Here is a 236,624-nt window from a genome sequence, read left to right on the forward strand (position 1 = left end):
GCCTTCCTAATTTTAACTGACTATCTTCTGGTATTACTTCCCTCTCCTGTGGAAATCCTGTTAAATACTTTATTATCAGGAAGGATTTTCACAGTTTTAGTAACTGCTGACAGAAGGAGGCAACATTTTTCTGACCCAGTTTTAGGGAATGATCTTAGGTTTGCTTAAACCAAAGTATGAAATTTGCTTTGATTTATGCAATCCTTTTTGAATCTGGGAAACCAAATATCTCATTATCTGGTCACTGCTTCCTACTACAATATATTCTATAACATAATACTGTTTGGCTCTTAAGGGTAATTTTGATCTTCTGTTTTCACTTAGACTCACAAAACCATTTTGGTTGGAAGGGACTTCAAGTCCAACTGTTCAAAAATTACCTCTTCTTCTTCAGCATGAAGGAAATAAGTGGGATAAGGAGCCTCACCATATGAAACATCATGCTTCTCATCTCCCTGAGCCACAATTTCCTTTGTCAAGCTGTGCAAAGAGAGAAATGTAGAAAATCTGTGTATGGAATTTCTCCCCAGTTCAAAAATTAGAGTCTTTCCCAAAGCTCTTCCTGAGAGCAAGCAAAGCAGAGCTCATAGAATCATAGAATCATAGAATCAGCCAGGTTGGAAGAGACCTCCAAGATCATCCAGTCCAACCTAGCACCCAGCCCTGGCCAGTCAACCAGACCATGGCACTAAGTGCCTCACCCAGGCTTTGCTTGAACACCTCCAGGGACAGTGACTCCACCACCTCCCTGGGCAGCCCATTCCAATGCCAATCACTCTCTGACAACAACTTCATCCTAACATCCAGCCTAGACCTCCCCTGGCACAACTTGAGACTGTGTCCCCTTGTTCTGTTGCTGGTTGTCTGGCAGAAGAGACCAACCCCACCTGGCTACAACTTCCCTTCAGGTAGTTGTAGACAGCAATGAGGTCAGCCCTGAGCCTCCTCTTCTGCAGGCTGCACACCCCCAGCTCCCTCAGCCTCTCCTCACAGGGCTGTGCTCCAGACCCCTCACCAGCTTTGTCAGTTAGGATTTAGTTGATTTGTAGTCTTTGCCTTTTAGTCTTTACAGTTTATTTCCAGAAGATTGTTTTATATTTCTTCATTTACATTTGGGCCTTCTCTGAATAGGAGCATTTTGGGCTGGGAGGAGAGTTTCCTCCTAACCCCTCAGCTGCCATTGATGCCCATACTGAACAAGGCAGAGCAGCTGGCACCAAACCTGTCCTGCTCACAGCAGCTCTGAGCAGCACCACCAAGGCGCTGAGATGCTGTCGGTGACAGCAGAGAGGTGAAAGATGTGTCAGAATTAAGTAAGAAGCCAAGCTCAGAAGAAAACCTTCTGCCCACGGTATGAAGTGGTGCCTGGATGCAAAGCCCGTGGGGTTCAGGCGGTGCATTCTCTCCGTGTGTGGTTCCAAGGCTGTAATAAAGAGGAGCCCACGGGACAGGTCTGTGTGTCTGTGGGGGTGACGTGGGACCTGCAGCTGGCTCAACCAGCCAGCTTCTCATTTCCTTTTCCCCCTGGACTCATCAATATTTATACAGGAAAGTTTGCCAGTTGCTATGGCAGGATCTCCCCTCCTGGGTATTGTCCTTTAAATAACGCCCGCTGCTTGTCCTCGGCCTCACGCAAGGGAAGCAGAAGAGGGGGTTCACTGTGGGGGCCACTGGGGCAATTCTTCTCCCCACAAGAAGCTCTGGGAGCGAAGACATGGGCAGGAAGACCCCTAGACAGGCCAGGAGCTGAGGAACCCCTCACGGCCCTTCACGTCATGGCGTTCAATAGCTCCAAGTGCAGGGTGCTGCACTTTGGCCACAGCAACCCCATGCAGAGATACAGGCTGGGGTCGGAGTGGCTGGAGAGCAGCCAGACAGAGAGGGATCTGGGGGTGCTGATTGATACCTGCCTGAACATGAGCCAGCAGTGTGCCCAGGTGGCCAAGAGAGCCAGTGGCATCCTGGCCTGCATCAGGAACGGTGTGGTCAGCAGGAGCAGGGAGGTCATTCTGCCCCTGTACTCTGCACTGGTTAGACCTCACCTTGAGTACTGTGTTCAGTTCTGGGCCCCCCAGTTTAGGAAGGACACTGAGATGCTTGAGCGTGTCCAGAGAAGGGCAACGAGGCTGAGAGGCCCTGAGCACAGCCCTACGAGGAGAGGCTGAGGGAGCTGGGATTGGTTAGCCTGGAGAAGAGGAGGCTCAGGGGTGACCTTATTGCTGTCTACAACTACCTGAGGGGTGGTTGTGGCCAGGAGGAGGTTGCTCTCTTCTCTCAGGTGGCCAGCACCAGAACAAGAGGACACAGCCTCAGGCTGCGCCAGGGGAGATTTAGGCTGGAGGTGAGGAGAAAGTTCCTCACTGAGAGAGTCATTGGACACTGGAATGGGCTGCCCGGGGAGGTGGTGGAGTCGCCGTCCCTGAGGCTGTTCAAGGCAGGATTGGTCGTGGCACTTGGTGCCATGGTCTAGCCTTGAGCTCTGTGGTAAAGGGTTGGACTTGATGACCTGTGAGGTCTCTTCCAACCCTGATAATGATGTGATACTGTGATGCTGTGAGACTGTGATACTGTGAGACCCGGTCCCCTGTGAGCACCACACCCAGCGCTGCCTGGCGCCCGCGGAGAGCTGGGCCGGTCAGCACCGCACACGCCTGTCCCCATTCGGCACCCGTACGGCAGCGCTAAGCAGGACGGGATTGTCCCTAGCCGGCCTCCGTAGCCCGCTCTGTCAGGGGCGGGGCTGATCGCGACACTGTCGTGACGTTGCCATGGCGACTCCCCCGCTGGCGGCGTCGCAGCGCTATGGCGGCGCCGCTCATGGGGGCTGCGTGTGGCCTGTGCTCGGCTAAGGCTTGTGTCAGCGGCGGGAAGCCCCTCGGGAGCCTCCTGGAGCTGTCTGGGCTGCGAGCGCCCGGCAGTGCTCCTGGCCGCTCGGAAACAGCCCTTCCCGTCCCTGCGAGGGGCTGCCGGCCCTCAGACAGGCAGCGGGCCCGGCTGCGGCCCTCTGAGGCGTCAGACCCCAACCCTCCTGTGCACCGATAGCTATCTGCGGGTGTTCAGCCTGACACAGTCCGCTGAAGTGGTCGGGAGGTTCGCCTCAGTGGGTTTGGAGTAAGGGAGCTGTGGTGACTGTGGTTTAATGTGTTCTTTAGTAAATCCCACGCTCAGTGATGGGCTTGGAATGTCCCTGTGCTGGCACCTCAGGGAGGTGGTCTTCTGCCCCTCTGAAAGCACCTGAGCCGATAGAAGGTGTGTGCTGCTGTCCTCACTGGCATGCTCGGCTGGAAAGGTTCATCTGTCATAACAGGCATACAGAACTGTTGGGGTGAGTCCAGAGGAGGTCACAAAGATGATCCAAGCAAGGGCTGGAGCACTTCTGCAATGAGGATAGGCTGGGGGAGCTGGGGTTGTTCAGCCTAGAGAGGAGAGGACACCAGAGGGACGTTATAGCTGCCTTCCAATGCCTGAAGGGATGCTACAAGAAGGCTGGAGAGGGACTTTAAGAATCATAGAATCAACCAGGTTGGAAGAGACCTCCAAGATCATCCAGTCCAACCTAGCACCCAGTCCTATCCAGTCAACTAGACCATGGCACTAAGTGCCTCGTCCAGTCTTTTCTTGAACACCTCCAGGGACAGTGACTCCACCACCTCCTTGGGCAGCCCATTCCAATGGCAGATCACTCTCTCTGTGAAGAACTTCTGACATCCAGCCTATACTTTTCATGAGGGTGTCTAGCAATAAAACAAGGGGGAGTGGTTTGAAGCTGAGGTTTAGATTGGACCTTAGGAAGAAATTCGGGATGAGGGTGGTGAGACACAGGAACAACATGCCCAGGGAGGTTGTGGATGCCTCCTCCTTGAAGGTGTTCAAGGCCAGGTTGTGTGAGGCCTTGAGCAACCAAGTCTAGTTGAGAGGCATCCCCACCCGTGGTGGTGTGGCTGGAGTAGTTGGCCTGTAAAGTCCTTTCCAACCTCAGCCACTCTCTCATTCTATGATCCTAGATGAGCCAACATGAGCCAACAGTGTGCCCAGGTGGCCAAGAGAGCCAGTGGCATCCTGGCCTGCATCAGGAATGATGTGGCCAGCAGGAGCAGGGAGGTTATTCTGCCCCTGTACTGTACTCTGCCCTGGTTAGACCACACCTTGAATACTGTGTTCAGTTCTGGGCCCCCCAGTTTAGGAAGGACATTGAGATGCTTGAGCATGTCCAGAGAAGGGCAACGAGGCTGGTGAGAGGCCTTGAGCACAGCCCTACGAGGAGAGGCTGAGGGAGCTGGGATTGTTTAGCCTGGAGAAGAGGAGGCTCAGGGGAGACCTTATTGCTGTCTACAACTACCTGAGGGGAGGTTGTGGCCAGGAGGAGGTTGCTCTCTTCTCTCAGGTGACCAGCACCAGAACAAGAGGACACAGCCTCAGGCTGTGCCAGGGGAAATTTAGGCTGGAGGTGAGGAGAAAGTTCTTCACTGAGAGAGTCATTGGACACTGGAATGGGCTGCCCGGGGAGGTGGTGGAGTCGCCGTCCCTGGAGCTGTGCAAGGCAAGATTGGACGTGGCACTTGGTGCCATGGTCTAGCCTTGAGCTCTGTGGTAAAGGGTTGGACTTGCTGATCTATGAGGTCTCTTCCAACCTTGGTGATACTGTGATACTGTGATCTTTGCAAAGATATTTTGTAGCCATTTTTTTCCTCATGCTCTTATTCACGCCTGTTCCTGACATCCCACTAAGCATGTTTTGGGGTTTTAAAGACTCTTGATCTTGCAGCTGAGTGGATTGTGTTGTCCTGATCAAACCTCGGCTAGGTCAGTGAATGCACAGTGTCCTTGGGTGTGTTTCCCACTGAAGCTGAGGCAGTCTTTGAGCACCAAACAGGTGCAAGTTTGAAAAAAAAACACAATAATAATCTGGAATTATTTGGTTGGGTAGGTGGAGGAGGTGAAGACAGGAGAAAGTGGACCAAATTCCCCTGCTTTGGTTCCTCTGTAGGTAAATTTGATAGGGATTACAAGTTGTAAACTTTATTTACAGGTCATTTGAATGAGCTCTTTTGGTTTTTTTTGCATAGATTACCTGTGGAATTAGTAAACTTTAGTGCAGTTGTAGTGCAACAAAGTGAATACCAACAGTGAGAGAGATTGTTCAGTGAACCTGTCAAATGCATCCCAGCCTGAAGAGGTGGATTTTCGCTGTCCTTTCCTTGGAAGGAAATGGGAACAAGAGATGAAAAAAGATTGTGGCCCCATACCCCCTGTATACCCATTTGCTTGCTGCATCTGCAAGGTCATTTTCCATGGTGTTTTGCTTTCTGTGCTGCTGAGGGGAGTTGTGGTATCTTTTGCCAACTATGTGAGATGTTTAGAACAGATTCCTCAGGGGCATTTCTCAGAATGAATCAAAGGCAAAAGGCCTCATTAATATCCACCAGAGGAGAACAAGTAGGAGTTTCCAGACCAGCTTTGGAGTTAGCAATGCACTACATAATCTCATTCCTTCCCACTGCTCCCCAGTCCTTCATGTCTCTTAATTACTGTAACCAGGCTGCGTGCGTTTGACAAGGAATTAAATCCACAGTCCCTGAATTTATAACAGGCTGGGCTTATTCCCCTAGGAATGGTGAGAACAAAGTTCAAGCATCATGTTGTAGATAACAACCCATTTTAGGAATGTAATTTCCTCTGGGGAGTGAAATAATTAGTTCTGAAACTTGCAGTGGCCGATGGCTGCGGGGAATTGGTGCAGTCATCACGCAGTGAACATGAGGCATAAGCAGCTCCTGGTTTAAGATGGCAGCTTCATCTTTCTTACCACTCCTCTTGTGTTGGTGAATCACATTTTTATACAAGGACTATAAAGGCCAAAGAGATGTAGCTCCATAAACTCCTTCACGTTGTAGCCTTTTCCACCTGCATATCTCTGAAGGTAGAAAATGGACGCTGGTGTCTGCTACATGCTGGTTGTGGCTGGTGAGTGGTCTTTTGTTGTTTTATTCTCCCTGTAAAAGGACCAAAGCTTTTCTCACAAAGGTGGGGATTTGTAGGGACCTGGACTTGTTTCAGGGGTGTGATCTTGTGAGTCCACCCTAAAATTAGTCAAAGGAAGGAGCAGAGATTCTCACCTCTTGAGTGCATGTTCAGAGTGAGTTGTGGAAGCAGTACCAGGTGGTCGTACCTGTCAAAGATGAGCTCAGAAGGTGGATGCAGACTGCTGGCTGTGTGGAATTGACTCTGTCACTCTGCTAGGATAGGAACAGAGCAAAACATGGAAGACTTTGTGATGGTTTTTTGAGCTTTGAATAGAATCATAGAATGGTGGGGGTTGGAAGGGTTCTCTGAACATCATCAAGTCCAACCCTCCTGCCAAAGCAGGATGACTTGGGGCAGGTCACACAGGAACACTTTCATCCAGGTTGTGAAAGTCTCCAGAGAAGGAGATTCCACAGCCTCTCTGGGCAGCCTGCTCCAGGGCTCTGGGCACCCTTGCAGTAAGAAGTTTTTCCTCATGTTGAGGTGGAACCTCCTGTGTTCCAGTTTGTCCATCACCCCTCATCCTATCATAGGGCAAGACTGAAAAAAGGCTGGCCTCTTCTTGCCACCCACCTTTGAGATATTGATCAGACACCCTCTCAGCTTTGTCTTCTGCAGACTAAACAGCCCCAGGTCTCTCAGCCTTTCCTCATCAGATTGGTGTTCCTGTTCCTTAGTCATCCTGAGAGCACTCTGTTGGACACTCTCTAGTGTGTCCCTGTCCCTCTTGAACTGGGGACGTGAACTTGTACCTGGCCTTACGTGCACAAGACACATTCCTCTTTGGTCACATATAAAAAGAAGGAATTACACAGACACCCCCCAAATACAGTCCTCAAAGGAGGAGAAATGATGTAAACAACATCACAATGACAGACAGATCTATTAGACATCAAATCCATCCAATTGCTGGATCCCAGCCAACAACTCTGGAATAGCTTTTCCCTTTCTCTGAAGGAGAAGCTCTCTGAAATGCTTTCTTAATTCCTGAAGTAGGTCAGGAACGCAGTCACTGAGATAGAGATGGGTAGTAGGTGAGTCATGATGTGATCAGCTGCTGGGAATGCTGCTCGCCTTTGTTAGCTGCCAAACTGCATTGGGAGCAATAAACTGACAAAGAGGAGGCTTTGCACCCTTTGTTTCATCTTTGTTTGTCTAAATGAAAGGGATAATTTGGTTGTTCCATGAGAGGGTAGTGTCAAAAATGCCGTGGGGATTGTGACTGTTGTCAAGCTTTAAGCCAAGACTTGCTAAGGATGCTGCTATAGAAGGAGATGAAACAGGCTGGGGAATCAAAGCAGGCTGAACTCATCTCCAGAACTGGCAGTGTGGGCTGGGCCAGACATGGCAGGGGAGGTCGAGTGCCTTCTCCAGTGGTCACACTTAGACTCACTGATGTGGTTGTGAAGTCGGACCCAGTAGTAAAATCTAAGGGTGAGGTATGATGGGGAGCCTGCAGAACAACCTGTAAGAAAGATGGGGACAAAATTTTTAGCCAGGCCTGTTGAGACAGAACAAGGTGTGATGGTTTGAAACTAAAAAGGAGATTGAGACCAGAGGAAGACAGTTTTGTACTGTGAGGTTGGTGAGACACTGGCTGTCTTGGTTCTAATTTAAATTCCCAGAGACTCAAATGTATCTGATAGAACCAATAACAATTTTTATAGAGTGCCCTTCCCTCTTCCCCCTTCTTTCCCAAAAGAAAGGAATTAGCTGTAGAGAGAGGAAAAGGTAAGCACACCCAAATAAATAATCTCACTCTGATTTGGGAGTTAAAAAGGAGAAAAGTTTAACAATAAATTAAAAAGGTATCTGAGGTGGGGAAGTTACAAAGGTAGAGGGAAGATGAAACAAAAACAAAATGTGTAAATGCAACCAGATTTTGATGGTAATGGCTTTGTCTGCCTCATGGGTGATGGCCACGTGGTAAAACATAGAGGAACAGGAACAGGATGGTGATGCTGGTAAGCAGGGAGCACAGAGAGAGAACAGGAAGTTCTCCCTGCTTGTATGGACCTTTAGACAGGAAGGGGGAGTGGGCTAACCATAAATCACCTGGTGGTCTTCAGACCCACCCCTGGGGAGAGGTCAAGACCACCTAGGATCAGGTTCAAGGTCACTCCCCCTGTACACTGGCCCAGGTTGCCAGAGGTGGTAGGTGAGATTGTTGCTGTGAGCAACCTGCTGTAGTTGCAAATGTCTTTGCTGACTGCAGGGGGGTCAGACTGGATGACCTTTAGAGGTCCCTTACAGCCCAAACCGTTCTAGGACTCCTTACCTCCACTGGGTTCCAGTTTTCATCCTCTCCAATGGTTGGAAGCTTGCACCCCTAGTGCAAGGAAAGGTAACACTGGGAGAGAGAGACAGTGCAGGGTGATTTGCAGCTGGCAGAGCTGCCCAGCAGAGGACAGTGCAGGGTGATTTGCAGCTGGCAGAGCTGCCTGGCGGGGGACAGTGGAGTTCTTTTTGCAGCTGTTTTTTACCATTCTCCTGAAACCTGCTCACATTTTCTTACCCAGGGCTGCTGTAAATGCAGCCCTAAAGTGCTCACGCTTGGGCTAAAGTTTCTATCCTGCCCGTTCTGTGGATAGTTGGGAGGTGATGGGAGAGGAGAGTGACATTTACCCACTGGATGGTGCTGTTGTTTTACACAGGCAGCAGAGGGCTGCTGCATGGCTGCTGCTGAAGACTTCAAGCACTGTTTTGCTCCAGGGGGAATTAAGAAAGATGCTGCACAGGCGTTTTCTCCTTAGCAATTCTCACGAATCCTGCACCATGCGATCTGCCTGTTAGCTAACGTTCCCGAGGCTGGCTGCACTTAAGTGACTACACTGTGTCCAGCAGGAGTAGGGAGGTGATTGTCCCCCTGTACTCAGCACTGATGGGGCCACACCTTGATTATTTTTATCACAATATCACAATATCATCAGGGTTGGAAGAGACCTCACAGATCATCAAGTCCAACCTTTTACCACAGAGCTCAAGCCTAGACCATGGCACCAAGTGCCACGTCCAATCTTGCCTTGAACAGCTCCAGGGACGGCGACTCCACCACCTCCCCGGGCAGCCCATTCCAGTGTCCAATGACTCTCTCAGTGAAGAACTTTCTCCTCACCTCGAGCCTAAATCTCCTCTGGCATAGCTTGAGGCTGTGTCCTCCTGTTCTGGCGCTGGCCACGTGAGAGAAGAGAGCAGTATTGTGTCCAGTTTTGGGCCCCTTGATACAAAGGAGTTACTGAGGTGCTGGTGGGATTGCAGAGGAGGGCAAGGAAGCTGGGGAAGAGCCTGGAGAATAAATGTTATGGAGGTCAACTGAAGGAGCTGGGGATGGTTAGTTTGAAGAAGAGAAGACTGAGGGGAGGCCTCGTTGCTCTCTACAACTACGTGAAAGGATGTTGTGGAGAGGTTGGTGCTGGTCTCTTCTCACACTGAATTAGTGATAGAAAAAGAGGAAAAGGCCTCAAACTGAAGCAAGGTAGATTTAGACTGGACAGTAGGTAAAATTTCACAGAAATAGTGGTCAGACATTGGAATGGGAGGTGGTTGAGTCACCACCCCTGGGTGTACTTAAAAGGTTGTTTAGATGTGGTGCTCAGGCGGTATGGCTTAGGGGTGAGCTTTGTTGGACTTGCTGATTACAAGGGTCTTTCCCAACCCAAATGATTCTGTGACTGCAAATGGGAAGTCTCCTATTTCCTGAGCAATTCCTCCTAATCAGGACCAGAATTAGTCCCTTGCATCCCTCATTGCCCAAGATTCAAGCTTTGTTTCACCTGTGGGATGAGTATTTATTAGCTCAGTCAGGTGCAGTGAGCTAATTAGGAGCTGCTGGAGGGAAAGCTGTTTTCCAGGGTCTGTGGTTAGCCTTTTTGTGGAGGAAGACACATTCCTCTGACCAAATCACCTCTCCAGAGGCCAGACTTGAGTCTGAATTTTGTTTGCCTGCCATAACATCAGCTAGCACAGCATCAGATAAGAGCTGTAATAGTTATTTGTGATTTATATGGCATTGTTCTAATGTCCTGATAACAGTTTTATTTTGGTCCTTATAAGTCTCTTAAAGACAGAACTGCAATCCTCACCAAGGAGAGGACTTTGTGGATCATTGCCTCTGCAATTTATCTTCCTTGTCAACACCCTCCTGCTGGAATGGAAACCTTTGAATAGTAGCCTATGTGGTGTCCAGGCTCTGCTGTGGCTCAGTTGTTGGGATTCTGCTCTTGGTAATTGATGGAAGTAGAAATTAAGGTGCTGGGTTTAAGGAAGGGGGTGAGGGACACAAAGAAAGTGTCTAGATGGCTGAGTTGGTTCAGTGATTCTTCAGCAAGGTGATACTTTGATTTTTTAGTGTCTCACTATCAGCTTCTTTCAATTCCCAGATACCCCAAATTCCAGCAGCAGAGGAGAACTTTGCAAAGAAAACTGCAGTCTGGTTGGCAGAATCTGACAACCATTGCCAGTCTGTGGAGTGCAGGTAGAAAACCCACTGTGATGGTTCAATGCAGAGCAGGGTCAGGTGTCACTGCCATGGCTTTTGTCTGTTCTGTGTTAGTGCAGCACTCAGGCTGGAGCTAATCAAGAGCTGACCTGGTGGGATTCACAAAACAGGTCTAGAGATTGGCAAATGTGGGACAAAAGCAGGAGCTGGAAGATGTGGTTCCTTACTTTGAGGATGGCAGTGATTTGTACATGAAGCAACTCCTGACTTCAGATGAATGACAGCATTGGATTCATGCCTTAAACTCTCCTCTTGTAAAGATGTTTGCACTCTGGGTGGTGGCTCCCTGTTGAATCACAGGACCTTTCTAATCCCTTCTGTCATCCTGAAGTCCCTTTAGCTGCCACTGTGCATGGAGTGTGTTCTTTCATGTCAGCAAGGATGATTTAAAAATCCACCTGTTCACTTTTGGGCAAGAATTACAGCCCAGCAGCTACTGAAGATGACTGTGATCTGTGGAGGGAAGAAGGACTTACTGAAAATGTTCCTGGAGGGATAAATCAGGACTGCCTGGGGCAACAGATTTGCAGGGAAGTGGAATGACTGAGTGCCTAGCCTTGTCCCAGATCTGGTGTTTGTACTAAAAGTTAGAGCTATGTCTTTTGCAAAATGGAGGAGTTAACAGTTTCTGGATGCTTCTAAGGTGTGATCTGTGTGTAGTCAGAGTGGCTGGGAGAGAAACTCACACCTGTTGGTCTGTGAACATTCTGTTTGCACTGGGTTTTGGTTAAAAGCTCTCCTGGGTGTGTGTTTATGCAGTTGAGTTTTGGTGGTGCAGGTAGCTGTTACCTGTTCCTCTTCCATGGGCTTTGTTTCGTTTGTTTTCCCAGGACAAAGTGAAGCCAGCAGATGAGTTTCACAGGGTGGTACCTGCAGGTTGTCAGTAGAGAGATCAGTGGAAAACGGATGGAGAGAATACAAGGCCAGCTTTTCTCTGTACAGACCATGTTGAAATCTTCACACCCACACACTTAAATCAGCTTTGTACTGCTGAAGTTTGACTTCTGGCATGAGCAAAGAGACTTCTATTTCAGGCAGTGCTGCAAGAAAATTGTAGGCTGGGCTTTGCTGCTTGTTTCTCTGGTGTGGGCTGCTTCCTTGTCCTGTGCTTCATCTGCTGGCCTTGTGGCAGGACAGAGCTGGATGACCTTGGCAAGGAAGGGTAGTACCACTGTGTGAACCCAGCAACCTTGAGATAGGAGAAACAGCATTCCATAACCTTGTTTTTAGGGGGAGGATTTTATCTTGCAGCTATTTTCAGAAAGCTCCTGAACATCCAGGAGTGTTTGGTCTCAGCTCTGTGCTCTGGTTTTATGTGCAGATCACGACCAGTTCAACAGGGGTTGCACTGTTAAACTGACAGTGCTGTGAGTGGGTTGATGAGATGTTTCCCTAGAATGTCCTGAGGGAATTGCACACTGCCCTATACACTTCCCTTTAAAAACTGCTGGCAGCCGGTTGGGGTGGGGAATGTATCTTTGGCTGTTGGATTTAACATGGCATTCAGGCAGCTGGAAGCTCCAGCAGTCCTCTGCACTGCCCCTGAGATCTGTGAGGACTCTGGGCCCAGGTTTTCCTTTCCTCCTATCTCTGTTCTCACAGATGAAGTGCAGAGAGCAGAGCTAGGGGTGAAAATCTAATGTTGATGTAAATTGGGATACAACTTCACAGAATCCCAGAATGCCAAGTTGGAAGGATCCCAAACACCTGATTCAACCTTTCTAGGTGATAGTGTAGTTGAAATGAGCTGGCCCAGCCCCCTGTCAAGCTGAGTCTTAAAACTGATCCACTGCTTCCCTTGGGAGAAGATTCCCATGTCCAAGTGTTCCCTCTGTCTGACTTAGTGCAGCAGAGAGAAACTCTTGTGTTGTGCAAAGTCACAGAAAGAAAACCCTGCCCCAGTGGCTCTTGGACCTGCTGACATGCTCTGCCTGAGATACGGTGCAGCCACAGCTCTGAGGTGTGAACTGTAGCGTTAGCAAGTCGTTTGCTGTTCTGGAGGCTGAGAATTCGTGCAGGCAAACTTTGGGCTGGTCCCTCTTCTACTGCACTTTGCTCTCTCACCTGCAGCTCAGCAGAGATGCTGCAGGTTTGTGAGAAGCCCCTCAATCGGTGTGAGGCTGCTCATGGAGCTGCACCTCTGCAGGTACTGCTGGGCAGTGGCATCTTTATCACTGCAGAACCTGGGGTGCACAGGCAGAGAAGAAGATGCACTTGCATCCAGTAACTTCATACTCATCTCCAGCAGAAGTGCTGTCGTTGGACAATCCTCCATTCCCTGACTCCATGCCGGAGGTCTCTCTTTGCAGCCAAGCAGCACTGCCCATCTGGATGGGATCCCACAAAGCTGTGAGATCATCACCTGCTCTCTCTGGCGTTCACCATCCTTTCTGCCAGCTCCTTCTATAGCCTCTTGTGACAAATGTCAAAGGATTGAGTGATCTTTGTTTGCACATGGATATCCTGTACCCAGAAATGATCTGCATCCTGAGTGGCAGTTTGGTAACGTTGATACTGGCAAGCCTGTGGCAATGATGTTGATGTCTCTGCTCACCTTTCTGCAGCAAGAGGTGGGGCAGAAGCCTTACTAATTGTACCATAACAGGATTTGTCCTGCCCTCTGCAGTCACAGAGGCTGAAAAAAAGTGTTGGTGTCGGTGTTAAGGTTAGGATTAGGGTGAGGACACTCAGGGTTAGGATCTGGGAGCTCCAGACTGATCCATCACATTGTGCTGAGGTAGGAGAGCCCGAGGTGATAGTAAAGGCAGGGTTCTGTCCCCTCAGCCAAGGAGACTTCAGCACATGGTGGGAATAGCACAACTGTGAGACCCTCTTGTACAAGCCTTTCTGTCTCTAAACAAAACTAGCAGAGGACAGGACACTGCATTGGCTTCTGTCTTGAGTTCTTGATCCTTCTTCCTTCTTTGTGAGCACAAAACATCCAAGTGTGCAGATAGTTCTGAAGGGGGAGATGGCTGAGGTACTGAGAGCTGCTCCTTGGGTCACTTGGCTCGTGGTGTTGATTAAAGGGATGTTAATTAAAATTGTGCTTTGGTGCATTAGGAAAGGGTGATGCAAGGATGGGCTGTTGCTTGCTTCCTCTCTTCTCACTGCATCAATTCCACTTGTCATTTGGAGTATTGAAACTGAATTTGATTACCTGGGCTGTGCTCTGAACCAGACCAGCTCAACAAACCTGGTGACCAAGGGGCATGAGGGTGACTCACTTTAGCCTGCTGCAGCAAACCCCTGCTGGTGTTGGTGACCAACAAGCTTGTCTCCATTTTGGCATTTTGGGTGCAGTTAGCAGAACAGGCAGGTTGAGCAGGTAGCTGTGACTGAGCATATCTAGCCAGAGTCTCCAGCACAAGATCAGGTAGCCTGCAGATACCATTTTTGTTGACTTCCAGACCAGTGGTGCACTTCAAAATCTGTAGCAGATAAACTTGTGCCAGGGGTATGTGCAGTGAGTGGCCTTTTAGTGAAGCCTGCACCGTTTATTTAGGGATAAATGGAACTGCAGCTTCTGGATTCCTTGGAGCTGTAAAGCCAGACCTTGTCAGCTGCTGATATTAGAAGTGAGATGCTGGCTGAATACAGCCTCCTCCAGAGAACAGCAACCAGCTAAAGGAACCGGTCTTCTAAAAAGACCTGGGTCAGTGCAGTGCCGAGCACAGATCCAGGCCGAGTGGTGAATGGCTGAGAGCAGCCCTGAGGAAAAGCGCCTGGGGATGTGGGTTGGTGAAAAACTCCACATGAGCCGGCAGGGTGCACATGCAGCCCAGACAGCAACCCTGTGCTGGGCTGCAGCAAGGGAAGTGTGGCCAGCAGGGCGAGGGAGAGGGTTATCCCCCTTTGCTCTCCTCAGACCCCACCTGGAGTACTGTGTGCAGTTCTGGAGCCCCCAACACAAGAAGGACATGGAACTGTTAGAGCCAGTCCAGAAGAGGACATAAAGATGCTCAGAGGACTGCAGCAGCTCTGCTATGAGGACAGGCTGAGAAAGTTGGGGCTCTTCAGCCTAGAGAAGAGAAGGCTTTGAGGAGACCTTATAGTGGCCTTCAGTATCTGAAGGGGACCTGCAGGAAGGCTGGAGAGAGACTACTGACAAGGTCTTGTAATGACAGTGTGAGGAGTAATGGGTTTAAACCCATTTAAACCCAGGGGAGATTTAAACTAGGTGTTAGGAAGAAGTTCTTGCCAGTGAGGGTGGTGAGACACTGGCACAGGTTGCCCAGGGAGGCTGTGGATGCTCCCTCCCTGGAGGTATTCAAAGCCCAGGCTGGATGAGGCCTTGAGCGACCTGTTCTAGTGGGAGGTGTCCCTGCCTATGTCACAGGGTTGGAACTGGATCACCCTTGAGGTCCCTTCCAACCTAAACCATTCTATGATTCTAAAAGCTGTTTTCCAGTCCCTAGGCCATACATTGCTTTCCAGGATAGCAGAGAACCCCAAAGACAAACCACATGAGAAGAAGGGAACTGGTTTGCTTCCTGGGCAGGTCAGATAGGAAACCATGTGAAATTCCTCAAGTGAAATGCCACCTGTTTGCTCTGAAAGAGAAGGAGGCCATGTGTGGTTTGGAGAGCTGGGAGTGAGAAAAAAGCTAATTGTCCAATCAAATTGTATTTTAAGGAGAATCTGGGCTTCCATCCATGGAACAGTGCAGTCATTTGAATGTGTTTGTGGGGCACCTAGCATATCCAAATGGTTTTGAGAGACCAGGCTCCTGAGTACCAGTGGAATACTTTGGCAGTGGCAAAACAAACAGCCCACCTTGGCCTTGTGAGCTGCTGGAGCTTTGTGGCTTCAGCCCTTAGGGTTCAGGGCATTGTGATGGAGCTACCAGCTGAAAATAAAAGGATAGCCACCTAGCTCTGGACAAAAGCTGGACTATTGGCACCATCCTGGTGATTAACTGCCTTCTACAGCTCTGTCTCCTTTCTCTCTATTCCAGAGCCCTTTCTGTCTGTCAGAGCATCTGATGTGGCTCCTCAGTGTCCCCTCAGCAGTGACTGCCTCTCAGTATCAGCTGAAGGAAACGCAGCAAGGTAACTTGTTATGGGCTTTACATGAAGTTTATAAACCCAGGACTTGTTATTTGCTCCTGGGCTCACAGAACAGCACAAGTAGTGAAGCAATCAGAAGAGTCATTTCCACAGCCCTTAATCTCCTACAGAGTACTCAGCGTCCTCTTACTCTTGATTATTTTGTGCATTTGCTCTTCAGATACTAATTATGTTAGTTAACTGAGTTCATGTTTACTTACAGTTACAGTATCAGTGAGTAAACATGAACTCAAACATTGACCAAGCTGGAAGGTGAGGTGGGGCAAAGAGGGAGCCTCAGCTGGCAGGCAGTGGAGTGTGACGCAGTGGTGTACATTACTTAGGGAGAGGGAGGGGAACCTCAGTGTCTTGAAGATAGAAAAGCCCAAACCAACCTCTGCTTGGTTTACATAGCACTGGAGCTTGGTGCTGCATGAGATGACCTTCAGGATGTCTCTTCCAGCCTGTGTTACTGTGGCCTGCTACAGAGGAGAGAGCTGTGAGGGCAGGCTAGTGGAGGGCTAGACACTACCTGAGTTTGGCATCATCCTGTTAACAACGTGGCTTGGGCTGCTCCTGCTCTAGGCCTGCTCATTCTCATTGGATAGCTGCAAATGAGGACACAGGGGTTGAGATGGGAGCTGCAGAGCTGGGAACAACCACACTCAGTGCGTGTTCTTCTCCGTGCCATGCTGGGAACAACCACACTCAGTGCATGTTCTTCCCCGTGCCATGCTTTTCACTAGAGGGAAGCCCATCTTTAGGAAGTGCAGCTCGTGGGAGGAGATGAATAATGTCACTGCACAGCATTATTAGAAACATACTGGCTGACCCTCTCTGCTTGCCTGAAACTGTGTGACAGGAGGGTTCTTCTCAGAGATCCTAAGGCCTGTGAGGCAAACTCTGGTTGAACAGATGCTAAGCAGCTCCCAGGGAACCAGGAGAGAATGACTTGCTCTTCCTGAGGATGAGGATCTTACATTTCCACTACAGTAGCACCGTGTGTACTGCTCTCCTGCCCAGCAATTACTTTGCCTGGGGTTTTCCCAGTGTGAGGTTGATAGGTGGTGTGCAGCTGGGGAGGCAGAGAAGTTACTTCCCTCTGTGGCTGGCAAGAGCTTCTGTCAAGTTAATAGGAAGAAGATGGAGATAAGTAGCACAGGACCCTCTGGGTATCTAAAGAAAGCAGAAGAAGAAGTGTTAAATAGAAGACAACAGACAAAAGAGGGAGAAGAGAAGGGAAGAGAAGCATGTGATTTCCAGCAGCAAATTCATCTTGCTTCTCACAGGACCTTGTGGCTGTGCTAAAAATGTGACTGCACTCCTCTGATGCATCTATCAGTCAGGGACAGGGAGAAAGGCACCACGAGGCCACATTTCTTCCAAGTGTAAGTCAGAGACAAAGTGATGTACAGCACTCAAGAAGCAGGCTTACTTCTGGCAGTCCTGCAGCACTTTTTACTCTAGAGGATGCCAAATGACACATCTGTGTCCAGCCAAATGACAAGGGGGATGCTTTCAGATGTTAAGTCAGTGGGAAGGGTATGGGAAAGACCTTCAGCAAGAATTATTTTATTTCTGGCTCTAAAATGAGTAAGTCCCCACACAGATGTGATCCTGTAACTTATAGCTCTGCAGGGCCTGATTTTTGCAGCCAGACATGAAGTACTGAGACAATATGCCTGCATTTTCTGCCAGGGCTAAGGAGAGGGATTTGGGCTTTGTGATTGTTGTTTGTCTCTCTGGAGCAGTGGAGAGTCTTGGAGTGCTCCTGTTCCTGGCAGCTATCAGGCAGAGGAGCTGGAGAGGCTGCTTTTCTGATGGGAAGCCAGCTAGCCATGAGTGTCATAAATTACCTCCTCACCTGTCTGCACCACTGGGCTGCTGCTTGGGGCAAGAGCTCTCCAAGAGATTTCTACTCAAGGAACAGAATATTTTCTTTCTTTCCATCAACTACATTTTAAAAGGGGAGAAAAAAAACCCAAACAAACAAGAAAAACCCCAACCCATACCATCGCTGAAGTGGTGTCAGTTTGCCTCTCCCTCTCTGTCAGCTCTGGCACTACATACTGGGCTTCCTGCTGGCATGGCACAAAAGGCTGCTGAGGGAGGCATCTGGATAATGGATCTGTGGTTCTTTACAGCTTGTGTAACTGCAGTTGACGTTTCTAGCCATTGTTGCTGGGAGTGTGTTTTTCTTTAATTCTCTCAAATGAAGTGGCTCTGTCAGGCTCCTCAGCCTTGCGTGTCTGAGAGAGGAATGCTGAGGCCAAAGTGGTTTCAGTGTTGCAGCTTCAGCAGCAGCGGGTGAGTGGTGGTGAGCTCAAGAAGCAGAAGAGTATTGTGGTGGCAGAGCTGGTCTGCTTCCCTCAGTACAGTGAGGGTGACACCTAGAGCTGCAGCCACAGGGCATGTTCTCAATAGCTGAGTAGTCACTGTGCTTACAGAGACAACTGCAACCAGTCCAAGTGCCCAGAGTCTGTAATATGACCAAAGTCAGAGCACTCACACCCAATCTTCCAGTCGTTGCTCCAGGCAAGGATTTGCCTTGGCGTGTGGGAGCTGGCCAGAGGAGCCTGCTTATGGTCCTGTTATTGTGTGGGAGAAGGAGAAACATTCCAGCTTGGACCCACATCATCTGCTGCCAAAACATAAATTCAAGGCATCTTCTTTACTGTGGTGGGGCTGGATGCCAAGCAGACAAAACAGCACTAATGCAAACCCAACCAGTTTTGCATTCTCTGCAGCTCTGCCATGTGGACACCGAGGAGATGCTTGCTTGTGTTCCACCGTAAAAGCCACTGTCTCTTTCTCTCTTGACATATATCAGCCCATGGAGAGCACAGACCAAGATGGTCTCACTAAGCTGTTCCTCACCTCCTGCTGCAGTTCTGTAAGGTTTTGCTCTGTGACAGAGCTGTGGCATATCCTTGCAAGTGCAACAGTAGAAGTAGGGGCTTTGTCTCTGGGTGTTCAGCATTTGGGATTGAAGGTTTGATACAGAAGAGACTTGCTTGAAAATGACCAAAGAGTATGGAATTAAGGCAGGCTTGGCAGTTTGGGGGCTATCAGTTTCGTCTGGTGAAAGCAAGACAAATACTTGTGCAGAGTTTGCTGTTGTAATTTCTTTCCCTCCTGAATTCCCAGCCTGAAAGGATGTGCTGCTGAAGGTGACAGCTGAACTGGGAGGGGAAGGAGGAACCAAGCATTTCCAAGCCAAGCCTGTGCTGACTTAGCCTTTGCATGACCACTGAGCAGTTGCATGCTGTAGGCAATGTCATTCTTTTTCTCTCTCAGTTCTCAGATCACCCAAGCAATACTGTGAACAGGTCCAAGCACCTCCAGCTTCTTCAGCAGCTTCCTTCTTCCACAGGCTTCCAGTTCCAGTATGTTGTAGCCATCACTGAAAGATATGTTTGTCCTACAGTGAAACTTGATCAATTTATTCTTGTGATGTCCTGTTCCCTAGTCCAGAGCCATGGGAACCTGGAAAGCACAAAGAGGACAGGCAAGTAAACAAGATTTGATGCACAACCCTCTGGGGAGCATGTACACATAAATTTTTTGTGTAGTTGAAGCCCTGGCTGACACCCACAGCACACACAGCTAAAGATCTAATGGAGATAAAGTTTATGAATTAAAGAAAAGAAGCTAGAAAGGCAAATCTGCCTTTTACCTACCCAGGATGTAGCTAAGGATGTGCTTAAGTGGAATTCAATAGACTATAGGAGAAGGAAATGGACTCACAGATAACCATCTGCATTTGATGTGCCACCTGGAGTTTGCTTATTTAGAAGGTCTTCTTTTCACAGCACTAAAGAATAGAAGAACTTCTGGTGTGGGCACTCATGTTGATAGCTGGACACACTGGACATGGAGCATCAGTATTGGGCTCACAGCCTCTGCACCATGAGACAGGCAGCAGTTTCACCTGGGCTTACTGGTAGGAATGCCAGAGAAACATGCAGAATGTCTTGTCTGGAAAAGGAGGCTGGCACCCAGCCTGTGGCCCTTGAGAGGATGCCAACCCCTGTGTTATGTGCAATCTTTGCTTATAATCTTTCTGTCTTTGGTCTGGGAGCCCTGTGCATCCCAAGAGCAGCTCAGCTTTTGGCCTCAGTTTTCACCAAGCCATCTCTGAGGAATCACACACAGTCACAGAATCACAGGATACTGGGGTTGGAAGGGACCCAAGGAGGTCATCGAGTCCAACCCTCCTGCCAGAGCAGGACAATACTAACAGAGATCACAGAGGAACACATCCAGACAGGCCTTGAAAAGCTTCAGAGAAGGAGACTCCACAACCCTTCTGGGGACCCTGTTCCAGTGCTCTGGGACCCTTACAGGAAAGAAGTTCCCCCTTGTGTTGAGGCAGAACCTCTTTTGCTGCAACTTACACCCATTGCTCATTGTCCTGTCCCAGGGAGCAAGTGAGCAGAGCCTGTCCCACTCCCTTCTGGCCAGCCCACAGATACTTATAAACATTCATCAAATCCCCTCTAAGTCTTCTCCAGACTAAAAAGCCCCAGGTCCCTCAGCCTCTCCTCATAAGATATGCAGCACATGCCCATTTCCCAGTCTGACTCAGGCTTGAGATAAGCTGCCTGGCTGCCTAAGCTCTGACAGGCTGATTTCTGCAGTGGGAGTGGAGGCTGATGAAATAATATTCCAAGGAAGTGAAAGCCAGCACTCTGATTTAGGTTTTCTTGCCCTACACCAAGAAGGTGAAAAGCTGCACATGTGTTTTACATAGCCAAGCCTGCCTTTGGCTCATGTGCTTGCCAGAGAAGTTGGATACCCCTCCAGGCACAGGCTTTCCTGAACAGGAACAGTGTTCCCCACATCTGCCAGCCCAGTTCCTTAGAAGCAAGGAGAGCTGCTTTCCTCTGGCTGTAGGAATCTTGCTGTCCCTTGTGGCTCTTGGTTTCACAGTCATGTTACATGGAGGAGGTTGAAGGGCAGTGAACTCTATTCAAAACCAGCCTTGTAGTTACACAGGAGCAGCTTCTTCCAAGTAGTCTGCCTGGAGGTTCATAAGGCTTGAAAGAGGAAGGCTGGAGTGAAGCTGTTGCTGTTTGCTGCCTATCAGTGCTTTGGGATTGATGCTTGTTCCTGTAAGAGTGACCTTGGGAGATCTTGTGGGTCCAGAGCTTGCCTGCTGCACACCCAGACCTGCAGCCCACCTCTGTAGGATTGCCCAGAGCTAATGAGAGCTGCAGTACTCAGCAGATCTCCTGTGATCCTAGGCCCTGCCTGAGCAATGGTAAAATGTTCTGCTGTGGGTGGAGGCAGTTGCACCCTCAACTGACAACCTTCCTTGTGTTTCTTCAAGGGCTTTTCAAACCTGTGTTTTGGCTGCATTTTTGTCTCCTGGCTCTTCTGATCACCAACGTCTTGCACTTAAATCCAGAGAGAGGAACTTGTCAGGAAGTGTGGATGATAAATGCAGCTCCTGCTTGAGCCTTTTACAGGGAATCCTTGCAGCTTCTTGATGTGATGTGTGGAAGGGCACAAGGTAGGTGTGAAACCTGTCAACTGGCTTTCCTGTGACTTGAAGCAAACACCTTTAGTTCTCTGTTTATTCAGGAACACTGAGTGCTGCCTCCTGAGATTTGTGATTGTGTCAACAGAAGCTTCCTTATATCTGAGCTTTGTTTTTGATAAGAGCTCTACAAAGGCAGGCTAGGTAGTAAGAAGCAGTGTGGCCATCCATCTCCCCTTGAATTGTCAGGGTTAATCTTTAACAGCTCTCCATAACTTCAAGTAGCCCTTTGCATGTAGTATTTCTCTGGCTGTGGTGTTCCTCTCTGCTAGTCTTTCCCTCTGCTGATGGGGAGGTGCAATCTGGATTGCCAAAGATCCATCTCCAGGCAGAGTGCTGATTTTCATGGAGAGGATGATAACCACACTGTGGAACATGGGATAGGGAGAGAGCTTGTCAGCCACTACCTGATTATGAGAACCAACATATCCCAGGTCTGTCATGAAGGTCAAGTGTGGTGCCAGCCCCTGAGCTTCTGGCAGGGATTTGTTACCTTGGAGCATTCTCTGTGTGTGTGGCATTAGTGAAGCTTTGCTTTAACTGACACTCTTGGTGAGCAAAGCCTGGTTGTCCTTTACAAAACCCAAAGGACCAAGATCCCACTAAGGAGAGAAGTGAAGTAGGCAGTTATCTGTCTGTCTGTGATATAAGAAACTTGGAAGTTTCTTTTGCTCTTACGTGGAATAAAAATGCAGGTCCCTCAAAACCAACTGACTTTCAAGGGGCTGAACCCTGGAGCTTTCCAGGCTGACCTAGTTTTGTTTAAATTCTATATCTATCCACAGACTCAGATCCATCCAGGTCCTGTTTTAGTGGTGAACTGGCAAAGCTCTCATTTTCTGGCCATGCAGTGATCCTGTGAAACCATGGGATGGTTCAAAAGCCAAAGCTGAAAGACCAGTCGTAGCATTGGTACCAGAGACAGCTTGACTGAGGGCTCAGAGAGAAGAGCAGCTGCAGTGTGTGCTATTGCTATCTGTACCAGCAGCTCAGAGGTAAGTGGCCCACTCTTGATTGAGCTTAGGAACTTGAGCATCAGGCAGGCCTGTGTAAGAAGTTTGTCAGCAATAGCAGAGTTAGATTGTGATGGTTTTGGCACCTTTCAGACAGCTGAAATGCTGCAGTGAAGTTTTTTCTGGTTGCCCTAAAGGGTGTCAGCCTTAGGAGAGAGGGAGGGGACTGCCTGGACTTTAACCCCTGTCCCCTAATGCTTGACCCCAGCACTAATCTGCCTTTGAACACGAGCCCCTCTGTCTGTGGTGGACTTGCAAGGAGTCTTTGACCTGTCTCAAAGCAATCACAAGGTAAAATGTCTGTATCTTGCCATCAGTCTCTGGGAGCAGAAGTTGCTACAAGCAGTAACTGCGTGAGGAAGAAAATAAAGATCTGCTTATGGTCATGCCTAGAATCTTGCCTGAGCCCTAGGGCAGATGGAAGTCTGAGAGATAATGTCTGTGATTGTAACTATGGGTGCTTCCATAATTCCCTCAAGTGTTCCCAGTGACCCTTCCACCAGATTAGAGGTAAATGGTTTCCTTCTTTCACTGGACTTAACCTCATTAAGGGAAATACAGGAAACTTCTCTTGCTTGCAGTAAAAAGCTTCTTCCTCCACTCTGCATTGCAATAGTGTGAGAGGGTGATAGAGGGGGAACAGTGAAAAGCTGCTGTCTTGTCTGGGACATTGGATCCACGTGCAGAGTGCTTGGGAACGCTGATAGCAAGGGTGTGCACATTCTGCTAAGAAAACACTAAGAGAAGACCCAGCCCACTCAGCCAGCGTACCTCTGGAGAGCACTGCCTAGCCAGCACCTCTGGGCAGCAGTAACAAAGCCTCTGCTGCTCTCAGGCATCTCACCATGTGGGTTTTCAGGAGAAGGCTTCCTAAAATTCCCAGAGCCTTCATCTGGTTCGTTGTTTTAGTAAACCTTTGTGTCTTCGTTGCTTATTTCAGCTCTTACTTTGGCCTGTCGAGGACAAGGATTTTCAGGTAAGAGACCTGCTTCCTTCTGGTAGGCACTGTCTGGGCAGAGTGCTTCTGCTCACTTTCTTTCTCTCTCTGTGTTTTTCCCCCTGACATTCACACTTCTGCTCTGAGTTAGGTGACCACATTGCTTCAGCAGACCACGTGGTGTGCAATCAGAGCACTGTGCTGGAAGATCCACAGTCAAAAACTTGCTCCTGCTGGCTCTCTGGTCTCCAATGCTTCCTCTTGTAGCTGGTTGAGAAAGCAGCTTTTGGTTTACTGCTGCTGCCTGGTTTCATGCTTTGGCACCACAGAGTATTTGCTTTTCCTGGTAGCTCCCTTCTGGACCTCATTCAGCTTGCACTACTGGGCACAGAATTTGGTGGGATACCTTTGAATCCTGAGCATCTTCAAGATCCAGTTCCTAGTATGTACATCCCTACAGAGGTGCTGCATGCTGAGAGAGCAGTGGCATGCAGACATGATCAGACATGGGCATTGTTTTTACAGAAGTGGTCCACTAAAGCCCCACAAGAATGGATGTGGAGGTGCAGTAAGATGTCTTGTCTTCAGCACTGCTGGCAAGAATCACTGCTCCTTGCATGAGCACAGCAGATATCTGAGCCTTCTCTACCATGAGCACAGCTCACCTAAGGGCTTGGTGCCCTGTGCTGTGTATAGGAAGCTCCACTCCTTAGCATCCTGCTGTGTATAGGAAGCTCCACTCCTTAGCATCCTCACCGTTCTCCCTGTGGTCCCAGCTTTCTCAGTGAGCTCATCTGGCTTGGCTTGGTGGGATTAGTTTCCAGCTGGACTGCTTGAGGCTGATGCTGTGGGGATGGGCAAGAGGGGCAAGGCTGGGCACACCTACACTTCTGAAAGTGGCATGAGTTTAGCTCAGCTCCAGTGAGTGGAGACCACATGTTAAGGACACCTAGCAATTTCAAGAGGTCAGAATCTGCAAGGGGGAGGCAGGGGGAAGGAAAGAAGGAGAGGAGGTGAAAAGAAATGCATTGTCCTTGATCACAGAGCTCATCAGTGGCAGAGAGATGGGACAAGAGCTGGCTCTCCATGCCCAGTTGCTTGAAGCCATTTCACTGTGTTGGAGTTTCACATAATGGATATCTCAATATTTATTGCAACTCCAGTAAACCACAAGCAGGCAAGAGCTGTGTGTGAGTATCTGTGTGTCAGTTCTGTTCCCCTGCTTTTATGTGTAACATAAAGTATACAAAGCAGCATTTTCGTGGCTTTATCTTTTATTTGTCCTGGGGGTTTGTAAATGGAGAGGAAAATGACAGTAAATGTCGTTGAGCTGCTGCAGTTGTTTGCCAGCTGGACTCTAGGGCCTGAAATTTAAGGAGCTGCTTTTACCATTTGGATTTTTAAATGCTGGTCAGGAGGGTCCTGTGTAGCCACAAGGGCTTGGCCAGGTGGATCTGACTGCAGGGAGCAAGGCTTAGGACGTGAAGGGCCCTGGGGTTTACATTTTGATCTCTGTTTGGCACAGGATTTGAAATTAAAGTGTAATAGAGCTGGGATGGAATCTGTGCCCTGCGAGACAGCACATGCAGAGAGTCTGGGCTGGGATTGGTTTGTCAACTTGTCCCCTTTCATTTGTCCTCTGCTCTTTGACAGCAACATTTCAATCATCTTAGAAACACAACAGAAAATCACCCAGGGACTGAAGATCTGCCTGAGCTACCTTACCCAATTTCTCATTCCTTAGAGTGTGCATAAAATCTTTCCTCTCATGAAGCAGCAAACAGTAACACAGATTCCTACATGAAGCACTACAGCAGAAATCAACTGCTGCATACCTGGCTGAAGCTGGCTAATGGTCCTGAAGGAGAGGCAGAGGAAGGGCTGATAAAACAATTTGCCACAAGCTCTTTTCCTCAGAAATGACGTTGGCAAAGTTCAAATATTTGCCTAATACAAAATGATTTTTGAAAGCCTCCTTAGCTGATCATTTCCTAATCACTTTGATGAATGCCATACTGCTCTGAAGCTCCAGCAGCACCTCAGCTGTTATCTGCAGCCTGCTATGTGCAGAGCTGCTTTTGTTTCCCCATTTATCACCTGGGAAGCAATCCACAGCTCTGAAACAAATGTGTCATGTGAACATGAGTGGGAAATCAGCCCCACATCTACGCTGCTTTACCTTGGAAAGCTTTGCTGTACAAAAAGGCTCAGCTGCAGACATTTTTTCACCTTCTTTTTCCTGTTCCACCCTCCAGCCATGTGCAGGTGGGAATCAAGGGCTGGGACAAAACCCTACCACTTCTGCTTTGAATTTGGGTTGGGTATTTTTCTTGCTGGGTTGCAGCCCAGTCCTGCTGCAGGTGGCTGTGCTGCTGGTGGCAGCTGTATCCTCCTGTGACATCCTTGTACCTGCTCCTCTCAACCGGGCAACAGAGCAGCTGCAACACTAGAGGTGATTGCAAATGCAGAGACTTTACATTATTAAGCTTCAGAGTGTATTTTAACAGCTTCAAAGTGCTTGTTTTCAGTTGTGTGCCTGGCAGGCACTGCTTGATGCCGTTGCATTAGCTGGCTGAGAGGGAGGAGAGTTAAAAATGCTTTGTGGCCCCTGGTGTTCAGGAAGTGATGTATGGTAACAAACTGAATTTCACTTCTTATTAGACTTCCCTTACTGAATTTGGTTCATCTCCATGCTCTCTTGCTGAAGCACTTGGCTCTGCTGGCAAAGAAGAGAGCCAGATGGCTGCCCTCATGGTGTGTGCCATGTACTGAGCTTGAGAGCTCCAAACCACTCCTGCCGTGCTCTGGGGACATTGCCAGGGGTGCTGCCCAGTGCTGGGCATAGCTATTCTCTGCTGGTTGCACTTAGTGCCAGTGTGGATGTTTCAGGAGCCAAGTGCTGAAGAGGAATGTGTGGCCTCTGAGGTTGGCTTAGTGGGGAGGTGAGCTGCATCAAGGCAGGATGGTGTGGGAAGCTGGATGATGCTTTGGTGGCAACGTTGAAAATGAAACAGAATTCACACAGCAGCCTGCAGAAACTCAGTGGCAGTTGCCAAGGTGAGAGTGTGGTGGTTGTGTGCAGTGGCTGCTGTGAAGCACAGAGAGGGGCTGAGAGTCAGGAGCACTAGAAATGGGCTGGAAGGTGTCCAGGGTTAAGTGGGAAGTGTTTGTGATGTGTCTGCTTTTCCTTTGATCGCATCCAGGCAATTGAGCATTTTCCAACGCGCCCAAGAGCTGCTACGAGTGGACACCCAAGAGCAGCAGGCTTTGAACTCTTCTGATAATGAGAACTCAAGGAGCTTTTTAATGGTGACTTCAGGGAGAGGCATCACAAGGCCCCAAAAAGGTATGGATGAGAGGACACCAAAGTGGGAAGGAAAGGAGGAGCAGAAGAAAATGATGGAGCCAGTTGCCAGCATGGAGGAAGCCAAGCAGAACACGACTGTGAAACCACCTTTTGAGCTAGAGGCAATCAGAAAGACAACAGTGAAAACAACCCTTAGGGTACTGGGAAAGGAGGAGGAGAAAACAACAGTGAGGGCAGCCCAAAGAGTGGAAGAAGCCAAAGAAAAGACAACACTGAAACCATTTCCTAGGGTGGAGGGAGCCAAGGACGAGACAACAGTGAAACCATTCACTGTCCTGAAGGGAGCTGATGAAAACAACCCATCCACAGACCAAACAAAGGCAAAAGAGCCTCCTGCAGCAGTGCAGACTGCAAGACCTGTGCCTGTAGTGACAGAACAGAAGAAGCTGAGGGCTGCTGACTTCAAGTCTGAGCCACAGTGGGATTTTGAGGACGAGTACCTGTTGGACACCTCATCTCCACCATCGGTAGGTGTGCTGGCCATGTGTGCTCACCAGGAACGATGCCTCCCTCTTGACCTCCTTTTCTGCTGTCTCTTGGGCATGCAGGTGCCTTTTGCAGTCAAGGATGATCTCCAAGCTGGTAGATCAACTCCTGGCTATATGCAGATGCTGCTGGGACCCAGAGAGGGAAACCTGTAAGTGTGACTTCAGTTAGCCTGGCCAGTCCTACACACATTTCCTTTGAAAGTCAGCCTGAGCTGACGCTTAGGTGCATCAGAACCTGAGGGCAATACCTCTCCTACATGTGCTACAAGGTGGTCCCACCAAGGGCACTTAGGCACAGAATGCAGCATAACTGTTCCGTGTGCTGTGGCACTCTAAGTGTCACACAGGTATGTCCCACTTAGTCTTGTGGTGCCCATGGGCAGGGATTAAGTGTCTGGCACTATGTGGCAGCTATCATACAGGTGTCCCATTTCTCACCTGATCTCTTGGGAAACTGAAAATCTCCATTTTCCATGAAGATTCAGCTTTACAGTCCCCAGTTTTGCCTTGATCTTTGTTTTATGTGGCCCCGTTAAAGGAAACAAGCAGGGTCATGGTGAGTGAGCAGGGATAGGAAGGTCTCCATGTGCTTGTTGCCCAAGCACACATGTGCCAAAGTCTAAAGTTTGGGTAGCAGTAGGACTTCAGTGACAGCTCTGCTGTGCCAGGCTGTGAAGAATGCTGCTGGCAGAGATGGTGAGGAATGTCTCAACGCACAGGAACAGAGGCTTGGTAGGAAAGTCAAAATAAGGTCAAAGAAAAAAGGTTAAATGAGGACTGGTAAGCATGTAGCTGCCTGCTCTGGAGACAGCAGGGTGGGGATTTGTCTCCTTTTGCAGATTTTGTGTCAATATTGGCACAAATTCAACTATGTGAACGTGTGTGCCCCAGTGGAGAAACCATGGTTAAAAGGTAACATTTTAACTGATCTGCTGGTTTCTTATCAACAAGACCAGAGTCTTTCCCAGCTGGTGCCAGCTGACCTTTACCACCCTGAGTGTAGACACCTGTAGCAAGTTCTTTACCCCTTCAGAGCCTCAGGGCTGGGATGGTCCAGCATGCCAGAGTGCTGCCTAGGCTTTTCTTGCTATGCATTGAGCCCTTATCACAGCAAAGCAAACACTCCACAACAGAGCTGACCTTCAACAAGTTTTGCCTTGTTCCTCTTAAATAGGAGTGGCTCCAGGGCCTGATCAGCAGAGGCAAAGTGTCTTGGTAGAGATGGAGGTGAGAATCTCACTTGTACCTGCCAAGCACCTGCACAGCTACAGCTTCAGAGTTTTCTTACAGATCCTGTTTGTTGAGACTGTTGTTCTGTGGGTTAGTTCTTGTGATCACCTCTGCCTGTGTGGGTCATGCTACTGATGTGATCTTCCAAAAGCATTTATTCTGGTGCCCACCATCAAGTTGTCCTGACAGCCAAGAAATTGAAAGCCTGCCTTTTTATTTTCTTTTATGCTCTGAACTCCTGTTCTGACTGTATCTTTGACCTTCCCCTTTTAGCTCTGGGGGTTTGGAAGTAATTTAAAATTGAATCTGAGCATCTCATCATTACTCAGGTCCAAGAGCAGAGCCTTTGGGAAAGTCAGAAACTGTCACAAAGTTCTCAGCAAGCAGATGGGGCAGGTGGTGGTGCACAGCACTGTGTCTGCCCTTCATCTGCTGGTAACTCTTTGTCAAACTCACCTAGAGCAGTTTACCCTGGCAGCCCTGTTGCTGGAAGGCTTGGACAGGAGGGTGACCCTCTCTGGAGTCTTTCTTTGTGGATGTAAGTGGCCTGCCACATGCTGCCCAAGCTTCTCATCCAATGAGCCACAGAGCACATGCAGCCAGCTTGGAAGTGCGGAGCAGGAGCTGGCAGAGAAATGTGAGACAACAGTTTGCAGCAGGAAGCTGAGAACATCTCCTACTGTAGCTGAGGCTGCAGAGCATCTGGTGTGCAGAACAGCTGAGACAGTGGGGAAAGCCCTTCCTCAGCATGGGAAAGAGGAGCAAATGCATTGCAGAAAGGGATCCAGACATTACATGTTGGGTCTCGCTCCCAAACCTGATCTCTGATGCTGCAGAGAGAGGGAGTGGCTGGAAGCACTCCCACCTCCCTCATTTCCTCCATGGTCAGACTTTCCCCTAGTTCTTTGGTACTGGTCCAGTCTACTGTGGTGGCAGAAGTAGTACCAAGCCTTGGACAGCTTGAGCAGGAAGGGAATGTCTCTGTCTTTGGACATGAAGTGTACTGCAAGTGAAATTATGCCAAGATGAAACCCTCTACAGTGCTCTTGCGGTTGCAGTCCTGTTGTGAGAGGCAGGATGAGGGTTGTCTGCTCAGACTGTGACCAGATTGTCATCCTCACCCGTAGCAGAGAGCCTGGCTCAGCCGTGGAGCACGCAGCAAGGCTTTGGCAATGCCATCTGGTCATTGCTGGGGATTTGAGATGGGAGTCCACTTGTCCTGTTTTGTCTTTCAGTAGGTCTTGCAGTAGATATTTGGGGGAGATGCCTAAGAAAGCAGAGCCCAGGTTGACTCAGTGGAAAATGCAGCATGGTAGAATTGATTGCTCTCCATCTGCACATCCAGCCCAGCTCCTGCCAGTTGCAGTGATACCCTTTGAGTTAGAGGACAAGCTGGCTTGGGTTTCCTTCTCAGCCACATGCACCTCTCTGGGTCTTTAATGATGTCAAAGATGCTTTTTCTTAGCTTACAAAAGACTGATAATAGAGATCTGATCTCATGTGTTCCTCAGTGTGTTTCTGATCACAGAACCATAGAATGTTAGGGGTTGGAAAGGACCTCCATAGATTGTTGAGTCCAACCCCCCTGCTAATGCAGGATCACCTCAGGCAGGCCACACAGGAGCACATCCAGATGGGCCTTGAAAGTCTAGAGGAGATTCCACAACCTCTCTGGGCAGCCTGCTCCAGGGCTACATCACCCTTACAGTAACGAAGTTTTTCCTCATTGCTGTGTTCCAGTTTGTGCCCATTGCTCCTCATCCTATCACAGGACACCACGGAAGAGATTGGCCCCTTCTTGCCACCCACCCTTCAGGTCTTTGTAGATCTCTGTGCTCTCTGAAGGCCAGGACCCTGTGAGGTGCATTGGCTGCAGCTTTATGTGGCAGGTTTAGGTTAGAACTCTTACAAACATTAATTTGTGTCACTTAATGAAGCCCAAGACTGCTAAAACTTGTGAGCATCACAGACCTGTTCTCAACAGGAAAGTCTCAGAGACCTGGAGTCACTCTGGCTTCCTTGTAGGTGGCTTTCCACCAGCTAGTTGTTGCTGTAGAGCTGAAGTGATGCCTCACGTTCATGATGATGCTGAGGGAAGTGGAGGATGCAGCAGTGGAGTTTCTGTGCTTCCTTCTGGCACTCTGCCACGCAGGCACACAGACACTGGCACTCACTCAGGTCCATCAGCTCCCTGCTCATCAGGCCTTACTGCTGTCTTATTGTGTTTTCCAAGACCTGCTCTGAATCAGTGAAGGCCAAAGCTGCCAAGTCTGAGTGGCTGCGAGATCTTTTCCTGCCCAACATCGTCCTCTTCACAGACAAGAGATACTTCAGTGACAGTGAGTGGAACCGCCTGGAGCATTTTGCACCTCCCTATGGCTTCATGGAGCTGAATTATTCACGTGAGTCCCTCAGGGCCTATCAGGATGGGACCATCAAATTCCCAACAGGAACCTTATGCTGAGTAGCTGGAGGTTTGCTGCATCTCCGTGTCAGAGGCATCAGGCTAGATGTGGATCTCGTGGTGGAAACTGTACTGCTTTCACTGTCCATCGCGAAGGCTCTTGGTGCTAACTCTCCACCATGTTTCCTTCTCAGTGGTGAAGGAGGTCATGTCCCTGCTGCCCCCAAATCCCCACCAGCAGCTGCTCCTGAGCAACAGCAACAGCAGCATGCCAACGTGCATCAGCTGTGCTGTGGTGGGGAACGGAGGAATACTGAATAACTCTGGGATGGGCCAGGAGATCGACTCTCATGACTACGTCTTCCGGTAAGGAGGTGCACAGCCACCTTGCCCTGGCTAGCAGAACACTGCAGCTGGGAGCAGCTTCACCTCTTCTAGTAGTGCACTGCCTCCCAAGTGCCAAGATGACTGATGGCAAGGAGGAGGTGAAAAAACAAGACAAGACTGGATGTTCAAGCAAAGCCTGGATGAGGCACTTAGTACCATGGTCTAGTTGATCGGACAGGGCTGGGTGCTAGGTTGGACTGGATGAGCTTGGAGGTCTCTTCCAACCTGATTGATTCTATGATTTTATTAACAAAAAGGATTTGGGAAGTTCCTAAATGCACAAGCAAGAGCCTGGGTTCACAGATGAGCCATGAAGAGCCATCTCCAAAGCAGTTGCTCTCTTGCAGATCAAGAGGTGTAAGCTCCAAATGGGCCTGATCCTCCCTTCCTGCAGACTAATGCTGTCTTTATAAAAACAGGGATGTGTTTTCAGGGCTCTCCTGCTAACTCTGCTCCCATTTCATTTCCTTGGCCAGGGTGAGCGGGGCTGTGATCAAAGGATATGAAAAGGACGTGGGGACAAAAACCTCCTTTTATGGATTCACAGCCTACTCTCTGGTGTCCTCTCTCCAGATCTTGGGACGCAGAGGCTTCAGCCAAATCCCACGAGGAAAAGTAAGTCAGATCCAGGCTGTGTGCACGTACAGCTTTGATGGGATGCTGTTGGTCTGGGACCTTCAGTTCTGAACTTGCCATGCGACAAAGCTGGTGAAGGGCCTGGAACACAAACCCTATGAGGAGAGGCTGAGGGAGCTGGGGGTGTGCAGCCTGCAGAAGAGGAGGCTCAGGGCAGACCTCATTGCTGTCTACAACTACCTTGTAGGGAGGATGTAGCCAGGTGGGGGGTGGCCTCTTCTCCCAGGCAACCAGCAACAGAACAAGGGGACACAGTCTCAAGTTGTGCTGGGAGAAGTACAGGCTGGATGTTAGGAGGAAGTTCTTCACAGGGAGAGCAATTGGCATTGGAATGGGCTGCCCAGGGAGGTGATGGAGTTGCCATCCCTGGAGGTGTTCAAGCAAAGCCTGGATGAGGCACTTGGTGCCATGGTCTAGTTGACTGGGTAGGGCTGGGGGATAGGTTGGACTGGATGATCTTGGAGGCCTCTTCCAACCTGCTGATTCTATGATTCTATGGTCTAGTTGACTGGGTAGAGCTGGGGGATAGGTTGGACTGGATGATCTTGGAGGCCTCTTCCAACCTGGTTAATTCTATGAGGAGCAAAGGGGTGGAACTGATTCTTCAGCCTTACTCTCAGAAGGTGTATTTGCAGTGGCAAGCTGCAGTCCAGCCCCAGCCTTTTGGCACGTAGAAGCAGCTGCATACCAGGTGTTATCTCCATTCTGCCCCTGTGGGATAGTTGAAAGCTGCAGAGCAAAGCTGTGTGTGTGAGAAGCTGAGTGAGCCTAGATGCCTGCTTGCTTTTTGCTGCTAAAGGTCGTCCCTCTCCTGTGCCGCTCACTAATGCTCACTTGTTTTCTTAGCACATCAGGTACATTCACTTCCTGGAGGGAGCTAGGGACTACGAGTGGCTGAAGGCTCTTCTGCTGAACAAGAACATCAGGAAAGGATTCCTGAACCACAGGTAAAGCAAACTGGCCCCACCTCTACACCCCTGAGCCTGGAGCTCTTTGTTGTGCTATTTTGCTCTCCATAGTGTTCAGCCCTACTGAGGAGCAGGTCAGTGCAGAGACAGGCTAAAGCCTCCCTCCCCTGGCAGATTTGTCTGGCCAAGTATCTTAGTTCTTCCACAGCTCTGAGGAGCTGTTACCAATGCACCTCCTTCCCTGAGCAGCTGGCCTCAGTGATGTGTGGCCAGAGCCTGGAGGGAGCTTTGTGGTCCTCTGGGGTCAACACTTACTATTATCTGGTCTGGTATCTGTACCTGGTGGCTTGGTACCATGGATGAAGGCCTGGTTCTGCCAGTTCTTGTCTGTACAGAATCCCAGTGTGGTGGGGGTTGGAAGGGACCTCTGGAGATCATCTAGTCCAATACTGAAGCAGGACCATCCAGAGCACGGATCACATCCATGCAGATTTGGAAATCTCTCCAGAGAAGGAGGCCACAACCTCCTGGGCAGCCTGTTCCAGGGCTCCAGCACCCTCACAGCGAAGAAGTTTTCCCTCATGCTTAGGAGGAACTTCCTGTGTTCCAGTTTGTGCCTGCTGCCCCTTGTTACATGCAGACATGCTCCTGTCTCCTGTCTTTCATCCCTGATCTCTTCCGCTGTACTGCACACAGGTTGTGGAGGCTTTGTCATCATCAGGAAAACATGAGTGCTTGTGGTTCTTCTCTCATCACCAAGTGCATCATGGCTGATGCTTTCTGGATGTGATGAGAAACAGGAGCTTGTCCTGAGTCTTCCCATTCCTGTCCTTAGGCTGAAGCCCCGGGAGAGGTTTGATGAAGATTTCACCATGGACAAATACCTGGTGGTTCACCCTGATTTCCTCAGATACATGAAAAACAGGTGAGCTGGGGACTCTGTGCTCTAGGGAGCTTATTTTTTTCTGTCCACCACCATTTCTCTCTGCCCCTGGGCTCTGTCCTCCCAACTCTCTCCCTTCTAACTGCACCTTAGCCCTACCAGCAGGCTGGGGCTGAGCTTCATCAGTGGGCAGTCAGTGAAAATTCTCTGTGGTGCTGCAGTGGGACTTAGGTGTCCAACATCTGTAAGCTGGAGAGGCAATAGCTGTTGGACAGTTTGGCTTTCTGCATCCAAAAGAGGTCCTGGTCCACAACTTGAGCTGTGTGAAGAGTTGCTAAAGTGCAGAAGAGTTGAAATAGTTCAGGACCAGCCTTTTTTTCCTGTAGCCTATTGCTTAGTACCTTGGAGGAAGGCTCTGTAACAGCCCTTCTCTCCCAAGATCCCAGATTTGGGAGGTTGGTTGTGCCCTCAAACCTGCTAGTGGGTACTTCTTCAGGATCCTTTGTGCCTGGCCTGCCTGCTGCTCTGTGCCTCTCCAGTCCTTTTCACAGGCTTGCTGGACACTGTTGTTGCAAGATCTGCCAGCCATGGGCCACACGTGAGCAAGAGATGTAAGAAGAAGAGCTCCTGTTGTGCCCTGCTTTGGCTGTTTGCCCTTCAGCCTCCTTGAGAGCCAAGTTGCAGCTTCTCTGAGAGAAGGCAAAAGCAGTGCCAGATGGCTTGTACCTCCCTGCTCATTCTGCAGTCTCCCTTCTGACTTGGGTCCTTTCCAAGGCCAAGAGGATTCAAATGGTCTCTTTTTTCCTGGTCTGGACTCCTACCTTCCTAACAACTGCTGGCATAAACCCCTACAGCTCCTAGTGGCTTTTGTGACCTTCCTCTCCACCCTTTCCTATGTCTCATTTGCCTCTTACATTTAAATGGTGAGCAGGATATCCCAGGAAGCCTCAAGGCTTCTTCTGCCCTGCAAGACAGAGGACAGATTTAAGAGTGGGCTACTGGATCCTTTCATCCACCTTCTCTTTATTCCCACTGCCTCAAGCCTGCCACTTCCATAAAGCTGGGCCAGAGCTGGGCATAGGTTGCAGTGCAGGTGCTGGAGCTTTCTGGGCTGGCTTTGTGCTTTCTGAGCATGCAGCAGTGCCCTCACATGTGGGCAGGTTCCTGGCTGCTCCAAAATGGCCACGAACTGCTACAAGGAGGGAAGATACTACAGGGATCACAGAGGGGCAAGGCCTGCCCAGCTCAAAGCACCACACCCAGCAACTGCTCTCTGCATTTTTCTCTCCTGCTGCAGGTTTCTAAAATCCAAAAGCCTGAGGAGGCCCTACTGGAGGCTGTACAGACCCACGACAGGAGCCTTCCTGCTGCTGACTGCCCTCCACCTTTGTGACCGGGTAAGGCACCATGATTCTTGCACCCAGCACTGACTGAAATGGGGGGTATGAAAATGGGGCAGAACAGAGGTGGCTCCAACTCTGCCTTGAGGGTATTTGGGTTCTTGTCAGCTGTGAAGGAGCTGACTGAAGGCTAGAGAAACAGCTGCAAAAGAGTTCACATAGAGGCTGTGAAGCTGCTGTAGCCTGAGAGCTGTTCTGCCACTAAGGGAAGAAGTGAGAGGACAGCAGAGCTCTCTGGGGCCAGTCTTCATAGTCTGGTCCTTCTGGAGGAAGGAGTCCTGACTGGCACCCTGTGCTCCCTGCAGTTTGGGAGCTGTGTCTTGCATTTCTCTTGACTCCCTCCATCCTTGCTACCTGTCTCCCAGGTGAGTGCCTATGGCTACATCACGGAGGGGCATGAGAAGTACTCGGATCACTACTACGACCTGAGCTGGAAGCGCCTCGTGTTCTACTCCAACCACGACTTCAACCTGGAGAAACGGGTCTGGAAGAAGCTCCACGATGAGAATATCATGAAGCTTTACCAGAGATCCTGAGTGCATGACAAGGGCCATTGCCTGGGAGATCTCCACACCTCCTCACTGGGAATGGAACAGGACCACCAGAGGCTTGCTTAGCTTTGGCCTTCTGGGCACGTTTCATTCCTACAGAGATACTTCCCTCCTTCAACACCTCTGTTCTCTCACAGTGTTTCTACCAATGTGCAAATGCTGCAGACCAGGAAAAACAGCAAGAAAATGCAGCACCAGCAACAAAAAAGTCCCACCTGGCTGTGCTGCAAGAGCATTGGTGATGGTTGTAGGCACTGATGCTGGGGGAGGAGGACTCAGGATAAATCTGGGTAGCAGGTGGTCCAGTGTCCTGCATCTTCATCCAAGCTTTCTCTCTTTGCAAGGAGGTGCTCCTCGGGCTGGAGCTGCTCCAGTTCTGGGTGGATCTCTTCAAGTGCTGGTGCCCATCATAGAGTTGGGTGTATTGGCTAAGCAAGCTCCCTCAGCAGCCAGTGGATGGAGCTGGACACACAGATCCTGTCTTAGGTTGACTTAATTCCTGAAGGTGCTGCTCTTGCTCTGCTCTCTGCAGATGGCAGGGATGGACTGGACACTCCTAGGTGAGAGAGGATGAGTCTCACTTCTGCTTCACAGCATGGCCTCGTCATGACACCACCAAAGGAGCACCACCCTCAGCTCAAGGGCAGATAAATGCTCTCTGTGGTACAGCAGGCATGCAGGACTCAATGCCTCTCACTCAGGACATCCCCTCTCCTGTGTGTGAGAGGGTTCACTCCAGGCTGTGTGAATGTCGTCGTGATCCTGGTATGCCAAGTCCATGTTTAATTGGGTTCTGGCATGCTTGGCTCCTGCCTGTGCCTGGAGCACTGTGTTTGTCCTTTAGCTGGGGGAGGTAGGAGCTCTCCAAGTCCAATGATGGATGCTTTCCATCTTTGCTGCTAGATGGAGTGCCTATGCCTCATCATACTGAGAGGAGCCCAGTTGCAGCCAGCAAGACTGCCCTTCTGAAGGGGGTTTAGCAGGCAAAATAAATGGCAACGTTTTTGGCCAAGCTCAGTTTCGTTTCTTTGTTCAGAGTGAGTCCAAAGCTGCTACTTTAAAGGCCGAGGTGTGGGCCAGCAAGGCTGGGACAGGGCAGAACTGAATGCTGATGACAATACCTCCCTCTGCAGGTGCTCTGTAGCTTGTGTGAGCACACCTGAGCATCCTCCACTTGTTCACCTTGCTGTTGGGGGATGGGGATCAGAGCTGCCAAGCCCTTCCCCGAGGAAGTGGATAAACACCTGGTGCGTTTGTCCTTGCCCCAGCCACTATTGCCCAGGTAGATGCTGAAGACAAAAGCATGAAAGGCTGTCTGTTTCCCACCAAATAAAAAGCACTCCAGGCAGGTCCAGTGGATCCCCCATGGTTCACCAGGCTCGGGGTTGGAGCTCAGCTGGACCTGGTCTGGCTATCAGAGGTTTTCCTGTTGTGTGGCATTTCTGCTGGGGGCAGCAGCATCTGCAGGAACCCCCCAGGCCCCAAGAGAGGCATTTCAGTGTGGATTATCAGCAGAGTTGCTCAGGCCTGATTTCCTTTGTCCCATTTTCCCTAGAGCTGTGGAGAGGACAGGTAGGTTCTTTTGTGTCACTGGGCTTGTTTGCAAGGGACACCCTCCCACCCAGTGACAATCTAAGTGAAGAATTTGGCTTCTCTGAGAGAGGCTGCAACCTGCACTGCCTGCTCTGCCCATGCAAGCCCTGCAGAGCCCCTGGGAGCAGGGAGCTATCTGGAATAACTGTTGGGAATGTTTGGAAGGATGTACACAGCCCTGTCTGAGCACCAGACCCAGTGGGCTTTGGAGCACACCAAAAATCCTCCTTGAGCAGCAAACAGCCTCTCCATGAAGGAGGAGCCTGATGGAAGCTTGTCCCACACTGAAGCTGACTGGAGACAAACTCTAGCAGTGCCCATAAGCTGTGGAGCCTACTAGGTGGTGGTGGCTGTGCATGCCTGTTGTCCCCTGTCCCCAGACCCTGCAGCCCTCCCTGCCCAGCCCTCCCTCAGCTGGGCTCTCGGTGGGCCCGAGGCAGCTTTGTTCCCTGCCCATGCGTCAGGCCGTACCAAATTGCTGCGGGTTGCTTAGTGACCAGCTCCACACGGGCATTCTTCCTGCCTGAATGGGGCTTTTCTCCTCCCAAGAACTTGGAAGAAGTTTTTTCTTAGACCCTTTCCCTTCCCCCTCCTTCCCCTTTGTTTCCCTCTCCTCTGGGAAGTGGGATGGTGCTGAGTCCTGCCAAGCAACAGGATCACAGTGGGCAAGGAGGCTTTGGGGATGGGCTGGCAGCCCCCAGCTCCTCTCTGCAGCTGAGGTGCCCCAGAGTCACAGGAAGGCAACTTCCCAGGAGGCTTTTCCCACCAGCAGAGCCTGTTCCCTCCAGGCTTTCCTCTCGGCTCAGCTGGTGCAGTTTGATGTTATGAGGTGGCCTTGGCTTCAGAAGGGTCTTTGCTGTGCTCTGGAGTTGCCCAACGAACTCAAACCCACACCCTCTCTGGCCCCACAAATGTGCCTCTGACCTGGTGGTCCCTTTCACCACCTCACATTGCTCCTGTGCCCCATGCACCAGGGCATGCCAGGTGTGACACAACAGGGACACATCCCCTACAGCATCTTGCCAGAGCCACCTGCAGCATCAGGTCTGGAGCAGCTATGGGAAGTCAAGAGGGTTTGGAGGTGGCACTTCCCAGACAGCTTCTAGCCTGGCACCAGCTAGTGTGGCAAAGCCCACAGAGGGAACCTACAGCTAGAGCAGCCTTGGTGAGAGCCAGCATTTGGGGGCTGGGTGAGTCCTCCAGGCAGTGCCATAGTGCTGGGCCACACCAAATGTCCTCTTCCAGGTCCTTGCAGCTGGCAGGCCAGCAGGATTGTCCCAGTGCCAGCAGGTGGCAGCTCCTGTTCAAGGACTTACCATCATGGTGCTGCATCTGGCACATCCAGGTCTGGCACAGGCTGAGCGCCACACAGCCCTGCAGCTGCCCACACTGCATCAGCGTTGTCCCCAGTGTCCTTCATCCTCAGCTGCCCGAGGTTTGGTGACCCAGGAGCTCCCCGGGGTCTGCAGGGACAAGCACAGAGGAGGTTTGGTACCTGCAAGTGTCACTCTTGCAGCTGCAAAGCATGTGCCAAGGGGCAGCCTCAGCTTGTGCAGTGTGGCATGGGACTGCTCCTCCTGTGGGGACACAACACCCCCTGCCAGCCAGGAGCTTCAGGCTCTGCCAGAGACCTCTGACTGGGTGAGGAAATGCACAGTGGTGTTCCCAGAAGCTGCTGTTGCATCAGCCCTGGGTTTTGGGGAAGCTGCTGGTGAGTGTCATAGCCACTGGCACAGCTGTGCCCAGCTCCTCCTGAGGTTCCCCAAGAGTTAACAACCTTTAAGATGTTCCCTGCCAGCTTGTGGGAAACAAGTCCACCTGTGAACCAGCAGCTCCTGTGGTGTCAACTTCCTGGCAGGGCTTCAGCTCTTGTTTGGTTTCCATCTCTTCCCTTTCTATGGTGACTGCTCCTCTGTCCATCAGAAGCAGGAACCATGTCCTATTTTCACAGGCATGTGGCCACTCAGCTGGGGCTGGGGCCAAAGCAGGAGAAAGCAGATGGGGACCTGATGGACTGGGGGATGGAGGTGCATCTCCTGGATGAATGAGTGATGCAGAGCTCATCTCCACCCTGTTTATGCTCGGCCCAACCTGCTTTCCAGAGCCTGGGCTGAGCAGACACAGAGGTGAGATGGACTCCACACCATGTCCTGGGGCTCGGTATGTCTGCTGGTGCTGGCAGGCAATGCCAAACCCAAGCAGGGTGTGGAGAGAGCCACTCTTCTCCCCAGGCAAGAAGCCAAGACTGGGCACCAGTAGCTGACTGGACGCTGTGGGAGCATGGCAGAGGCTTGTGCCCAGTCGAGGTCAGCACAAGCTCCCTGTGCTGGTCACTGACATAAACAGCAATTTGTGTCCCTAGCTGCAGAGGGTTGGGGCCGTTGCTGCTCAGTGTGTGTGGGGGGAGGGTTCACCCTCCTCATCTCCGCTGTGGGACCTTTTCCTTTGGCTGGGGATGTGGCGGCAGGGAAATCCAGTCGGACCAGAAAGGCTATTGATAATGGGGGAGGGAGAACAAGATAAAGGAGCAGCCCATGGCTTTGTTGTGCAAAAGGCACCAGATGACCTCCCAGCACCTCCCCTGCAGCGAGCCTTTGATCTCCAGGTGCTGGAGCAGGGCCCTGCAGGCAAACAGCTCCTGGGGGGTACAGCAGCCTCTGCTTCCCACGCCGAGGGGTTGAGGGGGGGGTCTGCATTCCTCTGCCAGGCTGGGCAGGGCAGGAGGACCCCGGGTGCTGTAGAGCTTTCCCAGCTTGGCCTGATCCAGCCCTCGAGGGGGTAAAATCCTGCAAAGACACTTGCTGGGTCCTGAGGACATCCCAAGACTCCTTCAGCAACCATACAGCATCAGGTGGGACTGCACAGGTGAACAAGGAGCTGGTGCCCACCCACACTCAGGGACAGTGTCCCCACTCTCCAGCTGTGAGCTTTGGGGACAGAGCTTGGCCCAACCCCGACAAGGCACTGAGGTGCTGGGAGGGTGTCCAAGGAAGAGTGGTGGAGCTGGTGAAGGATCAGGTCTAGAGCTGAGGAACTGAGGCCATGCAGCCTGGAAAAGGAGGCTGAGGGGAGACCTCATTGCCCCTTACAACTCCCTGAAAGGAGGCTGAAGCCGGGTGGGGGTCAGTCTCATCTCTGAAGTGACAAGCAATAGGAGGAGGAAATGACTTCGGGTTGCACCAGGAGAGGTTTAGGTTGGACATGAGGCTTGGCAAAGCCTTGGGACGGGCTGCACAGGGCAGTGATGGAGTCCCCATCCTTGGAGATGTTCAATAGCTATGGAGATGTGATGCTGAGGGACGTGGTTTGGTGGTGACCTGGCAGTGCTCAGTTAACGGATTTGATGCTCTTAAGGGTTTTTTCCAACCCAAACGATTCCATGACCCCGCCCCGCAGGGCTCATGTGGCTTTGCGCAGACCGCTCCTGCGTTTCAGCAGCCCTCAGGGGCTGTTTGCGCTGCTGAGAAGAGGGCAGGATCAGTCCGCATCTGCTCCCCCTGCTTCAGAGGCAGCACGAAGAGGGCCGGCACAGTTTGCGTTGTCACCCTGGTTTCTCCAAGGTGTTTCCCAGCTCTGCATTCCTCCATGGCATAACCTGGGGCTCATTCCTGGCAGAGAGGGGATGGCCTTCAGACTGTGTGTTCAGCTTATCTCACCTGGCCAACGGTCCAGGGTTGACCAACGGCTCTGCCGTGCGCAGACATGTCTGCGATAAGAGCCGGGCTGGGCCCCGGCAGCGCCGAGGGCAGCCACTCAGCTCAGCTTACTACCGCCGCACCGGAGGTCCTCCCCTGCCCCCCCAGCCCGCGGCTCATCCCCAGGACCTTCCCGCCGTCGCAGAGGGCAGGAGGGGACTAAAGGTGTGTGTCCTCGATGGGCCACCTGCTGCCAGTCTGGCACAGAGGCGGGGCCCCGCTTCTCCGTGGAAACGAGCCCCAAGCATCCACACACCCCCCCCCCCCCCCCCCATCCCCTGCCTTCGGTTGCGGTACCGCCTGAAAACCCAAGTGAAGACCATCGGGTGGCCATCCGCGGCACCAGCCTGAGTGCGGGCAGGAGCTGCTGCTGCCCCCCGCTCCTGCGGGGGACGCGGTGAGAGGGAGGCTGGCAGAGGCCAGCCCTCGCTGCCCGGCCGGGAAGGGGCTGCGCTGCGCCGCAGCCCCCCGAGACATCCGCGGAGGGGCTGTGCGTGCCCGGGGGGCCCTGGCTTCGCAGGCGGCCGCATGGCACAGCCGCGCAGTTCCCGCGGCCAGGTCTGCGTTTCAGGGAAATTTCCCACCGGCAGCTTTTGTGGGCGTTTTCCTGAACGCCGCCTCTGACCTGTGCCGGGAGAACTAGGATGGGTAAAGAAATCCTCCGGGAGATCTGGGGAGACCGAGAGGTAATGGGGGTTTCTAAATGTCTGAGGGCTGAGGGTCAGGAGAGGGGGGACAGGTTCTGCTCACTTGCTCCCTGGGATAGGGTAAGGAGCCATGGATGGAAGCTGCAGCACAGGAGGTTCCACCTCAACACAAGGAGGAACTTCTTTACTGTAAGGGTCACAGAGCACTGGCACAGGCTCCCCAGAGAGGCTGTGGAGTCTCCTCCTCTGGAGACTTTCAAGGCCTGTCTAGATGCATTCCTCTGTGACCTGAGCTAGGTTGTATGGTCCTGCTCTGGCAGGGGGGGTGGATTGGATGATCTCCTTGGGTCCCTTCCAATCCCTAACATCCTGAGATCCTGTGATCCTTTTCTTCTCCAGCTGGCCAGTCGATCATGGCAAAGACCACAAGCTTTTTCCTCCACCAACCCTTGGCCAGCAGCCAGCTGGTGCAAAATGTGCTCTCTTTCCTCTCTCTTCCCTCTAGCCGTGTGGATGAGCCTGGGGTTTTGTTTCCAAGAAGTAATCACTGGAGTAAAAAGCCTGAGCTAAAAATGATACTTGCTGGTTTCCATTGTAATTTCTTCTCAGTTCTCTTCCTGATCTTTATTTGGCAACTGTCATCCTAAAGGGTTTTCACACTTCTGAAAGTTCTGAATAAGCACCACTTAATGTCGGGGCAGGGGCCAAAATGCATTGTAGCACAGAACAAGCGGAGCAGATGAAGAACTGTGCATCTCATTTGCACCCCTTTGGGGAAAAAAAAACCCCACCACCCAGCAGAAGAAAACCATCGATCACGGAAACAGGGAGAGGAGAGAGGAACCAGCTCCTCCCTCCCTCCATCCCTCTGGCCAAATGCACCAGAGCTGCCACTCAGCAGCGTTTGCATAATTAGGCCATAAATGTCTCAGGGTGGCAAATTCCTGGCTTTCCCCAGGTCATTCAGATCTGGAGCAGGCTGCCCGGGATGGGGGTGGGGAATGTGTGTGCGTGTGTGTGTGTGTGTGTGTGTGTGTGTGTGTGTGGAGTCTCCCTCTCTGGAGATATTCAAGACCTGCTTGGATGCTTTCCTGTGTGACCTGATACGGATAATCCTGCTCTGCAGGGAGGTTGGACTGGATGATCTTTGGAGGTCCCTTCCAGCCCCTACCCTTCTGTGATTTGCTACCGACCATCAGTTGTCCACCTCCAGGCCTGAGCCTTGCTATGCCCCTTTGGGTTTTCTTAGAACAGTTGCTAATAATTAGCTGTGATTAACGAAGGGCCAGAGCCGAGAGCACGGAGACAAGGTGCTGGGTCCTGGAGAGCGAGTCCATCGTGCCAGAGTCAACAAGAGTGATCCACCACTTACACCAGCTGGGGACAGGCTCCAGGCTGCAGGACCTCTGAGCCGCCTCTGCTGGCCCTCAGACTTCCCAGTACCCCAGGGCTGAGAGCAGGCAACAAGCATCAGATTCTTCCATCTGCGCACCCACATTGCTCTGAGCTGCCCTTTCCTACCGGGGTGTGTGATAACTCCTCTCACTGCCCCTCCTTCTGTAGTTTTAGCTCCAGCTGAGCTTATTTCATCATCATCATCATCCCCGAGTGCCCACGTCTGTCCTTTCCTGCCCTTCCTGTGGGTTGTCTGCACTTTGCCTTCCTGAGACACCCTGTGCCCAGCCCTCAGCCTGCCACAGCTCTTAGTCTTTAAAGTCAGCCTCGTTGCCATCTTGTCATGGTGACCCAGGTCCAATGTCCACTTATTTCGGTGGGACAGGGCCAATGCTGCCACCCCTGCCAGCCCCAGCTCCCCTGCTCACACCAGGGTGCACCCTGGGTGCTTTGTGGATTCTTGCCATAGCCACACAACCAAAATTCCTGCGGCATCAGGGCTGCCAACTGAGGGCTTTGGAGGAAACTGGGACCGGAGCAAACTCACATGAAATTATTGTTCCATTTATCTTCCTTTGAAGGAGCAGTGGCTGGAAACATGCCCCCGCGGGGGGAGTGGAAGTAGGGAAATACAGCCTGGGGGATGGGAGCAGGGATGCGCTTTGGCCCCTGGCTTTCTGGTCCTGAATGACAACAGCAGGAATCGGAGGAGGGGCTGGGTGACACCCTGGGGTGGTGGCATGTTGTTGTGGGTCCTTGGGGAGCTGCGGACGTAGGGTTTGGATGGAGCAGGCCTTGCCATGCCTGCTGCTCGCTGACTTTGGTGGCTTCCTGAAAATCCACACCCCCGAAATCACTGCAGACCTCCTGGACAGGCTTTGCCCAGCCCCTTCCCCCGCCGTACCCAGCGGTTTGTTTTGCAAGCTGCCTCCTTCGGTGGATCAGTTTAGCTCAAGCAGAGCAGGGATACTCTCTCGAAAAAAAGCATCTGAACATCTCCCTCCCCCAGATGTCAAAGCACCGCGTTCGGACGCCCCCCCCGCCCCCAGAACCCCACAAACCCGTTTGTCCTTCCCGCCAGCCCAAACCGCTTTCCCGACTGGGCGCAGAGCCCTGGACGGGTTTGTTCGCTGCAAACCTACACTGGCCAGACAGAAAGCGGCCAGAGCGGGGGCAGCAGCAGCAGCACCCCGCCAGCATCCTCCGCTGGTGTGCCAGGTTTGCTCCGGCAGCGGCAGGTGTGTGCCACGGAGCTGCCATCAGGTACCCGGCGCGGGTGTGTGCCACGGAGCTGCCCTCGGGCAGCCCGGCACCGGCGCTCGGCTTCCTTTGGGAGCCCGGAGACTCAGCGAACCCCCACCCCCCGGGCAGGCTTGGAGGCGGCGGCGGCGGCTGGGCGATGCCGGTGGCGAAGGAGCCGATGGTGAAACACGTGTTGAAGGGCAGCGGAAAGTTAGCCAAAGGGGGAACCTCGGTTCTTTGTGCGCTGGAGGAGGGGGGCGGCATGCCGAGGGGGCCGAAAGGAAAAAGCACATCTCCCTGCTGGGCTGAGTAAATGTTTAATCCTCGGCTTGCAGAAAAAGCAGCTCAAAAGTGCTTTTTTTCGCAGCAAGTCTGAACCAGTCAGCCTGGTGCCTCCTCCCTCCCTCCGGCTCACACCCTCCCTCCCACCGCTCCGGAGGAATATCCCAGCCTGCTCCAAGGTGCAGCTGGGCACTCAGGGCAGGACGGAGCCAGGCCGGAGTGGTGCCCGTGCCCACCCGACCGGGCGAGCAGAGGGGCTGGGAAGTTTGCAGGGTCCCTTGCAAGGCTGCTCTGGCTCCCGCTTGCCTGCACTGCTCCGCCGGCTGAAGTGCCCAGGATGGGGTCCCCGCGCTGGAAACGGCTCTGCCTTCTGCTCCTGGCAGCTCTCACATCCTCCGTGCTCCTCTACGGGCACTACTACGCGACGGTGGAGTCGCCCACCAGCCAGAGGATCATAGCCAGGTGAGGGGGGCACGGGCAGGGCGGCGGGAAGCAGGGATGGGCAAATTCAGCGTTAGGTGCCATGCATTCCGAAGAGGAGGGGGGATTGGGGTGCCAGTGTGGGCCCCTTAGTGCAGGTTACCCGAGCTGTGCCCCCCGTTGTTGGCTGGCTTGCGAAATGTGCTTGCAGCAGGCTCTGTCCGCCTCACGAAGCGTCCTGGGCACCGGGCACTGCCCATGGACAGCAGCTGGGCTCAAGGGTGCCCAGAGCAGGACCCCGGGGCCGTGGGGGGCTGCAGGGGGTGCCGATTGGCTTCAGCCCATCACAGTGCACTGGAACCATTGCTGGGGCCGCAGAGGGCTGAGGGTGCTCTGCCCCCAGCAGGCAGCCCGCCCCTCTGCCAGCCCCACGTATCCCTGCTGGGCTGATTTAGTATCGGAGTCGGCTGATCGCCGTGGGGGCAGGTTTGGTCTCCCTGGAGCTGCGGTGAGCCCAACACAGCTGCATACAGTCCTCTCGGATCCCTGGGGCTCCTCACCACCGCTTGCAAACTCCCAGGAGCTGCAGCATTTCCCAAATTCCAGCAGTTTGCATCACCCTGCTTGTGTTGAGAGAGGACTTGGTGCCTTCCCCTCGTACACCAAGCTCCCCAAGCCTCTTCCTGAGTGTCCTGGCGCCTGGGGGTGCTGGGGTCCCCCAGGGAGCCCTGGAGAGTGTGGCTGGGTGGACAGGGTGTGAAAGAGCCTGCACAGCACTTGACCTGCAGGACCAGCATCATCCTTTCCTGTGAGCATCAGCAGGAGGGTGCTATGGGTGTCCATCTCCTCCACTCTGGGTGCTCTTGGGTGCCATCGATGTGACAGATCCCAGCTGCCTCGGTGCTGCTGCCCAGGGATGCAGGATGGGAACTGGAGCAGGTTCTGCACTGGGAGATGGGTGCAGCCAGATTTGCACTGGAAGTTGCTGTGATGCACCTATCTGAGCCACCCTGGGCTCCAGACACTCTCTTCCCCAGCTGGGAGATGGAGGCTCTGGCCCTCTCCCCTCCTGCCCAGGGCAGAAATGCCCTCTCCTGCTGGGTTTGTGGAGCAGAATTGACTCCAGGAGCCTGAACAGAGGTGGCTGTTTGCACCTTGGCTGTGCTTCAACACTGTGATTAGGACAGGTCATAGCTGGGGTGTGGTGCAGGTCTTCAAAAAGATCTTGATGTCCATGAGAGGGAAAACTGAGGCCCATGAGGGCATCAGGACATGCCATTGGAACTGGAAGTGGGAAGCAGCTATACTCTGGCACAGGGTTCATGATCCATCCTGGGCGCAGAGGAGACCTGTGGCATGGGAGATGGGAGCTGGAAGCAGGTTCCTCCCAGCATATGGCAGGCTGCAGGTAGCTCAGCCACTGCCTGACCCTGCCTGGACCTGCCCTAGCCCCAGCATTCCAAGGCAGAGCTGCACTGATGGGACTCCTCCAGCCTCAGATTGGAGCCCAGGGCAAGGTATTGGGCAGCTGACCAGCTCCAAAGCTCTTCTGGACTTTTCCTCTTGGCTTTAACCCAACCACTAAAGCTTGACCCCAGCCAAAGCAAGCCCTGATTGCTCCGGTACCCTGTGTTTACAAACACACTGCCCTATGATCACTGCTTCTCCAGCCTGAACCTTGCACCCAGAGGAAATGCTGCTCCCTGGCCAAAGGACACAGGGATGGGTCTGGGGGTGAAACTGAGACACTGGTGCCTCTCAGGACACAGGGATGGGTCTGGGAGTGAAACTGAGACACTGGTGCCTCTCAGGACACAGGGATGGGTCTGGGGGTGAAACTGAGACACTGGTGCCTCTCAGGACACAGGGATGGGTCTGGGGGTGAAACTGAGACACTGGTGCCTCTCAGGACACAGGGATGGGTCTGGGGGTGAAACTGAGACACTGGTGCCTCTCAGGACACAGGGATGGGTCTGGGGGTGAAACTGAGACACTGGTGCTCTCAGGGCTGAGGAGCCATCGCAGAGAGCAAGTTTCCTGCTCTGCCTGCCTGAGCACAGAAAGGGAGATCAGAGATGTTCCCACTGGTGTACGAGGCCGTGTTTCTGTAGGCAGGTTTGTGTGAGCAGTGTCTCCATGCTGACATATGGGGGGTGGTGAAGTGGGAGGGCCAGGAGGAAGCCGACCCCCAGGTTGATTCTGGCTGCTGCTGCTGCCAACACCAACTCACCTGAGGGCCAGATATAGCAACATCAAGTCGCCCTCCAACTCAGCACGAAGTTGGTGGCAGTGGTGAGCACCCTATGGAGAAGAGTGCAATGCCCCATCTCCACAGAGATGGCCACCTTGTGGTCACTCCAGAGGCCCTGGGGTTCTGCTGGGCACAGCCCCATCCCATTCTGTGCCCAACATCTCTCTGAAGCTCTGGCACCACTCATGGCTACATTATTAGGGCAGATGGGACCATGGAGCTCAGCCCAGCCTTGCCAGGCTCTGCGCTGGCAGAAGAAGCTTTCTGGAGCTTGGCCCTTCAGGGTGGGATGAAGCAAACACCTGCCCAGAGCCACTTTGTGCTGCTTCTTCAGCTCCAACAAATGGCTGTGTGGGGCCCTGGGAGTGTTTGCTGGAGATAAGGCTGAGTGTGTGCTCACAACCCTCGTACACAGACTTATCTTCCGGAAGCGGAGCACTGGGGACGTCATGCTTGTGACTGCCATGCACCCAGGCTTGGCTGGCCCAGCTGCCATGGCCAGTGCCCAGGGCAGCCATGAGCCACTCCTTCCCTAGAGCCCCATTGTGAATTGGCTGGTCCTGGGGAGGGTTGTCATCTTCTGAGTCAACCAAGCATCACGAGGTGCTTCGCCACATCCTGCCGGGTGACGTCAAAGCGTTTGGCTTCCCAACACGCTGCCAAGCTGCTGTTTGGTGCAGGGACTTGGCTGCCCCACGCCCTCCCCCGCAGGATTTGGGCAGCAGCCACAGCCAGGATGTCTGCTGGGATGCTGAGGAGTTGAGTCCAGCACCCACAGCTGGCAAGAGTGCAGGGAGTTGCTGACACTAGGGTTGAGTTTGTCAGGTCAGCACAAGCCCTGGCAGAAGGGATGAGCAAGTGCCACGCACCGTGTTTGAGCATGGGTGGAAGTGAGTCCCAGCTCCAGCAAGCTCCAGGAGCCAACCAGCTGGGGTGTCTGTGCCCTCCTCCCTGCAGCCACTCTGTGCAAAGCTGGGTCTGACCCTCCACGCTGCCCTGGGTGATCCCACAACAGCCCTGGTAGTTCACAAAGTGACACAAAACTTCCCACCGCCAGTGCTTGGATCTCTGACTTGTCCTACAGGCACTGGGATGAGCCAGGAAAGGGGAAGGGAAGGATTTGTACCAAGGGATTAGGAACAATTCCTTCCCTGAAAGGGTTGTCAATCCCTGGAACAGGTTGCCCAGGGCAGTGGTGGAGTCCCCATCCCTGGAGAGATGTGGTGCTGAGGGGCATGGTTTAGTGATGGCTTAGCAGTGCTGGGTTAACAGTTGGACTCGATGATAGGAAAGATCTCTCCAACCAAAACTACGAAGAAGCAAGAAAGGAAGAGCTGGGAGGGGCTGTGTGGGCAGGGATTTGTAGGGATGTGCAGCTGGGGCTTGTGAGCCTGATGGGGAAGAGCTGTGGAGCCAGCGGGGCTGGGAGAGGCTGTTCGTGTGTGGGTTCTAGGGAGCGTGGACCTGTGTGAGGGTCTGGTGATGGACTGTGCCTCTGTGGCCAGAGAAAGGGTGAGTGGCCAAAGTGGGGGCTTTGTGCTGCAGGAAGCTCAGTGCTGTGCTGGACTTGGGTCTGGGTTTGGAGCAGGGAGGTTTCTCAGAATCATAAAGGCTGGAAAGGACCTCTAAGATCATCCAGTCTGACTGTCAAGAGTGCAACAGTGCCCTGTCTGTTCTTTGGGCACTGGTAGCATCTCCTGCTGCTGAGGCTTGTGGACCAGGGATGTCCTGTGTTGTGAGACGGAGGAAGCAAGCAGAGCTGGGGCAGCTCTCTGAGGTGAGCTGTGTGGAGATCCCATGGCACTTCCCCGCAGCTAAGCAGGCTCAGCATGCAGAGCTCTGCTTGTAGCTGCTGCCAGACGCTGGCACGGCTGAGCTTGGCTGAGCTTCGCCCTGCCCAGGCTGTGCTGCCTGTGCCCAGCAGAGCTGGGCTGGCGGCGCAGCCACCATCGTAACCAGCTGGTCTCACACGGATTGTCCCAGCCAGTGCCTCGCTGTGCACAAACCCTGCTGGGGCAGTTCTGCTCCTGGCCATGAGCTGAGGGAACAGGTCAGTGTGGTCAGGCTGGATTCATTCAGATGCTCGCCGTGATAACAGCAGAAAGGCCCCGCAGAAAGCTGCAGCTCCAGCACCTCCCTAGGAGCAGTTCCACCCTGGGGGACTTTCCTAGAGCTCTGCCCTCTCGCCTTTCTCCCAGCTTAGGTGCTGCTGGGGATTGCTCTGGGGCCAGCCCTGGCGGCAGCACTCCTGTATGCAATGGGCTGGCTCTTGCATGTGTTTGAAGGTGGGGATGTGACCGCGGGGCAGGGCTAAGCCGTGGACCTTGCCCCTGGGCTGGAGTATGGGCGTTTGGGATGATGTGAGCTCTTCAAGGCAGCAGCTCGTACTAGGGAGCTGTTTTAGTGTGAGACTCCGAGGCAAAAAGCACTGTCTGGATGTAAAAAGCTGCCTGGCAGTGCTAGCAGAGCTGACACCCCTGGCTCGGGGACATCTTCGCCCCTGGCATCCCCTGCACGCTGCTGGGATGTGTAAGGAAGGAGCTGGGACTAAAGCCAGCTTAGTCCTGATGCTCCATTGCGCCTGGGCAGATGTTCCAGCCCCTGGGCAAGGCGCTGGGCTGCCTCCCTGTGTCATGCTGTGCCCCCGCGGTGGCACGGAGTGGGATTTGGGTGGCAAATGGGTCTATATTTTCTCCCGGGCAGGGCTGCGGGCAGTGTGGTGCCGACAGAAGCCACTGCAGGGATGGAAACCCGATGCCGGCGGGGGCCGGAGGGGGAGGCAGAGCTCCGCTCCCCACCTGCCTCTACCTGTGCCCGAGCTCTCGGGCAGAGATCCCGTAACAAGGGGGCCCTTGTCTCCTCCACAATGCCCCCCTTCTGGCCTGGGCACCTGCCGCCTGGGCTGGAGGCGGCGCCGGGGGGCTCTGAAGGGCCCTTCTGTGTGGGGATGAATGGGAGCCTGTTCCCCTCCGGTGGGCTCCCACCTCCTGCTTGCCGGGCTCTGACCCTGCCTACTCCCAGCCCCACACATCCCCCTGGCAGGCTGGGTCTGCTCTGCCTGGCCCCATAGGGCTCAGGACACCCTCTACCTCTGTCCTCAACTGCTGAACAAAGGATCAGAGCATGTCCCAGCTGGCCCCATGGTAAAGGAGGGGTCCTGCAGACCCCACGAGCATCCAGATCCCAGTTACCTATTCCTTCTTCAGTGTGGAAACCAAATGTGTGCTGCTGACCTGGCCAGCCTGTGGCAGCCCCATTCCCCTTGGGCAGGGTGGGGTGGTGGAAGGAGCCAGGGAGGTCACAGCAGAGTTCACCTCTGAAGTTGCAGGCTGAGCTGGGTGCCGGTTTTGGCACATGGTGGGTCCTGGAAGAGGAACCCAGCAGGAGGCAGCAGCTGCCCTTTGTGCAGAGCATTTTGCAGATCTGTGGCTCTCCACTCACAGAAACAAATGGAAGGGAGGTGTGTGGAGGTGACATGGTCCTGTCCCAGGGCTCTCTCAGGTGAGGGATGTCAGGGTTCAGTGTCTGATCCCTTCCTGCCTTCTTCTCCCAGCCTGCTGCAGCCACAACCACTGATTCTGGCTTCGTCAGGGACGTCGCACCGAGCTGGCAGCCACAGGTGGGCCCTCGGAGGTGGCTTAGAGAGGTAAGGGGGAAAGATGTGCAGTGGTCCTGGCAGCAGTTGGGAGCCTCCCTCTGTGCCCTGCAGGGTTCACCAGTGCCCACATGGTGGATTTTGGACTTTGCTATATGTTTCTCCCTTTCCAGGGGGAAGTTCTTCAGACCTTCCACTGATCTGGAGGAGCCCAAGCCCAGCAGACAGCAGGTAATCCTCAGCACAGTATGGTTAGTGTCCCCAGTGCCCCTCCTTGCTGGCTTTTGTGAGTTAAAGGTCTGTGTGGAGAAGCTGAGGAAGAGCAGAGAGGTCTGGAAAGGGGTTTGTGTCTCTCTTCTGCCCGTGGTGTGGGTCCCCCTGACCTACTTGCTGTGGTTGCAGCACCTCCCAAAGCAATTGCACAGTGTGAAGGTTGGAGCAGCATCACCTGGTGCTGAATCTTTCATGGGGCTCGTGCTCTCAGGTGACTCCAAGCCCAGTGAGCTGGGTACCAAAGGGTGCTCTGGAAACCAAGGCATGAGGCAGTGCCCAGCCTGCATGACCCAGCAGAACGTGTGATAGGCAAGGAGCATTTCTGTATCACACAGTATTATTAGGATTGGAAGAGACCTCACAGATCATCAAGTCCAACCCTTTACCACAGAGCTCAAGGCTAGACCATGGCACCAAGTGCCACGTCCAACCCTGCCTTGAACAGCCCCAGGGACGGCGACTCCACCACCTCCCCGGGCAGCCCATTCCAGTGTCCAATGACTCTCTCAGTGAAGAACTTTCTCCTCACCTCCAGCCTAAATCTCCCCTGGCGCAGCCTGAGGCTGTGTCCTCTCGTTCTGGTGCTGGCCACCTGAGAGAAAAGAGCAACCTTGTGTTTGTCCTCTCGGTGCCTACTGAGAGGTGCAGATGTCAGAGGGAAGGTGGATCCAGGCTAGACAATGAACTGAGGTCTTCCTCCCCTCCAGCCCAGCACCTGCCCCAGCTCAGTGATGGCCAGAGCAAAGGCAGACCCCAAATTTGGGGACATCTTCCTCTTTGACACCCCTGTGCTGATGTGGGACCAACACTTCACCACGGAGACCTGGGACAGGCTGAAGACACGACACGTCCCCTACGGCTGGCAAGGCTTGTCCCACACAGGTATGGACCTCACCGGGATGGGGGTGGCAGCAGGGAGGGCGATGGGAGGGAGCAGGGCAGCTCGAGGGGCTTGGGGAGCCCAGCAGAAGGCACTGAAGACACGGAGCAGGCAGAGAAGCCCTGTGGAGCAGCCAGGGACCTTGGTCTCTTCCCACTTGGCCTCCCAGGGCTGGGGGGGAGAGATTTGCAAATGTCACTTGCTGCATCTTGTGACATTTCCCCTGAATAAAGGCTCCAGTGTGTGTGTGATCATGAACTGGGGCTGCAGCAGCTCGGACAACCCGGGCCATTGTTGCAGACTGGTTCCCTTCCCACCCCAAACCCACTCCCTGCTCCCCCCAGCAGCTTGCTGCTTCAGTCCCTGGGCTGGGAAGTGCTGGGAACAGCAGGGTAGAGCCAACCGGTGGCAGCTGCAGAGACGTTGTCGGGAGGGAACGTGGTCAGCATGGGCAGGGCTGGTGATGTCTGGATGGGTCTCCATGCCTTGCATAGCCTCAAGTGGCCTCTGTTTGGAGGCTTAGGAACATTGAAGGCTGCACAGAGGTGACACCAAACGTGGGGGAGCTGGGACTGGCTGGTGTCCCTGCAGTGCCACCCCTAGACCTTCTCCTGGAAGGGGATGCTGTGAGCTTTCTCGTGGGCTGCTCCTGGCTGTGCTCTCGCACCCTCAAGCACACAGGGGCTCACACAGGCTGATGCACATCTTCCCAGCGACCACTCCCATCCTGCTCTCTTCCAGCGGTGGGCAGCACCCTCCAGCTCCTCAACGCCTCTGCCAACAGGCAGCTCTTCGACAGGGACAGCTTCCCCGGGGGCTGCGTGCGCTGCGCCGTGGTGGGCAACGGCGGCATCCTCAACGGCTCGCGGCAGGGCAAGGCCATCGACGCCCATGACCTGGTCTTCAGGTGTGGGCAGCTCCTGGGCAGGACGGGGCCCTGGGTGCTGGGGAAGAGGCTGGCCTTGGGCACGCACCCTGTGCTTTTCCTGCAGGCTGAACGGCGCCGTGATCAAAGGCTTCGAGGAGGACGTGGGGACCAAGATCTCCTTCTACGGCTTCACCGTGAACACCATGAAGAACTCCCTCATCGCCTACGAGGAGTATGGCTTCAGCCAGGTGCCACAGGGCAAGGTGAGACGCTGAGAGCTGGCTGAGGCTGTGACCCCTGGAGGCTAGGCTTGCCCTCCAAGCCTCCTCACCACCTTGAGAACCCTCAGTCCTTGCCCGGCTGGCACGGGCGGTGCCCCAAAGCCCCCACAGGTGCCATGTGTGTGTGCAGGACCTGAGGTACATCTTCATCCCCTCGGATATCCGCGACTACGTCATGCTGAAGGCTGCCATCCAGGGCAGGCCTGTCCCTGAGGGCTCGGATAGGGGGGACAGGTGAGTACCCCCCAGGATCTCACCAGTACCTTCAGCAATGGCAGCATGGCTTGGCTGCCCTCACCCCACAGCTGTCCCTGCTGGGTGAAGCCAAGGTAGCTGTGGGACTTCTGTGACACAAGCCCTGCCTTTCTCCTCACGCTGCTGCAGGCCACAGAAGTATTTTGGACCAGAGGCATCTGCAGAGAAGTTCAAGCTGCTGCATCCAGATTTCTTGCAGTACCTGACAGCGAGGTGAGGATGATGAGGAGCATGGCTGCTGCTCTGCTCCAGGCTGGCCTCAGACCACCTGCTTCCCACCACTGCTCTCTCCAGTACAGACCTGTGGCTGCCTAGTATCAGTCTCAGTCCCTCCCGGGCACTAGAGCCACCTCTACCCTGCTTTCTGCAGAGAAGACAGGGCAGAGGCACCTGTCCTCTGGCACTCCTGTTCACTGCAGCACGGCTCACATCCCCTCCCGCTCCTCCTAGTGTTCACCTCACCTCCCATTTCCCCAAATCCATCCCCTTGTGACGGGGGTGGGGAGAGGTAGGGCCCAAAGGGTTTGGCTTTTCCTGCTGGCGATAGGAGCAGACACCTGGGGTGGGGTGACTGCAAACAGCAGAGCTGCCTCTTGGCAGCCTGCAAGCAAATGACCTAAACCTTGAGACCTTGAGCAGCCTGGGCTAGTGGCAGGTGTCCCTGCCCATGGCAGGGGGTTGGAACTAGATGATGTTTAATGTCCCTTCTAACCCAAACCATTCTCTGAATCCATGAACCTTCATAGCGGCCATCAGAGAATCCACAAGCTCTTTATTTGCTGACTGGGCACTGGTGGGGGCTGGCTGGATGCTGGGTGAGGTGCTGGGGGCTAGGGGGCAGTGCCAGCTGTGAGCCCAGGCCCAGCAGCTGTGTGTGCTGGCAGGTTCCTGCGATCAGAGCTGCTGGACATGCAGTATGGCTCTCTCTACATGCCCAGCACCGGCGCGCTCATGCTCCTCACTGCGCTCCATACCTGTGACCAGGTGAGAGGCCACGGGGACACCTTCCTCCTGGGGACAGGGCCATCCCCTGCTTCGGCTGCTAGGCACTTGTGACTAGCTGCTGCGAGGCTGCCTGGCAGGACTGGCACGGCCTGGTGGCTGTCCTGCAGGTACCACCCCTGTGCCCGCAGAGTGGTGCATGGAGCACCTGAGATGGAGACCTGACCCTGCCCTTTGCCTCTTGTCCCACCTCCCTCCCCGCAGGTCAGTGCCTATGGCTTCATCACTTCCAACTACGAGGAGTTCTCAGACCACTACTACGAGACAGAGAAGAAGCCACTGGTGTTTTATGCCAACCATGACATGATGCTGGAGGCAGCGCTGTGGAGGAGTCTGCACCGGGCAGGGATCATGACCCTCTACCAGCGGTGAGGCTTGGCAGGTGCCCACAGAGGCAAAGCCAAGGACTTCTGAGGCTCTTCTCTTTCCTGAAGGCCATTTTCCTCCTGAGGGCATCCACCCAGCCAGCCCAAGGAGCAGACCCACCACACTGCAGCCGGTGGTGGGGTGATAGTAAGAGCAAGCTGAAGCTGGTAGAGAAATGCTACACTTCCTCAGGGATCTTTGGCCATGTTTTGTGGCTCAGTGTGACTGAACACGACCTTTGGGGCACCAAGAAGCACCGAGGCATGTGGCTGTGACCTTCTGCCCCATGAATCTGGCTGTGGGGCAGCAGTGGCTCCTGTGAAGCACAGGAGCAAGGTGATGCTGGAAGAGGACGTTGGAGATGTGTGGTGGCTTCTGTCTGGGCAGTGCTCTTCACTTTGCCATCACACTCCAGCTCAAATACTTGTCACCATGGTGGGGTGACAACAGGCACGATGGTCTTGGACTGGAGACTACGTGAGCTGAGATGAGAGGAAGGTGGTGTGTTTGGAGAACACCTCCCTCCCAGCATGCAGAGGCTGGTGCTGCTTTCCAGAATGCTTGTCTCCATCATCAACAGCAAAGAGTGGCATGGCTGTGACAGTGTGTCCTGCCTTCTTCCCCTCCCTAAGGGCAGGGTGTTTGCAAGAAGGGAGGGTTTTGAAAGCCATCAGCTAGGAGTAGGGTTGCTGCAGCTCAGCTGGGATATCACAAAGGCAGCTGGCCTTGGAGCACACCAGAGATGCGAGCTGGCCTACAGCCCTTGTGTCTGTCAGTGGGTTTGTTTGGTTTCTCTTGCACAGGAACCTTTTGTGGCCTCCAAGTGCTTGGAGAGGACAGCCTTGTAACAAGGGGGTTAGGGAACCTGCTTGCTTGTTGTGCATGTCCAAGCAATAATCACCAAAGAAGAGAGGTGAAGGTCCTGAACCTTTCAACTGTCCTACAGAAGGCAGTGCCACTAAGGACAACCCACTGGGGAGGCTGCTCCAGCTGGTGGTGTCCTGAGGGTTGGTACAGCACAAGAATGTAATTGGAAACACCTTCCCCCTTCGTGTCACAGCATAAATGTTGAATGGTTGGATGTTTTTATGCCTGCTTCTGTTGTTTTGATGAACTGGGTGGCGGGTGAGAACCATCAAGGGCCCACAACAGAGGAGCTCTGGCCTTGGATGGGGAACAACCCCAGAGGCCAGGATGGGAGTGGGGTGGAACCATGCAGATCATGCTAGATCTCTGGAAGCAGCTCAAGCACAGCCTTTTCCCACTTGGGATGCCAGCTGGGGAGGAACAATTTACAGTAGAGATCACAAGAGAGATCCTGGCCAGGAACCAGGCAGCCTCCAAACCCCCTCCAGCTCCCACCAGGCTGCTTACAGCCAGTTCACAGGAGCACTCCAGGTTAGGCTGTAAACCTGTTCAGATGCAATCTCTAGCTTGAAGCCCATCTTGTGTTCCCAGGTCTCAAGTTAACTTTTGTTCACATCAGAGCCACCTCACAATAGCACCAAGGCAGCCTGTCAGGCCTGTTTTTCATTCACAAGCATTCAGCAAAAACCTCCTTCACAAGGAGCTTGATCCTCGTATCACCTGATCCAGGGCACCCAAACCTCCTCAAACCAGCTCTGGCTAAGCCTTAGCACAGCTTGTGCAGGTGACCTTGACAATCAATCAGGGTAGCAGAGGTTTCAGTGCCACCTCCTGCCAGGAATCCCACCCAGCCCAGGGGCAGAGCTGTTTGAGCACACCAGGAGCCACTCACTCACCTTCCTTTCCCATCTCAAAAGGGAAGTTTTCTAGTGAAGGGTGTAGCCTGGCTCTGGAATTCATCACACAGTACTTCAAAGGCTTACCAGACAAGGAACACGATGGCTGCTGCCTCTCCCTTCTTCTCCTTATCTTTTGAGCTTTCAAGTGGACTACAAGAACAATTTCTGGCTCCAGCCAGAGCTTAGCCATAAGCAGCTTCGTCAGCTACCAGGAATTGCTTTTCCTCACCTTTCAGCACCTGCAGGCACTGGAGTCATTTGGTATCAGGAAGGAGCAGATTTTGCTGTGCAGGGTAAACTCACATCCTCCATTTCAGAAGGAGCAGAACTCTTTCTGCTGATCCAAACCGTTTATGTTCAAGTGTATCACCTTTAAAAAAAAAAACAAACTACCCCAAAAACAACTCTCAAGACTTTCCAGATCTGACTTTTATTCTGTTACAGGACAGCAGGGAACCCTTCCCTCCTCCAGCCAGCTGTGGAGCAGCTCTTAGTGGAAGAAGGGCAGTGTCAGAGCAAATCAGCTGCCAGCTGAAATGCTTCTGATCAGCACTGAGTATACAGGTCTCAGGGGACAAAAACTTGCCCTTAGCACCCAAATTCTCCTTGGCTTCACTGGGAACTCAGCCATGACGTGGTTGCAGGGGGCCCTGAGCACTGTGGAGCCAGCAGTTCCGTGCAGGTGGCCATCACATCGCTGGCATTGCCCATTCCAGAAGAGTCTTTCTTCTGCTGCATCTAAAGTTGGGAGACATCACAAAGCATTGCTGTAATCCTAGAATCGTTTGTTCTGGAACCATTCCTGCCTCCCTCTATTTTCAAAGCACTTAGTGGCTTTACTTTTCCTTTTGTCAAGCTGCCTCTTCAACTCCCCCACACACACCTTTTTACTCCTTGGAAGCCAAAAGCCCCAGGTGCTCTTCCCAGCGACTGGTCCCACTTGAACACAGCTGTATTGACAGAGCCCCAGTCCCCTCAGTACCATTCCTTCTCCTTTCACACACTAACCTTGACTTCTGAAGTCCAGTCGTCAAGCCTGCCAGGTCAGCCTGTCAGTGAACATTATTGATCTTCTGCAAACAAACAGAAATTCTGTTAAATAAAGCATGAAATCATTTAGCAGAGTGCAGCTGTCAGCTCCCTCCAGACAAAGTGCTTTACAGTCTGTGTGCTCAGTGACTGTACAGCCAGCCAGATAAAGCTGCATTTCTGAACTGCCCTTCACTGTTTGGATAAGAGACTTCAAGGCTCTTCAAGATCTAAACTCTGCTATGACAACAGCAAGCAAGGTTACAGTCCCGGCACTGAGGCTGGCCAGAGCCAGCACAGTGCCTGTGCTGAAGTCACAGGTCATGAGGGCAGGAAGACAGGGCAGACACATGGAGGCTTTTGTCATCACGCAGGTTGGAAGAGACCTCCAAGATCATCCAGGCCAACCTAGCACCCAGCCCTGTCCAATCAACCAGATCATGGCACTAAGTGCCTCATCCAGGCTTTTCTTCAACACCTCCAGGGACGGCGACTCCACCACCTCCCTGGGCAGCCCATTCCAATGCCTATCACTCTGAGGGTAGGAGACAGGGAAGAGCCTCAGTGGACATTGTTTCTCCCTCACAAGAGAGATGTCAGACAGGGATAACAGCACATCACAGGCTCAGCTTCAGTCCTGCCCTAGGCTACGTAAGTCCCCAGGTTCTACAAACTGACACGCAGCAGACACCTCGATGCCCACATCCCTCCTTTCAGTTGCATTTTTCCTGGTGGGCATTCCCAGACCAGGTACCCTGCTTAGCAGAGGGGTACTGCTGCCTACAGAGCTGACACAAAACGAGTATGTTAACAGCAAGCAGCAAGCAGTGCTGAGGCATTCCCTTACCAGCTTGAAGCCCATCTCAGCAGCTGGGCCCTGGCCAAAGCTGTCTTTGAGCTGCCCAGGATTCTGCAAGACCATTTCCTCCTGGATACAAGTTACATCGAGCAGTTAGCAACAGCACTTCCAATAAAGTTTCTCCTCCACTCCTGAAAAAAGAACACACAAGAAGAATTAAAGACACAAGTTTTTCGTTCAGGGGCTATTATTTTTGTCTCATGCTGTGCACAGCAGAGACCTGCCCCTTGGAGACAAAGGAACACATCTGCCTGTGAGTGGTCTCAGAGACAAGAAATTCTGGGAGGTGGACCCTATCTAAATCCTTGCTTAGAACATGCCCCTCATCCCAGGCTCTGAAATGTTGCTGGGTTTAGACCGTTTTTGTCTGCTTCCGACAGATATTCCCCTCATCATCATTCAGAAACACTCTGAAATGCATTCAAGGAGACCCAAGACAGGCACATCCCTCCTGGGGAAGGATTCTGTAAGGTCTGTCCTTTCTAAGGTGACCTTGTGGTGCACAGGAACTGCACCTCCCCACTCCCAGCAACCTGATGCAAGTTTGAAACTGTCCCAGTGCACCTCCAGGTAGGGCAACAGAACAATTATTCTTTCACTAGGCCTATTTCTGTGACAAATAACAGTTATGAGATGAGCTGTGTCAAGTGTCTCCATAATGGATTGTCATTCAATCCCTCCTACTTCTAATCCCTTCTACTCTTGCTCACCTTTGCCCAGGCTGACAAACAGGTGCTCTGCTGGGCAGCAGCACCAGTCAAAGCCCCATTCATCTGTGCTGCCTTTCAACCTCTGCTCCACGTCAGCAAAGGGCTGCACACTCAGGTGGCAGCTGCAACAAAGCTGCAGCCTTGATTACCTTAATTACATTAATCAAGCCCTTGGGCTTTTATAGCTCCTCTCAGCAGCCCTAGGGGCTCAGAGGGCTATCATCTGACAGAGCAGAATGAGCTCGGCAAGAGAAGACAGACAGACGGTGCCGGGGGGACGCTGATGTTTCTCACCGTTGTGCAGCTGTGCCACAGGTCCAGCAGAGGAATCTTCTTTCAGGTGAGTGTCCTGCCCTTGCGCGGTACTGTGCCATGCTCTGAAATGGAGAGAGAGGCCAGAGTTGGTTCATGGAGCAGACCATTCCTGAGCCTGTGTGGGTTTAGTGCTGAGCCTCAGAGTTGTGCTTCCACAGCGAAGAGATCCATTTCAGACAGGGATAACTCTGTATCATCACTAGCTCAGCCTCCGGGGCAGCCAAACCTGAACCGCAAAGAGCCGCCCTATAACCTCCAGCCTGTGCACGACTCCGTGGCTAGCGTGGGACCCTCACCCGGGGCGGGGGTGCCACCCCCCTGCGTGGGTACGTGCGCTGGGCAGCGTGGGCTCGGCCCGCGGAACCTCGCTCGGGGCTCAGCTCAGCCAGCTGCTGCGGGAACAATTCGCACCAGCGCAGCCGAAAACTGCGGCCAGGCCATGGTGCCAGGCGCATGCCCCGCACCGAGAGGGCCGGAGCGGCCCCGGCCATGCGCCCGTCCACCGCGGCGGGGGGCACGGCCACATCCCGATATACGAGCCATCAAGGCATCGCCGCAGCCTTACAGACAGCCGCGGCAGCGCGCAAGGGTGTCCCGCTCCTCTTCCGGCTCCCCTTAGGCCCCGCGAGGCCGCCGTGCCGGCGGATGGCGAGCGATGGTGACCCGCCGCACTCACCGCCAGGACCGCAGCCGCCATGCCGCCCGCCGCGCTGCGGGAGGGGGAGGGGCGCGCGGCTCCCGGCAAGCGCCGCGGCGGCGCGGGGGCTGGTGGGAGGCGCAGTCCCGGCTGCAGCCGCTGGAGGCGCCAGCCCCGGGCAGGCGGAGTCGCGGCTCAGGAGTGGCTCTGCTGTGGGAGGCGCAGTGCCGCCTGCAGCCGCTGGAGGCGCCAGCCCCGGGCAGGCGGAGTCGCAGCTCAGGAGTGGCTCTGCTGTGGGAGGCGCAGTGCCGCCTGCAGCCGCTGGAGGAGCCAGCCCCGGGCAGGCGGAGTCGCGGCTCAGGAGCGGTTGTGCTGTGGGGGTCGCGGTCCCGGCGCCGGCTCTGGCTGCTGGGTGGGGAAATACGAGGCAGCGAAAGATGTGTGTGTGTTGGGGGTGTAACGTAGCACCGGGGCGAGGGTGGTACTCGAAGAAATGGCCTCGAGTTGCACCAGGGGAGGTTCAGATTGGAATAGGCTGCCGGGGGTGGGGGGAGGGTGTTGGATCGCCATGCCTGGGGGTGTTTAAAAGGCGCAGAGGTGTGGTGCTGGGGGACATAGCTTAGCACTAAGCTTCATGGTTTGATAATGGCTGGACTTGACGGTCTCAAAGGTCTTTTCCAACTGAAAGGGTTCTAAGCTAAAATCTGTTAACCCAGCACTGCCAAGGCCACCACCGAACCGGATTCCTCAGCACCACCTCTGAGCTTTGCAATCCATCCAAGCACGGAGGCTCCACCACTGCCCTGGGCAGCCTTTTCCAGGGCTTCACAACCCTTTCAGGGAAGACCTTTTTCTTTTCCCCCTAATGTCCAACTTACGCTTCCCCTGATGCAACTTGAGGCCATTTCCTCTTGCCCAGTTCCTTGGGAGGAGACACCAAACCCTGCTTAGCTCCAACTTTTCAGGTAGTTGTAGAGAGTGAGAGGGTCTCTGCATGATGGCATAGGGGCAATGCCATTCTGGGATGTATTAGAAGAGCTGTGGTTAGTAGGTCAAGAGAGGTTCTCCTGCACCTCTACTCTGCCCTGATGAGGCTGCACTTGGAGTACTGTGTCCCGTTCTGGGTCCCCCAGTTCCAGAGGGACATAGAACCGCTTGAGAGAGTCCATCCCAGAGCCACAAAGATGCTGAAGGGAATGGAACATCTCTTATGAGGAGAGCCTGAGGGAGCTGGGGCTGCGCTGTTTGGAGAAGAGGAGACTGAGAAGTGACTTCAGTAATGTCTATAACTATGTAAAGGTGAGTGCCAGGAGGCTGGAGCCAGGCTCTGCTGGGTGATGCCTGATGACAGGACATGGGGCAATGGGTGCAAGCTGAGGCATAGGAAGTTTCATTTAAACATGAGCAGGAAATTTTTCCCTGTGAGGGTGACGGAATATTGGAACAGGCTGCCCAGAGTGGCTGTGGAGTCTCCCTCTCGAGATACCAAAACCCTCCTGGATGTGTTTCTGTGTTATCTGGTACAGGTAATCCTGCTCTGCAGGGAGGTTGGACTGGATGAGCTTTCAAGGTCCCTTCCAACCCCTGACATTCTGTGATTCTCACCATCATGCTGCTCATGAGTTGCGTTTATGCATTCTTCGTGTGCCTAGTTTGGCTAGGGAGGCACTCATGATTGTGCTCAGTGTGGTAACTGCTTCACAGGGCTGAACAAGCATTAACTCGTGTAGGAAGGGGCACCCCACAAAAAGACTAATTAGCTGGAGACTGGGGATTAGTCAGAGATTAGTTAGTAAATGTATGCGCTGTGCTTTGCATATGTGGTGCTTCCAGTGTGTGCCTTCACTGTTCAAAACTGCTGTGGAATCTGCAGGGTCCTGTTTAGCTTGTGAACAATATCAAAGCAAACAGAGCCACCGAGGAGAGGGAAGATAACAATAGCTGCCATCCAACATCCACTGTCTTGCCCCAAAGCCTTATCCACTCTGGTGACGGAAAGCTCCAGTGTCTGGAAGTGAAAGGAACAAACCTGAATCTGAAAGAGTAGTCTGAACACAGGCGAGAGCTGGGGCATCCCGCCTGAGGCGGCCGAGGGGAGGCGAGAGCTGGGGCGTCCCGCCTGAGGCGGCCGAGGGGAGGCGAGAGCTGGGGCGTCCCGCCTGAGGCGGCCGAGGGGAGGCGAGAGCTGGGGTGTCCTGCCTGAGACGGCTGAGGGGAGGCGAGAGCTGGGGTGTCCTGCCTGAGACGGCTGAGGGGAGGCGAGAGCTGGGGTGTCCTGCCTGAGATGGCTGAGGGGAGGCGAGAGCTGGGGTGTCCTGCCTGAGACGGCTGAGGAGAGGCGAGAGCTGGGGTGTCCTGCCTGAGACGGCTGAGGGGAGGCGAGAGCTGGGGTGTCCAGCCTGAGACGGCTGAGGAGAGGCGAGAGCTGGGGTGTCCCGCCTGAGACGGCTGAGGGGAGGCGAGAGCTGGGGTGTCCCGCCTGAGATGGCTGAGGGGAGGCGAGAGCTGGGGTGTCCCGCCTGAGATGGCTGAGGGGAGGCGAGAGCTGGGGTGTCCCGCCTGAGATGGCTGAGGGGAGGCGAGAGCTGGGGTGTCCCGCCTGAGATGGCTGAGTACAGGCGAGAGCTGGGGTGTCCCGCCTGAGATGGCTGAGTACAGGCGAGAGCTGGGGCGTCCCACCTGAGGCGGCTGAGTACAGGCGAGAGCTGGGGCGTCCCGCCTGAGGCGGCTGAGTACAGGCGAGAGCTGGGGCGTCCCGCCTGAGGCGGCTGAGTACAGGCGAGAGCTGGGGCGTCCCGCCTGAGGCGGCTGAGTACAGGCGAGAGCTGGGGCGTCCCGCCTGAGGCGGCTGAGTACAGGCGAGAGCTGGGGCGTCCCGCCTGAGGCGGCTGAGTACAGGCGAGAGCTGGGGTGTCCCGCCTGAGGCGGCTGAGTACAGGCGAGAGCTGGGGCGTCCCGCCTGAGGCGGCCGAGGGGAGGCGAGAGCTGGGGCGTCCCGCCTGAGGCGGCCGAGGGGAGGCGAGAGCTGGGGTGTCCCGCCTGAGGCGGCCGAGGGGAGGCGAGAGCTGGGGCGTCCCGCCTGAGGCGGCCGAGGGGAGGCGAGAGCTGGGGCGTCCCGCCTGAGGCGGCCGAGGGGAGGCGAGAGCTGGGGTGTCCCGCCTGAGACGGCTGAGGGGAGGTGGAGGATTCTCGGTGCCTTGCGGCGCTCATGGAGGTTTCCTGGTTCCCTGTGGTGGCAGCAAGAGCGAGTTCCTTTGTTGGAAGCACAGCATAGCTAACCCCTGGCTACCTGGACTGCCAGGTGTGTGCAAGCAACGCCTTGTGTTGTCCCGGGGAGCAGAGTGCTGGGAGCTGGAGGGAGGCACTGCCAAGGAGCTCAGTGTATCTCTGCTCCTGGATGCTCTCCGACTGCAGGGTGGCTCTGCACTGCTGCCTGCACCAGCCAGCCCTGGAGGCCCCTCTGCAGGCAAGGCAGTCGAGTTCCCAGGGAAAGGCAGCGTGACTTCACGTTTATTTTTAGTGTCTGGATCCTCCTGGACTTGTTCCTGTTTTAGAACCTGATTTCATTTTCTCTCCCTCTTTTTTTCCCCTGAGCACTGATTTGTGAGCCCATTGCTCTCTAGAAAGGCCCATGTTGGTTCTTCAAAGTCTCTCTTGAAGAGCCAGCAGTCTGCAAGAGGCATTTTCATTACTGTGGTGCAAGAAGGCTGTAAAGAGTTGGCAATGTGCTGCTAAAAGTCTGTGTTTGCAGCCCTCTGTGCCCTCACCACAGTAGTCTAGCAGGCTGCCCTGGCAGCTTAGGCAGGAGCCTGCAGGGAGTTCCCTGCTCTGGCATGAAGATTTGGAGGGTAACAAAGCTGGTGACAAGCTTAGAGAACATTTCTTATGAGGAGCAGCTGAGGGAACTGGAATTTTGTAGTCTGGAGAAGAGGAGGCTGAGAGGAGACCTCGCTGCTCTTTACAACTCCCTGAAAGGAAGCTCAAGTGAGGTAGGGGTTGGTCTTCTTAGGATCAGGTCATAGTACAAGAGCAAATGGGCTGAAATTGTGCTGGGGAGGTTTAAGTTGGAGGTTAGGGAAAATTGCTTTGCTGCAAGAGTGGTCAGGGGTTGGAACAGGCTGCCTGGGGAGGTGCTGGAGTCGCCATCACTGGAGGTGTTCAAGAAACCTGTGGACATGGCACTTGGAGACATGGTTTAATGGCTGTGGTGGTCTTGGGTTGATAGCTTGACTTGATCTTAGAGGTCCTTTCCAACTGGAACAATTCTAAGTCTCTATGAGAGAGCTTCAGCACCTTCTTGCCAGGCTGGAGCCTGTCACATGTCTTGCCCTGGTGGGAAGGCAGACGATGAGACAGAAAAGCAGTGATTAACACAGCCTCCACTGCTGTGGCCTTTGCTCTCTGGAGATGTGGCTGGACATCTGCCTGGCTGCTTTTAGCTTCCCAGAGGAGCAAGCACACAACTAGAATTAGCCCTTCGAGTCCCCATGGGAGATAGTTTATTAAAATAAACCAAACCAACTCAAATCCCTCCTTGTGCAGAGCTCACATCCTGGTAGGAGACAAGACATAGACTAGGATATGCTGAGAGATTCAGCAGTGTCTTGAATTTTGGGTGGAGGCTGCTCAGATGATGAAGGAACTGTCTGCTTGTGCCTAGAAATGGGTAAGCTTTGCGAGGTACCAAGTGAGGAAATGGTTTCCACTTGTGCCAGGGGAGGTTCAGGCTGCATGATAGGAGATACTACTCAGAGGGTTTTCAAACTTTGGAATGGTCTGCCCAAGGCAGTGCTGGAGTCACCGTCCCTAGAGGTGTTTAACCAGTGTGTAGACCTGGCATTTAGTGACATGGCTTAGTGTTGACCCTTCAGTGCTGGGTCAAAGGTTGGACTGATTGATCTTTGAGGTCTCTTCCAACTGGAGGTGTTCTGTGATTCTGACCATAGAATCAGTCAGGGTTGGAAAGAACCACAAGAATCACCTAGTTCCAACACCCCTGCCATGGTCAGGGACACCTCACACTAGATCAAGCTGGCCAGAGCCTCATCCAGCCTGGCTTTAAACACCTCCAGGGATGAGGCTTCCAGCACCTCCCTGGGCAACACATTGCAGGTTCTTACCACCTTCATGGTGAAGAACTTCTTCCTAACGTACAGTCTGAATCTACTCATTTCTAGCTTTGCTCCGTTGCCCCAGTCCTATCGCTGCCTGACAGCCTAAGAAGTCCCTCCCCAGCTTTCTTGTAGCCCCCTTCAGATACTGAAAGGTCACCTCGAAGCATTCTCCTCTCCAGACTGAACAGCCCCAACTCCCTCAGGCTCTCCTTATTGCAGAGCAGCTCCAGCCCTCTGATCATCCTCGTGGCCCTTCTCTGGACACCTTCCAGCACATCCATGTCCCTCTTGTAACAGTGGCTCCAGAACTGGACACAGTACTCTATGTGGGGTCTCACCAGTGTGGAGTACAGGGGGAGGATCACTTCCCTTGCCCTGCTGCCCACACTTCTCCTGATGCAGCCCAGGCTCTGGTTGGCTCTCTGGGCTGCAGGAGCACATATTGAGCTTCTCAACTGACTCAAGAATTAAAAGCTGAGGAGAATGGCATGAGCCAAGAGTGCATTGGGCTGGCTGTAATCATTCATGGGTTCCAGGCATAGTTTAGAGGCAGAACAAAGATTCTGGGTGAAGAGAGATGGGCATCACCTTGTCCATGCCCATGCTCTTCTATGTCTCTGCAGCTTCCCCTGTGAGGGACTTTACTGGAGTTTTCTCAGCTCTTCCCTTTAGAGGGCATCCATGTCCCACACATCTTCAGCGAGCTTGCTTCACCGAGGAGCTGCAGTACAAGGCGAAGCCTCCCAGAGGTCAGCAGAACATGGTGGCTCTGCCGAGCAATCTGTGAACCTTCCTGGGGATGCGAAGGAATTCGCGGTCTGGTCTGAACAGCTCTGGATGAACATATTCTCCTTCCTCAGGCAGCTGCAGTGCTGTTCCCAAAGGCAGTCTGCACACGACGTTGGTAGGCTTCCCGTGGCCAGGCTCCCATCAGTTATGGTATTTTCTTGCTCCAGTCATTGAAAGGCTGATCAGTAAAGGAATGCTTTTAGAAGGGCATGGAGACTTTCTACATGTGAACGTCTTGGGACTGCTCTCAACTTCCCAGCAGAGGATCTGGAGGGGATTGCTCCCTCCAGCAAATAGTCTGCTACCTTGAGCCCCATCTCTCTATTTTCTTAAGGCACTTTGGTATCTGCCCTGCAAAGCCACAGCATTAGCCTCTACAAGGCAGCCTGAGCTCTGCTGTAGGGCATTTGGTTATCTCTGGAGCAGATAACAGGGGAATGGATGGAATATGTGATAGAGAACAGAAAGGCAAACGGAAATCAGTGACAGAACCACTCCAACTTCAGCCGGGCTTTGATCTCAAGGTCTCCTCCCAGTCTCCCACCCACTTCCCCTCTTGGATGCCTGTAAGTCTCCCCAGGGACTCTCCACACTCACTAACAGTGATTTGATTTCCTCTTACTTTCCCTCTCTGCCTGTTGTGGAACACAAAGCCTGGAGAAACAGAGCAGCCATTCATTCAGAGATGCCCCACTGGGGTTATCATCTCTAATACAGATCTGGGGGAAGCCAGTCCCTCATTGCTAACAGTCTGGAGGGCACCAGGGCTTGAGCATAAGAAGCAGGAGGGGATGCTGAGGTGCAAGGGGTAAATGGATGTTTGTCACTGTCACATGTGCTGTTTGCACAGCAGTGCACAAAGAGCAGTCCCTTGGGGTACAGCTGGAGGTTGTTGCTGGGATTTCAGGTGCCAGGCTTCTGAGAGAAAGATCTGCAGTGTTTAAAAAACAAAAGCCTGCCATGAGGTTCCAGATGATGATGTCTGCTGCTTCAAATCAGTCCCAGGAATTACCAGAAAGGCTCTTTGAAGCTCAACAGCAGGCAGGCAAAATCTTCCCACACAGGACAAGGCACACAGCAAACAAAACGTCCTTCCTTTCTCCTAGCAGCAAAGCTCTTAAGCCTCCCTTTAACATTAAAGACAGGCTTAAATGCCTCCCCCCTCAGTATGTCCTGGGTGCTTAGGTAGAATTGTAGCAGGCTGAGAAGCCCTCTGCTGTCACCGGGGCCTGTCTAAAGGCTGCCCCTTGCACACCGGGTGACAAAAGCTGTATCTTTACAGAGTATCTGTGCAACGGAGGGGTGGCTTTCCTGGGAGCATTGTGGTATCTGCAAGGCAGGGCTGCGATCTGGATTCCCGCAGGTAGAGAGCAGAAAAGGTCTCCATCTCTCCTCCTTGTGGTGCTGAACAGCAGCAGGAGTGGCAACTTCATGCACTCAGCTGTTCCACTTCTCTCCCCTCTACATCAACTGAGTTTTGGGCAGAGTGCCACAAACCCAGCCTTAAGGTGCTGTCTTCCAGTGCAACAGTGAATGAAGCTTGAGAAAATCATATCGGGGAGCAGAGGGAAACTGATTGACTGACTTGATGGCTTCAGGTCTGATGTCCCAGCTAGGCAAAGTGACCATCTTGTCAGAGCCAGCCAGATTGTGCTCACAGCTTCGTTCCTTGCAGAAGCTGATGAGAACAGAGAGCACACAACAAATTGTTCTGATGGCAGCGCTCCCATAGATAAAGGCTGGGGCCAGACATATGCACTTGTTGAACAATAGCAGTAGGAATCCAGCTTCTTCATGGATGAATATGTTTAATTAAAATACATATCCTCAGAGCATGCCCAGAGATGGAAGATCACAGAATTGCCAGGTTTGGAAGGGACCTCAAGGATCATCTAGTTCCAACCTCCCTTGCCATGGGCAGGGACACCCTCCGCTAGGTCAGTGGAAGATGTGTGCAGCTGGAGCAATGCAATTGGAGATAGCAGGAAAAACTTCACACTAATGAAACCAGGAATGAGGTTTCCATCTTGGAAGGCCTTTCTGGCCAAGCCACACAAGCAGTTACCAAGAATGGAGAACTGATCTTACTCTGGGGCAGAGAGATGGATGCTGCCTATTTTTCATGTCAGCCTGAGAGATTAAAGACATGGTGACCAGAAAGGGAATGAGCTGGTATAAAAATATCTCTATTAATGAGGAGCTTCTCAGGTCCTCTTTATCCCAAGCAGTGTTTCTGTTTGCTTGGATTACTTTGCCCAAGCAGCCGTTGATTCAGCCACTCCAGCCTGCACTGTCACAGCAGCACTATTTCAGCCTTCAAGCTCAGATATGAGAAGTATGCTGGGAGCAAACAAGCATATTTTTGCAAGTAATTAGTATAAGCTGCACTGAGGTCAAGCAGTTGTGTCAAAGCACTGTGCAAACTGACAACTTTTCTTCCTCTTGCAGTCTGAAAAGGGAGAATTGCCAATGCCATATCCTCCAGCTCACCTCTTTCTTTCTCATCATTCGTACCAGAGGAAGGAGATCACTGGTTTGAGGTTCATTGGTTCTGAGGGCAGCATCATTGGTTTGAGATTCACTGGTTCTGAGAACAGCATCTCTGCTGCTTTCATTGCTTACTGGGAAAGAGCTTGTTTGGGTGATGGAAGGTCACATTAGTTCAGTACCTGTGAGGTCATTCTCCTTGCCTATATGCAGGGCACATTTGACCAAGCCCAGAGTGGTGATTTGAGGCCTCATGAGATTACAGAAGGCAGTTGGTTGGAGGCCTGCAGTTATTGCTCTCACTGTATCCAAGAAGATCTTTTGAGGGCAGCCTCAGGATGACTGCTTGAAAGAGCCCTGCTGCAGAGCATGAGGCCAAGGGCACCAGCCCAAGGGCCATCCATGTCATTTTCCAAGAGATGTCCAGAGTGGGTGGCTAGGGAAGTGCAAGAGCAGGGTGATTACATATGGTACATCATCCATTAACTTCCCAGCCACTTGAGCAGTGTGAACTTACAGAGCAATGTGTCAATTCAGTGATTCCATTAATGGATATTCTCTGGAATGGATAGTCCAGAAACTTCCTTTCTGGTGAACTTAGCCAGTCCCTTTGTGAACCTGTCACAGCCATTCCCTCCTGAGGCTGTACTGCAAGAGGAACCAGCTTCCTTTTATTTCTTCCATGTCTGGCTCCTGTTAATTCTGATGCCCCCAAATTCTTGTACAGGAAGAGACAACGAATGGTTCTTCTTACCCAACTGCCTGTGCAAGCAGAACTTAAGGATCTACTCATCCTTCCTCTTCTCTTCAGGCTCCCATGTCTCATCTCTTCAGAATAGATCAAAGAGTGAGGGTAGCATTGTTTCAAACCACTGTTTTCCTACACAATGAGATCTATCCACTTGCAGATGGCTTTTGTGGTCTCTAAAGCCTCCCATGGATTAGCCCACAGCTGACTGGATAAACATTTTTTCTATCCCACATCCTGCTTCCACAGCATGTCTCCTACTCACTTCTCTGTCCTTTCCCTCAGTCCAAACATCCTGCAAAAAAACCTCCAGCTCTCCTTGACAGCTTTCCTCTCTCCCCTTCCCCCCTCCCTCCCCAGCCTCTGCCAGGTTGCAAATAAAACTCCATCAGCCCAACAAAGCCCCAACGTTCTTGGAGAGCCGCCCGTGAGGGCACCTACCTTTCTTTCTTTCTAACTACCAGCACATGCCCTGCTTACTTCACTGTTGACCTGTGGTTGGGCTTGATGATCTTAAAGGTCTTCTCCAACCGAAACAATTCGATGTTTTTATGATGCTAATGCTTCTGTTGCTGCTTAAAGGTCGACCTGTCTTCGGCCATCTCTCCCTCTGCACATTTCATATGCTCTGCTTTTCTCCTTTCAGCTGTCATCTGGAGCAGCCTCGCTGCTGAAGGGGGTGGGAGGGGAGGCCATGCACAGCGGGAGATGGCTGATCCTGCCTGCCACTTGTGCTCAGAGATGGGAGAACTCAGCTGCCGTGACATCCTCCTCCTCCTCTCTTTCTCCTCACCACACCGGGCTAAAAGCCCCGCAGCTACCCAGCACGTCTGTATGCGCTGGTGTGTGAGTTGTGTGACTTGAGGGGGCTAGAAAGGGGATAGACAGACAGGCACCCCTTTACCTAGCAAACCAAAGGCTGCCCTTGTCGGCATTCCTCCCACCTTGCCATGCAGCAGAGCCCTCAGAGGAGAGGGAGCAGCTCACCGATCTGAGCAGCAGAGCAGGCGTGGGGCAGGCAAACTGAGGCAGGGGTAATCAGGACTGTGTGGGTGGTACTGGCTCAAAGCACAGCACCTGATCTACCAGAAGTTGTGTGAAGTGCTGCTGAGTTGGAGCAGCTGGCAAAAAAGAGAAAACAACAAACCCCCCCGCCCCCCCACCCCAAATCATTATTTAAACAGTATAAAGGTTTCTGTAAATGTTTAAAGCAACTTGGTTGGGAGGGGAAGGAGGAAAGACAAACAAGTTTGCTGTTTCAGCTTTGTAGAAACAGATCTTAATTTTTGGCAGGGCTTTATTCATCCAGAGGATCCAGCTGCTAACAGGCTCTGGGAGGCTCCAAATTCATAATTGCTTCCCTAACATCCTCCTCCAAGAGGCTGCAGTTTGGCACGGGCACCGCCTTTGATGTGTACTTTTGGCCAGCACCTTCTGCACTAGGATCCCGAGAGTTGTGCCCGGGGCATCTATACCAGGAGTCAGTGGCTGTGAGTGCTCCCAGTGTTGTTTTTCTTTGCCAGACCTAAGGTTCACAGTGGTCAAAGCTCCGCAGGAGTCAGGGAGCTCAAAGGAGTCATAGAATCAACCTGGTTAGAAGAGACCTCCAAGGTCATCCAGGCCAACCTATCACCCAGCCCTGACCAATCAACCAGACCATGGCACTAAGTAGTCTTTTCTTGAACACCTTCAGGGATGGCAACTCCACCACCTCCCTGGGCAGCCCATTCCAATGCCAATCACTCTCTCTGCCAACAACTTCCTCCTAACATCCAGCCTAGACCTCCCCTGGCACAGCTTGAGACTGTGTCCCCTTGTTCTGTTGCTGGTTGCCTGGCAGAAGAGACCAACCCCACCTGGCTACAGCCTCCCTTCAGGTAGTTGTAGACAGCAATGAGCTCTGCCCTGAGCTTTCTCTTCTCCAGGCTGCACACTCCCAGCTCCCTCAGTATCTCCTCACAGGGCTGTGCTCCAGGCCCCTCACCAGCTGTGTTGCCCTTCTCTGGACACATTCCAGCACCTCAACATCTCTCTTGAATTGAGGAGCCCAGAACTGGACATAGTACTCAAGATGTGGCCTGACCAGTGCTGAGTACAAGGGAAGAATAACCTCCCTTGAGCAAGGTGCTGCAGGCTGGCTGGCTGCTGGGAGCCTGCATGTGGCCAGGGCTGGAATTCTGAGACCTTTCCCCTGAGCACCAGCAGATGGGGGCTTCCAGTTCCCAGTGCACTGCCTCTCCTTATTTGCCTGGGTTGCACTGCCAGCACCTGGTGCATCGGCACAGCAGAAACTCTGTGCAATTTCTGTTTCAAAAAGCAGCTGGCAACAACTAATTCAGCTTTTTGCTGCTGAAGAGCTGGAGCTGTATTCTGGTTTGGCTTGAGGTTGAGAGGGACTTGATCTGGAGCACAGAGTACTGCAGGCTGCTAGACATGGGTGGCCACTCTTCAGCTTCCATGTGGATCTGGTGCTCTGGGTCCCAGGTCCCAAGCCCTGGAGCATCTGCCTTGGAGCAGGACTGTCACCTGTGTGGGATCTCAGGGGAAAGAGGACATCTTTCCCATCATGGAGGGGAATTTAGGCTGGGAAAATGAGGTTCCTGGGCAGCAGAGGAGGATTGCACTCCCTACCAACCTGCTTAAGGTCTCGGCCTGTCACCAGCCCCCAGCCAGGGCTACTGTCTGCCCAATCCCACCTGCTCTGCTCCTGCCCAGCCAGAGAAGGGTCTTTTCCTGACTATGATTGTGTTTACCCCAGGTTCTTTATGGCCTAATTCTTCTTAGCTCCATGCTGAGCTATGAGGCATCTGTCACCACAGCACCCATAGCTGGAGCTGCTTTGTGCTGTGGAATGCTTTGGCTCATGTGTGCAACCTGCAGCACTGTAGAAATGTGCTCTGATCCACTCTGTTTGCTCTCTGGGCTCTGGGATTTTGTTTCTGCTTCAGCTGTTCAGTCTGACAGTGGTACTGAGCTGTGATCTGAAGGTGCTGTTTTCAGAGAAGCTCAAATACCTGTTGGGTGGCTTCAGAAGCTGACCCTGCATATGGCTGTGTGTCTGTGCAGATACTAGAGGAGGGTTTCTGCAGTGGTTCCTCATACAGCCAGTGCCTGCCTGCCTGCCTGGCTGTTGCTGGTGTGACCTGATTCAAAGGAGAAAGACTGAGCTCAGCTGGACTGGGTTAACTCTTGAGCAGGGCTGCTTTTGCAGCCTGGGGTTTCATGAAGTTTGGTGAAGGGAGGAGAACCTGATACCACCTTCAACCAAAGCCTGCAGGGTGACATGGGAGGCAGGACTGCTTTGTGCTGTCCTGCTCTCTGAAGCCCTGTTCTAGTCAAACCAGTAACTGCCTACAGACAGTGCCAGGAAAAGCTGTTGCTGGTGTCTCCTTGGCTTTTCTAACTTCAGCCAGCTCCTGTGTGGAACCTACAGTGAGATAAAAGAGACTGACACAGTGTGAAACCTTCCTCCTCTTCAGCAGATGGTGTTTGTGACAGTGGACTTTGCTTGTGTTGTTCTAACAGAACGGCATGGGCTAGCCAAGAAGGGGAGGGAGAGCTGCAGGCTACCTTTGCTGAGACTGGCTTGCTGTGCAAACCTGGCCTGAAAGCTCAGGTCACAGATAAACTCCTGCATTTTCAAGGACCAGCCTTTTCTGCCATCCCCAGTGCAGAAGCTGAAGGGCTGCCATGCCTTGCCTGCAGCATCTGCCGCAGTCTCCCGGGACTCTCTGACCGAGGATGTGATGCATGCTGCAATGTGAACTTGGTCTTACCTCCACTGCAAACCTAGATGCATCCTAGCTGGGGTTAACCTGGTGCCACTGCCTTAGGCGTTAGCAGATCAGTGCTACGCCTGTCCTAGCTGTGAACTCCGTGTGCTTCCTGCCTCATGGCTGGTGAAACAGTGCCCTAACCAGCGTGAGCCACCCAGATGAGGTGAGGTATTGGCTGGCACTGCTGCTGACTGAGCCTGTTCCAGCAGCAGCTCCTGCTAAAATGGTCACTGAGAAGATGAAGCTGAATATAAATCAGGCCATTTGCTCTCAGGCTGAGACTGATGAGTGCTAACTGCAGTGTGTGCTCCCAAGACAAGCTTCAGTCTCAATCAGGTTGAACAAGAAAAGGCACATTGCCTTGACGTTGTCTGAAGGCTGCCTTCTGCATCGTGGCTGAAGGTGGAACTTGGTTACCAGCACAAGCCAGGTGTCAGCTGGTATAAGCCCTCCAAGAAATTGGGTTACCAATATTCCTGACCTTATTCTGTCTATCACACTCAATATGTGAGCACACACACAGAGCAAGTGCTGCTCCCTCAGCTGAAAGGGCCAAGAACCCATCTGTTCTGATGCTGCTTCTCTGTCTCAGCTTATCTCAGGCCTCCAGAAAGCCTTTCCTCGGTTCCCTTCTGGCCATCTCTCTGTTCCCAAGTGATGCTGCACCTCCTGAAACACTGCTGGAGCTCTGCCTGACTGCATCAGCTACCTGAGCTGCTCTGCTGCTCAATCCTCCCAGTAACCAGAGACTCTTTTACATCAGTCTTCAGCCTCCCTTGAAAACCCTACTGAGCCACAGCAACCTGATCATCAGGAACTGATGGACAGGCTCTGTCCCATATGGTTACTAGCTGAGGAGGTATTAGCCTCCGTGGGGAAAGGAACTGTGTACATTGTCAGCTCTGCTATCTGAGCACCCAGCAGCCCCACAGACATCTCCACCTGAAATCCAAGAGCCAGACCAGTCCATGTAGCCCCTGTGTGCATCCCTCCTCCTTTGCCTGGCTATGATAGACCCAGGCTCTCTCACAGCTCTGGGGACCAACCTCACTTAGTCGTAACAAGTCTCAAAAGCTCTTTCACAGCAACCCATGTGTGAACTCAACACCATCTACCTGCCTCTGTCCTGCACTGGGCAGGTAGAAGGGCACTGGGCACAGTTGGGCTTGGATGCTGGGGGGTTCAGCCAGAGTGCACTCCACAGCTCTCTGCTTTCAGCCCAAGAGATCTCCTTCAGCTCCTCTTTCACTCCAAGCTTTTACCATATGGATGCTATCGTGATGTTCATTAGTCTCTCTGTCTGAGCCCTCTCATGCTGCAAAACTCCCTGGAGGGATGGGCTGGAGCAGGATGGGGTTTGCTGCAGCTGAGCTCTGGTGGTTTTCCCCCTGGGGCTTCAAGAAGTTTCGTTCCACCCATGAGAAGTGCCAGGCATCGGGGGAAGATTTGTTTCTTGGCAGCTGTTCCCGTTTTGCTCCAGAAAACTGCTGCTGTGCTAGGAATGCACCGTGACTAAAATTCCTCTGGGCTGCTCAGGTCAAATAGCAAACAGCAGCAATAGGAGAAATGGGGAGCAGGAGAGCAATTTTGCTCAGCAGGGAACGAACAGGAGGGCCCAGCCTTTTCCTTTGCCTTTCATCATCCCCGGAGGCAAAAAGCAGGAGCTGAGCAGCTTGAAGGAGAGGAAGCTGGGGGGTTAGCAGGCTGCCTGCCTCCCACCTCTGGCAGCCACACGGTGCAGGCTTGTGCATGGCTGTGGCTGTCTGCACCTGCTCTGGAGAGCTCTGGTGTTGGCAGCCTCCTTGCTTTGAGGTGGAGTCCTTGCCCTTGAGGAGCAGACCATGCTCTCTCCATTTGTTTTGCAGAGGGCTCAGGGAAGCTTTCAGGATCAGAGGCTTAAACAAGGGGGTGTGGTGAGCACTGACAGTTTGGGAAAAACACAAGCAGCAAAAGGTTCTGATACTGTCAGAGAACATGACAGGCAAGTTCACAGCCCCCAGAGGCCTTTGGCATCTTGTTTTCTTTTGCCAAGCAGGGACAGCAATCCTGTGCAGTGACAGAGTCACAGGCAGTGACCCTGTGGCAGGAAGGGCAGAGCTGGAGATGCTGAGAGCAAAGCAGAAAGCTTTAACAGGGGCTAGGGAAGATGGGTACCTCTTTTTTTTTTGTGCGGGGAGGATGCTTTGAGGCATCTGGAAATTGTTCCTCCAATGTGCTCAGCTCCATCCACTGCACCCTGGATGCTGAGATTGAGTCATAGAATCAGTCAGGGTTGGAAGGGACCACAAGGATCATCTAGTTCCAACCTCCCTGCCATGGGCAGAGACACCCTACCCTAGAGCAGGCTGCCCACAGCCTCGTCCAGACTGGCCTTAAACACCTCCAGGGATAGGGCCTCAACCACCTCACTGGGCAACCCATTCCAGGGTCTTGCCACTCAAGGGCATCCCTTGCTCTCAGGGCATTCTTTCCTGATGCTTGGGGGCTGCCAGGGCTGATGGGACTTCTGGGGCTGGAGAGTGGGGAGTGAGAGGAGCAGGCAGTCTAAGTCCTGTCTCCTTGCCCTTCACCAGCTGAAGGTGCCAGTGCTAAGGGTCAGGCAGTTCCTGCCCAGTGAGCCCTGGGTGGGTGGTGAGCACAGTCTGGACACAGCACTAATGCTGCAGCCCCTCGGCGCCACAGCAAAATGGTTCTCCCCATCCAAACAGACCTTGCCTTGTTCCCAGGCTAAAAGAAGGGGTTGTGTGATAAAAATCTGCAGCTGGTCTCTCTTATCTCCCACCAGTGCTTGCATTAAATGTCAAGACAGTGACTTCCTTGATGCTGAGCAATTTTTTTCTGTGCACGCATCTAGCTAATCAATTAAGTTTCTCAGCAGCTTCCTCCAGCATTCAGGTTTGGAGAGGAGGGGGGAGAGGAATTTGTTATTCTGGGCACTGCTGGAGAGGCATGAACTGTACTAAAAGCAAATTGGTTGTGCTTTCCAAGCACTGACACTCTTCACTCACAGCTCGGCTTTCTTCTCCTCCCTCAACCTCCTCCCTGCTCTCCTGAACGCCCCTGGGAACAGCTCTGGTCTGAGCAGCTCACGCAGAGCTGACCTCAGGCACATCTGCTCTGCCCTTTGCTGCACCCTGCTATGGGGGGGACTGAGTGCTGGGGATGCTCTGGGTCCTAGGAAGAGACACAGATGTTCTGCTTGAGATAGGGTCTTCATACATCAGATCAGCTCTGTACAAGGGGGTAACATTGCTGTGGAGGCCTCTCCCCTGCTTTCCCAGCTGCAGCTGGTACCAGATGGCATGGGGACATACTGGAGCAGGTTGGTTTGTCCCTCTCTACTGGAAAAATAGCCTCTCTTGGTGCCATTTTTTTAGTCTTTTCCCAGCTTGTTTTCCTCCTCCTTTGTTGTTGTTCCTAGCCCTACCCAGGCGTGGTCCTTCTCACACTGTGATGCATTCCCATCTATCCCAGCAGCCTTGGACTTCATGGAGCTGAGTGCTGGGCTGAGAAAGAGGAGTGGAAGGATCCAGCAGGGTGGGTGGAGGCACCAAGGAATGTGGGGTGTCTGGGGTGATCTTGGGAAGTTTTATGGATGGCTGAGAGGAGCTGCATCTCCTGCCAGCTTGGTTACACCCCTGCTCTCTGCTGCTGAGGCTGTTTTGGATGTATTTAGCAATGCAATGGCCATGGCCTAAGCATGAGAGCAGCAGGATTGCTGGGGTCAGAAGGGCCACAGAGCCTTGTCAGGAGCTCAGCCAGTTGTGCACAACTCCTTACTGCTCATGCTTTGACCTGTGAGGATGTACACACACATCCTCCCAGGCCAAGGAAAACTTGGCCCAAGCAGAGCTGAGCTGCTGTTGACTGGGTGGCTGGTGGGTAGGGATGGCCACAGCTTGGATCCAGCCTGTCCTGGAACAAGGTCTTTTCCATGAGGTCTTGCCTGGCAGCCTCGGTGGTGCCTACTCAAAGGCTTTCCTGCAGGCTTGTTGCCCTAACATTGGAAATCTCAGAAGATAGAATGAGAAGGATCTGAGTGAAGAAAATGACCCAAACTCTCAGAGGGTTGTCTTCCTCAGCAAGAAGATTTCAGCCACTTTCAGCCCTGTTCTCTATAGCAAGGCAACCTGGTGCTGATGGCATTGCTCTGGTAGAATAAATCCCACAGATGTCCTATTTGGGAAGTAATTTGGTGACCCAGGATGCCTGCTACCAGTCTTCTTTCCAAGCTGTTACACAATACTACTGTGGGGTTAATGAACTAAAAACATCTGGGAGCAATCAAAGCTATTTAGGCTCTGGGAAAGCATGGCTGGAGAAAGTCTGAAGGAAGCAACTTGAAAGCTCAGCACTGTTAAAAACAGTCTGGAAGTCTTGGAAATTAAAACTAGGGTAGCATCTACAAAGAGTGAGGAAGTATGAGGAGAAAGATCTAATATCCTCTGAGGAGCAGAGAGGAGCCAGAATGAATTGTAATGCTTGAGCCTCTGCTAAGCTAGAGAGCTTTAAAAATTGGTTTGGAACAAACAGATCTGCCTTTCCTGAAGCTCCTCTGGCAAGGGAGCAGAGAGAAAGGCCAGAGGTCTGCCTTAAAAACAGCCTGGGGAGTGGAAATATGGTTTAGTGACAGATCATCACAACCCTCCCAAAGCCTGGTCACGCCGATGCGGGGCCAGCTGCAAGCAGTACCTGCCAGAGCTGGCTCGGGGGATGCAGGGCACACAGTAGAGCTTCGGGGCCAACTGGCATCCCTGGCATGGTGCCACAAGCCAGAGTACAGCTGTGGTAAGGAGGATGTAACCTGCAGGCTTTGCTTTCCAAGCAGCAAGATGTGTGCTATTGCTGGCTGGTGGCATCACCTGGCAAAGGGGAGCGGGATGAAGGGTGTCACGCGTGGAGGTGAAGGAGGAAGCCTTGCTGCTTCCTATCACGAGGAATATGCTCAGGCCTCCTCTGGGATGTAGCTCAGATGGCTGTGGGATCATCCTGGGTGGGCAATCTGGGGCTGGAAGCTGGAAACACTGCCTGTGGGAGTGTCTGGCTGGCAGCAGGGACTGCGATGCTCCATGCTGAGCTACCTGCAGTGCTGAATCTGTGCCTTTTGCAGGAGCCCTGGGGGCTGCTTTCCTGGAGTGACTTGGAGAAAGGCCATGGATGAAATCCCTTCATAGCATCACTGGACAGGCAAGTCTGCTGCTGGGAAATCTCACTTCTGATTTATAGCAGCTTTAGTCTTGAAAGGTTCCCTCTCAGTGCTTTCTATTCTTGCTTTTGTTGCTTTACATCTCCTCCTGCTTCTGCCCCAGCTGGGTCTGGGATCCAAGAGCAGCCTGGGCACGGGGAGGGTGGGCACGCTGAAGGAAGGACAGTGGGACAACCAGCCATCACAGGAGCTCTGGAAATGGTTAAAGATTTGGGGAGTCCAGGTCTGCAGCATCCTCCCTGGCAATCTGGCCTCCCCAGCCCCCCTGTAAATGAGAAACCACATCAGCTTCTCACTCTATTATTGCTACGGAGCATTAGAGTCTCTCATTTAGGATAAACATTCTCATCTCCAGCAGAGCATGAATAACATTAAATGAGATAGTTAAAATGTTTCAGGCCAATTATAGCCCTGGTGTAACTTCAGCAAGAGTTACACCAGGGATTAATTTGATCCGGAGAGCTCTGCCTCCTGTTCTGAACTGGGATTCCAGCACGGGTAATTACATCCTGCTTCTCTGCACTTCCTCTGGAGTTTTAATTGGGTTGAATGGACCAAATCCGCAGCAAGTGTAAATCAGTGTAATTGAGCTCTCTCTGGAGAGGAACCCTGCTGATTTACACCCTCAAATCTGGGCCAGCCTTCTCCCTTTCCTCTCCTCCAAACTCCAGCTGAAGCCTGCCCAATGAAGGGCAGTGTGGGCTGAGGAAAACTGCCCCGACCCAGCATCAGCCTCCCTAAAAAGGACTCAGCTTCTGCCCTTTCCTTCAGAAAGTCACCAAATTGCCAAACTCCAACTAAGAGTCAAGAGAGCTCTGTCCTTCCTCTGTCCTGTTGGTGCAGGAAACATCTGTTCTAGGTTACAGGCAGCTCTGGGTGGGTGCACAGCAGCCTTCACCTCACTATTCCTCCTGCTGGCAAACCCACCACCCCTATCTCATGCTGTGGGGCCAGTCTTCACCTCCCAGCCTGAATCCCAGACTGGGCTCTATGTACTCGGAGACAGGCAGCTGGACTGTCTCCTTTTCCCTCTTCCCAGCCCTCTCAGTAAATCAGCATTAATGAGGGACATTTGACCCTCTCTTTCCCTCAACAGCCTCAAGAAGCATTTTTGTACCATGAGATAGTAAAGAAACTTGAAGCAATTTCCTCCCCTTGCTTCTACTGTAGTTTTTTGATTGCTTTTTTTTTGGGAGGGGGAGTGTTTTGAGCAAAGAAAGAGCATGAGCAGCCTTTCGAATGCCTCAGAAGTGGGAGCAGAGAAGAGACAGCAGCATCTGATATGGAGGGGATGGAGCAAACAGGCCAGTCAAGATGGAGTGACTCCAGCCTTGGTCCACTTGGTCCATCAGAGCAACCACATGTACTACTGAGACAGGAGGGTTGGAGCTGGGAAAGTGTCCTGGCTGGCTACAGTTAGCAGTGGGATTCTGAGGCATTATCTCACTGAGCTGGAGCCTGCACAGAGCCATACGTTCTCCACAGCCAATTGTCTGCAGAGGTGATGGTGGAGGGAAGGGTGCTGGGAACTCTCTCCCTCCCAGATTTCCAGGACCTTCTGCTGCTGGGTGGTCTCTTTCCCTTCTCACAGCCAAATGATGAAAACAGACAGTCAGATAAACCCTAGAGAGCTAGGCCCAGCTCTGCCCCCTCCTCTGAGCTGTTTGGGACTGCTGGTTCCACCCCACCTCCACCCTCCCACTCACCATTTCATTTCTGTTTTGGTTTTTCCCAAAGTGTATTTTAATGGGAACTGAGATGGAGAGAAGAACAAAGATGTCACGATCCTTCCTTCCTCCTCAAACAGATGTCAGTGTGACCATGACAGCAGGATCAGAATGGCAGGACCATGTCCTTCCACCTCCTGCCCTCGAGCAGACCATCAGAAGAGCATAGAACTTTCAGAGAGTTCAGTGCAGAGCCACAAAGATGATTAAGAGAATGGAGCATCTCCCTGATGAGGAGAGACTGAGGGAGCTGGAGCTCTGCTGCTTGGAGGGGCAGTGGTGGAAGCTGAGGCATAGGAAGTTCCATGGAAACATGAGGAGGAATTTCTTTGCTGTGAAGGTAACAGAACACTTGAACAGGCTGTCCAGGGGGGTTGTGGAGTCTCCTTCTCTGGAGATATTCAGAGCCCACCTGGGTGCATTCCTGTGTGATCTGATGAAGGTGATCTGCTCTGCAGGGGGGTTGGACTGGATGAGCTTTTGAGGTCCCTTCCAGCCCCTGACATTTTGTGATCCCATGATTCTGTGATCCCATCCCTCAGAGTGCTGACGGCGGCTCCGTGCCTGGCCCGTGAGGGCTGTCATTACCCATTCTCTGTTTCTCACAAAGCAGAGTGTGGCTCTGGCCAGCAGAAATGATTTACAAAGCAAAGCCAATTTCCACTCCCACCCACCAAGGACCTTGGGGGACCATCCCAGCTCTCGGCACAGGCAGCGAACACCTCGCCATGGCCAACAACCCTCACACAGCCACAGGCAGGCTCTCCTGCTCTTAGCTCAGCTGCTGGCTGCAGCTGATCGAGTAAATAAAGAACATTTCTCACGAAATCCACCCTCTCGGAGGTCCCCAGGCACGGAGCTGCCCTTTGCAGGGCTCAGGAAACCTTTATCTCCCGAATCTGCGCCACCCCCGTGCAGGCAGCTCCGCAGGCACTGTTTGCAGACCCGCGGCTGCGGCACAGAGCCCTGCTCCCGCCAGCACCCTGACATTTGCAGGCATCCTTTTGCCATCTCCAGCTGGCCCCACCTTGTCCTTTCTGGGATTCTGGGGTTTTGGGGTTTTTTGGGTTTTTTTTTTTGGTGTGTGTGTGCTGGTCCAGATGGGGAGAAAGGTCAGAGATGCTGATGGCGAGAGCTGGATTTTCCCAAAGGTCAGGATGACTGTGCCTGGGCTAACCCTGCAAGTCTGGGCTCCAGTCGGCTGCCCTCAGAAGGTCACACTGGGCTTTGTTCCTTGGCTTTGGGGCTATCACAGCTCTAGCATGCATGCATCTGCATTATGAGGGTTGTTGAGTCTGGAGAAGAGAAGGCTGAGGAGATCTCAGGATCACAGGACATTAGAGGTTGGAAGCGACCCAAAGAGATCATAGAGTCCAACCCCCCTGCCAGAGCAGGACCATACAATCTAGCTCAGGTCACAGAGGAATGCATCCAGACAGGCCTTGAAAGTCTCTAGAGAAGGAGACTCCACAACTTCTCTGGGGAGCCTGTGCCAGTGATCTGTGACCCTCGCAGTAAAGAAGTTCCCCCTTGTGTTGAGGTGGAGTCTCCTGTGCTTCAGCTTACATCCATTGTTCCTGGTCCTATCTCAGGGAGCAAGTGAGCAGAGCCTGTCATGTCCCCCCAGCCCCCAGCCCTCGATATTTATAAACATTTATTAGATTCCACTCTCAGTCTTCTCCAATCTAAACATCCTCAGATCCCTCAGCCTCTCCTCATCAGGCAGCATTCCAGTCCCCTAATCATCTTTGTAGCCCTCCCTTTGACCCTCTCCAGCAGATCCCTGTCCCTCTTAAAGTGGGGAGCCCAAAACTGAACATAGTACTCAAGATGAGGTCTCACCAGGGCAGAGTAGAGGGGGAGGAGAACCTCCTTCGATCTGCCGGACACACTCTACTTGACGCCCCCCAGGATCCCATTGGCCTTCTTGGCCACAAGGGCACTGCTCCCTACAACTCCCTGCAAGGAGGTAGCAGTGAGGTGGGGGTCAGTCTCTTCTTCTAGTATCAAGTGATAGAATAAGAAAGTGTTGCACCAGGGGAGATTTAGGTCAGAGATGAGGGAAAAATTCTGTCCTGCAAGAGTGAACAGGCGTTGGAACAGGCTGCCCAGCGAGGTGGTGGAGTCACCAGCCCTAGAGATGCTCAAGAAATGTGTGGACAGGGCACTTGGGGGCATGGTTTCGTGGTCACAGTGGTCTCTTAGGTTGATGGTTGGACTGACCTTAGAGTTCTTTTCCAACGAAAACAGTTCTATGATTCTGTCTTTTTTTGGGGCTCCTCTCCATCCTGTTTCTGACCTCAAGACCCTCCTCGTAGCTCATCACAGCCCACCCAGAGCTGAACAGTCTCAGCCCTGATGCTTCCTCTGCAGCCAAGCTCCTGACCTTCATTTTCTTCTAAATCAATACTTAAAAGCCTTCCTACAGCAATACCAGCATGTCAGGGGAGTCCAACTGATTTATATCATCTGAGGAGCTGATTCTGCTTTTGAGGCTTCAATCCTGATAAGCTTTTGTCTTTCCAACCTCTTGTGTGCTGCCCTCAGCACCTGTACATTGTATTCATCCTCTGGCACACACTCACACACACACATCCCCTTCCTGCCTTGGCTCTCCATCTTGCTTTTAATCTGCTATAAAATGAAGTCAGCTCCAGGTGAAGCAGTAGTTTATTCTTCCTGATCAGAATATTTATTTGTTTTTACTAAAAAGAAGGGAGGAAAAAATGGTTTGAAGCAAGTTGAGGTTGTAAAGGCTTTATTAAAATGCTTCAAGGGGGGAAAAAATATCTACCAGGAACATTCTAAAGGCATTTGTGAAATTCTCACTGGGGAGAACCAAGCTGCTGGGAGTTCTTGTCCCTATGTCTGATCTGATCTCAGTGGCAGGGAGGTGATCCTGAAGCTCCAGGATGGGGAGAAGTTGCTGCCATCAGCCAGGAGCATCCCAAACAGGAGCCACATCCCAGGTTTCTTCCCCACTGTTGCTAGTCAGCTGCTGTCCTTCCCTCACTGCTGTGTGTCCTGCTGGTGGCTGCCAGCGGTGGTCAGCTCTCCAAAGGGAGCAAGCAGCCTGTTCTGGGTGCAAAGCAGGTGGGTTTGGCACGGAAGCTTTGTGCCAGCTGTGGTGAGGCCAGCACAACTGTGCCTGCGGGAAGGATTCTGCTGCGCAGCTACTTCACTCCCCAGCCAAGCAAAGACCTGTCTCGTTCTGCCGTGTATGCACCAGCAAAGGCTTTGGGAAGTGCTTCTTCAGTGGGGTTGAAGCTGATGTTTGCAGGTCCATTGGTCCCAGTGAAGGATCAATGCAGACTGATAAACTTTTCCCATCAGGACATTTGTTTTCCCACCAGGACACTGAGTTCTCAAACAACCGAAGGCTTGCACAAGAAACCGGCTGCCTCGGTTTGGCAGCAAACAGAAAACAGGAATATTTGTCTTTACTCTAAAACCAAATTTTTGTGGCTAAATAGAGCCAAAAATATATCTTCCCCATCCCCTCCTCCCCCCAACTTCTCCCAGACACGAGACATCTCTGAATGCTGAAAGCAACCCTTCCCTGCTGCAACTGGACCAAATTAAACCCAGCACGAGACTGCTGCTTAGCAGAACCAGATGTGCCTCTGCTGCTGTCATCTGCAGCAAGCTGTATCTGCAAACTGATCTTTTATTAACAATTTATATGGTTAGGAAAGCTGCAGAGGCTGTGCCAACCCTATGGCCTGGAGCAGGATGCTCCATCACCCGTGGCTGTGGGCAGCCATATGGCTTGCTGAGGGCATCGCCGTGGGGCTGCTGGGCACCCTCCAGGCCTTAAAAGCAGGCAAATTTCCTTTCTGCATCAGTCTTCATCCTGGTACAGGTCCTCCCCGAGCTGTGGCAGGGAGCTTGGGTGATGTGGGTTTGTCAGCCTATGGGTTGGTGTTGTGGGTGGTTTTGCATGTACCAAGGCTGGGATGTGCTGGGTGCCAGCTGCAGGGCGCAGGGAAGCTGCAGGAGGAGAAGGAGTCATGGTTAATGGTTTGGTAAGAGCTGGGATGGATGAAGTTATGAGCCCTGGGGGGTCTTCCAAAGGGAAGGTAGGGCAGGGAGAGTCCCTGAGCTGCCCACCAGCATTTGCAGAATCACAGAACTGTGTCAGAAGAGACCTTCAAGATCATCAGGTCCAACCATTATCTGACTCTCCCAAGTCTTGTGCTGAACATTCAGCCATGCCTTGCAGTCTTGGGGGAGGTTAGGAAAGACAGACTTGGCTTCAGTTTCCCCCTCAGACCTCATCTGTGTGCCCTGGCCTAGAGCAGCATCCCCTTACCAAAGGTCTCCTCCTGGGGCTGTGACAGCAGTGTGAGTTGTCCTACCTCTGCTGAGAGCTGCAGATGGACAGCTTGGAGCCAGTCCTCACTCCCTGGAGTCACTGTGCAGGACAGAAACCCACTTTAGTCCCAGACCTCCACGTCACATTCATTCCATCCTCACCCCAATGGGACCACTACCTGCTCTGCTGCCTTTTGTGTCCTGATGAGGCGCTCCTGGCATCCAGGTAGTGGGTAAGAGGCCATGGAGGAAGGGATGGATTTGCCCTCACCTGGGAACTGAACTGCTAATGGAAGTGATGGGAAAATGGCCTTTTCCCTTCCAGTCTGGCCATTTCAGGATCTAATTTCTTTCCCTCAGAGCAAGCCACTTTTCTAGAGCCTTCACAGTCTTGGCAGTAGTCAAAGAGACCTTTAAACCCTGGGTGAGATGGGAAGGAACCATCATTAAAATGCCTGGGGAGTCTGTGAGCAGGACAGAAAAGCAAAGGCCAGGCTTTCTACCCAAAATGAGCACTTCCTTTCCTCAGTTTTCCCAAAGCTGCAGCTACCCCAGGTAGCCACTGCATCCCACCTGCTTCTAATCCAGAGCGGTGTTATGTGGTGCCAGGGTCACAGCCAACCTCTCTCACGGCTTCTTCTTCTCCCTTAGGGTGCCTGGGGACAGAGAAGATGGGGTGAGCTGTGGACAGTGCTGCCAGCTGTAGCCTTTGCTAAGTGAAAGTATTAACTTGCTGCTTTTTAGTATCTCTTTTTTGGCCAGAAAATAACTGACTCATGGTAGTCCTCCATCACCCACTCTCTCCAACCAGCTGTCCCTTTATCACAGCCCATCCTTCCCCTGGGCTTTGGAACTGGGTCACTGAGTGGCATCCAGCAGTGCTTGCTTCCCACTGCAATTCATAGAAAGCAGACATAGCCCCTGGGTGCTTTTGGGCAGCTCAGCTTTGTCTTCTTGGTACCCATCTCAGCCAGCCTGGAAAGGGGTGTTTGGAGGAGCAGGCACAACCCTCCGAGGGACCCAGGGCTCTGCCAGCAGCACTTCTCTGTATCTCTGTCATGCCAACATTCATGGCTTTGCTTCTTTGCTACCTGGTAGGACTGGATGCCTTTGAACCTCCATCCCCTGCCAAGCTTGGCTGAAATAAGGCAGCAGGCTCAAAAGCCATCTGGGGAGCAGCCACATGCATGTAGACACAGGCATGGCACTATCACGGAGCTTGCTGCCTGTGGAAAGCAGGCTGAGGAGGGGGCAGCTTCAGACAGTCACTGTATGGATTGGGTTGGAAGGACCTTTAAAGGTCATCTAGTCCAAACTCCCTGCAGTCAGCAGGAGCATCTTCAGCTAAAGCCCCAAACAACCTTACCTGGAAGGGTTCCAGGGATGGGGCATCTGCCACCTCTCTGGGCAGTCTGGGCCAGTATTTCATCACTCTCACTTCTTCCTACTCTGAAGCTCCCTTCTTTCAGTTTCCAACTATCAGCCCTTGTCCTGTCACTACACCCTCTGATGGTGAGTCCTTCCTCATCTTTCCTGTGGGCCCCTTTTATGTTCTAGAAGGCTGCATCCTGTGACTCCTGCCCTTGCCCTGCACTGCCTGACAGTAAAAGGGAATTTGTGCTCGACAGGTTGAGGACAAGGTCTTGGGGCAGAGCTCATCTTATCCTAGGGATCATGGCTGAAACAAGGCCAGGAACCTCCTTTAGCTGCCAAAGACAGCCTGCAGAGTGCAGAGAGGTGGGTAAAACCCATGCCCACCTCCAGACACCAATCTGACCCTGCCACTTCTGAAGCACAGCTCCTTTTCAGCGCCAGAATTTGGGGTCACTTTCAATAACATCTCCAAAAGCAGGAGGAGAAGGCAGAGACGCTCTGAGTCACTGGCATGTTGTTACCAAGGACACTAAGGTTCCTGATTTTGAAGAAGAGATTAATTACCTTCTACAAATAGACATTTTATCTGCATCGAAGAGCAGCAAGAGCTGGGTTCTTCCAGCGTAGCTCATTAGGTATCAGCAGGTAGTATTGTGACAGATGTAGGAATCCAGTCGCATTGTCACTTGGGTTTAATCATCACAAAGCTCCCTTCCCCGGGGTCAGCTCCTGGTGAGGATTTGTAATATTTACATAGCACTCGGGGCTGGCTTCTTTCGTGCTGGAGTCTGTATTCACTCGTCAGCCTCTCATTATGCATGTGCCAGTATTAATTGCATTTAGAGATGAGATTCTAAAGGAGAAGTGAGAGCTATTTAGACCTCCATTCAGCTTGAAAGACAGCAGCTTTCTGTGTGACAGCTCTCGAGATGCTCTTGTGCTTAGCTTTCTCTCCAGCTGAAAAGCAGGTGTTGGGGAGAGAGCTGGTGTCGGAGCCACTGTATCAGCACTGCCTTTTGTGCATGCCCAGACATTTATATAACCGACAGGATAATGACTCCGCAGAAGTGGCACAGAATTGACCCTTCTGCTACTGGATTCAAACACGGCAAGGTAGAGAGTGGATCTGCTCCATTGCTAGACAGCTAGAAGGGGGCAAGTGATGCTGAGCCTTGCCTGCTGTGCAAAGAAGGGAGGGGATTTTCTTGATGCTGGGTTGGGGGAGGTTATTTATCATCTCAGCTGTGCCTGCAGCACTTTGGAGCTGTGTTTGTGTTAACGTATTTAAAGTGGTGCAGAAATTCAGCTGACACTTGTCCGTGCATGCCTGCTGCATGCTGACTGCCCTAGCCCGGAGATGCAGAGCCCTGTGCCACCACTGCCGGCTGCCAGCCGTGCCTGGGTGATGGAAATGAGGAGGTCATGTCCTGCTTCCCAGGGGGAACTAAGCTGGAAGGCTAAATCCAGATGATGCCAAGCTACTGGCTCTGCTTTCTTCAGCCTGAGGTGCGGAGGGGCTGTTCTCACCTTGTGGTGTGGCATGTGGGGTGTGACAAGGAGATCCTCATGGGGGCCATAGATGGGCACAGGCACCATACTCCCTCTCTCTGTGGCCCTGGTTCCAAGTCTGAGGGAAATAACCCCTCTGGGGCCCGGGGCATTTGTGTCCAGCCTGTTATGAGGGAGCGGACAAAGCAGCAGCAATGGCAAACCCACTCCCCCAGAGTACCTCCTTTGCTTTGCAATGGCACAGCCCTGCCCTGGAAAGCTCTGATCTGTCTCTAAGAGCTCTCCATGGAGAACATCTCCCCTCAGAACCTGGCTTTTCCCAGCAAGGTCCTTCGGGTGTTCCTTAAGTGTTCCTTAAGTGCTCACTGCCCTGCATTCCCTGTGCTGGACCGATGCCAAGACTGCACCATAGGCTTGGGGTCAGCAACATCTCCACCTCACAATACCCACTCAGAAGCAGGCAGGGAGCAGCTCCCACCAGAAAGGGATTGGAGGGGAAGAACATGAGGAAAGCAAACAGAGCAGGCATCTGTAACCAGCCTTGGACCTCTGCCAGGACCTTCTCATGAAATACCACATAAACCAAAGAATAAGTCACTGCTTGTTGAGGAAAACCAAGCACCAAAGCCCAAGGAGTCCCTGTTGACCTTCGTGTCCCTTGGCAAGGAGGTTAGCCCAGGGTAGCCTTTCTGTTTGCCTTTCTTCTCCAGCAAGGGAGAAAAGGCAGGCCCCACAGTCAGGCTGGTAGGAGGAAACCCTTCAAACCTCTCCTTCTGAGATGGTGGCAGCAGGCTCGAGGGGTCAACCCTGGCCCCACAGACCCAGAGTCAAGCCCTCCAACACTGCGAGTGTGGGCCAAAACCAACCTGCACTGCCCCTGGAAGCCCCAAGGCATATAAATAGAAGACAGGACGTGAAGGAGGTCAAGTGAGCAGGGGATTTCACATAATCTGCTCCTGCCTGTGCTGCTCATTTGTGTCCCTTGCCCAGGACACAGGCTCTGCTTTGCACACGGGGACGTCAGAGCCAGAGGGATGTTCCTGCACCAAGGCAGCTTTATTCTGTGGAACATGTGAGTTCCTGTCTGTTACTTCTCTCTCTGCTGCTTCTCAGGGCTGTCTTTAGTCCAAAGCAGTGCATAGATGGAAAATCCTGGTCCTTGTTGCTGTATGGGGTCCTGGTGCCTGCCCAGTCTGAGACTGGTTCTCCAGCTCAGCAAAATCCATTTGGGTCAAAACTGGACTGGAACTTAGTGCCTTGGGTCTGTTCATGGTCTGGAGGATGTTGTCTGCCCTCCGTTGTGCCCATCCAGAGCCTCAGTCCTTCTGCCTTGGCCACCTGTCCAGCTTCTTCCCAGTCCTTGGGCAGCAGTACTTCTGTCTCTTGCTTCTGCTACTTCTCTTTTCCAAAATACAAAGACTGGAGACAAATTCTCTCCTGGAACAAAGCTGTCAGTGGAACCACATTGATTTGTGCCAGCACAGAGTGAGGTGGATAGGTGGAAGTCCAAAACAGAGCAAGTATAAACCCCATTAAATAGCCACTGATCTTTAATGGTGAGAGCAATTAATCACTAGAAGAACTGATCTAGCAGTGTTCAGCTTCTCAGTCAGCTGCTGTCTTTCCATCCAGACCAGGTGCCTGTCTGAAAGCTGCAGCAGGGCTTGAAGGAAGCCTCTCCCAACCATGCAGCTGTGAGCCTCCCCGGGGCACCACGCTGTACCAAGGAGCCCTCCTGATGAATCCAGCCTTGAGCTGCGATGCTGAGGTCAGTTGCACTCCTGTACCCATGCTGTGTTGATGGCTCACTAGCCATGCATTGATGATGATGGTGATGATGATGGTACAAGATCTGACCAAGCTGTGAGCCCCCAGTTTAGCTGTGGTGGAAGGGGTATTGATCATGCCATGATTGGGAGACAGCCAGGGTAGCCCCAGCATTTTCAGCTCTAGGCTCCATCTTACCTCCTCATGCAGTGCTTTGTGCTTTGCTACTACTTTCCCCTAACAGCAAGGATGTGGTGGCTGAGCCACAGATCAGTCCTGCAGCTCTGACACCTCCCACACCTGCGCACTCTGCTTTCTCCAAAGAGGGAGTGGAGCCAGCCACAAAGCTGCCCACATGCCTTGCCCTGGCCACCCTGAAAGCAGCTCATGCCTGCTCCCACTGGCAGGGCTTGTGCCTCCCTGGGGTGCCAGCACTGGTGCCATTGCTCCAGGTGACTTGCTCCCCAGCCAAACCAGCCACCCCTGTACCCACTTGCCCAGAGACAGCCTCACCTCTGCAGCCAGCAGGTTTGCTCAGGCACTTAATGAGCCTTTAATTGAGCTGGTGCTGCAGGTAGCACGGGGAGGGCTGGGAATACACAGGCCAGGAGATGCTTTCCATACTTCCAGCCCTGTTTCTCCCTCTGCTGACTTAATTGGCTTATTAAGTGCCAATTTGACCTCCCCACTTTGAGATGTCTCCAGTCTCCACTGGTAAATAGATTTGTGCGTCTCCAGCGGAAACTCCCTCCAGCTGAGCCTGGCGCTGGAGCAGGAGGCTGCAGAGCAAGCAAGGGCGATACCCGGCCCTGCCGTGAGCTTGGCCCCACTGCCACCCAGCTGAAGCCAAGCCGGTGCTGAACGATAGCGAAACTCCCCTGTGAAAGGGAAGAGGAGCTGCAGGTAGTGGAAGCCGCAGTCGCCGGCAGCGTGCCCGCGGCGCAGCAGGGATGCACGGAGCAGGAGGTGACCCAGCGCTCCAGTGGCAGCTTTGTCATTGCCTTGGTGTGGGACTGCAGCAAGTCCCTTCCCATCTGCTCCCTGCCATCGCCTGGGAGCCAGGACGTGTGCGAGAGTGTGAGCGTGGGCACGGAGCACAGCGCAACAGGGCCACGGCTGCAGCGTGCCGGCTGCTGGCTCTGCCGAGAGCCGACGCTTAGCTGATGCTCTCAAGCATCCTCCCCACCCAGACCCTCATCCAGCCTCCCTGCACCTCAAGGACGGAGAGGGACCACCCCAGGGCTATTATACGCCAGATGAAGGTTTGCCAGCAGGGCAGTGCTGGGTGTCATTATCAGCCTGGTGATATCCCCATGGCCAAGAGCACTGCTCAGTCTCCTCCCCTGCCAAGACACGAAGGCAAAGAGGCAGCCAAGCTGCTTGCCAGGATGGATAGCAGGATGCTGGATTGTTCCACCTTGATCAGTGCAGGTAAAAGCATCCCAGGAGTTCAGCTTTGTTGCTTTGTGCCAGAAGGGCAAGGAACCAGTCCTGCCTTTCTTCCTTGCTCACACTGGGGCAAGAGGGAGGAGGTGATGGCACATCACAGAAGGTTCCCCTCTGCCCAGCACAGGCTGCTGGTGTCACCCATAGGACCAAAGCTAGAAGGAGATGACATATCTCCAAGGATAGGCCTTAAGTTGACTAGTGAGATCCTCCAGCCCAGGACCACCACTGCCTTCCCCATTCCCAGAGCCCCAGGGAAGGGGAGAGGAGAGGCCGTACGTACGGTTCGACTTTGTTGAAGAAGTGGCGCCGCAGCATCACGACCAGCGTGCCCAGGAGCAGCAGGGTGGTGCACATGGCGCTTCCTCCATCACCACGCAGCACCCCTGGCCCCTCGCATCCCTGCCGGGGGCACTGCCCGGCCCGGGGGTGTCACCTGTGCCCAGCCGGCAGGTCACCCTGCTCGGCAGGCACCTCTCCCCGACAGCCACCTGAACGCTGCCCCAGGGCTGGTTTTAGAAGGGATTAGGGAAGGATCAGATGTAATTAACAGGCAGCAAATGAGGACACTCTCTTCTGACCTCCCAGCAGGAGGGAACTGAGCGGTTGGTCCCTGACTCCTTGAGCACTTAATTGGCTTTGTCGTGTGGTGCCCCAACCCTGGCTGGCCCCCAGCCCTGCACCTCAGCCAGGCAGGTCCTGGGGTGACGTGTGATGGACCAAGCCCATTCCCACCCCATGGCTCCCCCAGCCCATATCACTGCCCCACCAGCCCCATCACCACCAGGGCTGGGTGCTCCCCTCTGCTCCCTTCTTTTCTACATGCCTCGCTCTCCTCTTTGTCCAGCTTTTCCTTCCAGCTCCTGCATTCCTCCTCCTGCCAGACCTGCCTCAACTCGCTCCCCCCTTCCCATCTCCGGTAATAATCTGACAGGCTCAGACCTGCCTGTAATTCCCTGTGGACGCGCCTCAGCCAGCTGATCCCTTGTCTGCATCCTCCCCTCACCCAGGCTGGCTTTGCCTCCTCCACCTCCTCACTCTCCCATCGCTCAGCAGCATGCACAGCTCTTCCTGTGGCATGGCTCTGGCCCCACAGACTCCCCCCAGACCTCTTTGCTCATTTCCATTGTCTCACCGGGGGAGCCTTTCCCCTACCCTACAAGCTCCTCAGCTGTGGCAGTGAAGTGCCTTCACTCACCTTGTCCCAGCTCAGCACTGCGAAACTCGACTTCTGGAGCCCATCACTCTGGGTTTGGGTTGAGGAGAGCAACCAGGACAGAAAGGAAGAAGCTGTGTGTGTGCACACGCATGCCCATGAATGCACACTTACAGGGTTTAGTGGTGGTGGATGGAGGTTCTGACCTGGAGGAGAGCCCTGCAGCTGTGGGCAGTGTCTCCCTCTGTGGGGTTTTTGACCCCAGGTAGGGTTTTGCCATGGGGGACCTGGTGAAAGATCCCTCTGCCCACATCCCCAGTGCTGTGGCAGTGGGCTCCAAGCTGTGAAGACCTTCAGGTGCTCACCAGAGTGGGTTCTCCCCTTACACTGTGCCCTGGCTCCATTTTTGCCCTGGGGCATGAGGTGTGGGGGCTGACATGGGATGGACGTTGTCTGTGTCAGGATGTCTAAGAAAAGTCCCAGGCTGGGCATTCTCAAGACTCATCTGGAAAAGGGCTTCCCCCTGAAAAAAGTGTTTTGAAACCAGAACTGAACCCAAGCAAACTAGGTTGATCCAGGTTCAGTGGCTGGCTGGGTCTGAAAGACAAATCAAGGGCAAGCTTTCCAGGAAGCCTGGCTTGCCATCCCCAGCCAGCTGGGCCTGGAGCTGTCCCCAAGTCTAGTCACGGCAGGGGCCTGGGATGGCTATGGTTAATCCCAGCTTGGTGGACATGTCCTCTCCAAGTGCTCCAAACCCTAAACCCAACATTCACAAGCAGCATTTGAAATGTCAGTAACCCCCAAGCCCTCTAAGCCCACGGAGTAAACAGCCCCCAGACCTGAACTTGGAAGTCAGTGGAGGGCAGAGGGGACAGATCCAGCCTCGCTGCTGCCACCGGTGAGATGGGAAGCCTTTGGGAGGGAGGTGAAAGAAACATCCCAAATGTTTCCTGCAGCCTGATGGAAACAAGAGGGACTAACTTCTTGCCAAGAAGAAGTGAGGTCACCGGGTGAGGAGCTGCCTTACGCAAGGCACCGGGGAGCACGTGGGGCAGCCGAGCCCCGTGTCCTGGTCAGCCACCCTGGAGCTGGGCCCCCCAGGAGCATATTTTGTATGCTGGGAAGTCACTGAAACCAAATAAACAGCAGCTGCTGGCTGAGCTGGAGCCCAAGAGGCTGGAAGGACCTTCTTTTCCCTGGCAGTAGGCAGCTTGGCTTTCGTAATCCCTGGGAGGGTGTCACTGCTTGCAAAACCTCCCCTCACTGAGACCCAGCAGGGCTGATACCAGCAAGGTCCCCAGATGCTGTCTGAGACCCTGAGAAGAAGCAGCCATAGGAGCTTGCTCACTTATGGGCTTGTTTATAACCTTATGGTCCTCCATGACCAAAGAGACAACCATCAGCACCAGCCATGGGTGCTCCCCAGGTGCCAAAGGGAGCCTGGCACAGGGGCAGTGCCCAAGTACTGGTCCCTCAGTTCACTTGACACTGCAATGGGTGGCCCAAAGAGGCGGTGGATGCCCCACCCCTGGGAGCTTTTAAGGCCAGGCTGGATGAGGCTCTGGGCAACCTGATCCAGTGGAAAGCGTCCCTGCCCATGGCAGGGGTGTTGGAACTAGATGATCCTTGAGGTCTTTTCCAACCCAAACCACTCTATGATTCTATGACATTGGGTGACCTCCATGGCCAAGTGCTGCCCTGTGTGGGAGCATCTCACTTCCAAACACTGTTGGCTGATGCCAGGAGATGCTCGGTTCAAAGGCAAGTAATGTGAGCAGATTAGTTAATGCTTCTTGCCTTAGCCCTCGAGAGCCAGGCTGGAACAGCAAGGAGCCTAGAAGGGTTTTGAAGGCTTTTCTTTTTAAGATATGAACTGATGGAGCCACAGGGGGAGCGTGGACAATGTGCTCGGAATAAGAAGCAGGGCTTGTCTTTGAGCCAGAGCGAGGTCCCTGACGGTGTTTACTTCATGTCCTGGCACCAAATGCGAGATGACATGAATATATTAGCTTGCTGGCCTTCCTGAGCAACCCCTGCCACGCTCAGGCCGGCTTCAAGAAGCCAAAGAGCAGCAAAGAGAATGTGTTTGGAAGTGCTGAGTTGTTTCCCAACACCCTTGTCATCCTCCCTTACTGCCGCAGGGTCAGGCTGTGACAGGGGCTGTGCCCCTGGGGGATGGCCAGTTCCTGCCGGTGGGAGAGCTCTGGATGGGGGTGGAGGAGAAGGTGATGACACCGGAGGCTGTTCAGTGTCTCAGGAAGTTTAGCAGCCGGCTGGTACCTTGCACGATGCTGGATCAGTCACCTGCTTCTCGAGCGAGCACTTCTGCTGCTGTTTGCATCATAGAAGTTTGAGTTTCCTCAAATCCCAGGCTGGGGCTGGGGTGTTTTGCAACAGTCCCCAGGCCAGATCAGTTTGGTCTGGATGGGAAACGCTCTTCAGGCCTGCCTTAGGAGTTTCTTACCCTATACTGCCCTGCCCGTGAGCACCAAGCAGAATCCAGCCCCACTCCCAGGACCCCTCTCTGCTTCCTTTTGCTTCTTTGGGTTTCCCAATCTTTTGCTTTTACAGACTGCACGAGTTGGTAGGGATTTTGGGGGGGAGGGAGGTGGAAAGCTGGCACAAGGTTTGAGAAGGTCACCCACCTACCTCCTGTTTGCCCACTTCTGCCCAGGGTCCTGCTTGGTTCTCTTCATCCTTTGGTCCCTTCCTGGAGCAGTGCTGCTGCTGGTCCACAAGCCAATGTCCCTGGCATCCCACATCATCTTGCTCCCAGATGGAGCAGGAGGTGGTGAGATGCAGGTCAGAGTGCTCTCAGGGGTTGGAGTCCTGTCTGGCAGCTGGGGGCTTGGGGCAGGGTCACACTGGGGGGTTCGCTTTTGTGGCACCACAGACTGTGGTCTCTCTGCACAAAGCCACAGCTGCTGGAGCCCAAAGCAGAGGAACTCCGTTTCCATGCATGAAGGAGAGCCTGGGCTGGTTTGGTTTAAGTGCATTCCCCAGCAGCTCTGACTGCATTGCCTGAGGTCTGGTTTCAATCAGAGGAGGAATGTCTGCTCCTGGCTTTGCACCACACAAGCAGCCCGGGTTTCACTTCCAGGTCTTGGAGGTGGGGGACATCATTTCCCCATGCTGTCACCTCCCTTGCCCAGCTCTTCCCAGCCTCGTTGAGGATGTGGAGCTGGGAGAATCCCAGTCTCTCAGTATTACTGGTCTTTCAAGCAAATTAGTCACCAGGAGTGCCAACAGCATGGACAACAGCTGTGTGATTAAACTGGGATCCCATTAACACCCCGCATGGGCTTGGCACCCCCCATGATGAAAACACAGGGAGTGCTGCAACACCATCTGGATCTGGGAGGGGTTCTGTTGGCTGTAGCCTCTTCTAACCCCCTTGGCACATTGTCACAGAATGATTTGGGTTGGAAGGGACCTTAAAGATTATCTAGTTCCAATCCCAGTGCCACAGACAGGGACGCTTCCCACCAGACCAGGTTGCTCAAGGACCCATCCAACCTTGCCTTGAACACTTCTATTGGGGGGGGTAGGCATTATGAGTTGTCCTCCAGCCTGTTTCTGCAATGCCAGCTTGCAGACCACAGGCACTGCTGGCACAGGGCTGGAGAATGAGGATGGCACACAGAGCTCCTAGGATCAGAGGAGCCAGGGAAGGAAACCTGCAATGAGTAGAGAGCATTTATCCAGGCTTTAGGCTAAATCCTTCCCTTCTCAAGCAGCAGGCACCACAAAGCTGTTTCCTAAAGTCTTGTTATTCCTTTTCAGGCCAGGACTTTGCAGTTGGCAGCAGAGCTGGATAAGGAAAGGGAAGAGAGGACAGAAGAGAGAGGAGAGAGAGGTGCTGTGTGCTGGGGGCAATACTAGGTGAGCTGGGCTGGAAACCAAGGGCTTTGCCTCAGCAGTATCCAGGGTGACAAGTCCAACATCTCTGGGTGAGACAGAGCAACAGCCTGAGTTGCTCCAAGAGGAGGACAAAGGAGGGACACCCAACCTAGCACATATGTCCTGCAATAGCCTTCAGCCACACTGCTGGGAGCAAAGGTGCTGACAAGCCCTATCAGCATCTTCCACTCCCCACCTTGTCCAGCTTGAGGGAAAAGGGGCAAAGTTTGGGCTGCTCTTCTTGGGCTTTACCACGCTGATGCCTTCAACCTTATTTCACTTAAAGTTCCAGGCCTGCCTCTGTTGTGGCTTGGCTGGTGTCTGGAGGAGTCCTCACTGGACTCCTGGCATTACACCAGCACCAAAGGCTTGAAGCAGTTCCTGCAGCTCCTTCCCAAAGCACTTCCCAAGGGAGATCATGAAGGTCTCTTCTCAGGACCACTTCACCTACTTGTGTTTGTCAGAAGGTCCCAGGGAGCTGACTTTGCCAGGGACAGGAGAAGTCAGCAGCTGTTCTCCAGCAGCTGAAGAACAAGGCTGCCCCCACACACATGGGAAGGTGGGCTCAGCCTTGAGGGGCTGGAGTTGGGGTTTCACCCCAGTGACAATGGAGGAGTCAAGGGTGGGGATCTGCCATCATCTGCATCCCACACGCTGTGGAGCTGAAATCTTGGGCTTTTTTGCCTTCACCTCCCACTCGAGGATTGGGAGCCAAGTACATTTCTCATTGCACCCAGCGCACTGGGAGGAGGAGAGGCAGCGTGGGAGGGCACTGGGAGAGTGGGAGAAGCTGTGGGCAGGGGGACATGCACCCCACAGGAACACGACTTGCTGTGAGCAGAGGCTGGGAGGGCCTGGAAACCCATCCTCACCCCCTGCAGCCCTGCAAATGGAGGACAGCTTGAACAGGAGCTTGATCTCTCCCTGCAGCACAGAAGCTGCAGGAGGAGCAGGCTGGGGCTCAGCAGGGATGAGGCCCCGCTGGCAGGGCTGGCACCGTGGGGGCAGGACCATGGGAAGGAGGTGGAAAGCGAGAGAGCTGTGGTGCATGACTGGAGATGGGAAAGGGATCAGGGTGTTGAAATGAAGTGGGAGCTGAGGGAGATGGAGCCATTCCTGCTCACAGGGGTCACCCACGCTGATCCCATCTCAGCCTCTCTGCTGCCCTGGGGACCAAGAGATCTGTCCTAAACCCCGTGTTCCTGAAGCACCCTGCCACAGCAGCAGGCACCATACTGACCTCCCCTCTGGGACAACTGGCAGCAACCACAGGCAGAGTGAGCAAATCCCAATCCAGCCCTCCACAATGCACCTTGCACCAAAGGCACAGAGGGGTCACCCAGGTCACAGTGAGGCCATGGAGGCTGGCAGGCAAGGCTGCTTGCCAATGGAATCCCCAACAGGGTTCTGCAGCAATGATGTCCAGGCAGCATCTTTTTTTCTTCTGGAAGGAAGCTGCATCCTAACCCTGAGCCCCTGAGAGCAACAGAAACTATGGAAACAGGTGGCTGGCATATGCCAGCATGTGCCAGCATGTGCCAGCATGTGCCTGTGCTCCTGCCCCTGGTTTGTGTCCCACATCTGGGACAAGATGCAGAAGTTCAGGGCTCTTTGGGTTTGTTTGGGATTTCCAGGTGGCTTTCCTCACTGCCACCTATTTTTGGAGCAGGATGGCACAGGGGAGCAGGGCTGGGCTCCTGCCACCACCAGATGGGATGTCCTCAATAAAAGAGGGGCAGACACCTGGAAAGGGCTGGGGGATTTGTCAAGTACTTTTCTAATGTTTCTAAGTAGAGGCTTTTGAGTTAAGACTCTTTGACTCCCGGTGTTGAGGAGCAAGGTGAAGCACCCACTGCATCCAAACTCACCATGAATGCAGGGACCAGGCTGTGAGCCCAGTATTAAGAACCAAGGTGGGAAAGCTTTGAAGAATCCTTTCCTTTAAAGCTACAGCAAGCAATAACTCAACCACTGCTCCACCTGGATTATCACCCCAGCCTTCATGTTTGTCAGAATTGGGGTTTCCTCCTTTTTGGAGGCTTTAGCACTGCATTGCCGTTTTGCTCAGGGTTTAAGCTCAGAATCTCTTCCCCTATGTCTTTAAAGGGTGATAAGCTTGGCTGTGCCATCCAGGGACCAGAGGGTTTCTCTGCTGGGTGTTAGTCACCTTGGGACATAGTAGTTAATATGTGATCCTGGGTTCATGAGTGCTGATCCCAGTGGTTAGTGGACAGGAAGCAAAGACAAGCTTCAAGCTAGCTGCTGGAACTGATTTGGAAGCCCGCGGAGGTGTTATTGGGAGCCAGCGTGGGCTTGGCCACGGTGCTGCTTGCACTCGGGTGGGCTTAGCAGCTCCCAGGTGAGCCCTGAGCAGAGGGACTGCCGAATGCATGGGGCTCCTGATCTTCTGGCGGGGGACCTACACGGGGGGGACCTGTGGGCAGCCTCTTCTGCACCAGCTCTCGTTAGCTCCGCAAGGGCAGATTTGCTGACACCAGCGATCTGGCTGCTGTTAAGGGGGAGGTAGCCGAGGCCGGTTCGGAGGAGAAATCCAGCAAAGAGCCTCAGGAGATCTGCAATAACAAAGCTCCGACCTTCAGAGCGGCTCATCCGCTGCCTGCCCGTCTGTCCGAGCTGCACCTTCAGCCTGTCTGCCCGTTTGCCTGCCTGCCTGCCTGCCCAGGGTGCGCAGCGGGTGCGGGAGGCGGCTGTGCACACCAGGCTGTTCTCTTGTCTCCGATCCCCCTCTGGGGGATTCTCGGTTATTACAGCAGCATGCCTCTGCTCTCTGTGCAGAGGGGCTGTGCTGCGGGTTCAACATGCCGGATCCTCGAGGTGCTGGAAATGGCATGTGGGTGAAAAACAACCCAAAAGCACCCGCACGAAGGCAGCGGAGAGCCTGGCATGGAGGTGTTCCCGTGTTCCTTGTCCCTGCCAAGATGCCACCAGGAGCGGTGCAATCACAGAACAACAATAACGAGTTCATTTTAGTGCCTTAACTCTGCGTCCCTGCACAGTCCACCACCCCTCTACTATTGGGTCTTGCTGTGAGAAAGAAGAGCGAATACTCATCCTTAGAAAGTCCCTATGGGACAGACCAGGATCTCTCTGGGATGGCAGAGAGATGCACTAAGTGGGGATTCCTTACGCCCCCCTCTCTCCCTGCCTCTCTATGCAGCCCAGAAATCAGGGGTGAGCGAGGGTCTGTCCTTCAAAACCCAACTGCCAGGAAAATAAGGGGAAGCAAGAGGGAGAGCAGAGGCAGAGCCCAGCGCAGCCAGAGGTTGAGATAACTTTTAACTCAGCGCTTTGGGTTCTGAATTGCCTCTGAACTATTTACAAGAGCTGGGGAAAAAAAAACAAACAGCCAACCAAACAAAACCAAAAACCAAACAAACCCACAACAAAACAACCCAAACTTTCAGCCCTACCTTTCCCCCACCATTACCCAGCACCGTCCTGATGTTGCTGAGAACATCTCCCTCATCCCTCCCTTTCAGGGAGGGGAAAAAAAAACCCAACAAAACACAAAACCCAACCAAAACAAAAAGCAAAGCGGCAGGAGGGAGGAGTGGGAGAGAGGAGGAGAGAGGGAGAAAGTGAGCTCACGTTCACACATTGGTAAAGAGGCTGGTCTTGCAATGCCTTTGAATATTTCACTTTCAGGCAGTTCCCCAGCAGTCAGCCGCACGCACCCGAGCCGAGCTGAAGCTGACTCCAGCCACGGGCAGCGCTGGGAGCTCTGAAATCTAATCGCATGCAGCATTCCTGCGGGATATCTTTTTAAATTCCCTATCGAAGGGGCCGGCAGCAGCAGCAGCAGCAGCAGCAGCAGCTCTCTCTCTCTCGCACACACACACACACACACACACACACACACACACACATCCACACGTCGGCAGAGCCGCCAGCGCCCGCACGCCAAACACCTTGTCTCTCCTCCCAGGATATACCTCCCCTCACCACACATCTCTCTTTATCTCCTCCTGGCTTCCCGCAGGAGCGTGCCGGCTGTTTTTCATGGAGAAAGTCCAGGGAGAAATGGAGATTGAGAGATGGGAAAGAAGTGAAGAGATTTCAGACGCGGAGAAAAAGGTGATTCAAGAGACATGGAGCAGAGTATATGCAAACTGCGAGGACGTTGGGGTCTCCATACTCATCAGGTATTTAAAACAACCCTAAGAAAAACCCAAACCAGAACATAAAAGAAAGCCCAAACCGAAAAAAAAAGGGAGCCAGCAAATCCACCTAAATCTCTTTATAGCTGAGAAAGAGGCAGAACAATATATATAACCCAAGTGAGATGAATGACAGCGAGTGGGGAGCTGGCTGGGTGTATTCGCTGGCTGGGAGCAGGGAGGGTTTCACAGCACTCCTCTGATTTCCACACCTTGGAGCTGGGAGGCAGCGGCAAGGGGGGAGGGGGGAGGGAGCCTTGCTGGGGACTTTGGGGGAAGCTGCTTCGCTTGCAAAGGTCACCTTAGCCCGTGGATGAGAGCCGGGGTGGGGGGTGGCAGAGGTGAGGAGGAGAGCGGCGCTGGGCTTGGGCGGGTTGGGGAGGGATGCTGTTTTAACGCCCCCCACCTCAGTCAGCGGGTGGCATCGGTAGGTAGCAGGCTGGCGGGTGAAATAATGCAAGTTGGGAGCCAAGATAAAACCCAAGCAGGTGTGTCTCGGAGGGCACCATCTGTCCCTCCGGCGGCAGCGTCGGCAGGAAGGAGAGCGCTGAAGTTGGTGAGGGAAAGGGGCTGGAGGGGAGGGGGGGGGCGCAGGCAGGAGAAGGGGGCAATGTGGGTGGCAGGTGCCCAGTTGTCCTGGAAGCGGGGTGTGAAGTGTTGCCTGACAGTATGGGGCTGTGTGGCAGGAACAAGGGGCAGGTCATGAGCCCAGGGGAGATGCTCTGGGGGTGGGGAAACAGGTGGGGTTTGTTGTGTTGTCCAGGGGTATGACCCTTGTCCAGGTACCCTGGGAAAGGACCGAGTGAGAATCCCATAGAGTCCTGTGGATTCTGGGGGTCTAGGGGCTCGGTGGGGTGCAGCACCAGCAGGCCATTACCCTTACTGAAGAGGAGAGAGGAGGATGGGCATGGCAGGAGAGGAGCAGGTGAGATGCCTGCACTGACCTGTTGTCAAGCAGCAAGGATGCTCTCTGGAGAGCCAAAGCTCCCAGCACCCATCCCAGGGAGCAGCACCACAGGGATATCCCTGGTCACGCTCCTGCCTGGACCCAGCCCAGACCGGAGATGTGTCCTTCCCAGTTTGCTCCTGCAGCAGAGGACTGGGAGTGCTCAGAGAGCCCCTTGGATGGATGTGCTGTTTATTAATAATCATCCAAAAGTTTTCCAAGAGGCTGAGTGCTGATGCCTGGAGCCCAGGGGATCTGCAGAGAGCAGAGGCTGGGGCCCAGTCCTGCTGGTGAGCAGCTCCAGTTCCCCTCCAGGCTCACTGCCAGCACTGCAATGGGATTTTCCTAGCAAGACCCCTAGGCAGAGAATCCAAAATGACATTTGAGTCACCTCTCCTCCTCCTTCTCAAACATTGCCTCCTCTCAGAGCCAGCTGATGGCTGAGCTCACTCCCTCATGGCTCTGTTCCATGTACCAGCCAGGGTGATCTGGAGGTGTGCTGGGGCAATGAACCCATCTGGGATGAGTTTGAAGCCTGCACATGGCAGAGGTCTGAGGGATGCAAAATCCCCTTCCCACGAGCTTCAGCACTGGACTTGGCTAGCAGACAGCTCCTTGCCTGGCAGCCAGGTCATGCCATGAACCCCATCTGCAGGTGCAGCCAGGTGCCCTCTTGCTCTTGAGCACAAGAAGGGTGGCTGGGTGCCCATAGCTGGCACCAAGGGACGTATGTCAGTGCCAAGGGCAGCTCATTGCTTTTGGTGTCCCTGTGTGCAATGATGTGGCTCGGAGCAGGGGTGGGAACAAGGGACAATGAGGTGCAGCAGCAGGGAATGGCACCAGGGGACCCATGGCCATGCCAAGGACAGCTCAGTGCTTTTGGTGTCCCTGTGTGCAATGATGTGCCTCAGAGCGGGGTTGGGAACAAGGAACAATGAGGTGCAGCAGCAAGGACTGAGCTCTAGTTCCAACTCAAACTTTCTCAGTTGAAGTTTCTGGTCTAGTTCTGTTTTTTCCAGGGCCAGCTGTGGCACCATGGTGAGGGGTTGACCCTCACTGTGCCAGCAGGGCAAGACTGAGCTGACTTCTAGGGTACACCTCAGCCCTTGGTACCCTGGTTCTGCTTGACCTTGGCACATTCCCTGGCACATCCCAGCTAAACCCAGCACCCACTCTCTCAGCCAGAGCTTCTCCAGGATGCTTCAAGTGAGGTCTGGACTTGCAGTGCATGTCCTCAAGGTCTCATTTGGGAGAGTCACCATCCCAGCTGGAGCAGTGCTGCTGCTGGAGCCCCGTGCCGTGGCTCCAGTAGCTGAGATGCCCTCCTCAGCAGCCAACCCCTATTCCCAAAGAGCCCTGCTCTCCTCAGCCTGATCTCCCTGGGGATGCTGGTGTCTGGTGAAAGCAGGGCAGCCCTGGCCTGGGTTGGGAGTACCGTCGGCTGCCGCCTGGCCGGCTGCGGTTCCCAGCTGGCATCAGCTGCTGGGAGAAGTGGGTCACTGCGTGGAGGCGGCCGGGAGCCCAGCCGGCGCGGGCAGCTGCAGCCCCAGACGTGATTCAGCAGCTCCAGAGGTTGGCTGGGGCTGGGCAGGGGATGGTGAGTGGGTGCTGGTGTGGTGTGAGCTGACCTGCCCAGTGTGCTTCTGGGTGCACACACCCAATGTGCTGGGGGGGGCAAGAGCTGCCCCAGCCAGCCTCTGAGCTTCACTGCTACAGCACTGCTGTTGTTCATCACCCTGCTGGGGAAACTGAGGCAGAAAGTGGTCTGCACAAGTAGGGACAAGGAGAAGGAAGGGGAGTGCACAGCTGTGGGCCTCCCTTTGGTGCAGCCCTGCTGTGCAGAGCAGTGAAAGGAGGTACAGCTGTTAGCAGCCACGTTTCTGTTGTCAGGCTTGGGACCAGGGAGTTGCCTGTGCCTTGTAGCAGAGGTCTCTCCATGCTCTCTCCATGTTTCCCTGCTCCATCCCTTCTCTATCCCTTCAGAGGTGCTGAGGGCAGGGAATGACTCTTCCCAGTTGATAATTTGCAGCACCCCTGGAGATTAAAGGCTGCAAAGAATCTGGGGCCTGATCCTGTGCTGCAAGGGTGGGAGGCAACAATGTCATATTATCATAGAATCAACCACGTTGGAAGATGTCTGTCCAAAAGGCAGAGATGCCCACCCAAAAGGCAGCAATACCCACCCAAAAGGCAGCAATGGGGAGGGCTGTAGTGTCAGTGCCCTGTAGGAACCCATTCCAGGTCCCTCTGCTCTCCTTCAGCCCCTGCCCAACCTCCTCTTCAGCCTTTCTATGCTCAGCAGATGGAGAAACTGAGGCACAGAGCTGGGCACCGTGTTCCCAGCACTCACAGCTGCTGCTGGTGCATTAAACCATGGCAACCCCCCCAGGCTCCTGCCAGCAGCACCGTGGGGTCCTGGTCCTGCAGGGCCTCTGGGCTCTCAGGGGACATAGACACGAATAATGGGGACCTCTGGCATGAGCCACCGGATCATGGGAATCTGAGCTGTGTGGTTAGAACTATGTCACTAATTGACAGTTTCCTCAGTGGGGGACCCTCGAGCTGGAGGAAACACAGTGCTTCCTCACCACACTCATCTGGTCATCTTCCTCCTCCTTGGGAGCTCAGGGGCCTCTGCGGGCTCCAGCTCATTGCCTTAACCCTTGCTGGAGCTGGAACTGAAGCTGGAGCTGCCTGCTTGCAGCTGTGTGTATCAGCTGAGCCACTCCCAAGTGGGCACACTGGCCAGCAGAGCTGGGAGCCCTGGGCTGCAGCTCACCCACAGGCTCCACGGTTTGTTGCTGTGCCTCAGTTTACCCATCTGTCATTTAGGAACTGGTCTGTTTTGGGTAAGCACCCCTCGCTAGAGAGCTCACAGCAGGGGAGCCCAGGCATGTGGGGAGGTCTGAGCAGCCTGCAGCAGCTTTGGCATCTGCAACAGCCCTGACATCTCCTTGTGTGGTACAGGAACCCTTCAAGCACACAAGCAGCGCTCCCTCAGCATCCCACTTTCTCCTCCACCTTCCCAGTGGTTTATTGCCAGTTGCCCACACTCCGAGGGTGCACAGAGAGATAAGAGTAGCCAGGGGGCTCAGCCCACCCTCCACAGCACATTGGGGCTGGGGGCACTCAGCGGTGAGCAGCGGAAGGGGCTCAGCACCCTGGCTCCTTTGCAGACCCCAGCTAAGCCTGGGACAGCAGAGCTAAAACCACAGCCTGCCCTGATCACCATGGGACATTTGCTCCCACACCCACACACATGTACCACAGCCACAGATGTGGGACCACAAAACTCTACAGATCCCATCAGGGATGAAACCCAGAGATAGCTTCTGTTAGCTCCCAGGCAAATCCACACCAAATGTTCTTGCCATGCCGAGCACAGTCCACGCAACCTGCCACAGCCACCACAAGCTGTGCCACCTCCGTGGGGTTTCTCCATCACTGTTCCTTCCAGCTCTGTTCCAAACCCATCAGCTTTCCAAATTATCACACTTGTGACCTTCTCCATCACTCCCAATGTGTCCTTCCCCTCTGAGGAGGTGTAGGAGAGGAAGCGAAAGGATTGCCAATGCAGAATCCAGCCCCCAGATTTCAACACCTCCTTTCTCTGAGCTAACACACCTGGGTTCAGGCAGTTTGCAGAGAGCTCTGAAATATAAAAGCACTCCCTGGATGCCAGACATTACTGCAAGTTATAGGTTGAAATAGCAAAGAGCCTGAGAAATGAGTCTGGCAAGGCAGAAACCCCTCTTTTATGTTCAGCTGAACCGAAAAGGAGAGTTGAATCCACACAAAAATGGCCTTGAAAGCAAGGATCTTGCAGGCACCCCCAGAGCCAAGGTGTGTTTTGTGGGGGTGCCCAAGGGAAGGGGTCCATGTGGAGGTGCCTGTAGGGAAGGGATCCATATGGAGGTGCCTGTAGGGAATGGATCTGTATGGAGGTGCCTGTAGGGAAGGTATCTGTATGGAGGTGCCTGTAGGGAAGGGGTCTGCATGGAGGTGTCTGTAAGGAAGGGATCCATGTGGAGGTGCCTGTAGGGAAGGTATCTGTATGGAGGTGCCTGTAGGGAAGGGATCTGCATGGAGGTGTCTGTAAGGAAGGAATCTTTACTGAGGTGCCTGTAGGGAAGGGATCTGTATGGAGGTGTCTGTAAGGCAGGGATCTTTACTGAGGTGCCTGTAGGGAAGGGATCTGTATGGAGGTGTCTGTAGGGAAGGGATCTGTATGGAGGTGTCTGTAAGGAAGGGATCTGTATGGAGGTGCCTGTAGGGAAGGGATCTGTATGGAGGTGCCTGTAGGGAAGGGATCTGTATGGAGGTGTCTGTAGGGAAGGGATCTGTATGGAGGTGCCTGTAGGGAAGGGATCTGTATGGAGGTGTCTGTAAGGAAGGAATCTTTACTGAGGTGCCTGTAGGGAAGGGATCTGTATGGAGGTGCCTGTAGGGAAGGGATCTGTATGGAGGTGTCTGTAAGGGAGGGATCTGTATGCGGGTGAATGTAGGGAAGGGGTCTGCATGGAGGTGTCTGTAAGGAAGGGATCTGTATGGAGGTGTCTGTAAGGGAGGGATCTGTATGGAGGTGAATGTAGGGAAGGGGTCTGCATGGAGGTGTCTGTAAGGAAGGGATCTGTATGGAGGTGCTTGTAGGGAAAGGATCCATGTGGAGGTGCCTGTAGGGAAGGTGTCAGATCCTGGTTGCTGAGAGGTGAATTTCCGAGGAAAACAGCTCCAAGAGAACCCCGTGCCACAGCATCTCATTCCTCTTAAAAGACAACTCCTCTGTGTGGCCATGTCCTTGTCACACACTTGCCATCCTTGTGGTCAAGCTGGAGAGATGTTTTTCTGCAGACAGAGCCTGAGAGCAGCAGGACTCTGCTCTGCTGATGAGGAAACACACAGGGGACATTTCTGAAGACAGCAACCACCTCCACAAACAGTGAAGAGGATGAGTGTGGGTTCAGTAAGCCCTTGTACTGCTGAGTTTTCTCTCTGCCTGCAGCACCTGGAACCAGCCCTTTCAGCTGCTCCATGACCGAGGTGGCTGCTTAGGATTCCCTATGGTATGTCCCGCACCAGCCACAGCCTCGGGGCTGCCAATAGCTCTCAGAGTGACCCAAGAAGAGCTTTTCCCATGTCCCCTCTCCCAGCACTGCCTATGCATTCCTTGCAAGACACACAGGGCTGGAAAGATCCCATAGGACACCCCAAGAGCTTCAAAGACATGCCCAGCCGAGGGAAACGAAGGCACAGAGAGGTCGAGCACTGTCCCTGGACAGTTTCCCTGGCTATGACTGGGGATATGCCAGCTCTGAAAACTCCTCCTCGGGAGGGCCAAGCCTCTGCTCTCTTGATGGGCTCCACTGATGAGGCTGCTGCAGCAGAGCCTCTGGACATAGCTCTGTCTGTGGGCTCACAGAGCTCAGTAAGGCAGGAAGGTGTCAGGACAGCCCTCTCTGGGCTGGCAGGAGCTGAGTGTGGCTGGGAAATGGGGAGTGCTGGCTGGAAATCCTGCTGGAGCACAGCACTGGAGGAGCTGCTGGTGACACTGAGCTGGGGCTGCTGGAAATCAACAAGGGAGCGTTAGAGAGGAGACAAGGTGGTGGATGTCCAAAATGAGGCTCTTGGTTGTGCTGTATGGGTGGCACAGGGACTTCATCCTCCTGACTCTGGGTTACTCCTTCTCTGCTCAGCCTCATGTTACCTCCCACTTCCAAATCCTTCCACTGTCCCTGGGTGTTGAGGACACAGCCAGGTCCCAGCAAGCTCCATCCTCACCGTGCATCTGCTTCAGAGCCACCATGATATCCTACCACTGGGCACTGCTGGGCCATGCTGTGCCTACTTGGCAGGGCTGTAGGAAAGGTGTCTGGTGTCTGGTGCAGGGGGAGATGCTAGTGCTGGGATGGAGGGGCTGATGTTGCCATCCCCGTGCATTGCCTGCACCCAGAGGGCAGGAACACAGGCAGGGAAAGAGGTTTGGCAGTGAGGAAGGGCAAGAACAACCACGTGAATGATGAGGATGATGCTGTGGATGAAGGCACAGGGGATTGCAAGAGCCATAGAAAAGCCACTTTGAGACTGTTAACTCAAGTACCTGATGAAAGATGTCCTTTTCCCTAGCCCAAAGGTCCATCTCTGCAGCCAAGAGGCTTTGGACTGAACCCATGTGTGTGATAGGGGGAAGGTAACAGCACTGAGGACTTGGAGATGGGCCTGGGCACAGAAAAGTGAGCAGGATGTGGCCCTGGTGGTTCTTTGCTCAAGCCCAAATGTGTTTGGCTATATCTTTGCTGCTGAGTCCTCTCCCAGCCTCACCATTGTGTCCTGGACCCTCTGCCCTAGGGTTCTGCAGCCTCAGCTGGAGGAAGGCCCAGCTACCCCTCTTCTTCCTCAGCTGTAGAGGAAAGGTAGCACCAATGTGTGGACTGAGTGCTTGGCCCCAGGCTGGAAACAAGATGATGGCCTACAGGTGGCTGTGAGGAGGAGGGGGAAGGTGCAGGAGAAGCAGTGAGCCAGCCCTCTCCATAATAAATAGCAGCACCACACACCCCCTGCCTACCAATTATCAGCTGCTTTGTAGTCACCCCGGCAGAAAGGAGCTGGAAGGAAAGGTCTGAGAAAGGATGTGGAGAGATTCCCACATTAGAGAGAGTTTCTTCCCACATAGAAGGACGAGGCAAGAGGAAAACATGAAGGCATTGGCAGGAAAGTCTTGCTTGCCAAAAAAGAAAAGGAAGGTCTGCAAGTGCTGGCTGGGGGCTCAGCTGGAGCCTCCCAGCAGCTTCAAGGGCTTGCTTCCACTTTTTTTTTTCCAAACCACAGTTTGCAAATGGTGAGTGCAGCTTCAAGGGGACCAAGCAAGCAGCACTCAGCTGTCCTCTTTCCTGCTGGGGAAGGAGGGAGGTGGCTGGGCTTGAAGACTGCAGTGTGGGGTTTGCTCTGCGAGGTCAGGGGAAAGGGAAGATGTGGCTATCAGGTGTTACTATGGGAGTGACAAGGGGTAGGACGATAGGAAATGGCCTCAAGTTGTGTCGGGGGAGGCATAGGATGGGCATGAGGAACAATTACTTTCCTGAAAAGGTTGTCAAGCCCTGGCCCAGGCTGCCCCAGGGCAGTGGAGAAATGCCTGTCCCTAGAGGGATTTAAAGGCTGTGTAGAAGTGGTGCTGAGGGACGTGGCTTAGCTCTGTGGTAAAGGGTTGGACTTGATGATCTGTGAGGTCTCTTCCAACCCTGATGATACTGTGATACTGACCTGGCAGTGCTGGGTTACTTGGAGCCAGACTAGGAGAGGGTAGACTCAGATTGGATGTTAGAAAGAAGCTCTTCACCGTGAGGGTGGTAAGACACTGGAACAGGTTGCCCAGGGAGGTGGTGGAGGACCCATCCCTGGAGGTGTTTAAGGCCAGGCTGGATGTGGCTTTGGGCAACCTGATCTAGTGTGAGGTGTCCCTGCCCATGACAGCGAGTTGGAACTGCATGATCCCTTCCAACCCTGACAATTCTATAGTGGTCAGACTTGGTGCTCTTAAAGGTCCTTTCCCACCTCAAGGATTCTATGGGGCAGAGAGGAGGAGAAGCAGCATCTCCTCCTGAACAGAAAGCAGCTTCCCAGCGGCTGCACTGGCTTTGCCCCTGAATGGTTTCCTCTGGCTCTCCTGCTGGGGATGGGCTGTGTCCTTAGAGTTGTTCAAAGGGCAGCAGGCGGAGGGAAGGGCAAAGCTGCTGTCCTGCCCGACGGCTCCAGATGCAGCTTTCCGAGGCCGAATTAGCGGCTGCAGAACGGAACCGCTTAGAAAGAAATGTAATGAGCTGGCTCTGCAGGCAGCTGGCTCCTATCAATCATCGTGTGGGGAGCTAGGCAGTGGTAAATATCAGCTTTTAATGGCTCTGGTGGAGGAAAAGAGCCCAAAACGCTCGCACAGGGCGCAATGAGCCAACAAAATTCCAGAGCCTGGGATGTTTGGGCTCTTGAGAAGTGTGCTGTAGATGGAAAAACCCCGAGTGACACCTCTTCCACTTTCTCTATTGTTTGAGTTATTCCATCTCTTCCTTTCCCCCACCCCCGCCTTTCCTCTGGTTATATTTAACCTTTGTGTTAAATTAATCTTCTCTGTTTATTAACAACCACCCCTGAGCGAGCCTCCTCCCCTCTTCTTCTTGGTTCGACAGCTCAAATATTTGCTCCAGGCCAGAAACCCTTGCTGCAGGCATCTGCCTTCCTCCAGCCCTAAGCAGAGAGGCACTAGCTGAGGAGAGGTGGCTGCAGGTCTCTGGCCAGACGTGGATTCGCTTTGCAACTTGAAGCAAAGATGGTTTGGGCTCTCCTGTTTCAGTTCTCCTTTGGTGAAAGCAAGCAGGGGTTGAGCACCTGAACTCATGAGGGGTTTGCTGGTTTTATCACTCCAGCACCACTGATGTCCCTCTTGCACATCCCTTAGGGAAGCTGCTGAGCTCATTTCCCGTGAGAACGCCACCCTGAGGATTTGTGGAGCAAGGGAAAGTTGGAAGTGAAATGTTTGGCTCCTTCGCTGGCCTGGTCTCACCTAGGGTGGGGACTTTGGGGTGGTTAATCCATTTTTGCCCTTGCAGTTGACAGCCAAATGCAGCAGAGGGGTGGTGAGGATGGTGTGGGAGAGGCATGGAGACCCTTCTGATCCCGAAGGCACAATCTCCTTTTGGTCCTTCTCTTGGCAGGGAGATGCTGTTGTTCCTGGTAGTGCAGGGCTCTGTCCCCCCTTCCTCTACCCTTCTGCTGAGAGAGCCTGACTCAGACCAGGAGTCATTTTCTCAGCTCATTGCCTGGATCTTCACAACATGAAGCCCTTAGGCTGAAGACCAGATAGGGCTTTTCAGAGAACTTTGGGATTCTGAGGCTTCTGCTGACAGTTTTCATCACCTACATCAAGGTAGGATGTGGGCAGCAGGTTCCCCTTCCAGCAGCATCCCCTGCTCCCAGTGCCTAGGGGGATTCCTGCCAGAGCTGGAGGGTGAGTGGGTAAGGAGTCACCAGCAGGAATGGCAAACCCCTCAGCTCTGACCTCAGCAAGGTGTTGGTAGATGGTCAGCACTGACCTCCAGGGCTGGCTGGAGCTGCAGGCTTGGGGTTGCAGCAGTTTGTGCAGAGATGCAGAGCAGAAGGGATGAGAAGGATGTTGGGGCTGTAAGGCAAAAAATGGCTCCATTAAACCAGAGAGAAACATTTGTCCTTCTGCTGGGAAATGCCTGGGGCAGAAGTCTTGAATCTGTTGCTATCTGCATGGTCCTGTCTGGCTCTGTCCCCTGGCCAGAGGACCAGTGTCCATTCCTGACCACCTCTGACAGCTCGGAGGTGAAGGGCAGGGACTGAGCATCTCTGTGGTGACAGAAGCTGGGAACAGCCAGGCCTGGGAATGATTTCTCCTGACAGAGACCAGATGTAGGGGGGGAGCTTTGCTGGGGGAAGGTGCACATTGAGGAGAGGAGTTTTGCCACGAGTCCCCTCCAGGCTGTAAAAGCAACACCTTGTCTCCCCATTCCACCTTCCTGCCTCCCCCACCCTTTCCACTGCACACTCTTCACACCTCCAAAACCTATTTTGGGCCATCTGATTAATCCCAGATGCCTCAGGGAAGCAACAGAAGTGTTGGTGCACTCCAGGAGCTGCTTCACACCACTTCCTTGGCAATGCCCACAAGCTTCTGCAAGGCAAGGGAGAGGGGGAAGGAGGGGAGCAGGGAAAAGGAGGATAACAGAGTGGTACATGAGCCTGGTCCTCAGTACTGCTGTTATTTGTGGAGTGATGAGTGGAGAAGATGATGATGCCTGGTCCTGGAGGAAGGTAGTGATGGTTAGAAAATGGGTTGGGATGGATTCATGTGGTCTGGGATGTGCTTGGGGAGGGGGTTGTATTTGTGGAGCTGGGGGTGGTGTGGGCCAGACCTAGGGGCTGCTTGAGCATCTTTCAGTGGGCCAGGTAAAGAAGGGAGCCTAGGAGCAGGGGGAGAGATGAGTGAAAATGGGGAGCAAACACTGCTGTGTGAATCAGGTGGCAGGGGGTGGTTAATGCTGAGAGCAACCACCTGTGATGCTGGCATTGCTATCCCCAGCCCTGCACCCTGCTGCCTTGTGCTCTTCAAACCCCTCCCAGCCCTGCAGCCTCCCGGGGAACTCAGGACATCAGCTGCAACCCCGCTTTAATTTGCTTCAGCTGCACTTCACCGGCAGCTAATGTTGCAGAAAAGAGGCTCCTCAGCCCATCAGGGGCCGGGTGGGTATGTGGAGGGGGAGGGGGATGCCGGGGGTCTGGGGCATCCCTGTACTGGGGAAAGCAGCTTCTGGCATAGGTCTGCAGTGACTTGAGCTCAGGGCTGACATCTTGCTGGAGACTCTGGTGGGGTTCGTTCTGTGAAAGGTGGGGACATTCTGGGCAGAGAGAAGGTCTTTTGGGTGGCAATGCCTGCGGGGCCAGGAAGCTGCTGTGTGCCTGGGGAGGAGGGGCAGGGAGAGGCTAGCTGGGATAGAGAGAGGTTTCCACACTCATCCCCAGCTCCATGGGACAGACGTTTTGGAGTGTGTGAGTCTGTACACAGCATCTGGCACACCTGGGTGAAGTCTCTGGGTGTAGAATCATACAATGGTCTGGGCTGGAAAAGGCCTCCAAAGGTCATCCAGTCCAACCCCCCCTGCCGTGAGCAGGCACATCCTCAACTAGATCAGGCTGCCCAGAGCCCTGTCGAGCCTCACCTTGAATATCTCCAGGGGTGAGGCCCCAACCACCTCCCTGGGCAGCCTGTTCCAGCGTTCCACCACCCTCATAGCGCAGAACTTGTTCTAACATCCAATCTAAATCTGCTCTTGCAGATCTCAGCCTTGCCTCTGCGTGGCAGGTGAGCATCCAGCTGTGATGTCCTTGGAGCAGATAGGGAAGGTTGAGGAGAGAGGCAGTAAGCTGCTGATTTTTAGGCAGCTGAATGCCACAGCTCCTGGAGAATTCCATGAGGGAACCATCTCTGGCTGTGCTGCATGCAAGAAGGTGGCTTCCAGCATCTCCCCCACTCCACACTTTGCTTTAACCTCTCAGCCTGCTCTCACCCTCTTGATGCTCTTTTGTGTTTCTTGAAGGTTCTTTGTCAACTTCCCCTCGGCCAAGCAGTACTTCAGCCAGTTCAAGCACATGGAGGACCCCTTGGAGATGGAGAGGAGCTTGCAGCTGCGTAAGCATGCTCGGAGGGTCATGGGTGCCATTAACACTGTGGTGGAGAACATCAATGACTCCGAAAAGGTCTCCTCTGTTCTGGCCTTGGTGGGCAAGGCTCATGCCCTCAAGTACAAAGTGGAGCCCATCTACTTCAAGGTAAAAGCATAGGAGCAAAAAAAAAAACACCCCACCCAGTTCTCTGTGATGCTTTAGAAGCTTGAGAGAGGGAGCTGTGGTGAGCTGGAGCCTCTCTTGGAGGAGGTTGGCTGGTCCTGGAGGTTGCTCCCTATGTGGCTGCAGTGTCATAGAATCATAGAATGGTTTAGGTTGGGAAGTGACCTCAAAGATCATCCAGTTCCAACCCCCTGCCATAGGCAGGGACACCTCCCACTAGAACAGGTCTTTCAAGGCCTCATCCAACCTGGCCCTGAACCCCTTCAGGGAGGGAGCAGCCACAACCTCCCTGGGCAAACCTGTCTTGCTATGATGTTGTCCCACACAGGTTCCCAAATTCATCCCATACTGGAGCACTAAATACCTCTCCCTGCCAAGGGAACCCCACCTGCCTGCAGCACGGTTGTGGCTGTGTGTTCCTTCCTGTAGAGACCAAGCATGGCAGAAGGGTCTGAATAATCTGAGGTGCTTGAACCTTCAAGCAGCACCCCACCACGGTTGGGTCTCAGCTTCCCCAGTGCCCAGACAGCCTGCTCACCTGTCCTGTCTGTCCCCTGGGGTGTCAGCAGACCTTTTGAACATCTGTTTGTCCCACTGGGTGTTGTCATCCCCAAACTCAGCCCCAGGATGGAAGCGTTTTGGTAGCAAACAGCTGCACTTGCTGCTGGCTGCTCCCTGGGGAGGTATTAACCCTTTGCTCCCTCCAGAAACTCACCGGTGTCATGCTGGAGGTCATTGCTGAAGAATATGCCAACGACTTCACCCCGGAGGCTCAAGGAGCCTGGACCAAGATGAGGACCCTCATCTACACCCATGTGACGGCGGCATACAAGGAGGTGGCCTGGGCGCAGTACCCTACTGCCACCCTGTGAGCGGCCAGCGGGGCCAGGCGAGGGGCAGGGAGGGCTTTGCTCGCTCCAGGACTTCACTCTGGTCTCTTCTCAAGATCTTCGCTCAGTCTGGGGAGCCCGGTAGGGCCAGCTCTGTTAGCTGCCACGTCACAATTTGATCTCCACGGGGTGTTAAAACAAACTAAATCAGCCAAACCGGTAGAACCACGAAGGGTGTGGGTGGGTCGGGGTGAAGCAATCGCAGCAGGGGATGCTGGAAGGGGATGCAGAGCAAGGGGAGAGTGATGGCTGTTGGCTCCATCTTACTGTCCTGGCCCTTCCCTCACCACTCCCCAAATCCTGCAGCTTGCTTGCACCATTTGGAAGTCCCTTGCACAAGCTCTGCTGGCAGCAGTGAGGTGCAGCCCCACTCGCTGTCGGACCACACGACCCTCGATTTCCATGCTAAACCCCTGGGTCAACCCAGCCCCTTGGTTTTGGGGACACCACACTTCTGGGGACTGTCAGTTGCCTGCCTGGCACTTTGCTTTGCACTTTCTTTACTCCACAGGAAGGGTGGCAGGGCTGGTGGCTGCCACCAGAGCTGCCCTTGGTTGTCTGGTTGTCCACCAGCCTGCACCGCGGGCTGGCAGCAGCCCTCACCTCTCCTGTCGGTCCCTCTCCTTGGCTGGCTGCTGCAAACCCTCCCGGGGCTGGAGGAAGTGAGGGGGTGAGAGAGCTGTGCCCACTGCAGCATGAGAGAGTGGGGAAGGAGAAGGGAGGGAGGGGGGGCTTTGGGCTGCCTTTCCTCGTGGCTCAGAGCATGGTGTGTGGGTGGGATCCCTGTGCCAGAGGCAGGATGCTGTGAGCCCACTTGCTTCCCTTCAGCTCCATGGGAAAGAGGAATGTGCATGAGGATGGGCTCGTGTGGCACACATTGTGCCATTGCCCAGAGAGCTGGCATGTGCCAGTCTGTCCAGCAGCCAGTGCAGGGAGGTAGGGCTGGGGTGGCTCTGCCGTGGTTGGTGAGAAGGGAGGCTCAGGCTGCAGCCACGAGGGGAAGGATGAGGTGAACCTAGCAGTAGGGATGCCTGGGTGTGAAGGAAGGTCCCCGTTCTGTTACACAGATGACTCCTTACACAGAACATCTTCCCCCTCCTGGTGGAACTGGGCTTCTTCAAACAAAGTGCCAGGTAGAATCAGCCCGAGCAGGAGCTAGGTTCCTCCTGGGGGCTGGCAGAGCTCCCACCCACACCTAGCAAAGGGCTCTCCCCCTGAGAATGAGATGTGGCTGCAGGGCTCAGCACTCATCCTGCTTCCAACTCCTCCTGAAGCTGTGGGTGAGTCTGTTTGCTTCCTGCCTCAGTTTCCCCTTCGGTCCAAATGGGAGAAGGAGCAGCCCCGTGGCCTCCTGCACGTGTGAGCCTGGATTTAGATGATGATGCTCTGGGGACCGAGTCCCAAAGGACTGGGGATGAAGCATCAGATGTGCAGGGAAGCTTTGGGACCCTTGTCACCCTGTATTTCTCCAAATGTCTGCTATTTCTAGAGCTTCAGCCTTAAGGGCAGTGTTAGATGTGGAAGTGGGAGAGGGATTACCTTCTGGACTCCCTCTGGCCTCACTCCATCAGTGTCCTGGAGAGCCAGGGCTTCCCGAGGGAGCCCAGCTCCTCTCCTGGTTGTTGGCTTGACAGGCAATGAGCCCATGGTCCTGGGATGGGGTCCCCACAGCCATCTTGAGGATGTCACTCATCCTGCCACAGGGAAAGCATTGAAGGAGACAGCAGTAACTCTCCCTGGGGCTCCTCTGGAGCAGCCAGCCAGAAGCTCTTGCCTTGCTTGCCTCCATCCAGCTAATCTGTGCTTTTAACCATTCCCAGGGAAAAATGTGTTTTCCTGGTCCTGGTGTTTTGCTTCTTTGCCCCCCAGCCTTGGCACTGCTTGGTAGGAGGGTGGCCAGCACTGAGTGCCCACTCCCAGGAAAGGTCTTGGTGGGATTTTTCCCTTTCCTTCTCCTGCTTAGAAGCCCACCCAGAGGGGCAAACTCCCAGTCCTGCCCTCTGCATTGCCCATGCCATGGCACTGTCACAGCCCATGCCTGGGCAGTGACTCCCTTGTCCAGTGCTCAAAGCAGCAGGGGAGGTTTACTTGAGGAAAAACCTCTTCTGCTCCTCTGGACTCTGTTAGAAGCAGCCAGGACTTTGTACCACTGTCCAGTGCCTTGGCTCTGGGCAGAAAGGGCTTTGGGAAGCTCTCTAAACCTCTTGTGTGTGTTCCTCAGCTCTCCCTCGTCTTCCTGCAGAGCCTAGGACCAGGAATAGTCCCAAAATAGCCCCAGGATTTCACTAGTGCCACTGCAGCTGCCCTCTTTGGCTTTGCAGTTCTTTCCTTTCTATGTCCCACCGTAAAACAGGTGGAGAGGAGTGACAGAGCTAGGAGCAATGGCACGTCCTGGGCATACACAGATTGTTGGGAGGGGATAGTTGCTCGGGCACAGCTGTCCTTGGCAGCGTGCAAGGTCACAGGCTTCGTGAAAGGAAGGGATGGGCTCAGAGTGATAAGTGATGCTGGTGAGGTGGGGTGTCAGAGTCAGCACCCCTGAAATCCAGCTACCAGCCTGCAGCAGAGAAGGTGCCAGCAGCTGGCGCCTCTGGCTCACATCTCATGTCAGAGCAGCTGCTCACCCTTTGCAGAGCTGGCAGAGGCAGCTGCTGGCCAGGGTCAGGATTAGGGCGAGAAAGGACCTGTCCAATCATTGACTTTGCTCCAGTGCAAGGCTGGAGAGGGACCACTGGGGGCACAGCTCCAGCGATCACTGCCAGAGCCCTGCATGGCTGTGCTGAGTTGCTGGAGTGCCCCTGCTCTGCAGGTGCTGGGCCGGGGATGCTTCCATACTGGGATGGTTCATCCTCAGACAAACTTCACACATTAACCTCAGAGCTTAGCCTCCTCCAGGTGGGAATTTTGTCAGTGCAAATTCTTCCTCTCCCTTCCCACAACCCAAAATTAGGCTCAGTTGAGGTCATCAGGGAAGTAATTTTTGGGGTGGCCAATCAGTTATATAGGCAACCCAATGGAGTGCCTTGGCTTTGGGGGAGCAGCAGCAAGGGGTTGTATGTGTGTCTGTGTCCATCCCTCCTCTAACTCACCTTTGAACTGGGCTTGGAATTTTTTTTTTCTTGGTGTGTTTGGTGTTTTTTTTCCCCATTTCCTCTGTTGTTTTTATTAGGCTTAGAAAAAGCTGCCCCCCAGCCTCGTGCACCCACGCCTGTGTGTGCTGGGCTTGGCAGCAGCATCATCTTCCTTTTGCTTTACCCAAACCAAATCCAGATGTGTGCAGCTGCTGTCCCTCCAGGAGCTCCTCCCCAACCCCTACAACAGCCACATTTGCTGGCCAGTCAAATATATGCAAGCAAAAAAAAAAAGCCCACCAACCCAACCCCAACCCATGTTTGTTTTTAGCAGCTCTGTAGGACGTGAGATGAAGCAGGGAGGGTGGCCAGGGCAGAGCTCATGGGGGGAAGAGACGGAGCCGAAGCGAACGCCCCCTCTTCATTGCTTGCAGCACAACAGCCATGGCTTAAAGTGGGGGAAATTCTCATCTGGGGAGGGATGAAAACCAACAACAAAAGGTAAAACTACAATTCTAGAGTGCTAGGGCTGAGAAATGCCACGTGGATGGAAGAGTCCTGCCTCTGAGCAGGGCTCTCTCCGGTGCGAGCACACACACAGGTGCATGTATCTGCAATGGTGATGCCTGTTATTGGAGCTCCTTTGGTGTGTGTCCCCCTCCTCCCAGACCCACCACAGACAGATGGGGACCCCTTTAGCCCCCATTGCCTCCAGGCCCTGCTCACTAGGGCTCCACCTCACCACCTGGCATGCCTAGTCCTGAGATAAGGGTGGTGGCCGTGTGCTCTTTGGGCTCATCTTTGCTCTCCTTGGGGGTGGTAGGTAGGGACCAGCTGGCAGGATTCTCCCAAAATTCATGGGTCAGAAGCTGGGAGCTCAGGTAGGTCATGGCACTGGCACATGCTGGGGATCAGCTAGTCTCTCCCCTCCCCTGGGGAACCACCCATGTCCCCTAGCCCCATTTGCCTTCCCCTCAAGAGGCTTCCAGGCTGCTGCTCACTCTGCTCCTCTCTGATGGCTGTGCCATTGTGGTTGCCCTGTACCAGTCAGGTCAGCTTAGCCTAGATCCTGGAACCAGGGCAGGATCTGTCCCCTGGCTCAGCCAGTACCTCTGTACTAGCATCAGGGTTGGGAAAGTCCTTTCCTCCCTGCCAGCAGCAGATGAATAGTGAGTGATGAGGGGCATCTGGTATCCCTGGGGCAAGGTTCCTCCTTGAGTACCTTGTCCTGGCTCTTTCTGGGGACATCCATTCCTATTCATCAGCTTGTGTCCTCTCACCCCAAGTTCTGTCTTTGGCCAGAGGAAGCTCATTGCTTAAGGCATCAGGAAGCACTGGGTTGGGACAGGACACAGATCCTGTCCCCTCCGCCTATGGCCAACACCCGTGGCAGTTATAGCCACTCAGCCAGTTCAAGAGATACCCCAGCATCACCACAGCCAGAGGGCCAGGGAACCCTTAAGAACCTCGTGCCACCACCTTCACCTTCTCCTATGGTGAGACACATCCCTGGGGCAGCCAAGCCACAGGCTCTCCTCGGGGAATGCCCTTGCATCTCTGCCAGCTTCCTCCAGTTTGCCCTAGTAAAGGAGATCCTAGCATCTCCCCACCCTCTCGGGGGACTTCAGTGGGGACCAGATTTGGGCTGGCTGGACCAGAGCTCAGCCTTCCCTGCCCTTTGCTGTGGGGAAGCTGCTGTGACCAGCACCAGCCCTGCCAGGCAGATGGGTGGAAGGGGAACCCAGGAGCTAACCTTGGACCAACTCACATCAAGGGAGGGCTAAAACTACCTGGGGCTGACCTATTTAACAGACTGCGACGCTGACTCTTTTTCCATAGCTGAAGCTGTCTCTAATCGTTGGTATGTCTTAACCAGTCCCACCACGACCCCCAGATGGGATCTGGTGAGGTCTGATGTAGCTCCATGTCTTTCCTGTTAACTGCAGATCCTGTTCCTGTTGGTGTTTCTCAGCGCTTCCGTGCTGGTTTTCCCACATGCCGTTCCGTGTACGATGAGTGTAACTCGTTTGGTTTTTGGGTTCCCTTTGTTCTTTTTGTAGGTTTTTAGTATGTTTGTAACCAGACAAAATGGTGTTATTAAACCCAACAGTTGTATCTTCAGTGGATAAACCAATCGAACCCACTCCAGCTCTTCTGGGTTTCTTTCTGGTGGGGTGGCTGAGAGAGCATCACGGACAGATGGGTCTGTGGGTTCCTGCTTGCTCCAGGGTGCTGGAGGGAGGGAGCTTTGGAGCTGAAAAGCAGCTGCAAAAGGAGGAGGTGTGTCCTGAGCTGACCTTCTGCACCAAGGCTGGTAGAGGGAGCTGGAGGCATCTTACTGGCAGGCTCAAGTGAGAAAGGGTAGGTCTGCTCCTACTCCGGCCCCTTTGCTTGGCATCCAGGTATGTTGTGCGAACCTCTGGGGGCTCTCCCTGAATCAAGAGCTGTTACCATGCCTTCCCCAGGTAGGATGAGCTTGGCATCAGCCAGGGACTTTGCCTAGCAGATGCCCTAAGGCTGATGTGCAGCCCCCATGGCACGTGAATTCAGGTGGGCACTGAGACAAAAGCTCTTCTCCGCTGTGGCAGGTGGCAAGGCAGAGCCGGGTGTGAAACCTGCAGTGGTGATGACCTCAAGATGCAGCAACCATGGCTGCCAAGGACTGTGAGACAATTCCCAGCCTTTAAATGTAGCAGCAGAAGCAGAGTTTTCCATGGCTCTGTCCCATGCTGCTCCTCCTGTGCCTCTTGCTGTGGCTGGATCACGTTGCAGTGGGATGGGTCCCAGCATGCTTGGGTCATAGAGTGGTTGCCTTCTGTGGGTCTTTCCAGCTCCTTCTTTAGCAAAGCAGACCTGTGGTGCACTTGAGTGAGCCCTCTGACAAATTTGGTTGGTGCTGGCCAACCTTTCCAGAGTTGCTGGCAGAGGATGGACAGACAGGCAGGCAGGCACATGTCATGGTCCCATAAGCCCCACTTCCATGGGATGCAAGGCCTGGAAAAGAGATCTGAGCAATCCCTTTTATTGTGCTCCTCTCTACTGATGCCAAATGCATCATCACATATCAGAAGGGGCTTTCAAAGAAGGCATAGCTCATCCCACCAGGCTGGTAGAAACCACTAGCCCTTGGCCACAGACAATTTTAAGGTGAGCAATTCCAATTCAGGATCCCAGTCTGGGGCTTGGGGAGTCTCAGTGGGGTCTGAGATGGAGGAGTTCAGAGATCAGCACTTTGGAGGCTGCCCAGGGTTTCAGGAGCCTGATGCTGGCTTGCCTCCTGCTGGGTAGAGAGCAAGGATGATGTTTTCCAGCCCTGCACATGATTGAGCAGCTCTTGTGTGGGCAGGCTCTGGAGCTAGTGTGGGGTCCCCAAGCTCCAGGGGGCTGTGCAAAGGGAGCCTGTTCCTTCCCCTGGAGCTTTTGGAGATGGGAACTGAAGGCCAGGCCACGTGGGGAGGAGGATAACTTCCTGCTTCTGTCTATCTTCTGCTGCATCATTTTGGTGGGGGGGGGGGGAAAGCCTCTTGCTGCTGTTAATGTGATCAATAAGCCATCCTGGGAGGCTCCACCACATCCTGTATGCTCTTCCAGGCGGAAGCAAATGATCAGCAAAGCCCACACGCTGCTGTGCTCCAGATGGGAAACATTGGCTTGGAAACCACGAGGGAAAGAACCACCCAGCTCGGGATTGGGGAGGTTTCAAAAGAGACCTGAAGCTCTCAGACCTTTGCACACTGGGCAGAGACCAGCCAGAACAAGAGGTGGCCAGGGAGTGCTGCCACGGGGCTGGATTTTCCAATGGCTTGTTGAGAAAGAGCTGGGAATTGCAGCATTACCTTGCAGGGAGAAAATATGTACACAGCCCTTCACTTTGTACTAATATTTACCCCCAGATCCTGTCACTTCAGGGTGGCTGTGACGATCACACTGTGACCCCCCCATGGCCAGGCCACTGCTCTGCAAACACTGGGAGAAAGGCAGATGGGGTGGGAGAGTGAGGCTTGCAGTGCACTGGAACACTGGCCCAGGTGCTGGGGTGATGAGCTCACACCCTCCTGCTTCCCTGTGCCCAAGGGGCCTAAACCTACCTTGTTTCCAAGTGTCACAGCCTGGGGATGCTGCTTTCCAGGAGGCACCACTCAGCCAAGGGAGCTGGTGGGGATCCAGCTCTTAGAAACCACCTTGGTGTCCCCAGTGATGTTCCATGGGCTGGGAAAGGGAGGGAGGGGGGGATTTGATAGCTAAGACATGGCATGGGATGTGCTCCTGGTCTGCCTCCATGCCCCAGCCCTGGGAATGTCCATCTGCCCCACACCACTGGATGTGGAGGTCCACTGCTCCCTCTCCAGTGTGTGCTGGGGGAAGTGCAGCTCCCTGAGCCCAGTGCAGACTTGGCTCAGAGGTGCCACATCTCTGTCATGTGTCCATCTCCCACTGGCACCTGGTGACATCCAAAGGACAGACAGGAGGTTACTGCAAGGGACAGACAGGAATCCAGCTGCAAGGGGGAGATAAAAGAGGAGAACATTGCACAAATACCTGTTAAAAGCCAGCCCATGCAAGCTGAGGGTGAGGAGGATCCTCCGTTGTGTGCTGGGTAGCACAGAGCAAGGCCCCTCCAGAGGTTCCCAGCAGCTCCAAGGACACATCCCTTCTCCTCCATTATCTGCACTGAGATTAGAGCTTGGGGCTCCAGGCTCTGCTCTATGAACCACCCTCGCCAGTGCAGGGTTTTTGGTAGCTCCTTGCTCAGAGCAGAGCCCCTGGAGAAGAACAACAGGAAAAAATCATTCCAGGCCAGTGGGGCTGACACTGAGCAGGAGCTGGCCCTTCCTTCCGTGGCAGGCTCCTCTTCAGCTGTGCTGGCTGATATGGTTTATCTGAGCAGTGCTGAATGTAAACGCTGTCAGCGCCGGCTGGGATTAATTCCCGGGAGTTTGGCAGCCAGGAGATGAAACAACAGGAGCGGGGAGGGGGGGGGAAGTGCACATCTCAGACTGAAAAATCCTCCCAGCTAATTTACAGCCAGGTTTCACTTCTCCTAGGCACTTTTGAGAGAGAGCAGAGCCCAGGGCAGAGGAAGGATGGGGGAGAGGACCGGGAGGAAAAGGATGGCTCCCCTCTGGGACCCAGGGGATTGGGTTTGATTGGGAAGCCACATTTGCCCCAAGCACAGGAGCTGGCCCCATGGCGACCCAGAGAGTTTGGCCCCACTGCCAGGGCCTTGGAGGGTGTTTAGGATGTCCCAGTCCCTAGCCCAGCCAAATCACCCTCTGGTTTTGCAGGGCTCGTAGGGCAGAGGAAGCAGTGCTGAAAGCACCGAGGTGCTCCCAGGCACCTGAACCCTGACAGCTGGCACCATGCCCCAAAGAGGAGCTCCCTCTGCATCCCCTCCTCGATGCATGTTACTGGGGAGGGTGTGTGTGTGTGTGAAATTGCCCTCCCCACACCGACCAGCTCCAAGCTGGGGAGCAAACCACACATCCCCATGGGTTGGCACATTGAACACAGCTCTGCTGCTGGGAGGGGTCCTGCTCCCACGCCGACGGGACAACTGCTGCTGTTGATCACAAATCCTCTTGATGGACTGATGAGCCTGTTTGCTTTGAGGGAAAGCTGCAGAAAACTGCCCTCTTGCCTGCTGCTGTTTGTGTGTTGGGTCAGTTCTGAGGCTTATGTTCCAGACGGCTCCTGCCGCGTTGTGGTGGTTTACTACCCGAAGAGCAGAGGGATTTGTTTTGCAGATACTTTTCTAAGCAGCTGTGTGATTTGCATTTACTTTCTTTAGCTATTTCAGGAAATGTTTTCAATTGTTTTTGTTGCTTTCTTGGTAGAGGAAAAAATGGATGCTGCAGCCTCTGCTCAGCTGAACGCGGATCCGCTGAGCCCAGGTCCTGTGGCCCAAGCAGTGGCAGTGGGGAGGTGGGCAAGGCAGCAGGGATGCTCAGAGACAGAGACAGCTTCTCCTTCCAGCTCACCTGCCCGAGGACACTTGGCAGGCAGGAAGGCTCAGCCTCTTGCAGATCTGCTGTTCCAGCAGCAAACATTCCATTCAGCTCCACAAACCAGAGCCACCCCTGGAGAGGAGACAGCCACGGCTCAGCACCAGGGCAGCCCAGCATCTCCCAGCCCAGCCTGTGTGTACAAAGCAGGGCTTGGCAGAAGGAGCCACTGGGAAGGCTGGATAAATAGCAGTGGGTGAAGAAGATTGCTGCTCAAAGGTCATTGCTTCCTCTGCACCACTGTGAATTCTCCTGCTTCAATCCCTCCTCCTCTCCAGGGCATCATCCTCTTCCCCAGCCCCTCTCCCAGCAGCTCACACTGACTCCAGCCCTAGTACTGGGGGTCAAAGCAGCCTCCCCACCAAGCTAGGCTATTCCCAGCCTTGTAATCTGACTGGGCAGTCATACATCCTGAAAGGAAAATCCCCAAGGTTGGACCAGCATCCTAGGAGATTTGCCAAAGGGAGCAGGCACCTCCCAGCCTCCTGCCCTTTCCTGCTCCACTAAGTCACCCCAGAGCCCTCCCAGATGTGAATTCTTTGGGAAGGCAGTAAAAGAGAAGAACCCCCCCCAGAAAAACAAACTCCCACCAGCCTGCCTTTGATTGCATCTGATACTGGTTAATTTCTTACTGCTTTCCCACCACAGCCTGGGCGAGGAGGAAAGGAGGGCAGGAGGAACCAGAGGTTGATGAGGGTAAAAATACAGGTTTTGCACTAAGATCTGTGTCTGGAGGGGTGGCCTGGTCAGGATCTGAGGGTGGCAGTGCCTCTGAGGACAGGAGGGACAGTCCCCCAGCCCCTCAGGGTGTGTGCTTGGAGGTCAGCAGGAGTATCCCTGTGTTTGCAAAGCTGACAGAGCGTGGGGCAGCCACAGAGCGTGGCATGGGTGGGCAATGGGTGCTGCAGCCCATCCCCTTGATTGCTGGGGCAGCAGGGACAGGCAGGTGAGGACTCTGTGACAGTCTCTGTCACGCAGCCAGGTGGCATCGCTATCACCAGCGCTGTGGTATGGCAGGAAGGACTTGAGAGAGGCTTTTCCACCCACTCTGCCCTCACAGGACCAGACCTGCGTTCCCAGTTTGCCTCACAGGAAAAACTTGTCCCATCTTTGCATCAAGATGTGCATCAAGACCCAGGAGGTCCCAATGTGCCCCCCGTCCCTCAGGGGCTGGGCAGGGGTGGCCACCCTAACCCCTGGTGTGGCATCAGTGGGGACGGGGCAGTGGCGCACTGGATGCTGGCGAGATGGCTTGAGAGGGAAGGGAGGGCTTGAGCGGTGGCAGGGGCTGAGCATCCCCTGCTGCTGCTGGGTGCAGCTCCCAGCGCTGCTGAGCGTGGCCATGGCCTGGCCTCTGCCGTTCGCACCGGGAACGGCAGCGCTGCAGGCAGCCAGCTCCGACCCTGGGCTGGCACAGCGGGCACCTACCCACTACGAGGCTCTGCCGGCTGGCAGCGGCCCGGAGTATTGGTGGCACCAGGGACAGGCGTTTGTTTTACGCCCAGTGATAGACAGACAGACAGACAGGCAGGCAATGAATGAGAGTGGGGCCCTGGGGGTGTTCAAACTGGTGGGGAGGGCTGGGACAAGACATGCACCCTCCATGGAGGGCTTTCTGTCCCAGGCTGTATCCTGGGAGACTGGGGGATGAGGAGATGGTGGAGGGACAGGCTCCCAGGGAGAATGGGGGGGCACACAAACCCATCTGCCTATGTGTGGGAGCGACTCCAGAAAGTCCTGAGGATACCACCCCCAGGCAGGGGGCTCATAATGAGCCAGAAGAGGGGACTGAGACATTTTAGGAAGCAGATGGCATGTTGGAAAGACACCGAGACCTTGGGCTGAAGCCTCAGGATGGGACTGTGGGGTTTTAAACAACACAAGCCCAACAATGTTGTGAAAACCAGGATGTTTCACACCCAGGGATCCTCATGACAGTGCATCTGAAAAGTCCTGGCTCCATTAGCTCTCCTGCAGAGGGAATCTGAGCTCATGCCCCATATCAGAGCCCCATTAGCAGGGTCATCCTTGGGAGAAGCTCAGCTGTTCTGAAAGCAAATGCTCTCTTCCAAACTTACCTGAATTATCTGTGGGAAAAGTCCAAGGGAAAGCAGGCTGAACTTGCCTCTGAAAACCCTCTTTTAAATGTCCTGAGACCTTGGGTTTGGTTTCTAATGAAGCCTGATGCTGTTCAGACCCCCTGGTGCTGTTCAGACCTGGCAGCAGCCACCTCTTGACCTTTGGAGAGGATCTTGCCTGGCCCCAAGCTGCTGGGGATGGATCCCACCATGGAGAATATCATGCCATAACAGGGATGGATGGGCTGAGATGTCCCAGCCCTGTCCCAGAGCATCTGCTGAGATGTCCCAGCCCTAGTGCTGGCACATCGCAGTGGGAGCTCCCAGCAGGTCACCCACCGGCATGGCTGCAGGGTTCACCCTGCCTGGGACAGGCCTCTCAGTGCCAGAGTGCATGGTGTTGTGTCCCCTCCCTGCTTTCCTCTGGGGACAAAGCAGGCAGGACATTCCTGGCTGGGTCAGGCTGTGGGTTGGTTTGCACCACAGAGGGAAGTGCTCTGCAGAGCATCTCCCCAGCATGCTGACACAACATCCTGACGTTGCTGCCTTGGGGGTTTTGCAGTCATTTCTTTCACTTCCTTATTGCCCAATGCTCCATGAGGTTGGCACAGGTGGCAGACACTGTTCTCTCCTTCCTTCTGTGGGCCTATCCAGCCTGCATGGGGCCTTGCCTCCTCCACAGAAGGACACATCCCACAGGTATAGGTGTTGGAGCGAGATGCAGGTAGGGCCATGGCAGCAATGGTTTCATTGCCCATTGTTTGTCCCAGGCAAAGACAGGCTGATCCATCCCCTCCCAGACACAGGGATGTTGGTGCCTGGCATCTTGGCACAGGTATCTTCTTGCCACCATCCCCAGACTGCAGCTGGGGACACCCCCAACCTCACCCCTACCTCACCTCTGAGTCATGGGCAGGGAGCAGCGACCCGCCCCATGGCACTGCCCGCATTGGGGCATCCATGCCCAGCCACACATCCCAGCACCTGCTGGGCCCTCTCCTTTATCCACCTGCTTCAGAACACAACTTCAAAGGCTCTGGGAGGAACTGAAAGCTTCCTGTAAGGAAGCAGGAGCAGGTTTGCTGAACAAGAATCCACAGAGGTGGCAGGTGCAGGGACACTGCAAATGCGAGCTCCACACCCTGCTAGCCATTGGTGGATCCAAGCTGGACCCAAGCTGCAGCACCCAGGGACAGTTTTGGTACAGCAGGTGTGCTAATATAAAGGCAGTACAAATATTAATGAAGACTGAGGCAGTTACAGCCTGGTCTTGGCTGTGGGTTCAGTCTGAGCTCAGCTGAGACCCACAGCAAGTCATGGGCCAGGATTTATTCTGTGGCAAGCCCAGGATGCGTTTGCCATGCAAGCACCCCAGCAATGCACAGGCATGCCACAACCAGCCCATGAAGGTCCCTCCTCAGGCCCCCACTTCCTGGGGGTGCTGGCTTCCCATCTTCTCTGTAGGGACAGGAGGAAGCTGTAGGGGAGGCTGTTGTGAGTGAACAGAGACCCAGTGCTGGGGGTGGCGGCAGCTGGGGCAGTTCCCCTGGGTTCGGCTCTGCCTTGCCCTGGGTGAGTCACTGCTGCCGAAGCCAACACGACCAGCTCTGCGGCCACTGCCCGCTGCCCTGGCCACACAGTGTGCCACCCAGATCCAGCCCAGCCACCGTGCCAGCCTGCACCGTGCCAGACACAATGCTGGGCACACTGGGTCCCCACTGCATGGAAGTGAGACGAGGGGCCACACCCTGGGGCTTTAGTAGTGACCACTCTAACAGTGACTGGTTTGAATGCTGACTGGTCCTGGTAGTGACTGGTTCTAATGGTGGGCAGCTGTGATAGTGACCAGTCCTAGTAGTGACCAGTCCTAATAGTGATTAGTCTTAACTGTGATTGGTCCTAATGGTGCCCAGTCCAGAAAGCAATCAGACCCCAGTCCTAATGGTAATCAGTCTTAACAGTGACTGGTGCTAATTATCACCAGTCCTAATAGTGGACAGTCCTAGTAGTGGCTGGTCCTAATGGTGACTGGTGCCAGTAGTGACTGGTCTTCACAGGGGCCATCCTAACAGCCTGGTCTTAATGGTGACCAACCCAGATGGTGACTGGTCCTAGCAGCGCCCTGCTCCAGCAGTGCCCGGTGCCGGCAGTGCCTGCTCCCAGCTCCTCACTCTCGGTGCCCCAGGCGCAGCGGGCCGGAAGGGGCCGAAGGGCTCAGTCCCGGTGTGGTGGGTCTCTGTGACCGGCTGGGGACACACCGGACCACCCACGGGTGGCGCCACAGGCAGGCGCCGTACGGGGCGGTCCCGGGCGAAGGCACCGTCCCCTCGAGGCCCCGCCCCATTAAGCCCCGCCCAGTGCGTCCCCGCCCCAATGAGGCGCCGTCCCCAGCAAGCCCCGCCCCATAAACCCCGCCCCTGAGCCCCGGCCCCGCCCGGCCCAGGTGGAGGCGGCGCCGAGAGGCGGCCGGTAGTGGCGGGACCTCGAGCACCGGAGTTGGGGTTCGGGACTGCGGCCGAGGTGAGCGGGGCGGAGGGTGGGAGCGGGGCGGGGGGTTCCGGTACCTCCGGGCTGCTTCGCCTCCGCCCGGTTTGTCGCTGCTGTGTGACCGCCCGCGTCCCGCCAGCTTCCTCCTCCGCCCCGCGCCTGCCGCCCGGCCCCTTCCCGAGTGCTGCCGCTGAGTGTCGGCCTCGCCGGGCTGTGCACCTGCCCCTGCGCCCGGGGCCTTTGCGGGCGGCACGGAGACCCCTGCCAGCATGCGGCCGTGCCCCTCACCCTTCTTGGTGCCTCTGGGGCGAGCAGCCCGGGCGAATTCGGGGAGACCTTTCCCTTCCTCTCCTTCCTCCTCTTCCTCCCGGGGGGGCAAGTGGGTGCATGTCCCAGCGGGATGACCCAACTGTGCAGAAAGGAAACTGGGGCAGGGGGGTGGCCGGCCCACTCGCCTGCCCTCTCCCCTTGCCCAGTCTGGGGTGGAAAAGCCCTAACCTACTTTTGGGGCCGATGGGCTGATAAGGAGCAGGCGTGCGGTTTTGTTTTTGTTGGGTGGGTTTTCCCCGTGCCAGGCTAGTGGGGCTGGCAGAGCCTTTGGGAAGTGGCAGCAACCTCGAAACCAGGCACGAGGGCAGGTGAGGGTGCCTGCATCCCTGCCGGCTCCAGCTCTATCCGAGCAGAGCATCCTCCTCCCGATGGCCGCCGGCCGATGCCGGGGCTTTGTTGTTGTTGCCGGTCTGAGGTTTGGTTTAAAGCCTCGCACGTGCTGCCTGGCTGCTGCCGGCAGCCCTCTGCCAAGAAACAAAGCCCTTTATGAGCAGGAGGGTCCGGTCATCCCGCATCCATCCCTGCATCCTGGGATGCTGGGCGGGCGTGGATGTTTTAGCCACCTGGGGTTTTGCTGGTAGTGCTCAATAGCCTTGGAGCAGAGGAGCGAGGCTGAGCTTTATCCCAGTCCTGCCCTGTCCTGCTGCCAGTCAGCAGGGCCAGGCTGTCCCTCCAGGCTTGCCCACTGCCGGCTCGTGGTGCTCATGGTGCTCTGAGCTCTTGCTCAGCTCCCCATGCCCATGCTTGCTGGGGGAAAGGGGAGCGGGGAGGCTGCGCTGTGTCCCCGCGGCAGGAGGAAGTGCCTGCCCTCTTCCCCAGAGTGGCGTCATGCTTCCCGCCGTGAGGCCACGGGGAGCCGGGACATCGTCCTGCCTGTGTGCACCCCGCTCCCGGAGGGGTCACTCCTGGGCATTTCCAGGGTGAGCACACCAGCCCAGCTGGAGGGATCAGGAGCACACCCTGCCACAGCTCCCAGGGCTGTCCTGAGTGGGGAAATGCCGCTTGGCTCTCCACGCTCCATTGTGCCCTCTGAAGGAGTGTCCTTTGGCTCCTGCCTGTTTCCCAGGCGGGAAATAACCAGCTTGGGAATGACCCACCTCTGAAACAAGCTGGAGCGTTCAACTGCAGCTGTGCCTGCCTGGGAAAAACAGAGCTGCCTCAGCCTGCTCTGGCACTGCTGGCTTCACAAGTGGCTTTCTGGGCTTCCCACCTGCCCCTTCTGAGTTCCTTTGCAGCTGATGAGGTGGTGGACACCTATCGCTGGTTGCTGGTGTGGGGGGTGCCCTTTGTCTGGTTTGCTCCTGCTCGCTGCTCAGCGGGTGACCAAAGCACGCCTCAGCAGCCCTCCCGCGTCCTCCAGCACCGCTGCAGCTGCGCTGGAAACTGCACCTGCAGGTGCTGCGAGCCCCGGGGGTGGGAAAGGGTAAACCACAGTTTGGGGGGGAGTGGGGTTTGGTGCTGAGACAGCCACCCCAGTACTGATTCTGCAAGATGAAGCTGAGCCTGGTGTTGCTCTCAGATGCACATGCAAGTGCTTGGTGGAGCGTGGATGCTGGCAGGAGGAACAATGGATGCCAGCAGATGCTGGGAGAGCAGCTTGGGAAATGAGGATGTGGAGTGTGGGGCTGTGAATCTGACCTAGCTGGGTCACAGAATTACAGAATGGGAGGGTTGGAAGGGACCTCTGGAGATGATTTAGTGCAACCCTACTGCCAAAGCAGGTTCTCCTAGGGCAGGCCACACGTGAACACATCCAGGCAGCTCCAGAAGGAGACTCCATACTGAGGCTGTGCTCCTTGGGATGCTCTAGGGGAGCTGGGGAGTTCAGGTGGTGTTTGGTTGGACTGGGCTGAAAGACAAGCATGTGGCTGTCTTTTGAACCTGAGTTTTGTTTACTTCTGTATCAGTGAAGCAGAGGGATCCCCTGAATACATCCCTACACTTCCCCTCGAGAGGAACTTGCAGTCAGAGCAGTACTCATTGCCAAAAAAGTGAGGGACAGGTGATGGAGAACCAGCCAGTGAGGGGGCTGTGAAGGCAGTGGGAGCCCTGGACCCATTGTCCTAAAGCATCCATGGCAGTGTGTCACACTCTGCAAGGAGGAGACTTGGCCTTCTCTTGCCTGCTCCTTGTCTGCTCTGTGAGCAACCCTGTCTGGGAGCCTCCCAAGCCAGCACAGGGCTCCCAAGACTTCCACCTTTCCCACAGTCACCAGGAACTCTGCAGGGTCCTGAGCCTGGAGAAGTGAGCATGGACTTGGTGCTGGCGGGGGCTGTGCACTAAAGGAGTCAATTAGTGGGGGCTGAAAACTAATTGTTGCAATCTATATGAGCTCACAAATGATGGGATGATAAAATCTTCACCTTTTGAAGAGCTTTGTACCTAATACAATATGTATAATAATACCTGGCCTAGATCAGGAGCAGTGTGGTCAGTAGGACAAGGGAGGTTACTCTGCCCCTGTACTCAGCACTGGTCAGGCCACACCTTGAGTGCTGTGTCCAGTTCTGGGCTCCTCAATTCAAGAGAGATGTTGAGGTGCTGGAAGGTGTCCAGAGAAGGGCAACAAAGCTGGTGAGGGGCCTGGAGCACAGCCCTGTGAGGAGAGGCTGAGGGAGCTGGGGGTGTGCAGCCTGGAGAAGAGGAGGCTCAGGGCAGAGCTCATTGCTGTCTGCAACTACCTGAAGGGAGGCTGTAGCCAGGTGGGGTTGGTCTCTTCTGCCAGGCAAGCAGCAACAGAACAAGGGGACACAGTCTCAAGCTGTGCCAGGGGAGGTCTAGGCTGGATGTTAGAAGGAAGTTGTTGGCAGAGAGAGTGATTGGCATTGGAATGGGCTGCCCAGGGAGGTGGTGGAGTCGCTGTCCCTGGAGGTGTTGAAGCAAAGCCTGGATGAGACACTTGGTGCCATGGTCTGGTTGACTGGCCAGGGCTGGGTGCTAGGTTGGACTGGATGATCTTGGAGGTCTCTTCCAACCTGCTTGATTCTGTAATCCTAAGAAAATGGGCTGGTTTGGAGCTGAGCTGTAGCCTCTAAGCAGCCTCTGCTCCTCAACTTGTTGGCAGTGGTGCTTGTAGCTGCTTTGCCTCCTGCTGCTGGGCTGCAGGGTGGTGGAGGTGTCCCTCTCTCTGAGTATTGCCAGGGCAGTGGGAAGGCAGTGAGTCTCATTGTGTCACAGTGCCACACACAGCTTCCTCACCTCTGAAGTGCCACAAAGGAGTCAGAGAGTGTGGAGCTCTGTAGCCGTACACCAAGATGGGGGAGTGTAGGTGCAATTGACTCACTCCATACCCATGGTGCTAGGGGCTGCAGCAGGGCAGGGGGCAGGGAAGGAGCACGGCAGTGCCCAGCAATGCTCCTCAGCTGGCTGCTGCTGTCAGATGGGAGGGAGAAATCAGCCACTGGAGGAGGGACATGGTCTCTGCCCTGCATGTCCCTCACTCCTTGATGGGATGCTCCTGCCTGCTGCTCCCATCCTGGGGGCTGATTCTCTGTAGTTATTTGGTCCGAAGGACTTGCTCAGGGCAGGAGAGATCTAGTTGGTGCCCTCTGAGGTGCCTAATGTGCTATTGGGCTGCTGCTGGCACATGGTGGAGATGCCTTCGCTCCCCATGCATCACGCGGCAGCTTGTGCCTTGGATTTGACGTGGTTATCCCTGTAATTCTCCAGCCTGCAGGAATGCCAGGGCACGGCTGAGAGCGACCTCCTGCTACATGTAAGCCCAAGGGCCAGATGCCTGAGTGCTGCAGGGCAGCTGGGGCAAAGCCCTGATGCTTGGTGTTGGAGTGTCCTGCCCTTCCCTCAGCTCCTCTGTGGCCTGAGCAGGGAAGTCTTGCCAAGACTGGCACCACACTGCTGGCACCAGGATTTTCCATGGGCGAAGCTGCCTTATGCACATGGTGGCTTAACCCAGATCTGCTGGGGAGGACTTGGAGACAGCTCCCTAAAACCCAGCCTCTCCAGCACCTGCAGCAAGCTGGGTGGCACCCCTGTGGGTGCAGAATCTCTGGGCAGGAGGATGGGGGAGACTCCACCACCAGCTCTTGGCAGCCAAGAGGCTGCAAAGAGTCTGTGGTGATGCTGTGGTGTAGGAAGAGCACCACACTGTTTCTGTAGGAACCAGTGAGCACAGGATTCCCCGTGCTGGACGTGTTGGATGGGGATGAGCTGCTCCCAGATGGGCTTTCCTTGACAGGATGTGGACCTGGGTGCTTCTGGTCTGGTGGCAATTGAGAGCAAAGGGAATGAGGCTGAGGACTGGGTCCTGTTCAGCCACTCCTTAGAGGAGTGGGCAGGGAGAGGCCTGGGGCCCAAGAAAGCACTGAGGCTGAGTGGAATGTCCAAGCCTGCTGCCAGCAGAGGTGCATAAAGGGATACCCAAAGGTTCTTGTTCCCTCTTTTGGGGGCTACTGGTCCCAGAGAAGGTTTGAAGGAGGCTGCTGCGGACCATCTGGGCAGTACCCTTTGCGTGGGTTAGCAGCCGTGTTGGTGGTGCCTTGAGATGGCCCTGCTGAGATAAGGAGCCTGTTCCCAGAGATAGCTTCTGCTGAGGGGGCTCATCCTCCCACCAGCCCAGGGCTCATCTTGTGCCTGGGAAGAGCTCAATTCGTGCTCAGAGCTGAGCACCACCTCCTGCTGCCGCAGCCCACGTGCTGCAGGGGTGCTCAGAGCTCATGGCCAGGGAACTCTCTTCTCTAACCTGGGCCGTTCATCCCAGCCTGGAGCTCTCTGAAACAGACAGCGTGGGACTGGGGAAGTCTGCGAGTCCAGCCCTGAGCCCCTGCACCGAGAGCTGCTGTCCAAATGAGTTTTGCAGAAGAACCAGAGGAAGAATAGAAATGTCCCCTCCCCATCCCCACTATCCTCTGGCAGAGGGAAGTGAGAAAGAGTGCGGTGTGAGGATGGCAGGCAGGCTGAGCAACTTGGCTCTGAGAAACAGCAACCTGGGACCCCTCCAAAAGGCACAGGCAGGGCCAAAGCACTCAAACCGTGGTGCCCATGCACCCCGTGTGTAAGCCAAGATAGCGAGGAGTCGGAGCAGCTCTGAGTGATGGCTCAGTGCTCAGGTGAAACCAAGTTAAATCAATCCTAGTGGCCTGGGGAGTCTGTGTGGTGCCTGAAAAGGAGCTCCCCTTGGGTCTGCAGAGTAGTGCAGCCCTGCCTGTGGTGCTGCTGGGGAGCAGCTGACAGTCACCCCCATGTGTTACTGCTGGAGATATTGTCCTTTGCTCTTCCTGAAGCTGCTGGAGTGACTCAAAGCCTCCATGTGCATGGTCCCCACTTGGCTTGGGCTCCAGCCCAAGGAACAGGTCAGTGGGCTGGGGGTCCTCCTGTGCAGCTATGGCCCCTGCTAGCAGCACCCACTGCCCTGGCCAGTGCATCTGCTCTGCAGGAAGCAGAGGGTGGCTTTGTGCAGTGCCACATGCCTTGGGGTCTTCTGTGGTGGGGGGGTGTGGATAGAGTAGATAGAAGGAAGAGGTTTTCTACACTGAGGGTGGTGAGACCCTGGCCCAAGTTGTCCCATCTCTGAGATGACTCCAGGCTGGGTTGTTTGTGGCTCTGAGCAACCTACTCTAGCTGCAGAGGGGTTGGACTAGGTGACCTTGAAAGATGCCTTCCAGCCCAAACCCCTCTGTGATTCTGTGACCTCCTGGAGAAGGGGAATGGGGAGGGTGGGCAGTGGCACAGAGGGACTCTGGCTCCCTGGAGCTTGCATCCCAGCAGGCCAGGGAACCTTTGGGTGCTGACACTTGCTCTGCCAGGACTGCAAGGGTGTCATGCTGATAAAAACTAACGATGCTGGGAAACAGTGCAGCAAATCCTCTGTGTGGCTCCTTCTGCCTGCTTGCAGATCTTGCAGGCGAATCCTTCCCACCCCGCTCGGATCCCAGCAGCATCCCCCAGGGCTGCCAGAGGGACTGGGGCCTCGCAGGCTGCCGGTGATGGAAGCCTGGCAGAGGGACACCAGCACATGGCTGCCCTGTGCAGTGGTGCGAGCAGCCTCCTGCCTTCCCCTGCCAGCCGTGGGCAGGACTCTGCCCTTATCAGCAGCACCCAGCGCAGCACCCCCCTCCCCCAGCCAGCACTCTCTATCTTCCCAGCAGCTTTGCTTCCTTCCAGGGTGTGCCTTGAGCTCCAAGCCTGCCCAGGCTGAACAAACCTGCTGCAAAGTTGCCCAACGTCCTGCCTGCCGTGGAGAGGAGGAGAGGATTTCCTAATGGCAGCACGGGCAAGGGGTGTGCTGCACACCTGGCACTGGCTGGGCCCTCGCCACCCCCCAGCAGCTGTGCCCTCTCTTGCTGGAGAGGGGAGTTAAGGGACATGGGGGTGCTGGAGCATGTCTAGTGAAGCACAAGTCCTGTGAGGAGCAGCTGAGGGAACTGGGGTTGTTTAGCCTGGAGGAAAGGAGGCTGAGGGAAGACCTCACTCCTTACAACTCCCTGAAAGGAGGCTGGTGCCAGGTGGGGGTTGGTCTCTTCTCCCAAGTAACAAGCAGGAGGCAAGAAGAAAGGGCCTCGAGTTGCACCAGGGGAGATTTAGGTTGGGCATTAAGAAAAATTTCTTCCCCAGAAAGGTTGTCAAGCCCTGGCCCAGGCTGCCCAGGGTGGTGGTGAAGTCCTCATCCCTGGAGGGATTTAAAGGCTGTGTAGTTGTGGTGCTGAGGGACATGGCTTAGAGGTGGCCTGGCAGTGCTGGGTTAATGGTTGGACTGTGGATGGCCTTAAAAGTCTCTTCCAGCCTAAACAATTGGATGTTTCTGCAGGTGGTCAGTGCTGCCCATGTGCCTTAGTAATGCAGGAGAGGGAGGGAGCAGCTTAAAATACTCCCTGAAATGCAGCAGTGCTCTCTCAAGGCTCAGAGGGAGAAGATTTGCTGACCAGTGCTGTTGCAGTGGGGTTGGCACACGCAGGGAGAAGATGGAGCTGCCTCCTCTGCAGTGGAGGGAGAGAACAAATCAGGCTGTGTGAAATGGCCATGAGTGGGCTGGGGGGGCTCTGTGCTCTGGCATGGGGCTGCACAGGGACGTGAAGTCCTTCAGCGACAGGAGGGTTACTGCAGTGGTGCCTTAAGGTGTAAATACAGCCTAAATACACAAAGCACCAGAAATAAGCAGAGGTTGAGAGGAGGGAGGCAGCAGACAGAGCCTGGCTGCTCCTCAGCTTGGGGGTCAGTGCTGCTCAGGTCTCCCCATTTCAGTGGGTCCATGAGGGTCTGAGGCACACTCAGGGCTGGGCTTTCTGAGAAGAAAGGAAAAGATAAAGATATTTAGATCCCCATGCCAGAGGTGGGGGGTTGTGCTTTTTATTTTGTCAATGCTCTGTTTTCATTTCAAGAGCTGTTTGTGCTGGGCTGCTTCTCTCAGACCTGAAACTTGAGACTGGAGAGTGGTAAGAAAGCTCTTTTTGAAAGGAAGCAGAAGCAGGAAAGGTGCTGGGCAGCTGCTCAAGGTTCTCTGCTGGGATGTGAGTCTGCAAGGGGCTCAGTGCTCAGCAGGATTGGACCCGTTGGCACTCCCATCCCAGGCTCTTAATAACTGGGAGCACTTTTTAACGAGGCTGCAGACTTGAGAGGTCTTTAACGTGCTTGTGAATCATTTATGGGCATGCAGCAGCGGCTCCTCTGCCTAATGGAGCCCTGGGTGTGAGCAGTGGTGGTGGCTGCAGGGGGTTTGGGGGGCTCTGTGCCATCACTGACCTCTTTCTTACCCCTGTGGAGATAGAGAGGGAAGAGCAGGGGCTTGGTGTGCTCGATGTCATGGGCGCTTGGGTGCTCACAGGGGTTCTGCATCATTGGGTGGCTCAGAGCCACTTTCTCCTCCCAGCTTAATTGCTCCAGCCTGATGCACTTTTGCTCCAGCAGTGGTAACATTGTCTCTGCCAGCATCAACAGGCTTGGGAAGAGTGATCTTGATCCTTCTCTGAGCCTTCCTGCACTTGCTGTGCCCTGCATGCAGCCCCCTCCCACCAGGGCTGCTCTGCAGGGTTGTCTCTGGTGCCTCATATGATGGTTGTGTTTGATTGTCCCCAGCTTTGCTCTGCAGGTTGCTGCTTGGTACTGTTGATGGTCCTTTTGGGTTGCTGAGAGCATCCCAGCATGTCCCTTGGACAAGCCATGTCACTTTTTCCATCCCTTTCCTCCTTGGGTGTGCTTCCTTGGGTCAGCGTCTGTCATGATTCACCCCAGGGCTAGGAGCCAGCCCTGCTTGCCCTCCCTGTGCCTTGCCTGGCTGAAGACTAAAACCTGTTCCAGTTGCTCACCAGTGACCTCAACATACCTGCCTTTCTGGGAGGGGATGGAGGCTCCACCCCACTGCTGCTGGAGCGAGGGTCACATCCCTTGCTGCTGGGTGTCAGCCTTTGGTGAGCTTCAGTAGATAGCTTGGAGAGGGAGGATGGTGGTGGTAGGGGATCTCTTCTTATAACTGACCACGTCAGGTTACCCCTTGCCACCCCCTGCCTATTTATTGTGCCCCTGCAGGTGATGGCAGTGTCCCTAGTGCATTTTCCTCTCTCCCTGGAGATCTCTTCCAGCCCAAAGTGACACTGTGCTGGCCAGGGACACTTCTCCCAGCTGGAGGCCCAGCTCCAACCAAGCTGAGGATGTGCTGTGTCAAGTCCTTCGTCTGTCACCTCCCCGCTGCTGTCACTGCTTTGTCTCCACATCAGAGCACTCGCACAGCCCTTCCCACCACATCAGCATGTCTCCTCTCACTTCTCTTTCCTGTCCCCTGGGCAGAGCCACCATGTCCACCCTGAGTGCCTGAAGCTCGCTGGGGAGCAGGCTGTGCCCTGCAGATGGGGCAGCGGGCACCGGTGCTGCTGGGCAGAGCGATGTTCCTGGTGGCATAGTTCCTTGTGCAGAGGCTAGGAGGGTGAAGGGGACCCAGGGGTGAAGAGGAGCCAGAGGGCTGAGCTCATCGTGAGTTTGCTCTGCATGGAGATGCCAGCTCGCTCACTTGTTCCCACGCTGAGAACCAGCTGAGCTCTTGTGCTGGGCGAGAGTGGTGCCAGCACCGGAGGGGTTGGGTGCCAGCGCCAAACACGGGGGGAACTGGAAAACCCCTTCCCAGCACCATGCCTGGGGGACTTCCGTGGCTGGCATGAGGTAAAACCTTCTATGAGACGGGATCCGTGCTCAGGGGTGGTTGTGCCACCATCCCATGTGGCCAGGGGAACTTCAGCCCATGGGGGCTGCTCCCCTCCTCCTCCCCCCTCTCTCTCAGTGCCAGCTATTGCGTTAGCACACAGAGCCGTGGGAGCTGCTCCAGCTGCACCGTGTGGCTGGGGGCAGCAGGTGCCCGCCGTGGCAGGTGCCCACTGGGCCGCATCAGCTCCCCCGGGAGCTCTGTCACCCCAGGGGAGACCAGGTCCATCCCTCCACTCACGCTGCATGGGGATCTGGTGGGGAGCAAGAGCAGGCTTCTAAGTAGGCTGCAAAGCTGCTTCACCGACAGGCATATGGAGGCTCTCGCCAAAGGCTGCCTGGGGTGTGATGGGAGCAGTTCAGGGTGGGATTTTGTGCTAGGGGTGTAGCAGCAGAGCCATGCAGGAGCACCATGTCCCCTTGCACCTCTGAACAGTTTGCTTTCAATTTCTGTGCTCTGTCAGACCCTAACACTGATAGCTGTTTCCCAGGGCTGGAGGAGGATGAGGGTGTCCTGGAACTCGCTCTGACCCTGGTGCATTCCCATCCCAGTCTCTCCAGAGCAGCTGGCATCTTGTGCTCATCACTGGCTGCCCAGGGATGAAAACAAACAGTGTCTCCAGCTCGCCAGTGAGATGGAAAGTTTTGCTTGCTGGGGCTGGACCAGCTGGCTGGCATTGTCCCAGCCCAGCAGCTCTTAAATGCCTCAGCCAGGCTCTGGGTCCCATGCCCGCTCTTCCTGCCTTGCTTCCCGAGAGTTTGCCTGGCAGCGCGGCTGAAAACTCCCTGCCTGTCCCACCAGAGCAGGGTGCATCGCTGGGAACAGTTCTTCCTCCTGCTGCCCTGTGCCAGTGGCTGATTGGTGTCCCTGATGCCCAGCCATCAGCAGCCCCATCTGCATAGCTGGGGAAGCTGTTGAGCTCAGCTCTCCCCTCACCCGGGATGCTCCTGTTCTTCTCACCTGGTTTTCCATTCCATCCTCTCTCCCTGGCAGGAGGAGTTTGAAACTCGTGCCCCAGGACTCCTGTGCCTGAAGGACAGAGGAGGAGGAGGAAGAGGAAGGCCACTGCAGGTGTTTGCCATCAGGACGTGCTGCGTGGGATCCCTGCCACTCTTATGAGGTAGAGAGACCTTGTCAGAGATTGGCACTGACTCAGACCCCAGGAGAATTTTGGGGGCTGGTTGCTCCCAGTTTTGGTGCTTTATGGCAGTGAAGGGTGAGGCAGCAGCTGAGCTGCTGGTAGCACCTAGGGGTGCTGCTTTGTTGCCCTCGGGGAGGAGGGGAGGCAGTCAAGGTGCCTCAAGCAGCCTGAGGTCATAGACTGCATGCAGCAATATCTTGCCTGGTCCTAGCACCATTTATGTGAGGGCTTCCTCGCATCTTCCCATCTGCATCCTAAGAACTCATTTATTGCCAAGGCTGGAGAGGAGTGAGGTTAATTCAGGAGTGAGGACCCTGCTGGTTGCCCTTCATGGGAGGGGTTTCAGTGGAACAACCATTTGGGTTGCATTTGATGTTCCCCCTGTCACAGTTCTCCAGTGTCTCACTCCACTCCTGCTCTGTGGTACCTCAACTAGTGTCACATTTTAATGCAGGAGAAGGCAGGAGCAGCAGCCTGTGACCTGACCTAGGAGCTGGTGAAGGACAGCAGTGCTCTGTAGTGCCACTGACACCAGGGTCCCATGTCCCCAGGCAGCTTGCTCTGGACTCCTTTGCTTCCCAGGAGCTGTGGGGCCCCACACTGTTAAAGCCAGGCTTTGTGGTGGGGTCTGAGGGGAGAGTTGTGCTGGGGCAGCTACTAAAGTGCCCCTGTGCCTGCTTCTGCTCTGCCATGTCCTGCCAAAGTGGAACGCCCTCTTGTAGAGGGGATCAGGGGGGTCTCAGCTGCCCAGCTGACTTCTGGAGCACCCTTAGCACCACCAAAGCAGAGTGGGGTATGAGGCTATACAGCTGGGCTGGTTACTGGGGTCCTGGGCAGAGAGAAGGGCCATGCCATGTGTGGCATTGATGCTGCTGAACTCTGAGCACAGTGAGCAGCAGCAGAGGAGCCCCAGTGGGACACCTTGTTCCTCCCAGGGACTCTGCTGTCCCACTTGGATGGAGAGGGCCAGCTCCCCTTGGGAGCAGGTTCCATGGGGATGCTGGTCCTTGTGGCCAGCCCACAGCAGAGCTTGGTGCCCTCTGCATGCAGTGAGTGCAGCAGGTGGCACTATCTCCATGGCCGTGGCTGTGCTGGGAGGAGAAGGGATGCTCACAAGACCTGTGTGGGTCCCCTGGGCACTGGCATGTGGCTGAGGGGGACAATATGAGAGCAGAGGAGACTGAGCTTCCCTTTGAGATGTTCCGTAGACCCTAACAGGATCTGGGATTCACTTCCTTGTGCTTGGATAGGATTACCTTTCCTTCAAGCTTCAGGGACCCCCAGCAGGGGATTGGCCAAGGAATTATAACCCCCTCTTGGCTGTTAAGCTTCCCCCTCCTTGCACAAGCTGCCAAGGAGGATTCAGTCTCCCACCCTGATATCTGCAAGCACATGCTGGAGGGGCATGTCCCACATCTTCCCTCCCACAGGGCACCCCAGCACATGGCAGGTGCCAGCTCTGTAGCCAGTGGTGGCACAGGCTGGCACAGCCCTTCTTACTGCAACAGGAGCCTTTCCCCACATGCAGGGGTGAGCAGGTGATTTGTGTATTTTTGGGCTTTCCATGACCCTTGCCTGGCTGTGTTCCCTCCCTCCCTAGCTGCGGAGGTAAGGTGAGATCTTCGCAGACCCCCCAGGAGCTCCCTTGCTGTGCCAAACCCAGGGGAGCACAGTGTCTTGAGAGCCACAGCTGTGTGCCATGAGCCTGGCCAGGGCTGGCAGGAATTCCCCCATGTCTCCCATAGGTGCTGAGCTGGTCAGGTGCATCCTGACAGGGTCTGAAACCCAGGTGTCCCCAAGGCATGTAACGAGGATGCTTTCTTTGACCCTGTCCCTCCTGCCATCCTTCCCTCTTTTCCAGCGGGTGCAGGGGTGATGCTGGTGGTCCTGGGGGACTAGGAGCAGGTGGGTGATGGAAGCCCTCCTGCCCACTCAAACGTGGCGAAGGGGTGCAGACTTTCGGGGGCACACCTTGATGGTGGCAAGGTCTGGGCTGTACGGCCAGTGGCTGAGGGAGCTGAAGCTGGTGAGATCCCACTGAGGAGGCCCCCAGCTGGGGCTGGGACCCAACCTTTCCCAACGCACAAGCTCCTGGGGAGATACTGCTTCCTCTCTGGCTGACTCCTTGCATTGTCCCAGCCTGCCAGCCGCCGCCGGCCCAGGATGTCAGCCGGCGACAAGAACGGGGGCAGCCACTCCGGCAGCAGCCGCCTGCAGAGCAAGAAGCCTCCCAACCTCTCCATCGTCATCCCGCCGCGGGAGGCAGAGGAGGAGGGTGCTCGGAAAGAGGTGAGTGATGGGAACCCACCTCCATCCCATGCTGGCCTCGGGGAGCTGCCATCCCCGGAGGACCTCCCCGTGCCAGCTAATCCCTGCCGCCCTGCTCTGCCTTCCAGCCCTCCAAGGTCCCCATCTACCGCAAGAGCAAGAGCCTGCAGGAGCCGCACTCGGAGCGGCAGCCTGGCATCCGCCGGCAGACCTCCCTGTCCCAGAGCATCCGCAAGTGAGAGCTGGCAGCGGCCGCGGGAGGGCAGGGCGGGCGGCGGCTGGGTCACCGCAGGCATCCCTCAGTCCCTCCCCGTCGGGGTGTTGTGGATACGGGCAGAGGATTGGCATGAGGATGGAGAGCTGGAGCTCGGACGGGAACATCGTGGAGGGTGTCGTGTGGATCTGCTTTGATCCACTGGTGTCTGCCAGGGGAAAACTGTGGAATCATAACATTGCTTTGCTTGGAGAAGACCTTTAAGGTCGTGAAGTCCAACCATGAGTCCTGCAGCAGGGTTGCTCAGCGCATGTTCACAGCATTGTTTTGTATGTTGGGGACGTTTCCCTGCCCTGTTTATGTGGGACCTTCTCAAGCACCTTGAGCTGGATGGGTGATGCAGCCCAGAGCTGATGCAGTGTCCTGTGCAAGGTGCAAATCTCAGTGGAGCACAACTCCAGAGAGACCTGAAGGCCAGCAAACCTCTGCAGCATCCTTTCCTCTTCCTCCCCTTCCTCTCTTCTTCCTTCTGCCGTATCCTTTTCCCTCCTCCTCCTGACCCACAGCCACGTGAAAACCACCCTGCTGCAGACTGGGCTGAGACATCTGCTGGAGGGTATAGCAGGGTGGGATGGCAGTACCTGGGCTGGTGGGACCAGCTGGGTGCCAAGCATGCCCATCGTGTGCGCAGGGGCACGGCGCAATGGTTTGGCATCAGCAGCGACTGGGAGGGGAAGCGGCAGCAGTGGCAGCGCAAGAGCCTGCAGCACTGCAGCATGAGGTACGGGAAGCTGAAGCCTGCCTATCGCGACATGGAGCTGCCCAGCCAGGAGGTGCCCTCCTTCCAAGGCACTGAGTCACCAAAGCCCACCAAGATGCCCAAGGTAGAGCTCGGGGCTTGGGGTCCAGCTCCCAGCCTTACTCTCCCAGCACTGACACCTCTCTTACCTCCTCCAGATCGTGGACCCCCTGGCCAGGGGCCGTCCCTTCCGCCACCCTGACGAGACCGACCGTCCCCACACACCCCACCATGTCCTGCCCCCCTCCACTCCTGGCGTCATCTCCTTGGCATCCTTCAACAGCATCCGCTCTGGCCACGGCCGCCTGCCACGCAGGAAGAGGGAATCTGTTGCCCACATGAGCTTCAAGGCAGCTGCAGCCCTTCTCCGTGTGAGTTTTGAGGACCTGGGGGGGGAGGGTCATCTTCTTCCCAAGTCAGGTTTCAGCTCTGTCCCTCACCCAGCATCTCTGCCTCTTGGCTTTCTGCTTTCACAGAGCTCTCTGTGTCTCCAGGATGGGTTTGAGGTGGGAGGTTGGTGGTTTTTAACCCAAGTTCTGCTTAAACACAGAACTTTGGCTGAAACTGGGCCACCAAAGTGGAACTGCCTTGCATGACATCCCTAGAAAAAAGCAGCTTCTGGGTTTCCTCGCTGAGGAGTCAGGAGGCCTTTTGCTGCAGCTGAAGCTTCTCCAGTGACTTTCCAGCCACTGGGGAGCCCTGGGCAGGCCTCAGGGTCAGGTTTCTGGGAATCAGCACCAAACAGAGGATTTAGAGTTCACCTCTCATGGTCCAACTCTGAGGAGCTAGAGGCAGCGTCTGCTGGCAGCTCCTGCCACCTGCCTTTCCAATTCAGGGGGATATGGCAGCCTGTTGGGATGTCATGCTTGGTACTCAGTTCTGGGGAGGGAGGTGCCCTCAGTGCTGCTAAAACTGGAGGGCTTCTGGTTGCTGACCCTCATTTGCCTCTCCTGCAAAAGGGACGTTCTGTCCTGGAGCCACTGGCTCCCAAGCAGAGGAGCAACAAGAGGAGCTTCTTGTTCCCCAGCTTCATGGATGAGGACATAGTGGATGCTGCTGATACCCTGGACTCTTCCTTCTTCAGTAAGGCAAGCGCTGTTCCATGACAGGGGGAGTCCTGGTGCCTCTGCACAGGGGCTGGACACAGAGCAGGGCTCTGATGGGGACTTTCATGTCAGTGCTTCACCCTGCCCCTGGGAGCAGGGGCATCAGTGGCCTCTGTGCCCAGTGCTGTGGAGCCCCATTCTTGGTGATGCTCCCTGGGGGTGGCAGGGAGCAATGCCATCATTGCATGTGCGCTTCACACCCTGTGATGTGCAGGACCTCAGTGAGGATCCCCTCTCCCCTGACTCTGGAGCCAGGTTGCCCTGGTGATGGGCATGCTCAAGCAGGAGGTGGTTTCTCACCCATCACACATCCAAGAATATGTCTCCATCCTTCCAGATGGACATGCATGATGAGACCTACTCCATGCCTGACGATGTCTTCGAGTCACCGCCTCTGTCAGCCACCTACCTACGCATGCACCCGGTGGGGGATGATGCCAGGGTGTCCCCCGAAGTGGAGCAGCCCACCCCGTGAGTACCAGCTCTCAGCTGATTCTGCCCCCAAGGCTACCCAGGTCCCCTGCTGCAGTCAGGATGTCCCCATCCATCCTTGTCATGAGGCACTGGGCACTTCCTCAAGAGGTGCCTCTAACCCCTATCCCCCTCCTCCTCTGGCACTCTGCAGCAGCGAGGCACAGCCGTGGGGCTGGATGCAGTGGGATTTCCCTGCTGGTCGGTGCCAGCAGGCATGGTGAGGTTCTCCTGTCTCTGCAGGCAGGAGGGTGTCCGCCTGGCGTCGGGCTCCGGCGGCACGGCGTCGCGGCGCGGCCAGCGCATCGCCTCCAAGGTGAAGCACTTCGCCTTCGACCGCAAGAAACGCTACTATGGGCTGGGGGTGGTGGGCAAGTGGCTGAACAGGACCTACCGCCGCAGCCTGAGCAGCATCGTGCAGTCGCAGCTGGAGATGACAGACAGCCACCGGTGAGGGGCAGGTGCAGAGCTCCTCGGGGCTCCCCAGCTCTAGTTTGGATGTGTGTGTGTGGCCTTGATGCTCAGGGGGTCTGCAGAGGATCCCTTTGCTCAGCCCTCCTTGACCTGCTCTGATTTTGGGTCCTTTTCCTCCCCAGGCCGTATTTCACCTACTGGATCACTTTTGTCCACATCCTCATCACCCTGCTGGTCATTGGCACCTACGGCATCGCTCCCATCGGCTTCGCCCAGCACGTGACGACAGAGTTAGTAAGTTTAAGAGCTACTGGCCAGGCCTGTCCCCTTTCAGCTTTGAAAGTCCCCATCCCTGGAGGTGTTTAGAAGAGGCAGAAGTGTGGTACTGAGGTCCATGGTTTAGCACCAGAGTTGGTAGAACTACAGAATGGTTGGACCTGATGATCTTAAAGGTCATTTCCAACCAAACCCATTCTGCATTCAAACGCCAGCCAGCTGCTGAGGGAAGCCAGGCTGGTGTCTTGGGCGGTGCCTTCAGCACCTTGGAGGCATGAGCCTCTCCCTGGGGTTAATCCTGGGAGCCTGCAGCTGGCTGTGTTGCTTCCTTAGCACCCAGGCTGGAGAGAAGAGCAGGCATCTGTCTTCCTGGGGGGACGTGACCGCCAGTGCCTCAGGCTGCTGTGGTCCTTGCTAGGGCTGTGAGCGTTTTGGAGTGCTGCTGGCTCATGCTGTGCGAGAAGCTCCATTAAGTGCCTGGGGCAGGAGGTCCATGGCATGATGCAGTGCCATGGGTGCAGGGGGCAGAGCTGCTCTTGCTCCCATCTTCCTGATGGGATCCAGCAGCTCTTCCCCATGGCCAAGGGGTCTGCTCAGCCCTCAATGAATGGAAGGAGAGGGGGCTGCACTCTCTACTCCCGGTCCACTTGGTGGAAGCTGACTCCATTCTGGCTCTGTAGGTGCTGAGGAACAAAGGTGTCTACGAGAGTGTTAAGTACATCCAGCAGGAAAACTTCTGGATTGGGCCCAGCTCGGTAAGAGCTCTGCCATAGAATCATAGAGTGGCCTGGGCCCGAAGGGACCTCTAGAAGTCATCTAGTCCAGCCCCCCTGCAGTCAGCAGGGACATCCCCACTAGATCAGGTCATCCCAAGGTCACCAAGCCTCACTTTGAATGTCTCCAGGGAAGGGGCCTCGGCCACCTGTTCCAGTGCTCCACTACCCTCATAATGTAGAACTCGTTCCTAACATCTGTCACCACCCCTTGCTCCCTGGCCCAGCAGTCTGCCCTCCACTGGCCTCTACTACTTCTCCCCTGACTTAGAGGGCTTCTGGGGTGCTCCCAGGAAGAGAGCTCAACCCTACGTCCCAGCCTGCTGCCCCGCAGCCTTCAGTGGCCCCACCCCTCTGGGATCTGTTGCCTGGTCCCATTCCAGGCTGGAGACTCAGCAGCACTTCTCAGAGCTTCAGCATCATAGTGGGATGGTCAGAAGAGATCCTGTCCCCTTCCCATCCACCTTCCATTTCCCACTGGGGTAATAGAGACTTGGGACTGTCATCTGTGGGGGTCCCATGCCCCTGCTGAGCTCTCCCTGGGGGCAAGTGTGGGGTGTGGATGCTGTGTCCCCCTGGACTGACATCTCCCTCTCAGATCGACCTGATCCACCTGGGAGCCAAGTTTTCCCCCTGCATCCGGAAGGACCGGCAGGTGGAGAGGCTCATCCAGCGGGAGAGGGACCGGGAGCGCGGCTCCGGCTGCTGCGTCCAGAACGACAACTCCGGCTGCATCCAGACCCTGCCGCAGGACTGCTCGGTGCGTGCTGGCACCATGGGACTGGGACATGCTGGGCTCACTGGGGGGGAAGGGGAAACCACCTCTGCCCTGAACAGCACCAGGGCAGGATGCATGCAGGGTCAGAGCTGTGCGTTCACTGCTGCGGCCTCCATCCCTGTCCCACCCAGGAGACGCTGGCAACGTTCATCAAGTGGCCAAGCACCAACGCACCAGCCATGGGCTCGGGTGACAAGAGGACATCAGGGGCTGTGTGTCACCAGGACCCCAGGTAGGAGTGACAGCTGGGGACAGGCACTGCAGTCACCCAGCTGTGTATGGGACATGGTGGGGGTGCTTCCTGAGGCTATTTCCAGATTGGACACCTGGAATTCTCTTGTTCAAGGGGCTGGGGGCTCTTAAACACCACAGAAGAGTGATAAGAGAGAATGAGTGGAGGAACTGAGGTGGAGTCTGTCCTGAATGGCAGCAATGGGTGAGCTGGAGACACGGCTGAAGAGTGCTGTTGTCTTGCACTGGTCCCTACCTGCCTTGCTCTGCTGGGCTGGAGTGGTGCTGCCAGGGGAGCATTGATAGGGTTGTCAGAGGGATATGAGTGCTGTGGGGCTCAGCTGTGACGTTGCAGGACATTGATGTAGGGACTGTAGGGGTCTTGTAGGACACCAAGCTGCACGATCCCTCCCTAGCCAGGGGGAGGGACAGATCTTGGGGCTGTCTGTGTCCAAGTGGGTTTACTAGGCTGGAGGAGGAATGTGCTGAGCAAGACCTGTCCTGACTCCCCACTTGTCTTTCTGACAGGACCTGTGAGGAGCCAGCATCCAACCCACCTCATGTGTGGCCAGATGACATCACCAAGTGGCCGGTAAGAGCCTGATGCCACCACAGTCTGTGTGGCATCGTGGTGGCAGTCTCTGTGAAAATCACTACAGGCAACAAGCTGGGCAGAAGGCTGCAGAGAGAGCCTGGGGCTGGCCCTGACCAGGCTCTTCTCTCTCCTGCTTTTGTAGATCTGCACCTATGAGACCAAAACCAACCACACAGGCTTTGCCCACCTGGACTGCCAGATCAAGGGCAGGCCCTGCTGCATTGGCACCAAGGGCAGGTGGGTCACAGTGATGGGGGCACCTGGACTGGGCTTGACTTGACTCTCTCGAGTCATGTCTGGAGCTGTGCCAGTGGGGACAGAATGGTTACAGAGCCTTAGTTGGGGGTGAAGCACAGTGGTGGCTGCCAGGAGCAGAGGGGGATGCTTGGGGGAACAGGGAGCAGGCTCTGCCCCGAGTGAGCCCTCTGCCCGCCCTCTGCCCGCCCTCTGCCCAGCTGCGAGATCACGACGCGGGAGTACTGCGAGTTCATGCACGGCTACTTCCACGAGGAGGCCACACTCTGCTCACAGGTGAGCAGGGCTGGGGACGTGGGACATGATGCCAGCAGCTGGGTCACACATTGTCCTGCTGATGCCAAAAGCTTTCATGGTACCCTGGAATGGGTGTGAGCAGGGAGAATGCACAGTGCAGGATGAGAGGAAGTGGCTTCAAGTTGTGCCAGGGGAGGTTTAGGTTAGATATGAGGACAAATTTTCTTTTACTTAGTGGTCAGGCTGCCCAGGGAGGTGGTGGAGTCTCCACCTCTGGAGATGTTCTAATAAATAATATAGACATGGCACCTGGGGACATGGTTTAATGGCCATGATGGTGTCTGGTTGGTGGTTGGACTTGACCCAAGGGGTCATTTCCATCCTTAATGATTGTGTGGGTCTATGCTGCCTGCTCACCACCTTGGTGTGGAGCTGGGGGAAATGCAGGGCTTCAGCCAGCCTCAACCAGGCAGCTGCAGTGTGCTTGGGAAAGGCACTTCCCGAGCAGGAAAGTGACCTTTCAGCATCTCCTGAGGATGATTGGTCACTCCATCCCCAACATCTGACAGTGCAAATGCCAGACACAAACCCAGAGCCCCTCCACAACTGACATGTGGCAACTCCAGCCATGTGTCCCTGTGACACATCCTTTTTCCCCTATGGCTCTGGAGTGTGGGCCGAGTCCTCCATCACGCCCTGCCCCACTCATCTTTACAGGTGCACTGCCTGGACAAGGTCTGTGGCCTCCTGCCCTTCCTCAACCCAGAGGTCCCCGACCAGTTCTACCGCCTGTGGCTGTCCCTGTTCCTGCATGCTGGGTGAGCTGTGGGGATGGGGGTCTGGGGACCAGAGAGTCTGTGGGGATGGGGATCTGGGGACCAGAGAGTCCATTGGGATGGTCTCTGATCCAAGATGGGTTGAGTTTAAAGAGGGGAGGACCCCTCCAGACTACAGCAACACATGGTGGGAGGGTGTTCTGGAAGGTGTCTCAGGCCCAGGGCAGCTGGTGGGAGGACTGGACAGGAGCTCTGTCCGGGCAGGGGTCTCTAATGCAGACTCTCTTCCCCCAGCATCATCCACTGCCTGGTGTCGGTGACTTTCCAGATGACAGTGCTGAGGGACCTGGAGAAGCTGGCAGGCTGGCATCGCATCTCCATCATTTTTATCCTCAGTGGCATCACAGGCAATCTGGCCAGTGCCATCTTCCTGCCATACCGGGCAGAGGTGAGGGCAGGGGTTTTGCCCACATCACCCCAAACAGAACTATCTCTCTGGGGACCAAAGGACACCCCCACTTGTCCTCCGTCTTGGCAGAGCTTTGAGGAGAGAGCTGCAGCACAGAGCTCTCAGCCTCTGGCGGGGGGGATGCCAGGCTGGTGTCCCCACGGCAGGGGATGATCCCTGCCCCATGTGTTGGGTTTGCACATGCCATCGGGTCACACGTGGCCACATGCCGCTGTGCGTGCAGGGTCCCCAGGCGGGCAGATGGCTAATCTGCTGGCAATGAAACCATGCCAGGCTTTAAATGAGATCACACCCAGAGCCCTAATCCCCTCTGGGGTGCGTCAGGATGGGGCCACGGGGGGCTGTGACCTGGGAGGAGGTGATGCTGAGTCATGGAAAGTACCAGCTCTGCCCAAACAGCACCGCCACGCTCCCCTCCTCTTCCTCCTGTGCCAGGGCTCCCACCCGTCAGCCCCACACCAGCACGAGTGCAACCCCTGCAGGAGCAAGGGAGGAGATGGTCCCTAGGGATTCAAGGGCACTGGGTGGGGTGACATGCCCAGGGTCCAGCCGTGACTTCCTCTCTCTCTGCAGGTGGGCCCTGCCGGATCCCAGTTCGGCTTGCTGGCCTGCCTCTTCGTGGAGCTCTTCCAGAGCTGGCAAGTGCTGGAGAAACCCTGGAAAGCCTTCCTCAACCTCTTCGGCATCGTCCTCTTCCTCTTCGTCTGCGGCCTGTTGCCCTGGATCGACAACATCGCTCACCTCTTCGGCTTCCTCAGCGGCCTCCTCCTCTCCTTCGCCTTCCTGCCCTACATCACCTTCGGCACGGTGGACAAGTACCGCAAGCGAGCCATGATCATCGTCTCCCTGCTGGTCTTCCTGGGGCTCTTCGCCTCGCTGGTGGTCTGGCTCTACGTCTACCCCGTGAACTGGCGCTGGGTGGAGTACCTCACCTGCCTGCCCTTCACCAGCAAGTTCTGCGAGAAGTACGAGCTGGAGCAGGTCCTGCACTGACCCCAGCGGCGGGCACGGGGCCGGGAGAGGTGCTGGTGGTGATGCTTTCCCTGGGGTGGGTCTTCACCAGCTCCCAGCAAGTGATGGCTGCTCTGGGCAGGGCTTCATCCTTGGGGCTGGTGGACTCAGGCTCAGCCCTGTCAGTCGTTGGGATGCAGTGGAGAGAAGAACTCTGCCTTGCACCCCTTTAGGGCTGCCTCTTGGTGCTGAAAAGCCATAAACTGGTTTGGGGGACCAAGCTGAGCTTCCACCCGCCTGGAGAAAGGGCTGAGAAATTGGGTATTTGTATGTCCACAACCAGGCTGGGCCTCAAAAGCACCTGGGAATGACATTACCATGGTCTTCTGCCTGCCCTGGGCCACATCCTGCCTCTGTGCCCCCAGGTGCTGCAGCTCATACTGTGAACATGACCCCCTTTTTTGGAGGGGCACTTCTTTTTATCCACAGCTCTTTGGACTGAAGGTTTCCTACAGCTTGGGCTCCTCGTGGCCTCTGCCCTAGTCCCAGGGCATTCAGATATGAGCTCCCAAGGTATTTTCCAGTCCCTCTCTCACATCTGATGTTTCCCTAAGGCCAGGGAAGGAGTCTGGTGCTTCCCAACTTGAGCTCCTCACTGGGTGGAGCAGCAGGACTTGGGGCATGGGTGCTGCTTTTCCTCTTAACTTGGTGAAATTCTCTTTTTGGAAGTGGACAAGCAATACACAGAGTGTTTTTAGTACCATGCTGGGAGGCAAACAGAGAGAAAAACACCCTTGGAGGCTTGTGTGGCTGCTCCTGAAGCCCACGACCGCTTCCACTTCTGCCTTGTGCCCCTGCTGTTACCCTTTATCCTTTTTTGAAGCACGGACACCCAGGTAACCCCTACCCTGCCTCAAACGGTGCTGACAGGCTGGGGCAGTCACCTGTCCCTGCCTGCCCCCAGCCCTGCTCCTTAGCATTTCCCCCTCCCTCCCACCAGCCACGCTGTGAAGGCAGGTCCTTCATGGGGTCCGGGTGACTCCTCTGGGCTGGTTTGGAGCCAAGCTTGGTGCCAGGCTGTCTCTCCCTTGGTATGTGTTACTCTGGCAGTGCTGGGTCTCAGTGCCGTTAAGTGGGGCAAGGTGGGGGTGTCCTAGGATGAGCATTCAAGGGCTGGGAGCTTGGCTTCCTCTCTCCTCAACCACTCCCCAGGTGACCCCAGGAGATATGTGGCACTTGTATCTGTCCTTCCATCCCTCCCTCAACCACGGGCCAGTTTTCAGCACTGCTCTGTCCCTGTGGTGCTGCTCCAGCCAAAGACAGCCTCTGCACCTCGTTTTGTCTCTTTTTGATACTTTTTTTAAAGCTGTGGGTTCTCCTCCCTCCCCCTTAATACATTTCTACCTGTATTTAATGAGATGCACGAAGCCTCTCTGCCTTCCTGGGCACAAGGACACAGGGAGTTCTGGTTGGGTTGGTCTGGTTTTGGTTGGTGTGGCTAAGAACATCTGGGGTTGATGTCCTGATGCGCAGGGTTGTAGTGTCCCCTGGAACTCCTCAGCTTGTCCTCTAGTGCCTCTCCCTGGGATGGGGACAAGGGTTTGAAGGGTCTGAAGCAGAAGCAGCAGCTAAATACCTGGAGCAGCAAGATCCACAGAGCCTCCTTACCATGCCCAAGGGCAGACTCACCCTTACCTCTATCTCGCTCTTCATGGAATGACCCAGGGCTGTATGTGCCTCATCACCCCCAAAGCTGGGATGCCCCAAGGGGGCTTGTCTGGCTCCCCTTATGCTGACTGGTGCCCTCTCTCTGGCCATTGCCATGAGGTGATGATCAGAGTGGGACAGGAACACTCAGAGGCTGTGCTAAAAAACACCATCATGTCTTTATTTGCTGCTTCATCACAGCCCGAGGCATTTCCAGAGGGCTTGTCCTGGGCCAGTTGTGGGTATTGCAAGAGGGGCTTTGAACTTCCCCCCAACTGGGAGGCTCTGCAGTATGCTGCTGGGGGTGGCCATGAACTTGGGGATGTGCTCCAAAGTGGTCTGGAATGATGAGTGCAGGCAGGGAAGTAGCTGCTGGGACCACTGGTCTCTGGGCTTGACTGTGGTGGAATTCATTCATGGTGGTAATGTTGGAGCAGGGAGGGGTGCAGGGCTAGAGGCTGGTTATGTACAGGTTCTGCTGGGGGTGCCTCCAAATCAGCAACCCTCCCTGCAGCTGCTCCTAGGGCAATGCCTTCCCTCCCTCGGTGGGCATATGGCCCTGAGCCCACCCAGGCTTTGCCACAGCCCTGGTTAAAGCCAAAACCGGGGTGGTCAGGGGATTCAGTGCTTCCAGTGGGTTCAGGCAGGAGATTTCTATCCTCATCCCTGCGGGGCTGGGACGGGACCAGGCTGAAGGCAGATGTGGCAGAGGAGCAGCGGCTGTAGCCAGGAACAACGTACAGCCGCGGTAGGGATGGAGAGGGGTGACAGGCTCTTACCCACCTCCCCAGCCCTTCTCCATCCCCTCTAGAGCAGGCTCGGAGCAGAGGGTGCTCAGCAGCCGCTGTTCCTGCGCATGAAGGCGTGTCCCCTCACCCAGTGCTGCATCTCCACAAAGGCCAGGCCCCCTGCTGTCACCTCGCAGGGACCCAGCGCCTCGAAACCACACTTCAGGTAAAAGGGCACGAGGAACTCTTCGCACATGAGCAGAGCCCGGCGGGCACAGGGCAGGCAGCGCAGGTACTGCAGGTACCTCCACATCAGGATGGAGCCCTTGCCCTGCTGCCGGACGGTGCGGTGCACGGCCAGGACGTGGATGTGCACCGCTGTGCCCTGCGGCTTGTGTAGGGTCAGAGCCTCCTGCCGGGGGAGAACGGGGGTTAGTGGCGCTGGGAGGTCCCATCCTCCGCGTGTTTTGGCTCTCCCGACCGATGAACTGAGGTCCACAGCGAGTCACAGAGGGTTAGGCGTTGGAAGGGACCTTTGCAGATCACTGAGTCTAGCCCCTGCCAAAGCAGGATCACCCTAGGGCAGGCCCACAGCTATCCAGGTGGATTTTGAAAGCTTCCAGAGAAGGATACTCCACAACCTCCCTGGGCAGCTTGCTCCAGGGCTCCATGACCCTCACAGTAAAGAAGTTCCTCCTCATGCTGAGTTGGAGCTTCCTGTATTCTATCTTGTACCCATAGTTCCTTGTCACCACCAGAAAGAGCCTGGCACCTTCCCCCTGACACCCACCTCTCGGGTGTTTATAGGCATTGGTAAGATCCCTTCTCAGCCTTCTCCTCTCCTGACTAAACATCTTCCCCAAAAGGGAGAAAGTTCTTGGTGCTATCTGTCTTCACCTCCCCCCACCATCCTTTGGGATTTTACAATGATTGTGGGGTGGAATTATTTGGCACCCTTTTGAACAGCTTCTGTACAATTAATTAATGAGGAAGTTCCTTTCCCCCAGAGCAGCCCTGGGGCAGGTGGTCTTGGGAGAAGACTCAGCGAGTGGCTCCAGGAAACTGCTCCTGGTCCCCAGGCTCTGGCAGTGCCAGAGTCTAGCTCTTACCTGCCTGAGTCTCTCCTGGTCCCATAGGGAGCCGATGATGAAGGCCACCAGCCGCCCCTCCTCAAACCAGCCGAGGGAGAGCTCCGGGCACAGGTTCAGAAAGTGGCGGATCTCGTCCAGGTGCAGGGGGCAGTCCCCAGAGACAGAGATAAAGGCTGGAGGGAGATGGTGGTGAGCTCAGCAAGGGGCTTCAAGGACACCCAGACCCAGAAAACCTCCTCAGCACTCGATGCACATGGAGAAAAGGTGAGAGATGGCACACGTCCTGCTGCCTGCTTGGGCTAAAGGAGCTCTAAGGGACATGCGTGGCTCTAGAGAGCAGCTCTGCACGTCCAGAGACAGCCCATGGCCTGGTTCCCTGCTCTCATTGCTGATTCCAGGGCTACAGCAGCAGGTACTGAGATGAACCCTCCCTCCTATCATCTCCCTGGCCCTGCCCTTGGGAGAGGAGGGAAAAATAGGGCAGTGAGTCTGAGTGGAGATGGCGTGGGGGAGCCTGGGGTGGAAGGAAGAAAGGAGGTCGCTGGAGCTACATGTCAAAGGACCCCTGTGCAATAGGAGGCAGAGCTTCTTCCCTACCTCACCCTGCCCTACCCTGTGCAATCTGTTGGCTCTCACAGGGCACTTTCGAGAGAGCTGCTTCCTTCTCATCTTATCCTGTTCTGATATCGCTCCAGGCTGCCTAGCCCAGGGCTTCGCCTCCCACCGTTCCCACGCTAGATAATTTGGGGTCATAGCTCTTCACCTCCTTAACCACAGCCTCCTCTACCTCATCAAGCCAAGTCCACGGTGCCCTGGCCCCAGTCACGTCCAGCGGCTCCCTCTGTCATCACTCCTGAGGGCACGTGTGGGGGTTTTGCCGCCACGGTGTGTCCCAAGGAGCACAAGGGACCAGCAGAGAGAAGGGACAGGACTTCTCCGGCTGAAGCCACTAGGCAGGACATCCCCCTACCCCGGGCAGCCGCTTACCTTCCCGCTCGATCTCGAACACGCTGACGGCGTCCTCGGGGCTGAGGCAGCGGAACTCGCTGGCAGGCAGCGTGTGCCGGCGCTGCCCCCCGGGAGAGCCGCGGGGGGAGCGCAGGTGGACGGGCTTCAGGAAAGGCAAGGCGCTGAGCACCGACATCCTCCTCCTCTTGCTTGGCTTCTCGCCGCTCCCTGCGTCCGGGGCAGCCTCTGCCAACTCCCGGCCCTGTGTTTCACTCTTCTCACAGTGCTCTTAGCCACCCACAATACCTGGGGAGCAGCACAGGGTTAAGGGGTGCTTCACACCTTTTCCCTATACGTATGTGTCTGTGTATATATGGAACATACCCACGGTGCAGGAGCTTGGCACCAGCCATGGGCTGTGGCAGATTTGTGGCCTTAGGGATGCTGGGGACAAAAGCCCAGTGAGCACCTGCCAGCATCCAGGCACTGGGGCAGAGCAGAGACAGGGGCTGCTGGAGCTGGAGAGCAGGCATGGGGCTGAGCATCCTGCCCCACATCTCCTGTCCCATCACACAGCAAAGCCAGAGAGCGCCCTACAAACAGGCAGGGTGAGATGTGGCTGCAGAATAAGCACCTCTGGGTGAAAGCTCCTCTACGTGAGAGAAAGGTCAGTGCTGGGGCACCATCCACACACTGTGGTGCCCTGGCATGGACACATCAGCCAGCCAGTGCTGCCTGCCAGAGATAGCTCAAGCTGTCAGGATTTATTCCCTTCTCCACCTTGCTCAGTGGGTAACTGGCACAGCTTAGATCCTGTTGGGTCATGTCCATGTTCATAGAAGTGGCTGGGACAGGTTCATGGCAGGACAGCCATGAACCTGCAGCTTCAAGCTGCAAGCCCCACACATCCCTTCTAGGTGAGGTGCCTCTAGGCGAGGCACTTTGGGCAGCCCATCCTGGGACACACCACCTGTGACGCAGGACAGCAGACCCCTCAGGCTCCCCAGGAGGATCAGCAACAGTCAAGCTCACCCAGCAGAATCCCTCCTGCCCAGCCCAGCCAAATCCCTTCACCTGGAGCAGAGCCTGTAGCTGCAGTATGCCTCCAGTTTCACACGTGAGCAAACCAAGCTAATAAATTCAGAGAGAGCCACAAACTGAGCAAACAACATTGCAAAGCACATACATTCCAGAGGCAGAAACAGTGGGAATTGCTCTTGGAGCCATCCATCCATCTGTCCCTGCTCAGCCCAGCATGGAAGCAATTTGCAGCCAGGGCAGTGTGAAGCCAGGTCAGTCCTGATTATTGTTCGAGAGGTGCTGGCTTCCCCTGCTAATTACAGACTTGCCTCCAGCTAATAGGATTTGTGGAAACAAAAGCAGCACCAGCACAAGCTGGGAATTTTCCATCCTGAAATGCTGAGGGCTGGGTGCCTCAGATGCCTGTTTTGTCCAGCCTGAGGTGGGACAGGTGCTGCTGTGCTTTGTTTCCCATGAGTGACTGGCTTGCCAGTGGAAGTGGATCTAAGGCATGGGATCCATCAGGAAGAGAGGCTTTCCTTTGTGGGGGAATTTATTAGTATCATAGAATGCATCAGGTCAGAAGGGACTCTTGGAGGTCATCTCATTCAACTACTGGGGACAGAGTGGCTGGAGAGCAGCCAGGAAGAAAGGGAGCTGGGGGTGCTGGTAGATAGTAGCTGATGATGAGGCAGCAGTGTGCCCAGGTGGCCAAGAGAGCCAATGGCATCCTGGCCTGTCTCAGGAACAGTGTGGCCAGTAGGACAAGGGAGGTTATTCTTCCCCTGTACTCAGCACTGCTCAGGCCACACCTTGAGTGCTGTGTCCAGTTCTGGGCTCCTCAATTCAAGAGAGATGTTGAGGTACTGGAACGTGTCCAGAGAAGGGCAACGAAGCTCCTGAGGGGTCTGGAGCACAGCCCTGTGAGGAGAGGCTGAGGGAGCTGGGGGTGTGCAGCCTGCAGAAGAGGAGGCTCAGGGCAGACCTCATTGCTGTCTACAACTACCTGCAGAGAGGCTGTAGCCAGGTGGGGTTGGTCTCTTCCGCCAGGCAACCAGCAACAGAACAAGGGGACACAGCCTCAAGCTGTGCCAGAGGAGGTCTAGGCTGGATGTTAGGAGGAAGTTGTTGCCAGAGAGAGTGATTGGCATTGGAATGGGCTGCCCAGGGAGGTGGTGGAGTCATTGTCCCTGGAGGTGTTGAAGCAAAGCCTGGATGAGGCACTTAGTGCCATGGTCTAATTGACTGACCAGGGCTGGGTGCTAGGTTGGACTGGCTGAGCTTGGAAGTCTCTTCCAACCTGGTTGATTCTATGATTCTATGAACTCCCCTGCAATGAGCAGGGACATCTCCAACTAGATCAGGTTGCTCAGAGCCCCATCAAGTTTGAGTTTGGATGTCTCCCAGGATAGGGTCTCCATTACATCTCTGTGCAATCTGTTGCAGCATCCCCAAAGCTCAGTCTGCTCACCAAGGAATGGATAGCTAATGCTCCCAGAGACCATGTAGGAGGAAAGTAAAGGTGTAGTTGAGCTATAGAGGAGAGCAGGGTTCTGGTGGGGTTATAATGTTTGTAGACCTTATTATCAGCTCTTATGGAATGCCTCATGCTGCTAATTGGATTGGAGCTTATCCACCTAGAAAAATCCCAGAGTGGGCAAGAGGGTAGGTCCTGGGCACATAGAAAACACAGTGGTGGTTTGATCCTGGGCAGTGCTGAGCACCTGGTGCAAGGTCTGAGGGAACTGCTGGATCAAGCACAGGGATGGCAGGGCAGAGCATGGCCTTGAGCAGGGCTGGTGTTAGAGCTGCCATGGGAATTATGGAGCAGGATCATGGAATCACAGGATGACCTGGGTTGGAATGGACCATTAAAGCTTATCTAGTCCAACCTCTCTGCAATGACCAGGGACATCTTCAACAAGATCAGGTTGCTCAGGGCTCTTTGCTCACCAATAGCTACTGTTAAACAGTTCACTGTCCAAGAGGAAGTTTTTATACCAGGTCCCACAAAGGCTGGAAAGGGCTGACCAGTGGGAAGTCTCTACAGAGACATCCACAGAGCTGGGAGGGGTTCAAGACCTCTTGTGCAAGTGGCTGCTCTAATCTCCTTAGAGATAACCAAGAAAGGGGAAGCAGATCCCTCAAGATGGCTTTAGAAATATCTTGAGACCTCAGGCAGACTGAAGCAGGAGTCAGTGGTGGGGAAAGACTGCTCCTTGGCTTGTTTTCCTCATCTTTTCTTTCCCCTCTGGCACTTTCTTCTTGGCAACTCAAGCTGGACAGCTGCAGGGCTGATGTATTTCTGTTTGTTTTCTAGAAATGAACTTTTTGCTTTGCTTCTCAGCTCCCCACAGACACAAAGGTCTCCTAGGGTGGGGTGGGGGAATACACAGAGCCCACAGAGCACCAAAGAACCAGCCACCCTTCCTAGTCCATCCCTGGAAATGACCCACGGGGAGGTCCTGCAGGGCCAGGGTGGGTAAGAGCACTGCTGTAACACCTGGCTAACAGCTGAGGTGAAGGAAATCCACCCCAGGCCACAGAGTAAGAGAGAACCAAAATGAAGAGGAAAATCCTGGCTCAAGACATCTGCCTTCCAGTGCTCCCCCATATATTGTTCAAGTCACATAAACCTAAATTTTGGGCTGCAGCTCCTTACCAGTGCTGCCTGAGATGAGGTTTGTGTGTAGGTAGCAGCATGCCAAAAGCCCACTCTGTACATTTTAGCCCCCACTGACGTTTGTGCACTAGAGGGCAGAGCATCTGGGTGGGACAGAGAAATGCTCACGTGTAAATAAACAGGCAGCTCCACACTCCCACCCTAAAAACATCATCTTAGCACATTAGGAATGTCTGCCTGGATTTGGAGCCTAGATTTTTAACTGACTTGATAGTAAGGAGTTACTGAGCCTGTTCTAAAGCCAAATATCCCTTGCAAATGGGCTTGGGCTCCTCCCATGCCCCAAACAGGAGGCTCTCAGTGAGAAGAGTCTCTAACCCCAGGTTTTGACAGCATATGTTGGATGTGTATGGGTGGGACAGTGACTGTGATTAGCCCCATCCCTGGAACCACTCCAGGTCATCTTGGAGGGAGCTCTGAGCAACCTGATTCAGTTGCTCACTGCAGGGGGGGTTGGGCCAGATGACCTTTAGAGGTCCCTTCCAGCCCAAACCATTCCATGACAGTCACACTTTTCACCTTCACCAAAGCCAACTTCCAGGCAAGCTAAGCTCCATGCACCAACCTCCCTCCCCTCCACAGCAATTCCCCCCATCCTGGGATACTGGGGCTGGGAAGTCACAGGGGTCTCAGGACCACCAGCTGTCCCCAAGGCTGTTTTAGTGCCACTGGGATGCATAGGAAAGGTGAATGCTTACCAGATGGGGGCCTCAGGTTGTGCCTCGGTATGACTCCTCGCAGCTCGCAGGAGGGGAAGACCTGGGGCTTTGTCTCCTCTCCTCTGTCTGCCGCAGCCTCTGCAGCCCTTGCTTATATACATCGGTTATTTATGGAGCACGTGATGACATCCTAAGGAGTTTATAACCCCGATGAAAGACAGGGAGAGGTGAGAGGCTTTAACATGACAGGCCAGCAAGAGATCCCATCAGGCTTTTCTTTTTTCCCTTGCCCTGGCAGGGCTGCCTGCAGAGGGATAAAGCATTTAGCTGATTGCTCTGCACTGAGTTCCTGCTGCAGGCTGGGCAGGGAGAGCAGAGGACTTAGATGGGGAAGGAGAGCAATGTATTGTGTCTGATCCAGACCTCTCTGATGACATCAGGAGCCTGCAGGAAGCTGCTGAGAGAGGATGAGCTTTTGTTGTGCCAAGAGTGAGGAGGCTGCTGGTTGCACCAAGCACAATCATCGCTTGGGCTTGCAAGGCTGAGAGTGTCTCAAGGGAATCAGCTGGTTCTTTGCAGGATGAGGAGTCAGACCTAATGTTTCTGCCCCCAAAGACTGAGAATCTCTCCCACACAATCTCCTTTGGTCCCTGAGAGCTATTACATAGGAAACTGGATAGCAAAGTTGGCAATATTTGTCCCTGTCAGAACATGTGTAATAAAAGGGAGATTATCCCATGCATGAGCATGATGTTGGCATCATCATTATCATCACCAACCAGATGCAGCCATGAAAGAAGCCAGGAGGAGGAGGCAGAGCTGGTTTTGCTCCACTGGAGATATTTCCAGGGCAGCTCAGGGCCTGCTTTAATTTCCAGCCACAGGAAAGTGACCTGGGGCTAGACCCTTATCTCTCTCTTGTTCTTTTTTCCCCCTCCCGGGAATCAGAACAAGAATACAACCCAGCAGCTTCCTGCTCTTCAGAAATGGCATTTCAGAGAAACTCTCACCCACTAAAACTCAGCCCAGCAGAGCAGTGCCTGGCCCGTGGCTGGAATAGTCAAGTAGGGATGCTGCTCTTGGTGGGCTTAGCTGGGTCTCTCTCTCCCTGCTCCCTCACAGCTGTAGAGGGTCAAAACTTCCATTACACAAGAGGCACAGCAGTGTGCTGAGATTTACATATTTAGCAGCTCTCTCAGCATCTTCAAAGAGCCTCAAGCTGTCACTCTGTCCCCACAGCCAGACTGGTCCCTCTGCTGGGCTGCCAGCTCAGAAGGACAATTATCCCTGGGTAGGATTTGCAGCGAGGGTTACACGTGGGAGGCAGGAAAGTGAAGCTGCTTTTGCAGACTGTAGCCTTTGCAGTCCCCTGGCCTCAAGGGGCAGGGTTTGACATCGCAGGGGATGCAGGAGGCATCAGAGTCCTTCCCTGTGTGGCTTCATCACAGATTCACAGATTGCACAGGATTGGAAGGGACCCTTCAAGGTCATCTTGTTCCAATCCCCCTGCACTCAGCAGAAACAACTCCAACTAGATCAGGCTGCCCAGGGCCACATCGAGTCTCATCTTGAATGCCTCCAGGAACAGGGCCTCAGCCACATCCTTGGGCAACCTGTTCCATTAGCTCCCAACTCCAACTGCAAAGAATTTCCTCCTGATGGTCAACCTAAACCTATCCTGCTCCATTTCCCTTGTCCTATCATTGCAAGCCCTTCTAAACAGTCTCTCCCAAGCCTTCCTGTAGGTCCCCTTCAGATACTGAAACGTAGCTCTAAGATCTCCTCCAGGCTGAACAGCCTCAATGCTTTCAGCCTGTTCCCCTAGCAGAGGTGCTCCAGCCCTCTAATTTGTGTGGTCCACCTCTCCGTGTTGCTCTAGTGCTGGGGATCCCACAGCTGGACACAGTACCCAGGTGAGGTCTCATTCAAGGAGGTTTCTCTTCCAAACTCACACAACTACTGACACAACTACCAAGCTGGACACCGCTCACATCCCTGTTCCACATCTTCCCCTGGCATAGATACAGAGACCCATATACCAAAGAAGGTGATGCTTTGCTCCTGGCAGTGGCATGAGGGGTGCCAATGGGGCTCTGCATTTCAGCATCACTTCAAGGTCAGCCACAGGCTCTGTTTTCACTCTCCCCTGGCTCCTGCCTATTCATCAGTTGTCACAGATGGGCAGCATGTGAGTGCTTTCCACTGCTGCAGCTTCACAGCAGGATCTGTCTCTGTGGACACATTTGGTATTCCCAGTGTTTGCCAGGCTGGCTACCTGCTGCTTGTGTCTCTCAGTGCTCCCCTCTCGTCCTGCCAAGAGCAGTTTGAATTTGCCAGCTGATCCTGCAAAGCCAACGTGCTTCCAGCCTCTCCACTGGAGAATTCTGTGCAGATTGGGAACCTGCAAGTGGTTCTCTTTCAAGACACCAACACAAAACTTCTCTGGATGGTGGCCAGATCCTTGTGGACAGTAGCCACACCCCACACCCCAGCTCTAAATGCACCCTGGAGAGGATAGTTCTGCTCTGTGCTCTCAGTTGTTAGCATATTCCTTTTGCAGCTGATGCCCTTCCCTGAGGGCACAGGACTGATTCCCTCCACAGACAGTCACAAGGAGCTGGGGAAGAGATGAAGTGATACAAGGATGCTACCTCACCAGTTTTTTGGGATCCCAAGGATGGTCAAGGGCAGCAGGCTTTGAACTCTTGCTTTGACCTGCTCTAGATCAACACAGCTTTGCAGGGCTGAGGAATCTTGTTATTCCTCTACATGAGCCTTTGAGGAAAGAGTACAAACAGCCTGGATGTCAGGTTCACCTTCACCTGCTTGATCATGGCAACCTCTGCCAAAAGCAGGAGGTGGGGACCCAGGACCTAGCTGGGACTTCATTTATCCCCTCCCTGGAGCACAAGCACCAGTGGTGATTAGCCTCCTTTCCGTCTCTCTGTTGGGCTCTGGCACTTTGTAACTAGGTCATGGACACTCACAACACAATCCCCAGGAGGAGAGAGGATGGGGTTCCATGAGGGCTGCAGGGGCTCTTCTAAGAGGAGAAAGTCAGGCAAGAGAGCAGGAGTCTGGGGGGGGGCAGCCTCTACCCTTCAGTCCCAGACCTTCAGGCAGGTCAGATCCAGTTTGACTTTGAGACATGACTGTTGCTGCAGCATCCTGCTTCTTTCAGGAGCTCTCCTGCTTTTGGTCCACTCCCAGTACATTGTTGGTGGGAGCCAGGGTGACACTATGGAGGTGGCTGCAGACCAGATGACACCCATGGGGAAGCCAAATCACAGAATCACTGAATGGTTTGAGTTGGAAGGGATCATTAAAGGTCATCCAGTCCAAACACTTTGCAGTCAGCAGGGTCATTTTCAACTAGCTCAGGCTGCTCAGAGCCCCATCCAACCTGACCTGGAATGTTTCCACAAATGGGGCAACTTGGGACAATATCTCACCACCCTCAGTGTAAAAACTTTCTTCCTTAATCCTCAGAGCAAGGCTGAGCCTGGGCCAGCCCTTTCAGGGGATTTGTAAGGTCTTGGTTTCAGGAAAGAGGATGAGAGGGAGTGGAAGAGGAATCCACAGGCATGAAGTTATCCATTAATAAGTTATCTGCACTGAGGCCATTTGTGGGGAGAGACAGAGGTGTTTGATGGAGAGAGCAAAAGCATGGAGAGAAGGGCTGGGTAATCCCATGTATGATAGGGGCACAAGGCAATGTAGGGACCCCTCTTGAAGGGGAGAAGCTTCCCCCTGCCCAGCTAGCCTCAGGAGACTTGCTGGGCTCACTGAGATGGGACAAAGTATAGCCATATGCTGTGTCATTTGCTGATATTTCTGTGATCAGGACACAGTGATTCCTGCCAAGCTGTTTCTCAGTGAGACAGCAATAAATCATAGAACCACAGAGTTGTTCAGATCAGAAAAGACCTTGCAGCTTTTTAAATCAAACTATTAACCCAGCACTACCAGGTCACCACTGAACCACATCCCTCAGCACCACACCTGCATGGCTTTAAAGTCCCTCCGGGGCCAGGAACACCACCACTGCCCTGGGCAGGCTCTTCCAGGGCTCGACTACCCTTTGGGGGAAGAAATTTTCCCTAATGTCCAACCTAAACCTCTCCTGGTGCAACTTGAAGCCGTTGTCCCTGGAGGAAGGTCTGGAGGCATGCCCCAGGGCCCAAGCAGCAAGCTCTGCTCTGAAGCACCTTTCCCAAAGCACCATCTCCGAGTGGAGGTGGTACCAGGACCTGTGTGCCCCAGGAAGCAGCAGAAGTCAATACTGGCCAAGGAGGGGCCGCAGTGCAGGGGGTGCAGAGCTCCCTGCCGCTGAACCAGGGGCACCCCCAGCCACCCAGCCCGGGGCTGCCCAGCGAAGCCTCTGCTCCCTTGGACCAACAAACCGGTACCGGCAAATCCCTGCCGCTGGACCAGGAGCTCTGCGCGGCGGCGGCAGCCCACGAGGTGGCGCCAGAGCCCCGCCGCAGCTCGGGCACCAGCACCCTTGAGAGAGGACCCGGCGCCCTGCGGGCATCCCGCACCCTGCGGTCACCCCGGTACCCTATGGGTACCCCGGCAGCCTGAGAGCATCCCGGTATCCTGTGGAGATCCATCCTCCCGAGAGTATTCCAGTACCTTCAGGGCAACTCCCGGCACCCTCCAGGTACCTGGCACCCTCTGGGCATCACCAGCATCCTGAGGACATCCTGTCAGCATCTGAGTATCCCTGTACAGTAACGGCACCCTTGGCACCCTGCAAGGACTCGTCACCCTTTGGGCATCCACTACCCTAAGGACATCCCGGCACTCTTCAAGCATATTGATACCCTACAGACATCTGCAGCACCCTCCAGGCATCCCACTACTCTTCAAGCATCTCAGCATCCAGTGAGCACCCTAGCACTCAGTGGGCACCCTTTAGGCATCCCAACACCTAGTTCTTAACCCCTCTCAAGGCTCATACAAAGCTGCCCTGTGATGCTTCATGACCTGGGAGGAAGGTCAGATCCTGCTTTTCACCAGTATCTCAGCCAGAGGCAGGCAATGTGGTTAGATCACATGGGCAGCTTGCTGGCAGGGAGGATGTTCTCCTGCAAAGACAGTGAAGAGCAGTGCTTCCCAAAAGAGAAATAAATAGGCTTTGTCTCTAAAAAGAGATGGAAGATGTTTGCTGTGTGCCACTTTGCAGAAGTCCCAAGTGTTCAGCTCTCACTCTCAGAAAGAAAAAAGCAGGTAAATTACTTCTGGGCTTTGCCTTTGCTCAGCTCCCTCAGCACAGATCCTGACGGCTTCTTGAATGGGAGATGCTTTTTGACACATAACATGCCTGAAAGACGACAGTATTGTGGCAGTCCAGGCCCTGGGCTGTTGTGTCCTGAACAAAGCCATGAGTTCTTCAGAGCCACTTCTCGATGGAAGCACATCAGAGCCCCAGATGGGAAACTGGGATCACAGGGTAAAATCACACCCAGCTCAGCTACTAGCTGGTAATGAGCAAACAGCCCAGACTTGTCCCCACTAAAATCCCCCTACCATGAGTCTGTAATTGTATGCTGTGATGGTTGGCATGGCATGAAACCCTATCACTGCTCTCCAGCATGTAATAGCCCTGAAGATGAACAATCTCCATCCACAGGCAATCTTACATAAGCTGGGGGAAAGGGCAAGAGAAAAACTCTGTTCTGATGCTTTAGAGGTCTTGCCTACAACAAAATAAGTCAGATTGAGGACTTCAGGCCTTTTTGCCAATAGTCCAGACAGTGCTGCACAGGTGGGGATACACGGGCAGGAAGAGGTAGAGTATCTTTGCATGAGGGACAGGCAGAGAAGGCCAGGTTATGGCTTCTAGGAACCATGGAAGGCAAGACTAGGCTTTGCTGTCAGCTGGAGAGCACCTTCCAGCAAAGGGCAGTGCCCAGTGCCAGGGTGGACACCAACTCCTGCTCAGGGTGGTGATCTTGCTGGGATCGAGGTGGGAGAGGGTGGGCTTTGTAGCCCCTCCCCGTGAAGACACTCCAACATGTGTTGCAATATTGGGGCGTTTTATAGTAGAGGTGCATGCACTTCTGGGGCAAGACCCAGCTGGGAACTGGGGCTGAGGTCATCTCTGACCCACTGGTGACCAGGGACCCCGAGACAGCACACCACAGGCCCCCTTATTTAGGTGACCAAGGAACGATGCAGCACAAACTTCATGTATGGGGTACCCTGCCATGGCCCCTTGCAGCCCCGCCGTGTTTAGGGGATCCGAGGGATGGCGTAGCACAGCCCCGCCACGGCTCAGGGACCCAGGGATGACGCAGTGCAGCCCCCCACGTTTTGGGGCCTGGGGGATGGCACAGCGCAGCCTCCCAGATTTAGGGGACACAGAGGTGATGCACCACAGCCCCCATGTCTCGGGGACACTGCGGTGACAGAGGGCACACTCCCATGTTTAGGGGACACACGGACAGCGCAGCCGAAGCGGGTCGGAGGCGCACGGGGGACACAGCGCGCCCCGCCCAGGCCGGGCCCCCCGGGCCCCTCCCTCCCCGTGGGCGTGCCCAGCGGGTGGGCGTGCCCAGCGGGTGGGCGTGCCGCCCCTGGCCCCGCCCCCGCGCCGTTACTTGCGCGCGGCCCGCGCGGCTCCGCCTCTCCCCTCCCCCATCCCGCGCCGCGGCCGCGCGCTCTCGGCTCTCCCGGCGCCATGGCGGAACAGCCCGCTGAGGCGGCCCCGGCCCCCGCCGCCCCGCTGCCCAACGCCGCCCCGCCGCCCGCCGCCGCCCCGACACCCCCCTCCGCCCTGCCGCTGCACACCGCGCCGGGCGGCTCCCAGCGGCTCCTCTTCTCTCATGACCTGGTGTCGGGCCGCTACCGCGGCTCGGTGCGGTTCGGCCTGGTGCGCCTCATCCACGGCGAGGACTCGGAGTCGGACTCTGAGGAAGGCGGCGGCGGAGGAGGACGAGGGACCGGCGGTGGAGGAGCCGCCAGCTCGGGAGGCTCCGAGTCGGGAGGTCCCGGGGGCGGCGGGACGGAGGAGGGCCGCGCCAGCCCGCTGCGGCGGGGCTACGTGCGGGTGCAGTGGTACCCGGAGGGCATCAAGCAGCACGTCAAGGAGACCAAGGTAACCGAGGCCGCCGCGGGCTCCACCGGCTCGCCACGAAGAGAGGGGTGTGGGGGGGTCTGGCGCGGCCTCTGCTTCTCTGTGTCCCCGGGGGGTGGCCTGACTCCGGCTGCGGGACCGCGGCTCCTCTTTGGATGCCTCCCGGGGCAGGAGCCTGCGGAGCTGGCCGGGCTGCCGGCTGGCTCCCTGCCTCCCTCGTCTGTGGCGGACGCTAGCTCCGGAGGCGCCCCTGAAAGGGCTTACTGCGCCTTTCCCCCTCTTGCTCCCTGCCCTGCAGCAGGCTGAGTGTGGGGAAGGCGCAGGGTGTCCTCCGGAGGCTGAAATCCCTTTCCCTGCCTTCAGCCCGCTCTTCTGGAAACCCGGTGCAGGTGCCACTGGTGGCACAGCACAGCTGTGCAGGGGCACTGGGGTTTGGTGGCATAAGGAGTGGCCTGCGAAGGTGATCCGTGTGAGCTTCCAGCCCCCTCTTGCTTTCTGGGGATGTGGGCCAGTGTCTGCCTTCCCTGGGCAGTGTCGTCATCGCCCGTTTTAGGGCCGTGAGGGAAACCTCGACTAGGTGCAGATTCCAGCAGCCGGTAGCCGTGTTTCGGCTCTGCCCTCGCATACCTGAGCGCTTCACGCCGCACTGACGAGGCACACGTAAGTCTTTGACCTCTCAATTGCTCCCGAGGAGCCACAGGGTGCGGGTCTGCCGTGGAACATTCCCACATCCCGAAGTTGGCGTGGAGCTCTGCACAGCCTGGCTGACAGCACAGAGACAAAAGCAGCGCAGGGGCACTGTGGTAGAGCACAAAGGGGCCTGCCAGGGTGGGCGTTGTGCTGAGCTGTCTCTCCAGCCCAAGCGGGTCCCCGGAGCTCCGGTGGGGTGAGCGGTGAAAGCAGGAGGCTGCTGGTGTGCTGTCTGCTTTGCTGTGTCAGAAATGGCCCCGTAGGCTGGAGGAGAGAGGGGAGGCCGAGGAAAAGAAAGGTGTGTTGCAGTCCTACAGGCATCGGTGGGATTGCAAGTGCTAACAGAATATGCTAAATTTAGGTGGTAGTGTCATTACACACGTGACTGACTGGTTGGAGATAAGGAAAATGAAAACAGGTATTCAGAAAAGATATGGCCATGGGATGTGTTTCTGCCTTAAACAGCCCAGCCTTCCTTCTCTTACAAACCTCAATTCAGCCGCTGCAGCCTTCCAGTAAAACCTCCCATCTGCTGTTGCAGCAAAAACTTGTCCCAAGTCAAGTGTGATTTTCAGCACCTAAACAAAGCTGCCCCGATTTGGGTGAGTAAACAAGGGCTGAGGAGGAGTTCCTGGGTTCTCAAATCCAGAAGTGTCAGCTCTGACTGTAGTCACTTGATAACTGTCCCCTTTGCAATGGCAGGAAAAAACAAACTGGGGAGGATCATAAATCAAAGACAGTTATGTAAATAAACAGTCTGAGTCTTTCCTTTTTGAGGTCCTTCTCTGACGTAGGCATCTTTAGCGCTTGGGTAACAGACCCTGGGGAGAGGTGTCCTAAGTGCTTGAGGAATTCAGGTGTGCTCCTGTCGGTTTTTCCATTTGAAGAGCTGCCCACTGACAAAATTGAGAACTGCTGCATACAATCAGGGCTGCGAAAAGCAAATTGGATACTGCTGGAAACATGCTATGGAACTTAGCATTTTGTGGTTATAATCAGGTTTTCTGGCTGACCCAGCCCTTTTTGGGTTACAGGGATGTGTGAGAACCAGCCAGGTGAGCCTGACGTGCTTGTCATTGTCCACACTGGGAGGGATATAATTTGGGCACCACATGATTGTTCTGGGCCTAAAGTGTGTTGGCTTTTGGGTGCTGTTGATTTGCTGCTCTCTGCAGAGAAGACATCCTTTGGCTGTGACTCTCCTGTATCTTTGGCTGTGAGATTCTTGTTTGATGTCCTTAAACCTAAGTGGTCGTGGTCACAGCTGAACCATGGTTATAAGAGTGCTTCTTGCACATTTTTATTTCCTTTTATTTCTCTGAGCTCTTAATTCTGCAAGGGTGCTCCTGGGGCCAGGGCTTTCACTAGCCCTATCTTATGCCATCAAGTGCCTATTTTGTGTGTTAGATCATAGAGCTGTAGAATTGTTTCAGTTGGAGAAGATCTTTAAGATCGTTGACTCCAACCATTAGACCTTGCTTTCCCATGACAGGCTTGGATGCCTGTCTGTCTCCTCTTTGTCAGGCACTTTAAGATCTGTGAACCCCGGTGCATGTATTGGCTAAAACATCTGTTGTAACTGAGGGAGAAATAAAATTGCTGGAAGCTTTTAGGGCAGTAAACCAGCACTCTCAGCTCCCAGTGTAAAGGTCAAAAGCAGCTTTCTGTACCCAGTTATAATCCTAAAGCCTTCTTGTCTTCAAACTACAGGCAGGTAAAAAGTTTTCTTCGGCTGGGGCGTAGGAAAGCTAATCACTTCTAGTCTTGCTTCTAGAAGATGCTCTTTCTTCTTGGAAATGGTAGGGCAGGCTCCCACTTAACTCCAAGCACAGAGTTACTGATGTTAATAAGTAATAGAAACTTTCTCTTGTAAAAAAGCTAGTAGTTGGTACAAAGCCCCACTCACTCCTCCAGCACTAAGGGGTACATCTGACCTGCCTTTGATACCCATGTTGATAGTCATTAGCAGTATCACAACAGTGATGTGAATTCAAGAAGAGCCAGGATTTCTTACCCTCTGGCTCTGTGTGCTCCTTTCCTGCTTTCCATGACCACTTTCTCCATTTAAAGCACTGGGAAATCATTGTTGCTGAGTATTATAAAACCTAAGCAGTCCTGGAAGAAGCAAGCTTCTCTTTCAAGTTATTTGTCATCCTTGTCTTGCCTGGCCCAACAAATCTGAGGATCAGTTCCTCTGCTTGGCTGAAGTCATGTCTCTTCGTGGCATCTTCAGAACGCAGGATGCAATTTGCACCTTGGGTTGTGGAAGTACTGGGAGCTGATGTGAGCTCTGCATGCTGTTTCTAACAAATTAGCAGGAGTGCTTGAGGCCCATCTGAATATGGATTTCAGGATTTCTCAGCTGGAGGTCAGAGTTCCTGCTGCCTTTGGGAGCTTTGCAGGAATGCTTGAACACATTAGAGAGGCTCACAGGGTGCTTTAAAATGCTGTTGCCCTTTCTCCTGCCCCTCACCTGGAAGCCTCAGTTCTCTGCCACCTTTCGTTTTCACAAAGGCTATGCAAGGTAGATATGCCTCTCCTGCAGCTGGGGGAAGTGGGCAGTGCAGGTGTTGTATTTCAGCACCTTATCTAAAGGCCTTTAGCAGGCCAGGCCTCTGGGTTCCCTGCCTCAGGGAGCAGATGCTCGGTGTGATGGTGTGGGATGCACACAATGCCGACTGACTGATGTGTGGGGACCCTGCAGAGCCCCAGGACTGCCGCAGGAATCAAGATGCAGTTGAAGCCTTAGCAGTCTTCTCTTTTGTAAGGTCCAGAACCCCACTTGGTTTTGGTGGCTCTCTGATTGTGTTCAGCTTTGCTTTGGAAACGGATTCAAACTATCAGGGCTCCCCAGACATAATCCAGCAGCTGATGAGCTTGTTAGCTGGAAATTATCTGATGTTATCTCCACAAGCCTCTCTATGAATTCAGCTTGCTTCATCCCACACAGCTCTTCTTTTTTGCCCTTCGCTGCTATAAGTTCTTGACCTCAAACACTGAGTCATGAATATAAGTTGCAGCAGAAGTTTCTGGAGCTGTTGTACTTGCATCCTTTCAAGATTTTAATAAATATTTCTTGTCAGAATTCTGCCGTGCAGGTCCTGCTGTGACCTAAGCTTTTTAACTTGCAATCTTTGTGCTTTACCAAAAGAAGGAAACGTTTCCTTTCTGCTCAGGTTCTGCGTTTTCTCTCTCTGTGTCCCTTTGCAGACACTCTCAGCTCTCCCTGCTGGGATCCCAGCCCCCCAGCCTGTGCTTTTCAGATGTTAATCCTAGCTAGTGAGAGCCTTAAAAAAAAATCCCCCATCTTCCAGCTTGGCAAGGCGTTGGCTGTCTGGCTGCATGGGTACATTGCAGCAGGCAAAGAGAGCTGTGCCTTGTGGACAGGAGCTTTCTCAGCAGCTCTGAGGAAATGCTGGTCACAGTGCAGAACTCTAGTTTTGTTGCTGCATGGAAATTCCATGCCCATAAACAATGAAATCTGGATTTCGTTGCACAAAGAAGCTGTATCAAATCCTTTTCTTGCTTCTGACATTTTAGTTAGTCTCCCAGGGGTGTTCTTTGAAACCACCTGATGGTTGTAGCTATTAGAGACGGAGGAGAAAAGGCTTACTGGAGTTGTTGCAGTTTTCTGTAAACTAGAACCACTTTAATAGGTGACCTTTCCATCCTGTGAGTATCCATCACAAGGTTATGTCCCCTCGAGTCAATTCCCCATTTTACTTTGATTAGTGTATAGGCTTGGTGTGACCTGCAAAATGAACCCCAAAACTCATGCAGAGTTATGAAGTAGGTATGTTTTGTAACAGTGCTGGGTGCAGGCAGGATGGCTCCATCAGTCCTGCACACCCCATGCTGGCACAAGAGCAGGCATATTCATAATAGGAGGTAGGGTTATTACAATTATTTCTTGGAGTTCATTAACATAGGCATTTTCCCATTCTCCACCCTGATTCCAACCCTGGTGGTCTGGAATGGTTATCTGCCATGAGCATCCCACACAGTCTTCCTTCCGGGGTCTTTCTCATCACTGGTCAAGCAGACCCTTCTTTGTTGTTGATGTCAGGATATCCCTGCTTCTCCTTTGTCTCCTTCTTGCTTTCCTTAGTCACTGCAGGCCTGGATCTTTACAAGATTGCTTATCACAGATCTCCAGTGAGTAGCTACAGGCTACTCCTACAGTAGCCCTTGTTTAGGTTTGCAGATTATCAACTGATTACTATAAACAAACACCTCTACAGAGTTCGGTATTTTATGGTTTGTCACAGACACCCTCAAAATGAGCATCTGGTCTATGAGACCTTTTTACCAGCATTCATTGGTTTTTCTTATATCAGGTGGGTCATCATTGATATTTCACTACAAAAGTGGGATCCTGCACACCTCTTCAGCATGGAGATCTCAGGAGTACTAAATAGTGTAGCTAATACTGCATGGAGATTTGTTTTGTGTAGGGCATGAGGAGTGAATTGATAATTCAGGAGCTGCAAGTGGCCGCCTGGGTGAAGCAATTAATTATAACCCTGCTGTCTAGATTTGGAGTAGTTATCTCTAAAAGGGATGAAACCTTTCCCCAAGCAAGAGGGGTTTTGTGATGTGCTCTCTTCCAAGGTGCACTGGCATTAAATGTGCTGGTGCAGCTTCAAAAAACACTCCAACTAAATTAGTAATGCTCTCAGGACTAGTAAACAAACTAATGTGCACTAAAAGCTTTAGGAGGAATCAATCAAAGCCTGTGACAGGCTTTGTAATACCGGAGTGAGGCATTTTGCTACGGCTTTCTGATGCAAGTTTTTCCTTCTCTTGCTGATGTGACGCAGCTCCAGTGCAGGCTGCTGCAAAGAAGCAGCTTTGAGTCATTTTATGAAGTCACCTTTTTTTTTTTTTGACCAAAGGTTCCTTACTGAAGTCAAATGGTAGAAACTTTGACAGATGCTTTTTGGGGCGAAGTCTTGCTTGCTTACAGCAGCTGTCCTCAGCTCCCCTCTTCTCTTAGAGGAAAGACTATTTTTAATGTTCAGCATCTGTGTTTGTGCTGGGAAGTAATTGGTGTTTGGGAAGCTAAAAGCCTCTTCTCCTTTGATTGTTTGACTGTTTAATTACTTGGGGGATTTCAAAGGCTCAGGAGGTGATGACACCTTCCTAAATGCTACTTAGGAAAAACCTACCTCATTGTTTCCATTCTGCTGTTACCTCCCACCATGTGTCGAGGTTTTGCCCAAGTGGGTCGTTGGGAGCGCAGGATCTGGCACTATGATTTGAAATCTTTGCACTTGCTTTTGAGGTTGAGTCCTGAGTTTCCTGGAACCAAGAGATGGGAGATGATGGCTCAGCTTTCTGCTTTTTCTGCAGTGCTCTGGAGCACCTGATCTGTAACTCAGTTCAAGCTCTACTATGTTTAGCTGGTATGTCCCACTTCTGAGACCTTTAGACCTGTGTCAAGGTAGGAGAATGCTGACTCCATCTTCTGGAACAGAAAAGGAAAACAACTTTGGGAGACTCCATGGTAATGTTTGGGCTTTTTTCCATTAGTTGTTGGCTGTTGGGCTGCCAAATAGATGTGTGGATGCTTGTGTCTGAAACCAAAACATTCTGCTAACTTGGAGAAGTTTAAACTTCAGCAAAAATTAGTTGAGCTTAATGGGTGGAGAATTTATTTGTGACAGATGGAGGTTTGTTTCATTCTGAATTAGAGTTCCTGCAGGGAGCTACACGTTGGGTAGAGCAATAATGATCATAAAAGGTGATTTGAGACATCAAATGCTATGCAAAATTTGTGGTTTGGGCAGTAGAGGTGTTGAGATTACTGCTGAGAGCTGCAGTGCTTTCAGATGTGCCAAAGTTTCAAGCTGACAGCTGTGCTTTAGCTTTTATTTCCCTGGTTTTGGTCTGTGCTGAATGAGTTGGTGTGGAGTTCTACACCTGCAGTGTGGGTGAGCATCCCTTCCTGTGCATTTCAGGATTACCCTTACCCAGCTCTGCATTGGGCTGTCCAGCTGGCAGAGAGAAGGGTGTGGAGTTGTGTTTGGGGAGTGCTTGGACCAGGCTGTGCAAGTGGCCTGAGTGGAAATGGAGAATATTTACTGGGCTGAAATCCTCAGAATCAGTCAGGGTTGGAAGGGACCGCAAGGATCATCTAGTTCCAACCCCTTTGCCATGGGAGGGTTGTATAGGGGCAAACAAAACTATTGATGATAGATGTGAGCTTGGTAACTGTAGGCTGGATATGTGCTGGTGTGGGAGAGGTAGAAGGAAAGGTACATTTGTCTTCTGTAGGGTCTGAAGCATCTTAATGGAGAGATGGATCCTGGTAAGTACCTGCAAGAGCAATTCTTCCCTTTTACAGAATGATGTATTGATTAAGGCCAAAAACATGAGTTGAGAGTGGTGAGATTTTAAGACTAAGAGATCTGTTCTGCTGCACACTGTGCTTTTGGGGTTGTTTTTTTTAATAAATGACATCATCTTTTTGCTTTGTTCATCCTCCTCTGTCTGGTGTGTGTTGCACCAGGGAAGCTCTGTGACTGTGGAGGGAATTGCAGTGCTTAGACTTAAATAGCATTGATGCTTTTGTGCTCTCAGCGTAGTGTGTGCACCAGAGATCTACTAACCTCCTGCCCTCAACTGTAACCAGTGCACAGTTAGAGATGTGTGGAAGTTGTCTGCAGTACAGTGAAACTGTAGTTTTGGGGAGGGCTTGCTCTAGCATGGGGCAGAAAGACTGCTATGAGGAGCAAGTTGAAGCCAAGATACAAAATGCTTTTCATGCACATGTGCAAAGATCCTGAAAGTGGGACACATCCAGCTACATCTTGATTAACTTGCCCAGTCTTTTCAAAGGGTTTGAACAATCAGCTCCCTGATCTGCCTTTGAAATTGTGACCTCTGTTTCTTTCCTGGACATCTCAGGCTGTAACTTTCTTAAAGGAATGGGCAGTGTGAAGGCAGTTGGCAGTTGGCTGGAAAACTGTCTGGTGGAATGGGACCTGGGGGTTTGTAATTGACAATCAATTCAGTATGAGCAAGCAGTGTGCCCAGGTGGCACAGAAAGCCAATGGCATCTTGGCTTGAGTTAGAAACGCTGTGTTCAGCAGGACCAGGGAGGTGATTGTCCCCTTGTACTCTGCTCTGGTGAGGGTACACCTTGAGTGTTGTGGTCAGTTTTGGGCACCTCATTAAAAGAGAGGTGTGGAAGTGCTGGAGCCAGTGCAGAGGAGCACAAGGAAGCTGCGAAGAGCCTGGAGAGTAAATCTGATGAGGAGTGACTGTAGGACCTGGGGATGGTTAGTTTGAAACAGAGGAGGCTGAGGGGAGACCTCATGGCTGCCTACATCTACCTGAAAGGATGCTGTGGAGAGGTTAGTGCTGGTCTCTTCTCATAGGTAAAATGGTGATAGGATAAGAGGGAGTGTCCTCAAGCTGTGCCTGGATGGGTTTAGAGTAGGTATATTAAGGAAAAAAATCTCCCAACAAAAGTGGTCAGACACTGGAATGTGCAGCCCAGGGAAGTGGTGGAGTCATCAACCGTGGATGTGTTCAAAAGTCGTTTGGATGCAGTGCCTGGGGATATGGTTTAGGGTCAACACTGTAGAGCAGGAATGTCAGTTGGACTTGGTGATCCTGAGGGGCTTTTCCCACCTGCATGTTTCTGTGCCTCTGTGAGGTGCGACCAAGGACTTGCAGCAAGGCAGGCGAGGAGAGGATAGGAGCTCTTTGTGTCTTACTGTGTAGCTTCCAGGCCTGGAAAAAAATGTAATTCACAGGAGTACACTTCAAACAAGGAAGCCCTGCTCAGCTTGCGTTTGCTGTATCACTTCACAGCCTCTGGTTACAGTCTCTGGAGTTGAAGAGAAGCTTGGTAGCTGTGCCCTTGGTCCATTAAGCAGCATTCATTTTGTACAATAAAATTGCACCAGTGGTACTGTGTGCTCAGCACACAGCAAACAACCTGGATTGTTTGTTCTGCCTGTAAAGCTTTTCTGCTTGGGAGGGAGGAGTTTGGAGACTGGCAAGTGGAGAGAGCTATTTAATCACCAGCTGAAAAGATCAGGAGCTTAAAGCTTTTACCTGCTTTTCTTATCCCAAAGCTGGGAATTCCTGGCACATCACTTCTCTTGGAGTGTCTGGGTCCAGTTTTCGTGCGTCGGTGGATGACAAGCCTTCTGCTTAGAGAAATACACTAATACTGGGACAGCTGGAATTAGTTCCATCATGACTGATTTATTTCTTACCTACTTTTGGAAGGATAAACTTTTTTGAGAATAAAAGAATTTTGTGTATGAATCATTTTGGTTGTAAGAAACGGTGCTGCTTGTCTGCTGATAAGGATACTTAGCAAGTAAGTAGCACTTTTCATCTTCAAAGTGGTTTCTGATCTCTGATGTGGCAGTGCCTCTTGGAAGGGTGACATAAACTGCTCTCAGATGACTTTGGGTTGGACAGGTGGCATCAGTGCTGCCAGGCCATTCCTGGTGGGTGCTCAGTGCCTTCTCTGACTCTTTCTGATCATGGCTAAGGAGTATGAGCTGTCTGCTTGGTGGAGGAACTTGGCTGTACTCAGTGCAGTGACAGCTAAAGATGTCTGGGCAAATATTCTCACCCCAAAACACGATGCACTGGTTGCTCAGCAGCAAACCATGGTGCAGTGGTTGTTCAGCACCATAAGATGTTGGCTATTCAGTATGTGTCCAATGGGGTGCTTAGGAACTAGCTGGCACGTTGTCTTTGGATATTGGGGAGCTTGAGTTGGATTTCAGTTGTGAGTGTTGGTCTCTTCTTTCAAGTAATTGGCCATAGGATAAGAAGAAATGGCCCTCGAGTTGCACCAGGGGAGGTTTAGGTTGGATATTAGGCAGAATTTCTTTCCTGGAAGGGAAGTCAGGCATTGGAACAGGCTGCCCAGGGAGGTGGTAAAGTCAAATCCCTGGAGGTATTCAAGAAGCATGTGGATGTGGTACTTCAGCAGATGGTTTAGTGGGTATGGTGGTGGCATGTTGATGGTCTTGATGATCTTAGAGGTCTCTTGTAACCTTTGTGATTCTGTGATTTGTTTTCACTCACATGAATAACTAAACTGGGGAACCACACACTTGTAAAGGTTAGCTCTGGTGAGCTGTGGGTCCTGCAAACCTGGTCAGAAATGTGGTTGGTGAAGAGCAGCTTAGATGCAAGCATCTTAACTTGGCTTATAATGGTGTTTCTAGCATCAAGGGGCTGTTCCAGGCCTCTCAGCTCCAGCTATAATGTTAAATAACTGATCCCAGATGCTGTCCTCAGTCAAACTGTTGGTAGCAGCTATGCTGAAACAGTTGGAGCTTGAGTAGCACTCTGATCACCAAGGAGCTTTAATATTTTCCTTCCACATGACACTAAAGTAGCCACTTCACCCTTGCCTGTGGCTGGGGAGGTCTTGGGGGGGGGGTGTCTCAGACCTTGTGGCATGAGGCTGAGCTGCCTGTCCTGGCTGCTGCCCATCTCAAGTGACTCATGCTGCTGCTGGCCTCTGCCTTCACACCTTTGCTTTGAAGTACTTGAGGTGAGTGTGCATGGAGCACTGCTCAATGCTTCAGACTGGAGTTGATCAGATAGAACTGTTTCAGTTGGAAGAGACTTCTAAGAAGGTCATCAGTCCCAACTGTCAACCCAACACCACCATGCCCACTAAACCATGGCCTGAAGTGCCACAGCCTTAAGTTTCTTGAACACCTCCAGGGATGATGACTCCACCACCTCCCTGGGCAGCCTGTTCCAACACCTGACCACTCTTGCAGCAAGACCCTCTCTGACCTTTGCCCTTCTGTCTGCTTTTGAAGGTGAAAACTGGATTATATTTTTTTTGCCCCAGGAGATGGATTGTGTTGAATTCAAAGTAAATGATTCTCATGACTATTGCAAGAAGTCTCCATGCTTCTGTTCAGTGACTGAGTCCAAGTTCCTTGAAAGAGCATTAGTTTTGAGACAAAATAGCCAGAGATTCTAAATTTAGAGCCACTACACAGTTGTGTAGCTGGCTGGAAATTGTGGGTAATAAACCACCTCTTCATATTTGTTTTATCCTTCACACTTCTGCCAGAAGCCTTTTCTCTGTCCTTGTGCCACAGGCTGTAAAAGTCTTTCTGCTTCCCCATGCTGCAGTAAAACCTCACTAAGTGAATTGTCTGTGGGGCAGCAAATGGGAATGGAGGGGAAGGAGAATGCTCTGTCCTTCCAGAAGCACTTCAGGCTTGCTTTGGTTGGGTTTTTAATTTGCTTTATTTTCTTTTAAGCCCTGCAGATGTGGATGATTCATTTGCTTCCTGTAAGAGATGGACTGGGCAACATTTCATGTGTATTCCAAAGAGCTTGGGAAGCTCTTTTGAAGGAGGTGTAATACTTTTTTTTCTCCTTTGGGTATATTTTTTGCAGCTTGTGATTGATGAACTTAGGCCTGAACTAGCCTGACTGTGGAAACTTTCTGAGCTGGAAGAAACTTCAGAAGATGAAGCAAGTTGCTTCCTAGAGTACACAGCTCTGGATATTCCTGAAATACAAAAGAGAGCACTGTGCAGAATTACACAGCAGGGAAGGTGACACTGCAGAGCAAATAGAATCATAGAATCAAGCAGGTTGGAAGAGACCTCCAAGATCATCCAGTCCAACCTAGCACCCAGCCCTATCCAGTCAACTAGACCATGGCACTAAGTGTCCCATCTAGTCTTTTCTTCAACACCTCCAGGGACAGCGACTCCACCACCTCCCTGGGCAGCCCATTCCAATGCCAATCACTCTCTCTGCCAACAACTTCCTCCTGACATCAAGCCTAGACCTCCCCTGGCACAACTTGAGACTGTGTCCCCTTGTTCTGTTGCTGCTTGCCTGGCAGAAGAGACCAACCCCACCTGGCTACAGTCTCCCTTCAGGTAGCTGTAGACAGCAATGAGGTCTGCCCTGAGCCTCCTCTTCTGCAGGCTGCACACCCCCAGCTCCCTCAGCCTCTCCTCACAGGGCTGTGCTCCAGGCCCCTCACCAGCTTCTCTGGACACGTTCCAGTATCTCAACATCTCTCTTGAATTTAGATAGCAATATGTAGTAGCATCATTTCTGGCTGTTTAGATGAGAGAGAGACTATAGGACTATTTTTAATACATTAATTACTGTTTCTATCATCCTAATGTGCCAACTGTGAGGTCTCACTTGGTGTAAAAATCAGGCAGTTCCATTCAGAGTGTGTTAGTGGCTCAGTGACTACTTTGTCACCCAGAACATCTGACCCACATAGCTGACTTGGCTTATTTGCCCTTATGGTTCTGAGGCTAGAAACTTCCTCTGTTCAGTTTTGTGTGGCATTGGGGATTGTGCTGGTAGAGGACAGAGAAATGTCTGATTTGCTTCACAAAGAAAATATGCCCTGTGCTGATAAAGTGAAGTGCTTTAGAGGGGGACTTTACTACAATAAAATGTGTGCTGGGCAGGAACTCTCTGTGATTTTGGTGAGCACTGGGTCTGCCTCCTGGTGAAGGCATCCTGAGCCAGTTCCTGCTCTCACAAGCTCCTTGCTCGTGTATCCATCAGGGAAGGTCTGGCATTAAAAGTTTGCTTTGATTTTTCTCCAGTTAAAAACCTGTCCCAGTCTTGATGAGAAGTTCTGTGATTTCTAGCATCAATGTGCAAGCAGCTTGCACCCATCTCTCCTTGTAGAGAGCAAAACTGGCTCCTAAATAGCTTCTTGTCCTTCTAGATGTGCTATTATGTGGTGAAGCATGGTTATTTGCTCCCTCTTCACCCTCAGACTGTGTATCACTAACTCCCCTGACAAACAGGCTTTCCCTGTCCTCTCAGCCTTTGTCCACTCCTCCTTCAGCCTGCACTGTGCTTTCTTGACCAGAATTGGCTCTGGCTGCCCTGTTCAGCCTGGAGTACCTTGTTGGATGGTATTAATGTTTCTTTCCTGAGGCTGCTGTATCTGAGCCCAGTCCTTAGATGAAAATTGAACACTTGCTATATCGAGCACTTTGTATTTCACAGGAGTTATGTGATCTCCTTTCCTATTTCTCCTTTTGGTGGGCATCTTGGAGAAAGATTAATAATATCTAGAAAATAAATACCACAAATACAATTTAGCTGTGGTCACTGTAATAGATGTGTAAATTCTTTTTCTGGGGGAGGTTTTCTGGGTGTTTTTTTTTTTCCTAGTGTTGACACTTTGAACTCTGGAAAAACTCCAAGCAAAGTTCCTGGCTCCCTTTGAATCATGCTATCTGTCCTGTGTTTTGTGCTTTTCCCTCTTCTTGCTAATTTAGTACCAGCTCAACACCCATAGCTACTGTTTAGGATCTGTCTGCTCTTGCACAATGGTTTAAAATAATTGAGTTGAATTAAGTTTATAAGCCTGGAGAAAGTGGCCTGAGTGTGTGTTCCACTAATTCTTGTGTATTCTACTGCTTAATTTATTTATTGATGATCTGGATGAGGGCATTGAGTCCAGCATCAGTGAGTTTGCAGATGACACCAAGCTAGGAGCAGATGTTGATCTGTTGGAAGGTAGGAGAGCCCTGCAGAGGGACCTTGACAGGCTGTATGGGTGGGCAGAGGCAAATGGGATGAGACTGAGCAAGGCCAAGTGCAGGGTTCTACACTTTGGGCGTAACAACCCCAAGCAGCACTACAGGCTGGGGATAGAGTGGCTGGAGAGCGGCCAGGCAGAAAGGGACCTGGGGGTACGGGTAGAGAGTAGGCTGAAGATGAGCCAGCAGTGTGCACAGGTGGCCAAGAGAGCCAGTGGCATCCTGGCCTGCATCAGGAACAGTGTGGCCAGCAGGACAAGGGAGGTTATTCTGCCCCTGTACTCAGCACTGGTCAGACCACATCTTGAGTGCTGTGTCCAGTTCTGGGCTCCTGAATTCAAGAGAGATGTTGAGGTGCTGGAACATGTCCAGAGAAGGGCAACGAAGCTGCTGTGGGGCCTGGAACACAAACCCTATGAGGAGAGGCTGAGGGAGCTGGGGGTGTGCAGCCTGCAGAAGAGGAAGCTCAGGGGTGACCTCATTGCTGTCTACAACTACCTGAAGGGAGGCTGTAGCCAGGTGGGGTTGGTCTCTTCTGCCAGGCAAGCAGCAACAGAACAAGAGGACACAGTCTCAAGTTGTGCTGGGGGAAGTATAGGCTGGATGTTAGGAGGAAGTTGTTGGCAGAGAGAGTGATTAGCATTGGAATGGGCTGCCCAGGGAGGTGGTGGAGTCACTGTCCCTGGAGGTGTTGAAGCAAAGCCTGGATGAGGCACTTAGTGCCATGGTCTGGTTGATTGGTCAGGGCCGGGTGCTAGGTTGGACTGGATGATCTTGGAGGTCTCTTCCAACCTGGCTGATTCTATGGTTCTAAGTTACTGTTTGGGCCAGCAAGCTGCTTTGTAGAGACATTTATGAGCAATCTTGGAAGTTTTCTGTGCAGCTCCTCTCTGTGTCTCCTTGGTGCTGGAAGGTGCCACCAAACCCCACAGGAGCTGGAGAATCTGCGATATGCATTCTGGAAAGCTACCAAAGAAGTCATTGTGAAATGCTGTTTGTTCTGGTTCATGCTGCTGACTTAGCTCAGGTACAGCTGAGTTCAGCCTGCCTGCCTCTGATCTCCAGTACTGGCAATGCATGAATGAAGGCTTGAAACAAAAGATCAAGGATTAGAGGCAGAACAACGCTCACAGCATTATTGTCCAACTTGTGCTACTGAGCATGGTAGAAGAGGCTCCAAATTGCAGTTCTGAAGTATTTGCTGGCTTGGCTCTTAGCTCAGCTGATCCCTGCTGTGCTCTAAGAGGATCAGGTGTGTTGCTGCTTCTGCAGACAATAGTTCCTTGTGGTCACAGATCTTTATTTTTTCAGAGCTTTCTTTCATTTTTAGACATTTTTCTGCTTCAAAAGCCCTTAATCTATGGACGTGAATGCTTAGGCTTAGTTTTCTCCCCATACCAGGACCTCTGGAGCCTCAAAGAGTCATTTTCCCCACCCATTTATCCTCCTATCCCTTACTTTTGCCCTGCTCATTTTTCTGTGGACATTGTTCAGAGCAATAACATGTTTGCTGCCCTTGAGAGCAACAGACCTACCTACCCTGATAGGCAGACCTACCCATCCTGCTCTGGATGACCTACCCTGCTCTGGATGGTGACAGACCTGTCCAGGCTTTGCCTCTCTGGCTGGCAGGACATCAGTTTGCCCTCCCATTTTTTCCAGTCTCATCAGGGAAAAGAAAAAAGCCTGAGTGTTCTCAGGAGGTTTAGCTGATTAAGTATGACCTAGCCTGGGAGTGTGACACCTGAATTGAGTTGGGTTTTTAGGTTTTCCTGCTAATGAACAACTCTGGGATGTGAGCTAAAAGAGTAATTATTTTTTTTCCACTCAATTGCTTCAGGGTATTTGAAATGAAGCAGGATTATCTGTGCTCTGAAGAGGAGTAAAACAAAGGATGTTTGTTGTGTTCCCACATGGAACGAGGCTCTGGTAGGATGATTGCAAGGTTAGTATGTGCCCTGAGCATAGCTGTTCCCAGTTTAGCCTTGTCCAGACGTTGCCTTTGGGGTTTATCTTGTGTTTTCAGGAAAAGCAGGCACCTGTGAGCTAGCAAAGTGGCAAATCTCCATTAGAGCCTGGGAAGAGGAAAAGCTTTTAATCTTCAGTGACAACATGCAGGCTGCGATTTGCACCCAAGCCTCAAGTAATGGGTGAAATGACCCTCCTGGCCCCCCACCTTGCTATAAATAGATGTGTTTAACTGAGGGCAAATGCTACTGGAATGTCAGTGGGGTGAAACCTGAGCATTGTCAGATGCATGTCTGTGAGCAGAGAGGGGCTTTGTCTTGCTTCCTGGGATTTATGGAGAGCTGCACATCTCTGCCAAGAGGTGTCGTAATGGGGAGAGAGAGAGAGAGGTTTATCAGAGCTCCTCTTTTGAAGTGTTTGGAAGCTCTAATATTTTCTTGAATCATCTCAGTGCTCCATTCACAAAAGCTGCTGTTGTTGATATCATCAGGCTGACAGACTGGTACTGGTTTTATCCCACCCTACTCCTCCCCACCAGAAGAGATTTTATTTCAGGGAACTCGATGCTTTTTCGGTTCCTTACGTTTGGGTATTATTCTTCCTCCCTCCCCCCCCCCCCAATATTATTATGAAAAGAAATGCTGTTTGAGTGCCCAGACTGTTGGTAACATCTAGGGATATAGAATAGAATCAGTCAGGGTTGGAAGGGACCACAAGGATCATCCAGTTCCAACCCCTCTGCCATGGGCAGGGACACCCTACCCTAGAGCAGGCTGCCCACAGCCTCATCCAGCCTGGCCTTAAACACCTCCAGGGATGGGGCCTCAACCACCTGCCTGGGCAACCCAGTCCAGGCTCTCACCACCCTTATGCTGAATAACTTCCTCCTCACATCCACTCTGACTCTCCTCACCTCCAGCTTTGCTCCATTCCCCCTAGTCCTGTCACTCCCTGGTAGCCTAAAAAGTTCCTCCTCAGCTTTTTTGTAGGCCCCCCTTCAGACACTGGAAGGCCACAAGAAGGTCACCTGGGAGCCTCCTCTGCTCCAGACTCAACAGCCCCAACTCTTTCAGTCTGTCCTCATAGCAGAGCTGCTGCAGCCCTCTGGGCATCCTCGTGGCCCTTCTCTGGGCACACTCCAGCATCTCCACATCCCTCTTGTCCCAGAGGCTCCAGAACTGGATGCAGTACTCCAGGTGGGGTCTCAGCAGAGCAGAGTAGAGGGTGAGAATCGCCTCCCTGGCCCTGCTGGCCACACTTCTCCTGCTGCAGCCCAGGCTGTGGTTGGCTTTCTGTGCTGCAAGTGCACACTGCTGGCTCATGTTGAGCTTCTGGTCCACCATCACCCCCAGGTCCCTGTCTTCAGGGCTGCTCTCCAGCCAGTCACTGCCCAGCCTGGATTTGTACTTGGGATTGCCTTGACCCAGATGCAGGACCCTGCACCTGGTCTTCTTGAACCTCCTGAGCTTGGCTTGTGCCCACCTCTCCAGCCTGTCCAGGTCCCTCTGGATGGCATCCCTTCCCTCCGGCATGTCTGCTGCACCACACGGCTTGGTGCTGTCAGGAAGCTTGCTGAGGATGCACTCAGTGCCTCTGTCCATGTCACTGACAGATGTTGAACACTGCACGATGTACTTTTTGGTGCAGTGTTCAAGTATCTCTACAACTCTCTCTTTATAATTGTCCTCTGACAGAGTAATCTGCAGCAGGTTCCCTGCTGCACTATTTATCCATCGCCTGCTGTCTCTGCAGCCTTGCTATGGCACCAGGCTTCCAGGGCTGAGGTTTTCTGCAAGAGGAAAATTGGCAGTTAGTCTGGATCCATTCAGCCTTGAAGTGTTACTTGAACTTTGTGGAGAGGTCTGTGATGGGTGCATGTGGCAGAAGAAAAGTAAGATTCGATTGCAGACTGCACTTGCCTTTAGCACAATCACTTTCTGAGATGAACTCCACTAATCTTCACTCCTGAGATGAGAGCAGCAGCAGCTTCTTAAACTTCATTAGCATCTCTGTTTGTGGGGTTTTTTTTAAGCTACTGTGTCAAAATCATCTTTGCTCGATGAAATAGATCTGGGATTTCTGAATTACAGATTTTGACTTTCAAGCCAACTTGTGATCATCTGAATTTATGATCATCTCAGCCTAGAGAAGAGAAGGCTCCAGAGAGACCTCAGAGCAGCTTTCTGGTACCTGGAGAGGGACTTTTTACAAGGACTTGTAGTGCTAGGACAAGGGGCAATGACTTTGAACTGGAAAAGGGCAGTTCATACTGGATATTAAGAAGAAATTCCTTAGAGCAAGGGTAGTGAGGCACTTAAACAGGTTGCCCAGGGATCCTGTGGATGCCCCATCCTTGGAGGTGTTCAAGGCCAGGCTGGGTGGGGCTTTGAGTGGCCTGGTCTAGTGGAAGGTGCCTATGGCAGGTGGAGTGGAGCTAGATGACCTTTAAGGTCCCTTCCAACTCAGACCAGTTCTATGAATCTATGAAATTTTTGGTTGTTTCTGTTCAAAATATGTGACACTTAAATGCTTTAACACTGAAGTGCTTAGAGGCTTCAGGTCCTGGGTGGAGAACTTCACTGGGAAGTGTCTTTTTGTAGTTCCAGTTACTGCTTTATGAAGTGACCTACTAAAGTGTTGGTAAAAATCTCCAGCACCTTAATGCAGAGAACTCACACAAGCCTTGCCTGTGGCTGTCAAGGAGGCTTAGTGCCTCCTGGTTTTGTGTGACTGTCTCAGTCAAGGTTGCTGACCAGGCTGAAAGCTGGGAAGAGGTCTGAATTTGGGGCTGAAATATGTGCTTTGTCCATGGAAGGCTCAAGTGTGGTAAGAATATAGGTGGAGGCTCCATCCTGAGGGGAGCAGAAATGAGGTGAGTAGTAAGATTGGAAGTGTCCTTAAAATCATTTCAGCCAGGAAGGTGGCTTCTGTCTGTCTTCAGCTGAAAGTGCAGATTCCTGAGAGAAGAACTGTGGGGTTGTTCAATTAATGATTTACTAACTGTGGCAATACTTCAACACAACCCATCCAGCAGCGCAGGGGATGGTTTAGGAGGTGATTCTGCCACAAACAGTTGTTACTGCTGCTGAAATGTAGCATGAACATTAACTTACCTTAAATATCAATGTTGGCTGAAGTTTCCCTAAAAATCTGGGGTTGAAATTTGCTTCTAAACCAGGTGTGGCCCACTATGGGCCCACTCTTCCTGTTTTTAAGTAGAGAAATTAGTCTTGTCTTGTTGTGAGATCTGAACATTGCTAAAGGTAAAGAGATGAGATGAGCTTGCAGCATGCTTAGCATATTCATTGGCCCTCCTTGGCTCCATGAAGCCACCTGTATGGATTTTTCACAGAATCAGTCAGGGTTGGAAGGGACCACAAGGATCATCTAGTTCCAACCCCCCTGACATGGGCAGGGACACCCTTACCCTAGAGCAGGCTGCCCACAGCCTCATCCAGCCTGGTCTTAAACACCTCCAGCCATGGAGCCTCAGTCACCTCCCTGGGCAACCCATTCCAGGCTCTCACCACTCTCATGCTGAACAACTTCCTCCTCACGTCCAGCCTGAATCTCCCCACCTCCAGCTTTGCTCCATTCCCCCCAGTCCTGTCACTCCCTGATAGCTTAAAAAGTCCCTCCCCAGCTTTTCTGTAGGCCCCCTTCAGATCCTGGAAGGTCACAAGAAGGGTACCTGGGAGCCTCCTCTTCTCCAGACTGCACAGCCCCAACTCTTTCAGTCTGTCCTCATAGCAGAGCTGCTGCAGCCCTCTGAGCATCCTCATGGCCCTTCTCTGGACACACTCCAGCATCTCCATATCCCTCTTGTCCCAGGGGCTCCAGAACTGGATGCAGTACTCCAGGTGAGATCTCACCAGAGCAGAGTAGAGTGGGAGAATCTCCTCCCTCGACCTGCTGGCCACACTTCTCCTGCTGCAGCCCAGACTGTGGTTGGCTTTCTGTGCTGCAAGTGCACACTGCTAGCTCATTTTGAGCTCCTCGTCCACCATCACCCCCAGGTCCCTCTCCTTGGGGCTGCTTTCTAACCAGTCAATGCCCAACCAGTCACTGCCCAGCCTGTATTTGTACTTGTGGTTGCCTTGACTCAGATGCAGGACCCTGCACCTGGTCTTGTTGAACCTCCTGAAGTTGGCTTGTGCCCATTTGTTTCATTGACTCTGGTTAGTCATGGTTGTGTAGAGAGCAGTGACTCTGTGGGCAGGCAGACTCTGGTGAGTTGAAGCCTTTGGATGATCTTCTCCACGGGCTTGGCCTCCAGGCTAGAAGTAGCTAATTAATGACTTCATGATCCCAGGTTATGCTTCTCTGGCTGAGATTTACAAACAAAACTCTTGAAAAAGGCAAGGGGAGTGACAGCTCTGTAAAGGACTGTGTGGGGAGAGGGGAAGATGATGAGCAGACTTCACCTCTTCATCCCCTGCCTTCTTGATAAGGCTGTCTTGCCCTGCAAGTGCTGTGTGGGAGTCTCTGCTTGCACACAGCTGAGCTTGGGATCTTTGTTTCAGTTCCCCAAGTCTGGCACACAGCATGGAGGAGTTTGAGAGAGGATATGATGAAGGGCACCAGGAACTCAAGAGGAGTGCTGCAGTGAGGGAAGAAGATGTGGTGGAATGGTGACCATGCTGTGGTGGGTCCTGCTGTTGTGCCAGGCTTGGGTCTGTGCCATGGTGGGTGGCCTGAATCTGGATGTGATCTGGCTGCCAGACCTGCCCTGACTCCTGGCTTACTACAGGCAGGACCCTTCTTAGCAGCACTCACCAGCCTGTGTCTGAGTAGAGCTGTCCTTGTGAAGGAATATCGAATGGAATCATAAAGGTTGCAGAAGCCCTCTAAGATCATCCAGTCCAGCTGCCATCGCACCACCATGCCCTTTAGTCTGTGTCCCCAGAGTGCTACATCTACACATTGTTTGAACACCTCCAGGGATGGGCACTCCACCTCCCTGGGCAGCCTGTTCCAATGCCTGACCACTCTTGCAGGAAAGAAATGTTTCCTGATATCCAACCCAAACCTCCCCTGGCAAGACTTGAGGCCATTTCCCCTTTTCCTACTGCTAGCTCCTTGAGAAAAGAGACTAACTCCCACCTCACTGCAATCTCCTTTTAGGGAGTTGTAGGGAATGAGGTCTCCCCTCAGCCTCCTTCAGGCTAAAGAACCCCTCAGCTTCTCTCCAGACCCATCTCCAGGTTCCTTGCCTTTCTCTGGACCCTATCCAGCACCCTCAGCATCTGTCTTGTAACTGGTGCCCAAAACTGAAACCAAACTCCCCAAGGAGGGGAGTTTGTACCATAACGAAGGAGAAGGGTGTGCTTGGTGCCTCCCAGTTTGAGTGAACTTTAAACCCGATCTCTCCTTTAGTTTATCCTCTTTGGAGTGATGTGAACAAAAGGGGAAGCAGTTGGAATTTTTATCTGTGGTTTTCTTGCCACGCCTCTGGTGATCTCATCTCTGTTTAGATCTCAGATCTCTTTCTCTGCAGCCTAATCCTTGTCATTTTGTGACAGCTTATCGTATGCACCTTCTCTGTGCCTCTCCTGATCTTAACTGCTTCATATTCCAATGCAGGAGTTATTCTTGCTGCTGTCAACGTTGTTGAGCTTTGCAGCCTTGGGCGTATCCTGTTCTGCATCAACAAAGCTATCAGCCTGCAGAGCTATCCAGGATCTATATTGCTGCTGGGTGGTAATGGGGAGAGGGCAGAAAAATGATGTGGTTTGGCTTGTAAAAACTGCTGGGGTTTTAAATATCTGAAATGGATGTGGGATTGAAGAAGTATAAGTCTGAAATGCATCCTGATGGGGGAAGTGTGCTGACCAAATCAGTGTTTTCCAAAGGCTTGAGGCACTGAGGTGTTGTCACTGCTGTTTCTAGTCCATATCTGTTCTTAATCCATCCCTGATGCCCTCAGGATGAGCAGTTTGTCCCTATAGCCTGATGTCCTACAGCATGGTGTGCCTGGGAGAAGCCCTGAGACGTGGCCCTGGCTCTCTGGGCGTTGTGTCCCAGAGCAGCTTTGCACAAATTCCTTCTATTTTGACCTTCCAGGTGTTCCTTTCTGGGGTGGTTTTTGTGTTTTCTTGGATTGGTTTAAAGGGTGGAGCTCAAGGGCTGGTCATTTTTGCAGACTCTGCATTAACAGAGAGGAAAAGCTGAATCTTGGAAGCAGTTTGAGTTTGCCTCAGATTATGGGAGACAGGGGCAAGGTCTAATCCTCACCTGTGAGATGCTTCTCCCTTCTTATGTTTTAATGCAGCCAGTGAGTGTCCTTGTCTAGGTGTTCTCTTTACTGATGGCTCATAGAATGGTCTGGGTTGGAAAAGATCTCCAGAGATCATCCAGTCCAACTCCCTCTGCAGTCAGCAGGGGCATCCTCAGCTAGATCAGGTTGCCCAAAGCCCTGTTGAGCTGCTCCCCTTGAATACAGAATCATAAAATCAACCAGGTTGGAAGAGACCTCCAAGCTCATCCAGTCCAACCTAGCACCCAGCCCTGTCCAGTCAACCAGACCATGGCACTAAGTGCCTCGTCCAGGCTTGGCTTGAACACCTCCAAAGGTGGCGACTCCACCACCTCCCTGGGCAGCCCATTCATAGAATCGTAGGGATGGGACCTCAGCCACCTCCCTGGGCAACCTGTTGCAGTGTTCCAGCACCCTTGTGGTGCAGAAGTTGCTCCTGACATCTAATCTAAATCTGCTCTTCTCCAGTTGGAAGCCATTGCCCCTCGTCCTGTCACTGCAGGGCTTTGTGCACAGTCTTTATCCTTCTTGTAGCCCCTTTCAGATAGGCTGCTATTAGGTCTTGTCAAAGCCTTCTCTTCCCTAGACTGAGCAACACCAGCTCCCTCAGCCTGTCTTTGTGGCTCCTGTGCCATGGACATAAGCTCACATACTGCCCCAAAGACTTCTGGCTTTGTCTTCCTTCTCAAACCTGATCTTGGCTGCAGTTCCACCAGGAGACAACTCCTTGCATAACAGGGTAAAGCAGCTGGCCAGGCTCACTGGGATTTTGGTGTCCATGACCCCAGTGTCAGAGAGTTCCCATCAGATGTGGCTGGAGATACTGCCTGCACTTGCTTGAACTTGATGACTTTTTACCAACAGTCTCTCCTGCAGCTTCTGTAAGCTGTGTGTTATCCAAAGAGACATGAGGCCATTCCATCCATCCCTGCTGAAGCCTGAAAAAGTGCAGGAGCAGATTAAAGAGGCACATTCCCTCTGGAGATGGGCCTCCTTCAAGTGGAGGAATGTAGGTCATGGTAAAGTATATGAAATGAAAATTGTGGTGGCAGCTTTTCACCTGGAGGATCCAGTGAGGTCCTCACACTAATGTCAGACTTGTTCTTCCATATATGCTGTTTAATATGACTCATTAAGCAAACCTAATTAAGTAACAGCTCCAGCCCTGCTAAGTGCCGTGGCACATATGACTGTAAAAGGCTTTAGTACTGGCATCTTGACCAGTGTGTCCTCCTGTCTGTCATCTTTTCTCTCTCCAAATTGATACTCTCAGGGGGAAAGCAGCAAGGTGTGAGCCTCTGTTAAGTTCCTGATAGGCCAAAAGGAATCACAGAATATATGTTTGGAAGAGACTCCAAAGATTATCTAGGCCAAGCTTCAACCCAGCACTGAAGAGTCAACATTAAACCATCTCTTTAAGTGCCAGATCCACACCTCTCCAACTCCTCCAGGGAAGATGACTCCAGCACTGCCCTAGGCAAAGTGTTCCAGTATTTGAGAACCCTTTCAGTGAAGAAATATTTCCCAACGTGCAGACTGAGCCTCCCCTGGTGCAGCTTGTGACCATTTCCTCTGGCCCTGTCACTTGTGCTCAAGGAGAAGAGGCTGCTCCTCCTCCTTCCAACCTTCCTTCAGATAGAGAGCAGTGAGGTCTCCTCAGTCTCCATTTCTCCAGTCTGAACAGCCCCAGTTCCATCAGGCACTCCTTGCACTGCCTGTTGCAGACAAGGCTGAGGGATGAAGGGGCTGATACAGACATAACTGAGGGATACAGGGAACGTTGCAGGCATGGCCATCCAACTCAGGCACATAGCTTCAGGGTAACGAGAACTGAATCTGGGTGGATGAGTGGGATGGAAGCTGGCTGTGTGGAGAAGGGGATGCCTAGAGAAGAGGAGGCTCAGGGGTGACCTCATTGCTGTCTACAACTACCTGAAGGGACATTGTAGCCAGGTGGGGGGTGGCCTCTTCTCCCAGGCAACCAGCAATAGAACAAGGGGACACAGTCTCAAGTTGTGCCAGGGTAGGTATAGGCTGGATGTTAGGAGGAAGTTCTTCACAGAGAGAGTGATTGGCATTGGAATGGGCTGCCCAGGGAGGTGGTGGAGGCACTGTCCCTGAAGGTGTTCAGGAAAAGCCTGGATGAGGCACTTGGTGCCATGGTCTAGTTGACTGCATAGGACTGGGTGCTAGGTTGGACTGGCTGATCTTGGAAGTCTCTTCCAACCTGGTTGATTCTATGATTCTCTGTCTCCATTGCATGGGAGCAGGTTGTAACATGCAGGAAATCTAACATACACCTGACCAGGGCTTGCAGCCATCAAAAACTCTAGCAGCAAGACAGTGAATGCCTGTAGGCATCAAGTCTGAGGCTGGTGGTTATGTTATGCAGATGTTCATGCTTCAGGACCTTCCACTGCAGGATTCTGCTGCCTCAGGTGTTTCCTGGGTTTTGTAGTTTGTGGTAAGAAGGCAGTGTGTCATTTTATGCTTGGAGCAAAAGCATCCCCTCTGCTGCTTTTTCTGTGCACTCAACATACTTTTTAATCTTGACAGCATCTTGAGTACCTGAGTGTGTACTTGAGTGTGCTGAGTGTAGACCTTCAAATGGAGAAGTGCCTTGTTCTTGGCTTCTTGCTGTCCACTCTTGAGCAATGCACCTGATTTTTTTTCATAGCTACCATGTCCAGACCCAGCACCAGCTGCTTACCAGTGGTTGGTGGTAGAGTACCTTTGCACAGGCATAGCCTCCAGAGCTGGTGAATCTTTTCCAACTCAAAATCCCTGTTGTAAGCTGAAGTGTCCTGGTAGTGGCTGGTCTGACTTGCTTCGAGTTGCTGCTTCAGTAGCCTGCCAAATCTGAGGAGTATGCAGTGGCAATTAATGCGTGGGGGCAGTTTTAAGGCAGAGCCTGGTTTGTGTGTTTGATTAGGCATGACAAGCCATGCAATGGAGCCCAAGGCTTTATCAACCCATGGACCTTTCCCAGAACACAGCTGGAGTTCAGCAGCTTGGAGCAGTTCTGATTATGGTCGTGCTGATGCCACTCAGTCCATGCCACGTGGCTTTTCCTGACTGTAATCTGCTGTCCAGTCATTGCTTTCTGCAGCTTTGTCACCCTGTCGAGCCTTGCAGCACAGCCCTCAGCATGGCATTTGGGCAGCGTTCATTAGTGGCAGAATTCAGTTCACCTCTATTTTGCTGGAAGCAGGGAGGAGGCAGAGCACTGCTCCAGCTGTCAGGGGAGCAGAGCTCTTTAAATCATCTCGGCAGGGTATTTTTATAGTGCTTGCAAATCTGCTCTAACTGTGTTTATAGCTCTATGTTTCACCAGAGTGGTGATGGGCTGAAATTCCTCTGTTATACCTGAAGTCATTAAAGCAAAGAACATCTTCTGTATACGGCACAGAACAGACTCTGGTGGCAGAGCAAAATACACTTTATCCTGCTGTAGATGTGCAGAGCAAAAGATCCCCAAGAAAAAAAAAAAAGGAGGTGATTTTAGGAAGTTAGCTTCAAGTGAATTACAGCTCCAGAAAATATGGAGCCTCCCTGTCAAGGCTAACTTAGGTGGGTGAAGGGAGGAAAAGGCATTTCGCAGCCAGAGCCATCGATTAGTTGTTCACCAGCCTGTTGTTGTTCTTCGGCGTGTAGATACGATGGCATCCAGATGTACAAAGCAGGCATTTGGAGTGATGCCACCAGAGGGACAGGGATCAGTGGCTTTGTAATTGATTAGCTGCATCGTTTGTCCTCAGTACTTTTTTTAATTCTTGTTTAAAATAGTCCCAAGAGGCTGTTAGCACAGGTAGAATGCAACTGCAGCTCAGTGGCACGTCTGTGTTAGGAATCTTGGTGGCTTTCTGCTCTGAAAGGCAAAAGCTTCGATTAAAAGTGGGGAGGGGGAAGGCAGCCAAAGCCTCTTGCTTGCCTGACTGTGTGTTTGGAGGCAGAACTGCTGACTTCAGGCAAACAGGCTTTGCTCTCTGCTTACGCTGTCTGGAGTGAGTGCGTGTTCTCTGAGGGCATCTTCAACACAGCTCCTTGCATCCAGTCAGGTTACATCTGAAAGAGTCCAGGGAGGCAGGGAAGATGCTCAAGATGAAAGACCTCTGCTCCTCTCAGACCTCAGGCTGAAGGAGGGGTGGGAAGGACAGGAAGGGAGCAAATGCACTTTGTGCAGTATTTGACAGAGCTGCTGAGTTAAACATGACTTCACCCAGTAGCATTCCAGCATCTCTTCTATCCACATCTACACTGAAATATCTTACAGGTGACATTACTATGCCAAGTTTGTCATATCAGGCCAGGAAGAGAACAGGGAGATGTTCCTGTGTTCCTGCTGAAGGTGTGCAAATTCAGAGGGGAATTTTAAATCCCTGCTTGAAGCAGCTTGCTGCTCTGTCTGCAGAGATGTGGGATGCAGCAAAGCAGCGCTTGAAACTGGTTTAAACCCCAGTGAGGAAAAGGTGGAGAGTTTAGTCTTTGGCATGTATGGGAAGATAGTCAGCTCTGAGGTCAGTTCTGCTAACAGTGAATCTCTCCTCTTTCTTGCCTGTAAGAGGTCACCTTTTAGAAGTGTTTTCAGTGAAGGGGCAGCTCCAGGTTTGTCTGGGACACTCATGAAAAGCGGAAGATTTCATGGTTTCCTGATTGACCTAGAAGTGTGTTAGTCCCCTGAGAAGTGCTCTGATGCTCTTGGGAAAAAAACTGGCTTTGGGCATCTTGGGAAGTAGTCTTCCCTGTTAATTTGTGGACACTGTACAGCTGTTGGGCTGTGGTGTGCTGTAGAGCATGTGCAGAGGTGAGCAGAGAGATGTGTTCCTGCCAGAAGTTGCTGTTGCCTGTGTGATGTCCACAGGAAAACCAGGCTGGCAAGGATCACTGCAGGTGTAACTGATTTTTGTCCTTAATACCTGTGTGCTGGGAGGTATTTAATCTAACTTTAGCATGTTCATAATGGGAATTGTGCCTCATACAGAACCAGGGAGCATCTGGCTTTATTGCTCTGCTGGTTTCTATGCCATTGCTTTAAGTGTTTACTTGTACCACTGGCTCAGTGACTTGGGTAAGCCATCTACAGATGTGCTTTTGGGTTGCTTGGTTGCCAAGGAAGGGACAAGGGGAGAGAGTAAAATTCCCTGAGCTGTAATCTAGAATTATTGTCACATCAAATGTGTTGCTGAATAACTGAATGGATACCTGAGGAATGACACTGAGAGAAGAGTGGCGTTTCCATGGTGGGGTGTTCTGCTGGGTGAATGTTGTGTTCTTGTATTGCTGCCAGCTATCTGGAGAGCTTGTGATAAATGGTTTAGAAGTCAGCCTGGAAAACACCTGAAAGGAAAATGGTAGAGTAGTGAGAGATCACTCTGATGGGTTTTAAATGGGATGTTGAAAGCTCTGAGTGCTGAAGAAAAGCTCACCTGGGCAAGTGAAGTGAGGCGGCACTCAAGTCAGACTCTGAAAGGCTTCTTCACTTCTGTCCCTATTGCATCATTGCTGTCACCAGTCACAGAATCATTAAGATTGGAAAAGACCTTTTAAGATCATCAAGTTCAACCCTAACCCAACTACCATGACCAATAAACTATATCCTAAAGCACATCTATAACTTCTTCAGCACTTCCAGGGATGGCAACAATTTCGCCTCCCTGGGCAGCTTGTTCCTGTGTCTGACCACTCTTTCAGGAAACACATTTTTCCTAATATCCAACCTAAACCTTCCCTGGCACAGCTTAAATCCCAATTCCTCTCATCCTATCCCTAGTTACTTGGGAGAAGAAACCAACACCAGCCTCACCACCCCTTCCTTTTGAGTTGTTGTAGAAAGCAATCGTTACTGAAGGAAATTGAGGGTTGGTTGCTTGCTTTTGTCTTACAGGGTGCACAAAGAGGAGGCAATGAATTAAACCTGCTCTGTTTGGAAGCTGTTTTAGTCTTCCCCCAGCCACTCCACAACTGAGGAATGCACCACCCCTTGAATACAAACATGGGTAACGGTGCCAGGGGTGGCAGAAATTCTGTCTTTAGATAACTGCACTTGTGTAGCTTGGTTTGTGGGTTCAGTAGGAGCTGCACCTTCTTTTTGTAATGTCTGACGCAGCATTTCTGTGTGTGGGGGATAACTGAAACTCTGTCAGTGAATAGAAAATGCAGCTGAGGTGTTTTGGGCAATGATGCAATTGTGCTGCATTGTCCCAGCAGCATTCACACTGTCTTCTGCAGTGTGAGCCAGGGGAGTGGCTTTGCTGGTGATCAGAAATAAATGCATGCATGAAGTACCTGCACTGGCACTGAATTTTGAGGGGGTTCTCTGGAGCATTCCAGAGGTTGCTGGAGCTGGTTCTAAAGGTTTTGATGATGATTTTTTTCTTAAGCCAATATCTGACTTAACTGTGAATACAGCTGGTTCAGAAGGCATGTTATTGAACAGCCTTTGCACAGCACTTGCTGTATCTTGCAGCTAGTGCCAGTGTATGTCTTGAAACAGCACTTGCCTTTTGCTCTGTGCAGAAGAGGTGACCCTAGACCTCTGTCCTGGCCTGAGGAGGAGGCAGTGATGCTGTGAGCTAAACTTCAGAGTTCTGCCTGAGCGCTCTGCATCCCTAACCATGGAAACTGCCTCTGTCTCCAGTCTCAGCATCTTGTCTTTCTGCCTCAGCTAGTAAATGTACTCAGGTCTTGATGTGCTTCCTTGAATTCCCTGCTCTGTCTCTTCTCCGTGGGCTTCAGGCAGAGCCCTTTTGTGCCTGCAGCATTTTTGATGTGTAGCAGAGCAGTGAGGCACTGCAGTGGGTTTAGAGAGATCAAGCAAGAGTATTTCTGCAGGGGGATTGCTCCTGTTTTAGAGCAGGCAGGGAACTTGGAGGAGGTAGAAGAGGCTGCTCAGCTCCAAGCACTGTCTGCCCAGGGCTGGCTTGGGAGTGTAGCATGACACAGCATTTGCTCTGCTCTCAGCCGCAGCTATTTATACATCACTTCTCAGTGTTGTCTTCTTGAGGAGATTCTCTACTTGATAAAATAATCCTGCTGAAGTATATTAAATGTGCTGCTGTTCCTAGACCTAGGTGAGTGGTTTGATTCTGTGGCAGGAACTGTACCTGAGCGTGAGGGAATTTCATTGTTAAGATGCATCTGGCTTCAATCCCCTAAAGTGATTTTAATGCAGGCTGGACTTGCCTTGGGTCTTATATGCCAGTCTTGGTTCATGCACCAGGAATTGAAAGATAATAGGAGAGAGGGAAGGTATTAGCCTAGGAGAGAAAATTGCAGCAATTGTGAAATGTTAGTCTCTGTGTTTGGGGGAAGGGATTCCTGCGAGGGTGGTGGTGTGGAGGCTCTGGGGGAAAGAAAGGGAAAGGAGAGTAGGCTGTATTACACTAACCATCCTGTGTCAACCTCCTACATTTGGGTGTCTCGTGGCTGACATCCTATCAAAGAGCTCTGCCTGTGTCCAGAATTCTAAGCAGCTTTTATAAATAGTGTTTTTCAAGCTGCCTCTGTGCAGAGACTGTGAAAGACTGGGGATAGACCAAAATATTATTGGCTTAATTTTTGAACCAGTCCACGAAATAAAGGAAACAAAAACACGAAAACACAACTGGAGCAAGAGAGTAGAAAAGTGAAGGGTAGAAAAACAGCTCTGGGTTATCTTCCTCTGCGATGCAAAGCACGCAGCTGGGGAGGGCTGTTCTAGAGGCAACACTGCTGGAGATTGCAGGCTTGAGACTCACAAAGCACGAATACATGAATCTTGTTAAGGCATCTTAAATCATTCTTTTCTCTCCTGCTTGCCTGCTGACTTTAAAAGCTGCTTGCAGGTTATGCTGTCTCTGAATAATTGTGAACAATTAGAAGCTAATTTAAATGGCTGGTTTGTATTCACAGCAGCAGCATATGAGCTAACCAGCTGGAAAGCAGACACGGTGATTTTCTGTTGATATGTCTCCCTCTTGTTGTTCCCTGCCAGTGTTTGCAAGGTGGGGTTTTGCTGTGGGCTAATGAGGAGTCCCTCCTGCATGCTGCTGACCTGATTGCAAGGGAAGAGAGGATGCTTCATTCCCTAGCACAGAGCCGTGGTTGGGCTCAGCAGAAGAGCCCTGCCTGTTTGCTCCAGGAATGGAGCAAGGGAATGTTCTTCATGAATATGCTCTTTATTCCACCTCCCAAAGGTGTGATGCACTTAGTGTGCCCCGGGAGTGAGTTGATCAGCTATGGTCACACAGCTTTCCTCACAGCATCCTCTTTATCCTCTGGAATCACAGAAACATTCAAGTTGGAAAAGACCCTCAGGATCACCAAGTCCAAGCAATAATCCTACTCTACAAGGTTCACCCTAAACTGTATCCCCAAGCACTACAACCAAATGACCTTCAAACACATCCAGGGTTGGTGACTCCTCCTCCACCTCCCTGGGCAGCACATTCCAGTGCCTGACTACTCTTGCTGGGAAAACATTTTTCCTAATGCCCAGTCTAAATGTACCCAGTGGCAGCTTGAGACCATTCCCTCTAGTTCTATTGCTCTTTACCTGTAAGAAGAGACCAACCTCACCACAGTGAAAGGCAGAAGGAGACCTGAGCAGCCTTACTCTTTCCTCCATGCCTGGCACTGAGCCCCAGATGCTGCTCAGAGTGGCAGATGATTCAGTTCTATATCATTGATGCTGTCCAGATGGCAACCCCAGCACAGTCCTGCAAGAAGGTGGAAAACCTGTTGGATAGCAGCTGCCATCTCCCTCCCAAGGCAACAGTTTGAGACATCCTTTTGCTTCAGGTAAATGAAAGAGCTACTGGACAGACTCTGCACATGAAATGGAACACAGCTTAATTGGCAAGTTAAAATGAGGGGCTGTTGGGAACCTCAGGAATTTGGACTGGTGGCTGAAATGAGCTCCTGCTCTTTCCCTGCCACACTGGTGGGTGTTGTCAGCATCCAGGTGATCTCCTTAAGCGAGTCTCTTCTAGCAATCAAATGCATCTCGCTTAGAACTTGTTAGATGCTGCCAAAAAGGTCAGCACAGCCCTTGCTCTCACCCTGGGGGGTTGAGGCTTCACCAAGGTTTCCACAACCATCCCTTTAGGTGCTGTTTGGTCTGGGCATCTCCTGACAGGCTGAGTGTGGGTGTCTGTAGAGGTGCTCTGCTCCTCAGGGCTGTTTTCTTCTCGGTGAGGATTGCCAGCTCTGACCTGTGCTTCGAATGAGGCTTTCCTGAGGGAGTGTTGAGACAGGCTGTCTGTGAGAAGTGTTGGCTGATGGACAGGCAAGATGCTGCCTGCTTCTCTGCTTCCTGCTTCCACCCAGCAGCTTCTCCTGTGTCTTCAGCGCGGCCTGGTGTGGGTTTTTCGGGTAACACTGCCATCTGGTGCTAGAGCTCTGCTCTTGAGCAAGCTTTCCTCAAGTCCTTAGGCAGAGCTGGTTAGGACAGAGTTGCTTTTCATCAGCCATCTTGCTGTAAGGAACTGGGGAGAGGGGGGGGATTGTCCTGTTGTCATCTCTGCTGATGGAGGAGATCCTTTAGGCTTGCCTTCTCTTTTCTTTTAAGCAACTGCTTTTGCCAGAACTGCTATACCCAGAAGACAAGATAATGAAGCAGAGAATATAAACACTGGGCAAGAGGATCATAGCTTTTGCTGTAAACTACTGTCAAGGGGGGAAAAAAGCTATGTTTAGATCAAGCTCTGTAATTGGGGACGTCTTTGAAAGGTGCCCCACAGGACTCCAAGTGGCTTACTGCTAGACTCACTAGTGAGTAAATCTTCTTTTGCAAGGTCTCTCCATGTTTGTGCCTTTCCATATCTTCATGCTGAGCATCATTATCATGTTCATTCCTTCTGAATTATTTCTCTGGCCTCCTCAGAGGTTTTGTGAAACCTTTGTGCACTCACAGGATTTGCTTTGTGTTCCTGGATGGAAAGGACCTGGCTGCTGCTTGATGCCAGTGAGTGTACAGGATGTAAGCCTGGTTGAACAGATAATTCAACAGCACTTGATAGCAAGGTTGGACTAAACTTCCCCATATCTCTTTTTTTCTCATCACACTGAAGATCATTCTCACCTGTTGAATCTACAAAGCTTAGCAGATTGCTGAGGTTCTCTTCCTTCAAGCCACAGCTGGCACTCCAGGTACCAGGTTACCTTGGCTGCTTCAGCCCTTCTTCAGGTGTCTAACCCAGCCTCATGTGAGTGGGTTCACTGCTGCCACATCCCTTTTGTGATGGCTGGTGGTACTCAGTGTCTACACCCATGAGACAGAACTGTGAGACCAAGTTTGCTGAAAAGCTGAGAATTGCTAGTTCTGGTTATATATAGGTGGGATTCACCTTCCAGGCAAAGCACATTTGTGTACCTCTGCTGCTTCTACTTCTGGGATCCTCCTCTCTTCCAACCACCTTGTTGTCTCTGGTGGAAAATGTTCCCAAGCCCTACTCTTTGCCTTTAAATAATAAGCCAGTGACCTTCATGTTGTCTTATCTTCTTTCCCTTGAGTTACTGCCTTGCACTTTGCCTTTGTTTGTAGATTGGTGCATTCACCAGGCCAGGGCATCTGTCTTACAGTGTTTTCCAAAATGTCATGTAAATTTGCAGAGCTACAGCAGTGATTCGTTGCCAGTCTAATAAATAATGTTTGGCAGTCTTGGACAAGGGAAATCCAAGTAAAAGATTTACTTTTGTTAAGCAAAAGATTCACATGGAAGCCAGATTCCTCAGCTCCATGGCAGAGTGCTTACCCACAGTGTAATGGCACAGAGCTGTTGTTGCATCCAGTGATTTGTTCAGACTTCTTAGCCAAAATTCACTTGTCCAAAAAAGTCTTGCACTGCCTTTCTGCCAGAAGACTTGATGGGAGAGGAGGAAGATGCTGCAACATATGGTTGTAAGTGAAGGAGCAGAAATGTGCTGCAGAAGTTTTGTACCACTGGAGGATGGGAAGCTACACTGCCACCAAAGAACTTTACTACTCAAAAATAAAGTACATCAGCAAGTAGGATGATTAGAAACAGGGTCAAAGTAGCTACAAGTCTATTCCACATAGACTCACAGAATAGTTTGGGTTGGAAGAGACCTTAAAAATCTTCTCCTTCCAATTCATAGATTCACAGAGTGGTTTCAGTTGGAATGGACCTTAAAGATAATCTAGTTCCAACCTTCCTGCTGTTGGCAGGGACACCTTCCACTACACCAGATTACTCAACCTGGCCTTCAACACCTCCAGGGAGGGGGTATCCACAACTTCCTTGGCCAACCTGTTCTAGTGTCTCACCACTCCTATTGTAAAACCATCCACCAGACCAGGTTGCTCAAAACCTCATCCGACCTGGCCTCGAATGTAGATGTGTGGATGGTGGAGGCTCAGGGAGCTTCACCCTGAATCTGGAAGGAACTCAGCTGAGCAGCACAAGTTCAGGTTTTTGTGTCTCCATAGTATGTCATCAAGGCCAATGAAAGAGCTGTCAGTTTGTCTTAGCACTGCAGGTCCCTGGGGAGCCTCACTCTGTTGGGAGATAAGAGCTAATGGCACAGCCAGATTTTGAGGCTGCCTTCCCACCACACTGCCAATGTTGAAAGCAAACAGTGATGCAGAGCTGATAATTCGCTGCTTCTTGTTCAGATTGCCTGGTCTGATTTCCTGTGTGTGTTGCAGAGGCTTCCCTCCTCTGCTGCCTTCCACACAGCCAGCTCCTGGGTGTCTCCTCAATGACTGTAGAAGATCACAGGCTCTGCCTGGTTCTGACAGTCCAGTAAACAGCTGGTGTTGCTCATGTCCACTTAGCACTTGGCCTTTAAAACTGTTGTAGATGTTTAGATGGTGAAGGCAAGTTTATTTTAGAGCAGTGTGTGATGCCCTGGGGATGGAAGCTGTGTTCATCCCTACCAGTGATGGGATCTTGGTGAGCTAAGTCAGGATATTCTACTTTGTAGAATCCTAGAATGGTAGGGTTGAAAGGGACCTGGAGATCTAGTCCGATCCCCCTGCTACAACAGGTTTACTGACATCAGCTGGCACAGGAACACACCCAGGTGGCTTTTGAAAGTCTCCAGAGAAGGAGATTCCACAACCTCTCTAGGCAAGCTGCTCCAGGGCTCCAGCACCCTCCCAGGAAAGAAGTTTCTCCTTAAGTTCAAGTGAAATCTCCTGCATACCTGAAGGGATCCTACAGGAAGGCTGCAGAGGGACTTCTTATGAGAGTGTCTAGAGACACAGGACAAAGGGAAATGGTTTGAGGCTGAGAGTAGAGTTAGACTGGATCTTAGGAAGTTCTTAAGTATGAGGATGGTGACACTCAGGAATAGGCTGCCCAAAGAGGTTGTGGATGCCTCCTTCCTGGGGATGTTCAAGGCTAGGTTGGATGAGGCCTTGAGCAGCTGAGTCTGGTTGAAAGGGGTCCCTGCCCATGATGAGTAGATGATCTGTAAGTCCCTTCCAACAAAAGCCATTCTGTGATTATCCATCTCTACCTGATATCCTTGAGCACCATAGCTAGATGGCTTTTAAACACACCCAGGGACAGAGTTCATCCACCCCTCTGGGCAGCCTCTTCCAGATCCTGCTTGCTCTCCTTGCCGTGCTTTGGGCAATGCAAGCAGGGACTCATGCATTCCTGAATCACTGCAGGGTTTTGAGAGTTAAAGACAGACCACATTGAATGACTTTGGGTTTTCTTAAGTCTCCTGATGCAACTCCTAAGTAACTCTGAATATGTTCTCTTTTGTAATTCTGTGAATGCTTGGAGCTGACAGTGATGTCTTGGTGTTAGGAAGATGCAGTATGATCCTAAAAAGAGCAGTGGCTACAAACCCAGATTCACCTCTAGGCACTAGATGGCAGAGCAATGATTGACTGTTGTGTAGTAGTGCTGGGAGCTGCACCCCACTCTGACATCTACTACTTGATCAGGCAGGAGCTTAGGCCTTGCCCCAGAAGGACCTAATTCATCTCTAAGTAACAGAGGAGTCTCCACAACCTCCTGTCCCAAACAGATTGTAAACTCTTTGTCTGCAAGAGCCACAGACCACATCTGCTTTCCTGGTGGGAGTAGCCAGGACTTGTCAGGGACAGAACTTCTGTGCTAGTCAGTGCAGATTTATTCTTGTAGCTTTGCAGCTGCATGCCTCCAGGGCTTGGGTTTCAACCCCTCTGTGATGTCTATCTCATTGTTCAGCTCCTCTGGGTAGCAGAATTTCAGTTCTCAGGTGTCTTAAGTTTCTCATGGCTTTTCTTCTGCCCCATTCTCCCATCTCTCTCCCCTATAAAAGTCAGCGTGGCTGGAAATCTGCACTTAGGAGTGAAGCAAGATGTGCTGTTTCAGATGCTGGTGTGAATCAACTCTGAGCTTCTAGAGGCTCTGCCCTTGCTATTTTATCCTCTCTGCTCCTGCTTTTCAGACAGCTCTTGTGCAATGCAGTATGGTCAATGGAACCAAAGGCTTGCAAGGGGAAATAACTTGGTATGTGATGCCATTAGTAACGTGTTGATAGTGAAATGATATGAAAAATATCTTGGCTTCAGATCTTCTGGGTCTTTGAATTCATGAACCTTTGTCATCTAACTCTGTCTCCATGCTATGTTTGGACAGCTGAGTTGCTGTTTTAGACATCTCATTTGGATTTGAATAAAAACAGCTTGCTGAGATGATTGCAGCACTGCTGTTGGAGTGAAGCTTGGGTGCATAAGCAGATCTTAGAGTTAATATATAAAAATTGAGGGATGCTGACCTGGGCCAGCTGCTGCCAGCTCTGCTCTCTCCCTTCCCTCCTCTGTGAACACCCTGGAGCAGTGCAGCTGCTCAATGAATCTCAAAATGGTGGAGATTGGAAGTGACCTCTGGAGATCTAGTCCAGCCCCCTGCTAACATAGGTTCACCTGGATCAGGAGCATGTCCAGGTAGGTTTTGAATGTCTCTAGAGGAGACTCCACAACCTCTCTGGGCAGCCTGCTCCAATGCTCTGCCACTCTCACAGTGATAAATGCTTTTTCCTTATGTTCACGTGGAACCTTCTCTGCTCCTGCTTGCACCCATTGCCCCTTGTCCTATCATTGAGCAGAGCCTGGTTCTGTCCTCCCAACACTCACCCTTCACATCTTTATCAACATGAGTGAGGACACCCCTTGGACTGCTCTTCACACTCAGGAGACCCAGCTCCCTCAGCCCTTCCTCACAAGGGAGATGTTCCAGTCCCTTGGGCAGTTTGCTTCTGACTCTCAGTTGAATAAGCATCTCGACCATCCAGCAGCAGTTCAGGTGAAGGGATGGATTTTCTTCTCTAGTTTTGTGCCTGCCTTGCAATTCCCATTTTTGTAAGCAGTTGCCAAGGGAAGTTTGGGTGTGTGCTGTTTATTTTCCTCCATCCTTATGTGCTTCCATTCTGAGAGCTCTTGTTTTGGAGGATAAAATCTGCAGTGTGTCTGGAATAGAAGCTGATGTCCTCCTTGCCACAGTGATTGTGCTGGAGGTGAAGGCTCTGAGATCACCCTGGCACCCTCAAGCAAGTTTTGTTCTTTCTTGGTCAGCTACTGCAGCTATGAGACAACACTGACCAAGAGTGAACTTTCAGTTTAAGTCAGTAGTGACAAGCTTTGTGCTGGGCTGCAAAATGATTGGACTCAGTGGTCTTAATGATCTTTTCCAACCCAAGTGATTCTCTGAGGTGCCATCTTCCATGTGTTGCTGGCTAGCTGAGCAGAAGGCAGTCATGCTGTGGCTGATGCAGGAGGAAGGTGTGCTTCTAAGTCCATGTGTCACTGAGTGATGAAGATCAAGGACCTCGGATGTGAAGTTCAGCCTCGGGCAGGGATGAGTCACAACATCACCTGTCCTTCCTGGTGTCCAAGCATGGCTTGAACCTGCAACGTCTGCTGAGCAGTCAGCTCCTCCAAGAGCTGCCAAGGGGAGCCTGTGCAGAAGCTGCGTGCTGGTGTATTTTGGACTCAACAGCCAGTGTCTGCATCTAGGTGCATTCAGCCTATGATCCCCTCTGTGTTTAAGCTTGCCTCCTGCTTCTGCTTTTGGGTCCTTCGGTGCAGGGCATAGTGGGTTTTGTTATCATCTGTGACAACATCTCAAGAGGTCTTTTCCAACCTGATTAATTCTGTGAGCATTGTACACTTGCAGTGAGGCATGGCAGCAGGACAGTCTACTGGCAGCTGCTGAGCTCTAAGTGCCAAATTTAAAAGGGCTTCTCAAGTGCTGAGATCCCTCCCTCCTGGAGGGGGGATTGACCTGCTGCTGGTGACCACATCCCTCTGGGTATAACAGAGGGGAGGAGGAACGACTGAGCTGTACTGTGTTCATCAACAGCCCTTCTAGCTTCCTCTGGTTGGGCTGCTTCTGGGCCTTGACAGTCTTTTGTGTGATGACAGACCTGCTAAGTATTTATTGTTGGTGCTGGCATTCTGCCTACTCCTTTGCTTGCTTATCCTAGCAACAGGGACAGGTGGGTCTGGCACATGGAGCTGGAAATAGTCGTGTTGCTGCCTTTAAAAAAGTCAGGAGATCTGAAAATAGGAATTCCATGGAATCCCCCTGCAGAGAAAGTTTGATGCCTTGGGGGGAGGGGGGGAATTTGTGTGCTTATGTTGCTCAGGAAGGATCACAGAATGGGAGAGCTGCTCATTGGCAACTTTTATGATTTACCAGAGCTGACTTAGACAAAAATATTGCTGTTGCCAGGTAGCACAGGACCACCTTGGCCATCTGGCTCCTTCAGATACCATTTAATGCAGACTGGAGCGGTGTGGTGAAACATAATGCAGCAATTTAAACGCTGTGTGTCAGATTGAATTGGCCTAATGCACATTGAAAGGAAGCTATCAGCGTACACTTGGAGCTCTGCAGCAAGAGGACTCCAGTTAAAATACCCCAACTGCTGCTCACGTGTGAGCACTTACTGGAATGTGAAGGCTGCTGCCCGGTTCTGGATGCTGAGAGGCTGGCTGTGCACTGCTGCTTTGAGCAGAAGAATTGGGGGAAGCTGTGTGAAAGCTGATGTCTGTCTATGTACCCCAATGGGATGTGGGAGGTGATGAATACAATTCCACAGTCTGGAGATAGGCTGTGAGAGGCTTCAGGTTTCCCACTCTGGTGTAGTTGTGACTGCAGATGTTGGGTCTGGAAGCCAAGCTGGCTGCCTCTCTTCCTCTCTTACTGAAACACACCATCAAGAGGGCAATAAATACTCAGGTACTTGGCTTTGAGTCCAGATCCGGTCCTTGGACTATGGATTTATGGCTAATTTAGTGAAGAGGGCTGGAAACCAGGGTGCTGGGTTAGGATGCAATGCTGACAAAGCAGCCTGGATTTGAGGCTGGGATTGACAGGGAAAAGCAACGAATGCAGCAGTCGTGGAGAGGGAGATGCTGAAAATGAGATGTGGAAGATGCTGTGCTCACAAGTGGTGTGTAACTGGTGTGTTTGCAGGGCTCAGGGGTGTACCAAACATGTTCTTGACCAGAAATGCAGCTGAGCCTTCTCCCTGTTCAGTAGAAGGAAACCTGAACTGAGTGAGGCTAAGCCTGGCATTGGAGTTCAGTCTGGTGGCCTGCTTGTTAGTCTGCTTAGGACATGATCCCTCCTGTAGTATTTTGGGGTTGGTGTATTTGATGGCAGCTGTGTTTTAGGGTTTTGAGCTTGCTGATGACACTTAAAGAAGTAGCCTGCAAGCAGTCTTGAGGTCACCAACACAGCTTGATGAAGGACATCACTTGATAATTGACCTGGAGATTGATCAAGTGATACCTCCCTGTTCCACCAATGGCTCCTGGTGCCCACAACTCTCTGTGAACTAATGCAGAACATGTAGTGATGGTCCAGCTCCATCTGATGCTGCCAGCACTAGCTCACTGCCAACAAGCAGGAGCTGGAGCATGGGCAGAACTTTGACTTCATCCATGTTCTTATTGATGCTCTTTGTTACCTGCATGGGCCTGTGGGCTACTGAATGCAGAGACAGCCACTTATTTTCCTTCCCCCCCACCCAAAAGGCAAGTGCTTGCTGCAGCAAACTGGGCACCAGTTCCCCCACCCACTCAGACTTCCTGCTGTACAGTGCTTTGCTTAAAATGTTCCAGGCCAAACAGGAATTCCACAGCTATTTGGGGATATCTGGAGTGAAAAGTGTGCAGGATGAGACACAGAACCATGGTGCCATGTGCTCCTGCCTCTGACTTCTGTCTTCTCTGCTACATAGACTGGATGTGGGTAGGAAATGGTGTGTGAAGAGGAAGAGTCTTGGGAGTGGTGAAGGACTCGATGTCTGCACCCTCTTTGATGTCTGCTGACTTAGAGCTCAGTCACAGATGGGTTGTCCAATTGCTTTGGTTCAGATCTGTCTGCTGGATTTCGTGAACCCGCCAAGGGACTTGACTCTGCTTGTGGAAGTGCCTCAGCATCCTCTGCTGAGAAATCTCTCTCTGGAAGGTTGGGATGCTGTGCATTTGGATTTGCTGCGTTATTTTTGCTTAAGCATTATCCCTGAGGTCACTAAATTCAGTCTCTTTCTCTCCCTCTCCTTAGCTGAAGCTTGAAGATCGCTCTGTGGTCCCTCGAGATGTGGTCAGACACATGAGCTCCAGTGTAAGTGCTTTTTTTGTTTTCCTCTGGCCCTTTTTGATTGTGTTACTGCTGCATGGATTTGTGAGACTTGCCAAATTGCCTGAATGGAGCTGAGCAGTAATGCTTTGAGCCTGAGCTATTTTTAGGGTATGATAGATCTAGCTGCATCCTTTGAAAATCAAATGCTGATATGGCTGCCTCTCTACTGTTTCATATCTGCAAAGGTCTTCAGAGCAAGCAAGCCTGATAATGTCAGGTAATGAGACAAGAAGCTGGTCTGTCCTGCCATCTTTTGAGTTGCAAATCAAATCTCTTCTGAGATGTGAGGAATGTGGATGTGCTCTCTTGGGCCTAACAGAGAGATTGAAGTGAAGGAAGATCACATTGCTGCATGCCTTTGGTGTACTGTGCTAAATAATGTGAAGGAAATACTTTCAGGGGAGCTCTCACAAGCTACAGTGAGCACCATCTCAGGCAGTTTATCCCAGAAATACAGCAAATCCCAGCACTGCTGGAGCATCTGCCACAGCTAGGTCAACAGCAAGCAAGCTGGGTCTTAGCAGCCTACAGTCATTATAGACTCATAGAAGGATTTGGTTTGGAAGGGACCTTGAAGATCATCCAGTTCCAACACTCCAGGGAGTGGAGCACACCTCCACTAGAGAGGACATCTTTCACTAGACCACACTGCCCAAGGCCTCATCCAGCCTGACCTTGAATACCTCCTGGGAGGGAGCATCCACAACTGCTCTGGGCAACCTGTTCCATTGTCTCACCACTCTCACTGTAAAGAATTTCTTCCTAACCTTCAGTCAAAATCTGCCCTTCTGAAGAGTGATTTGCCATTGGAATGGGCTGTCCAGGGAGGTGGTGGAGATGCTGTCCCTGGAGGTGTTCAAGAAGAGCTTGGATGAGGCACTTAGTGCCATGGTCTAGTTGACTGGATAGGGCTGGGGGATAGGTTGGACTGGATGAGCTTGGAGGTCTCTTCCAACCTGGTTGATTCTATGATAGAATGAGAGGAAATGAATCACAACAAGCCCTTGTAAAAAGTCCCTCCCAGCTTTCTTGTAGCCCCCCTTCAGGTGCTGGAAGGCTGCTATAAGGTGTCCCCAGATGTTTGTCTTCTCCAAGCTGAGCAGCCTCAGCTCTCTTAACCTTTACTCTTTGTACTGCTGCTGGATTCTGCCCCTAGTCATTGTTATTGTGCAGCATTTGTGCCTACCAGAGATGTGGGGATTTGGTGCTTGTGCAGAAAATACTGGGAACCTTGTTCAGTGCAGATTACAAGCTGAGAATGTGGTCTCTTTAGGAGCTTAGCTAGGCTGGCAATTTCTTGCTGTTGCTGATGCCTAACCTCTAACCCTGAGCCATCTGGCTTGCCATGTGCACTCCTGTATCTTCACTTGACTTGCTTCCAGCAATGTGGCTACCAAGGATGTGATGAAGCAGGCAGCTGGCCACACGCTGCTGCAATTGCCACCACATGGTGTGCAGCCTGGTGCAGGCCATTCTCTGACCTGGGTGGTTTGGGTTTGTTGGTTTGTTTTTTTTTTAATCAAACCTTTTTTTATCAATTAAAAAGAGACAACCTCACCCTTTTTGCACAGAATGTTCCAAAGAGAAGAAAAACTTGAAGGGTGATTTGAAAACTACTCCACCAGAATATTCCTTCTAAGAAATGCAGTTGTTTGAAATGGAAATTGGGAGTCAGCATCTCTTAGTGAAACTGCAGCTCTCTGGAGGTGTTTCAATCCACAACAATGAGCAGCCAGCAAATGGAACTATCAGTTGCCCATGCTGCTCTGCCTGGCACAGCTGGGCTCTGTAGTGCATCCTCCTGGCTCAGAGGGATGCTTTGTGTCCTGCCTCTCAACTATTTGTTCTCCAGTGCTTCCTAAAGGTTTTCTAAGCTTTCAGGACAGCAAGTTGTTCTCCTCTTGGCAATGGTGCATGTGCTGCTTTTGTTTGCAATTTCCATACTCATCTGAGCAGAAATTGGCTTCCCTGGCTTGCTGCACATCTATCAGTAGATAAATTACCCAGCAGTTGGCCTGCACACTCATTTACTGTCTGCCTGTTTAAACACTGGCTTCTGCTTGATCATTTGTACCAGTGGCTGGGAACTTTTTTGTTTGCTTGGTTTAAATTGGTGGAATGCTGAGGGTATAATTTAGTCTGATCTCTATTCAGAAGCATAGTGAGTCTGAAGGTGAAATCACCTTCCCCTCAAGTAGAATTTAAATGCCAGTGGTAAATGAAAACAATAACACCCCCCCTCTCTCTCCCAAAGAAAACCTTTGCTTGTTAATCAGATTCCAAAAATTACAAGAGCAGTTAAAATAGAAAATCTGCAAGTGTCAGCCTGCCAAATTCAGGATGTGAGGTAGCTGCCCTGCACCAGTTGGCCTGGCAAATGCACAATATGGAACTTACTCTGTATTCACCACACTCTCTTAGGGCTTGTTTTTAACCTTGAAGGAGAAGGATTCAGTCCTCTCTGGTCCTCAAGAGAAGACAGCTGACTCAAATTCATGTGCTTCTCATCGAGCACTGCGTGTGGGGAAAGACTGCTTCAGGGGGTAATGCATAAAATAAGATCATTTTCTGAATGCACTTGGGCCCGGAAACCTAATCCAGCTGGGTGAGAGGCAGTGAAAGTGGCAGAGTTCATTTTTCCAGGTGGATATGCTAATTTAGGGGGAAGATTAGAAGCAGAGCTGTAATCCATCAAACACCTGGATTTTGCTGCTTCAAAGAGTGCTGGGCTGGTTCTTAAATAAAGGAATAAGAGGGTGGTGTAGAGATCTCTTTATTAGGAAAGAGAAGAATGAGGGGTGGAAGATACAGGACTCAGCCTGCTGAGCTGCTGTTCTGAGGGGAGTTTGTTGTCTGCCTTCAAGCCTTGGCTCTGGGGAAGGAGAAGAGCTGCTTCTCAATCTGTTCACTGCCTAAGTACCAAGTGTCTCCTGTGTGAAGATACTGGTCAGGGTACCAGAAGTAGCAGGAGAAAGATCTGGCATGGATACTTCATTCTGGTGTGAGTGTGGCTTGAACCCATCAACTCTTCTGATGAAGATCAGTCACCTCCCTTCTCCAGTTCTGCTGTTGGGCTTGATGGAAATGGATTTTTGTAACAGAACTGTGAGCTGTCAGCTCATGTCACCTGGCCCTTTGTTTAGTAAGAGCATCTAATGATCAGGAGAGTTGTGTTTGAGCAGGCTGCTGGGGAGCTGTGCTCTGACTGCAGACCTGCCCTGGCAGACAAGAGACAAGTTGGTGACTTCCCACTCTGGGACAGCTCTGCTGAGCCTGCTGTAACCTCATGGAGTGATTCAGCAGAACCCCTCAGCCTGCAGGTCTGCCTCCCCTGTGGCAGCCTAACGTTTCATCTGACAGCCAAATAAACTCATGATAAGCAAAGGTTTGGTGGCAGATGAGGGAAAAGAGCTGTGGCTCAACAGCCCTGTAGCTTCTGGGGCTGCTTACGACCTTGATCTCTGCTTTCTTAACCACAGATGAAGCTCTGTGCTTCCTCAAGTGTTCAGCAACTGAATAGAGAGCAAAGCTGAACTAAAGGTGGTGCTCCTGTGCGTGCCTTGTTGCACCCAGCTGTGCTGGATGGGAGTCAGGCTCGTGGGGTGATGCAGGCACCCTCTCCATGGAGAAACCATCACCCAGAGAATGGGCAGAGGTTGTTGGTGTACATCAGTCATCCCAGCTCTGATTTTATTACTTGCTATTCTTTCCTTATCAATAGAAGAGAGGATTTAGGGCCCAGAGACAGGATCTGCAGAACCCACAGGTGTTGGATCAAATCATGTCTCGGAGCTGCTGTTGTGTTGGCTGCTGATAAAGGAAAAAATAATGCTGAAATGCTCAGTGTAGGGCAAGGAGTTTGTTTCTTGAGGGTTTTTTTTGGTTCTGCATACTAAGCAATCTAAAACCCAGGGCCAGAACTGCAAAGCATGGACAGAGGAGGGACTGGGCATGCTTAATTTAGCTTAATTTGGAGGAGAAGCAGGGTCAGTGGCTGTGCTCTGGCCTGCTGAGCTGTGGGTTTGTTGAGCAGGTGCCACTTCTGAGCTGGTCTTGCACATCTGATGGCTTGAGTCGTGCTGGCAGCAGCTGTTGTGGAGCTGGTGTAGTTCTGCCAAACCCTTCTCAGGTGAGAGATAATCTCTGTTGGGCTCCTTCCTGGCAGCCTTTGCTGCTGTCTGCATGATGGAACTGGGGAAAGCTTCTTTTGCTTCCCAGACTTTCTAGAATGAAATGGAAGTGCTGTGTACATATATGGTGAGGGTCCAGAGGAGGCCACAAAAATGATCAGAGGGCTGGAGCATCTCTGCTGTGAGGACAGGCTGAGAGTTGAGGTGGTTCAGCTTGGAGAAGAGAAGGCTCCAGGGAGATCTAGTAACAACCTTCCAGTACCTGAAAGGGGCCTACAGGAAGGCTGGGCAGGGGCTGTTTCCAAGAGCTTGTAGCACTTAGAACAAGAGGCATTGGTCTGAAACTAAAGCAGAGTAGGTTTAGGTTGGACATTAGGAAGAAACTCTGCTGTGAGGGGGGTGGAGCACTGGAATAGGTTTCCCACGGAGGTGGTAGCTTCCCCATCGCTGGAGACATTTAGGGTCGGGTTTGATGGGGCTCTGAGCAGCTTGTTCTAGTTGGGGATGTCCCTGCTCACTGCAGAGGGATTGGACTAGATGGCCTCTAGAGGTCCCTTCCAGCTCACTGCGTTCTATGCTCCTGTAGGGAGCAGCTGAAGCCCCTGCTGCTTCGTGCTCTTCATCCCTCCTGACCGTGCTGACACAGCTCTGCCTGGGCAATATGTGGAGCAGGACCCAGATTCCTCACCACTGCCTCCTTGAGAGATGGGGCCCTACAGAGCAGTGTTTGTGTGATGTGAGAAATCACAGAATGGTAGGGGTTGGAAGGGACCTCTGGAGTTCGTTGACTCCAGCCTCCCTGCCAGAGCTGGAAGAGGACTTGCAGCAGGCAGATGGAAAGCAAGCCAAGCAAACGGGCTGAGCAAGCTGTCCAGGAGTTGTCCTGGACTGTGAGTGCCTGCAGACAGTCTTTGCTCTAACAGCCAGTCCCCAGGAGGAGATTGGATGAGTTGAGCACCAGCAAACCTCTCATCTCCCAGAAGGACTGCCCAGGGCTGAGTGAAAGCCTTGAATAAATATTTAACGTGGTCAAAAGAACAGAGTCTTTGTAAGTGGACTGAGCAAACAAATCCACTTCTCAGAGGGTAGATGTCCTTTAAGTGTTGTGCTCAAGTCCTGCTGGAGCAGAGACCTTGATGTTTGAGATAAGGACAGCTTCAGAAGTTGCTGATAGCAGGGCATTTGTTGTGCTGGCCCTCAGTCAGCTTCTCTAATGGACTTGTGGTCTTTAATAAAGCAGAGTATTGATTGTCCCAGCTGTCAGGAGGCCAGGGCAGCTGTCATAGTTGACAGTGTTTGGGTTAGCAGCCCTTCCTTGCAGGCCTTCACCATATGTGTGAGCATTGTGCATATTGTGTGCTCCCTGCCAAACTGGCCCCAGAAGGCTCTTGACAGCATGAGCTGTTTTCCTGGGGACAAAAAAAGAGATTGGAACTTTGCTAAAAAGTGAGGGAGATAATGACAACCATCTCATAATTGGACCAACTGTAAATTATCTGGCTTGAAACCTTCAAATCTGACTAGAAGTGACAGATTTTTTAGTGTGGCAGCAAGTGAAGACCACTGCTTATGTCCTGAAGAATCAAGCATTGGGTGAGAAGTTGCAGCCAGCTTCTAAGAGCTGGGGTTGACTCAAGGCAGTACCTGCAGAGTTAAACTGAGGGTTTGCAGAGATCTGCCTAAGGAGGCAGGTTTTAAAGGCAGGAAGTTCTAAACACCTGGCACAGAGTGGTCTGTTTTGACTAGATGCAGGGGTCTCTGGGCTGCTGCTTGAGCAGCAGGTTTTAACTGGGGAGAAGACACTCCAGGTCCTTCATAGTGATCTCATCTTCTGTGTTGTCTTAGGGTCATGTGAAATGCCTCTTCAGAATGAGAGTCTGAAGGGTAAGGGGGGATTTAGTCTTGAAAGCTTCTCTGCACATGCAGTTCATACACAGAGCACATAAATGTGCTAACAAGCCTTTCTCTTTTCAGGACAGCCAATGTGGAACTGTAATTGATGTCAACATAGAGTGTGCTGTGAAGCTGGTAGGAACCAACTGCATCCTCTACCCTGTCAACAGCAAAGACCTGCAACATATCTGGGTGAGAATGCAGCCAAATCAGATATGGGAGCCAGGGCTTGGTGGTTTGGAGGGTGCTGCTGTACATCAGGTAGCAGGTGCAGGGGGAGCATGCATGCTGTGCTAGATGCATCTGCAGTTTGGGTTTATTTTAAACTCACCACAAGCATCCTCCCTGGGAGAGGATGATGTAGCATTGCCTCACCTCCCCATCTGTTCTGTGTTCCTGATCACATTGCTTAGTCCAAACTGACTTGAAAGGTTAGGCTGAGATTACAGTGTGAGAACTTCTGTGCTGGGATGGGCTGGTGAGACAACCTGACTGGGGCAGCCTGGTGCCTGTGACACGGAGCAGTGGAGCTGCAGTACTGCTTCCACAGGCTGTGAAAGTGCCAAGATGAGTTGAGCTGGAGCAATCTGAAACATCTCTGGTTCTCCCAGTTTGGGTGGGTGCATGATTTCCAGAGACCACCGGGGAATAGGATTTCATCATTGTTTTTCCTCTGAGAAAAAGATAATTTGGGAGTGAAGAGGAAAAAAGTGTCACAACCCATCCCTCTCAGGAAACAGCCTGTGGAAAGGCAGCAAGATACAAGCTTCTCTGGGATGGAAAATTAGTCTCAGTGATAAAAATGAATTGTTATTGTGAACTGAAGACAAGTGTGAGTATGCCTCTGCTTGTCAGAGCAGCTCCTGAGCAGGGCAGGACAATCAAAGATCTGAGGGGCAAAAAAAAATCCCAGAGAAAGCCTAAGCTGTGTAACTGGAGAATGCAGGCTATGGGCTGCCTCTCAAGCAGTCTGCATTCAACATTCTTTCATTCCTGTTTACAGTGAGCTCAGCAGTTGCTGTTAAGTCCCTTTTGAGACTGCTTTTTTAGGCTGCATCGTGTGAGGACTTCGTCCATGGCTGTCAAAGTACAGGGGTTGGTAGTTACAAGGTTTTCTTTCCTGTTTCTGTAGCCTTTCATGTATGGTGACTACATAGCCTATGACTGCTGGCTGGGCAAGGTCTATGATTTGAAGAACCAGGTCATCCTCAAGCTTTCCAATGGAGCCAGGTACCTCTTGCTGTAGAAGACTTTCCTGCTTGGCTTTCAAAAGCCTCATCTGTTCAGGGGGAACTGGAGACAGGCTGAGCCTCACTCACAGACTGATGTGGCCTGCTCACATTACCCTTGGCTGTAGAGTGAGGATACCTCTTTCTCTGAAAACACTGAAATTGGTTGGTCCTCCTCTACAAATGGTTACCTTCCAGCATTTCCATCAGTGCACCAGAACCAAAGCATGTTGGTCTTCAAACTGTGCTTCTCCTCTGCCCACAGAGCTGCTTAAGACACATTGCTATTCTAGACCTTTTCACAGCAGGAGAGCCTAACTTTGCTGAGAGGTAGGGCAAGTTCTTACCTTAAAGGTCTGGGAAAGTGCAGAAACTTGCAGGCTAGTGGATTTTACCAAAGATGAATCACACAGAAACATTCAGGTTGGAAAAGCCTCTCAGGATCATGAAGTCCAACTGATATCCCTGCTCTACAAGGCTCACCCTAAACCATATCCCCAAGCACCACATCCAAACGACCTTTAAACACATCCAGGGTTGGTGACTCCACCACCTCCCTGCCCAGAGCATTCCAGTGCCTGACCACTCTTGCTGGGAAAACATTTTTCCTAATATCTAGTCTAAAACTCCCCAGTGGCAGCTTGAGGCCATTGCCTCTTCTTCTATTGCTAATTACCTAGGAGAAGAGACTAGCACCACCCTCTCTGCAACATCCTTTCAGGTAGCTGTAGACAACAGTGAGATCTGTCCTCAGCCTTCTCTTTTCCAAACTAACCACCTCCAGCCCCTTCAGTTGCTCCTCATCAGATTTATTCTGCAAGCCCTTCCCCACCTTCCTTGCCCTCCTCTGCACTGGCTCCAGCACCTCCACATCCCTCTTGTATTGAGGTGCCCACACTTGACCACAATACACAAGGTGTGGCCTCACCAGAGCACCCCAAGACTGAACAGCTTTGTTTTCTCACTGCTATTTGTGGCTATACTGGGGATGTTTTTTCTAGTGCAGACATAATCCAAAGTCTCATCTCTAGAGAGAGATTTAACCAGAGAGCTTGTAAGAAGTGCTGGGTGAATTTCTCTTTCAGAAAGCCAGCAGGAAGATCTGATTCTGTTCCTTGTGCATGTCAGGCAGTTAGCTGTGGGCTTAACCCCTGTGAATTCTATGCATTCCCTCTCTCTGAGCCTGTCTTGTCCAACAAACTTTTTTTACTGATTCAAGGGAAGGAAGGAACCAGTGGAGACCAAGAGGCTTCTGGGCCTGGCAGCTGGGGAATAACCCATTTGTGTTGTAAATTGAGTGTTGACATTGATGTTTTTAAGGGGAAGAACCCCCAAACTCAAAGCCACAGTCCTGCAGCCAGCTCTGAGTTTTTTAAGAAAAGCAGGGCAAGAGCTGTAAGAGAACATTGGTTGGATGCAGAGGAGGGCAAGGAAGTTGTGGAGGGCCTAGAGACTATATCAAATAAAGAGTGACTAAAGTAGCTGGGGATGGTTAGTTTGAAAGAGAAGAGGCTGAGGGCAGGCCTCATGACTGTCTACAGCTACCCAAAAGGAGGTTGTGGAGAGGTTGGTGCTGGTCTGGTCTCAACAGTAATTAGTGACATGAGAGAATGGGCTCAAGCTGCCACTGGGAAGGTTTAGACTAGATACTAGGAAAAATGTTTTCCCAACAAAAGTGGTCAGGCACTGGAATGCTCTGGGCAGGAAGGCAGAGGAGTCACCAACCCTAGAAGTGTTTAAAAGTCACTGAGATGTGCTTTAGGGTGAACCTTGTAGAGTAGGGACATTAGTTGGACTTGGTGATCTTGAGAGGCTTTTCCAACCTGAACGTTTCTGTGGTTCTGCATCTGTGCATTTGGTGATCCTGAGAGGCTTTTCCAACCTCAGTATTTCTGTGGTTCTGCATCTGTGCTTTTGAGTGTTGCAGCATTCAGTGAACCCAATCTGGAAGGCTCTTACTGCAGCGTGTTAAAACGGGAGTGAAAAATAGCTCCACTTCTCTATCAGTATTGCCTACAGTTACTGGTGCAGTTTAAAGCCTTGCTGCTTGGTGTCTGTTAGCAGCTGATGCACAGCTATAGAAGATGAGGTAACCATTTTCAAACTCTCCCCTAATGAATCATTTGAGATCCTACCAGAAGTCTCTCTGTTAGTGAAGCAAGTGGACCCAACTTGCCTGTAGGCTTCCAGCAGCAATGTGAATAACAAATGGAGCTTTTGCAGCAGACAGATCTTGTCCAGCACCCTGCATATTACTCACTTAAGACTTTTTTACTTGCTGATTGCAAGCTTTAGGTACCAGGCAGTGCTTTTATAGCAGGTTTTTAGCAGGTCTTGCTCTGGGTGATAAAAGCTCACGTGGCTCATTGTGGCCCTGAGCAGCCTGGTTTAGTTGGAGGTGTCCTTGCTTACTGCAGATGACCTTTGAGAGTCCCTTCCAACCCGATGCAATCCATGATCTACTGCTGACCATTTGGATAGGTCCACTCAGGCAGCATCAGTTAATTTGGTGCTGTTTGTTTCTGAGTTGGATGGCTCTGGAAATGCAACCCTGTCTCTTGTCTGTTTTCCAGGTGTTCTATGAGCACAGAAGATGGAGCCAAGCTCTATGATGTTTGCCCTCATGTCAGTGACTCGGTGAGCTTCCAGTTGTCCCAAGAGCCTCTTTGATCCACTTCACCTTGTAAGGTTTTCATGTGGCAGGGAGAGAGAAGGCAAAACTCATTGATCTCAGCAGTTATTAATCTGACAATTAAACTGCAAACCACTTCAGTAGATTTTCACTTGAAGCAAGTCTAACAGGATGTAGCTTAAAGGCATTGTCAGTAATGAGCAGGTTTGGAGGAGGTGCTACAATTAGAGTATACAACTGCTTGCCTTGCAAACAACTGGCAGAGTGTGCATCAGATGGCTGATGGCAAGGCAGTTCACTGCTCGTTCTGTCTCTACGTGCTTGAAAAGGCTCTTACATCATCGAATGCTGGCAGAATTGTTCCCCTCCCTTCTGGAAAGGGGCACTTTGTTTCAAAGGTGTTCTGCTAGAAGCACATGTTAAAACGCTTTCTCTCTTGTTCTAGTCCATCACATTCTCTCAATGGGGACCTGCCACCATTCTGCCTTTCTCCAAATCTCATGATTTTTGGGGTAAACCACTGTGCTGATGGGATCTAACCTCCCACCTTCAGAGGCTGGTGGCAGCTTCCTTGTTCTTCCAAACAGCATCAGAAGGGCCTTGCTGCGCTCTCAGAGCTGACAGAGGGATGGTGTATAAGTCTGAAAAACTAGCAGCACAGTCAGCTCTTTCCCTTCCCAGCTTTGAAAGAAAAGGTCCCTTTGATCTAAAACTGCACAGCTGTTAAAATTTGATGCCTGGTTTTCTTTTTTTTGAAGAGTAAATGGAATATCAGTTGTGGTTTTCTGCTTCTGAACAGAAAAGGAGTGGTCCGTCGCTAGATATTCTCCAATCTCTTAGTCTCTGCTATTTTGGGTTGTGCAGTTTGTTTTCCCCTTGCTAAGTGGATGTAACAGCATCCAGCTTCTGATTGCTCAATTTAGAGATACCTTGTTTTGAGTCGTGGTTGCCTTTAAAGTGTGTAGCACTCTGGAGAATTGCGGTTTGGTCTGAAACATGAGTTTGTCTCCAGTCTTACTCCTGATCCCGTGCTCAGTATTGCTGTGACAGACACTTCCCTGACTTAGATCTTGTCACACTGCTCTTATCCTTTCTGACAAATTACAAGACTCGATTCAATTTTGTGCTCAAGGTTTTACCTACCCTAAACTGCTCTGTCCGCCCCCACATTCTGGATCTTCAGCTCAAGTCACTCTTAAGTATCAGTGGGAAGAGCTCTGTGAGAGCACAGTTGTTGTGTTTACCATCCTGCTTTGTTTTCAAAGAACTGTCACCTTCACTAATCCACCTAAGGCATGAGTGGTGCTGGCAAACCTCATCTGAGGAACTGAGGAACAAAAGCAGGCATCCTCTGGCTCTGTAGGAACTGAAGTTGTAGGTGCCTGAGTTAGAGCATGGAAAAGAGATGGATGTCCTTGCCCGGACACTCAGCCCACTTTGGCTGCCTTGTTTCTGAGCACATATGCAGGGAATTAGCCATCTTGTGTTTGTTGGTGCTTACCTTTAGCTTTTCCCCCACTGAGTCATAGTCCCATTCAGATGTTGCTATAGGAACTGCTGGGCTGCTTCAGGAGAGGAATGAGCTTTGGGAGATGGGCCCCTTGCAGACTTAACCATGAATGAGAGGAGAAAAATACTGGAATCCTAACTCTTGCTCTTAAGAGTCTTTTATGATGGCTTATTTCTCCTTCCTTTCTCCTCACAGGGTCTCTTCTTTGATGATTCATATGGCTTTTATCCTGGGCAAGTCCTCATTGGGCCTTCTAAAGTCTTCTCCAGCGTGCAGTGGCTGTCAGGTGTGAAGCCTGTTCTGAGCACAAAGAGCAAGTTCAGAGTGGTGGTGGAAGAGGTAAGGACTGAGGAGCAGCTGACACTCAGCCACCTTCTGCACAAAGCAGTCCCTGGCTGGTGTTTTGGAGCAGAGTCAGCTTGCCATGGTAACCTTCCAAGAGCTAATGCACTGTGGCTGTGGTGTTCTGAGGTGACAAATTTCTTATTGTGGCCTGACAGGACTTCTCAGCATCATTTGGCTTTTGCTCCTGAGGGACCCTGCTGGCACCCTTTAAGGTAGTCTTGTGCCAGTACACTTAAAGGTCAGCTCTGCTGATCCATGAGGATAGTAGAAGCACCTTTTCTATTGAAGCTTCATGCTCAAAAAGGGAGAGACATCCCTGACTCTTTGCTGAAAGAGAGAGCAGCTCCAAGTCCTTTAGCATGTCTCTGTGACCTTGGGCCACTGATCTAGAAGTACCACAGCTTCCCTTCCAAGGCAGATGTCATCTTCCTGGAAGTGAAACTCAAAGAGTTCTCAGTGGTGCCAGGAGCCACACTATGGGAGCACTGCAGGGCTCCTGGATGTGGTGAAGCTGCACTTGGCCATCTTAAATGGTAGCAGCAGGTTTACAGTTTTCGTCTTTGTAGGTCCTAGCTGCTGATCTAGGAAAGTTCCTGGAAAACTAATTCAATTGCTTTCTCTTTCTCTCCACTGTAGGTACAAGTAGTAGAACTAAAGGTTACTTGGATCACTAAAAGCTTCTGTCCTGGAGGTACTGACAGTGTGAGCCCTCCTCCCTCCATAATTAGCCAGGAGAACCTGTGCAGGTGAGATGAGCTGAGAACCCCAACACCCAGGCCCTGCACAGACTGTGGGTGACATGTCTGCCAGATAATTAGACACAACACTGCTGCTTCCAAGTGGCTTTTTCTTCCTTGTGGTACAGCTGTGTATATCCCAGAGCTTCTCCAATGAGATAAAAATAGCTTCTAAATGAGTTTAGCAGGCACCTGAGTTACCAACACAGGGGCTAGCATCCCAGCCGTGGTCTCCAAGTACTCTGCAGCTGACAGGTGCATCGAAGAGAGCCATTTCTGGCAGCATCTCACTTCTCCCCGCGTCCTTCTGCTCGTGTCTGGAGCAGGCAGCAGCTCCGAGCTGTATGCAGGGGGCAGCTCCCGTAGTGGGCCCAGGCTGGTGCTGAAGGCGCTTCTGGTGCCCTCTGCTGGCTGCAGCTGCAGAAATAGGTTGGACAGCCCTGCGAGAGGAGTCAGCTGAGCCTAATAGCACAGTGCGCTGTGGTTCCTGCCTGCAGTTCCTAAGGGAGCTGGACAAGAGGAGCTTTCAGATGACAGCAAAAGAAACCCAACAATGCCAGCTTCAAAAGTCTCTTGGCTATTGTCTCAGGGAGGGGAGCTGGAGGGAGAGGAGTGACTGATGTCCCACCAAAAACCCTTTGTGTCCCCACCCAGTCCCTGGTGACATTCCCACTCCTCCTTTAGAATTGTGTGCCTGGAAAAGATTTGGTGTGGTATCAGCTTCTGCCACCCCAGAAGAAGTGCCATTGACATGAAGTCATGCCAGCCTCCTGAAGGCCACAGAGTCCCAGCATGTTGGGGGTTGGAAGGGATCTCTAGTTCAACCTTCCTGCTAAAGCAGAGCTGCCTAGAGCAGGTTGCCCAGGATCACAGTGTCCAGGTGGGTTTGGAATGTCTCCAGAGAAGGAGACTCCATCACCTCTCTGAGCAGCCTGCTCCAGGGCTCCAGCACCCTCACAGGATGTTTTTCCTTATGTTGAGGTGAAGCTTCCTGTGTCAGTTTTTACCCATTGCCTTTTGTGCTATTGCAGGACACTAGTGAAAAGGTTTGCACTTGATGCTGATAAGCATTGCTAAGATGATTGATAAGATTCCCTTACTGCTTTTGCTTTTTGCTCATGGCTCTCTCCTTCTGTTCTACCAGGGTAAAGCGTCTGGGGTGCTTTGACCATGCCCAGAGGCAGCTTGGGGAGAGATGCCTCTATGTGTTCCCAGACAAAGTGGAACCTGCAAAAATCACCTGTGAATGCCCTGAGAGGAACTGTGTCCTGGGGGAAGGGTCAGTTGCCAAAAAGGTGAGCTGAGGGGTTGAGGGAGGCATTGACTTCTCTAAGCATTTCTAGTCACTGTGGCTTTTATAGCAGAATCTTCCTGGTAGTCATGCAGCCTGAAATGTGACTCCTGGAGTGGTGGTTGTAAAGAGTAATGGCTTGTTGTTGCCAGCAGCCAAGTCACCTTGTGCAGCAGTCTGACTACACTGGGTGAAGCACACAGCTAATGCCCTGAGAACATAAGCAGGACCTCAAACACAGAGGTGTCACCTTGCAGGGATCAAGCTGTGTCAGAGCTGGCATGCTCTGGCAGACAGGGCTGCTGGACACCTCATTTTCATTAGCATCACCTCAGGTTTCTCATGGAGCTGAGCTGTTCAGTTAAGTCCTCACTGCAGTCTCTGTTTCCACACTGTGGTTCCTCCATGCTGGCTGTAGAGCAGCAATGTTCTAGAACAACAGGATATCCTCAGTGTGGATGATGACTTCCCTGCAGAGCTGTGTCTGTTACATAGATTAGCTTCTGCAGCTCCTTGTGACCTTCCATAACAAAGTTCAGAACAGGCTCAAAGCAGCCTGAAGTAGCCAAGCTCCCGTTCCTTGGACTGGTCCTGTGCTGCTCCTGAGCAGAGCAGTGGTGAGATACTGGTTTACAGTGTGCTCTGGTGCAAATGAGATGTACAGGAGCCTGTGGGGGACAGTTTAGCTCTCTATACAAAGCTGGCAGGGGGCTGGCAGCCTGCTGAGGGTACAGACATTGTGTGACCCCAATCTGCTTTGCCTAGGTGAGGAGGCTGCTGAAGAAGCAGATAGTGAAGATCATGTCGTGCTCCCCGGAGTCTCAGGGTACTGCTGAAGCCCCTGACAAAGAGTCTGCTGCAGCTGCTGAGCCAAAGTCAGAAGAGCTCAAGCCTGGATCAAAGTGTGAGCTGGATGATTCTTCCAACGGTGCACCAAGCCCTGTGGAGAGGAAGGAGGAGCAGCCTGAGGAGGCAGGGAAGGAGAAAGGGGCAGCAGCAGCGCGGCAGCAGCAGCCTCCTCCCTTCCTGCTGAAAGACGAAGGGTCGGCAGACTACCGCCTTCAGTCCATGGAGCAGGATGCTGATGACGAGGCAGCTGATGACACTGACGACACGAGCTCTGTCACCTCTTCTGCCAGCTCCACTGCCTCATCCCAGAGTGGCAGCGGCGCCGGCCGCAAGAAGAGCATCCCTCTCTCCATCAAAAACCTGAAGCGGAAGCACAAGAAGAAGAAGACCAAGATATCACGAGAGTTTAAGCCAGGAGACAGGTGAGCTGGCTCTCCAAACGCAGAAGTTCTCCCCAAAAATCTCCCTCATCAAACCTCTCAGGTGTAACCATCACCCTCAGCTTGGGTGCAGGATGTGGTGCCCCTCGTTGCCAGGGCAGCGCCGGCTGGCAACCAGCAGCAATTATCTTGTGATGACTGTGCAGTGGCCCGAGAGGAATCAGCTTGGGCTCAGTCCAGCCACTGATGAAACTGGGGCCACGTGATGTGACACTGATGCTCTTCTCTTTGAGCTGTGCCCCGGGGCATTGCCAGGCTGTCTGTGCTGCACTAAGCTCTGTTTGCAGAGACAGGTGAATGAAGATCGCACAGCCCAAACGTGACACTAATTGGTTACCTCCTTGGCAGCCTCCGCAGAAGGGCTAAGGACAGAGCATACTGTCAGGAGGGACAGCTTCTCTTCAGCAAGCTGTCTCCAGACCTGCACAGAGGGCTGTGCTGGCAGGGGTTTGTGCTGCAGTGGTCTCCTGCTCTGGAGAAAGGGCTGCAGCTTTAGCCAGCAGTATGCTTTTTATTGGCTTTTTAATAAGCAAAGTGCCCTGACAGCCTTAGGAATTGATTTGAGTGGCTGGGGGCAGGGAGCATTGCCTGTCTCTGCCCATTTACAGATAAACCTGTATCTCGGCAGCTTTTACCTTCTGCCTGATTTGAGAATGTTTAAACTGTTTGCAGAGGATGCAGACACCTAGCAACTGCCTAGCCTGTCTTGCTGCCTTCCCTACTTAGTTGTATGCAGAGCCTACATAGAAATGAACTGGTGCAAGAATGTGAGAGAGATCTCCCAAACAAGTGACATTATCAGGATTCAAGGAATGCAGGAGCTTGAGAATGCCATAAACTTAATTCACATTTTGTTTTGGTATTTCAGCTTTGCCTGTTTGCAAGGAGAGAGCTTTTCCTTTAGCCCTTGTGGGTTTGGAGAAATTGGATTTGAAGGTCACAGACCTCAGCAGAGCAGTGCTCAAGTGAAATAAAAATGGGAGTGTGTGATAAAGCTCCTGGGAGTTCACTTTGCACTCCTCACTCCCCTGCTGTGTGCCTCTACTTCACTGAAGGCTTTGTTTGGGGAGTTTAGCTGGTGAGCCTGCTGGCTTTCTGCACTAGGCAGGCACTGGGGGGGACATTCCTGTGACAACACAGAGATTCCTGTGCTGGATCTGGGCAGCTGTGCAGAAGGAAATGCAGAGATAAAGTGCTGGGACACTTTGCAGAGATGGCCATGCCACAGGGAATAAGAAATAGAGGATTTTCAGCACACAATATGAAACCCCAGCTTGGTACTTTAAAGGGCATATTGTGGCAACTGGTCACAGCTCAGTGTGAGGAATCTTCACTGTTTGACTACTCAGCTGGAGCTGGTGAGACCATCAGTAGATGTGCTGCCAGCACTGCTGAGAAATGCAAAGTGGATGGGCTTGCTGCAGTTAGTCACCAGATCTGATGTGTCAGCTCCCAGGCATCTGACTGCAGGGGGCCAGCTCAGCCTGTGGCATTACCATCGTTTGCTGACCTGCTGCAGCTCTCCAGGCAGCAGAGACCTCTGATTATTGCTTAGTGAGGGCATACAGGGATATTTACTCATGCCAGGTCGTGATTCTTGTTTGTGAAGCAGCATAAACTGCACTGCAGGCAGGACAGTATCATTTCCTTGGCTGGGCTGCCTTTCTGCCTTCCCATCCTCAGCTGCACAGGCCCCTCCTTCTCCCCCCCAGAACCATCTGCTGGATGTCACCCACCACACTTGACCTATTACAGATTTCTTTCTCTGATGATTTCTGCTGGTCAGTGCTGGCCCTGATAAAAACTTCATATTATTTCTCCTTCAGCATTTGTCTGATACTCCTAAAAGCACTGCTGGAGGAAAACAGTTGTACTTGGCTGTTGTATCTTCTTTGTGGCTTGACTGGAAACCAGCATAAATGCAGCACTTGTGTTATGTCTGGAAGGCTTGGCCAGCAGAAGAAAGGCAACATCTAAAATCAGCATGGGATTCACTTTGTTTGGTGCTGTAGGAGGCATGAAACTGGTGGAGGGCTCATCAGAAGAGTGTCCAGCCAGACTCTTCCTCCTGCCCCCAGGCAACTTATCTCTCCCAGCAGCTCTGTCAAGCTCACAGCAGAGCAGGCAGCGTGGGGTCCATTGATGCACGTTCAGGCTTCATTCCTGTGCTGCAGAGACACACATACATGTGTTTGACCAGCTGGGAAGGAGACTTCTGTCCTTCAGGCACAATCCTCTCGCTTTACCCACGTTCAGTGTGTTGCCTTTTGGGGCTTTTTTGCTTTTCTGGAAGGACTCAGATGGATGCTGCTTTATCTTTCCTTTCTGGTGCCATTCTCCTAGCTTCAAAGCTTCCTCAGAGCTGCCAGACTGGAAGATGCTTGGCTGAAGATGACTTAAGTCAGGGGTCTACTCAAAAGCATCCAACAGAGGGCTACAAAAGTGATGTAGGGGCTGAAACACTGCCCTGTGAGGAGATGCTGAGGGACCTGGGGCTGTTTGGTGTGAGGATGAGAAGACTTAGCAGAGATCTGATAATGGTTTATAAAGATGAGAGCTGAGTGTCAAGAGGGAGGGCAGAGGCTCTTCTCAGTTGTGTCCTGTGATGGGACAGGGGGCAGTGCATATAAATTACAGCACAGGAGGTTCCACCTTGACATGAGGAAAAACTTCTTTACTGTGAAAGTCATGGAGCAGTGGAACAGGCTCCCCAGAGAGGTTGTGGAGTCTCCTTCTCTGGAGTCTTTGGAGATCTGTCTGGATACATTCCTGTGTGACCTGCACTAGAATATGATGCTGCTCTGGTAGCGGGGGTGGAGTTGATCTCCAGAGGTCTCTTCCAACCACTAATGTCCTGTGATGGCAGTTGAAGAACCTGTTATGTCTCTGCCAGGGGTAGAAAGTGGGTGCTAGCAGATGTAACTTGCTCCACAGGGAACAAAACTGAGCTCAACATCAGCTCACTGGAAAAGAAGTCCTCCTGCTGGGTAGACTTGCAGCAGTGTCATATTGCAGTGATTTGGAACCTGTCAAAACAAAGCCTGATGTCTGACTGCTTCTGCTGGGACCAAATGAGGTTCCCTAACTTCCCTCCCAGCCTGCTGCAATGGTCGTCAATGATCTGAGATCCGTCTTGAGCCTCAGTGTCAGCAGCACCACGCTCTGATTGTGTTCCTGCACGTTCCCTCTAGTAACTCATTGCCTTTCTGTGTTCCCAGGGTTGCTGTGGAAGTGGTGACCACCATGACTTCAGCTGATGTGATGTGGCAGGATGGCACCGTGGAGACAAACATCCGCTCCAACGAGCTGATCCCAGTGCATCATCTCGACAACAATGAGTTCTGCCCTGGGGACTTTGTGGTGGACAAAAGAGGTATTGGGTGTCAAAACCACACTCTCCTCAGGGAGCAAACCTGCTCTTAGTTGCAAAGTGCTCATCGAGCTGGATCCTCCTCATGTACGTTGTAGCCCTTCTTAGGTAGCTGCTAGTGCTCCTCACCCGAGGGTAGGCATAAGAGCCTGACAGGCCACACAGTGATTAGCAGACAACAGCAATGTCAGAAGAGAGCCAAGAGTTGAACACCAAAACTGACCTATGGCAACAGGCAAGATGTGGAGCAAAGCTAGAAATCTCAAGCTGTCTCTCTTCTCCTTGAAAGGGCAAACAGCTCTGAGCTCTTGCAGAGTGAGGGGAGAAATAAACAGCTCCCCTCAGGCTGCTTCCTCTGTGGCCTGTCTGTCCTGATGATTTTTTTTTCTTAGTCTTGGGATCCAGAGGCATCTCCTTGCATCCTGTTTTCTTTTTCAAACCCATTGGTGACACTACTGAGGGTCACAGTCTAAGTTCAAGGAGCGGTACAGCTCTTGGATATGAAATATTGATAGCACACCATCTGTCCCTCAGCTCCCTTTCTGGCAGGGGTTGACCCTCAACAGTGGGGAGCACAGGGAGGAGGAAAGCTGATTTACCAAAACACAGATGCTGTGTGGCCATTTCTGATGGGTACTAGTCCAGCAGGTCTTGTGGGTTAGACACAGACTGTGGAAACTAAACTTACTAAACTAGCATTCTAGCTTGGCCCCTGGGAACCTCTCTTCCTCTCTGCCAAATATACTCTCCAAGCAGTCTGGGATCCCTGCAGTTCCTCTGTCCCCCTTCTAAGAGTGCCAGGAGGTGGATCCTTGCCAGAAACAAGTCTGAAGTATGTCTGGATAGCAGCGTGCTGGGCAACAGCCCAGGCCTAGAGGGGAGGTCCAGGCCTGGCTTTGCTGTTGGTCCCTGATGTGATGTATCCTGCCTGCCTTCTACCTTTGTTGTCCAGTCCATTTTTACATAGGAGCAAAACTATTTTGGGTAGCACATTACTGGATGGAGAGCTTGGCAGCCCAGGCTGCTCTCAGGGAGCTCTTTGCCAGCCTGTCCAGAAGCTGTTGAGTGTCTTGGTGTGTAGAACTGACTTGGAGGGCAGAGCACTAAGGTGACAATGTGCTTGCTCTTGGTGAATAGAGCTGAAAAGTGGTTGCAAAGTGACTGTGTTCAGTCTGTCATCACCCCGTGTCCCATTAAGATGCACCTCGTTAGCTGAGCACAGTTCTGACTGTGTAGGAGGCACTGTTTTCCCTCCTGCCGTTCACAAATGGAAGGTTTCAACCACGAGAACTTAGGAGCTGACAGCCTCGGTGTGCCAAGTCTGCTCCTCCTCTTAACCTGTCTGTTCTTCCCTACCAATGCCACCACCAGCTCAGAGCTCCCAGGACCCTGGGTTATATGGAGTCGTGCAGTCTGGGGACCACATCGGCCGTACCTGCGTGGTGAAGTGGTTCAAGCTGAAATCCAGCGGGGATGATGTGGAGGTAAGTGCAGGAGCCGGTTAGAACCAGAAAGAGCAGCCCCAGAACAGCATGAGCCTCACTGAAACACACAGACGAGCCTAGGAGTCAGCTCTGCAGCAGAGTTTGTCCTTGAGGATGGAAACAGCAGTGTGCTTTTGGGCCTGAGAGGCTTAGCTAGAGGTGGTGTCACTTCATATTTATAGATGCCTGTGAGGCAGCCAAGACCAAGCAGAGGGTTTACATCACAGTCAGCATCAGGCTCTGGTATGGGTGAAGAGTTCTGCTGAAGCTGTCACAGACAGTTGGTGTTGGAGTTCGCCATAAGAATCGTTCCTTCCCATGTCCTTGCTGGCTCTTGGAGAGAGAATCAATCTATGGCACGTTGTCCTGCTTTTCTCTGCACAGTCAGCCTGGGAACGTTTTCTTCAGGCTTGCAGGACCACTGTATTTGGCACAGCCTTGATGGACTACAGTTGAGTTGTAGGTGAGGGGGGAGCACGAGGCACACATCTGGTGTACTGATTTCTGCCTTAGGCTGGGAGACCACATTGTGCTCCTGAGCATGGCCCTTTGCACTCAGCAGCATGGCCTGGAGTTAGGCTCCACTGTACCCATTTCTCATTATCTGTGGGCTCCTAGAGCTCTTCCTCCAGGAGAAATCAAAGGAGAGTTGTTTCCCATTGACTGACAAGGGGCTTTTTGTCAGACGTTTCCTTTCAAAAGTGAACTCTTAACCCTTTGGGCCTCTGTGAAGTGCTGTTAGAAATCTGGGTGTGCAGAAGGAGACAGAACGGTTTTGTTTGCATGTCTCATGATCACAGCGATGTAGAACCTTGAAGTAAAGGTGAGGGCGAGCAGATGAGACAGAATTATCTGCTTCCTCTCCTTGTTGCACCTTGATTGATGTGCTACAAGGTGAGGTGACAAAGGGACATTGGCAGCTCCCTGCAGGCCGTTGGAGCAACTGAACGTTGCCACAGTATAAGACAAAGAACTTTGAAGTGTTGCAGGTGTGCTCTGGAGTTGGGAGCGGCATCCTGGGGCTGAGATGTCCTGGTTGTGTCTGTGCAGCTGATCGGGGAGGAGGAGGATGTGAGTGTCTATGACATTGCTGATCACCCTGACTTCCGCTTCCGCACCACCGACATCGTCATTCGCATCGGCAACTCGGATGGAGCCACAGCTAAGGAGGATGAGGTGGGTTCTGGACACAGATGTGTGCCTGTGTTGTCACCAGGTCTTAGTGGAGATACTTGAAAGAGTCCCTGGGAGATCCCTGGCTTGCTGGTTGTGCAGCACTGTCCTCTGCTGTCATGACCGACGTTGAATCACAAAGCCTGATCACAGAATCAACCAGGTTGGAAAGGCCCTCTAAGATCCTTGAGTCCAACTTATCACCTAACCCTTCTAATGAACTAAATCATGGCACTAAGTGCCTCATCCAGCCCCCTAAACACCTCCAGGGATGGTGACTCCACCCATTCTAGGCAATCTATTCCAATGCTAATCACTCTCTCTGTGAAGAACTTCCTAACATCCAGCCTAAACCTGCCTTGGCACAGCTTGAGGCTGTGTCCTCTTGTTCTGTCGCTGAGTGCCTGGGAGAAGAGACCAACCCCACCTGGCTACAACCTCCTTTCAGGTAGTTGTAGAGAGCAATAAGGTCTGTCCTGAGCCTCCTCCCTCTGATGGAGATGTAACCTTGACCTTGGCAACAGAGGCTGTGGCAGAGCAAGGAATGTGCTGAGACAAGAATCCAACCTATGCCTGAGGGGCTTTAATGAAACTCTTGCTTAGGATTTCATAGTGCCTTCTAATAGGAGAGTATTCTGTGCACTCCTGAGCAAGAGTGCAGGTGCATTTGTCATGAAATCAGTTTCACCTGGCAACAGAAGTCTGGGGTTCTGCTTTCCTTCTGAGGTGTTCTGTACATGTTAATTCTGTTAAGCCGGGGAGGAAGAGGGAACAATTTCTATTGCCTGCACAGTAAGGAAAGCTAACAAAGAATGCATCCTCTGCAAGACCACCAGCTTTTGAGCCTGCTGCCCTAAGAAGGGTTAAGAGGTGCAGTGTGGCTCCAGTTTCAGCAGCAGGAAACACATCCCAGCTTGCCCAGCTGACCTAAATAACCTTCCTCCAGTGCAAGGTGCTGCTTACGTGCACACCCCGTGCCAACTGGGACTTGAAGAGACAAGCCTGCATCGCATCCGATGCTGGGTGTGGGAGCACAGGGCTAGCTGGTGGCACCCCACTAGAGGGCAGCCCCATTCAGGGGACAGTCCTGTCTCCTCGCTGGCACTGGCACAGCTCCAGCCCTGCTGCCTGCAGGAAGGCCACAGCCCTGCAGCAGCCCCCATCCTGATCAGAAGTCAGGATCTGCTGCCAGCCCAGCCCTGTTGGCCCTCTCCTATTCCAGGGGCAGACTCTTCCCCATCCCCATGGCAGTACTGTGGGACTTCTGCGTGTAGGATTTTTTCCCCCTCTCCATAGGACCTCAAGGCTCCTGTCACCTCTGCTGCAGGCACTGCTTTAGGTGGATCTCCAACCTGAGGAATATCTGCTTCTCCAAACCTTCCTGGCTGTGCACTGAAGTGCCTGGGAAAGAAAAGGGACTGACAAGCTGCTCTCTTGTTTCCACAGCCCTCGGTGGGACAGGTGGCTCGTGTGGATGTCAGCAGTAAAGTGGAAGTGGTGTGGGCTGATAACACCAAGACTATCATTCTGCCTCAGGTGAGGTCCTGCTCCAGCTCACCAGAGCTTTGTAATTCTTAGCTAAGTGGCAAATCTTGGCTTTACATTTTGGGTGCAGAGAGATTTCCTGGGTGAGGGAAGCTTGCTCCATTTTTTGCTGCCTCCCCATGTGACAGGATGGCTTCCCACATGTCAGCACAAGAAAATCCTCCCGTTGTCAGGAGAACTGGGCAGCTAACAGCTCATCACTGCTCTAGAACACTAAGATCAGGGAAACAGGGGCAGACTGCTGCTCCTCTCACACACTACTCCTGTCCTCCAGCACCTGCTGTGTTGCAGGGGGGATCATCAATTTTGCCTTGAGCCCAAGCTCACTGCATTGCCCAACCAGGGCACTACTGAAAGACTGTGGCTTCTTCCATCTTGCTTGTGGAATGGCACCATAGTGTTGGCTGAAGAAGCTCCTCCAGAAGCTGAACTACAGCCACAAATTGTCACCTTAGTTAACCTGGGGATCAGACCCAAATACCTTCCAGAGAAGAAAAAGGGTTGAGAGCCAGCTTAAAAACATAGTCATAGCCATGCTGCTAATCCACTGAAGCCCCTTGCTTTGTCTTCTGCCTTGCTCTGTTTTTGTTGTACTGTCTTGTAACCTTATTCACTGCTGCACATACAGTTTCATCCCATGTCTCCTCTCCTTGTTGCCTCAAATTAAGGCAGACAGCATAGAGATTAGAGAAGACCTGCTTCTGTAGGGTCCCATCTCCATCATGGTGGCAGAGCACACTGCTGCAGAGACTCCGCTGCGAGCAGAAACTACTCCCATCAAGATTGCTTTTTAAAGCAAGCAGCTCTGCATTAATTACAGTAGAATAGTCAATGCCTGCACTATGGCAGAGGACTGGAGCCTTACAAAGCAGGCTGCTGTCTCCCTTCCCCCTGTTGTCACATGTGCTGGGATCAGAGGCACAATCGGAGGTCTGATGTGCGCTCCACAAAGGGCTGTTCTCACGCCGCGCTGCCGGGGCTCTGCGGCAGCCCCTGCTGTGTCACGCCAGTCCCTTCGATTCCGCTCGCCTGCCTAACGATGGGAGCTGGGGAAATGTCAGCAGCATGAGTTATCAGTTGGTAAAACTGTGATTTATCAATGCCTGTGCCCAGAGCCAAGTCTGGGTGCTTTTTCTCAGCTCTAAAAATAAAGATGGCATAACTGGCTAATTAACTTTCCAGCACAGATTTGGATTAGCTTGGAGGGCAGTGAGTTTTGATGGCCTTTCCTGCCCACAGTCACTTGTGTTGAGCCCATCTAACCTCTGCTTGGCTGCCTGGCTCTGGGTGGCTCAGAACTGAATAACCAGTTCAGGGCTTTGACAAGAGGAGTGAGTGTCCATGTGCTTTAGCCTCTGGGGTCATATCTTGCTGCAAGATTAAGAGGATTCTTGAGCTGTCAGTCAGTTGCCAGAAACCTGCAGATAAAATACTTCATCTTGTAGCTCCTAACACAGCTCTATAAAGTTGTTCTTGCTCCCCTGCTGCTGCGTTGGTGCTCATAGCAGCATGATAAGATGTGTGGATGGGTTCAGCTTCCAGTAGTGAGGGAAAGGGAATGTTTTATAGAAGAGCTTATTCAGCAGCTTGGGTTTGGCTTCATTGTCCCAGCTGAAATTTTAAGCAGCAGTGACATACAACAGCTAAAGCAGCATGGCAGGGCTCTGACAGCAAGTGGTGTGTGTGCCTCAGAGGAAGAAAGCTGGCATGGGAATGTATTCCTGGTTCCAGCATTGTCTCTGTGGTAGGATGGAATGTGGAGGCAGCCAGACCAGGACTCTTGCCACCACAGTTGCTGGTGCAGAAGCAGAAATATTACCACCACTGAGGATACCAAATACCTTCTGAACTAGCTTTGCATTCAGAAACCCTGGGGCCATCCAGGTGGCTGTTTGGTGCCTGTGTACTGCTCTTGGTGGCTGGATCTCAGCCACTGGGGTGGCTACAGCACACCTAGGACTTGCCCTAGTTTCCCCCACTGCTTTGAAAGATACAAGGCTGTGCTAATTATGATCTGTGCTGCTCACTGCTGAGCACCTTCTGTGGCTCAAACAAATCTTACCTGTACGGCTGGAAGGGGTTGAAACAGCCCAACAAATTCTAGCTGGAAGATTCCTTTTCCTGGGGATTGCCTGCATTGAAAACCAACAAAACAGATCTAAAACTCTGTGCCTCAACCTAACTGCTCTGCTGTCTTTGTGTCTCTGCTTTCCTTCCAGCACTTATACAACATTGAGTCAGAAATTGAGGAGTCAGACTATGACTCTGTTGATGGCAGCACCAGCGGGGCATCCTCAGAATGGGAGGATGAAAGTGACAGCTGGGAGACAGACAATGGCCTCATGGAAGATGACCACCCGAAAATTGAGGAATTAGAGCCTGAGGAACCAGCAGCAGAGGAGGTAAAAAAAGTAGAGGAACAAGTCCAGGGAGCTGTGGCTCTGGCAGCTGCAGATCTTGCTGCAGAGAAAGCTGGCAAGGACGGAGCTCCAAAGAGCTTCCGGGAGCTGAAGGAGGCCATCAAGATCTTGGAAAGCCTGAAGAACATGACTGTGGAGCAGCTGCTGACTGGCTCTCCCACCTCTCCAACTGTGGAGCTGGAGAAGCCCACGCGGGAGAAGAAGTTCTTGGATGATATAAAAAAGCTGCAGGAAAACCTGAAGAAGACCTTGGACAATGTGGCTATTGCAGAGGAAGAGAAGATGGAAGCCATGGTGGAGACAGAGAAGAAGGAGGAAAAAGCAGAGGTGCAGACACCAGTGAGGTCAGAGTGGCCCAGTGAGACCCCAGTGCTCTGCCAGCAGAGCGGAGGCAAGCCCGGGGTCACATTCACCAGTGCCAAGGGAGAAGTCTTCTCTGTGCTGGAGTATGCTCCAGGTGAGTGTGTCCCATCAGTCCAGTGCAGGATGCTCTCTCCTTCATTACTGTCCTGCAGTGTTTCTGCCTCCACAATCTTCCCAGGAAGGCCTTTTGGCAGGAGTGTCTTCTCTTCTTCCTAGTCCTTTATGCAGCACTTGGGGAGGAGGAATTAAGAGTCACAGGATTGTCACTTTTGGAAGGGACCTCAAAGATCATCCAGTTCGTGATCAAGTGTGAGGGACACCTCACATGTGGATCAGGTTGCTCAGAGCCCTATGTAGCCTGGCCTTAAAAACTTGCAAGGGTGAGGCTTCCACCACCTCCCTGGGCAACCTGTTCTCTCTGCTTTCCCTTCTTCCCTGGGCAATCTCTCTGGGACTTACACCTGACTTTTAGATGGCATCACAGAACCTTAGAGGTTGAAAGTGACCTCCAGAGATCAAGTCCAACCACCCTGCCAATGCAGGATCACCAGGCACTAACACAGCTGCTAAATCTAGAGGATTTGGCTTCTCCTTTGTCCCTGTTGGTGGCTGACTTTTGAGGGCTGTTGAGCTCAGTTGCTTCCCGTGGCAGACTGATTCTTGAAAGCTCCAGGGTTTGTTCAGGCTCTTTTGCAGGGATGGATTGGTGGAACAGCTGGTGTTCTTGTGCTGGGTGTCCTCAGTGGGTGAGTGTCCTTGTTCACTTGTGCCAATGCTCATCAGCCAAAAATACAAAAGAGCATCTGGTTGTGTGGAACATTGGTGACAGCAGAGCCCAAGGTACTTGGTGAGCCAGCCAGGCCGGAGAAAGAAGTGTGGCCAAGCTGTGAACCTGCAGGTGTGTGGAAATCAAGACTGGGAGCTGTGCTGAGGGTTAGCAGAGGAAGTGTCATCACTTCATGTGATGTATCATTGTCCCAGCTGTGGCATGGGGCTCCTCGAGGGGCACAGGGACAGTGTTTTGTGGGACCATGAGAACAGGAGGTGTGGGTCGTGGGAAAAATCAATCTGCAGGCTGCCTTCCTGGCTCAGCACCAAAGTCAACTCTTCCAGATTCCAGGTTTAACACATACATAGATCTGCCTCCACGAGGAACCTCTGCCAGTTTCCAAAGGCAGGCTTTAATCCTGGTCTCCTCCTTGCCCCACAGATACCCATGCCTTCAAGAAAATGGAATTCCAGCCCCCAGAAGCAAAGAAGTTCTTCAGCACTGTGCGGAAGGAGATGGCTCTCCTGGCCACCTCCCTGCCTGATGGCATCATGGTTAAAACCTTCGAGGACCGAATGGCAAGTGCCTGGTTGTCAGTGCTGAGCTGTCTCTGGAATCTCCTCTGCTTGGCCTTAATCCCTTGCATTAGAGCTGCAGGAATGTCTGTAGCATGTGGAGCGTGGCTGTAATTACAGCAGAGGGCTGCTGCTGCCTGCCTTGGGTCAGGGTAGCAAAGAACAGGGAGCTCTCCAGTGCAGGAAGCCTGGTTTGGCTGTCCCACCAAGCAGGAAAGGCAGGAGGGCAGCCAGCAAGGGGCTGGGGTTACCAGAGAGCAGCTTGGGTCCAGATCAAAGGTTTGCTCTGCCTTCAAGCTGTAGTAGCAGTGCAGGTTGTAGAGGTAAGGTGCACTGGGATGTGTTGCTTGAGTTGACTCTCGCGTGGCTGAGGTAATGCCATCCCCCTCTCTCCCCCTGTGCAAAGAGAAGCTGCTGAGGCAGGAGGAGGTTTTACAGAGCCTGGCTTCTCTTGGCTGTCCCCACAGGATCTCTTCTCAGCACTTATCAAAGGCCCCACACGCACGCCCTACGAAGATGGCCTCTTCCTGTTCGACATCCAGCTGCCCAACATCTACCCTGCAGTCCCACCGCTCTTCCGCTACCTCTCCCAGTGCAGTGGGAGGCTGAATCCCAACCTCTACGACAATGGCAAAGTCTGTGTCAGCCTCCTGGGCACGTGGATAGGCAAGGTAAGGCTTCCACCCACCCATGGGGAGTGCTGCCAGGCTGCCTCTTCCTACCAGACCAAGAGTCCTGGGTGACTTTCTGCTCTCAGGCAGTGCTTGAGCTGGAGATGTGGATTTTGGGGTCTGCTTGCAGATGTCTGGAGCAGGTGACTGGTGTCATTTAGATTCTTCTGGGACTGTATTTGGCTCTTGTCCTTCCTTGATGAGAACCCTGCAGTCAGACAAGCTGAACTCTGTCATGCTTGGCAGAGCATGGGGTGTTCTCCTCTGATTTGTGTCTCTATCCCCACACTTGCAGACTAACCAGTGTGGCACAAGGTTCAGGTGGAGACTTTGAATAAGCAGAGCCAGAGAAATGCTGTACTGGTCAGGGTAGATCCAAGAGGGCAGCTGGGGAGGGGCTGGAACTGGGATGCAGAGTTAGGCCGTTCCAGGCAGAACTGGTCTGATGGCAAAATAAAACCAGGAGGGGAGATGGATTGGAGCAGTGGGACACCAGCACAGCACATGCTTGTTGAGTCTGTCCCTTGTTCCTCAGTGAAAGGAATGCAGAGGAACTGGGGCCTTGCTTCATCCAGCATTATCACAGAGCACACTGGTGGTGCTTCAGCCCTTTGATCCATTTGTGTGTGCATTTCAGGGGACAGAAAGATGGACCAGTAAATCCAGCCTCCTTCAAGTGCTCATCTCCATCCAAGGTAAATGTTCCTGCAGGGCCTATGGCACAGGAACTGGCAGAGGGAGGAGAGGAGGGGGATGCAGGTTTGGGGCTGGGCAGGGGGCACAGAGATAGGATCTTCTTCCCCAGCTGAGTTAGTGCTGCTTTTTGCTCTCACCTTGCTGGACAAAGCAGTGTCCTTATCTCTCCATTCAGCAGTCAAAGCAGGTGCAAGCTTTTTTCATGCCCTGCTTCTTGGCTGTGGCCCAGCTCTCTGACAATGCTTTCCCTTCTTCCCTCTGCAGCAGCTGAGCACAGAGCTGTTCTGCTTGTTATTCTGAGCTGGCAAAGGTGAACCCTTGTGTCCTCAGCCAGTTACCAAAGTTAGTTGAAGCTGCTAAACTGGGCTTCACTCTCAGGACTGTTTTTTATCCCCACTGAGTCATCTGCCCATCCTACACTGGGCATATTTTTGCACATGATGATGGTGTTTGTGCTCCTTCTGAAGCAGAGAAGAATCAGGGGTGTGTCTAGACACACCTGCCTGTAGGGCTTTGCCCTGCCACACGTAGTTTGGGGGCAGACAGTCTAAACCAAATCTCTTCCTCAAGGCCAACTTTCTGTGTGTGCGTGTGACTCGAGCAACCTTTGACCCAGAGCAAGGGTTCCTGCAGATGAATGCTGCTCCTTGGAACTCTCACAGTCCACCTGTATTTTCCTGGTGGAAGAGCACTACAAGAAAAGCCTTTTGCCATTTACAAGGCTGAGGAACCAAATATAGAAAAGGAAGCGCTAAATGTTGTACTGGAGTAACTTGGTGCTAGTGAAAGATCTCCACTTCCCTCCCTTCTGCCTGGGCTTTCAGAGACTCATGATCTCACCTCCACCAGCTCTAATGCAGCCTGTGGCTGGCTGCCAGCAGCCTGGCAGTGTTGCTGCCATTGCTACATACCTAAAATTACATTGAACCAGAAGCAAACAGAAGGTTGGGATGGGTGAGTCGTCACAGAGTTCTGTCTCAGAGCTGCACTGCCTGATGAGACTGTGCTGGGTAGGGTAGGACCTGGCCAGCCCAAAGCCTGTTGCTGAAGATTGGCCTTTGTTCTGCTTAAGAGGAAGAGAGAAACTGTTTATGAAAGGGGAAAAAAAAACCCTAAAGCTTTGGGTGTGTTTGTGGGGCTTTTGCTGGGGGGGTGGGGAAGAGGAAAAAGCTTTGAAACCTTTCCTCTGCTGCCCTTTTGACCTCTTCTTCATGCCCTCTGCATCACACTCGTGGAAGACTGCTTCCCAGCCAAGGAATCATAGAATGGTCTGGGTTGGAAGGCCTCTCCAAACATCTAGTTCAGCCCCCGTGGATCCTCATTGCCCCTCTTGGTGGCATCTGAGCTGCCTCCTGCCCTAGCAGAAGACCACAGACTCATTCACACGAGTGCTTCCCTTTGCCAGACTGTTCAACTGCACCTTGCAGGATCCTGGTTCTCTCTGCAGCACGCCCAAAGCCAAAGCAGTGCCTTCCCCTGCAGTTCCTGGTGCTAGCCTGGGGCTGACAGTGGCAGTGTGCCTTTGAGTAAAGCTGGCTGGGACCCCCTTGGCACTGGAATGGGCTGCCCAGGGAGGTGATGGAGTCACCGCCCCTGGATGTGTTTAAGGGGCACTTGGATGTGGTGCTTAGGGATATGGTTTAAAGTGAAACTTGTAGAGTAGGTTGGACTCGGTGATGCTGAGGGGCTTGGCCAACCTGGATGTTTCTGTGATTATGTGGCTCAGGCAGGGGACCCTCGAATCTCAACCACCCAGGCAGGAGCCAGGGCCAGGCCGCTCTTGCTGACTGTTCTCAGTCTAGCCCCTCCTGTCACCCCTCTCTCGGCAGGTCTCATCCTGGTGAACGAGCCCTACTACAACGAGGCAGGCTTCGACAGCGACCGGGGCCTGCAGGAGGGCTACGAGAACAGCCGCTGCTACAACGAGATGACCCTGATCCGGGTGGTGCAGTCCATGATGCAGCTGCTGCGCCGGCCGGTGGAGGTCTTCGAGCACGAAATCCGCGAGCACTTCCGCTGCCAGGGCTGGCGCCTGGTGTCCCGCATCGAGTCCTGGCTGGAGACCAACGAGCTGGTGGAGCGCAGCCACGAGCGGGCCAGCGGCGCCGATGCCGCCTCCCTGCTCGCCGCCGGCGGCGCCCTGGCCGAGAGCCCCGGGGACAATGCGGAGCAGGGGGCGGCCGCCGAGCTGTCCGACTCGGCGCTGGACGGGAAGGAGGAGCTGGACGAGGCGGAGTTCGCCGCCTCCTCCGTGGCTGGAGACCTCCAGCAGTACTCAGACTCGGAGAGCACAGGCCAGGCCAGGGGCACAGAGCTGGCCAGAGACCGAACGGACGAGGGGAGGGCTGCCCAGGACTCTGCCTCGCAGCCGAGCGTGAAACCAAAGAAAAGGAGAAAGAGCTACAGAAGCTTCCTTCCAGAGAAGAGTGGCTACCCCGACATCGGGTTCCCCCTCTTCCCCTTGTCCAAGGGGTTCATCAAAAGCATCCGTGGTGTCTTGCAGCAGTACCGGGCTGCCTTAGCAGGGGCCAACATCCCGGAGTGGACAGAGGACAAATAAACGGTCAGGTTAGGGACAGGCAGGTGCAGGGGAGAAGGGAAAGCAGCAGCAAAGGGAAGTGGCAAATGCTGTTACCATAAATGAGCTTCTCCTTCCAGCTTTTCTTCTTCAGCTTGGTTTGTTACAAAGAAGGTGGTAGGCCTGATGGCTCCTCCCATGAGAGGTTCCTCCAAGCATGAGTAACTCCTTGTCCCGAGCCCTTCTTCCTCCCTCCCATGTACATGCTCCTCTTGCCAGTTTGACCCTGTGATGGTAAGATTTGAGACCTGCACAGAAGCGGTTTTGTAGCCACATTCCCTCTTCACTTTCATCTTGGGGCACCTTTCCACACAAGCACTCTTCCCTCCCCAGCACTACATCCAGCAGCCAGTTCTGGTGGGGCTGAAGCCAGGAGAAACAGTCACTGCAGTATCTGGAAGCTAAGATCCTCTCAGCCTCTCGTGTTCCTCTGCATTGCCATGGGGTTTAAGAAGTCTGCCCCAGCTTACTGTGTTTAGACACTGGGTTGTGCTTGCACTGAAGCTGTCTACTCCACATGGAGTTGCTCCAGTCTTAGTTGTTCACTGATAGCTACAAAGTTCTTCTGATCAGGGCTCCGTAGGCAGAACCAGAGCACAGCTCTGGTAGTGCTGCAGGGTTTCCATAATTCTGCAGCTTCTGGTCAGTCCTCTGGATGCAGTTCCAGCCATGCTTACCTCTTTCTTCAGAGTAAGGCAGACCTCCCTCTCCCTGCCACGCATGCCTGTTGTCTAGGAGTACACAGGGCTGCGGGCTCTGCCCTTGTCACTGAGGTATCCATATCTTTGTTCCCAGCCTTCTTGGCTGTCACACAGCACTGCACCTTCCCCTGGATCTCATCCTCACCTGGGCAGGTGGCATTGAATGGTCTTGGGGTGTAGGTCTAGTAGCTAGTCTGGGGTGGTGAACCTGGCACGGCTGCTGCTTCTCTGTTGCTGGGCTGTAGATGGGCATTTCAGAGCTGCTTGAGCCAGGGCCACCCAAGGGCAAGGCGCTGCCATGTCCTGGCCAGGTCCTCTTATAAGCAGCAGCAGCAGTTGGCGATTCTGTGCTGTTACTCAGCCAGCAACTGGAGCACATCAGACACTGGAGTGGACTCTTCTTGAGTCCTTCCCTTGCCAGCCTTTTCTTGTGGTGGCCTGGGTCTGCTGTGGCTGGCAGTGCCATGGGCATGGCCTGTGCCATTCCTGATCTCTGCTGCAGTGGTGACACGGCTGATGGGGTCAGTCCACGTGTCAGCAGCAAGAGCTGCCCGAGCTGTGAGCACTTTGAAGCAGTGACCAGAGCCTCCTGGTCAAGACACCTTCCTGAAGCCTCTTTCTCTGTGCACTTATCTCACTTCTGGAGCTGGGAAACCTCACTCCAGCTCTGCTGTGCTCAGGCACTGGAGAAGCACCTGCTTAGCATCCATGTGGAGCACAGTCTGTCAGGGAGAGTCCGTTGGTCCTTCCAGCTGGCACAGGGAGTTGGTGGTGCCAAGCTTCCCAGGGAGGAGTTGGACTGAGCAGTCAGCTCTGCCAGAAGTAAGGATGGAGCCAAAGCTGTCCTTTGCTGTTGCTCATTGTGGCTGTGTCCTTGCTCCAGCCTGGGTCAGGATCTGGCCACCTCACTTCAGAAGGAAGAAGAGCAGGTGAATCTCAGCAGGTTTGCAAGGTATTTTCTGCTCCTTGAAGCAGCAGGGTCTTCACCCAGGTCCCCCTGCTTGGCTCCTCTCCGTGCCTCCTATCTCCAGCTGCTCCCATGCTGTTGCAGAGCTGGAGAGTGACCCTGTGAAGCCCTTTATGTCACCATCCACTGCTGGCACTTTGGAAGGGCAGGTCCTGGTGCTCCGGAGGAAGCAGAGCTTAGCTGTGAAGGAAGTCCTGGGCCTGTAGAGCTTTCCCAAGCACTGTTCTGCAGGTGGATCTGGCCCTGTGCTGGCACTGGGAGCCCTCTCTGCCTGGCAGCAGGAGATCTGGCAACATGGCAGATCCCTGCTTGGGTGCAGGGAGATACTCTGAGCCCCAGGCAGATGGAGCTGCCCGTGGGACTCGGGGCCACGTTCCAGCTGTGGCTGGCATGGATGAGTGGGTCCCTTTGAGCCAGGAGTGGAGGCGTCTCCAAAATGCAGAGGGCTGGCTGGGGCAGAGGGGTGAGGCTGCTGCTGCAGGGCAGGGGAAGGGCATCCTGAGAGACTCCTTCCACAAACTATTAAGCCTCTTACTCACCAGACAAAACTCTGCTTGGTGACCTACAGATGCTGACTTGTTCACTGTGCTGGGCTGTCCTCAGCCCCACTGGCCAGGGAGGAAGGGAGAAAAGCCCTTCAGGGCTGAGCTGCAGCTAGAGGAATGGAGGAGCTCTGAGGCTTCCCTGCTTGGCCCACCCTTGACTCCCTGCGGTTCTCATCTCACAAGGAAGGCCTTGGCAGGCACTGGTCATGCTGCTCAAGTCCTCCCCTTGGCCCTAGAAGCCTGTCTTGTTTTCCTCTGGTTCTAAATCAAGAGCTTTTGCACAGGTTCCTGGGGCTTCCCACCGAGGAGGCTTAGCTTTTGGCCTTCTGGATAGGGATGCTGCTCCCCAGCTGCCCCTGGCTGTCCCACACCGAAGCCTGCACAGAGGTTTACAGAGTTTTTTTTGTTGGTGGTGGTTTGTTGTTTTACATTTTCCCCTAAAGCTTTTGATAATGTGAAGCTCCTGGGTTGATGAGGTTGGTGGTGAGAGCACACTGCAGCTATGTGATTTTTCTTTCTTAATTCTTTTTTTTTTTCCTTTCCCTCCCGTTGTATCTATGTAATATTTAAGGGTAATGAAATCTAAAAGGCTAAAAACCTTAATAATAATTAAAAAAAAAAAAAGAAGAAAACACACAAAAAAAAAAAAAAAGCCAAAGCATGATGCATTTTGTTAGCCTTAAAACTGGCTACACGACTGTGTGATGTACAAACGAGAGCAGCCTTGTAACTGTTTTAAGTGCTGGGGGTGGGGGGAGGGGTTGGGGGAGGGAGGGAGAATGAAGCATTTAAGAGAAATCAGTTTGTAGCCTGGATTCTGTACAGTATTTAATGAAGAAAAAAAAAACACACAAACACACAACAAAAAAAAAAAAAGACAAAAAAAACCCACAAAACAAACCAAAAAAAGAGAAAAAAAAAAAGCAAAATAAAAACACACACAAAAGGAAAAAAAAAAAATAATCAAGGGCAAAGAAACCACAACCCCCAAGAAACCAAACCTGACTGTCGAGGCCATGCTTTAGAGGTGTGTTGTTCACGTGCAGATGTGGATGCTTGGTTGCTTAACGATATCTGTATAAAGTGCTGTGTGTGACCATTAAAAGTGTTCTGTTTGGGGTCGTTTGGTTTGTTCTTTTTTTTTTGTTGTTGTTTGTTTGTTCGTTGTTTTTTTTACCTGCAGAATATTTGTTTGGGTTTGGTTTTGTTTGTTTGGCTAACCGAGGTGTAAAAAAACAAGAGAGACACAAAAGAGGGAAGATGACTTGCCATTAAATTTTTGCCTCTGTGAGTACTTGGCGACTCTCCTCTCTTTCTTGCTTGTGTTTTCTTAACCTGCTAACCCCCCCCCCCGCCCCGTGCTGCGGTGCTTTTGGTGCTTGCTGCGGCCCTGGTGCCAGGCTCTAGGCTGGATGGAGTCTTGCTGGCTGAAGGAGGTGGAATTTTTTCACTGTGAGGGTGACAGAATGCTTTGTGGAGTCTTCCTCTCTGGAGTTGTGCCAGGGGAGGTACGGGCTG

The 236,624-nt window shown here is 52.9% G+C and overlaps 6 protein-coding genes, 3 long non-coding RNA genes and 1 other non-coding gene across 15 annotated transcripts; 7 read left to right on the forward strand and 3 right to left on the reverse strand.

Annotated features, from left to right (window-relative positions):
• Positions 1–22,877: 22,877 nt before the first annotated feature.
• ST6GALNAC1 (ST6 N-acetylgalactosaminide alpha-2,6-sialyltransferase 1) lies at positions 22,878–36,328 on the forward strand. 2 transcript variants are annotated; one of them, XM_064150944.1, is made up of 10 exons: positions 23,021–23,101; positions 24,107–24,252; positions 26,266–26,896; positions 30,381–30,549; positions 30,746–30,917; positions 31,415–31,553; positions 32,421–32,521; positions 33,318–33,407; positions 34,663–34,762; positions 35,131–36,328. In XM_064150944.1, the coding sequence occupies exons 2-10, from the start codon at positions 24,149–24,151 to the stop codon at positions 35,299–35,301; spliced, it is 1,677 nt and encodes a 558-aa protein (XP_064007014.1). In that variant the 5' UTR covers positions 23,021–23,101; positions 24,107–24,148; the 3' UTR covers positions 35,302–36,328. The 2 variants fall into 2 exon arrangements, with proteins under 2 accessions (XP_064007013.1, XP_064007014.1); XM_064150943.1 differs by lacking the exon at positions 24,107–24,252 and having other exon boundaries at positions 22,878–23,101.
• Positions 36,329–44,173: 7,845 nt separating this feature from the next.
• ST6GALNAC2 (ST6 N-acetylgalactosaminide alpha-2,6-sialyltransferase 2) lies at positions 44,174–55,450 on the forward strand. Its single transcript, XM_064150945.1, has 10 exons — positions 44,174–44,632; positions 50,395–50,487; positions 50,610–50,667; positions 51,417–51,591; positions 52,331–52,496; positions 52,582–52,720; positions 52,869–52,972; positions 53,123–53,206; positions 53,878–53,977; positions 54,200–55,450. The coding sequence occupies exons 1-10, from the start codon at positions 44,508–44,510 to the stop codon at positions 54,365–54,367; spliced, it is 1,212 nt and encodes a 403-aa protein (XP_064007015.1). The 5' UTR covers positions 44,174–44,507; the 3' UTR covers positions 54,368–55,450.
• Positions 55,451–56,541: 1,091 nt separating this feature from the next.
• On the reverse strand, positions 56,542–59,775 carry LOC135179303 (uncharacterized). Of its 2 annotated transcripts, none has more exons than XR_010303975.1 (5): positions 59,717–59,775; positions 59,020–59,102; positions 58,004–58,146; positions 57,136–57,200; positions 56,542–56,865 (listed from the first exon to the last, which is right to left on the reverse strand). It is a non-coding gene; the product is annotated as an uncharacterized LOC135179303 (long non-coding RNA). The 2 variants fall into 2 exon arrangements; XR_010303974.1 differs by having other exon boundaries at positions 59,606–59,773.
• On the forward strand, positions 58,839–73,794 carry LOC135179304 (uncharacterized). The gene is made up of 2 exons (XR_010303976.1): positions 58,839–59,065; positions 73,184–73,794. It is a non-coding gene; the product is annotated as an uncharacterized LOC135179304 (long non-coding RNA).
• On the reverse strand, positions 59,172–59,248 carry LOC135179823 (small nucleolar RNA R38). The gene has a single exon (XR_010304138.1). It is a non-coding gene; the product is annotated as a small nucleolar RNA R38 (small nucleolar RNA).
• A 2,270-nt stretch (positions 73,795–76,064) lies between the features above and the next one.
• LOC135179305 (uncharacterized) lies at positions 76,065–84,927 on the forward strand. Its single transcript, XR_010303977.1, has 3 exons — positions 76,065–76,128; positions 77,702–77,778; positions 84,490–84,927. It is a non-coding gene; the product is annotated as an uncharacterized LOC135179305 (long non-coding RNA).
• A 9,991-nt stretch (positions 84,928–94,918) lies between these two features.
• On the forward strand, positions 94,919–117,574 carry CYGB (cytoglobin). 3 transcript variants are annotated; one of them, XM_064150948.1, is made up of 4 exons: positions 94,919–94,972; positions 98,991–99,153; positions 111,220–111,451; positions 112,177–117,574. In XM_064150948.1, the coding sequence occupies exons 2-4, from the start codon at positions 99,011–99,013 to the stop codon at positions 112,339–112,341; spliced, it is 540 nt and encodes a 179-aa protein (XP_064007018.1). In that variant the 5' UTR covers positions 94,919–94,972; positions 98,991–99,010; the 3' UTR covers positions 112,342–117,574. The 3 variants fall into 3 exon arrangements, with proteins under 3 accessions (XP_064007018.1, XP_064007019.1, XP_064007017.1); XM_064150949.1 differs by lacking the exon at positions 94,919–94,972 and adding an exon at positions 98,593–98,611; XM_064150947.1 differs by lacking the exons at positions 94,919–94,972; positions 98,991–99,153 and adding an exon at positions 106,691–106,949.
• Positions 117,575–125,942: 8,368 nt separating this feature from the next.
• RHBDF2 (rhomboid 5 homolog 2) lies at positions 125,943–148,640 on the forward strand. The gene is made up of 19 exons (XM_064150953.1): positions 125,943–126,030; positions 136,466–136,592; positions 138,753–138,902; positions 139,010–139,116; positions 139,787–139,979; positions 140,053–140,265; positions 140,854–140,982; positions 141,338–141,454; positions 141,722–141,921; positions 142,068–142,179; positions 142,842–142,916; positions 143,533–143,694; positions 143,844–143,944; positions 144,472–144,535; positions 144,681–144,775; positions 144,994–145,069; positions 145,748–145,848; positions 146,101–146,254; positions 146,849–148,640. Exons 3-19 carry the CDS (start codon positions 138,777–138,779, stop codon positions 147,266–147,268), a joined length of 2,445 nt encoding a protein of 814 aa, XP_064007023.1. The 5' UTR covers positions 125,943–126,030; positions 136,466–136,592; positions 138,753–138,776; the 3' UTR covers positions 147,269–148,640.
• A 453-nt stretch (positions 148,641–149,093) lies between these two features.
• AANAT (aralkylamine N-acetyltransferase) lies at positions 149,094–162,981 on the reverse strand. Of its 2 annotated transcripts, none has more exons than XM_064150952.1 (4): positions 162,858–162,981; positions 151,740–152,006; positions 150,771–150,925; positions 149,094–150,073 (listed from the first exon to the last, which is right to left on the reverse strand). In XM_064150952.1, exons 2-4 carry the CDS (start codon positions 151,894–151,896, stop codon positions 149,768–149,770), a joined length of 618 nt encoding a protein of 205 aa, XP_064007022.1. In that variant the 5' UTR covers positions 151,897–152,006; positions 162,858–162,981; the 3' UTR covers positions 149,094–149,767. The 2 variants fall into 2 exon arrangements, with proteins under 2 accessions (XP_064007022.1, XP_064007021.1); XM_064150951.1 differs by lacking the exon at positions 162,858–162,981 and adding an exon at positions 156,102–156,304.
• On the forward strand, positions 162,748–236,400 carry UBE2O (ubiquitin conjugating enzyme E2 O). The gene is made up of 18 exons (XM_064150950.1): positions 162,748–163,164; positions 202,116–202,175; positions 208,298–208,408; positions 209,349–209,446; positions 212,019–212,082; positions 213,783–213,926; positions 214,569–214,678; positions 215,814–215,964; positions 216,726–217,231; positions 220,468–220,622; positions 221,991–222,103; positions 223,154–223,279; positions 224,723–224,812; positions 227,041–227,698; positions 228,815–228,951; positions 229,416–229,619; positions 230,257–230,314; positions 232,145–236,400. Exons 1-18 carry the CDS (start codon positions 162,748–162,750, stop codon positions 232,873–232,875), a joined length of 3,933 nt encoding a protein of 1,310 aa, XP_064007020.1. The 3' UTR covers positions 232,876–236,400.
• Positions 236,401–236,624: the final 224 nt, after the last annotated feature.

This window comes from Pogoniulus pusillus, chromosome 11 (genome assembly GCF_015220805.1).
Source record: "Pogoniulus pusillus isolate bPogPus1 chromosome 11, bPogPus1.pri, whole genome shotgun sequence".
NCBI classification, from domain to species: Eukaryota; Metazoa; Chordata; class Aves; order Piciformes; family Lybiidae; genus Pogoniulus; species Pogoniulus pusillus.

Excerpts from the sequence above, each read along its gene's own strand:
- ST6GALNAC1 (XM_064150943.1), top strand. The coding sequence starts at position 22,971 with ATGTGGGTTTTCAGGAGAAGGCTTCCTAAAATTCCCAGAGCCTTCATC. Across the intron at positions 30,918-31,414 it reads TCTCATGACTACGTCTTCCG|GGTGAGCGGGGCTGTGATCA; the intron begins GTAAGGAGGTGC and ends TTCCTTGGCCAG. Across the intron at positions 33,408-34,662 it reads CTCAGATACATGAAAAACAG|GTTTCTAAAATCCAAAAGCC; the intron begins GTGAGCTGGGGA and ends CTCCTGCTGCAG.
- ST6GALNAC2 (XM_064150945.1), top strand. The coding sequence starts at position 44,508 with ATGGGGTCCCCGCGCTGGAAACGGCTCTGCCTTCTGCTCCTGGCAGCT. Across the intron at positions 44,633-50,394 it reads AGCCAGAGGATCATAGCCAG|CCTGCTGCAGCCACAACCAC; the intron begins GTGAGGGGGGCA and ends TTCTTCTCCCAG. Across the intron at positions 50,668-51,416 it reads CCAAGCCCAGCAGACAGCAG|CCCAGCACCTGCCCCAGCTC; the intron begins GTAATCCTCAGC and ends CCTCCCCTCCAG.
- CYGB (XM_064150947.1), top strand. The coding sequence starts at position 106,741 with ATGTGGAGAGATTCCCACATTAGAGAGAGTTTCTTCCCACATAGAAGG. Across the intron at positions 106,950-111,219 it reads CAAACCACAGTTTGCAAATG|GTTCTTTGTCAACTTCCCCT; the intron begins GTGAGTGCAGCT and ends TGTTTCTTGAAG. Across the intron at positions 111,452-112,176 it reads TGGAGCCCATCTACTTCAAG|AAACTCACCGGTGTCATGCT; the intron begins GTAAAAGCATAG and ends TGCTCCCTCCAG.
- RHBDF2 (XM_064150953.1), top strand. The coding sequence starts at position 138,777 with ATGTCAGCCGGCGACAAGAACGGGGGCAGCCACTCCGGCAGCAGCCGC. Across the intron at positions 139,117-139,786 it reads CTGTCCCAGAGCATCCGCAA|GGGCACGGCGCAATGGTTTG; the intron begins GTGAGAGCTGGC and ends TCGTGTGCGCAG. Across the intron at positions 143,945-144,471 it reads GTGTGTCACCAGGACCCCAG|GACCTGTGAGGAGCCAGCAT; the intron begins GTAGGAGTGACA and ends TCTTTCTGACAG.
- AANAT (XM_064150952.1), bottom strand. The coding sequence starts at position 151,896 with ATGTCGGTGCTCAGCGCCTTGCCTTTCCTGAAGCCCGTCCACCTGCGC. Across the intron at positions 150,926-151,739 it reads GTTCGAGATCGAGCGGGAAG|CCTTTATCTCTGTCTCTGGG; the intron begins GTAAGCGGCTGC and ends ATCTCCCTCCAG. Across the intron at positions 150,074-150,770 it reads ACCAGGAGAGACTCAGGCAG|GAGGCTCTGACCCTACACAA; the intron begins GTAAGAGCTAGA and ends CTCCCCCGGCAG.
- UBE2O (XM_064150950.1), top strand. The coding sequence starts at position 162,748 with ATGGCGGAACAGCCCGCTGAGGCGGCCCCGGCCCCCGCCGCCCCGCTG. Across the intron at positions 222,104-223,153 it reads CCAGCGGGGATGATGTGGAG|CTGATCGGGGAGGAGGAGGA; the intron begins GTAAGTGCAGGA and ends GTGTCTGTGCAG. Across the intron at positions 229,620-230,256 it reads TGGGCACGTGGATAGGCAAG|GGGACAGAAAGATGGACCAG; the intron begins GTAAGGCTTCCA and ends TGTGCATTTCAG.